Consider the following 272,968-nt stretch of genomic DNA (forward strand, 5'->3'; position numbering starts at 1 on the left):
TCTGTTGTCATATTTTCCATCTTTGTTATGTTTGTACTGTTTGTTGGGTTTTGAGTTGAATTAAACAATGGATGCACTACGTCAATTTTTTGTCATCACCAATCTTGCGTTTGGGACTGTTCTCATTACTTTGGGCGGACAAGCTGCAGGCAAGAATGACTCAGGAAGACCAAGAGAACTAAAGAGACATATATAGCACAACTAATCAAGACTAACAAAGACCAGGTGACATGGAGGAAACACAGGTAAGGGCGTAGCCCCGCCCACATGGAAACAATAAAACAGGTGAATGAGAGAACACCTGCAAGCCCCCCCTGGTGGTTTGGCAAGGAGTTTACAGATCTCCTGACATAGAAATGTGCAACAAGGAAAATAAACATAGAAATGCTTATAGAAGGAAAAGCTTGTTTGCTTTAATAACATAGAAAACCTATTTCAGAACAGGTCAGTAAACACTAGAGCAAATCTGATAATTTGAGAAAATGTTGCTCCAGGACATTTGTCCAGGACTGTGACAGCAACACTGATAACAAAATGAAAATGATTTTGTTGTGTACTTACTTTTTGGCAAGCCTTAAGTGAGAATCATAATCTCAACAACATCAAAATAACTGTATACCTTTAAAAAAGAGCTGGCATGTTGCGGTCATGGTCAGACTGGTTGGTCATATGTTGGGACTGTGGTCAGAATTTCTTTTTAACAGATCATTAACATTTGCCCTCGTGGTAATGATGTGTGTTGAAAGTGTAATTATGGGTTACTCTGATAATGAATGTCAATCTGCTGTAATGAGTGCATCATGCATAGGAGTATGGCGATAATCAGTAAAATAGAAGAATGTAACATTCAGTATGTATATGCAGTTATTGTGAACACATATTGTGATCTGTAATTACTTCAGTGCAATTACAATTAGCAGAAGATAGAATTTTAGGTAACATTTGACTTAATTCATGTCCATCAGGTCCTTCCTCATTCAGAATAGAGCAAATGTCAGCTGTTCTCTGAATTTAGAGGTATTATCACATGTATCTTTTCTCATTATTCTTAGTTAGTGTGTTCCCATTTTTTTTTTATTTCTGTATTTATGTATTTATGAATAGTCAAACCGCATGTATCTTTTTAATTCTGTCTTCTTCATTACTGTAATGTACAGTACGTATATTTTATGTTAATGAAAAAGACTTAAAGCAACTTGGTTTGCTAAAATAGGTAACACCAGGTGAGTGCCAGCACTTATTGCTTCCACTTCCAGCGCTGAGTCTATTACAGACTAAAATGGTCAGGATAGTATCCAGCTACACCATCAGATAGGGGTTATACACAAAGGGGTTGGTGTAACAATGTAATCCATTACATTAATTAACTGAACCTAGCATTTGAGATTGTCAGGCCTTCCTTGTGCAAAGATAAATGTTTGTGGCATCTATACAAAGTTAAAAGCAGGTGTGAACAGGAGTAGATCTCCTCTGTCCTGAACAAATATAATTTCTATTCTTCATTAATAAGTGATCATTCTCAAATTGATGATCTACAGTATAAACATTACTAAACATAGATGTCATGGGCTTTGCAAGACAGGTTTGCTGGCATCACTCTGTGACCAAATATTTCTATTTGACAGGTTTTTGGCATTAAAAGTGGGCAAAGTGAAATAAAAATGACGAGCTGACATTCATACTGCAAAATAGCCTTAAGAAATCAGACAGACAATTGGGTGCTTAAGTGAGCTTTTCATATTCTTATTTACAACTAGATCTGTCCTTAAGATATAACAGGTTCACAACCATGAGAAGGAACTGTTCAGTTTTCATTTATCTACTCATCTTGCTCCTTTCCTGTAACTTCTCAGATGAAACATAACTGTGCATAACTGCAGCTTTGCACGTGTTACTTATTAACTGTCATTACCTTGGACTCCTACAATAGTGCTGACTCACTGCCACAAGAGATTCTGTGCAGGAAATATAAAATAATGAAATGACAAAAAAAGTGGTCTAGTTTGTCTTAATGATAAGCAAGATTAACTTTGAAGATTTATGTGATGATTAAGTTTATGTGACATTTGTATATGACACAAGTTTAGCCTGTGGAAAGCTTTTACATCTTCCCATGCAAATGAGCTTATCATCAGAATGCTGGTGTCTGTCATTATGCCCCTCAGGTATAGGTGAAGCAGGTGCAATCAGACATATTCAGAAAGATTCATACTGCATGGCCTGCTGATCCCTCTCAGAGCTGCAGAAAAGTAGTCCTGAGAGACAAGTGATAAGACTCCACGAGGTGCCCAGCTACACTCTGTGATCCCTTATTACAGAATTCAATGCCTGACCTGAAGCAGATGCAGAAGCAGCTGTTTATCTTATAACATTGTCTGACTCAATTGCTATTATTTGTTATTCTGCACTTGATTTATCAAAAGGAACCTGAACATACTAAAAGGAAGGCAACAGAACAGTTCATATTGAAAAATCAATAAATACTTAATAATTAACAATAAACAAAAAATCACTGTAGGATTTGTGATGATTTGTAATGATTTATAAGTCACAGCTGCTCACAACCTTTAGTAAAGCCCAGCAAAGCCTTTTTATTTTACAGCTAACAAAAAACATCTTATAAAATTCATAGTCCGTTCATATAACAAATTAGTTACTACACTTACATGAAAGAAACTCTACTACTATGTGGATTTTCATCCTACACATTTTCTATGTTAGATAATAATATCTAATACATTAGAGGTTAATAGATTAATCAATAAAGTTTGACACATGGACACAATATTAGACACATATTCATCTTTTTACCTTTTTTTAAACTCTCAAAAAAACAAATAACGTGTTCTTGCCAAGTAAACATAATTTACTTTACTTCCAAGCAAGGGGGATTGTTATTGTTATATTGTAAATGTCAGTGTGTCAATACATATGAGCCATCTCTCTATACAACAGGTCATTGCAATTTTAACCATAACATTGAAAAGATTCCTTACTCAAATTATTTAAAAAGAAAACAGAATAAATATGGCACATATGGCATACTATTTGTAAGTAACATGGCCCTCATAAAATGCATGGATTTCACAATTAAAAAGACAGTTTACTTTGGAACTATGCAAATATCCCTCTCCCACCACAGGCTCAGCCAATGAGAAGACACCAAATGATCCTTAGACAAGTGACTTTACCATATTCTCTCTCTCTCTCTCTCTCTCTCTCTCTCTCTCTCTCTCTCTCTCTCTCTCTCTCTCTCTCTCCCCCCTCTCTCTCTTATCTCTCTCTCTCTTATCTCTTGTTATCTTTTTACAAGGTCCATCTCTGTCTGCTTCCCACAATCTGACTGTTCACTTTACAGCCTGGAATCATGCACAGCAAGGGGAATTCATGGTAAATCTGCTTTAATCCAGTCTTTAATCCAGTTTTGTTTTCTAATTTATGTATTAATGGAAGGATTCATATTTAAATGCTGTATTAAACAAAAAGTGTACTTAATGAATGCGTAATGTACTTAATGAATGCGTAAATGTCTAGTTTTTTATACTAGATGGTAAACCTTTACTTTTGACCAACTTTTAGTTTGACAGCACTGTTATTCACAGCAGTCTTAAGGCATTACAACACAACAGAGAATATCATTAGTGTTATAAGCAACAAAAACAAAACAGCTGTTTTTTATACCATGAAGGTGATTTGAACCATCTAGCCTCTGGGGTCCTGGTGCTTTAAGCAGTTTATATTTGATTTATTAAGCACATATTTCATTGGTTTTATTTATTTTTATATATTTTAGTTTGTGTGTGATTGTGTGTGTGTCCTACTGTTATATAATGGTAGTGTTACAAATACAGAGAGTTTAGATGGAAACAATTGACACATCCCAAATCATTAAAAACATACACATAGATACATATACAAATAACAGGCTGAATGAAAGATTAAATGGCTTTTAAGAGAACATGTACTGTATAGATGGTCAATGAAAAGAAAACAGTTAACCATCTAAGTACCCATTCAATACAAGATTATGTCTAGTCATCTTTTTAAAGAGTTGAACCTTTTTTGAGTTTTTAATATTTTGTGTTGAGTCAAATTGTCTATGCATTTTGTATTTTGGTGGTAGAATTTGGCTAATAATTTTAAGACCAAGCTTTAGGTGAGGAAATATCATTATATCCATGTGTCTGTGCTAAGAGTCAGTCTTGAGAGGTGGTAGCCCCAAAATCAGTTTGAAATTCACACAATTTCACTGGATTGTAAAAACCACCCCCACTTTTACATAATGACACCAAGTTCAGCAAGTCAAGGCACTTTATTTCCATAATAATGGCAACATTGCATAGCTTTGTGGCCAACAAAAAAAGCAACATTCCAACATAACCAACAAAGTCCATTTGCATGCAAATAAAGTAAAATAAAATATCTAATGTTGCACCACATTCAGTGTCCATCACACTATTTATTCTCCAAATTTAAACAATCCATCTTTATTTTTTAAAAAGCTTAAAGTTTTATATGGGGCAATTTTGATGTCAGCATGGGGACCCAGTGGGTTGGGTTGCAAGCTAACAGCTCCAGGGTTGATGGTCTTGTGCTTACAGTATATTACTGTCTGTGTGGATGTTCTCCCTGCATCTACACAGTGTTCCTGTGTTAAATTTCCTTCTAGGTTCCAATATGTGTGTGTTTGGAGCACTGTGATGGACTGTTGTCCCATTTACAGTGTGTCCCCACCTGAGACCCTGACCAGGATAAAGGAGTTATTCAATTGAATAAATGAATGGTTTTGATTTTGTCTTCATTCTCACAATACGTAATTTTCCCCTATCCTACACCAAAGTGGACTTAAACTTGTATCGCATCTGTATCTAATAATTAATCATCAATTTAGTAATATATCCAGCATGTGATTACTCTCTGCTTTCTGATTCAGTTGCTGCTCATTTGATGAGTGTAAGCTAGCCACAGAGTGGCTTCTGAGCAGGACTAGGCACCGTCCGAAGATAGCTGTGATCTGCGGTTCTGGACTTAGCTTTCTTGCAGAGAGCGTCTCCAACAAGCAGGCTTTTCGGTATGAGGACATCCCCAATTTCCCTGTGAGCACAGGTATATTTGTTGAAGCCTGTTCTGTATATATATCAAATTGATTAGTACTATTTAAAATGGTCCAGAGATTTTAAATATTTTATACCAGAAACTCCTTATTGGATATTAACCGATAAAATAATATCTTAGTGTTGACCTTTTTGTCATGATATTTCCAACCTTTTCAGATGTGCACAAAGAATATTGATGAAATCAGCTTGTGTTATTACCAACAACCTGCAGTAAATTTATTCTACATAAAAAAGGAAGCAGTTGGGAAATGGGGCTGTTGGGAAAGCTCAGAGCCTGCAAAAATGTACACAGGGATTTGGCTGTGTCTCTCATTTTGTTGTGGTTAACAAATCATGCCCAAGTCTTGGTAAAATGAGCCATGAATTCATGAGAATTAATAACTGGTCATGAATAAAATATGATGACTTGGGTAAAAATAGTCCCTAATCTCAGCCAAAGGGGGTTCTTATTATGATATCTTGGACACATTTAAATATTTATGTGGCGAAGTGAATAATCTTGATAAGTGTTAGAATGCACATAATGATATTTATGTGTGTGTGTGTGTGTGTGTGTGTGTGTGTGTGTGTGTGTGTGTGTGTGTGTGTGTGTGTGTGTGTGTGTGTGCACCATTTTGAATAAACGAAATAAATGATGACTATAAAACCTTCACTGTGTTTAATGACTGCACCAAACAAAAAAGCAATAGGACTGCAATAGTTTATTTCTGATTCTATATCATTGTTTACCGATGAATATTGACTTTAATGTGATACTGGCTTTTAATTATAAGAATTGTTCATCTACTTTTACTAGTTTCACTCATCTTTTGTTTTAGTGCAATATTTATATAACAGTTACAACACCAGTACACCTTCCAGTTTTTAATATAACACAAACAACAGCAAGCTTTTAGACAAGTTGTGTCATGTTAGTATGAAAGATCTAGGTTGTGTCTGTCACATACATTGAGTGTAAACGATGTTAGTACTGTACATTGGCTCAGAATGTTAAAAATATGATATTGTACCTATCTGGGTTTCTGTCTTTATACTATTTATTCATTATGATTCTGAGTATCAAATCTTAGGAGCTCTCCTCATTTCAGAAAAATCAGTATTATATTGGCTTAAAATACTTAATGATTTTATGTAATGTGCCTTTTAAATGGCCTCACAAGAACCTTGGAAAAAAAAAACCGTCTGAAACAACATAATTAACAAAACAATATTAAAGATTTCTCATTATAACAATTATTTTACAACCGTGAAAATAACAAACATATGCTGATTAAGATGGTAATATGCCCATTAACTCTGGAATAACAATAATTAAAAAAATTAAACATTTTAATGGTTACAAGAAAGCAGTAACCCCCATCCTAGTGTCATCTGCCAATCTTCATTAAAATAAAGAAGTAGCCACTAGAGCAGCAGACGTATTAATCCAACTGCTGTCTTTTTACTTTTTTTTTAAGATTTTAGTGCTAAGCAAATCTCAGTACACAGAATTCAAGGTTGCATTTAAACTGATAATGGTAAACATGCACCTTGACATCAAATTCACCAGTTATATTTAAAGTACATGTAAAGTATTTATATTTAAATTACATGTTAACCAGAGTTCAGAGGTCAAGGCTGAATAAAACAAGGCAAATCTAATTTATGAATGCATCACAAAAGATGTCCACCAGATACTTGTCATTTTATTTGGTGATTGACACTTACAGCTTCAAGGTAAAACATTCTTGCTTATTGTTATATGGATTCATACATCTTATTGTATTATCTAAGAACACCACAAGAAACGAGATGTGTCACATAAGATGCAATACAATGTTCTGAAAGAGTCACTGATCATCCAGGACATTTACTATAACTGAGGAATATTTCACTATATACAAAAATAGACATTTTAACCAATATGCTGATTTACCTACTAAAATATTTTCTTGAAAATATATGTTCAGTTTATATATACACTAATGTGAAAATAGTCTCTGATCTCAGAACTCTATGTTTCCTGTGTGTAGTTCCTGGCCATGATGGACAGCTTGTGTTTGGTCATATAAAAGACAAGTCCTGTGTCTTCATGCAGGGCAGGTTCCATCTATATGAGGGTTATTCACTGTGCAAGGTGAGTCTGAACTCTTCATGCCCTTAAATCTGATGCATTTGCAGTCTTTTGATGCCAGGACATTTTAGCATTGTAAATAATGTGCATTAGCATTAGATCACATTCAATCACATCAATGAAATTATTTAAGCGATCCTTCCATAAATTGTTGATCGAACTCTAGAAAAGATTCACATTATTCTTCAGTGTCTTTAACTGTGATGCAACTATTTGTAAATCGCTGTTCATAATTTTAAAAAAGCTTGTGGATTTTGTTTGTTTGTTTGTTTTATTACTTCGTCAATTGTATGTGTTACCGGTTAACCTATGTAAGCTGTTCAACCACTAAAGAATGCAGGTGTATGTGGCATTTAGCTATGCAAGCTATTGACACTGGAACTCTTTCTGACTCCACAAGGACAAGTGAATCGGGGGAAAGCTACTCCTATCTGCAAAACAGAATGGAGTTGGCACCTCGGGTATGGCTCATTAACTTTATCTGTCACAATCAGAAGCTGTGCTGCATAAATATAGAGTATATAACCAGAGGCTGCTAATATTGGGGGAAATAAACTGTTCTCTCCCAATGTCACTACTATTCACAAGCATGATGAGGATAGGTGGGTATAAGTGTAAAATTTTAAAAGTAAGATTTAACAAGAGAACGCTAAACCAACAATACTGACATATGCAGTGGCAAGTATGTATTAGTATCATCAATCAGACCCCTTGAGTATATACAGCATGCAGCCTGTGATAATGCAATAATGCCTATCCATTGGAGAACTTGTTTGATGTATTATAGACTGCCAAGTCACAGCATATTTGTCATTTTTTTTAAATGGCAATTAACTTCATGTCCTTCTGCCCAGTGACTTGTTAGCTTTACAAAAGATTAAATAAATTGAGTTCTAGGTTTTCTTATCCTGGGTCATGTGAGAGAGGTGGTCTAAAATTAACACATGTCTAACCAAGGGATCTTTAGGACTTGAATTTCATTAAATCGCAGAGCAATCAACATCCTCCAGAAGTGCGGAAGAATTGCCACAGTAATTGCACCTCTGACAATATGACACAACGCATCACAATCAGATGTCACTGCCAGGCTTATGCATTAAATCAATCCATCGCCTGTCTTTTTCAGCACCAGCATTTCAAGGGCCATCTCTGTGAAATTGCTCTATTTGAAGCCTGCTATGGTGCTCACCCAATTCAAAGTTTCATCAATGCTTAAGTATACGTTAAGAGTTCTCAGATTAGTGTGTAATTTTTGTGGCTGAAAGTTCTTAAGGGGTTAACTTAGGGGTTATCTTAACCTGTAGCGAATTACCAGTTATCTAAAATAGTCCACATTTTCAACACCACAGTAAGAGATAAAAGTGGAAGAAAAGCTTATCATTGTATTGTAGTGTTGTAGCATTTGTGAGGAGATTGCAAGTTTGAATCCTGATGATACCATAGCTGTTTGTATCTGGGGTCCAATAGAGAACCGTTAGTCTTGCTCTCTGGATGGATGATGGCAATGGTCTTCCTCTCAGACTGGTGGCTGATGTACTATACAGTTGAATGAACTGCTGTGTGGGCATTGAAGAAAAAGAACTGAAAAATAATCACCTGCAGACTTCCATTCTGCAAAACATATAACACAAGCAACTCTAATTTTGACTGACAGTGCAGCTTGATTACCTGCAGCCAGAGAGATCTGAAACAACTACTCTGAGGTAGAAGAATACTTGAAATCAAATTATATTTCTGTTTTTTGGATGCTTATTCTCCTAAATCTTGGCCAAACACTCTGATTTTTTCACTCTTTAATGAAGAGACTTCACGAAGACCTGTCAATATACAAGTGTAGCTGAATACACCATAAGAAGCCAAAATCATGAAGCATTTCTCTGACATGATTTTGTTCTGCTCAACGCATGAATACGAACACTACTCCTTCAATCAGTTCATTTACTGTACTATACTGTTTTCCTAATCTATCCCTGCTTTTAGAGTGTTAAAATGGGAAGGATACAGCATGTTCCCATGAAACTTGCCATACTTAAAGGTTAGCATTTTGATTGCATGCAGTGACATGCATGTAAACATGTACACAATTTCATTAAGTGAGTTCTCCTTTTCTGACAGATGTGTTGTTGAGCGTAATTGGATAACAATGTTCCTAGCCCTTCACTGACCCCTGGTTATGTCAATTAGTAAGGCACTTTCACAGAGCTGATGCAGTTAGTGTTGAATACACTTTCCTTATTTCTGAAGCTTAAGTCCTATTACATTATCATTGCCCTGAAGAGAAAGTGCAGAGAGAAAAACACTGAGTAAATAAAGGGAGTTGTTAGCTTTTTAAGTGGGATTGAAGTCCACAACACAGATGAGAGACTTTTACATGAGATAGAATTATAAATGTCTGTTTGTAATGCTATTTTCATATCAGTATATATGAGTATACATATATATATATATATATATATCTGTGTTGTGGTCCACAATTTAATTTATTGCTAACATAATGTGAAAGCTGAACATGTTCAGAGGAGAGTGTTAATCACTGTATTTTACATAAATTGGTGGTAATTCAGTTATTAGTACTTGATTGTTCATGCACTGTTATTGTAAAGTGTTATCAAATAAGCCAACAAATGCATGTACCTGGCTAACAGGTACCTGGCTTTCTCTAAGACATGTTTAGAAATAACTACTGGTACTATATGGTTACACACAAAAGCTTATTTTAAATCTAGAATTCCTAACATGAATTAAGTTTGTCCAAAGAATCCATAATTGGAGTGTTATAACCTTTTTACTAAAAAAGTGTTGGAGAAATGGTCAAGATTATAGACATGGGTGATTTGGTGTTTTAGCCTCATTCTAGCTTAATTGTACTGAAATAATTACTTGTCCATGAAGAAGGTTTATAAGCTGTAATGGTGTCTGGTTTAATTTAGAGAGTATTGATTTACAATTACAATCTTTGAAAAGTGCTGTTTGAGCAAAAACTGTAGAAACAGAGTCACTGCTGTCAGTTGCAGCCTCCTCCCTTCCTCAGGCTTCAGCAGTTCATCAAGTTCATTATTAATCTTTTTTTTTTCTTATTCTCTGAGTCTCTTACTGTCATGCTCTCTGTGTGGCACAGGCCCTAATGGCCTTGTATCCACATTCTGTATTTATCTCTTTTAACATCCCTAAAGATTCTCTTTACCCCCTACTCACAGCTGCAGCTGTACTCTCTCTCTCTCTCTCTCTCTCTCTCTCTTACTGTGAGTGGGTGGAGCATGTTGAGTGTGAATGTGAACGTGTCTGTAGCTTTGTCTCACCTATCTATTTGTATAGATTTTTTTTCACTGTCTGAGCATTTAACATCTTGCTTTACAAACACATTGAGCATTCTCAATAAAGAGAGAAGGTTTTCTGGGTGTCAGCACCAACATTTCGCTGGGAAGCATGGTGACCAAGGGTAACGGGGCATTTGATACTCTAAAGCGTTGCCACAGAGTTTAAGTGTTAAGTGTCAGGGCTAGTACGGAAGACTGCCTGCATGTGGGGCAATTGGGCAAGCATCCAGAATGAAGTGTGTTAGTGCTGCTTTTTGAACACAGTGGAAAGGGCAAAGGAGTTGACTGAGAAGGGCATTTCATTGATTAATTGATTAATAGACCAACTATCAAAAACCACCAATGCTTTGATTTTAGCTATGAATTTATTGACAAAATAAGAGTTTTATATTGTGACATTGAAAATGTGCTGAAATTCAGTGGCAGCATAGATGCTTCATTTTAAGTAAGGCAGGGCTGCTCTCTATAAGGAATACATAGAGCCTTAGCCATAGAACCTCTTAAATACAAACCAAGAGCTAAGCTAAAACCTTACTCCTAAAACTATTTTGTGTGTCAGCTTAAGCTGACCATATATCTGAAATATGTATGTAGTCATATTCTAATGCAGTCTCTGGCAAAATAATCTTATCTTATCTTATCTTATCTTATCTTATCTTATCTTATCTTATCTTATCTTATCTTATCTTATCTTATCTTATCTTATCTTATTGTGACACATGAAATGTATCCAAATAATTTGAAATGATATCTTCAGCAAGGTGCAAAGAGCCACATCTACAGACTCTTTTCACTGGCTGTTAAAGGTGACGCTGATCCACAGAGCTGGGACACCTGGTGGACATTGCTGGACGTCATCTGCAGAACATTCCAAACGTGGAACGCTGTCCTCTATTGAGGAGGAGGAAATGTTTTTGGTGTACTGCATGGAGGAATGGGAAATGCTAATGAGAGGATCATTTCCCTGGACTCTCACTGTCTCCAGACCTTAAGGGAAGCATGTGTATCTTTTTAGAGTTTAAGAACTTTGCAACTATGAACTTTCATGTTGTTACTGGTAAAACTATGTTTGAGGCCAGTGTGAAGGTTTTTATTAAGAAATTGCTCTGTGTTAGAGTGCAGTGTCCTTGGGCTGAGAGAGGAAGAGCAACCAGAGTGGAGAGCACTGTATAAGCCACCACCATTAACTCAAAGAACTGGAGTTTTACATGGAATTACTACTGTTAATGCTTTTATCTCTATTTTGTTTCCAGAGACAGGTCTTGAGTGTCCATTCTGACCACTTTTCATACTTCTATGCAGTACTCCAGACCACTTTTTACCCTAAATACTTTTATCCTTTGTGTTAATTTAAGACTGAAAAGGACAAAGCTACATGCTAAATTTCATGCTAGATTTGTGGTCAACTAATTTGGTGTTATACAGGAGCACTGCATTGCCTTGCTGATAAATTGTACATGTCTTGTCTTGTCTTATTTTATTTTATTTATTTATTTATTTATAATTGAATTGTTATTTATTCATTTATTAACAAATATATGAATAAATAACAATTCAATTAAAATAAATAAATAAATTCTCTCTCTCTCTCTCTCTCTCTCTCTCTCTCTCTCTCTCTCTCTCTCTCTCTCTCTCTCTCTCTCTCGCTCTCCCTCTTTCTCTCTCTCTCTTTGACCCAAGTTAAAAGGTTATCAATAAAATAGAGGAATAGGATTAATAGTAATTTTAGGACAATGTAAAATAGAGGTGTTCATAGTGTAGATTTTTTCATCATTTTTGTTTTCATTGACATTTTCTTTTGATATTTGATAAAAACTGCAAGTGGGAATAAGGGTAAAACCTGATTTTGATATTAAATGCTGATTAAATGTTAGTAATAATCAGAAGACATTTAGTGTTGGGCAGATTTCATCACATTTTGATTTTAGAAGAAATTAGAATTGTCTTTTAAATGATTAATACATGAATCATGCACACGGAACATGAACTAGCATAAAAGGTCAGTTTTGATTTGATTTCAGGATGTTTTTGATTTGGTTCAATGGATGGAGATTTCAAAATGTTATTGAAGATGAATGAACAAATTTACAGTTGTACTAGGACGAGGATTGTCTACATGTACGATAGCCCTTTATACAAAAATATGCATGGTTCGGAAAGAATCGCAATAATTTGATACATAATTTATAGCTTTATATGACCCAAAGATAGTTACATTTGTTTTTGGAAGACAATCTATCTTGTACTCTTGTATAAAGATTTTGTGCGGTTAATTGAATTGGACATGTTATTGTAAAACTACAATGAAACTACAATGAAACTATTAAAAAATACATTCTTAATATAATGCATTTCTGTATATTTTGTCTCATTTCTCTAACAGGTCACATTACCTGTGCGGATTTTTAAGCTGATGGGAGTGGAGATGATTATAGTAACAAATGCGTCAGGAGGCCTCTGTCAGGACTTTAAAGTAGGTGATATTATGATCATCAAGGACCACATTAACTTGCCAGGATTTGCCGGACAACATCCTCTTTGTGGGCCCAATGATGAAAGGTAGGGCCTGAGAGATCTAGAAAGCTCAAGTCATAACTATAAAACACACTGAATGCTCAAATGTGGCAAATTTAACATAAAATAGAAAAATGCAATGTTTCTCTTTGTTAGTGTAGACTACAAATGTAATTAGTGTAATGTGATAAGAGAAGAAAATTTAAACTGTATGTGAAACTAGGCTGGGATGCTGGGTAGTTAATCTTGATGAAGAAGGTAGAGGACAGAGAAAATGAAATGCATTACAGGGACAGTAGTAAACAGAGATAAAGTATACTTACTAGAATTGAAATATTTCAGGTGTCTTGGTGATAATTATATATAGCTGAATTTAGGAGCTTAACATATAACACAATAAAATGAAAATATGACTATGTTATTCTTCATCATCTTTAGATTTGGGATCAGGTTCCCATGCATGTCTGATGCATACAGTAAAGAGCTAAGGAAGTTGGCTCTGGACATCGGTACTGAGCTGGGTTATTCTGACTTTGTGCGGGAAGGAGTTTACTGCATGGTCAGTGGACCCAACTTTGAGACTGTTGCTGAAGCACGGATGCTGCACATCCTAGGAAGTGACTCCGTTGGTACAGAAAACTAAATATACTATGTACAATTGTGCACACTTTCAGTTTGGAGTATCTGTGCCTTTGTAATTATTTTATGAGAATAATGCTTTGTTTTATTCCATTGTGAACTGCCTACACTGTAATTAATGCTTTATTAACATAAGCATATTTCATTGCCCTTTTTTTAAATATAATAATAATAATAATAATTTCATTATAATAATTACAGTTCAATTTAATTATGAGTGTCTGTCTCCTGTCATCCCTGCAGGTATGAGCACAATTCCAGAGGTGACTGTGGCCAAGCACTGTGGCCTGCGAGTTTTAGGCTTGTCTCTCATTACCAACAAGGTGTCACTGGACTACAGCACAGAGGAGAAGGTCAATCATGAGGAGGTGCTGCAGATCAGTAAGATGAGGGCAGAGATGCTCCAGAATGTTCTCATCAACGTTATTACTCGCTCCCACCAAGTGGAGACCATCAACAGCTGCTAGACATCCTTTATATGGACTCTATATGGCAGACCAATTTTATGCAGACACCCAGGTTACCAGAGCTTGTTTTGATTATACTGTATATGCTGGTGATGTTTGACCATGATGTTTAGAGCCAGTATTGTCACTGTAAATAAAAATGCTCAAATAAAGAGGTTAAACTACTAATTCATTCATTCATTCATTCATTCATTTTCTACCGCTTATCCGAACTTCTCGGGTCACGGGGAGCCTGTGCCTATCTCAGGCGTCATTGGGCATCAAGGCAGGATACACCCTGGACGGAGTGCCAACCCATCGCAGGGCATAAACTACTAATTTGTTCTACTAATCAGTTCAAGCAGGCTCAAATGATTTATATTAAGCACTATTTATTTTCGGATCCTCGTCAGAACATCCTCATTTGCATGAGACAAGTCAGATATGTTATTTAGTATAGAGCAGAGGAAAGATAGATGAAACTCCTGAATATACTGCTATGATGCAGGGACCTGCATTATACAATGAAATGGATCACTGCTGTCGAGCTGTGTTGTATTGTGCTGCGAGATCCCTGAGTGCATGTGCAAAGCCACCTCAGCTGAAAGAGCAAACTGTCCTTTATAGAGAATAAGGACATCCGACTCGAAGCGGCAACAATGAACCCTGTGTTTAGCTGCCTGAGAAACAAATAAGGCACAGTGTGACGAATTAGTTTCAAAACCGGGAATTGTGTTATGCAGTGTGCTTTAAGAGTTAAAATGCATGTGGATTGATTAGTGTTGCTTTAATACTGAAGCCTTATTGGTAAAAGCAGTGGAGCCAGAGTATGTCTGTCTTATGACAGGGCCTACAGCATACAAACAAACCAGCTCAGTTTATTAAATTTACTGTTTCTCTAATAATATTTCAAATAAAGTACATCAATATTTTTTGTGTAAGATAATAATAATCTGTAAGAGCTCTAAACTGTACCACAGACTGCTGCACTAAGTGTTCTATCTATCTATCTATCTATCTATCTATCTATCTATCTATCTATCTATCTATCTATCTATCTATCTATTCATTCATTGATCATTACTTAGCCATGCTATGGCATGGTCAATAAACCCAATGTTTCAGAAAAAAGGACTGGGGAGGCTTCCATAACTGTAGCTTTAGCTTTGGCTCTGCAAAATGAGAGTTGAGGTAACATCAGCTGCTGAAGTTGTGACAGGATTTGGGCTAAATGTTTGCTAAAAATTAACATTAGGCATGTGTGTGTGTGTGTGTGTGTGTATATGTGTGTGTGTGTGTGTGTGTGTGTGTGTGTGTGTGTTTAAGTGTGATTGTGTGTTTAAGTGTGAGTGTGTGTTTAAGTGTGAGTGTGTGTTTAAGTGCAAGTGAATAATTAAGAATTTACGGTACCCGCAGGTTATGAGACGACCTGTGCATCAATGCTTTGCATGCCTCAAACATTGAGTTGGGTCCCTAATATGCCAAAACTGAACATGCAGAGTTATAACCTGTAGCCAATTACTGCTGCCTTCTATTATGATTTTATTGTTTCTTTGCATCTTGTGAATGAAAATCAAGAAAACTAACAATTAGAGGCTTATAGCTTGGATTTCTGATTCAATACTATAGACCACATAAAGAAGACTTTGAAGCGGTGATGTGTTTAATGGTCGGCATGCCAATAGGGTGTGGATGGTATATACGTTATTTGAAAGAAGCTATGATATGATAACCATAGCTATGTAAAAAAATTTAATCCATTGTAATCATAAGCCAAGTGTTCGGACATTTACCTTTGGAACGTGATAGAAGAGTACAGAAATGAAAGATGTTAGGTTGAGTTTGTATCTTTAATGGCATATGCACACTTATTTATTCTATCTTCAACATTTGATTATTTTTTGTTTTATTGACAATTTTTAATTACTCAGTCATACACTTTAAATGCAAATGATGATAACCCAGCAGGGACTACTGCCATTTGAAAAATATCTGTTTTCCTTCTCACAGTAGGACTGCAAATGAACCGATTCTACCCCCCTATGAAATCGCCTATAGATGTGCACTGTGAGCTCTGAAAATGGCCAACTCATCTGTCAGAGCTCTCAGATTAAGGAAGGGTGATGGTTGATATGTGATGGATGGGGTTTGTGGGAATTTAGATTTACTGCACGTATGGTAAATCACTCACTCCATCCTAAACCCACGCTTGTAAGAAAACGCTTGTACTGTAGGAAACCTCAGCATCATGTATCAGGTACTAAATTTATACTGCACCTGCTTCAGCATGCGAATTGTAATTTGTAATAAAGCCATGTGCTGTAGCTGGCATATTAAAATTGAGCAATTATTCAAAATTAATCAAATGTTTCCATTTGACTGTTGCTTGGTCATGCATTAAAAAGAAATTATTACATTTTAAATAAAACCTAATTAATCTTTTTTACTCAGTCTTGCATAATGGGAAAATGATACAATGCAAATAGGTGGTAGTTATTATCGTATTTGCTCTTTTTTTTAAATGCCAGTTACAATCAGGCTAAATTTGCAAATATTTTTGATGTTGCTTTACTGCAATGAAATTTCTTTTATACAACACTTTCCCTTTTTCATTTTACAAGCTTTATTTTACATAAGGGTTTCTTAGACATTGTCTATGACTATTTCATATAATAATATACAAATGTAGCATTCCCTTCTCTAGTATTTACCCAAGACAACACGTTACCCAGTAACAACTATGTTTTTTAGTTTCATAACAGTACCAATAATCTTTTTTTCTTCAGCTAGTTCTATTGAGTTGCTTATGGTCCAGTTTTTAAATTTTAAGTGTTCAGAATTTTAGAGTTTTTGGTGACCTTGGGTGTCAAAAGGTGCCAGTTTTAGACTGTGTAATCTTAATAAAATCTTGGCCAAATTCTATGACTGACTGCACAATAACTCACCAGGGGTGTCTAACAAGTCCCTTGCTAGCTAAAAGTAGCTCTTGACCCATTCTGAGTAGCTCACCTAAAGTTTCATAGAATATATTCAAAACTGATAAAATCAAATTAATTCATTTCACACAAAAAATGCTTATTCAACTGGTTTGGGTTATGGCAATAAGCTATATAAACTAATGTTACTTTGATTTACATAGCTTATTGCTATAAAATTATTTGCTCTTGGCCACCTTAATTTTCGCAAAAGTACAGTAGCTCTCAGAGGAAAAAGGATTGGAGATTCCTGGGTTACACAATGAAGACTCTTTAATGATAGGCCTACAATTAAAAAAAACACTATGCTCAGCTTACATTTACATCAGTGTTTACTTGTATTTACTTTTATCAAAAACAACAAATTTACCAGTTAAATGATATATCAAATGGGACAGTACAAGTAGGTCTACCGTACAAGAGTTTTAACTGAGTGACAGAAGAGTAAAGTGCACAGGGTAGTGCTGTAAGAACTTGTTTACAAATCTTTTTAAAGTAGGGATAAATTAGTGGATAGATAACTTTTCACAGAAGAGATGGGTCTTTGGCCATTTTTGAAGGTAGTAATGGATTCTGCTGTGCAGATTGCGGTTGGAGGTTCATTCCTCCACTGAGGGACAGTCAATTTGAAGATCGTGTAAAGGGACCTCATGGCTTACTGAAATGGTATTACCATGTATCGGTCATTATGCTTACATAATCTTTCATAATCGAATAAATATAAACATTTTAAAAGGAGCTTGAGGTAACACGGACACAATATTCTGTGCATTTGTGTGTTTTGCTATACTCTTCTTCTCTAAAATAGATTAAAATAGAATAGTCCTTATAATCATTCCATATAAATTAGCAGCAGCAGCAGTAGCAGCAGTAGAAGTAGTAGTAGTAAAAATGGTTCTTCAAGGTTCATTGCATAATAGGATAAAAAGCATCTGTATTTGGCTGTATGTAGTATAGCAGTTCCACTCAGTAATGTGGATTTCCATTATAGGTTCTCTTATAATGCTGGCAGTGACCTTATATGATTTTCTTAGAAAGTCATTCCAGTTCTACTTTTATGCAGAGCATTACAACACTAATGGTCTGAGTCAGCAGGAAGCTGCACTCATTTCCTATAGTCTTGTGACCTTTTGGCATCTATGCAGAACAGAGGCCTACTTCATTTAAAGCTTGGCTCCAGTCCTTGACAGAACATCCATCTGAACTCCATGCTCATACCCACTCAAAGCAAAATGACTTAGATGAGGAAGATGAGAGGTTTATCCTGGTGGGGAAATGAGATAGCACACTTCTGTTTCAGACGCAGCAATTTTATGTCTCCACCTCGTCCACTATCCAAAATGGAAGTGTTCAGAAAAAAGCAGATCAAATTGTGAAACATTTTGACGGTAGATATACCAGGGTGGTCACAACTTTATTGCTCCAGCGAGATAAACTATTCAGAAGCGAATATATATCCTCCACTGTGCACTCTTAATCTGCAGCCAGTTGAAGATAACATATGATTAAGTGGAACCATGGAATACAAATGTGAGACAGTTTAGAGGGTGATATACCAAGACTGTCATATTAGAGCATTTTCAGAATAAACTGTGCTGAAAAGAATACATATTCTCTACAAATATTTTTTGTTCTGGATTCTTTTCTCTGCAGGGTAAAAAGGAAACAAATTAAATACGTATTGCAGAATACAAATTACTAAATGACCTGGAAATATATGTAGTGTAAATATTTTGGAAATGACTTCAGCTAGGTTTTATCATTTGTTTAAATAAGTCACTAATCTAATAATAAAATAGTTTGTAGTACATCTCTCAGGAGAGAGTGAGAGAGACAAAAAGAGAAAAATAACTGTTTGGATTTCAGAATTGCACATTTACTGATAGCTAGTGATTTTATGTCATTTTTACTCATTTTACTCATTTTTACTCATTTTTACTCTTGTAACTTAGGATAGTCTTATTTGTTCTTTTACAGTAGAATAAGATTTCAAGACTGAGAAAATTGAAGTCACCAAAACATTCATGCAGACTATAAAAAACGAACATGACGTTTAATGCTCTGAATATTAAAATACAGGCTCTGATTTTTCCGACAGCTAATATGTCAGGAATATATTTGGCTAGAGTTCCTCCAACGTAAAGGCTCTAAACAGGATTGTTACTAAATGTTGGTGTGGCCATGTACTTGTTAACCTGTGATATGAGTTTCTCACGACTCTGCAGGTGTGTTTCTTATTGGTCACACCACATCTGGTGCGTCACTTTTACCTGCCTGTCACCTGTAGATACATAACTTGCAGAGTCTAAATGACTACCACAGGCATCATTTACAGAACTACACCCATGGATATAGGCTGCTTCCTGTAACTTAGCTACTAAAAATGGTGTTGAAGGAAAAATACATCTCTTGAAATATCTTGATCTTTTGGAAATTTCTTGAGGACGTCATACTATGGCAGGAGTGTATGTTTGGCCCTTTAGCCTATCCATATCTGTGCTACCTTCAGGCAGCAACTAAGCCTGCATCTGTTTTGTCTGGCACAGAGCATTGCTAGGACACACGGAGTGCAATTAACACTCTGGCCACACACAATTCAAGCTGATCTAATCTGTTGTTCACATGAAAACTATAACATAAACAATATGAAAAGTTATCGATAAACAAGCTGCACTAATGTCATATAATAAAATGTAACAACTTCCAAAAACATTTTATAAAATTGGGTTTGGTTTAAATTTTTCAAGAAGCCTGTGCTAAGACAAAAAATAATAATGTCAGTTCACTAGCAGATATTTGCCAAAATGTCTGTATGAGCCATTTTGGTGCCCTCAATAAGAAATATCCCATTCCTTTAAATTACTCTGTTACTGCTCATTTAGCTAAAAGAAGTGAGACCCCCACAGTTCTGTCATGTCTTAGAAAAAAAAACAAAAAGTCACTTAAAAAATTTCTTCTAAAATGTCACACTAAATGCAATTTCATTATATGAAATATAAGTCCCAGTTATATGACCAGATTTGTTTGCTAGTTAGCCATCCTACTAATGAAAGCAAGCTTTATAAATTTGCATTTGTAGGTTAACTGTGTGTTTGTGTAATACACTTCATGAATAGTTGTGTAACTGACTCACTCACATTTATCTCACTTATCTGATTTCTAGAAGGCAATCCCATGTTTTTTATTGATTGCCAATGTCCGATTAGTGTTCCTTGCCCAGTTGGTACTAGTGACTAAAATCAAGATATACATTCAATATCATTTAAGCCGCTTAAGGTAGAATGGCTGGAGGAGCAGTAGTTTGACTTTGCTAATCTGCTCTCAGTATCTTTCGTGTGTTTATCTGCTTCTTCATTTTCATGAGGAGGTATTCCATTTGCTGTTCCATAGTTTTTTTGACACCTGACCATCATACCCATATGTGGTTCAAATATATTCCAGCATTACAATATGCCCCTGTGCACAATGCTAGCTCAATTAAGACATGGTTTACCAAGTTTGGAATGAAAGACCTCAAGGGTCCTGTACCTCTTTGAACACATTTGACTGCAACCCAGGTCTTCTAGAATGACATCATTGCCTAACATTACTAACGCTCTTGTGGCTGAATGAGCAAATCCCTACAGCCACAATCCAAACTCTATTGACAAACCTTAACAGAAGATTGGAGGTTGATAAAACAGCAATGCCAGGAACTAAATGTGGAATAAATGTGTTTATATTATAAAGAAACATTGGATTAAAAACCCAAATTTGCAAATCTCTGTCCTTGAGCTGACTGTATAGATGACCACTGACCACTGAGTGGGCCAATAGTGAAGTCTTAATAGTACTGAAATTAAGTATATTAGATATTCTGCATCTAATGAACTACGCTGAATAAACATTCTGTTATAAATGTATAAGGTAATCCACACTATTACAGAGTCTCATGGTGGCCTTAGGTTTAATATGTTATAGGGACTACCTGTATTAAAGGATGGGTTAGGGCACACTTGAGAATGTAAACACAATATACTTTTACATTTATGGCATTTTGTCCTTATCCAGAGCAATTTACAAAAGTGCTTTTCTACCAATAAATACATACTCGTACTGGTTCACTGGGTCAGAGTCTTAGTGTACAAAAAATAAGTCTAAAACCCTTTTTAGGAGTGTAGAATAAAATAAAATAAAATATTTTAGGAGTTTAGAGGTAGAGTGTCCACACTCATTCAAAAAGCATAATCATAACAAGTGTTTTATGACTGCAAAGCCTGAGGGGCTGCATGCTGAATGACTAGGCACTTCCCTAACAGCTGTGCTTTAGGACGCATGTGATGCATGTCAAATAGTTACACGTCATTTTCCGTGCCAGATGTTGCTCATAAAGAGTTTTGAATTTCGCTGGTAAATGGGATTGTCCTGTGCCTTCATCTAAAACCACAGCATGAAGAGCAAATCCTAATTTAAATTCCACTCACATCTGTGCACACCAGCGTGTTTGCCTCGTCGCTACCTGTGACCACAAGACTGCAGAAGCGCAAAGGCGTTTAGGATCCTCTCAGCATACAGAGGGGAGGAGGACGGGCACGGCACAGCAGCCTGGAGTGCTGGGGCTTTTGGGACAAAATTTTTGACTAATTTCCCTTCCTTCACTTCAGCTACAACGATGTGAGGATGTGAATTTCTTTGCCAGTCTACAATAAACTAGTGGATATGGACAGGCTTAAATCTCCCTGTAAACTCTAAACATATTTTCATTTCTGAACATAATAAACATATCATACATATTTTCTTGATATATATATATATATATATATATATATATATATATATATATATATATATATATATATATATATATACATATACATACATACATACATACATACATACATACACACACACACACACACACACACACACACACACACACACACACACACATATACATATATATACGTATATTATATTATATATATATATATATATATATATATATATATATATATATATATATATATATATATATATTTCATATTTAAATGTTATTACACAAGTCGTATTAAGGGGTTCAATTATATTATACAATCTCAAGAGTATGTTGGCACTGACATATAAACCATATATAGTTGTTGCAGTACACAGTGATGTTATATTATATTATGTTATTAACTATAGTACTGATGTTTCACAATGTAAGTCAGTTCAGTCTGCACCAGGGTTTTAAAAAATAAATGATCAAAACAAGATGGATGTACAAAAGCAAACCATATAAGCGTAATTCATTGATGTGTATTTGATGTATACATCTGCAATACCTAAGCTCTAAATCTTGCTATCTCTTTCTTGAAAAATGTACTGTATTGGAACAAGAAATAATCTTCAGCTACCAATGAAACAATTGTACTGAGGGGACTTTATGTGATTTGGTGGCATTATTCCTTTCATATGGCTTCTTTGAAACTTGGTACGAATTGGTACGAATTTCTCTTTATATCTAGTTGAAGGGAAGGCAGCAAGAGAGATTACTGATCATACTGCAAAATAAAATTTAAAGATTTAGCCTAGACATATACCATCCCATAGTCCAATAACTTCAGCACAAAGAGTTTAATGAATTTTAAATGAGCAGGTATAAACAGTACATTGGTGATCAGACATATGGACGATTAGTGTTTGTCACGTGTTGATTTAAACACTGAGCTGCAGGTGGATGGTGAGAGGAAGGTGGGGTGAAATTTTGTCCCGTTTCAGCCAGCATAAAGCTGTTAGTGTCGGCTATATAGAGAAAGTGCGGCGATCAGAGAGGCGCTGTCTCAGTGTTAGAGCATCGCAACAGCATCAGCGTGGGAAAAATGGCCAGCTCTTACCTTCAGGGAGTAGAGATTTCTGCCTCTCAGTTCCTGGATATCTTTCATCATTATGATAATGACGGTAATGTGGTCACCATTTAATGGAAGGAAGACTGTCTGAAGTTTAACATTTTCTCTGGAATATTTGTTTGATTTTTTTTTTTTTTTTTTAACTTTATTTTTTTTCTTGCAAGATTTTTTTTAGACATGAATTTTACCCCTAACCTTAATGTGACATCCAACACAGCCTGATTCTGAGCAATGTGTTCAGATTGAATTTGTATTAATGTGTCCAGAAAATCTGGTGAATTTTGTGAAAATATACAATGAGATATAGTTTTTTAATGTACTACAAATCTAAATTCACACTCTTTCTAAATCGTCACTGATATCACTTCCATCTGAATTCTCCCAGGTAATGGGTATATAGAGGGAAAGGAGTTACAGAACTTTATCAAGGAACTTCAGCAAGCTCGGAAACAAGCAGGCCTGGTAAGTCTACTATTCCTCATAAAGCATGATCTACTGTAACTGCTGCAACTCCTATAAAAAGGTAGGCTGTAAATGGTTAAAATAGCCATGAATGTCTTGTTTGTCGTGTTCCTAGCTGTTCTTATGACTATTCTGGACTCTGAATTTATGACAATTCTGACAGAATTGTAACCATTTATGTTATATAGTTCTTCAGGTTCAGGTTATAAATAAAATCAATTCTTACATTAACAGTGAAAATTAATTTGTATCACTTGCATCGATGCAATATTTATTTATTATTACAATATTTAATTGTGATTTTTGTTATTATTATTATAATTTTACTCAGAAGTGCATGCGTTTATTTTATGCACATTTATATGCACTCAGGCTTAACAGTGCACCAGATTCTACATTTTGATTGAACAGCCCTGAGCTTGTGTTTCGATCGGAGAGATCTTATTTAGTTATTAGATAGAATTGCACTTATTCACATATACCATGTTTGTAATTGTTAAATGTGTCTGATATTCAGGGAGTTTCAGGGATTTTAATTTTGTTTTATATAATGGAATAATAAACTGCCTTTATATTATTTCTTACACCAGACTTTATCCTATGCAGACATATAGTTTGTTTTTATCTGAATGGGATGTAGGAGTAGGGTCTACAAGTCTACTGATAGGCAAGACAAAAAACATTTTATTTATATACCACGTTTCACACAACAGTAATTCAAACTGTTTTTCATAACTTAAAGAAAAAAAAATAAAGAAGATAAAAAGAAGACGTGCATGTTTTTTTGTTTTTTTTTTAAAAAGGGAAAAAGCAGTAATATAAGGTTAAGGAAAAAACACATCAAAGGAAGCAGTATAGAGTAAAACAGACAGAAAATACAAGATTAAGGCAGTTAAAGGCACAAGTAAACAGAAAGCATATTTAAATCGGCCTTTTTAAGATTAATTACAGAAAAAAGCTTGAACAAATGGCTAGAAGCATACAGTCAGTGTACAAGAAACAATGGGCGGAGACATACGTATAGACAGTCAATTAGAAGCAATATATAAAGGCGTATATTCAGTCATCTAGAAGGAACAGGAATTTTTAATCTTATACTGGACATTTTTTAATCACAGGACCAACATTTGAACCCAGCACTTTAAATCTGGTGAATGTAACATTTAGGAAGTTTTACCTTATTGCATATTACTCAAAGAATACAATTTTTGTAATATAGGTTGAATTGCATTCAACAGATAACTAGCCAACTAACTAGCTAGCTATTAGCAGTGGATCAGGACCATTTATTTTGGGGTAGAATGACATTAATTACAGCATAGCCTCAAATAAAATTAACTCAAAATGCTATTAAACATGATTAATACTATAGGCTACTATCTAGTGCATGTTTAGAATAACCCAGTAATTGGTAGTCAACTCAACAACAGAGTGGGTTTTATTCAGTTGAATTCAAGACAATACCATGTTTAAGCTAATCAGCCTAGCTACATCTCAAGAACCATACATATGACCTGAATTGTCTGGGCCCTGGAAAAAAGTGATACTTTTTCTCAGTTTTTCATAAGTATAGTTCTGTTATAAGGACATTATCCACTCGATAAATGTCCTTCAGCTCACACACTCAGTGTAATATCCCTTACAGTAGAAATGGTTATGTACATCTCAGACACATAGTCTGCACATACACCATTTTGTGGAAATCTCAGATTTATTTTAACTGGCTTTTTTTATTACATTTGAATGTGATTTATTTCCTTCATGGAGAGTCTTTAGACTAGGTCAATCTGGTAACACTGATATTAACTGTCCAGTTCTCTTCTCCTCCCTGAAGCAAAGTGTAGTATAAGTCCTGCCCCAGTGGAAGCCTTTTATCTCCAATATATCAATTCCCATTTTTGACCACTAGGCATAATAATAATTAATTACTACGTAGTAAGTTAACTGGCTTATGAATGTGCATCTAGAAATAAAACATCTAAAATACAGTTAAGACAACAAAACAAAACAAAAATGTCTGGGTAATTTCAGTTTGTCTATTTTATTACCTGGTTTGTATTTTTGTGTATTTTTTACACAAAAACGACAATGACAATATTGTTGATTTTTTTTATTTGTTACTGAAGTTTTGTAAAGATTGTAGTCATCATGTTCAAGCTAGAGCCACCTTTTCATTTTATGTGCTGTGGCACTGTCCCGATAATCTGACTGACAGGTGGAAGGTCGTCAAAATGAATATGCAGTGAATTGCTAACTAAATATTGCAAGAGAATCAGAGCAGTAGACTATATATAATTCCAGATAGTGGAGGTATTGTTTCCCTATTTTAAATGTTTCCATGTTTAATTTAACTGTGTTTAATAGAGTGAATGAAGCAGATATAAGATAAGCAACATTTGAATAATTTTGACAGTGTTAATTCAAAGCAGGCTTGCATGATATAAATTCATGCATTTGGAAATGCATATTCATTTCCCAGTTTATTTAACAATATGGAAAGCACCCAAGTCACTCTGTAATTGAAATATTAAGTACCAGATTAACAAACCAGAAGTAGCAAATGCAACAGCCATTACTGAATTGAAATAATCATGTGAAGACAAGAACTTGAATAGAAACTTCTGTTTGCCATTTTGCAAGTTTCTATTTGAATTTTGAGGACTTGCTGTATTTTATATAATTTTCTTTCATGGAGAAAGCATAACACGTGTGACTATTTAACCAGCGATTAGCCAATATTGTACAACTTACAATACCACAGAACAAACCAGACCGAGGCAGATTCATTACTATGCACAGTTAATTGTGTAATGCTCTGTAGTACAGTAATAGTGGGAGATGAAATATTAACACTGGCTCCTATGAATAATGCATTCCTGTTTAATCAGTTATGTACATTCAAATGGAATCTTGCTGATATGACACAAAGCCAAGTGTGTGAAAGATGCATTTCACAAATCGGTAAAGTTTAGCTTCATGCAAACAGTGCAACACTTGCTAATAAATAAAAGCTGGACAGTTTCTCTAACTTTTTTTGGGCTGTTGTGATAGTGACATTCCACAATCTCTTACAAATATCTCACATTGTGCTCAATGAAGTCACTGACCTTCAGCTGAAGATTAAAGATAAATTTCCTGCACAATCACTGCAGTGTTCAAATTTATGCTAAGACAAGCACTTTACTTGACGAGTCTAGAAAAAAATCCACACAAAGGTTGACAATCTCATCTAATTATGAGTTTGTTTTGTCAGCATAGCCCAAAGTGTTTTGTTCCTTTTATACCACAGTAATCTCTATATATTTTATCAATTTATAGTTTTTATCCATTTAATTTTGTGTAACATCTGCAAAACACTCACTTACAACAGTATAAACTGTCATCCCTTACCAACATTTATTCTCTTTTAAAAGTGTTACACATAATATATTTAGACTTTAACATCTCTGCATGTGCAGTAGTGTGTATAAACCCAAACACACCTGTGTGAGAAATAAAGAACTGAATCTCTCGCATCCAAACTGAACAACAAGATAAAGATACCATTAGAATTCAATGGTTTAAAGGTTACACTTTTTCAGAATTTTGTTTAGCATTATTAAAGTGACAATTCTTTATAGTGACTACTTTTCTTCTTTCAATGTGTTTTTTACAGGAGCTAACAGAACAAATGAGGGCTTTTGTGGAGGAATATGAGAAAAATGCTGATGGAAAAATAGATATCATTGAGGTGAAGTGTAATGCGACTTAAATATAATATCAAAGTGCAACTATGTCATTCCATGTGCATTTATCATAGTCCATAAATCGTATATATCTTATCAACCCTTGACAAATGGCTTGTGAGGAGTAGTTGAACATCTAAATCAGATAACAAGCCGACTAAGACCACTGTTCCATGTAATTATATTGTCTGGAAGTTTATGTCTACAAACCTTGTAGACACATGAAAAGGGACAACTGAAATGCACTTGACCAATAATTTATAATTCCCAGTCTAGACATTGTCTGGTAAAATTGCCAATTTCCACAGAGAGCTGTAAAAGCTTCTGTAGTAAAAGCTCGCTGTAGGGGACACTGACTCTTTCAATTGCTACAATTTCTTTCAGGTGTTTTATAACAGAGATGATGTCCTGTGATAGACTGATGTTTATTCACCATTTCTGTCACAATGATTTTTGCACAGAATTAAACAACAATCGACATAAATTCATTGCAGGGCATTTTTGGAGATGTTTGTTAGCTAATATACATTTTTATTTCTGTTGAAGCTGGTACAAATTCTACCCACAGAGGAAAATTTCTTGCTATTTTTCCGTCAACAACTGAGGTCCTGTACAGAATTTATGGAGGTACTCTTATTGTAACTTGCTTCACAGTTCCACATAGTATTTGTAATAGCTATGCATTGTCACATTATGATAGAACACAAATTAAAACAATATGATGAAACTCTAGACGTTTCAGTTCATTGAAGGCAGACATTTATGTTAACGCAAAGCTGGTCTCTATCTCCAACAGGCCTGGAGGAATTATGATGCTGATCACAGTGGCTACATTGAAGCTGATGAGCTTAAGGTAAGAAGAAACAGTGTCCTGACGGGAGATGTACAAGTTTAATAACCATCCACCTCTGCCATTCTGAGTGCACCTCAGGGCTTTTCATACTGTAGTATAAGAAGAGATTTTCTCAGCCTTATATTCCAGCTGCCAATGTGACTGAAATACAACCCTTCGGGCTAATATTCCAAAAACTACTTGCCTACTTTCACTCCACAGAACCTGTATTGATTTGTCATTCAGGAACATTGCTGACCTTTTTCGAAACATATGACAGGGAGTTTTAGAGGTAAAACTTTGATTTATGACTTGGGCAGCTAAAGTAAAGTGAACTTTTAACACTTTTCAAGTGCTGGCCTTTTCCATTAACAATCATGCTTTGTGTTGATGGCTGTCTAAACACTGTGAGTAAAAAAGTGCATGAAAATCTTGTGACAGGCTGTAACACTTCCACTGACCAGTAAATATAACCCAATAAGATAGCAGCAGATAGCAAATGATGTCTTTAAAGGTTTCTCCAGAAGAAAAAGTCGGAAGGAAACCTACAAAGTGGAGGCTATACATCTGGAAATAGCATGATAGTCACATTTAGTTTGAGAGTAACACAATTCTAATGCTTTTGAATGGCTGCTCAATCAGCATTTCACTATTAGAGCATAATTCTGTTGAGCCGAGACTGATTTTGTTCAGCGAGTCCTAATGACAATTCATTGTCGTTATCATTTCAGAATTTTTTGAGAGACCTGCTTCATAGAGCGAAGAAACCTTTTGATGAGAAGAAGTTAGAGGAATACACATCAACCACGGTAGAAGAACCACATTTTATTTTATTTTCATAGAGAGATTTATTTCATTAAGTTTCTTTTAATATGGTGTTGAAATGTTCTTTTTTTTTCTTGCAGCTAAAAATTTTCGATTTGAATAATGATGGGAAACTGTGTCTGGCAGAAATGGCAAGGTTTGTTTTATCATCCCTTTAAAAAACACTACATTTTATCTATTTATTGGATCAAATTCTATTTTAGCGTGTGCAATAACATTAACTTTATAACACTAGGCTACTGCCAGACCAAGAGAACTTTCTACTGAAATTTCAGGTTGGACATTATAAAGGTTGAATAAGTTTAGATATATTACAATACCTCTGATTAGATTTAACAGCACTAACGTTCCACAAATTCTTCTTACAGGGAGTAAAAATGGCCAGAAAAGACTTCAACAAGATTTTTGAGTTATACGATAAGGTAACAACATTCTTCCTGGTGTGTGACCATGAGCATGATTATATAAAATAAAGACATAAAAATTGTCTACAGAATATTTAGCAGTATACGTTCTGAGCATAAACATGACAGGCACACAGGTCAGTGAGACATTCTCAAGATTTGAGTCTATTCTTGCGTCCTTATGGTAGCGGATATTAGTATGCATAGAGTGTGTCCTGTCTGGATATCACGTCCAGCACTATTGGAGTTCTTGGCTTTGGCTTCACCACAATGTATTACCGTGTCCATGAATAGAGCGAATTTTGTGCTGCTGATGACAGCACCTCTGATCCTTATTGACTGGCAGCTTCAGGTTGCACACTCGCCTCCCTCCTCTCTCCCTCTCCCTCTCTCTCTCTCTCTCTCTCTCTCTCTCTCTCTCTCACACACACACACACACACACACATACACACAGTGTAGGTTGCTGGGATTTCTGAATACCCAGAGAGGAGATTTGGCATAAAAGGAGACAGCACATATTCATTAGCAGAACTATGAGGTGTCTTAGAGCAGACTGGCATGCTGCTGACACATTTGGCACACATCTGGTTTGGTCATATACTGTTTTACTGATTAATTTTGCCCCCCTTAAGCACTACCTGTCATTCTGATGGAAGTGGCAAAGGTCACAAGACTGCATTCAGGTTGATAGTGACAGTGCATGATGAATGATACCCCTTCTGTGATGGCTTACGCAAGCAGTTCCATGTCATTGACATTATCAAGACCAACTTACTGTGCTGGCTTTTTAGAACAGTGGACAATATCATTTATTAATAGCATAATTGTTTGTTTGTAGCATGAAATAAGCAGCATAAAAGCTAGTGTGGCATTGGACTGACTGTGCAAAACCGATCATCGATGCCTGCTTTTTCTCATTCTTTTATCTCGGAGAGTGCCACATGGAGCATTACAAATGACTGAATAAATATTAAAATGACATGGCGGTAAAATACTGTAGCATGACACTGACTATACTGTGTATCTGAGAAACATCTGTGTTTATCTGCATTTCCATTTTCCTTTGTCTCCTCCAGGACAGGAATGGCTATATGGATGAGAATGAGCTGGATGCCCTGCTCAAAGACCTATGTGAGAAAAACAAAAAGGTGAGACTCTATTCCACAAGCTATCTGAAAGATTACATTGAAACTCACATTTTTGCCAGTGCTGCGGTGGACTTGCACCAACAGAATTTCTTGAGGCAGACTCATGAAAGCATGCTAACATCAGTCAAAATCCAATCTCCTGCTTTGTGTGTGCCCTGCATACAGATGGTGTGACTACAGCAGTACTTAAGTACATGGCTTGCTTTAGTCTATAACATCTGACAACATACATATGTTATTTGTTTTTCCACTTATGCAGTCCTTTCATAAAACCTTTTTTATGTGCTCTTACTGATCACTTTAATAGGAATACTTGTACAGCTACTAATTTCTGCAATTATCTAATCGGCAAATTGTATGGCGACTATGCAGTGCATAAAATCACACATACTGTACATGAGACTGCAGTTACGGGTACTTTTTGCATTAACCATTAGAGGAGATTTTTTTCTTGTGGAATGATTGTTGTTCCAGAGGGGCTGGTTTGAGTTTTTCTATAACTGCTGATCTCTTGGGACTTTTACACACAACAGTCTCTATAATTAGTACAGAAGAACATCCAGTGTGCAGCACTTCTAAGGATGTAAATGCCTTGTTGATGAGAGAGGTCAACAGAGAATGGCCAAACTAGCCATTAGCTAGCAGAAAGGCTACAGTAACTCTTGGTAAGTAAATTTTGGTAAGCAGAAAAGCATGTTAGAATGCACAACATGTCAGTTCCTTAAGGTGGATGGGTCAAAACAGCAGAAGACCATGTTGGGTTCCACTTCTGTCAGCCAGGAACAGAAAGCTGAAGCTGCAGCGTGCACAAGCTCACCAAAAATTGGACTGTTGAAGACTGGAAAAATGTAGCCAGGTCTGATGGATGTCGATTGATAAGGCATACAGATTTTGGTCTATTTTGGCTTATCAGGCATACAGTATTAAGCCATCCAGAATTGTATCAACAATCCAGGCTGGTGGAGGTGGTGTAATGGTGTGGGGATTGTTTTCTTGGTCCACTTTGGGACTGTTAATACAAATAAATCATTGCTTAAATGCCACAGAATATTTGAATATTGTTATTAACCATATGCATCCCTTCATGACTACAATTTACTCATTTTCTATTGGCTATTTCCAGCATGATATGGCACCATGTCACAAAGCAAAAAAGTCATCTCAAACTGGTTTCAGGAAACATGACAGTGAGTTCAGTATTTTTCATTGGCCTTCCCAGTCACCTGATCTAAATCCAATAGAACAGCTTTGTGGTAGAACAAGAGACTCACAGCATGAAGGAGCATTAATCGTCCTATAGCTTTTTATCAAGGTGAATATGCTGAATGGTTTTAAGCCATGCAGTGACACTAAGGTCTTTAATAATCCTAGCAAAACACCCACTAAGGTGCCACTGCCATGCCAGTGTCACTTCATCCATATGATATCTACTCGGCGGTAATTCTGTTTCACTAATAGAGCACATGGAGGAGGTTTGACATATGATTGATGGATGGTGATAGTTAGAGGTTTTAGGCTGATATTAATGATTTGCAACAATGGGAGGGCATGCACAGTTTTACATGTGAGATATAAAGTGTCATTTTAACGCAGACCTTCTTATATTTGACAGGTCCTAGAAGTCAGCAAAATCCCTATATATAAGAAGGCCATCATGGCTCTATCTGATGGAGGGAAACTCTACAGAACGGAGTTGGCACTGGTCTTGTGTGCTGAAGACATGTGAGATTTGTCCATCAGTTAACATCTCTCAAACTCCTACATCCTCTCCATCCACATCCCACCGCCAGAAAAGCTCACTCATCATGTGAACATAGCTAAACACTGGATGTATTTCTGTTCATTTGAGGAACGTGTAATGTACAGGCTGAGTGTATGTAGGTACACAGATTTGAGACCGATGCCACATACTTTTCAATCTATTGTTTCTATACCGTTTCTAAATGTACAGATTTTTGTAAAGACAAGATTAATACAATACTTAAAAGGACCAGAATCTTGGTCGCTACATTCATGAAATATGTTGTCACACCCAGAAGATATGAGACATTTCCTGAAAATACTGATGCTCCATGTGTATTAACTATATTCAGAACATAATTCAACACAGAATCATTTCATAATAATAAATTGATCAACCTTATAATACAGCCAAAGCAATAAAGTGGTAGAGGAATGTGGATGGGAATGAAGCTATAAAATAGGGAAGTACTTATATGTAAAATGCAGCAGGCTAAATTTCTGTTCGCAGTGCATGTTTGCGACTGAAGGCATATCTTGCTGTGCGGCATTAGCAATTCCAGCAAGATTCTATAAGCACATACTACATCTATATGAACTGCATTGCCCCAGCCCACTGTCCAGTTTCATATTTCTGTACTTGCACTGTAATGAATGACGTGCTGTCCCCCAGTGACACTGTGTATGAGGATATTGTACTTAATACAGCACTATCTTAACTACTAGTGGTGTGTCGTGGTTTGTTCCATGCACATAACATACATACTTTATTTTAGTATTAGGCAAACCGGCATGTGCAAAGTTAAAATAATTGTTTTTAAGAACTTATTTATTAGTTTTAAATTCTAAACATGACACATGATATTATTACAGTATAGTGAGGTGTAGTTCTCAAATATTCCATAGCCAGGGACTCCTTCCACTTTAAAATAGGTTTCTTGAACTCACTCAGCAAAGGTTTATCTAAATGTTATGTATGATATAATACTACATTTTACAATAATACATGGTCAGATATTTGAAGACAGTGTTTTTTTTAAATTATTTTTTTGTTTGATCATTCCACCAAAAGACCACATTAAGTCCAAGCTGACATTATTACAGGCCTACTTGGTTTTGAGTTATTGATTTTTAGATTAGATTTTTTAAAAGCAGGGGCCAAACAGACTAATAACTATATGAACTTAGTAATAAAAACTTTGATAATACTGAGCTGATTTCCACCATTATAACAAACTCAGTCCTACTGTACTTCACAGACCCCACCCTGGCTCTAGAAGAATTCAGACAAATAGTAAGATCCACAGTGGGAATGCAATCTAAAGGGGGAAAAAAAAAACACCCCATAATCTTATCTTATAATTGATCTGTTGCCTCTTAAAATTGTAAAAAGTTCAGCCATATCTTATCTTAAAGACTTGTGGTGTTTCTTGTGCAAGAAGGAGCACATCTACAGTAGGACAGTGCACAGATACTGAAGGTTTATTCACCCTTGGGGTATTAACACGAGGTGATTTTGAGCGTTCATTCTAAATGTTTTCTGAAAAACAGATGAAATACATTGCCACAGAACCATTTGCCAACATTAATAACAAGACATATCTCTCTCTTCTGCAGCTATGCATTTATTGAACTGTTCCAGTCAGGAGATTAATGACCTAAGAAAAGCAGGTGTTTGGTTGAGTTTAATGGTCCCCCACAAGCCCTGTTTCTTGTGTGTTCTAAGCCATTAGACATTGTCCATTCTCGATTAAAGTGAAGCTGCAAGAAAGATCGAGGGATAAAAACATATTACCATGATTTAAAAAGATTCCTTGTGCTAGTTTGAAGTTATTTCTTAACAAGAAACAGATAAGGAATTCAAATGAAAGGTGAGTACCTGATGGCTTCTCTCTGAATTTATAAAATAAAAATAAATGTACCCATAAATGACACAAAAAGGATGTATAGCAATTCCTTTTAGAAACATTACTTTCCCAGCTTTTTTCTATTTTACGACAAGCTACACGCACATCAGTACATGTATTTTTCAGTACCATATACTAGTACTAATTCATAATAGATGTATATCCTTATTTGTAATTAATTGTAATGATGCCATGTGTGTAACATTTGGTTAGATGCATTTCCTAGGCTTTGTAGATGTACTTTGCTCAAGAATACAGAATCTAATCTAATCTATTCACAAATTGTTGTAATCTATTGCATGAATCAAAAATTTCACGTGATAATAAAGAATTAGGACAATTGTATTTTCATTTTTTTTGTAAAAGTTCATAAAAATATAACTACATTAATATTTCAGATAAATCCTGACCAATCTGGAATTCAGAAATGTATATAAACATGTAGATCTTCAAGAAGACATATGTTTTAACCATCATAAAACACAATAACATAGAGATTAAATATATGAATGAATGAATGAATGAATATTACATTAACCTATGATGAAATCACACTAGTGAAATGGCTCTACAGAAAACACTCTAGATGTATTTTTCTCATGACTACCTTTTAAGAAAGTATCTTTACAGCATACGCATTTCATTTCTTCATTTCTGTGATACTGTATGTGTTCATAAACAGCAGTGTGTTTGTTGACGATTGATCATATTCTAGCTTTAGCATCATCTGAGGATTCTAAGGTTTTCCTGGTCTTGACAGATTATATGAATCCCAGTATTAACTGTGCAGTGGCTCATCTTCCAACAGCCAGTTATCACGAGCCCTTTGTGCTCCTGATCATAGCCTCCATCATAGTCCACTGCTCTTGTGTGACCTGTCAGGTATAAATAAATAAAATAGCCAAACCAAAAATTAAATAGCCAAATAAATAAATAAACAAACAAACAAATAGGTAAAAATCACAGCAAATTCGGAGAAGTTTTGAAACATTTCCTAACATCCTTACATTACTCAGTGAATTGAATTCTCCAGCCATGAACACATATTCACCACCATCCATTCTGATTATCTAAAAAAAATGCATAAATAAAATACAGGGTTAGGATTACCATTTATAGCTATGCAGTTTCACACTAACACATGATCAACAATATAGTCAACCTATAGTGCACACTTTCTCTGCTTCCCACAACCTCTGAGTGTTCCTTGTCAGAGGGCATGGAGAAAGGTAGTGCTATGTATTTGGCTCTCTCACATTGTAGTTGAAAGAGGAGAAGCCCTATGGGAAGCTGTTAGGTGAGCTGCAGTCTGAAGAGATAGGATTTGTTTCTCACAAGGTCAGAGCACACTCACCGCTCCAGACACCCAGCTGGCATAGTCGCTGCAGAGGTAGGCAGCCAGATTGGCAATCTCCCCCGGAGTACCAAGCCGACCCACTGGTATCCTCTCAATCATGGACTTCTCGAACGTGCCTGTGGGGTCTAGACGGCTGAAAGCACCCTTCAGAATTCATAAAAGAAAATGTTAATAGAACATGCTCTGCTTTATGAAAGCGGAACCTAAGAGGCACAAAGAGTCAGCAGGACCATCATGAATTGGTGAATTAGCATCAATTTCACATAATCAAACTTTTGCACACAGTACCTTGGTTTTGATAGGCCCTGGCTGAATAACATTAAACCTCATGCCATATCTTCCCCATTCTGCTGCAAGAGATCTGTGGATGCACAAAAGGATCAGCTTGAATAATCTTCAATGGCCCTCATTCAAACAAACATGCAAAAACACACACAGCCATTATCTCCTGGATACCATTCACTTTTCCAATAGACCATAAAGGAAATAGAAACGACTAGGTAGGAGAAACGAATGTTATCAGGCTGCTTTGGGGGTCAATACAAGGTAAACTGACCTATTTGTTTAAACGGATTTCTTATACTCAAAAATCCAATCTACTGGCTGTACAGAGCTTGATAGGTTCTGAAGAAATAGAGGTTAATTAATTACAAATATACCATGAAAAAGATCACCAGAGAGTCTACTTTTGGGGCTGACAATTTGATATTAGCACTTATAGAAATGGTAATATGCAGTACTATATTAAAAATACATAAGCTTGCTTTTTCACTGGGTTTAACAGATTGTTTGTAATACTACATGCCATATAAAATTTTTAAATACAGTTTATCCACCAGAGAGTAAAAGACACAAGACATACCATATGCAGATATTAGAAATGCATACAACTCTAGTCTCTGCTCACAATTAGCTACATACCAGCTGTCCATCAACATCTGCAGCTCAATAGAACAGTTAGGAAATGGTCTCCTGATGCAGTGGATACTCTGCTTAGCTTTTTGGAGACCGCAGAATAGTAGGTAAACTGCGATCAACATGAGGAAGACATTAATAAAATGCTTAACTCTGTCACAGCCTATATCCACTTCTGCACTGAAAACATCATTCCCACCAGAGACGTTCACTGCTCTCCAAACAATAAACCCTTGATAACCAGTAAGCTGAAGGCACTCCGAGGGCAAGAAGAAAAGCGCTTTACTGAACAAGTGACAGGAATAACATGAGATGGGTACAGAGAGAACTGAAAGCGTAGGTACAGTAAGGGGATGCAGGGACTCCTACAAAAAGGCAATGGAAATGAAACAGCAGCAGAATAATACATGGGATATGTGGAGTGGTATGAAGCTAGTCACTGGCTTCAAGAACAGAAACACACAAACTGTGTGAAGTACAGATTAGGACAATGAGTTGAACCAATTATTCAACCATTTCAACACCGTTTCAACACTGCGACTCCAGTGGTCAGTCCCTCCACCTATGCAACCATGACAGCCCTGTGAAACTCTATTGCAACTCTTCAACCTGAGCCTGAGGAAAGGTTGAAGTACCCACACTCTGAAGAACACCTTTTCTTATTCAAGAACAAAAGAATGTGTGTTCAATAATGACTACAGACCAGTACCTTTAATACTACACATCATGAAGCCACCGAATGAAGAGACTGGTTCTCAGAATCTCTGACCCCCTGCAGTCGATATAAGTGCACATGAAAGTGGTGGTATACTGCAGGTATCTTGGAAAGCACCTAGAATACAGACTGGAATATCCATGCAACAGAAAAAAACAGAGCAGACTCAGGAAATGTCCTTCAATGCATGCAACAAGAAGCTATGCATGTTCTACCAGTTGGTTGTAGCAGGGATATCTTTTACACATGAGTATGCTGGGACACTGGCATCAAAGCAGGGGATGCATGCATACTAATCAAACTAAAAAGGAGAGCTGGGCTGGTCATTGGGACCAATTTTGCTCCCAATGGAATCAGTTTTGCAGGACAGGATGCTGCCTAAGCTGCTGTGTATCATGAACAAAGTCTTTCACTCACTCTGTGAACACCTAATGATACACTGTATTGATTATTATTTATCTAACTGACACATTCTAACAGTCACCTTATAATCGTCACCTACACAACAGTTTTAGCATTTTCAATGCTATTCTCTCAGGGATCAATAAAGCTATCTATCTATCTATCTATCTATCTATCATAACAAATAAGCATACGACAAACAATATTATTTGACATACATTTGATGCTATAAGCAGTCATGTCATTGCACAGTGTGTCATTACTCATGTTTTCTGTATATTTTGGACCCTGCACACACAAAAAATGCAATAATTAAGATCCTCATTAATCACTGTGATGTTTGCTCCGCCCTAGTACACTCAGGATGGGGAAAATGCCACAGCCATCACAACATTTAAACATGTACAGAATTCAAAATAGGTGTGAAGCAAGCCATTTAATTATGATAAAGTAGCCCAATGAGGGCTGTGTGGGGTCAGACCTGTATGACTATCCCAAGAGTGTACATTTCAAAAACAGTGGATTCAGACCACCTTCACTTTTTTCTTTTTTATAGCCTTCCCCAGATCTGTGCCTTGCAACAATCCTGTCTGAGCTCTACAGGCAGTTCCTCAGTGACCACATTGCTTGTTTTTTTTCCTGTTATGCATTGTCAACTGTGAGGCCTTCTATTGAGAGGTGTGTGCCTTTCCAAATCATATCCAATCAATTTAATTTACCACAGGTTGAATTTGAACAACTGTAGTATCACGCAGCAACATAACAAAATTGAAAAAAAAAGTGAAGAGGGTCTGAACACTTTATAAACCCAAGGTATATGTAAAGCTCTTGACGTAATGACGCTGTTTACCAAACTATAGGACTCCCTGAATCACTGAAATTGGACAGAAATGGAAAATGTGTGATTTAGCCATCAGTTCAATACAAGTTTGCATTTTAAGTCTGAGGAAGTAATTAGGGCTGTTCATCTTATCCAAGTAATTCAGAATCATTCTGGTTATGTATATGCTTTCTTGCAGAGAGTATTATTTAAAACTTACAAATTTACACTGCCTGATTTTGCTAATAAGCATATATTTAGTGTGAAGATACTTAGGAACTGGTCATTGGTTATTCTATTCTCAAGTACATGCATTCTGCAGATTCAATCCTTATCTTGACTGATCAAGCTGTAAAAGAAGCCTGGCCCAGCTTTTTTCAAAGTATATCAAATATCCAAATGATGCAAGATGTAAGAAACATTTATAAATCCTGCACAAAACATCTTTGTTCCTGGGCTCACATATGTTTACCATACTTAACAGTTTAAAGGTATATATCGGGGTTGTGAGTTCAAATCCCAGGTCCACCAAGCTGCCACTGCTGGGACCCTGAGCAAGGCCCTTAACCCTCAATTGCTCAGTTGTATAAAATGAGATAAAAAAAAGGTAAGTCGCTCCGGATAAGTGTTTCTGCTAAATGCTGTAAGTGTCATCTAGCTACTGTAACAATAAAACAAGTGACCCTGAACCTGATTCACTTAACATTCAGCACTACAACACTATCAATAAGGGCATGCATGTAAGGGTTTTCTATTTGACTGGGTTTAATACAATACTAGCTCTCAAACTGTTATATTTCCATCCATGACTGAATGGGTAATGCTCAGATAACAAAGAGACCACCAGTCCTGCAATAAAGAACGACAAGAGAAATCTTCATATTTGACTTTTATCCAGTGCTCTCGTCTCTCACACAACTAAAAATAGCAGTTCTCATTATGTGCACCACAATAAAGGGACTGATAACTAATGACTTTGCATACAATGATAACATGGGAGAACAATAAATAAGCTTCAAGTATAACATAAATCCCAAACGTTATTATGGATAGAGAACAGAGGAGAGAATTCAGATTAGTACGTTTTGATAGCTGCATATTTTGTGTCTAAACATAGAAAATGGAAAAGTCATTTAACACAATTAGAGGTATTTCCATCACATTGTGGGCTTGGTACAAATTGCTTTGTAATGATGGTGTTTGAGGGGATCATTTCAGTGACAATGCTATTATAAATGCCATCTGCTGTACTTCCATCACTGTGCAACTTTTCTCTGTATAATATTTGTTATATAGTTAATTGTAACCTTTTCAGTATATTTTTAATATGCTTGTATTGTCATTATCTTATTTGGTTGTTGGTGAAATGATTTAACATTAATAAGACATTGTGTCATAATGTACATACAAGACATAACCTACTTGCACAGAGCCTCCACTCCTGCTTTAGCAGATGCACTGGGCACAACAAATCCAGATCCACTTTCAGCATAGATGGTGGTGATGGCAAGAAATGCAGCACCTGAAAACACCATTTGCACCATTTACTCTGTCTCCAAAAACAAGCAAGACAACTGTGCTGAGGCTAAAAGTTAGGATCAGCCAAGAAATACTACAACAATAAAAACCTGATTGAGATCCATAATTATATTATTATATTGAGTGTACATATATATATCCTCATTAATTACAGAAGGAAGAAAGCTATTTTGTTGATTTTTGTATGCAGAAGGAAAATACAGAGGACCTTTTGTTTTTTGTCAAGTTTACCTCTTTTGTGTGTATATATATATATATATATATATATATATATATATATATATATATATATATATATATATATATATATATATTCTAAAATAAAAAAGACAAAAAAAAAGATTGGATCAAAACCAAAAATTAAATCTATAGTAAGCATAAAAGGAAGGTGTTTTTCTCCTCTACAAAACAAATGTCCTGTATTCAAAAACTGACCAACAAAATAAGGCTGAGAGAAGATCGTAATAAAGAAATTGCATATTCTGTAATTGAAGGAAAATAAAATGTCAAAATAAACAAAGAGCTGTAGCTCTGTATCTTTGGAGAGGATTCAAATCAAAATAATCTGATGCATTTTAGTCCTTGACACAGAACTGATACACTTCTATATTAACCAACACTACAATCAACACAAGAGAAATCTACTCAAAGGGAACAAATGATCTGATTGTGCTGACGTGTAGTGATGGGTAGCCAGAAGAAACACAATGAACACAAACCTTATTATATATTATATTAAAATTTAAGTGAAGTGTTACATATTTCTAGCTGGACAATTTTTGTATTATAAATTTTAGAAGGCTAGTGAGGGAACAAATGTTAACAAACTGTTATAAATAAACTGACTTGTCTGTTAGCTGTTAAGGTAATGCTAACTTAATATCAAATTAAATGTTTTAACTATTAAGCTATTATTTACTTAATGCATATAATATTTATATAATTGAATTATATTCGGAAATTGAATCTGTGCTGTGACCATAACAAGGTCCATACTTTGTCTTAAACTGTAAGGGATCTCTCACAAAAAAATTAATAACATTAAACTTTACTTTATACATTAGAACCCACAGTATCTGTTTAATTTCATACATTTATATAAGTTTTGGTTTTCTTGAACTGCATGTATCAAGTACAAGATAGTAAGGAAGCAAAAACTGATAATTTAGTGCCATCTGGTGGTTCGATGTTGCAATGATATAATTTGCACAAAGTTCTGAATCACTAATAACGCAAGCTCTAACTCTTGAACTGTTAACAAGCAAACCAAATGCACTATAAAGTTTAATAGCAAATAAATAATCTTAATGTGCTGACTCTAACCTTTCTCAGCTTTGATTAGACGTTTGCCAATGTCCAGCGTAACATAGGCTGTGCCATTCAAAACTATGTCTGTTATGGTTCTCCATGCGTTAGCTGAGAGCTTTTCAGAAGGAGAAATGAAATTTCCTGCAGCATTGTTAATCACCACCTGTGGAGGAAAGAGCAAACAGGGTTCATGCGATAAGACTCGACATGTTCAACAGTTTACTTTTATGCTTCACATCAATTCCTGTGGCACAATAAAATCTGTAGAGCAATATTGATTTTCAGGCAGTTTAGAACTGCACCTACGTACATCAGGAAGCCCAACATCTGTGATTAGCTTGTCTACAGCAGCCTTTATAGAAGCAGGGTCCCTCACATCACACTGCACAGCATGAACCTGCAACAGGCACAACGTCCCTCAGAATTATGAATTAATCGATTCAAACTGTGCTCAAAAAGTGCTGGACTAATAAAATTAAATAAGATAAGAATAATTTTATTATTATTATAAAAATAGAGAAATACAGAAATATAAAAAGTGTCCCCTGAAAAAATTTCAATACAGCAATAACGATGTAAAATAACACATCAAATAAATCAGATTTAATTGAATAATATATCTGCTCTTAAATTCATTAAACACAGGATTAATAAGACATGAACCCCGAAAGAAAAGGTATCCATCCCAAACCACCCACCTCTCCTCAATACTGACTACTTCTACGTCAATACTTCCAATTAATAAAGTAAAAAATAATTAGCAATAGTGCCCTGCGATGGGTTGGCACTCCGTCCAGGGTGTATCCTGCCTTGATGCCCGATGACGCCTGAGGTAGGCACAGGCTCCCCGTGACCCGAGGTAGTTCGGATAAGCGGTAGGAAATGAATGAATGAATGAATAATTAGCAATAAATGTATACGAATACGGCAGATTCGTGAATGTACTGCATTAAGCTCCAGTCATTACCTTATTACCAGTCTGAAGTGAGATTTCCTCAGCAGTCTGTTGCAGAACATCCAGTTTTCTGCAATAAGAGAAAGTTCCATTGCATTAATAAATGAATAAATGAATAATTATTTGTCCAGAATGAATGCTGAGATTACATTAATTAGATTGAAGGAAAATAGACATGTATTGGGCTTGGCAGCAAATTTACAATACGCTTTCATGAGTATTGTTAATTGCAGGTATTGTCAGCATTTGATAACACAATCACTCAGTTAATGGAAGGAAACATTTTAACATGTTAACATTTTTTAAAACTTAAAAATTGTAAAATTGAAAAATGTTAATGTAGAGCACCCCATTGTCCATTTGTTTCTTTCTTTTCTTTCTGCCCAAATGCTGCTGCAGTATATAGATGACAAATAAAGAATTCTTCATCACTGACAGACAGCAATTCTGCAGAACACGTTTACAAATATTCAATTTCAGATTATGTACTACAAAGGACATAAACCAGACCCTTAGACTTCCTGAAAAGCTAAAGCAAACACAGAGAGAATGATGAGAAGCTTCTTCCCGCAGGCCATTCGGAGTTTAAATTAGGAAACACCCAGAATCTAGTGCTGGACCTCTCCCTCCATCTTCACTGTTTTTCTGCACACCCTTTTTTGCACTATGACACTTTAACTCTGGACTGTCACTTTAACTCTGGACTTGCACAGCACAGCACCACTTTATACACTTTATACACGCCATACTGCACATGGACACTTTAAGAACAACAATTAAAACCATAAGCAATTATGTATATACATTATTTTTCACATATATTTTCATATTTTATATAGCTTTTATATAGTTTATACTTTATTTATCTACCTCCTTTTGGTTTTATTTTATTTATTTTTTTATTAATTGCATTCCTTTTATGTTTGAATGCCCGACAGATGCATAAAGCATTTCACTGCATGTCGTACCCTGTATGTATGTGACAAATGATTTGACATAGTGTAGTTTTACAGAAAATGTAATGAAATATGTGGATAAGTGAGTGTCTGACCTGCTGGCTATGACACACTGGGCCCCCAGAGAGGACAGAGCAGTGGTCATGCCTTTACCCAGTCCTGTACCTCCTCCTGTGATGAAGGCCACTTTGTTTTTAAAAGTCCCAGGTGGAAGCATCACTCCTTCTGATAAAGGGAAGAATCCTGCCCGAGGTAATGTAGGGCTTTTCTGCAATAAAGCCTTAGTCCCATTTCCAAAGAACTGTTAGGAAGAATTAAAAATAGCAAAACCAAATCAAACAGCAGACACAAATGACCTTTCACCTACTTCACTGTTTATTGATATAAATGTTTATAATAAATAAACAAATAAGCTGTCAGAGCAGGCTTCTTACCCGTGAATTAGATAAACATATCCGTAGATATTTATGTGAACTTGTACACCTCGACAGCAGCATGTTCTCCAGGTTCTCCAAGTTCAATTTCCAAAATATCAAGTTAGCAAGTGAAACCAGAAAAAATACCGTATTTATAACCCTGCGCAAAACTTGCGCAAAAACAGAAATCTAACCCCATTTATATTATTTCCGACAAAGACTTGGTGAATAAAGCTTTTAAATGGATCCCAATTTAAAAGTGTATTATAAATACAACTATTTTTAACAGAATATACTCCGATATATATATATATTTTTTTCTATTTACACATATATGCGTAATCCTTGCAGTACGTTGACGCCCTAAAACACGGTGGTGGTTCGTGAAGTGGTAAAAGTAAGCACTCTTAAATTAAAGAATTAAAAAAAATACTAAACTAATTATAAAATTGTGCTACAAGAAACATGTAGCCTCCTACATATGGAGATATATTATTTCATGCGCTTCTTTGAAATGCAGTATGTAAAGAGCAGTAGGACGTTAAGACTAGTGTGATTTCAAAATAGGAGTCCATGTAGTTTGTGTGTTTGTGTGTGTGTGTGTGCGTGTGTGCGTGTCTGTGTGTGTCTGTGTGTGTGTGTGTGTGTGTGTGTGCGTGTGTGCGTGTCTGTGTGTGTCTGTGTGTGTGTGTGTGCGTGTCCTGCATGATTTTAATGAAAAGCCATAGTACTGCAGTTTACCTTATTCGATATACAGCTATTTTTCAACACAGCTATTTTTCCTCTAGGGGCTGAAGTTGGTGCATTAGACCTTTGCTGGAACAAGTTTGACATGCTAATTATACATTAGACTTGTAGTTAGACCAAAAAAAAAGTAGTATCCTGGTTTAGTGGTATCCTGGGGAAAACAAGGCCTGTCTGACTATCTGTCTGTCTATCTATTATTTTGACTGTTTTTCTGCCTGCCTGTCTGTAGCATTACATTTGATGTCGCATAAGGCAACTATTTTATATGTGTATTTTATTATCCATGATTTGACTTTAATGTATATTTAATGAGTGGAGAAAAGTAGAGATATGGTGTGTGTAAAAATGTTAATAAAGTTCTTATAAAGTACTATCAAAGAAAGGTTTATGAACTCAACTGTACAGTGATTTCTCTTTCCATGCCTCTGGAGATAATACCAATAGCCAACACTACCAAATCTAAGGGTTACATCTGTCTGTCTGTTAGCATAACATATTTGTCAGTACAGTTGCTTATTTTCTTTGTGTGGAGTAATACAATAAAGCTGAGAAAAGCTGGAGTTTTGGGTGGAATTCCTGCAGCTGGTTAATGGGTGGGGTGATGTGCTGACAAAGTTCCAGTGTTTCATTAGGGTCCCAGACGGCTCTGTTACATGTTACACGACACAGAAGTATTCAAGCCTTTGGATTTCTCTGTTCAGAATAAGATTTAGGAATCCAGAGTAAAGTAAATATGACTTTCAGAGGTGTTGCACTCTTACTGTGCATTGTGTGCACTACACACTGCCTGCTCGAGCAGAGCACACAGACAAAGAATGAAACAAAAGGTAAGTATGCTATCTGAACTTTATTCTTGTTTTCCTAATCTTGATAGTCTTGTTAAAGCGAGTCTCTAACATGTTTACAAAATTATCCTAAATAGTATAAGAATGAATGGGTGTATTTGCATGTTTCCTGGATGTGTAGATGTGCTGCTGGATTCAGTTGATCACAGTGCTGCCATTGAAGAGCTGAGGAAAAAGATTGATGAGATTATAAATGATCTGAATGTCCTGAAGACAGTTCATGCTCTGCAATTAGGTATTGAATAAAATTCATACAGTTTATTTACATAAAGTATCTTTACATCAGTTGATATCACATTAGCTGAGAGTTTTAACTTACTAAGTTTTTGATAATTTCCCTTAAGCTATAGGATTCATACAGATTATATGGAATGTACTTGTGTATAGAGGGTATTGTTTTCCTTTGGCATCCATTTCATTTGCTAGTTGTAACCTTTTTTGAAACCTTAATGTAGTTTGTTGTGATACCTCCTATTGCAGTTTGTCTGAAAGGCATCAAGGTTCCAGGAAAGTGTTTCCTAGCCAGCCCAGTAAAGAAGGACTTCTATGCTGCTACCAATGATTGCATCTCACAGGGTGGCAGCCTGAGCACTCCTGTTACAGGCAATGAGAATTACCAGCTCTATGTCTATGCGCATGAGACAATTGGAGCCAGGGAACACATCTGGCTGGGCATTAACGACATGCTGAAAGAGGGGGAGTGGGTTGATAAATCAGGGTCCAGGATACTTTTCCAAAATTGGGAGACAGAGGTCACCCGTCAGCCTGTCGGTGGCCGCAGCCAGAATTGCGCCTTTATGTCTGTCATAGACAGCGGGAAGTGGTTCGATGAGAACTGCCGTGCTGTGAAGGCCTTTGTATGTGAGTTCAATATTGTCTGAGTGTCTTGCATCTTATTATCTCTAACAATGACCTTGAAACATGTAAATACAAACTGTCAGAAGTGGTGCATCATAAATAACAACTTTGTATATTGTATTTGTAATAAGAATTCTTAGAGCTAATACTTGGCTTTAACAATTCAGAACTAAGAAGTACTTAGTGCCTTCACATTACAGACATACTGCCATTTCTGTTATTTATGTATTTCCATATAATCCTAAAATGGATAGTTATGATAGCAATTTATTACATTTCAAAACAACATTGATTCACTTACTATAAGAGGCACTTATATTCAGATTCAAAACAATTAATATTCTGATAAGTAATGTAGTCCAGTTAAACAGATTACTTCACTACACAGTCATGTTCAATAAAACAGATATTTTATTATTTGTTGCATAATATGGCTATTGCTGCTTCCAGAGGACTTTACAACATAATAAGCCAGATGTGTGAATGATCTGGAACAATACTGACATCATCTGAACATTAAAATAAATGTTCTTATTTATGTAACTTACATGACTGGAGCATTTTTGATCTATAAAAGCAATGTTTTATACATACAAGCTAATGTAGCAACAAGTATACACTGGCTATGCCTTTTACACAACAAAAAAAACTTTTTTTTTTAATTATTTATTTATTTATATTTTTATGGTGATAATGTCACTACCACACTCAACACATTCTAATATGTAGTACAAAAATGAAAATGTTAATTCTGAAATAAAAACAGTGTAGTAGCTCACAAAAAAGTACTGCTATATTCTGAGATGTTTTTATATTTACTTTGTATTCCAAAGTAAACAAGCATTTTGTGCTATTAACAGGAAGCAATGATATATTTCAAAATGTAGAACAGGTAACTTAGTAGTAAATGAATCCACCAAAAAAAAGACATTTAAAAAAATATAATTCTCTATTATGTTAGCTTCCAGTTCATTACACGTTTTAACTGTAAACTCTCCCTGAGGCCTTATTAAGCCTTCTCTGGCTTTATTTTCGGTATGTTTTCCTGTATGTTTGGTACGGTTTTCTGCTCGTGAAAAGAGTCAACTGCACTGATTTCCACATCAGTTTTCTGCTTGTCTTTAAATGCCAGATTTTCTACTGACCTTACAAGTGTAACAGGCACATCTGGTGCACTCTGGGACCCTGTGAAAGGCCTGTAGACCCCGACTTCTGGCTCCTCGGCTTCTAGCTTCTCTGTTAATGGCTGCTGCTCTGTCGGTCCAGTGAACTCCCTGTACACGCTCACAGCCTCGTTCATTTCTACAGTGTCTTTATCAAGATGCCCATTTACCTGGTCGTCAATTATATAATGATAAATATGAAAATCTTCATCCTCTGTTTCCTGGGGAATCCCGTGAAGGCCTGGCAGGAAGGGATGCCTACTGGGATTGTAGACTGAGACCTCAGGAGCTTTCTGCTTCTTCTTTTTTCTTTGTTTTTAGATAAAAAGACAATATATTTATGACCAGATTGTAATTGAAATTTAAAGTGATGATGTGATTTTTGACAAAAACTCACCTTAAAATACAACATACAGCTAAAATTATGACCATCAGCAGTAAAACAACACCCACAACACTCAGGATGATGCTCAAAAGCACGCCTGAAAACACACCATACAGGTTTTTAGCATGACATTACAGCTATATAATGATATACACCGAATACAGTGTATTACAGTCACTTATGTAAATGGAAGACTATTGCCATGTTCCATTTTGAGTGAATTACCATTACCAACAGAAATAAATCATACAGGATCAATAAACAGAAAAAAACATAAGATCACTGAAGACTTTTGTACTTTTGCCCAAGTGCAAGGTGATCTGGCTGACCACACTGAAGGCTCCTTTCACTGGTAAACAGTTTGACATGTTGAGGTAAAAATTCTGTGATACCACCACATCCTTAGGATTTTGATCTTGCCAGCTGTACATCTTGTCATGTGATTGCTGCCTGTGCAATTTAATGTATGCCGGGCGATTTTTACATGTGAGCTGGCTAACACTGGGAAAGCTCACATAAGCCTCGAGCTGTGCAGGAAATAAGATGGACCAAGAGACAGTCGTATATGACTTCATTCCCAAAGGCCACGATGGAGTACCTAAGAGTACTGGTATATCCTTTTTTGGCAAGACAGTGAAAATATAGCTCTCTGAAACAGAAGAAAGAGAGAAGGAATACATGTCTTGTATTATGTCTTAGCAAAATGTGTAGTTTTGAAATAAAAAAAGTTTATTTTTAATCTATGTTTATTTCAGCATTGTACTGAAGATACAAACATGTTAATTTAAATCTGCAAGCTATCCCTTGACATTAACAACTCATGCTTTTTCTTTATAAATTTTGTTCATATGAAGATAGCTGTTCAGAATGTGGTCATTAAAATCTAATACTCTCTCCTAGCCAAACGCACTTTAAACACCATGACTATTACCTTTTATAGCTTTAGTAAATGAAACTTTTAAGAGGGAGTTGGTGATCTGCCTTAAATTCTTGCCACCTGTGGAAGAAGCGCTCACTGTAATGTTTGTAACATTGATTTGCATTTTGTGAATCGCTCCCTGAGGACAAAACTGCCCGACAGTGACGCCCTGGGGCTCATTTTCTGACACACTGAGAAGAACAGTGTCTTTGCATAAATGCCCAGGCAGAGATTGCTGCAGGCTGCCTTCTGATGACACCAGCTCCACTGTGCCATGCTGTGGGCCATTCAGGAACCATCGGACCTCTTGCACAACTCCCACAATGCATTTGTCTAGTGCAGGCACCCTTAGAGTTTCAGAGGATGGGCAGTCTCTGAACTGCTGACATGCTGGTAATAAAAGATGGGTCGAAAATTAATTATTTGTGCAAAATGCATTACCTGAAAATGCTATTAATTAGCACTTATTTAAAAGAAAGGCTTACTTATAGTTTTGTTTATAGTGATGAGCAGGTCCTCCTCTTTGCAGTCAATGAAAGATACATGGGAGACCTTTGGTGAAGTGATGGTGGCTGTCTCCTGGGCCAGTGAATTCAGTTTCAAATTGCAGTCTGATTGGGTTTTTTTTTTCATGATGTGTATCACTAGCCCCTTTTCCAACTTCAGATCCACAGTACAATGCACTGAAACAGTAACAAGCAATGAAGCTGCACTTTTTATAGTTTGAAAAGCACAGACGCTATTACATGCATATATAAAGTGTATAAAAAGTACATAAAAGTTGAAGGTATGTGATTAAATTCCCTGAAGGGATGGGTTGGGTTTATGGCTCCTCTGTAAGGAACTGACTAATAAAACAGGGGCTTTCCAGAACTTACCCAAATGTAGAGTTGACAGGAAATGGAGTCAACCAAATGACTCATTATTACATACCAAAAATGAAAACCAGGTAACTGGGATTGTGAATCAGGGCTTTGTGTAAAACTAATTAATCAGAATCCTTGTTTCTAACATGATCATTAGTTAAACATCTTTTGCAAAAGTAATTTGTTTAATCAATTATTTAACTTTCTAGTCTCTTTGAGTGTACAGATATATTTCCTCTTTTTGCCTTCGCAGCAGTCATTCAAAAATCACCTTGGGGCGTGAATGTGCAGGTAAGCACAGCATACAATAAAAGCCTTAAATTAAATAAAGAGCAACCATCTGCTGAAAGCAATAACAGAAACCTGTAACAACACATTTCACCGGGGTTTATCAGAATCTACAGAATCTGCCCATTACCATTATCTGAACTTTTTAAAAAAGATTTTCCTGTCAGAGCTTGTCAGAGTTATTTACTTCAAGTCAACTTGATCTCTAAAACACCACAAGGGCTGGCAAAATAAAAAAGACTGAATAATATTAACTTACACACTATAATAAAATAAAACCTAATAAGCACAAAAAACAGGAGAATGGTCTAATAAAATATGATTAAAAGAAATTAAACCCAGAGCTACAAATAACTTGTTCTAAACTTGTAAATACGCCTAAATAAAAATAAATGAAAAAGTACTCAAATTTAAATATTCACAACAGACCTAAACAACATCAACAGTTTGAGAGAATAAAAGTGTTTTTAAATAGAATTTAAAAACCTCGATCTAAGGTTTTAGATGAAGGTTTTTATTAAAAAGGGTAAAATATTGCATAGTTGAGGAGCACAGAGAGAAAGTCACAGTCATCCCTATGCCTCAAAGCAGATTGAGGAGCAGTCAAAATTAGGTAGCCAGAAGACTGTAGCATTTAGGAGGAAGGCTGAGGTTAAAAACAATCATCGTTTAAAAACAAAGCATAATATGTAAGGTCAGTTTACTCAGTACCCATTTTTTCTAAATCCAGTGTTCGTCTTCTGTGCGTTGACCCCTGCTCTAGACAGCTAAGCTTCCCCGAGGTACTCGACAGATCTTTAATGACCATTTTTATGACCTTAAGAACATTTTATTACATACTATACTCTTCAGAACTATAACATTCATTAATCACCTGTTACCCACTCATGCCTGAATTATTTTCAAATCTAAATTTAAATCTATCACTTATTAAAAAGTAAATGGATTGTCCAGGACTTATAAAAGCTAAAACAGTATGCCTGAAATAATAACATTATTTTATATTTTAACGTCAAACAGTTGAAAGGTTTAGATCTAAAATATGCAAGGGTGAAGCATTTCTTTCGAAATGAACATTTCTGAACACTGAAACATTGCACAGTATAGGATTGTTCCAAAAAGCACAGAATAAAGTAACAACACTAGTTTAAGTGATGTGTGGAGTCTGGCACAAACCATTGAAAAACAGTTTTGACTTAAATTATTTTGCTGTTTAATGTTTTTTCAGTTAGCAAATATTGAAAAACGACAGATGGCCTAGAGAGTTTCAGAGGTTTACATTTATTTGCAATAATGCTAATGATAATGATAATACATCTAATATTTTCCTAAGTTATTTTTTTTAAACACGGCTTGAATTGACTGCCAATAAAAGTGGATAACACTATGTAAGAAAGGGTTAACATGATCCTACTCAGGGTTAGGGTGGACCTAGAGCCTATCACCAAACTGAAAAGCTCTAACTACAATTAAACTGTTGCATTGTTCCATGCTATTGATACAGTGGAGTGTTATTTCATATACAAAGACATTATAAAAAAAGAGCCATACTAACCTTCACTGCCTCTCCGGGTGGAAGAGATATTGAAATGCAGGGTGAGATTGGTGGAGGATTGTGTGTCTACATGGCAGTTATGCAGTGAAAGATCGAAGGAGCCCTGGTGCTCAGATAGCTGTGGCTCACTCAGTTTTTTCACCATGATCTTGGAAAATAGCTGGTACTCCAATCGTACATCCTTTAGTTTACACCTGGGAATGGTGTAGTTCAGAATATGCACCGTTGAATAGTATTTGTATGGAACTTGGAAGGCCCATGTGATTAAATCGTCATCAGGAAAGCTCTCTGGGTAGTTTGGTGAAAAGAAATCCTGGGACCATGGTTCCTCTGGCAGGGTAACGTTGATAATCGCAGAAGCTGTTGAATAGTAACCATAATGATTATACTGCAGCAGCACAGACCAGGTAAAAAAAATAACTTAATATTCCCATTTAACCATCATCTGAAAGTTTCTACTTGTTATTCATGTGTACTACTTCTTCAACAAAGCTTACTGTAAAACCATCAAAATTTATTTACATGTTATTTCCGGTCCTATTGTTATGCCAAAGCTCACTGTATTCAGCTGTTGTTTTCCAGGCACCTGCAAAGTAACTCTTCCTTCCTGAAGCACTTGCATGCTTTTGATGATACCCTGATGGCAAAACTTCCCAACTGTGACTGCGCCTATAGACACTGAGTAGATGTGTTTGTCTTGACAGTGCTCTGTAGGTTGGATCTGCCTTAATCCTGTTCTGGTAAAGTCCAAGCAGTAAGCCTTGTGGCCCTGGACTTTCACATTCCAGCTAAAGGTGCGGTTAAAGTTCTGAAGAGATGGGATGTCCTCTGGAGTGATCATTCCATTACATGTAGTGGTGCATACTGCAAGAAAAGATAAGGTCAATGTTGGCCAAACTGTGGAATTAAATACTTTATTGCAAGGTATAACACCTAATCAGAATAACCAGAATAAACCTTCTGGGACCAAAATATAAACCTGTATCTTAAAACAAATTGTAATAGTAATTGTAGGATATAAAATTGATAAATTTGGATGTAAGAATTTAATCCATTTTTGTATGCTTTTAAAGATGTTGGTTATGTTGCATGTTATAAACAGTATTTCTACACATGTAGTAAAAAAAGAAAAACATGGTTTACCAATCTGTCTAACAATCTCCACCATGAAGACATCTTCTGGTTTTGAACATGTGAAGACCACTTCCATGCTTCTACTGAGGGTCATAGTGAACTGGCATCTATTTCCAATACAAACTTCACATTTTATCTGTGAAGCTGTACTCCTATTTATATGTATGGTAGAATCACTTTGAAGATTTATGGTAAGTGCTGGACCACCTAAAAAAATAAGTGTAAATGTTGATCAGACTAGCAGATGCTTTGCACCTATAAATCACTATCTAGAGATTATCCATAAAACTACTTTAGATGTTTTATATGGGCTTGGGTGGCAAGTAAAGTCATTCTCCATATATAACAAATATCCAAGTCAAATTAATCAAATTTATAAACAAAATGATAAATGAACAGTCCCATCACAAGTCTTCATCCGATTGACACAGATTATACTGTATCATGCCTAAGTGATCATGTATAAGTAATAAACATATGTGTGTGATAAACAATAATATGTCAAACATAAACATAACCCAAACTAAATGCAACATGTATAAAGTAAGTAGAATATAATTTAAATATTGCAAAAATTACACTGGAAGACACTATTGTAAGATATCATCAGCACTATTTTCTAACAAAGACATCATTTCCATTTACAGTAACAAAGACCTTATTGGGAATATATACATATTTTTTAAAGATTTTTTTAATTTCATTTTCCATCCTTCATTGTTCTACACAGTTGTTGGCCTGGTTTTGTATTAATTCTGTATATAAACAATTCACTAAAAGGCCCATTTTACATACCTAAAATAGCAAGTACATTTTACACCAAAAAAGGGTTTAAAATATAACTTAAAAATATCTAGAAAAATCTGTTTTTATTTAATATGATCTAAAAATGAACAAAGAAGTATCCAAATTTGAAAGCTTAAACAGAGACCTATTAACACCATACAAAATGTCTGTCAAAAGTACAGGAGGCGATTGCCATAAAGAAAATGCTTATAAAATGATAATAAAAGCAAATTACTTTCACAGGTGTAAATATAAGTTATAAATACACATTTATATATATATAAAAAATCCATTCATGATATTTATTAAATTATAATTAGAAAATTTGAATAATGAAACTAAGAAATCCAGAAGTTCATACATAGCAGGTTAGACATTAATAACCTAATATTGCTGTAGTGTAATAAACTCAACCCCACATGACTGATACTCATTTTCTCTACATTCTTAGTTGATTTGTTTTCCAAAATACCTTTAAAAAATAAAAATAAATAAATATATACGTTATTTAAACGTGTCCTGTTAAGATTTATACAGCATGTTTGTGCACAAGGAGCAATGGTGACGTCAACACGAATGTACTGTAGGTGTATTTACCTGAGACCGAGCTTATCCACACCGACTGAAACAGTCCAAACACAAATACTATGTCACCCAACAGACCCATGACTTCTCCCTTCCGCATGGGACAGGATACTCGAGTAAAACCTTAACGTCTCGCCACTGATGCCAAATCCTTTCCCCTTGAAAATGTGGTTTACTTCCTGGACTTCAGCCGTTACTTGTTTCCTCAGTGTAGTTCCCTCAGGTGAGCAGAAGAGCTCCGCCCTTTCACGGTGCGTTTATGGTAACGTCCAAAACCACACACTACCAAACTAAATGTACTATGAATGCATTGTATGCTGCTCTAGACCAAGTCAAGTATGTTAGTGAGGGGTTTTGGACGCAGCCTCTGTGAGGCAGATGATACATTTGGTCAAACGGGTATAATAATGAAATCTCTTAATACCTGTTGCACAAAAGTTGTGTACAATAAACGTTATTAGTATTCGAATTTTACACAAATGGACATTCACATTTTATTAGCTCGTACAAATATAAATACAGTTAAAGCCAATGAGGACAATGTTTCTACTGTAAAAAAAAAAAAATCCCCAAAATACTGGAAACGTTTCTACAGTCTTGTTCTTAATAATATGAAGAACGTGTAAGATAAAAACAATACAAACATTTTAAGAGACAGCTGAATAAAACATAGGCTAATACTTAGGCCTACTCTCTATTCATAGGTTTATAAAACTACATTCAGTCTAATATTCACATTTTACATATTTTAAAAGGAAGTTTTACTTTTAAACATCATAATATTACTATCTGACAAAATATCCTATATGCCAAGTAACTACATTGGCGCACGGTTAAATAAGTAAGCCTATAAGTTTGGGTAGAAAATGGTTTATCTGGGTCTCCGTTGCTCCATGCCGTTGGGCAGGAAGCCCGCGATGATCGGCACCGGCCATATGAGGGCAGCCACGCTCCATATGATTATGACCAGAGTCATGAAGCAGGCGACGAGCGTGGACTCAATGGGTTTACGATTCAGCCTCCAGCTCCGGTCCCCTTTGAGTTCATCCAAGGCGAAATCAAGGCAACAGAAGTGCACGCTGTCCGCCGTGTCCGGTTTGGATCTTCCGAAGCGCCTGAATCGGGAAAGACCGCATCCGATGCACAGCCTGAACTCCTGCTGCGCGCCAGCGACGCCCACGTGCTCGATGAAAACGGGGGACGCGGCACGATTGAAGGCGGCAGAGAAAAACGCCTTTCCGTGGCTGTTGGTGGTGTAGACGAGCACGTCGCAGCGCAAGCCCAAGTCTCCATCCCAGCGTGCCACCAACTTGGCCGGCAGCCTCTCCACGCTCACGTTGCACCTGGACGACGCATCGTCATCCTCGCTTGCTGCCACAGATCTCTTCGAGTAGCCCACCTCCAAGCTGGCCAGAAAGCCGCTGGTGGAGTTGATGGGCGCTGCCACAAGCTTGTCATCGCTCCAGGCACCCGAGCGCGGTGCGAGGCCCGCTACGGCGCTCAGAGTGAGCACGAGAGCGGCCGAGCGGCTCAGCATGATGGAGCGCGCCTAGAATCCGAGGGCATGACGCTCCGGACTGGGCGCCAAGGCAAACTATTGAACTTGTACAGTTTTGAAAACGTCAGGTGCGCACAAACGCAAAGACGTCACATTTGAGCCACATCTCAAACGAGTTGATTTTGCGGGTGTCGTGAGTTACACCCCATTCAGATCATCTGTATCAGACCCATCTGAACTCGCCTCCGGGTTCCTCCAGCCTCCAACGGCAACTCCAGCGCGGTGGATTCGGAGTGTCTGTGGCGCGCGAATCAGAGAACACAGCCTATGAAGGGTGGAGGGAGGCGGAGGAATATAAAGAAGTGTTCAGCCACACACACACACCACAATTCACCTCCTGACGAGTTCTCTCTCATTGTGTATGAATTATCTTATACTACACGAGTCCTCTCTTGTACTACACAAGTTCTCTATTACACACGAGCTGTTTTTTATCCTTTATGAGTGTCGGATACTACATGAGCTCTCTCTTTAGTCTGTACGAGTTCCCTCTTAATCTTCTTTTTTATTCATTACCAATGATAGTTTTAGTTTTCATTACGTTTTTTTTTTTTTTGCAATAATGGATTTAACTCAGATAATCTGGTGCTCGCAGTAACACTGCTTCTTGGAGAAGACTTCATTAAGTGCACTCACTTATTTCCAATCTCAAAGCCCATTCATGGCAGAAAATGTTTCACTTGTTTCATTATAAAAAAATATTTTTGAATGTACTGATATTACTGAAGGGAAGAATCGGAATAACGTCTGGTATTAGCTCACAGAACCTTCGGCATCTCTCCTGAAAATGACTGCATTATAAATATATGCACACTAATTTGCTGCAATTACTTCACCAGCAGTTGTGAAGTCTCTCAAAACAGACCAATGTCACTTCAGAACAGGTGCTAAAATGAATTTATGCAGATGTGAGGTCAGATGACCTCAATTTGGGAGTGAATTTGGTCTAAGTGTTATCTACATTGCCATAAGCAGGCTCTCTATGCAAAAACTCAATGAGTCTGGAGCAGGTGGCCACTTTGAAACACTTTCACATCAACTCCCTTTCAGAACTCCAGATCAGATACATCTGTAATATATCAGTATCCTCCATCATAATGCAAAATGAGGCTAGATTCAAAACAATTTAAATCTCAGCACCTGGAAGAAAGACATTATTTTTGAGATGGAGGTTGTTGAGCCGAAGAGGAGATATCTTTGTCTGGACAGATCAGATCATTTCTTTAATGTTCTTTTTGTCTCGAGGTGAAATGTCTTCTGGGATCTCAATGTCTGGCTCAATATCTGAAACCCATCTCTTAACAACATCTAGCCACTATCTATGGAGAACTTTTATTATGTACTGAAAGACTGAATCTTATGAAAGATCCAGAACTAAAAATACATAAATAAATAATATCTCTTTTTTTCTTTAGATATTTTTACCTATATCAAATTTTAAAAAAGTGGAATCAAAACACATCAGAAAACAAAAGTGGGTTTTATTTTAGCATGTACTGTATACATTGGAACTAATTGTTTCATTAGGGTTATGATGCAAAAAAATATGGTAGCATAGTACATAAGACTACATATTCAGATATATTAGAAAGGTGTGATATACAATTAATTCACTGATAAGAATTGCTTAATGCAAAAGTGAGAACAGTAAGCTCTAGCTTTCATGTTGCCTGAGATATATGTATGACACCTGAATTAATTTTTTTTTTTTCAGTACTGCTTAAATGGCTTAATATTTGCTGGAGTCCTGCCTCCCATCGTTTGATGTTTAGGCCAACTGATGTGAAAGACATGGGTCCCATTAGCTTTCCATTTACACCTGAAAGAAACTATTCCCTTTTTATCTCTGTTGTTTATCAAATTACTATTCACTATTCTTATCTCAGCTCTTTACTCCCTGCCATCTTAACCTCTCCACTAAAAACTCACACACATTGTTCACATTTTCAGTTTCTGATAGGTTCAGACACCTAGGCAGCCAGCAGAAGAAAAATGTAAATGACTTTCTTGTTCATTAATTATGCTATAAAAATGTAAATTGGTTCAGTGCCAAAAATGCTAATGGACCAGAGATAAAAAGTCTCTTGTGCCAAGAGAATATAAAAGATTCATTTTCCTAAATGTAGTTCTGCTTTCAAGAAAAAAAGAGGACCTTGTGGCTTCTTTGGGTTCCAGTGACTTTAAGAGCAAGGCCACCTCATTCTCAGCATAACACATGCTGATGCCTGTCTTTATTAGATTCACGAAACTGAATAGCTAAAAGCTTTTTGCTCCGGTGTAGATGAGGCTTTAGAAGTTTATTGATTTTCTTCTCGAATTTGTTTTGCAGTGACAGCTTCATTTCCAACTACATTTTCAGACTGACCACTCAGTCACAGATGATTATACCTTAAATGCACATGCAGTATGTATTTAATCATTTTTGTTGTTCTTTTACAACTTCGGGGTATTCAATATACATTTGTAAGGATTGTTGTTCCAAAAATCTCTATGCTGTTAAAATGTCTACTCGATGCTACACTAGAGACAGCAGGCATACGACAGTGAAACTCAGCTGGTGTACTGTCTCTGGAGTACAGCCTCTGTACATCCACTCTTCCAACACCGTCTTGTAAGTAGTCAAAGGATCAGAACACTAATTAGTTACATTAATTAGCAAAGGGGCCCTGTTGATGAAGACTGTCGGAAAGGATGGGGTAGGAAGAGCACAGGAAGAATTCAGAGCACTAGGGAAGTGTTTATCTCTCTCAGGAGTCCTGCAGAGCTGTCAGCCGGATGAGTCATCACACACAAGTGACAAGTGGCATCAAAAACACTGATTACAAACAAACTACACTGACAAATGGTATGTTTGAGTCATCCTTTAGATAAGAAAAAAAATGAGAAGTCATAAGGCAAATGTACAAGAGAGTTTAATAGATAGCAATAACATTAAAAACTCTCCTTTCCAATAGAAGAAGATAATCCATCAGTTGGGTGTTTTAACAGCATTTTTTACTTGAATATTAAAGCTAAAAAGCCAAAACCTATTTAACCATAATCACCAAGTCAAACATGCATCCAAATTCATGTACTGTGTCAGTATGTCAGTATTCAGCTACTGCTCAGTATGAACTAATTAGTATATGTGTGTAGTATTAATACAATCCGGACATGCTGCATCCACCATGTTGGAATTCTCATGTGACCTAATAACCAATAACAATTGCAAAAAGACCTATGGCATTATTTTCTTCACTCACTATATCATAGGGATGTAGGGATATATTTTCTCATAGTTCTGAACTAAATTATGTTTTTATCTAATCTCCCACTTCCTCCAAACAATGGCTACTCTCAATTCTACTCTAAACACCTCAACTGGTCCTGTACAGGCCACTCTGACCAGGACAAATGGTTATCAGTGAAAAACAAATAAATAAATAAATGAATACGGTTTCAAAATGATACATCGAATGGTAACAACACATTGATACCCGACAGACCTTATTCAATTCATGCCAGCCTTCTTGTGGTTCTGTTTGTACAGGAGAGGAAAGTGTCCAATACTGGACATGACAGGTCAGGTCATGTCCATTTCCACAATAACCTCTCTCTAACACGTTTGTGTCTCATGTGTCCAACCATATCATGTCTGCACCAGCCATTAAAAACATGACAATGTGTGTGTGTGTGTGTGTGTGTGTGTTTAGATTTGATGTTTGAAATAGTGACTGTTTAGAATACATGTCCAAAGAGATTTAAGGTTTATGAGATATTGCTCATAGAAGCCTTTCAGAAAACATGCCTCACAACAGACATTGAGAGAAGAATGTTTGATCAGATGAAGAGATGGCAGGCTGCAGCTCATTAAGAAGACATCATCACAAAGAAAAAGAAATTATCATTTGCAGAGGATGCCTTCTCATCAGAGGGAGTATAGTCATTAAGATTAACATTGTAAAATGGTATTATAGTAAATTCAATTTTAAAGAAGCTTAATTAGGTTAAAATAAAAGGGCATGCCCCTGCACAAGTCTAAGCTAATAATATACGTCCTTCACAGCACAATATTTATGATGTTATCCTATATTTTCTAATTAGGCATTAGGAATCAGTTTTGTCCTCCTCTTTTTTATTGATTGGCTTCATCTTGACACACCAAATACCCTGAGCTAGTTGACTCAGATCATGTGTGTGTTTGTGTCTCAGATTATGTGATGTGTTTTATGTTTGATCTGGAAAAGTCAATCATGTTGACTAGGCAGGATTTAAAGTATTAAACAGATTACATGGTTTGTTATCTTAACTTTTTTTCATTCTGTTCTGCCATAACCTGATAAACCTGGTATACCGGACAGCTGGATGCACTTTCCTTACACTTGATACAGACACATATTGACTTCACATTTAATATTGACTGACCACTGTCCCACATCATCAAACATTTTCCTATTTAGAACCTAGAGGTGTATAGTCAGTAATAAAGATTGATACCAGAATTAGACATTTGTTAGCAGACTAGCTTGAATCCATTTGAATGCAATAATGCTTACATGAAATTTCAGTTGAAGACTGACTTAATTTTTACATCAAATAACCCTGCAATTTCAAGGACTTAAAATCTGGCATTAAGCAGATGAAAAATTTGCATTTGAATACATTGCAATAGTAGAATTTACATTTTAAAGAAAGCTCAATTTGAAACTGGCATTAGCATTTATCATACATTCATGTTATTTCATTAATACACATATGGCACATTCATTCATAATTAATATCATCTTAGAGGGTTTATCGAACTCTGTTTGAGCAGCTGAAATAGATGAGACCCTGGAGAAAAATAGAATCTATATCCTGCTTATTCATTTTTTGTTACATAATGACCTGAGGATGTCTATGAGGACCGATAGATAGGAACTGTAAAATTTATTGGATGGAGGCTTGTGCATTTTATAGTATGTGCAATTTTCATATATCCATGTAAGAGATGATGCCTTTGCCTAAACTATTTTCATACACACATGAAAAACAATATCAGATGTCATTTATGCTCATAAAATGACATTTTACCCTTTGGTTGTGAGAGTTTGTAAATTCTGTAATACTAAAGCTTGTAGCACCAGCATGCAGAATTATTTGTTCTAATTATTTCAGAGATCTAATTACTTCCTCTGGCTCTCCTTAGTGCCATTTCATAGTGAGCTGTGGGTATTTTGTGTTTTGTAATCTAATGTATAATGTGCGAACTGCATCTCAGGTTCAGCAGGCTGACATGAATCCTGTGACTGGGTTTGTGTTGACATTATCCCCTTCTTTTCCTGTTGAACTGTACTGTAAGTTAATTGACAAGAAAACAGGCAAAGAGATTTCCAGCTGAATCCACTTAACAAGCAATATGGTAACAGGCATATTGCATGGAAAAGAACAAATACAAAAACAAAAAAGTCTGATAATTGCCATGAACTTCCTGGTGTTTTCAGTACTCTTAGCTAGATGAAATACAGACCTCAATGAATACAGGGTTAGCTCCAATAAAAATGGATCTCATCTATAATCTAGATTTAGATTTGTGTGAGAATGGTGTCCTCCGTCATTGTAGGCTGAATGTCCCTAGCTTTAGCTCTTGTGTGTTTGCTTCTCTTCAGCTTCACAAATCTAAACCCTTCAAGTGAAAACAGTCTGGTGTTGTACAGATAAAAGGGTTGCTAAGGTAACAGGCTAAATTGTCCAGTGTCAGATTTTCATGGTTAGCGGATGTCACACTGAACTGAACATGAAATAAAATTAACTAACTTCATCTTTAAAATACTTCAAAAGAATTTTGTTAGCTGTCAATCATACACACCTCACTATAATAAGCATGGTACATTTAGTCAGCTGTAGCTTGGAATTCAGTAATAATTGATGTTATCTATGCCATTATTTATAGACTGCTCTGCACATATGGCACTCTGTATGTACAGCCTGTACAGTACAGTACATGTACAGTACTATTTTTCCGGGAAACGCTGAAGTTCTGGGTCATTTTATAATTAGGGGACCAGTTGGTGAGAAAAAAGATGTGGCAAAAGTGTTTGAACAAACATTATGAACTAATAACTATATTATATTTATATTATATTATTATTAACTATTTATATTTTATAAATCAGATAATCAATCTGTCACTGTTAAGTTCAAAACCATTTTAAATACATAAGAAATAATGTATTATAAACAAATAAAACATTTTAAAGTAGACTTTTATGTACAAGGAATTTATCCAGTGTAGCCTACTACTCCTTAACTTAATTTTAATTTTGATAGATTTTTTTATTGTCATTGCACAGGGTAACAATCCATATGGTGCGCAAAATGAAGTATATGCAAATATAAAAAAGTATAAACATTAACATAGGTAATCGGATGAAATACTATTTAGTTGAAGTAGTAAACAGCTAAGATATAACAATAACAATATGTACAAGAATGTTATGTTATCAATGAAACGTATAGACGTAAGTGTGTGTAGTGCAAATAGTTCTGAACATTCAGTGATGGTAGGTTTTTTATTATTAATTCAAAACTCAATAGTAATATAGCTGAAAATATGAAAACATGGTTTATTTGATTAACAGATTTGACTGGACAAATTTTAACAATATTTTACAGGACAGGACACTTTTACAATAGACTAAATGATTCCCTTTGTAATATTTTACAATTTTTTCACATCAGTTATACAGTTAGCAGGTATTAGATAGTATTTGTAATAATATTACTACAGTGTATTGGAAAAGTCTACACGCATAAGCTTATTGTGGACCTGGATTTACCAGTGTCAATAAAATACTACAGCAGAGCATGATTTTAGGTGAAATGCACTTAATTTAAATTGTTATTTATGAAACATATTTGTGAAACCATGAATTGTAGTTTTTTGATGTTTTTTGCCCCATAAAATATTTCTATTTGTTTTAGACTTGAATTTTCTCAGTTGCTATGTCATATTGAAGGAAAATGATCTGACATAAGGATGTTAAAATATGGCAGATAAAAAATTTGCATTTGAATATATTGCTATAGTAGAAATTCCATTTTGAAGAAAGCTCACTTTAAAACTAGCATTAGCATTTGTCATATATCCATATTAATTAATTAATACATTTGTTCATAATTAATAAATAATCATAAATAATCATCTTAGATGGTTTATCGAACTCTGTTTGAGGAGCTGAAACAGTTGAGACTCAGGAGAGAAAATAAAAGCTAGATCCTGCTTTTTCAATTTAATTTAATTTGTTTGTTTAGAGCAATTCACATTGTCTTAAAGCAGCTTTACAGAAGTATAGAAACAGAATACATTTTTTTAAGTTTAAAATTAAGTTTTATATTTATCCATAATGAGCAAGATGGAGGTGATGGTGGCAAGGAAAACTCCCTGAGATGATATGAGGAATAAACCAAGAGAGGAACCAGACTCAGAAGGAAACCCATCATTATTTGGGTGACACTGGACAGAAAATAAGGTAATTGTGAATGATGTTCTTTGTACAACAGTTTATAATAGTGCAACCGAGAAACTAGCAGGTCACCACAGACCCAACACTAATTCCTTCCTGCCAAAGTCTTCAAATGGTCTGTGATGAAGAAACGACCATAAAGCTGACTGACTCAACAGTGGTTCAAAGAATCTCATGAGTCACTGGCTGTATATGCAGAGCATTCCCCAGAAGAGTGCACACCAGGCAACAAGACTCCAACCAGTGGTAGGGGGTCAGGATTAATAAAGTAGGCCCAAAGAAGAGGCGATCAGACTAGGAACTCTGAACATTGGGAGCTCCAGAGTGGCATGAATAGCTTGACAGAGAGGGGGGATGTTAGGTATGAGTGTAATCATGTGATTGACAACGTACATGCAGACAGGGACTTCAGCAAGACTAGCAATGACAGGATAACTAAAAGGGAAAGCCAGAAGGTGACACAGACTTGAGGGCTTTCTGGGATGTAAAGCATCCAGCCATTCCACAGTCAGCAAATCGAATTGTGAGGGTGGTATGACAACAGCATCCAGACATCCAAGTTCACCAAACACTCTACTGTATGACCATGAACCCTCCAGATCTGCTCCTTTACCCAAGGAATGCTAGTTATACAAGCTAGACTAAATAAATGTGTTTGCAGCCTGGTCTTGAGCACTGAGATTGTGTCTGAGTCCCAAACACTAATTGAAAGGCTGTTCCATAACTGTAAGGCTCTGTAAGTAAATTATGTTTTACTGTACCCACAGTAGCATTGCTCTTTTTTCTCCTTTTTTCTCTTTGCACTAGAGTCTGTTCTTCTCCTTTACTTCTCAATACTGCTGGTCTTTTAATAAAATTTATTGCCATTTTCAAGGGTCAGAGTCTGAACAAGATTCTCCAAGAATGGCAAAAATATCGTTTTTTTGAGAATTGAAATAAAAATATCAGGATGAGTGTGTGTGTATGTGTGTGTGTGTGTGTGGTGTGTGTGTGTGTGTGTCTGTGTGTGTGTTTTTTGCCTCTGAAATATGATGTTTGAGCTGTGCCTCCGGTTAGGTAAGCTGCCGGCAGACAGAAAGCTCAGGTTCTGTTTGTGCTTATAGTTATGTAAATGAAAATGTCAGACTGTGCTTTGATTCATATAAAAACAGTCACATTAAATACAGTGAACACATTTTCATCAGACCATTTTGGCATTTTTTTTTTGTTCCTCAGTTAAAAAGTTACAAAGATACAAAGCTGTCATAATAACATGTAATATATATAGTAGAACTAGTGCCCATCAACATTCTGGCACCTCCTGAGGGATTCACAGTCATTCCCAAGCCAACTGTGACATAAAATCTCTCCAGCAGGTCCTGGGTCTAGCTGCAGCTCTCTATTCGGTGGGAGATGCCCGATACATCCCAATGGGAGCAGGAAACCGAGGGACAACCTTCCCAATCCATCTCAACTGTTTATCTCAATTTAGAAGACCAGCTGCTTTACTTTGAAGCTCTCCCAGACTATTGAGCTCCTCACCCTATTGCAAAAAACTAACCCCAAACTTATGTGAAGGAACCTCATTTTTTGCCACTTGAACTTATTGTTTAAATCATTTGGTCATTAACTACAGCTTGAGACCAAAGATGAAAATAGAGACACAAATGTCAAGGCCCGTCTTCATATCCATGGGACACATGTTAAACACATAGACTGGATTAGTATACTTCTATGATCTCTGACAAAGTTGTCTGGTCTAGACTGGATTAGTATACTTCTTTGACCCCTGGTCCACTGTTCTATGAGTGGAAGTCAAGTCAAGTCAATTCAAGAAGCTTTTATTGTTTATTGTTTCAACCATACATAGTTGATGCAGTACACAGTGAAATGAGACAACGTTTCTCTAGGACCATGGTGCTACAGAGTTACATAGAACAACACAGAGCTAAGAACTTAAGTAAGTTCATTCTAGCCACATAAAGTACCTCTGTGCAACCTGGTGCAAACAGTGCAAGACAAAATGCAGTGCAACCAAGCAAAACAGTGGTCTGAATGGACATCCTGACACTTTCTTCTAGGTTTAAATTCAAATTCAAATTTATTTGTATAGCGCTTTTAACAATTGACATTGTCTCAAAGCAGCTTTACAGAATATACACATAAAAAAGGGTTAATATAAAAATGTATATAATACAAAAATTCAAGTGATACCTCGAGATACGAGTGCTTTGACATACGAATTTTTTGAGATACGAGCTGTGATTCGACCAACTTTTTGCCTTGAGATACGAGCAAATTTTTGAGATAAGAGCATCCGAGCCGCCGCCGAAACAAAGATCCCCAACAACCACGTGCGCTCTGTTTCCCCGCCTCAGCTTCCCGCGTCTCACTCGGTTAAAGCCACCTTTCCACTGCACACGACAAATTCATTCATGCATTCATTTCCAGTCCAGTCGCAAAGGCGCTGCGTGAGGTGCCGACCATCTGCGGATCCGTAATGTTCGGATCCGTTTTAAGCGTTGGATCCGTTATAAAATTTGAACTTGTGCGACTACACCGCATCCGATATGCCGACCGGACAGCTTTTTATTAAAACGACCGGCAGATGTTAGTGAGGAAAGAGTGACAAAAAAGGCAAAAACAAGTGAAGAGAAAAGCGATGAAGAAAATTAAGCAAAATCAATGTAAAGAAAACAGAAATTTAAATGGTCGAGTAATATGGATGTAGTAACCGGATTGGTGCGTCGTGGACAGCTGATTAACAGCTGATGCACGCTTGACGACTTGGCCTGCCAGAACTAAAGATGCTTGATTTAAGTTCGTTAATTTTAGTGAGGTTTAGTTAAGTTCCATTTAATTGTAAAGTAGCATTAAGAGTGCGAGTAAATGAACGAAAGTGAAAGTGTAATTCCTCCTAAATCCTCCGCCTGTTTACTCCTCCCTCATCCTCCGTGCGCATCTTCCGTAAAGTAAAACCAGTTTATTTTTTTTAACATTCTCTTTTATTACTATATGTTTTTATACAATATTTGTCATTTATATATACAGGTACTGTACATTTTTCATATTTAAAACACACAAACAAAACAACTGGAGTGGAATTCTGCGAGCTGGAACGGATTAATGGGATTTCAATTAATTTAAATGGGGAAAATTTCTTTGAGATACGAGCAATTTGAGATACGAGCAACGTCACGGAACGAATTAAACTCGTATCTCGAGGTATCACTGTATATAAATGTGTTTGTATTTATCCCCAATGAGCAAGCCTGAGGTGACTGAGGTGACTGTGGTAAGGAAAAACTCCCTTAGTGGATGGTAAAGGAAGAAACTTTGAGAGGTGCCAGACTCAAAGGGGAACCTCATCCTCATTTGGATGATACTGAGAGTAGGTTCAGCTATGACAGTTTCTCCTCTCCAGAATCCTGATATAGACTTTCCTGAGAGCCCCAGAACTGTGTATTTGCTACTGTATAATTGAAAGAAAACAGCTTACTCTCCTTTTTACAAATAGAAAACAACATCCAAATTTGCCAGTCTAAAAGCTTTTAACCACACAACCCCTCACCTTTCACAGTGTATCCAGTCTTCTCTACTTCTGCAACCTTGCATCTGATCACATAGATGGATTCAAAACAAATTTCCGGCTTCTTCTCCTCCTGAAGTGAGATCTTGCCCACTGCGTTAAGTGTTCCTTCCATCTATAAAGTATCCCCAGTAAGAGGTCAACGATCTGCCTCTAGCTGGTGTATGGTCTCTCTTTATCCTGAGAAACCATATCATATGATTTATCAGTACAGTTTTTATATCTAATCATGATCTTACATGTTAAAATATCAAGTACTAAGATTGATGGAGGTCTGTCAATGGCGTGCCTTGTCTCTACTCCTATTTATGGTTCTCAGTATGAGATGAAGCCAAGGTTGTTTACAAATAATGTTCCCTTGGTACTATCTGAGGTGAACCTCCAACTCACACTCGATTGCTTCACTGCTATGTGTGAAGTGTATGTACTGAAATGTACATTTACAGATTAGCAAGTCCTCTGATTAGAGATACTTCAAATTTACATGATCAAAATGCTGAGATGTTTAAAATGTATATTTTTCAGCAATGGAGAATTCAACTCAAATAGATCCATTTCATTCTGTAAACTCAAATACTGTTATACATGGTTCTGTCTGTTTCTTAAAAGCAATCCTTATTAAATATGTAATAAATGCTAATATCATCAGCAGAGGAAGGTATTTTGAGCTTTATTATACAGAGTATGAGCATATATGCTTATATCCTGTTACAGGGTACAATAATTAATAAATACATAAATAAATACATAAATATAATAATAATAATAATAATAATAATAATAATAATAATAATAATAATAATAATAATAATAGTAATAATAAAAAAATAATAATAATAATAATGATTATTATTGTTATTATTATAATTATAATAATAACAATAATAATAATAATAATAATAATAATAATAATAATTATTATTATTATTATTATTATTATTATTATTATTATTATTATTATTACTACATGTTTTAGTCAGAGGAAACTGTTACTGTTAAAAGTATTTGGCATTTAACAGTACTGTCATTAGATAGAGGTTTTACAAACACTATTTAATTAAACATGAGGTGTTACTAGTTTAGTGCGATAAGAAGGAAGGCGCCACACTGAGGATGTCTTTGTAACGTAACTAATAAAGTTGTTTTTGAACAACATGGCGGCGCCCTGTTAGCGGTGTGAGACCTGTCTTGCCAGCCACTGAGAAAGATGCACCGAGCGTTATGTGGACTGGACATAGATTAAATTGGTCTGAATGACTCAAGATATTTTTCGAGACTGCCGTTATTGTGAGTATGTGGTCTGTTAGCTTGTCTCGTTTATGTAAGCACTTAACTTTTTGTACTTATATAGTTATCTCCAATGTTTCACACTCCTGATCCTGGTGTCTTCGTGTACTGCACTTGTGTTGATGTGTTTTTCTCCTTCAAAGAAACGACAAACTTATGAAAAAATATAGGATGTGTTGAGAACAAGGGAAACACCAAAATGTGCAGTATTTGAATTGTAATATCAGAATAAGAAATCACTGACTTAAGCTATATTTTATTTTGAAGATTTTGGGTTGATGCAGTATCTTAAAATCTAAACTTGACATAAATAATTATTAATTTTTTTTTTTTTTTTTTATCTGTTTTGTTCCTGCCATCAGTGTATTCATTAAAGGGCAAAAGCACTCCACGTTGAAATGTTGACTAACCTTGAGATTATAGCCAATGATAGTTTCAAATTTATTGAAGGTTCTTTATCATTTATTTTCTTTTTCTATCTTAAAGAAGAACAATATCATGTTCCAATGCCGCTAAGCTGTTGTGGCACATCATCAGTTCAATTTATTATCTTTTTAAAGATCTGTAACCATAGCAACTAACTCTCTCTCTCTCTCTCACACACACACACACACACACACACACACACACACACACACACACACAGACACACTGTCTCTCTGTATTTTATAGTTTTTTAGTGACACACATGTTCCTTACTTATTCACTCTATTCCTCCCTCCCTATTTTTCATGTTGCAAAAAGCAGCTGGACCACTCAGCTGTGATGCAGATCTGGGACTCAAAGCTTGTGGGCGTTTGGTTGAGAATCATTGCTGCAAAACACCTTTGTCCTCACTAATGCAGTGCTGTCAAAAAGAATCCTAGTTAGTAGCATACTTAAAGGCTTTAGAGAATGTTTGTGTCTGCAAATCGAACCACCTTGAGGACCTGGCTGTTTGACCCTCAACTTGATCCACATTTGCAAAACCAGAAACAAAGTGCTAAAACTACACTCAGTGGTCCGATTGAAAAGAAAATAAGGCAATTGCCTTTCATTGGCACCTTTGAAAAGCTATTGTTTCTGCTTTATTATTTAATTTCTAGTTTCCAAGGTGATTGCTTAATAATCCCCTTACAGTATCCCATGTTGCCATAGAGACACACAGTGATGAGGCTGGCTTTGGTGCCTGTTGGTTTAGTGTGTAGTGTATTTTTGTGATGGTGGAGGATTTACAGTGCAGTAGTTCTGTCTCCTTGTGTTTACGGTTTCTTTTATAATTTGTAGACCATCATTTTCATTTTTGTAAAACATATTTGGTGTTTGGACGACAGAGTGACAGACTTCTCTTTGTATATGTGACAAAATTTGAATTTATTGCTGTAATACTGCAGCAATTTGTCAACATTTACATTTTTATTAATTAGAGAATCCTGTTCCATGTTGTGGAATTTTATTAACTCAAAAATCCCTGCAGTTTGTCAGAACATGTCCTTAATTCTGAAGACTTTGCTAAGACTAAATTCTTACTGTCTGTTACAAAGTGCTGACACTAGAAGCTCATTCCAATAGGTTTACTAAGTATCTTCTTACAGAAAACGTCACTCCGTCAGCGATGTTTGTTAAACACCACATTTTAGTCCATTAAAATTTGTACTTGGAGTACATGTAATTTAATAATAAACTAATGCATTTCTTGTGAACTTAATCATCAATTTTAAGCCATCTTTATTGTCCTTTAGAAGTCCTAATGACTTTTGTTTTTTATTTTTCAGGTGCATGATGCATGAAACTTGTCAGTTTGCTGTGTATTCTGTGGGACTGCTGAAGCGAGCAGGATGTCTACGTCCTCGGTTCATTCAGGCCACGCCTGCCATCAGGGCTGGGATTCGGAGCGTGTTCAGCGAAAGTGGAGTGTGGGAGAGAGATTACAGGGCAGACACCAGACGGAGGGTGGAGACATGGTGGCATCGACGCATCCAGGAGCAGTGGCACAAAGATATGAAGGAGCAGGTGGGTGACTGAATTGCATTATATCAACACTGGTCATGGTTCTAATGGAAGACAATTCAAAGTGAAGCCTATAACTAATCAGGTGAAACTAGTTTAATTATTGAATGGATTTCTTCCACCAAGTGCTCTGCTTGTTTACGGATTTGTGCATGCACAACATTGTGAAGATGCTTAAAGTTACAGTGCTGTAATATGTGTTGAAGTTTGCACATATTAAACTTTCACAGGGCACAAATACATTCTCCTTACTCAGTGTAACTGCACCTACAATAATCAACCTATTAAAGGACCTAGTCAACCTGTCAATAATCATCAACCTGGCAAGTCTTCACAGACAACAAGTAGGGAGTGTGTCTGGGCCATACTGGAATCTACCGCTAGCTTTCTCGGCTGTGAAATGGGTACACTAAAGCATGGCTTCTCAAACGTTTATTTAGCACTGAATTTCTTTAACTGTAAAATAAATACTATAGACCCCCTCAGCACAGATTTTAATGGATTCAGATCCCTTCAGTTTGGCACATTTTATTGTCTTACACAACAATCTATACACAACAATCCCTAATGATAAAGTGAAAACAGGTTTTCACATCATCATTTCATGTAGTTGACCAGAGAGAATCCTGAGAACCTGCCAGAACAACAACCATCTCAAAAATACTCAAGCAATCAGAGCTTTTAAGACAGAGTGGCTAGACAGGAGCTATTTCTGAGTAAAATGTAAATGACAGGCACTTAAAAGCATAAGGAAAAAGATATTGTCTAAAGAGAAATAGAGTTGAAAATTGAGATGAACTCAAATCAGTATGTCTGTCAATCCTAGTTTCTGCTTATCAGCTGGCTAATATGGTGAAGCATGGTGGTGGAAGCATCGGTGGTAGGGACAGGAAGACTTGTTAGAAGTGAGGTAAAGGTGAATGCAGCTAAAAGAAAATGGAGGGTTGTTTAATTAAACTTGCACAAGACCCAAGCTAAGCTTGAGGGACTTCGGGAAAAGTCCCTGAATGTTCATGAGTGGTCCAGAATTAAAGCCCAAGACCCCACTGAACATCTGCAGAGAAACCTTAAGATCACAAATGCCCCCCATCCAGTCTGATTGAACTTGAGAGGATCAGCCAGGAAGAATGAGAGAGTCGGCATTAATCTACATGTTGTAGAGATTTACTCAAGAAGCCTCAAACTTGTAACTGCTTCTACAGAACTGAATAAAATACCTGAGAGTGGGTGAGAGAGATTTTCTATTTTAAATACATTTTTAAAATATATCAAAGCTTGTTTTAACTTTGTCATTATATGTTGTATTGTGTAGATTGATGGCACAAAAGGTCATTTAGGTATTTTAATTAAATCTGTAACAACAAAATGTGTAAAAACTGGAGTGAGTATCTTCCAAACTTGTATTTCATGTACATTATTTGAGTGTTACAACACAATTATATTTTCCTATTCATAAATTCTTTACTGACACGTTACATCCAATTTGACATAATTATTTGATTATTCAGTCAAAAGGATAACTTTAACAGTTATATAATAGAAAAAAAAACGAGATGATGGTAGGTCGTGTTTTTCCACAAATTAAATGAATGACTAATAAAATGAATTAGTCAGACTTGGCTATGCTTCACTGACCCCTGGCAGTCCCCAGACCCCACTGTGAAAATAACACTGCTACTGTACGTGTATTATTGAGCTGTCAAATTCCTGTAAAATGTGCATTTGCAGTTCATTTATTCATCCTCAGTAACTGCTTTATCCTGGTCAGGGTTGTGGTAGATGTGGAGTCTGCTGGGATTGAGGCACTATTTACACACATTCATGCTGCGTAAACACAGGGAGAACTAGAGAAACTCCAAATAAACAGTGACCCGAGCCCAGTATTGACCCTGGGACACTGGAGCTGTGAGGCAACAATACCAAAACCACCACTGTGCTTTCCAACATTCAAAATTCAATCAATTATAATATTTATTATTCAAATATTACACAATCCACAAGTGTAAGAACTTGATACATGTCTTTGAAATATATCGCAATATCAAACTCACAACGAGGGAGTATGATTTTCTGAACCTTAATTGTATAGCTGTCAAGAATACTCAAATATAATTGGCTACTCGATAATAAAAAATCCTGGATGATGCCCCTTCAGATCAGATTTACATTGGAAATCCTGGATGATGCATTATTTTAACATTTTTACACATTAAACATTATAAAAAACAGTAATTTTCAGAGATGTATTTTTTATTAAAAACTCTAAAATTTAGTATTAAACAAGGTATTTTTACATGTAACTTACATTGATATGTGGCATTTTATCTTACATTTTATATGTGGCTTGTCTGTACCAGTAGGTTTGAAGATGGTATATATCAACTACTTTATTAATAAACTCTCAATCAAAAAAATGAATAAATAAGCAGAAGTGAATGCTACATTATTATCTGATTTATTACGGCTTTGTTTATCTAGTGTTTCTGTATCGTTGTTCTTTCTGAGGCTCCCTGTTCAGGTTTGTCTGGTCTGCATATCAGATTTGGCACAAGGTTTACATCGGATGCCCTTTCTTACACAACTATTGTCCATGCTTGGGACCGGCACTGAGAGTTAACTCTTCGGTGGCTGGGTTTGCTCCCTGCCTGGGAATCAAACCCAGGCCACGTCAGTGAGCGTTCTGGAGGTTTTTTAGTGTTTTTGTTTATATGTTGTTGTTTTTTTGTAATCTAATTTCCACAGTATTGATTAACGATCAGCTAATGCATTGCATTTCCTCTATAAAATTCCTTAATGTTGTACTAAAACAGTTTGAGTTATAGTCACAGAAAAGAATTGACTTTCTGTTCTTACTGCTTATCTAAAAAAATCAAAAGTATACAGCATTTATTTATTTATTAGGAAGTATATGATGAAGTCAGGGCTTTAATTCTGACATTAAACACATAGATGTACACAACTGAGGGACACAACTAAGGTGTCTTAAGGCATAGTAAAGTACTAAATATTGTGGTACTTCTAACAGTATTCCAATCATGCACAAGAATCTGATTTCATGAATCTGATTTTGGAAAGCACACTTGACATGCCACGCAAACAACAGGTCTATGGAACATAACCAATATTCTCACTGCTTACATTCTGCACAGGGCAAACAAAGACCAGTCTACAGTGTGGTTCTGTAGTTTATCGTATGTGACACTTGAGATCATGTTCTATGGTAGAGATTGTTTACTGATAAGTACAACACATTTCATTTAAAAATATCACATGAGACAAACCGCATATTTGTGTTTATTCTGGTTCTCCATGCTGGTATAATGAGTATCATTACTGTAAACACACTTTGCCCTGCAATTACAGGCTTCATAATCAGAACACTGTTGAAAATTATGATTTTAATGGATTTTGGACGGATGAGGGCTTGCTTTTACACACTATTTGTTCATCTCACAGACGCATGTTGTTGAAGTAAAAGTAAAAGTTCTTGAATTTGTTTTTGGTGTAGTTGTGGGTGTAGATGGCCTTGATCGATGTGTATATAGAAAGTAAACAGGTTTGTCTGATCTGCTCTTATAACAAAAGCCATACCTTTTAAATGAACGTATGAAAAGGATCAGAGCAAAGGACAGGGAATATACAGTACCTCAGTATTCTGCCTTGTTGTCCCTTTCCTTGTGTTTATTTAATTCATCACCATTTTTTAAATACTTCAGTTAAGTCAATGTCTATAGAAGATGAATAGATTTTCTGTCTGTCTGTAATTGATGTTCATCGGCACTCCTTTTTTCTAAAAATACTTTGTCCCTTAAAGCTATAGCCAGATTGTTAAAGGCCTTTGACGTATATAAATGGTTCTCTGGTCTACCTGAAGCTTCATGTGCAATTTCATTTATTTTGGATAGTGCAGTGCTCTTTTCTCAAGCCGTGTGAAAGAGATGGATTAATCTAAAAGGTGTGATCCTATACTACAAAATACTGAGCCATTATCTCTCCAGTTCTGAATGAACCACTGCCATATGGTTTAGTTACACTTTCAGCCCACATTTAATCCTAGATTCATGTGTATTTTCCCCTTTCATATGTGATATTTTCCTGGGAATTGAGTCCAAATCTTTTCGAAGGCTTGTGTTGGAGCAGTTTTACTGTCATTTTAGCAGCCTGTGAATAATTCAGACATCTCATGACCTGAGCTGATTAATGCTTCCTGAACCAGCAGCCTTCTTCAAGCCTTTATGAATCATTAAAAGTTCTTAAAGTGTGTGTGTGTGTGTGTGTGTGTGTGTGTGTCAGTCAGCTCTGATCATAACATCATTTTGCAAATCTGCATATGATGTAAACACGTTCTCACATAAAAGATTTAAAATAAACTGACGGTAACATTCAGGCAGGCAAGTTTTATGTCTGATGGTGAAAAAGATTGTTATATCTCCAGATGTTTATTCGTTTTCCACTTTATGCTTTAGTATTGGAGTTTAATATGACATGTTTACCAAAGCATCATCTTGCTGCGACCTGCAATATATCGAGGGTTTCAGTTTGTTTGACTGTCTAATGAAAGGCTTTAATATTTTTTAGGCTTTAATGTTTCTTTTTTATTTGTTACTCAGTGCACCCAGAAGAAGAAGTTTTATGTCCTCTCCATGTTTCCCTACCCATCTGGACGTCTGCACATGGGCCATGTGAGGGTCTACACCATCAGTGACACCATCGCTCACTTCCAGCGTATGAGAGGTCATAAGGTAGCTGCTATACAGAGAATTTTTCCAAATCTTCAACTGTTATAACGGGGTGCAATGCCATGTGCTGTGTTCTAAATCCTTTAACACATCTAGCTGTAAATATTAGGAACTACAAGCTGAAATTCTGACCTATCTTCTCATAATCAGTTTGATCTCAAACACAAATGTCTTCAGTACACAGCAAAATCAAAAGGATTGGCTTTGCCTTTCCAATACTTTCAGATGGGGCTGTATTTAATAAGTCTAGAGAAGTTATTTCTAAATATTTGTTTTAAGGCTTTCCTCCTCCCTGCACCTTTCTGTTTTTCAGTCTGCTTTTCCAGCACTTCCTCTGTGTGGCCTTTACATAATCTCATTATCCAGCGCTGTCCACTCCACGCTCATGTCAGGGACCTGCAGCAGCTGCTGGTTTTGTAAATGCAGCACTTTATATAGGTGATGAGTTAATGGACCTGGGCTTAGTGTCAGCACGGTTGCAGTGGCTGTAGCAGCAGCAGCAGCCCCAAAGACACTGATTGAATTGGAGCCTGACATTGCTCAGTCAGATTTCCTTATAATGGAAGCTTGGCGGGGGAGCGAGGGAATGGCTGAAGGGCTTGATCGTGTTGTTATGATGGAGCACAAACACAGTTGTGTTGAGAGTCATGTTTGTGCTCTGCTATAATGTCCCATGACTCCATTTAAAAAACAGGAATACAATAAACTTGCTGTGATGCCAAGCATGTACTGCTTTACCTGGCTACCAGGTAGGCGAGACGGTGACACTTATTAAGTGAAAACTGGGACTTGTTAATGGATAAATCAACCCTAACTGACAATATTCATAATAAATATTTGAATTTGAATTGCAAAAAATGAATTGCTTGAATGTTATTCAAAATGTAGTAATAAATTAAACTAATTTCATTGAATTTTGGTCTGTTTTTGCATTGGGTAACTGTTTAATACCACTGCTACTGAGATTTTTCTTTTGCTTCATCTCTACTTAAAGGCCAAGATCAGCAACGCTTTATTCCTTAAGTATGTACAGCTCTCTCACCTCTTCATCTGTATACTCAAACAGCTCAGTTTCAGCTTTCGACTATCAACGCCATTACGCTTGTCATCTCACTAATTAGCTGAGCCCAGTATGTAATAACTCGCTACAACTGTCATACAGTTGCATTGCATTCTGGAACAAAGAGCAACATTTTTCTGTCTCCACTTCTCTGTCTTTACATTGGATTACTCATTAATAGGACATTCAATGTTGGTGATTTATATTGAGAGTGAGAAAAGAAGCTGTTTCTTCTTGTTTTTAGGAGCATTACCAAAGCAACACTGACGGTTTTTCCCCCTATTAAATGCCATTATAACTGTATTAGCAAAGTTTTCCTGTGATGTCGGTGCAGCACAAACCCACTAACTTCTCACAGAGGTAACGAAAATCCAGCACCAAACAAAGAAACCAGCAGCTAAATCACTAAGCACATCACACATATTTAATGAGTTTGAATATGATGTAGACTCTGAAGCTAGTAGACATTAAATCTGTTCAGTCACCTGGAACTGTTACACACTGCTGGTTATGTGATTCACAGCTGTCTGTGTTTGCCTTGTCTCATAGAATCAATTTGCTTCTCACACATTTACTCGCATGTATTAAAAGTTCCAATAGTTGTCCAATATGGAAATTATACTTATCAAGACAGGAAAGACTTGAAACTCAGATTGTATCTAAGGCATTTTAGCTTTGATTTCATTTAACATCCCTCTGTCTTTCCTTCTGCAACAGATGGTGTTGTGAGATTTTTTTTTATATATAAAATAGTGAAAAAAAATTCAAAGAATATAATGAGGACACTGTTAACCGATTCAATTTCTGGCTTAGCAGACCCTCTCCGGCTGCTGTCTATTAATATGGTGGTGGTGTGTTTTGTTGCTGTGTGATCAAACATTTGGCACATGGCCCATGACAGTGGGTCTGATGCTTTATGTTGAGTCCTGATGTGAGAGTGAGTCAACTAAAGGAGCCAGCTGGAAAAGTGGACATGACAGAAGCGTATCAGTAATGAACTGTTTTGGAGGTACTACCATGGGCTCAGATGGAAAAACAGCATCTAGAGATCCCTCATCCTAATGATGATGTACTTGGAAATTGCATGAGATTCACCAACAGTAGTTATCACACAGTACCACACTAGGACTGTGAAGTCCATTTCGATACGATAAAGGGGCAAGAATCTCAGGCTGAGCAAAAACTGTCTGATTTCCATCAGCGCTTACTCTGTAAAGTAGACTAAAGTCAGTCAGAAGACAAATGATGACAAAAAGATGAAAGTAGCTGCAACAAAGCAAGGGGAAAAAATACAGTTGGCTCCGTCATGTCACTGCATCGCATATTGAGGTGTGTGTGTGTGGGGGGGGGGTAACAGTAACTGAATTTAGGGATGATTACCAGCATAAAAGGCAACATCTTGATTTTTAATGTAAAGCTACATGCTACTTTCACACATGATTTTTATTCTATTTTTTGTACTACTTTTCATCTGTTTGGTCATAAGATGTTTATAATAATATGTTAATAATAATAAGTTAGTATGTGACTGCATGTTTGCCACAGGTTGTTAATTTGCGTGTCCTAATGACTTTGTCTTGTGGTGATTCTGCCATTTCCACCTCAATCTAATTAACATGCGCAGGCTGTGTTATATTTTTTCATGTTTGCCTGTCGTTCATACTTCTCGGTACAGTGGAGTTTTAGCACCCTCTTGGCTTCATAGCGAACAGCTTTGCTTAACAAATGCGATGCAGGCAGTTTCCAAGGATACTGATTCTCCTCTGCTTCAGCACAAGTGGCAAACCTTTCAGAGGCGAAGTCTCCTCTCTCTCTCTCTCTCTCTCTCTCTCTCTCTCTCTCTCTCTCTCTCTCTCTCTCTCTCTCTCTCTCTCTCTCTCTCTGTGTCTCTCTGTCTGTCCTTTGCTCTGTATCTCACTTTGCTTCTTTCCTTACCTTTTATTATTTTTTTTTTATCAGTTTCTCTCAGTCTCTCTGGATCAACGCAATTAAAAATAGGACTCTTTACTCTCATGTCTATGTTTAATTATAACAATACCCACAGTGAGACAGAGTTGGGGTGGTTTGATCATTGCAGGGATAAGACTAATGACATGGTGTCATTTTAATATAAAACTTAAAAGATTTGTTTTAAGTGACATTAATAATTTTATTGTTTGTGACTCAATGACCGTTCTCATCAAAGCCGCACACCTTTTTTATTTTGTCACTGACGATGCAGCATCCCACAGATCACAATTTTATCTTAACTTGGAACTGGTACACTGTATAAGACCTAGTACTATGTGACATGACACTTGGCTCCTAATAAATAACTCCTATATTCTACTACTACGTCATGGCTGAAAGACGAATGTCTTTCATAAGGGCTTTATTTCATTATTCTGAAGGTTGGTCCTCTGAATCTCCATAGCACAATAATAAGATGTGAAGCTCCAGATTTATTAGAAGGATATACTGTGGCCTTGATGGACCTTCTGCCTTTGGATAAGTCCTTACCTCAAGCACCAATAAAATCCTGGCCTCGGATCAGCGTCATTGAATCTGCATTTGCTTGATTTTGTCTTAAATTTCCTTGCATATTTATTGGCAGGTTCTGAACCCTATGGGCTGGGATGCTTTCGGCCTTCCTGCTGAGAATGCTGCCATCGAACGTGGCCTCGACCCTGAAAACTGGACTAAGAGGTAGCTGTGTAAACGCTCTTTTCTCATCTGTTTTGTTTGTATTTTTAATATCCTGTTTGTCATGCCATGACTGCTTGCACCACATTATTTGCTTTGATAATATTTGTGGTGTGTGTGTGTTTGTATGCTCATGTACATAGAAAGAGGTCAAATACGATACAGAGCCCGGTGCTACAGCTGATTGCTACTCTGTAATAATAGAAGTATTCACTGTTCTCTGACCCTCTCTCTCTCTCTCTCTCTCTCTCTCTCTCTCTCTCTTTCTTTCTCTCTCTTTCTTAAGACCGATGTATGTTAGGAATGATCTATGTATAATCTTCCACACATTTACATTAACGGCATTTGGCAGATACCCTTATCTAAAGCTTCTTACATTTTATCTCATTTTACCGAACTGAGCAATTGATTGTTAATGGCTTTGTTCAGAGTTCCAACAGTGGCAGAAAAACTTGCAACCTTCAAATTGGTAGTCCAACACCTTAACCACTAGGCTACCACAACCCCCACACATCAAGCCATGAGATCTTTGCCAGTCCCTGACCTTTACTTTACATTCTCACTCTCCCTACAGTAACATCCAGTCCATGCGGGAGCAGCTGAACAGCCTGGGGCTGTGCTTTAATTGGGACAGGGTAAGTAGGTAGAAATCTGACACGTGTGTGTTTCTCCACAGGTAAGAATCCACACTGCTTTCGGTACAGTCTGCTAAGCTTGCATCATTTCATCACCCAACTATTGACTGTGAAGCTTTGAGTTAATGTTGCCATGATGCTCCTGAGGCACATGTTTGTGAAAGTGACTGGTTACCATGTGAACAGACAGCTGGTATTCCCAGTCTTAACCGAAATAATGTCCCAAACTTCCAGAGCTGACACATCATGCACACACTGGAAAATAGTTTATGTTAGTGATCATCATATCGGCACTGTGTACTGACTACACTGATTTACATTATTGTTTACAAGCACAAAATATGTGTAACACCACCACTTTTGAAATTAAAATATTCTGATAGTTGGTTTGTATGAGAAAGTCAACAATCAGATTCCATATTGTTGCTACAAATGGCAAAGAATGGCCCTATTTTTCCCTCTCATGAGATTCAGGGACTGCATACAATTATACTATTTTAACCTAATACTTAATAGCTTAAAGAAGTAAAGAAGTATTGCTAATACATGGGCTGCCAACGAATCAGCTGTCAAGTCAGATGAAAACTAAATATTGATTTGGAAATATTTATGATTGCAAATTGCACACAGTGCTGTTCTTTTTCATCTAGTCTATTTTGATTCAGAAATGATTTCTTTTTATGGTTATGTTTGTCCATATGCACAGGTATAGAAAAGCGTAAGGTTTCATATCATTGCCTTTCAACTAGTGAACACTGATTTTTAAAAACCTTATCTCTTCAAATCTGATAGCTATATTAAACTTGTATAATATGTCAAAGAAAGCTGGTTACATGATCATGTGAATAATCTACAAACCTTCTAAGTGCTGTTACATTGATTGTACATGCCCATATTGTTTGAATGAAAATGTGATTAAAGTGGCACAGAAATCAATTTAATTCCAATCTGTTGATAGGAAGTCACTACTTGCTTGCCTGACTATTACAAGTGGACGCAGTACTTGTTTGTGAAGCTTTATGAAGCAGGATTGGCCTATCAGAAGGAGGTAAGATATGACAGCAGCCTGTCCTAACATAAAGGGTTACCTTCAACAAACACATGTAGGAGTATTAGTGTGTTACTGCAAAGGGAAGTCAGCATATAGACTAGTAGCGTATATGCTGACTTCCCATTGCAGTAACACAAATCTACTTGTTTATTGATCTAATTTTATTTATTTTAGAAAAAAAAATGCTATTTTAAGTAAAACTTTGTAAGACATTTTGTTTCTGAAATATATAGGGAATAAAGTGAATTATATATTCAATTGAGTGTGTCTAAGTATAGTGTGTACATTGTTAGGAGTGTGAGAGTGGGACACATGCTGGAAGTGTGACTTTCTATCCTCTAGACATAGTGTGTTGTTTACACATTAAGAGAATGTGGTGGGAACTTTGGACAGAACTTACTTACTAGAACATAAGGGACTATTGTCTGAAAAATAAACACTGAGTTTTTTTTTGGATGTCCTCAAACAAGATTTCCTGTGATTCTGTCCATCTCTGGTGTGAGGTTCACACATGCTTATGTGATAAAGCATTCTGGTATGATTTGAATTTACGTAGGCTTTAGTGTCCTTTCTTTCATCACATACTGATGTGGCGGTATAAATTATGTAGATTAAATGTGGCCATGAAATGTGACTGAAGCCTGAATTCAGAGCCAGGAAACATGATATCTTCTAGTTTCTTCCACCTCAGAGAAAGAGTGGGAAGCTGTGTTCTCCTGCCTGGCAACATGACTTTAACTCCCCTAAGACATCAATGCACAGATACACGGTGTCTAGAGTGTCTTTAGTTAGCTCACAGATTTTTGCTCATAGAGCGATAAAATATAATTAATACCAACTTGTGTGTGTCTGTAGGCACTGGTGAACTGGGACCCAGTGGATCAGACAGTCTTGGCTGATGAGCAGGTGGATGAAAACGGCTGCTCGTGGCGGTCTGGAGCCCGTGTGGAGCAGAAGCTCCTCAGGCAGTGGTTCATCAAAACCACCAACTATGCTAAGGTGAGTTTATACACAACCCAAGCAGTTTCAGCGCTGACAAAACCTTAAATCAAAGCACTCCCTGAGTACAGAACATTTGTAGTGCTTTAGGAAGCCTGCATATAATAATATTTAAGACTTTTATGTCTGCACTGTACATGATTATGACAGACATGAATTTTTCCCAATACTGAGAGAAAAACATAAAGGCATAGGTTGGGAACATATCAACATAAATATAAAAGTACAATATTTCTATCATCCTTGGCCATGTCTCTGTTTTCTCACGCTTTTTTGTAAGAGAATTGTAGTCCAGGTTACTTACTTTTTACAACTTGGTGGTATTCAAATGTTTTAGACACATTTAAGGCAGACACTTCTGTGAATTTTCAGGATTGGATTTAAAAAGGATTTTAACTGCTGCATTTCGTTATCCAAGCTGTGTATATACACATTAAACACTTCCTGAATAGAGAAGTCAGAAGACTGTTCTCTCACAGGCACACAGTAGTTATAGTGATTATAAAAAGCTATTATAATGACATCTACAGGTTAAAAATCCATGTCATATTAACATATGCCACATTATCTTTTCTAGATTTTTAGCAATAGAAAAAGAACAAGCAGTTGTATTGCTCTCAGCTAACCTTGGATTATTGTTGTACTTAAGCCTGTACTTAATTTTCCTCTATATTTATAATAGAAAAATGCCTCATGACCAGGCAAAACAAACATCCGTAAAATCCTGGTGTCCATTCATAAGAAAAACAACCCACCATTGGAAGCCTGGTTTTTGCCTAATTTAATTACCATCCAGATGTTTTATATCAATGGTGTTGTGTACAGAATATTATTATATACGGACAAGTATTCAAATCTAATAGGGCTTAAGTCTTAAGACAATGAACTTCATTTATGAAGCTTTGTGCCTGATAAAAGATCTTTGTTGAAAGATTTCTCTCCACACTCGCTTGCATTTGAATAATGTGCAAAGCATGTTCCCAACACAACTCATGTCTATGTAGTGATGCCCCAAAAGTCCCTAACAGTTTAAGTGCAGACAGATGGGAGCATAAATGAGCGATCAGGGTAAAAGCTGAAGAGGACATTTTTGACTAACCTCTATGGTAGTAAAATATTTCATAATTATTTAGAATTTTTTTATGATTTATTAATTAATTATTTTGTAAATGTATCTTACAATGTATTTATTATTATTATTATTATTATTATTATTATTATTATTATTGTTGTTGTTGTTGTTAATATCTTCATTATTATTATTAATAATAATTACGCCATAAAACGTAAACAAATGCCATAACTGACAGAAGGCTTGTTTATTATTATTATTATTATTATTATTATTATTATTATTATTATTATTAAGTAAGCCTTCTGCCAGTTGTGGCATTTGTTTATGTTTTATGGTTATGTTATGGTCTTTGTCTTCAGTTTATATGGCGGCACGTCTTTTGTTGTAATTGAATGATTAGTTTGATTAAAAACTAGTTTCTAATTATTTTCATGTCATAATTTATAGAGTTTGTGTTGTCTTTCTTTCTTAAAATAAAGAAAATAAAATAAGTTGACTCAATAAAATAAGCAGTTTTAACTTGAAATTTATTCCCTATTTACAGTAATCCATGTACATTAAATGATTTGATCAGGTCTTATGTATACATTTACACACACTCAAACACAGGCAGGATGCAATTTTTTTCTTTTTTGGTTCTATACAAGTTTTGTAAACTTGTATGAAAAATGTAAGAATAAACTCATCTCAACCAGCCTGATAAACGCCTTCCAGTGTTTGTTAAATCTGTTTTTATGTAGTTTAATCAACTTTCAAACACAATTAACAAATCTGGTTATTATTTGAGCTTTTGTGAATTCTGCCATCTGGAAAAGTAATTCCATCTTTGAAAGGTTAAAAGATACCTAAAGCCTGTGGCTTAGGGCAGATTAAAAATGAGAGAAAGAGAAAAAATGGAAAACCCAGTACGCAGGAACTCAAAACACCGCTGAAAGATTGTGAAGCATTTTGTTGGCCTAAGATCTGAGATCTAGCTGTTCGAGAGATCTGTCTTGTTATAGCTCTCTGTTCTTGTTATGCCTTTTTAAATAGTTGGAGTGCAAAATTGTAACACATCTTTGTGTGATTTTGTTTCTCAGTGGTCAAACAGCCAGTTTCACACATCTTAATTGACCATATCCATCCTTTGCCAATTTGAAATGAGGAAATGAACTTATGCTGCATGGCTACTAGTCTCATCTTATAATGAAGTGGTTTCTCTGTTGAGCATTAAAGCTGGAGTTTTTCTCCTTCTCATAAAAAGTGTGACTAGATCTCATTTGATGTCAGTTCTTTTAGACAGAGAGATGGATGGACAGTTAGATTAGCTCTGTGTTCCCTGCTTTTAAAGTAAAATATAAAATTGGTATCGGACCTATTCCTGTTTTGGCCTCATTCCAATGATTTCGGATTCTAACTCTAAAACATTGAAAAGCCTTTTTCTGTTCCTGTCCAACCAGAGTCATGTCTGGGGGAGCAGCTCTCAAGGGTTTACCTTTTTGAGCTGCTGTTTGAGCATCAGGTGTGCGGATTTCTCAACATAGCTGAAGCCAGAAGGCAAAATCCTACCTTTTTATAAAATCTTGGGTAAAATTTTTCAACCTGCTGGCCGATAAAATCTCTGCAGAAAAGGCTTCTACAGAACCTCAACAGAATTATTCATGGCATTGCATATACAGTAGGTATGCAAGATAAATTTGAAATCTAATGTAAATGAATCTTGTTTAATGTGTAGTAGTTGCTGCTGTTGGTTTCCAATGCTATAGCTGGATGTAAGAGCTAAGAGCATGAACTTTTGACCTATTTTAGGTTTCCTATTGAAAGAAAATTTCTTAAAAAAAATGAAAGCCTTTTTTGTGTATAGTAATAAAATGGAATCCAGTGCAGTAACCTTACGGTAACCTGTATACCGTGTGATGTATTGCTTTCTGGTGTGTTGGACATGCTAAATGTTCCTTTTATGTTTCATCAATAGCAGTGTTTGTCCAGAAGTACTTGCACAGATGCTGCTTCTTCTCTGAAGTGAAATGACCATGTCCTGGCTGAATAACTGGGATTTTATAGTGTCAATCAGTACTTGTTCCTGCAATCATGTACAGAACTGCGACTCATGCAGGTTATCTCTATTTCAAGCAGCGCTCCTTGAGTTGTCCTGCTTATGAGGTCTATACATTTGCCTTCCTTTTTGCGCTGTGTCAAATCGACCCTATCCCTCTCAGCTCCAGATCTTTCCAGCCGAAAGAGTCTGCACAGCAGCCAACTGATTTGACTGGGTCTTGTTCCCTGATTGCGTGTGTAACAGGATGTCCTCAATGTGTAGATATGAGCCAGGGATTTCATAAATCACAGCTAGGGACCTTTGTTGATGAGCGCTGCCAGTACTTCACTATAAAAGTATCCGAATTGCATTAATGTCCCAACCTGCAGCAAAGTATAATTTTGGGCCTGAAAATCTAAATCACAAAATGTTTTTTATTTATTTTCCAGTCTGATCCCCAGCTGGTTTTGTGTGCTGTAAATGGGTTTCATTTTAGATTTGGTTTTAGAGCACATTTAGTTTTCCTTTTAAAGCCAAATATTAACAATCATTATTAGAATTATTAGATCATGTTAAATCACATATATCAAAAAGAATAACAACAATAAAGTCATCTGCATGAACCTACCTTCTAAACAGCTTCTGCAATCAACTTAACAGTCAGCATTTGATTAACGCTGTGTATTGTTAATTATTGGCATCTTATGAAAATTGATGAAATTGGCTCAGTGCAGATATAAATTAACCTTGGGGATGTCCTTGACTTTCAGCATTGCTTGAAGGATTTGTTTGTTATTCTCTTTCATGTGCTTAGATGGTAAACTTTTCATTTTTGTTGGAGGACTGTTAGAATAGAACTCCATTAAAACTGACTCTAGCTGTCAGCATCTTAGAGTAGACTGATGAGTTGGGTTTTTTTTTTGGTGACATATTTTGTAGGACATATTTTCTGTGGCAGATTTTATTTTCCAAACACTAGAACTGTGTCTGCCTTATGTGGATGTTTTTCTCTGTTGTCTCATTGTCAGATGTTTGGCATATCAAGGTGGGCCAGTTTGTTCCTGTGAATTTCACAGATACTCTTGTTTGCAATGCAGTAGAGCTCTCTCTCTCTCTCTGTGTGTGTCTGAGAGAGAGAGAAATAGAGCGTGTGTGAGTAGTTTGCAGGGTGAGGGAGAAATAAGGGAAGTATCATTACTCACTTAATGGTCTTGAGCACTCATTATAGAAATTTAGTGTGTGTGTATGTCTGTGTGGCTATTAAAGAGACGCACACATCTATGCATGCAATGAGAAAGTATAGATTAAATAAAAAATAAAGACTGCTAATGTTTATTGATTAATGAGGATTTATACTATTTATTGTCAGTTTTATACACCACAGAATCAATTAACCCAGCATCCATGAGCCCCAAGCCCAACAGTACAATAAAGAGTAAACAGTTTTCTCCTTAAACATCTTTATTTAAAAGTATTCTCTCGCCGATCAGAGAGAACCGGAAACATCAAGTCAAGTCAAGACAAGACAAGTGTGTTTTGCCATCACTGTTTGTCAGCATCACAGACAGATTTGGAATGAATCATGCCTCTCCCCAGGCTACATTTATCAGGACTGGTAGCTGTGACACACAGTGCGTATTCAGTAAATACAGAAAATAAAGTGTACAGGAAACACTATACAACATACTCTGTGCATGATAAATATTTGTGAAGATGTAAACCGTTTAAGCAGCAGTTAGAATTTAATAATCGTAGCACAATAGTTGAATTCCATTAATAAAGATTTAAAATATGTGAAGCAGTTATTCAAGGTCACAATTATGACCTATGTAATTTCAAGAATGAAGCAGACATGCAGATATGTCTGTTCTATTAAGTTATTTATTTCTTTATTTTTTATGTAGAATGTAAAGCACATCAGTGTCTACAGTATATCAGCAGTGCAGAACCACACATTCATTCTTCTGAAAAATTCATACTTTAAAACATCTTTGAAAGTTGCAGTTGTGCAGACTGCAATTTTTTTAACAAGAAAAACTGACCAATTTTTTTAAAATTTTACAATAAAAATGCATTTCACATTAACATTTAGCCGATTACCCAAATAATTGCATTAGACATCCATAGTATGTGAATTTTAAGTCTATTTGTTGTTTTCTTAGAACTGGAAAATGTATTGAAATTAATGGCTGTGGTTATTACACCTATGCTATATAAGCGGCCGACGGAGTGCCGTTTTATTGTGCATTGACTCACTAAGAGATGTGCCCTAGATGAACCCCATTGCTCTTTGATTTTATTCCCTTTATCTCTATAGTGTTTGATAGGATTCTACATTTCCATAGAGAAAGTTTGTATTCTCGGATGAGTGTTGAAAATCTCAATTGAAACTGTTCTGTAAGAAAATGTATTTCAAGATTGTGCTTCGGGTTTGAAGCTGCTAAGGCTGGCTTAATTTGTTTCCGACACCGATGTTCAGCTCGGGTGCCTGTGTGGCCAAATGGCAGATTCAGCTTTGACTGAAGATGATGTGAAAAGTCTATTCTCTTACCTCTCTTACCACTCTTTTTTTTTTTTTTTTTTTGATTAATTTGATTTGTACCTGTGGTGAATCAAAGTAATTAATTCACAATTTGCCCAGCTACTCAAACTATATAGAGTTTAAGGTATAAACACAACTACATTACACACACTTGCTAATATAACTGAAAACAAGATAAAACATATCAGATCATTTAACACCAATTATTTCATGTAGCAACATGATGGAAACATTTTAGTCTTTACAACAAGTGTTTTTATAACAGAGAATGTATTTCTGCTCCTCAGAATGAACCAGTCACATTCAAACTCGTACAAGAGTAATTATCATACAGCTGTCATCACTAAAGTAATGCTAATTAAACCCAAATATAGATCAGTGATTTCTGTAACATTTTTCTGACATCTTATTTTCACCAGGCTGCTGATCCTTGGTTTATAAAAGAGTTTCCAAAGTTTCTGATGTACAACTGAACACTGTGAATAATTGGCAACTGGATTTCTTGAATGTGACAACAATCTGTACTGTTCTTTACATGTCTGGGCTGTTGGGTAAGGTGGCTTGATAGATGTCAATGTGTTATGGTTTGATAAAACTAAGGTAGACGTTTTGGTGCAGAAGCAGAATTCTAAAACCATACCCACATTGAAGCATTGTGGTGGCATCATTGTGCTATAGTATGTTTCGCTTCAGCTGCAATGGGGCTTTAGTCAAGGTACAAGAAATTGTGGATAGCTCCAAAACCAAATGTGTTCTGGCAATAAAAAAAAACCTTTAGGTCTCTTCAGCTAAAGACAAAGAGCAATCTCTCCAATCATCATGGTGCTAATTCAAAGTCCAAATCCAGGTCAACAAAGGAAATCCTGTGGAATAGCTTTGAGAGAGCTGGCGATTTGATGGGTCTAGAGCAGTTGTGCAAGAAAGAATAGAATCAAATCACCATTTCAAGTTGTCCTATGATGGCAGATTTGGACCCAAGCAGAGTATTAGTTAAGCTGTTTACACACCAGGTTATTTATTTCTTTTTCTCTAAACATCTTTTCTGCCACTTGAATTTTGTTGGTTCATTTTTCATTAACACAAAAACCTGCTAAACCTTTTTAATTATTTTTTGTTTTTGTTGAAATTATGAAACTATTGGGTTGTGAGTTAGTTTGTATTTATTGGCAATGTGAAAATATGATGTTGATTTTTATGATGTACAATATAGAAATAGCATGATGCACTTTGTAGTATTGTGTTTATTGGCAGGTTTCAGCACTTTTTTTATTGCATAATTAAAAACGGTAGACTGTTTTTTTTTTTTTTTGTTTTTTTTTTTTTTTGGTGATGATATGTTTGTAATATGTTACTTTCCTTAGTACAATTCTTTCATTTTTATAATTTCTTGACAAAAGTATTAACTAGTTCGCAACACTAAATTCTGTGTTTGCCTCATGCCTTTATTCTAAAGACTGTCTCCAGATTCATTATGACCCATGACCAAGCAGTTAATGAACAGGATTGATTGATATATTTAGTGTATAGCACAGATTTCATTAAGTATTAATATTTTTGCATAATCTCCCTTCTATAATCACTAATTATGCTGAGAAGTTAAGACTTGAGCAACAGTAAAAAATGTTCACAACAGAGACAAGTGTGTCTCGAGTGCCCTACAAGAGCTTTGAAGTACCATCTTCACGAGGTAAATGGCAAAAATGATAAGCCGCTTTCCCACGAAGACCAGACTCCTGACCCTCTTCTCGCTCCTGTGGGAGTGCATGCTGTCTCCATTAATGAAAGAAAAGCGAAGCCAGAAGCAGCAGTAGGGTCTGAACAATTATTTTGTATTTGCCTTTCCTCCAGGGAGCCGAGCCCCTCAGGGCCCGTTGTGCTAATGGAGAGTGACAGAGAGGAGAGAGATATCACAACAGGCAGCAGCGACTGCTCATATCCTCTCTTTTCACTGCCTTTCAGCCCAGCTGAGCCACTTGGCCTCCATGATCGCTATTATGCATAGCTCCCTTTTTGTTATTCACCTGTGCCAGCGTTCACTTCCTCCCAACCCACTGTCCCTCCGCTTCTTCTGGGAGTCTTTTCTCTCGTCTGGGTCAGAGGAGGGGGATTGTGGGATGGTGCATGCCTCTTTGTCTTTACTTTAAGTGTGTGTGTGTGTGTGTGTGTGTGTGCGCTGTATGAATGCTTGTATGTTGGCACATTTTACATTTTTTATGTTTTTGGACTGTAATATGAGGTTTCAAGGACTTTTTCTTCACTGTGTTATTCTATAATGTCAGTTATTTAATCTAAATTTTAATAAGGATACAGTGATATTGAGATGATGATCACAGAGTCATGAGCGTTTACTGAGCTTAACTGAGCTCTGCAAATTCCATTTAAGCACCAGGGTACTTTTTTATTTTTCTCTAAAGCTGCACGTATATTCCCATGGCTTATCTTGCAGCCTCTCCTGGATGCCTTGGCGGATCTCCCGGAGTGGTATGGTGTGAAAGCGATGCAGGCCAACTGGATTGGGGAATGCTCAGGTTGCTATTTTGACCATGTGCTGAGGGTGAGTCTGCTCTTTCTCCTGATTTGAAAACGACTTTCTTTTTTCCTCTGCTTACTTTGTATTCATCTTTTCCATGTTTTTCCATGCTGCACGTAACTGTCTTTGAGCCCATGAATTTGCATCATGGATGTTTTATTGCATTTCGTGCAGCTTCAGCTCAAGGCTGTGAGTGCTGCTCTCTTGTTATGAGAGGAAATATGTTTAGTTAGCAGTGGCCTTGCTTATTAAATCATCAATTTCATTTCCATAGGGTTGAGCAAGTAGTGTGTGTACAGGATTGTTGTTGTATCTCTCAAAGAGCTTCTACATTGATTTACTTTATGAAAGAAACTGAATTCGCAAACACTGTATTGACGTTACTCAGAAATAAGGTTTTAAATGACAAATCTTTTTAAAATTTTGCTACATAAAATGATAACATTTTATCCCCCCCCCCTTCTCTGTTAGTTGGATGGTAAAGACACAGGCGAGGTACTGGCTGCTTACACGGCTTTCCCTGAAGCTGTGTTTGGAGCAGCGTTTGTCTCCATCCTGCCTTCTCATCGGCTTCTGCACGGCTCCAGTCCTGTGGGACCTGCCCTGAACAAAGCACTTCAGCCTGGAAGAAGTGAGACACGCACACACATGTACATTCAGCTGCCAGGTAATTAGGTACATCTAAGTTTTTGTGTTTTAGGGCCATTTTATTAGCTGTTCCTACAATAAAGGTGTATTTTGTGTGCATAGTATTACCAGGTTATGTGCCTGTATTGTCAGCACTGCACACATGAACACGAAGCATGTCAACTGCTGTACTGAGAATATCTTAAAACACAAATTGAAAATTCATTCCTAACCAGAAGGTATATACAAGCATATAATTAAATAATAGCCTGATATCATAATCATAGCGTACAATAATAATAAAGTACAATAATGTTTTGTATACATGTGATAAACAAGCATGAGCTAAATCATGATGATTTTTTTAATCCTTTCTTGTGCATCAGCAGGATAGATGGGGCATAACAGATTTCACAAATCACACTACTTTAATGTCTTAATGTTTGTGCTCTTTAGTTATCAGTTGAATTGTGAGCTGCAGCTGTTTCATTATATAAAATGAAATCACTGTTATTATTTCTAATGTAAGCAATGCTGTGACCCTAGTAAACAGTACAGCTTTCTTTTTGTTTATCAGAAATCATATACGCTCACTTAGCATGCATGTATTAAAATCATAAAAACCTTTATATGTTTTTGTTGAAATAATATACATGCTGTGCTTGTGGAGAGTCTTGGGTTTTAGTACAGCCTGGTTGTAATGCGCTCTTCCTTTATTGTGCTGCTTAATGTCTTGTCGCTGTGACATTTAGACAGAATTTGATGCTTTGTCCCAAACCACGCAATGCATGCTGAGTAGTATGCCCAAATATTAAGGACACCAAAGGATTCGTTCCAAACTTTTTCCAACAGTAGTATGTAGTTCTAAGGGAAAAGTGTTGCTCCGCTGTAATCTAAAAGCCCTGAGCTTTTCCTGGATTTTTGAATTTAGCTAGCATACTAATGCTAGCCAGCTAGTTAAAACGTAGGGTAGAGAGAGATTAATTTTGTTCTATGTATTTCATTCTCCTGCTTTTTAAAACTGAATAGTTTTCGCACTCTAGCTGAAACTCACCACTGAGAATGAAAACAAATGTTTTTGTGTTTTTAGTTTTGATGTTTGTTAAAACGTGTTTCTTCATTGTTCCCACCTGGATGTGTTATAATTGGAGGTCCCATGTGGAACTGCTCCCTCTGTGGAGAGCCCATAGCTAATTAGCAGTGAGGAGAGAACACACACACACGCACACACACACACACTCCCACAATTTACAATTAGTTCTCATATGCTGAACTCTGACCTACAGACTCACTCAGTGAGGTCACTGCACTTAACATGTTCACCGGGCACGAAGTTCCAGTTGTCGTCTCTGCTAAGACTGAGTTTCTGGGACATCTCGACACTGTGATAGGTGAGCATTCATATGTGTTCGACTCTTCTTTTTAAAAGTGTCTGTAGTTTTACACAGAGCATTCCGTGTATACTCAATCATCTGAATCCTGCTGGTCTCACTCAGCAACCTCTTACAAAAACTCTTCTGTGTAAAATATTTAGTGTGTGAATGTACAAGAGTGAATAGGCATGTGGGTGGGTGAGTAAGGATAAATGAGTGAGCCTGTGTGTGACTGAGTGTGTGTGTGAACCATGGAGGAAATGAGCCTCTGAATAAGGGAGTGAGCCTGTGAGTAAAGTAGTATGTGAGGGAGTGAGCCTGGGATTGAGTCTGAGTTTAAAGAAGCGAGTCTGAACTACACAGGCGAGTACACAGTCTTTGACAGTGAGCGTGAACGGGGAGTTTGAGAGTGCGTGTGTGAGTGCATGCATGTGTAGCATTATAATATGGATTATAGTGCTTTGATGTTACTGTATATGTTGATTCAAATAACACCATTAAAATCTGTCTGTGTCTGCGGGATGGGGTCAGGGATCCCTGACACCAATGAGGAGGATGTGTGTGTGGCGCAGGAGCTGGATGTGACCTGGGATTCAGTAGTGAAGACTAAAGAAGATGGAAGTCAAACTCTAATCAACTCTGCTGAGGTACACACTTCACAAGTCCCAAAACAACTGCTGACTCACTCCTTCACTCCTTTAGGCTCCATTCCCTTCTATTCCATTCCCTGTCCTTTCGTTTTCCTTCCCTCTTCCATTTTCCCTCTTCCCTTAAGTTCCCTTTCCTTCCTAGCCTGAAATATTCTTCAAAAGCACACAGTTGGTAACTAGATGTCATGCATACAGATGTGGTTCTTAAGAGATGAGAAAGTGGGGTGGTTAGAAACTGACTATTTCATTCTTCATTACATGGCAGTCAGTTTCAATGGGCATGTGGTGAAATGCTCGTCAAAGTTAGTGTCATGTTTTCTTGTTACTTCACAAGTGTCAAATTCCTGTGTTTTATACACTAATTGGTTCATTTATTGCATTATTTAGCAATAATACACAGTTGATTTAATTTGAAAGAACATAGTTTGCTAACACAAAATACAGGGAAAAGAAAAACTGTTGTATAAAATAATAATTTTTTTATAAAATTATTAACAAATAATTTATGGTGAATAATCACAATTTCAACACTGAGCAAACAATTGTTATTAATAATTATCAGTATTGTTGTAGTTCACAGGTCAGACTCGAGAGGAGGCATTCAACTCAATTACCCAGAAAGCCCGGGAAAGGAATGTAGGTGGTTATCTCACGAGTTCAAAGCTGAGGGACTGGTTGATCTCAAGGCAACGATACTGGGGTACACCCATACCCATAGTGCATTGCAGCTCTTGTGGTCCTGTGCCAGTTCCTATGGAGGAGCTGCCAGTCATGCTGCCTAAAGTGTCTTCACTTACAGGGAGAGGGGCCTCGCCCTTACAATCTGCCCAGGAATGGGTCAACTGCTCTTGTCCCAGGTAAAATTCCACTCCTCTTTCTCACCATATCCGTACCTCCATGTGTGCCAAAAAATTACACTGTAAGGTCTTTCTTTCTGTTAACTTAGAGTCTGTGACTGAGTCAGTAACTGTAGAGATGGAAGAGATGGATTGGTGGAAGCGACTGGCTATTTAGCAAGGCATGTGCTTACATGATTGGGCTGAGAAGCTGAAAAGTTGTATTGTATTCCATTACCATCTCTGACCACCTCCTTGAGACTATAGGTGCTGTCAGAGCTGAGTCACAAAGTCAATGGTGTCTGGAGATATGATGCTTCCTGAGTATAGGGTGGTTTGAGTTACCGGACTGTAAAACACTGTTATGCAATTTATGCAGTTAAGCAAGTTTCAGAACTTTTGTAGTGCTAGAATCAGTGTAATTCTTAATACCAATCATACTAAGGAAGAGATCATAGCACAATGTCCAGTCTGTGCAGAGCATGTTTTCCGACTCACCTGAGACACATTCCATTCCTCCACATTGGTTTGACAAGAAAAAGTAAATCTTACACAATTTTCCTCCTTCACACATGCAGATCAGCCCAGAAATGCTCTGTGTCTGACGTTTGCCTCTGTCTACCTGATGAGCAAGGGATGCTTAGGGCTCCAGCATAGAACCTGTACATCCTCGCACATGTCTGTTTAAAATGCATAATTTGGATTACTACTATTATAATTCTTAACTAAACAGTGTTAAAGGATTAAAAAAAAAGTACCTCTAGGACAAAGGTAGGGTTGATGCCTCACAACTCCAAAGGTTCCCAGCTGTTCTCCCAGTGTCTATGTGGGTTTCCTTCGACCTCTCAAAATATGACAGCATATGAGTTTGCTAAACTAAATTGACCCATCTCATGCATTTCAGCAGCATGCCCAGTGTTCTCAGGATAAACTCTGGATCTGCTTTAAACCATGCTGAGGATAAAGGACTTACTGAAGTTGAATAATGATTGACTGAGCAAACTATGACAGATTTCATTAAAGTGTCTCTTTCTTTTGTTGTAAGCTCTGTGTTCTTTTCTCCAATTATATAAGTAACACAAATGTACCAAGGTATTTAAATCCACATAAGTATGTTTGATATTACACAATAACCTGAAATGATTGAACTGAAACATAATGAAGTTATTTATCTAATCGTTTGCATTGTATATTTATCCAATAGACTATACAATAGACTTCCAATTTCTATACTATTTCTTAGTTCCTTTTCTGTTTTAACTTGCACGACTGCTGAGCGTCAAGAACCTGTCAGTTTTTGGAATAAGACACTACAATTCTTAAAGTCAGTGACAGTGAAAACTTTAGTCACTGAGGTTGATTGATTCTTGTAATTATAGAGAGTCGAGAAGACCTCTTATCTGTGAGAATGTCGTCATGTCAGTGTGGGGAAAATAACTTCTCCCACATCCGATCAGACAGGCTACGAAGTGAAGATTGAGTGCGAGATAAGGCTTATCAGCCTAGTCTCTGCAAAGAGCTAAAAAAAAAACCGGAAGCAGCAAGTCATTTCCTGAGCTGTGATATTGTCTCTGTCTGGTCTTGCTGTTAGCAGCCAGAGGACTAATTGAAAGCCTGCTGCCGGCCAGCTTTCATAAAAACCCAACTGTTGTCCTCCCGGCAGCCAAACTGGTGCTGAGGATGCTCATGACAATTACTACATTTTCAAGTGATGAAAACACAACCGACACCAAAAATCACTACCCACTCCTGTTGAGATGTAGCAACATTTCAACAACTACGGCTAAGTAAACTTTTTTCTTTCAAATGAACGTTGAGCCAATTTCAAGCCATTTTGAATGTGCACAGTTAAAGCACTCTAAGAGCGACTTATAACAGTAGATTGGCATAATGAGTTTGAAAATGATTCAAGCAAACCCGGAGCAGCTGAATCTGGCTCACTTCAGCAAAGCACCACTCTATCCAAGAGCCAGTAGTGTGGGCAGACACAGAACACATACACCCACAGTTAGTCTCCTCTTCAACAAGCCTCAGCTGTTACTGTCTGTCTAATGGGGTCTCTCATCTCCTCAGTGGACAAATAGCTGCCATTATCTCAGTCAGGTAGAGAGATATAATACTCCAACGTAGACCCTTTTGTGCCATGAATCTTTGTGAGAGTGAGATCTGAATTACGCATTTACACATTCAGACTCACTTAACAGGAGACGAAATGGCTTAGGAGCTAAAATCCACATTTTATATATGCAGAAAATGACACTGCATCTTTTGCTTCAGTGAATTCTCCACCTCGCACACACTTCAGTCTCTGCAGGACACTATTATGGAGTCCATGAAGATATTCATTCTTTAAAATTTGAAATTCATTCTTTTAAAATGGCTTTCAAAGAATTAACCTTGAAGTAGTTGCTTAGCAATGTGGTGGCATCAAACTGTAAAGCATCAGATCTGGCATTTGGGATAAAACAAGAAATTTTTACAATGTTTATCACAGTCTTCAAATATTGGGACTTGCACTGTACATGTTGTGTAAAGTCCAATATCCACTATCTGTTAAATAAATTACAATGGAGGAATAGACGTTTTAGAGAATATGTTAACATGAATTTCAAAAAGGTGAACTTTTTCAACAGCCTGAAATAAGGGAAACAATACTGTAGCAAAGCCAATAAATATATGGGAAGAAATGACCTGTGGATCAGCATCAGACCACAGAGCAGCTACAGGGCTGAAGACGTTAGCTCAGAAAGCAGTAGGTATTCACAGATTTTTATTTATTTACCCTCTGATTTTCTTTCTTTTTTCTTTTTTGCGTTGCGCTGCTTCCACGTGATTGGCTGATTGGATGACTGCGTAAATGAACAGGGGTACAGGTGTTCCTATTAAAGTGACCAGTCAGTGTATATCATTCTATTTAACGCTATTTAGATAACGATATTTAACTTTAGTGGGATTTATCGTAAGATTGAAATCAACTTATTGCCCAAGGATGAGCAGACAAGCATGGCACTTGTGTGTGTGTGTGTGTGTGTGTTATTCTGTGTGTGTGTGTGTGTTATTCTGTGTGTGTGTGTGTGTTATTCTGTGTGTGTGTGTGTGTGTTATTCTGTGTGTGTGTTATTCTGTGTGTGTGTGTTATTCTTTGTGTCTGTGTCTGTGTCTGTGTGTGTGTTGGTGGATGGGGGGCTGGGTGCACTTTTTGTCATTTGTTGTGTCTCCCATGGTGGGCAGGTTGTCTGATTTTTGTTGTGAAAGAGTTTTGGGTGACATTGTGTTTGTGTTAGAGTGGATCTCTTTCCTCCAAAGCAAACACACAGCCACATATGCACAGTGCTGCTCTGAGGCTGGCTTGAAATTCCCATTACTGGGTCCAGTAGCAGGCAGTCATTTAATAACAGAATGGCCCAGTGGCTGACATTTTCAATCTAGAGATCATGCAAGGACTGTTGCTCATTAAAAACACAATTATACATTATTGGTATTTTGCATTTGCTGTGTTTTCGGTTATAGAGTCTTGCCGGGCAACAGGGAGACTTGCTCAGAGGAAGCCTTAAATTTAATTTAATCTTCTGGGAGAAGTTGTTTGAGGACGGTGCATCATGCTTAAATATGCATTTCAGGCCTTTTTTGATGTATAGTTTCCATGAAGCAATAATAGTTACAACGGTTTCATTATTTTTAAGAATGATGTACAATAATTGTTTGAAATAGCTTTTCATTAATAAATAGATTGGGGGGCACGGTGGCTTAGTGGTTAGCACGTTCGCCTCACACCTCCAGGGTCGGGGTTCGATTCCCGCCTCCACCTTGTGTGTGTGGAGTTTGCATGTTCTCCCCGTGCCTCGGGGGTTTCCTCCGGGTACTCCGGTTTCCTCCCCCGGTCCAAAGACATGCATGGTAGGTTGATTGGCATCTCTGGAAAATTGTCCCTAGTGTGTGATTGCGTGAGTGAATGAGTGTGTGTGTGTGTGCCCTGCGATGGGTTGGCACTCCGTCCAGGGTGTATCCTGCCTTGATGCCCGATGACGCCTGAGATAGGCACAGGCTCCCCGTGACCCGAGGTAGTTCGGATAAGCGGTAGAAGATGAATGAATGAATAATAAATAGATTTTTTTATAGCATGACTCAAGTGAGCAGCATATATTTTATGCTGCTTTTATTAGGAACATTTACAGTATAGTATTTATAGTAAATTATAGTATTATATTTTGAACATGTATTGATTATTTCTTAAATTCTGTATTATATCTGCATCTCTCTGAATAATCTGAAAAGATGTGTGAAGTGCTAGGAGACTGCTAATACTGATGCTTTTTCATTTCCATGGGTCCTAAACATTTTCCATTGTGGTTTGTCTGGCTTATTGTTATTTATTCATTTGTGATAGCAGGCTGAAAACTCTAGTTTGTAGACTGTTTACTATCTTGTAGAATTCTAGGTTGGAATAAAATATCCGCATGTAGAAAAATGCTTGTCTGTATTGCAACCCTGCATTTTCACACAGTTTTTTATTTTATTTTATTTTTTATCCTGTCTAGGTGTAAAGGTCCTGCTCAGAGAGAGACAGACACTATGGACACTTTTGTGGATTCTGCTTGGTACTATTTCAGATACACAGACCCACACAACTCAGAAAGGTAAGGACAAGAGTTCATGAAGTGTCTTTTCATCTATATTTTCCTCTTGCTTCCTTTCAAACTGTTATGACATTTTATAACATTTAAGTAACAGGACTGAACTAGCAAATACACAGCTTGTGATTATCTAATCTGTCAAATCTTTGTGGTAATGGTACGAGAGCGTTATGATTTATAATAATATAGTTTTCTTCTTCTCATGATCTTCAGGAAATTCAGCTCATTCTACTTCACACTGAACATGTGATTTATTGAACGTTAGAAAATGTTATAGTAGTGAATGTGTGCAGGTAACACAGCTGAGCTAATGTTGTAGGGTACAAATACAATGTAAATGGTTTTGTATTATCTGTAATAGATGACTCATGTAAAAGGAAACTTAACGCATGAGACACTACATGGATTCACACATATTTACATTACCATAAACTCAGTGGGCAAAAATGCTGGCTCACTGTGAAATATGCACATAGGTGGATGTGAGACTCTCTCTCTCACACACGCGCACACACACTATCTCTCTCTCTCACACATTCTCTCTCTCTCTCTCTCTCTCTCTCTCTCTCTCTCACTCTCTCACTCTCACTCTCTCTCACTCTCTCTCTCTCTCTCTCTCTCTCTGTCTCTGTCTCTCCTTACCCCTCTGCATACACACACGCACACACACATTGTTGCTCACAACTCACTGGTGATATTTTCATAGATCTTTATCTTTTCAAAGAGCAAAATTTGCTAGCAGTAGAACATCATTTTATTGCAAAATGTACAGTCTGATAAGTATTGCTTTACACAGATCCACAGAATATTCGATGTTGGTTTGATCATCGCATCCATCTAAAGTCGAGCATTCTCAAGTGTTTAAATGCACATCTAGACTGCACATGTGCACTTGAAACTCAAGTGCTCATCCATTCACTTCTGTTTGTATTATTTCACCTCAGGTTTGCTCATCAGAGATAAATATTAACTTAATTTTAAACTTTTACATTTTTATTTGTTTCTATACTTCTGTAAAGCTTCTTTGAGATGAATACAAATATTATACAAATAAACTGAACTGGATGCCTATGCAAGGTTTCCCTCTAGTGGTGGCCTTTATATGCTTTTGTTCTTGCACTCTAGTTTATTGTGTGATGTGTGAAAAGAATGATGTTCTATGATGTAAAAAAAAAAAGTGTGATGTTTAAATCCTGATCCCACAATTTAACCGTGTCTCGTCCTGTCTGTTACAGACCTTTTGATCGCACTCTAGCTGACTACTGGATGCCTGTGGATGTGTATATAGGAGGAAAAGAGCATGCAGTCATGCACCTGTACTATGCTCGTTTCCTCAGTCACTTCTGCAAGGACCAGGACTTGGTCTCACACAAGTATGTAACACAAATTAGAGATAAGATTTCACATCATTGGGAAGGAGATATTATAGCAACAAGTGACTTAATGCATGAAACCTTTAACAGCAAACAGCTTAATCTATCAGTGGCAAAGGAGACCATCAGGAATGGCATCTGAATAATGCCTAGGAATGATGAAGGTCTGAGGTCATACAAAGCGCTGACGGACCATGATTTAAATGTTAGATATGAATAAATATGTCAGACTATATTTGTCAAACTGGATAAGAACTGAGTTGTATGCGATTCATGCAGGGCAGCATTTTCCCTAATAAATGCTGATGTGAAAAAAATATCCTTATTCTACAAAACTGTAAATTTCAGTAAGGGACAAAGTGATGTGAAAGGCTTTAAATCGTTTAATTGCATTGGGTTACTTCTAATTTATATAGGGCTCCTTCTGTCAGGTTTAAACATCAATTATTTAAAAGGTACACATGCATTGTGTGTTTTGTGAAACACTTGTTTCATGCTAATGGCTTGAAAGAAAGCAATCTAAAAGGAATCCATTAATTAAGACATGTATGACTGGGCATTAGGACAAATGAAATGTTGCCATATAACAAGTGTAAAAATTCATTTCTGCTTGTGGTGGCTGATGCACTGCAATGACCGTTAATGCATTTAAAGATTTAATGCACACCATTTAGTTGTCATTTTCTCATTTTCAGCTCTATGAACTTTGTCTGCTATGGCCTTTTGTTATGGCGTCAATAAATGCAAATCAGCTCTGCTGTACTGTAAATGTACTTGATAATTTGCAGCTGAATGGCATTTATCAACTTATGCACATGTGCACAAAGAAAATCATCAGCCCTGCTGAAACTTTGTAAATCTGACAGGAATTTATTATGGTAACTGTTATTAAAAAATGCACAACTTTATGAATAGATAAATGAGGCCCAAACGGTTGAGTGAGTAAGTGTCTCAGTGTAATACAAGATGAGGTGGACTGGAGCCCTTTTATAATCAATTTGTTTTTTCTAAAGGGAACCTTTTAAGAAGCTGCTGGTGCAAGGCCTTATTAAGGGTCAGACCTTTCGAGTAGCTGAGAGCGGGCAGTATCTGAAGAAGGAAGATATTGATTTTACAGGTGTGTGTGTTTAGAGCTTTTGCTCTGGTGCTCACTGATCATTATATATCAAACTGCTGTTATCTGAACCTGTTATGGTTTGCTTGTTGCTGTGGCCAGAAATAGATAATGCCTCACTGCAACTCAACTCAACAGCAGTCAGTTTAGTCATAGAAATCACTCGAGACAAATGCTGTATAAATTTTTAGCATTCCACCTGTCTATCGCTCTGTGTTTCTAACTCTGTCCCTGGTGAATATTGGACTGTACATGGCTGAACTGTTGCCAGGCAACCAGGTAAACAGGGAATTTCTGTCTGGACTGTGTTTATTATTGGTATCAAAGGGATTTTGTTAAATAGCTTCCAGTGCCTGTAAGGACAGAGATGAGGACGGTTTATGCTTTTGTTTAACAGAGGTAATCATTGACACATTTTATTTGTGGCCCATTGGGTCGCACAAATGTTTTTAGAGAAAATGTTAAAAAATCCTCTAGTGAATAGGGTTTGCCTCATGTCACTGTCTCAGTCCAAGTAAGACTGGTGTACACATTTTTTTGTCATCTTCTAGCCTCTGAGCCTGTCCAGCGAGAAAGCAGGAAGCAGCTGCAGGTGAGCTGGGAGAAGATGAGTAAGTCCAAACACAACGGTATAGACCCTGAGGAAGTGGTGCAGCAGTATGGAATCGACACCGTGCGCCTCTACATCCTCTACGCTGCTCCACCCGAGCAGGACATCCTGTGGGACGTGAAGAGTGAGACTTCTCTAAATCCTAATGCTCTGTTTGGACACTGGTAGACCAGATTCTTACACTTTTGATTAGCTGTTTATTAGTTTTATTTATTACATTTATTAATTAGTTATAAAAATTGGATGGAAGGAAGCAGCCAGTTGTGAATGTTTGTCTGAAATCCTCACTTGTGTTCTCCAAGTGTGAAATCTTCCGCAAATCTAATTTAGCTATTATGCTTTAAAGGTAGTTTCTAGGTTTAGAGTCCTCTGCTGGCTGTCAGCTGAATTACATTTGCAATCAAAATGATTACAAGGTTTCTCCCTCACCCAAAGCAATCCCATTTACTAAAACTGAATGACTATATGTCGGTTTTAATGAAATGTGGGAAGTCAAAGCCAGTTCCCAGCCAGTAGGCTTTAGTCTAGAAATTAGAAAGAAATTAGTCATATTCATGATGAGATTGGATAATTAATGTCAATTTTTGTGTGTGTTTTAAAATTCAAAAATATGTTTTGTGATTTTCTAAGACAACAGTAATAATAATAATTATTATTATTATTAATAACACCACCACAATACATTAAGGCTGCATTAACTAACATTATTTCCTGAGCTAACAAATAATAATGTGAGAATGAATAAACAAAATTTTGTTAACTGTATATTAGCATATTATTCGGGGTTTTTTTTATACATTTGGTAACAAAATAAACCTGAATTGACTAATACTTTGTGTGTAGGTCTCTGAACTTCAAATATGTTATTGTTTCTTAAAAACTGAAATATTACCCCTAGCATATTCAAAACAAAGGATTTTATTTTTATTATATTTATATATTTTCCAGACAAATACATTTTTATTTGTAGCTTATCTTTCAAGGTGTCTGTATTGAAAGTTTACAAATGAAGTCCTTTATCATCAGTTCTTTGTTCATTTTGTAATACTTCATTCAAATTTAAGAAAATGAACCAAAGAACATAAGTTAGCTTTTCCCTTTCTTATATTCATAAATAAATGCCAGTGCATCTAAGCAAAAGATACAAGCAAAGAAGATTAGTAATATGTGTGTGTGTGTGTGTGTGTGTGTGTGTGTGTAGCTGATGCTCTCCCTGGTGTGCTGCGTTGGCAGTCTCGCCTCTGGGGGCTTGTCACTAAGCTGAGAGAGGCTCGTGATGGCAGTGACACCCCCAACCCCTCTACCCTCAACAAGAAAGAGCACTTAGAGGCTCGGAAGATCTGGGAGAACAAAAATCAAGCCATTCTGCAGGTCAGAGAAAGTACTTGTACAGTACTGATTATAATGACAATGAATATCTTATATTTACAGTATTATAATATGGTACTAATGCAGCTTATTTAGCTTGCACTCTTTGACCACTTGATGTCGCCAGTGGGAGGGCTGATGTGTGTATATGCTGTACATATGTTCAAGTTCTAGACAACAGAATCATTTCACAAACTGTCACAATTACCACACTTTTGTTTATATTATATTTGAAAAGTAACCTGATTTATATTCATTTCATGGAAATGAGCCGAAATGGTGCAAGGAGAGGATGTGAAATTGAGCAGATGGTAGTTTAGTGCAGTATAAATATCTTCTGATAGCCCAGGCTGGGACTGTTTCCTGCAGAGGCCCAGGTTGGTTAAGAGGCCTGGCCTGCACACTGTCTGCCTTCGATTCTTCTTGAAAATCCTCTGCCATCAATCAAGTGCTTCCTAGCATGAAGTATGTCTGTTAGCACCTGCAGCTCTCTACAGCTGATGAAGGACCCATTTTTCCAACCCAAACCTTGCATTAATCAGCATAAGAGAAGACACCACACTGCTCCAAGATCATCATGGAATTCCTAACGTCTGGTGGAAAAAACTTTCACCCTCAGGGCCCCATTCTTTCCAGCTGGATTAGAGGAATAATGTTCTCATTCTCTGTGCCCTTTCATTAGCTTAAAAATATGTCTCGCAAGGGAACATCCCTAGGACACGGGAATTATTTTATTCTTCTAGTCTGCCTTTCACTCTTGGTGCATTCATATTTGCATTCGTTTCTTTGTTGGCTTAAATACGCACCTTTGCAAATGTGCTGAAGAATGTATCAATTTTGTCTTGCAAGTCATTACTTGTAAAAAAAAAAATAAAATAAATAAATTAGTCAAATGAATAAGAGAACAAAAGATATGGGGATGAAGTGATAATATATTAGATATTTTTAGAGTGCTTGTGTGTTGTTTGGTTGTCAGGTCACCACTCATTTGACAGAAGACTTCCTGTTGAATGCAGCAATCTCACGGTTGATGGGCCTCACCAACACACTTTCCGTGAGTCTTCCATGCACAGTCATCCTTTCTGTAGAGTTTTACACAAATACTAACCTCATTCACTAAAGGTGTCATACAGCATTGATTTATTAAGCCTGCTTTGGTGCAGTATGATATTATAGTGATTGCTTCACAAGCAGAATAATAAGCAAAATAATAAGTTTATGCATTGTGTATAGACAGATGTTTGTGCTCCCCCAGGCAAGCTTGGACACATCTGGTTGTGTTTATATGATTAAAAATATTTCCCATTAAAGAGTTTATCCATAATCAGAAGACAAAGTAAAAAAAAATCGGCATATGATGGGTTTTATGGTGATATATTTATAAAATTAATAAAAGAACATAATACTTGTACATTTTACAGAGAATCCACGTTAAAGTGTTTTTGGGGTTTTTTGGTGGATTAACTTCAAAAGGAATGGGGGAAAAAATGAGGATCTTGAAGTTAGAAGTTAGGACATAAGTGACAACTAATTTGTCTTGTGGATCTTCCACAACATGTGTAGTAAGTCATGGTACCAATCCACAAGTGACAGAGGCTAGAAAACGTGTAGATAAATCATTATATACTTACATTTGGCTTCATGACAGTGCAGAATCTGCTAAATGTCAATAAACAAAATGAAGAGGGATCATAAAAATTGCATTATTTTTTTAGTTAGTTCTGCCCTTAATAAGCTATCTCACATAGCAGATGTTTAAATGCAGTCCACAAGATGTAATAATAACTCAATTTACACAAATTAACTGGTTCCAACCGGTTCAAATTCCATATCTTTGATTTTAAATATTGTGTGTTGTTACCTGAATGATCAACGTAACGTAATCAAAAATCAATTCTGTAAATTGTTTAGTTTAGATATTAGAATAAAGTCTTGTTTTGTTTTTTTCCCCCAAATTACTGCAATTCCAATTATTAACATTTTGCAGACATATAAACGTGTGAACCCACCTGTATAAAGATACCCTGGTTACATATCGGAGTATATGGTGAGTTGCAAATCTCCCCTTTAAAAATGGCCAGAGGATGTTAGTCTGTGCACATATGGGACATTTGTTTATTCATTCATTGCATTTTTGATGTATATTATCTTAGGTTTGCACATATGGTCTGCAGAATCTGTACATTTATTCTGTACCTTGGAGTGTTTTAGTTGGGTTAACACTGTACAGGAATGTGGTGCATGTTGATAATCCACGGCTTGAAAGGAATATAATGATGTTTCATCCTGCCTGCTTGCACCTGTGAGCCTGCATTTTATTTTCATCTCAATTCTGTCCTATAGCAAGCGTCTCCTCGTGTGGTTCTGCACAGTGTGGAATTTGAGCAGGCTCTAGTCTCGCTGTGTGTGATGGCTGCACCCATGGCCCCTCACCTGACCTCTGAGCTTTGGGCAGGTAGGTGGGAGCTGTTTTTTTTGTTTGTTTGTTTTTTTTAAAGAAAGAAATGTTAGTCCATTCAGTTTTTAAAAAGATTTTATTCATAACCCTCATCTTAGAAATATGCATTAATTTTAATCCAAAGTATAATTTACATTGAACTTGCATGCGGCCCTTGTTTCTGAATGCCACATGGGTCAGTGGTTCATTTTAAAACCAGATTTGCAAAAGATTAAACAGAAAACATTAAGTGTGGGTGGATTTAATCCTCCTGGACGTGTGCTGATGTGAGAGATGATCTAATTCTAAAACATTCCAACACTGTCTGTCTCTGTCTGTCTCTGTCTATATGTGTGTGTGTCTGTCTGTGTGTGTGTGTCTGTCTGTGTGTGTGTGTCTGTCTGTGTGTGTGTGTCTGTCTGTGTGTGTGTGTCTGTCTGTGTGTGTGTGTCTGTCTGTGTGTGTGTGTCTGTCTGTGTGTGTGTGTCTGTCTGTGTGTGTGTGTCTGTCTGTGTGTGTGTGTCTGTCTGTGTGTGTGTGTCTGTCTGTGTGTGTGTGTCTGTCTGTGTGTGTGTGTCTGTCTGTGTGTGTGTGTCTGTCTGTGTGTGTGTGTCTGTCTGTGTGTGTGTGTCTGTCTGTGTGTGTCTGTCTGTCTGTGTGTGTGTCTGTCTGTCTGTGTGTGTGTGTCTGTCTGTGTGTGTGTGTCTGTCTGTGTGTGTGTGTCTGTCTGTGTGTGTGTGTCTGTCTGTGTGTGTGTGTGTCTGTCTGTGTGTGTGTGTCTGTCTGTGTGTGTGTGTCTGTCTGTGTGTGTGTGTCTGTCTGTGTGTGTGTGTCTGTCTCTGTGTGTATGTCTGTCTCTGTGTGTGTGTCTGTCTCTGTGTGTGTGTCTGTCTCAGTGTGTGTCTGTCTCTGTGTGTGTGTCTGTCTGTGTGTGTGTGTCTGTCTGTGTGTGTGTGTCTGTCTGTGTGTGTGTCTGTCTGTGTGTGTGTCTGTCTGTGTGTCTGTCTGTCTGTGTGTGTGTCTGTCTGTGTGTGTGTCTGTCTGTGTGTGTCTGTCTGTCTGTGTGTGTGTGTGTCTGTCTGTGTGTGTGTGTGTCTGTCTGTCTGTGTGTGTGTCTGTCTGTCTGTCTGTGTGTCTGTCTGTCTGTCTGTCTGTCTGTCTGTGTGTCTGTGTATCTGTGTGTGTCTGTGTGTGTGTATCTGTGTGTGTCTGTGTCTCTCTGTGTGTATCTGTGTATCTGTGTGTCTGTGTGTGTGTGTCTGTGTGTGTGTGTGTCTCTGTGTGTCTCTGTGTCTGTGTGTGTGTGTCTCTCTGTGTGTGTGTGTTTGTGTCTCTGTGTGTCTCCGAGTCTCTAGGTGTGTTCATATTCCACATTGTCATATTTACAGTACAATAATTGCTATATCCTTTAATATGACAAATTATTTGACAAAATAAACACTCGTATCCACTTCAGTGTGCCTCAGCATCTATCCTACAGATTTTTGGAACTGTACTGGAAGAATAAACAGCATTCTTCCAAGTTTTAAAGTTTTAATGATACTGGTATAGAGTGCTGTCTAACACCATTCTTGTTGGTTGAGATTGCATAACTGCAAAGGCTGTAGCATGTGGTATTATAGAAATGTTTTATTTTTGGATAGGTTTCAATCGTTTTATTGTCACTGGTGAACATTCATTTCTTGGGAACAAGTGAACACAAACCATGCAAGTGAAATCTCCAAAGCACAACTCTCACTATATGGGTCAAATGTTCATCCTTGTACAGTTTTCTTGTCATACAACACATTCTCATATTAAACAGTATCATGAAGCATGCATCATTTCACTGCATTACTTTTTCCCCCCATGTAGAGAAGTGCCTGTGGTTTTACACTACTGAACCTTTTAACCCTACTGTAATGTATTCCTGGACAGACTGTTATTACCGAATGTCGATCACGCCCTGTATTGACATCCTCAGTCACCTGCAGTTGTTCTTCATCACATACTGCACCTTGAACGTGCCCTTTTAACCACAGTTTCCTGATACCTTTCCAACAGCATCTAAATGCAGATGTTCCTGTTAAAACACTTGCCAGTCGAACAGGCTTTGTGACTGCGCTTCTGCAACAGCATTGACTCCTGTTTTAGTCACCTAGACCTTGTATTCAAAATTGAATTCTTCTTCTTCTTCTTCTTCTTCTTCTTCAGTTTATTAGCATCTCTCATTCAAAAGCACTACAAATTGCTTTACAAAATAACAGTTGAATAAAACAGTAAAGGAATGATTAAACAACAAAGGATATAGCATACAATAAAAGAATAGCTCAAATTAAACTTGTGAACATTAAAAGAAATACAATTAATAAATATCTAATTAAAAACCAATTTACTGTAGAACTAAATAAAAAATGTTTTTAGAGGATTGGATATAGAGGGATGTCTCCTGGCTAATTGTTAATTGCTTTTCTGTACTGTATACACACTGTGTGTATGTTCTAAGTTGTTTAGCAAAAGAAAACAATGATTTTGGAGCAGATTGTATAGACAAAAAACAGGCCACACTCCTGAAGTTCAAGTTCAACTTTATTTGTATAGCACATTTACAAATATACATATACAAATATAACAGCCACATGGCTGACCAAAGTGCTTCACAGTGCGACATTGGACATACTGTACACTTAAGAATACACACATGCACAAAGTAGTTCAAGAAACTAAAATAAGAATTATTAAAAATAAATAAATAATTTAGAAAAAGCACGCTCTCCTCTACGCTTGAGCCGTACACGAGGGACCACCAACATGGCCTGGTCAGATGAGCGAAGACTTCTAATAGGAGAGTAGGGATGAAGAAGTTCAGATAAGTAGAGAGGAGCGGTATTATGGAGAGACTTATAGACAAAGAGTAGAATCTTAAACTCTATTCTCTGAGAAATTGGCAGCCAGTGTAGAGATCTAAGAATGAGAGTCATGTGTTCATGTTTGCGACAGCTAGAGAGAAATCTGGCAGCAGCATTTTGAACGAGCTGGAGACACGTAATCTGAGTTTTAGATATACCGCAATATAAAGAGTTACAGTAATCTAAGCGAGAGGTTATAAACACATGAACAGCCATTTCTAAAGTCTTGGGGGTAAGAACGTGTTTAATTTTGGAGAGAATCCGCAGTTGGTAAAAGCTAGACCCAATAACAGACGAGATGTGTTTGTCAAATTTTAAGTGCTGATCAATAAAGATGCCAAGATTCTGCACCAGTGAAGATCTAAAAACAGATAAACTCTCTAGGTTGATGCTAGAGGACTGAGAGTTCTCATTTGGGCTAAACATTATTACCTCAGTCTTTTCTTCATTTAAAAACAGAAAATTTTGTGCCAGCCATAAAATTTAACCTCTTCTAAACTTTTTAGAAGAGATGAGATTGCTGAGGGATTATTTTTCCTAATTGGTAAGTAGATTTGAGTGTCATCAGCATAGAAATGAAAGGATACATCATGTTTACGGAGAATAGAGCCCAGGGGTAGCATATATAATGAGAATAGAGAAGGAGCTAAAATAGAGCCTTGTGGAAGGCCACAGGACAGCGCGGCGGGGGAGGAGGAAAAGTTACCCAGTTTCACTATGAACTTTCTGTTAGTTAGGTAGAGGTTAGGCACTCCTGAAGTGAGAGGAATCAATATAGTTTGCCAAATTATTTACAAATGATAAACACTACTGAAGTTTACATACGTATTCACCCCATTAGTGTGAAATCCTTTGCTTGCTTCACTAACTAATGTCCTCCTTATTTAGTAACTGACTTGAAATCCTGGTGAATGTCCTCAGAGATATCTTTTTCCCTCATTTATTTATTAATGGATTTCATGGGATGTTCAAAGTTTTGGAGTATTATTATTACCAAACCCTGACTGATACTTTACCAGAACATTGTTATGGACTTCTTGTGATAGCACTTATCACAAGATTTTATTCAAGCACTTATTACTGCTATTTGTTTAGGAATGTTCTCCTTTCAGGAACGGGTGTGTTTATATCACTTTAACTGCAAACAGGTGAACAATTTATCATAGCACCTATTTGAATGGGGGTTTTACAGCAACAGGTTGAATAATTTTGTTTGAAACAATTTCAGTTGTTTTGCAAAATACTGTATATATTTATTTCTTTCCACTTCAGTTACAGATTGGAATTGTAACTTCACCTACGCAAAGGCATGTGCATGACAGGTGTGTGTGTATTTGTGAGTGTGTGCACATTAGTGTATGTGCATGTCTGTGTGCACGTGTTTTAGCATTCTATAGAAGGAGCATTTTTAGAGTCAGGTCAAAAAATACACAAAAAGCAGAAATGTGTAGAGCGTTTGGCAAAGAGACGACCTGCTCAAGAGTTATGACCTGTGCAAAACACCGGAAGAAACAGCGGAAACGACTGTTCAGCACATCCAGCTATTGTCACACATGTACATTGGACAGAAACCTGAGCCTCTCAGACTCTATGTGGACACATCCCTATTCTCTAGCTGATAACAGCAAGGAATGCTTGTAATGGACAAACAGGAAGTATGTGGGGGGGAGATGTTGTGCATGTATCTTGGTGTTTAAGTATGTTATTGGATTTTGTAAGAAAACTCAGAAAGGCAAATTTTGTTGAGAGCATCATTTCTCATTATTCCTCATTAACACCATTTCCCCCATAACACGTAGTACCACACAAACACACGAGGACAAAGTTTAGCGGAAACGCGTAATCCTTCCTGGAATAATGGTGTGGGTCATAAAGAGACTGCTAATTTTACCATGTCCCTGGAGAAATGGCCAACTGACCCCTGTGCTTCTCTGTATAAATTCAATCAGGCTACATGCATGAGATTTGAGTGCTCTTACTCACCTTCTATCAATACTGTTCTTCATTGTACAATTTTTAACAGCCTGGCATGGACCAAAATAAATAGAAACAATATTCTTTAATTATCCATGGTACATTTTTTTATTGTTTTGGACAAATCTTGAGTTAGTGAGTTTGTCAGTCTTATTAAAATACAGGGTAAATATAATATAAAGTTTGTAAAAACTAAAGAAAGGACAAAACAATAATATTGTACTTATTTTAATATTATTGTTGCCGTTTTTATTATTGCCTCTTTCTAATAGACTAAATCTCTCTCTCTCTCTCTCTCTCTCTCTCTCTCTCTCTCTCTCTCTCTCTCTCTCTCTCTCTCTCTCTCTCTCTCTCTCTCTCTCTCTCTCTCTCTCTCTCTTTTATTCATAGGTTTGTCTAAGGTGAGAAACCCTCTCAGCCCTGAACTCTTTGGGAGTGGAGGTGTGCTGCAGCAGCGATGGCCCACTGTGGACCCGGAGTACCTACAAACACCTGACACAGTCGAGGTGTCTGTACGGGTAAGACACATGAACCATAAGACACACGTTTGCACTATACTATAACTATGCTTTTAATTATACTTACCTAACATACTTAGTTAATAGGTTAATTAATAGTAACAGTCAAGTCTTCTGTACCGTTCTGTATTATGTTAAGCAGAACTGACAGGCGCAACTCCCAGAATGCTCAGTACAAATAATATACTATCTTCAAAAGCCGACTGAATCTCTCTGTGTTAACTTAGGAACATTAGTGTGTGAGATCCTCTAGAGAGAATGCTGGAATGCAGGAAGTGATACTGTCTCTCTGTAATGAGACCAGTGTGTCTTCTTATAGCATGTCTGTAATTAATCTGGGTGGGAGGGTCAGTAGAAAGGTCTAGCCTTTGATTCACTTTGATGGTTGAACAGTAGCAAGAGCTTCTTTTGAACACACCAGAGACGATAAATGAACTCCTCTGCTGCAATTTAAGCTCAAAGTCACATGACCGTGTGAATACATAAAATCAAGCCGTATAGGCTGAGTTAGAGAGTCAGAGATCAGGAAATCCCCTAGAAATGCACAGTAGTGGTATCAGCCAGTGGTTATATATGACCTTCTAATATTGATTTTACATAATTTTCCATCTTACATTTTCAAGTGAATTTATTAAACTATGAGGATTTTCTTAACTGCTCATTGACAGCTGAATAAAGAAGCCTCATTGTCATTTTATATATATATATATATATATATATACGCATGTGTGTGTATATATGTATATGTACTGTATATCCAAACCTGTCAATTAATTTGTCATATTTCTTTCAGTTGAAGAAAAATCTAATCATGGGCTGTACGTTTTTCTTCTGTGGAGCCGCCTCGAATGGTTTAAATGTTGCAAATAATAAATATTGAGAGAACAACTGTCTTTCATCTCCGTTACGCAGATCAATGCTACTTCTGGCTCAGTCTTATTCTCTCTCAAATACACACATTCTTTCTCTTTTTTCTCACATGGACAAAGACATACACTCATGTAGCTCTCACTGTCTCTTTCTCTCTCACTCACTCTCACTCTTACGCTTACTCTCACTCTCACACCATACTTATTTAAGCAGGCTCTGCTTAATATAAAAGCAGTGTATACAGGACTACAATTTATTAAAAGCCTACATCAGTTTCTCCCACTATGTTTTCTAATCCTGTGTGTGTACTGTATGCGGAGGTTTCCTCCACCACCCCCGGCCCCTGCCAGTTGAAACTTACTGGTGAGGTGAGAAGGCTTTGTGGGCTTATGGGTGTTGCATCCTGCAGTATTTTGGGAATCCCCTGCCTAGTTGCAGAAGTTAAAGAAGTTCATGCCCTGTAATGACAGGACTGGGTTTCTCCCACAAAGCAGGGCGGCTTCTGTGGCAGAATTGTACCCACACATGCATGTCAGAAGATTTTATCAAAACCCATGCAGTCTCACTTTATCTTGGCATATACAGGGACCTTATGAGGATCAGAGGCTGATATTTTACTCGTTCCTCTTCACCTTCAGAGGATTTTACTGAAAATTTATCTTTTTTAAGACTAATTTATATTCGCACTAATATAAAGTAATGGAAACTTTCATTGTAGGAATTGCCATTTTGAGCTCTTGATGTTTTAAAGTTCTAAAATATTAATGAAGTATACAAACAAAATTGTGTCTAAACTTTATGGATTATATTTAAAAAAATAACAGAATTGTCAGATAAAGTATAATGGTTACAAAATCTCGATTTGCATATGAGGGTTTTAGTAATCTCTGTGATTTTTAACTTTTAGTAAGTCTATTCTCTGGTCCATCTTTGGAGAGTGACATGATTTTTAAGGATTATGTTTAATAACTGAATGCTCATCCTTTACATTTAATGACTTCTGGAAACCATGCTCATCACAAAATGCTGAGTTTCCTCCCCTGAGATGTTTGTTGAACCCCTTGAATGAAAGCTGAAATTCTACATATTTAAAATTTTGATTGCTTTATTTTAAAGCCATTGTGGTGGAGTACAAATTCAAAATTATGACAATTGTGTTACTGTCTAAATACAGTACCTGGGCCTGATTGTAAGTAGGTTCAACCTTTTTGCATAAATGGCACATGATCATTAATATTATAATGCAATTCAGCTTTAGATACTGCTGCTAGACATAAAGGTACCACTTTATTTGTCATAACAAATATCTGACCTGCTGGGATTTGTTTATTGTCAATAATATCATTGTGCCCTTCTTAATTAGCACATATCTCTGATGTTTCTTTGATTTCTTAATCTCAGGACTCTCTTTTCTTCCCTTCTCAGATTAACAATAAGGCATGTGGGTGTATTACTGTGCCTCGCCATGTAGCTCAGGATGCGGAGAAGGTGCGAGGGCTAGTACTGGGCAGCCCATTGGGCATGAAGCTCCTTGCTGACCGTGCCATTAAGAAAGCCATCCTTTCCCCCAGGACTGCTCTCATCAACTTCCTGGTTGAAGAATGAACTTTGAGAGAGAGTGAGAGAGATCACTGTGCTGTTCCAGTATCTAAACGGCAAAATGAGCTGTTATTCAAGATCTCTAGACACAGTGAGGAGACCGGGCCTTTGAACTTTGACAGAAGATTGGATAGAAAGTAAAGCAGTTATCTGTTAAAACGATGCCATTTTTTACTTTTCAGATTATCCTCTTGACCTGAAAGTCTTCTGTTGATGATGGAGATTAAATTTCCACCCATTGTTCCTGCTTCCCTTTGTTCTCATCTTTTTTCATCGGTAGTCCAGAGGTTTTGTGAAGCCAAGATATAGTCACACATCCTGCCTGATGAATGATGTCTAATAGAATTGCTAATCCTGAACAGATACCCAAACTTTACCCTTTTCACCTCACTATCCTTTCTTGATAATGAAGAGGCTGCTGTGCCTTTAGAATCCTGCCAGCACTTGTGACTAGAGCTAAAGACAGCTCAGATCTAGGTGACTCATTCTGTCCTTTTGGATCAGTGAGTTATATTTAGTAGGTCTAGACTTGTTCTTTCCCCTTATGCTCTTTCAGATAGATGTATACTGAACCGACTGGTGGGTTTTCTCAAACAGAAAAGAAAAAGTGCTGATTCAGTTGTTCTTGAACTGTGGCCTAGAAGCCTGTGTTAAGGAGTCACTTTTGGAATCATCATCATTTTTTATTTTATTTAACCCTTTTCTACCTGAGTGAAAAATTGCATTATTAACATATAAATAGATTTACACATAAGTCATAATATTTATATACCATTTTTATAGTTATGTGAATTTGTGTCAAATTACTTTAAGCCCATATTGATTTTTTTCCCTCGATGTTGTTGGCTTGCAGGTCACCTAGGTTCCTGTTTGCGTACTTTGTGAAAGTCCATCAGCAGTTCTTTTTGGAGAAACAACACATTGTCATCACATTGTAGCAACAATTTAACACTGTGTCCCTGTCTTCCCCTTCCTGTTGGCTCCAGTGGGCATTACCACCATGCAGTGGGGAGCTGGGGAGACAGCCTGAGTAACTTCATCCCAGAATCGTAGAGTGATTTAGTCGGCCTTTGAGCAACAAAAGAAGAGCAAAATCTGAGTCAAGGCATAAAGCCCTTCTTTCATGTTGCAAGAGGAGCTAGGCCTCCTGGGTATTGGAGTCCTGGGGGTGTTTCAGAATCAAACAGTAGTTCTATTGTTTGGGTTTATTTCTTAACATAGCCAAATGTCACTTTCAAACCGCATGTTACTTCTGACTATCAGATCTACATTCCCGCAAATCCATTTCTTTTTCTCTGTGTCACGGGAACATCACAGTGACACTCTGATTTAATATTACAGAATAACACACAAATATAGAATTACATATAAATATAGAAATAAATAGATAAATAAATATATAAATAAAATATAAACAGGCACACTTCCATTCTTTATATCTGCTGATGTATGTGTTTCAATACTCTGACCAGACAGGAAATCTGAAATGGCAATGATCAACCATAGTTGCAGAATTACTTGTATCCTCTTTTAAGATATTAATATATTTATGCTTCCCTTTGTTCAATGTTATCACTTTTATTTCTGCAAAGGAAGAATTTTCTTTACCCTTTTCACCTTTTGCAGGTGTCCGCTGAATCTCAAGGTCCTGTTTTAGTTTCTGTTTATCCTGTGTTCATGAACTTTTACTTGAAGCAGGAATCTGGTTTCTTTGGAAGTTCCAGTTATGAGCTTATGTCAGTGATTTTCCGTATTTTAAAGGGGCAGGTTTTGATTTAGACATCTGCTTCACTAACATCATCTAAATCTGGGGCTGTGGTAGCTTCGTGATTAAAGCGTTGGGCTACCGACCAGAAGCAACCTTGAATCCCAGGATCAATCTGCCACCATTGGGCCATTGAGCAAGGACTTTAACCCTCAATTGCTTAGTTGTATAATATTAGATATATTGTAAGTTGCTCTGTGTGAGGGAGTCTGCCAAATGACGTTAAACTGGGATTTAGCTTAGCAGATTAGTACTTAGATAACTGTGTGCATTTATGGAAATACACAATAAGCAAACTGTATAGTTTTATTTGTCACATTTATTAGTTAACATACAGTTTTGTGTGTGGTGGGTGTTGTTTTTATTTTTTTATTTATTTATTTATTTATTTTTTGCCTTATCAAATGTAGCTCTGAAGAAATGCAATTTTAAAGTTTGAAACTAAAAATATTTCTCTTGAAAATGAGTTATTTCATTATTATACAATTATGCCATGTTTTTATGTATTTTCCATCATATCCTCTACCCATACACCAAAGGTGTTTACAGGAAGTGAATGAATTTCACTTGACTAATTAATACAGTCTTTGAGTTGAAGTAGGCAGGTGGCAACTGGAAAATGTCATCTATTCAAAACAGTGAACTTGCATGACTGGGTTTTGGAGGCCTGGAAACACAAAGACTGTTATGTCATTGGGTTTAGGCAATATTTTGACAAGGAATTATGTAACTAATTGAACAGGTCACAGTCTGTTCTTACAGATACCACTGGTTCATGTTGTCACCTGTGCTAATTGGATTCCATAACAATATTTTAGACACATTTGTGTGAGGAAAGCAAATTAAAATTAACAATAGTAAGATCATGCTCTTTTTTTCATTTATGCATACAAAATATGTTTAGAAATTTGATTGCCATTTTTTTTTATTGGTTGTGAGGAAAATACTTTCCCTCATCGTTTCCACTTGCACTCTCTTGTGATTCGTATTACCCACAAGACCAGCTGTCATTCATTGTTCTTTGGACCATCTGAAATCAGGACAACACTAAGATAAAAAATAAAGACATAATTATACATTTATAAATATATACACTGTATCTAATAACACACATTTACATTTACAGCGTTTGGCAGACGCCCTTATCCAGAGCGACGTACAAATGTGCTTAAGTTTCTATCATTGGATGCATTAACTCTGGTTCACTAGGCTACATACTTAAGATGCATATAACCATAAAGAAGCCACAGAATACACATAGTAGTAAATTTGGAGTTGTAAATTATGTATAGATTTTATAAATAAACCTAAACGAATGAACCTAATAATAGCTTTATCTTTATACTTTTATATATGGTCAGGCTGTAGAGGATCACTTAGTGTGTATATGTATGTTTGGTCCAGTGTATCCAGCAGTGTTTTGGGCCACTTAAGAGTGTTTTTATCATGGTCCAAGCATTCCATGCCTTCACTCGTCAGATAGTGTAGCTGTGGTGGAATGTGTGGCTTGCAGCTGGAGCGGTGTGTGTTTTCTCACACAGGGCTGGGGTGAAACCAGGGCCACGTGAACCGAGGTTATGTGCCACCTGTCTCTCCTAATCATACAGATCTCCACTGTTTTATTTTATTTCAATTCTTTCATATCCAGAGCAAAAATGATTACTGTTCCTGGACTTTTTGTCTTGTGCGTGGCTTTGCAATGAGAGATGTAACCTTACTAGCCATTTTTATTATTTAACTTATTTCACTTGGTCAAGCTAGTTTTATAAAACCTTTAACTTGTGAGTTATACCACAAATAGCTCTAAGGTACAACTCTGTACTTTTGCAATGGTTTATGCACATTGTGAGAATAGCTGCATGATTCATAGTCTGTAGGCCTCCATTTGAAAAAAAGGCATTACTACCTTAAAGTCTTTATAGCAGAGTGGTTAGGCTTCTTTAATAAACAACAGGGCAGGGCTGTTTCACACAGTCACTAAGTCATGGCTTGTCTACAGCTTTTCCCAGAGCTGGGAGGGTGGTAAACGCAAGGATTATTATGATGGAGTAACATCTATGTTAGGTAATTTGGCTGTTGCAGGCAGCATACACTGATACTTTATTGTTCAATGAGATGGCAAAATAAGAAAACAGACTGCTGGCACACTAACTGCCAAAAAAAGGCACTAAATAAGTGAAATGTGTTCCCACATTTTAAGTATGCGTTTGTGTGTCTCAAACCAAATGATCACTATGCATAGAAATTAGCTTAGATTGCTTATTTATTTCCATTTTTAAATGCAGTCTAATAATATTTAATGTGAAGTGTACAATTTTATTAGAGGAGATGTAGAGTAACACTACAGTGTTGGCAAGTTGTTTTAACAACGCAAAAAGAAACCAGAAATTGAACAGATTTTGGTGTTAAAGACTGACTACAGTGTAAATAGCATAAACAGCAGAAATATTGAAATGTAATCTGATTATATATTTTAAAAAAACCACTTTTTTATAATATAATCTGATTGACCTATTTTTAATGTATACGAATGTATTACTTAAAAACAAGGCTGTTATATATTCATATCATAATACTCACACTTGTATCCCATTCCAGATTTAGTCCTCCTTTGAATAACCTCCAGTCTTCTTCGAAGGCTTTCCACTAGATTTTGGCTCTGATTGTGACTGGAGAGATTTTCCACAAGATCATTAGTGAGGTCAGACACTTATGTCGGTGAAGGAGACTTGGGGCACAGTCCACGTTACTATTCATCCCAAAGGTTTTTAGTAGGGTTGGAACCTTGGCAAACCATTATGGACTTTGTTTTGTGCACAGGGGTTTTGATACACTGGAAATGTTTGGGCACCTTAGTTCTGGTTATTATTCCCTTGTATTTTTGTTTAAAAAATACAAGTGTTTCACTATTTTATTTCAGTATTTTAAATGGGCAGATTTTAAATTAGATTTCTGCTTCACTAAGATCATCTTAAACTGGGTTTTAGCTTAGACCCTTAGTACAAATAAAGCTTTGTGCACTTATGGAAACTATAGTTTTATTAGTGACATTTATAAGTAACCTAAAGTGTGTGGGCGGCATTTGTTGGTTTTGTTTTGTTGCGTTAATTATCAAATGTAGAGGTTGCTTTGAAGAAATACATTATACAGATTTAAACTAAAAATGTTTCTACTTAGAACAATTTCTTTCATTATTATACTATTAAGCCATGCTATCAAGTATATTTTATTTCCATCAATCCTCTACCCATACTTGTGTGTGTGTGTGAGAGAGAGAGAGAGAGAGAGAGAGAGAGAGAGAGAGAGAGAGAGAGACACATCAAAGGAGAGAGTGAGAGAGAGAAACAGAGAGTGAGAGACAGGACAGAGAGTGAGAGAGAGACGGAGAGAGAAAGAGGGAGGAGGTGAAAGACAGGAGAGTGAGAGACAGACTGAGAGACACAGACAGAGAGAAAGAGAAAGACTGAGAGACAGACAGACTGAGAGACACAGACAGAGAGAAAGAGAGAGACAGACAGACAGAAAGAGTGAGAGACAGAGACAGACTGAGAGACACAGACAAAGAGAAAGAGACAGACAGAGTGAGAGACAGAGACAGACTGAGAGACACAGACAGAGAGAAAGAGAGAGACAGACAGAGCACGTGTTAACTGCCTGCCGTTTGACGTTTTTAAATGTACTGTGCCTTTAAATAAAAAACTGAGGCTAGGTTCTGTATAAAAAGTTGAAAGGCGCGTTCACGCTTATTTCGCGTATGTAACTGTGCTGTGTCTTTATTATGACAAACGAACGAATAGTATAAAATCTCATCTCTCAGAAATCTGGTGTGAGACTCGGACTGTGTAAGGCTGATCACTCACTTGTGTGTGTTTAAAAGCGGACAGCATCCTGTCTGTCTGAGTGCTTTAGTTCATCACACTCACACACACACTCCGGCTCCATGCCTTTCACACACACACACACACACACTCCGGCTCCATGCCTTTCACACACACACACACACACTCCGGCTCCATGCCTTTCACACACACACACACACACACACACACACACACACACACACACACACACACTCCGGCTCCATGCCTTTCACACACACACACACACACACACTCCGGCTCCATGCCTTTCACACACACACACTCCGGCTCCATGCCTTTCACACACACACACACACAACTCTCTCCGCTCACTTTCGCCTTTTCGTTAATAGAAACGTTTCTCATGAGGATGATTTTTGAACTTTTTTAGCTTTTTTCTATTTTGCGGATTATTATTATTCTTATTATTTCATCTTTATTCCTCCAGGGACTGGATATAAGCAGTAAACTTTGGTGAGTGAACCTTTGTGTCTTTACTTTGCATCATGGACAAAATGAGCATTTAGAAGTGATTTTCTCACTCAAGACGATAGTTTTACGATATTTTACCGAACTTTGAGTTGACTTTAGTTTGCGCTTTAAATCCATGGAAATGGACAAATACGAAGATTTGGGGCTCGAAGCGAGCAAATTTATCGAAGACCTGAATATGTACGAGGCGTCTAAAGACGGACTGTTCCGCATGAAGAGGGACGCAGGAAATAACCCGGACTTTGAGGAAACCAGGAGAGTCTTCGCCTCCAAAATGACCAAAATTCACATGCAGAAGCATCACGAAGACATGACGAGAAACAACCTGGCAGAAAGGATAAACGGTGGACATGTCAAAGTAGCAGATGACAGGTTTTACACCAAAGACAGACCGCCTATCAGTAGCTCCAGACATGAAGCTGCATCTAAACCACCCATTCTCTCAGGACCGACCATATGCTATGAAGGACAGAAACATTATCCAGCCAGCCCACATGATGGCAGGGATTTTGTCTATGGAAGCAATAATGACAATAAAGACCTTTCACGCTCGTGCCATAATCCATCTGTGGAACCTGGAAACTCTTATCCACAATCTGTGTCTCTTCCTGCCAATCTTTCTGGCACTTGGTCATCAAAGAACAATCCTCATTGCCAGATCTCATCACCTACCCTTAGCTTGAGTTCGAATTCACCTGAAACTAGTATGAACCATGGAGCAGCTCTTCATCTGTGTCAGAGCTCAACAAGCCAATCTTTAACACCGACTGGGACACCAGAATGGTTCCATCCATCAGCCACAGGTGCTCATGGAGAACCAGAGTCTCACCTCAAGTCTTCTCCTTATGTGAACCTTACTAAGCACTCAGAACCCATCGTGCCTCAGAAGCCCTATGGAGACCCACTTCGTAATGGAGTTGCTCAAAGCACTGGGACATGCTCTGCTGTTCAGCTGTCCCCACTAGCACAAAGCCAACCAGAAACACATCAGCCTAAAGGTCAAGTGCTGTGCCACACTCGAGGCCATAACAGTCCGACTGTTCCAGACAACTTAGTGAACCCTGTTGTAGAGCTGGCTCAGAGTGATGCCCACAACCCTCCTCAGGCACTTAGACTTCCGTGCCACACTCTCCGTGTACAGCCCGAGCCTGGGCCATCTGCAGCCGAAATAAAATTAGAAGCTCTAACTGAACGCCTGGAAAAGGAGATGGATGCCCAGCCTAAGGCTGACTACTTTGGTAAGCTAGATGTGATCACTCCCACTGTCATGTTTTTTTTCTCCCGACTAATCTTTTTCTTGTCTGTAATTTTTGCAGAACAGTATTTAACAGCCCACTGATTGAAAAACAAGCTGTCTGTTCCACTTGACCTTCACAGTGTGTGTGTGAGAGAGTGAGTGTGAGTGAAGCAGGGTGGAGTGAGGCCAAGTCAAGTGATGTAGTCAAGCATGTGTCTAAATGATAACTTTTGTCCCTGTTTTTGTGTGTGTCCAGACTAAGGGATTTTCAAGGGACTTTCTAGTGCTAATCCTTGATTTTGGATATTTATTTATTTATTTATTTATTTATTTATTTTTCATCAACCTTTAACCTCTTCAGCTTGTCCTAAAACCTCTGCACTAAACCTTAGGGAATTTGCTTCAGCTTTAATAATTCTAGTTCAAATTTAAAAATTTCGATTACAGATAGGATCCTTTGTATTTCAAACTCGTTGCACCTTTATGGGCCTTTTCATAGCATGATTAACTATAGACATTAATAAAGACATACATTTTTACCAATAAAATCGCTTTGAAATAATTCAACACGACTTCATAAATAACAAAGATAGTTACATAAAAGTGCACCTCAATGTCACTGATCACATCAGTGTCAAAATCGGATTGGTAAATGTCCTGGTTTGTGAATATCACAGTTTACTTTTATATGTAATCTTGATGTCTGTGCTTCCTGTTATCATATCCTTCCTGTATTTCAGGATTTCAGACATTGACCATTTCTGCATTAGGCTGCTTAACACAGCAAATATTTTTGTCCTAGTCCTCATATTAGCTATAAAGATTTTTTTCCTGATGTGAAGACAGGAGGTTTACAGGATCAACATAAGCATTATTTAGAGATTATTTAGTTAACAAGAGTTACAGAAGCATACATACTGACATTATTTTAGTGTTTCTAAGGTTTAGCCTGCATCACAGCCAGGTATGTCAACCAGCATATCTTATTGTGTACATATATACATGAAAGCACTAAGTGATAACAGCTTTTGCTGTGACTAAGTGAAAAACAGTACATTCAGGATGTGATGCGTAGGACTGACAGCCTGTCCTCTCTCAGGTCTTCCTGAGTCCCATCCACACACTCCATACTGTGGCTCATTCTCTGACTCATTCTGTCAGGCCACAAAATGGACTGAGTGACGAATGGAGAGCTTGGCCTTGCTGATGCCTAAACATATTTTAAAACTGGGTCTTGCTTTTCATGGCTCTGTCTTTTTCCAGTGAACAGAGGGTGAGAGTTGACATCACTGTCTATTCTCAGGCTTTGTACCTTGTGGTCACTGACAATTGCTTTTTATGTCCGTCTTGAAACACATGAAACCATCTCATTTCCTTTTTATTATGGGCTAGAACGTGGATAAAAATAGCATATTCCCATACAATATTTATACAGAATGATTGAAACTAGTTAGAGGTAGTGTTGTCTCATAGTTAAAGATTAAAATGCATTTATTCTATTTTCAGTGTTTTTTTTTTTTACAGGATAAAAAAAATTATATATTTTATATGTGCACAATATATCTTTAGAAAGAATCTGTAATAGCGTATTATAAAATTTGACATTGTATTAACAATGTACACAATATATTGTGCAGTCCTACAAGCTGGCATTTGTTCGTTCATTGTCAGTAACATTTTTATCCTGGTTCAGGCCACTTAGAGCCGAATCCAGTCCAATTAACAAAAGTGTTAAAAGTGTTAAAAACATCATCTTTGCTTTTCTTTCTACAAAGTTTTCTCAATTATACTGTATACAAGCACTTTTACTTACTTACTTTTAAACTATTTTACCTGTAGTATTGAGCTCACAGGCAAGGCATTAAAAAAGGTTCTGGGAAAATGAACATGCAGCCAAACTGCTTCACCAGGGGGATGTTGAGGAATGTCTGGAAAAGCAGTTGCAGTATTTTTTAAAGATAGTTTGGGCCAGATCCAAGAGATGATGATTAAATATCCATAGGGAAGCACTATACTGTCCAAGAGTCAGTGACTCAGTAGTAGATCCAAAGAGAGGAGATGTAGTGACCACCTCTCTCTAGACATTTAAGCACAATTTGTGTGTATCTGACATTTTTCCTTCAGGATAAAATGATGATCAGATATGATGGGAAACAGCAGGAAAAGGGAAAGGAGCAAACATGCCAGCAGATATTGTCTTAATTCTCCCAACTGCTTGATATCTGTTCTCTCTCTTTGTAATGTCTTATTACTAGATTCCATAAACAGCAAAATTCCCCTACAGAGAACTAGAGAGGAGCAATGACAGGCAGTTAATACAAAATACGATAATACAAAAAATGATAATACAAATCTTTTTGTGCTTTCGACAGGTTTCCTGTTTAGAAAACTTTTCCTTAGGGTACATCCTAAAACTTTTCCTAGTTACAAAGAGCTGAAAAAAAGTGTACCATGAAGAATTCCTTTAACAACTGCCAATAGCTATAGGACCCTGTGCACAGACACAGGCTTTATGTCCCACCCTGTCTTCTTCAATAAATAATGATAAATGCAATGAAAAAGAAGCAATATGTGGAGTAAGATTTAAAAAAAAAAAAAAAAAAAAAAAAAAAACATTTATATGTTTAATTTATATTAAAGTATTACACTGTTTTAAAAAAAAATAATTTTATTGATTACACTAAACCTACTTTTCTATTTACCTTTTTAATTACTAAATTGAATTATGTAAATTGAGTTTGATGAGTTTGCAAACTATTAAAGAATTATATTACAAAATCTCATGATGTTGCCACAGATGGGAACTACAGTATTAAATACTATAGTTTATATTATCTATGTATACAATAGTTTTATGTTTTTAAGGCTATTGAAACACGGACGGTAGAATAGTGCAGCTTTAACCAAAACACCCCTGTTTAGGGTTTGATTCTCATGTCAGGTGCGCTTGGCTTTGAATATATGTGATCAAATCATGTTGGATTTATGTAAACTCATTATGTTCATGTTTCTCAGTTCAGCCATGTAGAACCATTAGAAACATTTGAATTGTGCCGAATTCAGTGAGCCTTTATTCACAGGGTGTTTCTTGATATTTATTCGCTATATTTACTCAAGATTTGCTATGCTTTAAGTAGGCCTATGTGATTTATTTTCTGTGATCATCTCAGTTCTAACTGCAGCTCACTGCTGCAGGGACGCTCTTAAAAAGAAATTCGAAGAGGGTGGCTCTCAAAAATAGAAATTTGAAGAGGATGGCTCTCAAAAGTAATTTGAAGAGGGTGGCTTGTAACTTAGTCATCATGAGTCAAAAAGTCTTTTGAGTCCTTTAACACATGTTTAACTTGTCATTTCCTAAAAGTATCATCAAGCAATAGCTTCTGTAGACCAAAGCACTCATATTTTGCAACTTTATAGCACAGACCACTTCATGAAAATATTGATAAGGAATTTTGCCTGTCTCTTTAAAGCATGTTGTCCTGTTTATCACTTTCAACACTGGAGTTGCCAAATCATATGCATGCTCAAGGGTATGCTTGATATTACACAGATGGGAAATGGTGTATGCACTTTCTGCAGCTGTGTTCTGAAGTCCCCAGGAAAGTGAAAATGTGCATGGAGTCTAATCACTTTCCCTACTGTAGGGCACAACATGGGCTGAGCACATCTTCTTGTTGGGGGATATGACGATCTGCTACACATGCTGGTTTTCAGAATTGAATATCATGAGAATCTCTTAATGCTTGAAGAAAGAATTTTTGTAGAAATGCTAAAGAATTAAAGATATATTGGCTTTGGGTTCCCTTCTTTGGAATTCAGCTATTGAAAAGTTGGACTGAAAGATTTAAGCTCTGGAAAATTTGGTATGTATTTTAACACTAATGTACTTTGTTCAGAGAATAATGGCTGTGATGTAACTTGTTTTCGGGCACCAAGGGTTCAAGTTCTGAAATTGGATTTAAACACCATTTTAATCATTAGAATATTAAAAAAAAAAAAAGTTTTTCCACAAGGCAGAAAATTAATATTAAGGTACCTACCTATAAGATCAGTTATTTTACACCAACACAAAAACACATTTTTTCAGTATCAGGTGTATTTCTCTGTAATATTAAAGAGCATTGTAGTTCGTTTAGCCTCTGTGGGATTTTTGTATGGAAAATATTGTGCTGAAAGCGAGTATGGGTGTGGTAGTTGTCCTCTAGTATAGCTTCACGCTTCAGGGGTGGTTTGTTTGGAGTGGGCAGAAAGGGTGTAGGCAGAGCTTAAATGCGTGATGTTTGAACCCTGAGAGAACAGAGGCTTCTTTGTGGGTGTTTATTCCAGCCTATCCCTGACGTTCCTCTATACCTTGAAGGAGAACGTTCTCTGGTTAATGCTGTTAACCCAGCTTTATGCTGAAAGTCATGCCATTCCTCATCTGCTCTCACACACTGCAAGGCCTAGTCTATGTACACATGTTTAACAAAGACCACTTTTGTGCAGGGTTTTTTCTTTTTTGGCGTTTCATTAGCAACACTGTAGTTCTTGTGATCATGTCATTTAGCTCTACTTTCTTTCTGTTAAAAGCACATTTTGATAGTTTAGCTGCCATTGCCATTTAGATTTTTTTGTGTCAAGACGTAGGCACCAAATTGCATAGAATAGCAAATTCAATTGATTTTTTTGGATTAGGTTGGGTTGTAACCAGGAGGATTGACATATTTAAGCTGTCTGCATTACGCACTTCTTCTGTCTACAGTTGGCTGTTAAAAGAAAGGAGGTTAACAGAGGCATATTATAAAGGGCTCAGTTTCCCTTTGCTCTTTAACATGGTTTTACTATACACCAAGTGAGAGGGATTATTGTGACAGGGCCATAATTGTAGTGTTGCCCCACACTGAAGACATAACTAGTAAAAGGGGAAATAACAGTAATCAGGGCCATGTTGCAATGTGCCAACACTCATAATAATCGACCTACTAGGACACATGACACAAGTAATTAACACTGCTGTCGTTTAATTTAATATGGTTAAATATAACACAGCTATTTTACCTCTCTCCCTTTACCCTTCTTCAGTGATTCTTTCCTTTGCTATCTCTCATAACCTTTGTAATAATTCTGCCCACATCCTGTTGATACAGGGAACGTGTGTGGGTATGTGCATGTGTCATGTTTGGCAGTATATCTGTGGGAACCCAACAGCATCTGATTACACTGATCATGTGGGAGAATTCTCAACATGTGTGCCAACTCAAACAAGTAAAGTGGATTATGTTTCCACTCATAATGACACAGTGTGCTACCAGAATGCTGTGCCTCCCATCTTTGTTTTCATTATATTTGTTTATTCAACAGGCATTTTCATGCCCAATGTCATAATTCATGTTATAATCTGAACACATGAGCCGTAGCATGTTGTTCCAGAGGCAACATGTCTGAATTAACCTGGAGTTAAATGCACACCCAATGACACACGATCAGAATTGAGAACTGGCACAGGCTGAGCGATTTTTGTTTGCTATGATGCTGATGTGGGATCAAACCCATAACCCACAATGGTGACACTCAACCACAGTTGCCACAGTGTTGGTTACTGCATGTAATAATAAGGGCAGAATTGATATGGTTGTACTGTGGCTCTTTTTTTCCAGGCAGTTGTGTGAAATGCAGTAAGGCTGTATTTGGAGCCAATCAAGCATGCCAGGCCATGGGTAACCTCTACCATGACGGCTGTTTCACCTGTAGTGCCTGCAGTAAGTACCTCATTTTATACACCTCTCAAAATTTCTATTGCTTTTTACTTATGCTCTCTATCATCTTTGATGTACACCAATTACTACAAATTCAGAAAAGTATATTGTGTGATTTTAAAAACATCTCATAGGAGGCAGGAATCTGAGTGCTATTCCAGAGTTTATGGGCTGTGATTGATACCTGAGATTAACAGCAGACCTCCCTCAGCTGAGCAATGTGCTCACTGTGGGTTATATCACTTGATGAGATCATAAAGATCTGCTTGAGCTAAATCATTTAGAGCTTTAAACATCATTGCCATGAAATTGTAGTCAGTGCAAAACTATAAGCAGCCGAAGTAGCTTGAATAAGACTTGTGTAATGAACTTTGATATTCTTTTCCCAGTAGGAACATGGGTTGAAGCAATAACAGAAGCTGTCTTACAGAGAGAGCAGCAAGATATTGCTGTAGTAGAAATCAAGAATGGTTGCATACTGTATGTCTAATTTTGGATATGTCTATTTAATGATGTGCATTGAAATCCATTCATCCTTGATCATAGGAGGGGGAGGAGAATTATTGAGCCCCAGCACTACAGTACAAAAGAAAGAAAGAGTAGTAAAGTGGTATTGATAGAGACTAAAGCGCCAAAGTACTACAACTCTGTTTTGGAAACACTTAGTTTATATGTAGCACTTCAATACTGATGCACAGAAACAACACTAGAGCTGTAACTTGGATATGATTGTTCCATACATTCATTAGTCACTATTTTTCACCCAACTGAATAAAGAAGAAGAGTCAGCTGTCTGTGAAAATCACCATCAAACACATAGCACCAGTAGAATTGATTGCACCAGTTGGCAAAGTTGGCAAAATAAGTGCCTGGGCTTGGATATATTTCTGATTCTGCAGTTGAGTTAACAGTGTTTGTGTTAGGATGCATGGGTTAGTTACTCAACCAGGTAACATTTATCCTTTAGATTCTATATATAAAAAAAAGCCCATCTGTTGTTTTCACCAGGTGTTTTATGGTGTTGCCTATCTTGGTCTTGTGCAAGCATAGTAAACTGGTTGTGCTTGATATTTTGATTTTAGGGTGTGTCTCCTTTTAAATAATGCCAAGAAGATGTAAAAAAAAAAAAAAAGTCTAAAGAACTAAACACTACACAATGGAAAAATCATATGTCACAAGTGTAGATCTGGTTTTATAAAATAAGATTTCAATTCCCTTCTATTATTAGCATGTTATTTTAATCATATTCAGTGGAACTATTGTAGAGGCATTTTAGGGCAACGCTATTAATATGGTGAGATTGGTTGACCATAGATAGAATTTAATGTAATTATTTTTAAAAGTATTTCTATAAAGTTCCTTCGTGACCATGTCCATTGTTAAAAGTGCATAAGAAATAAAATTGAATCGAATAGCCAATGCCTTATTTAATCAAAATTCAGTTTTAATCCCATCACTCTACTGCGTCTACTATACATCTCTATACTGTCTTCTACATCATTATACTGTCTAGTATCCACCCAAAAGGCAAAATTATGTTACAGATCTGTGATCTTGTTTAGTATATTTATTTAATATATTTCTCCACCCCATACCCCCACCCCAAAATTCACTGCTGGCCACACCACTGGTACTCACTGAGGAGGTGTCAGGCTTCAACACTGTTCAGGCTGCATTGTGTGTGGGCTCAGAGTTCATGCTGTGATGTGGCGTGTGGCCAGGTGCTGCTGGAACTGATGGTTCCAAACAGGAGCCATATGTTTGGAACAACATACATGCTTCTAAACCAGTTTCATCAACACCACCTTCTATTTAGACTTGGCACTCACACCTACACATCAGTGCCAAAAAACTCCTGAAAGGAAAATTTGCTGAGGCATTCCTAAGCTTCTCATTTGCATCACTGGCTCTCTGGTACGGCTGAATCCGCTATTTCCGATTTCTTCCTTAATTACTTGGCACAAACAAGGGGATATATGCACATTTCTGGGCTGTGGGCAAATGCAGTCTCTGTTGATCCTTAGCATGTTTTTGAACATAAAAAACATTTTTGTCCTGACCTCTTGCAGGTTTCCTTTAGTTAGGGTTCTTAGTTAGGTCTACTGTACCTCATATGTCATACACTGAATCAGCTGTCGCACTAAAACAGGTCTACTTATGTTTGAGTCAACCTGCTGTCTAGTATCAGTGTCTATAAAGGGTCTTGCTGAACAGGAATGCAGCCTGAGAGAAGGGTCTCTGATCCTTGGGTGGGATGAGCAGATGGATATCAGTGTGGTGTGTTATGTCAGCTTGAGGCTGTAAGAGTGAAGCCTGGAACATAATGAGAGATTAAGAAAGGATGTCCAGTCTCCTGGAGGTGTTTGCACTTATTGGACAGTGCATTGTAAACTGAAGTGTTCAGATTATTTATTTTTACTGCAGGATTCTGCAGGGGTTTTTTTCCTTTCATGTCAACATATAATCAAACAATAATTTTTAAAATGTTATAGTAAGGAAACATACATCTCTGTCTATATAAAGCCACTCAGCTGACTCACATTTCAGTGCAAAAACAACGAGCAATAGTGGCAAAAATACATCCCTGGACGTGAGAGGCATAGACCAAAGCAATGGCACCAGGTTTGGTCAGAGGTCTTTGTGGTTATAGCAGATCTTCCTGGATGGACAACCATTTCTCTGGCACCTCAGCAGGTCTTCATGATGGCCAGATAGAAGCAATTCTTTACTTGCATAAGGCACATACTGGCTTGCTTATACGTCACCAAAAAGACATTTAAATCCAGAAATGGCAAGCTTGATTAGTCGTGTACACCGTTATATGGGGTTTAATGGTGAATGTATTAAAGCCCTGGAGATGAATAAGACATAGTGTCCCATTCTGTGCATTGTTAAGTGGCCAGGCCACCCACAGATACAAATTACAGTGAGCCAAAGCTGTAATACAAAGTCTTGTAGTATATAGTCTTAACAATTTCATTGTTTTATGGATGGGGAAAGTGTCAAAGATTTATTCTGTTGAGACTTATCTCATGTAGGTTGGGGAAGAAAGACGGATTCTGTTAGTCTTGGTACTACTGGTGCCTTGATACTCCTTTCAGAATTTTTACAGCACCATAAAATCATAATTAGTGCTACAGCAAAACCAGAATGAGTGCCTCATTTATATCATGAAGATTAGCTTTATAGCCTTATATAGGATTTAGAAATAGTATATTGGCAACACAGTGGCTCTCAAAAAAGAAAAGCAGAAAGAGAATCAATAGAAAATCTCCCACTAAGCCATAAATACCAGCGAGATGGCCTTTTGACAGATTACGGCCTCCCTTTTCTAAACATACCAGACACATGGGACGGCACAGGAAGTGTACTAGATACAAGCCATGGGTTAGCATGGCATGCTTTTAACTCTATTTTTACATCGAGCCATTGATCATCCTTTCCATAGAGAAGCTTTGTAAAGAAGATTCAGGTCTGGGCACTGAGGGGGGGGATTGTGTAAGTCAAGGACTTCTGATCCCCCACCTGTGGTGCCTTATCACATATAAAATTTCCATTTCCTCTATTTAATCTTCCTTTGCTTTATTGGCTATTTTTATGGGGTTGACTGTTAGGCTTTAGGTTTGGCAGCTGTTTTACCAGCAGTTTGTTGGAGAGAACAGGGTGGTGATTGTTTGAACACTCTGAGGAGGGCTGTCCTGGTTAAAGCTCAACCCTTTAGTGTGAGATGTATTTGTTATTCAGGTCTGAACACCCAGTAACACAAGGCATGCAGTTTCACTTTGAACTACTTCCCCAATTTAGTAAATGATTATATTGAATTATAAGTATTACCAACTATATTTTCAACTATATTGAAAATAATATCAAGAGGAATTCAAAGTAAAACAGAAGTTTAATATATATTAAATCTTTAAAAAAAAGAATACATCGTGTGTGTGTTCATTTTTCCATCTGTATTCATAATAATATAATTATATGATACAATTAAACAAAGTTGTTTTTTTTTCTGGTTTCGAGTGGATGGGATAATGGGGTATTTTGGGGGGCTTGTTTTTTCAGATTGTATCCCAAGTCCCCTGGGCTGATCTGAGTAATGAAAAAAATGCTGTGTGCTATGAATCTATGCATGAATCCCAGGTTCATCAAGCCAAATAAATTTTAAGACAGATATTTTCCTTATGTCAGATTGTTGTGATTTGTTTAAGCTATGGCAACCCAGAAGACAACACAATCAGAATATTAGGTATTTCTGCATAGGAATTAATTGCTAAGACTGTTCTAAATATGAGTTCTCTGAATTTTCTGTTAGTACAAAGTGAACTTTCTGATCTGTCATTTTATTTATCTTGTATTAAGTCTTGACTACTCTTTGCCTTTCTGGAAACTCTGGCACTTCTCTCTGGGATAAAGACAGAGTGAAAAAAAAACGGGAAAGGAAAGAACAGTCTGTTCAGATCTGAATTTCTTCTTTTGGTATGTTTGTCTTGAAGAAACCCAGGGAAAGATTAGAGATATATCAGAAGGAGATACTGTATATTGGGAAAGATTAGAGATATACGAGTAGGGTGTATATATAGGAGAAGATTGGCTGAGATGATTGCTGCTGTTGGTTCACCATTGAAGTGTTTAAGAACAAGGATAATCAAACCTGTAGATAAATAAAAATAGAAAAAAGAGAGAAACAATTTATAGAGCCATTGTAAAATTATGGACTGGTTTTGTTATTTTTGCATCATTTGAAAGAATGCTGTGACAGAGGCATCAGACACTTGACTAAATTGCTGTTAAGAAATTTTTTTGTTGAGGATAAAAAACTTTTAATCCTATGGGCTTTTACTTTCTTAATAATTTGATTGTTTTGACTTGTATATTATCAAAACAGTGAATTCATGAACGCTAATAAAAAAAAAAATGCTCTAGCCTTCTGTTTTGCAGCCAGGTTTCATGGTGTTAAAGAGAATATAATTATAAGAGGAGGGAGTAGAAAATAGTTAAAGAAGAGAGGATGAGCTCTGTAAAATTAGACAAACCCTGTGAGAGTTTGTCGTTTAACCATCATCTCCCAGGAGATCATACAATTTAGTCACCACACCCTGACTTTACTCACAGATTCAGCTTCATTTCCTTTTTTTTTCTAATGCTGCATATTGCTAACCACTGTTAGTGTTGAGAACTGTTTTTTTTTGCGGCTGTAGTGGTTTGTGACTCTTCTATATTTGTTGCCATTCTATTGGGTGTTGGCCAGACTGTAGTCTCACAATAGACTGATTCACCCCAGAAAAACTGCTTGTATGTTGGAGGCAAATGAATAAGGGCTTTTATTGATGTTGTGTTGCAGGCCTGTAAGGGTTAACTACATTACCCTGTACCCCCTCCTTACAATATGTGTGGAATGTTCCCCTTTCCTGTGGGACAGGGGGTTTGTGAGTGGGAGGTGTGTGTGTGTGTGTGTGCTTACGTGCATGTGCGTGCGCATTTGAGTATGTGTGTGCGTGCGTGTGTGCCTGCTCGTGGTTGTGGAAGAAGGAGAACCAAAAAAAGAACCAATTCAGACAGGAAGTCCACCCAGTAACTTCCTGCCGATAGACTGGTGGAACAGAATGGCAAGTGCCTAAACTCCACGTGGACATTACTTTTTGCCTTATGCTAATGCTATGTCTATATTAATATATTAATATCTTGAGATAACACATGCCCTTTCCTTAAAGGAAAGGAAGGTATAATGGAGACCACAAGATGAGAGTTGGTCCAGAATTAAATACAACTCTTACAACCTGAATATGACAACACATTTTTTTTTAATGGATTAAGTTTTATTTATTTATTTTTTTTTTTTTAATCAAATGAAATAAAAGTGTATCTTTTAAAATTAACAGTTTTACTTGTTAAATCCTGTCTCAAAGCTCTTTTTTAAAAAAAAAAAGGTGTGTGAGACGTGTGTGATGCAGCATGTGATCTGTTATTCTGTGTGCTACCTGCAGGTCGGAAGCTCAGGGGGAAAGCATTTTACTATGTCTCTGGGAAGGTGTTTTGCGAAGAGGATTTTCTGGTAAGCTATCTGCTTTAAACATCTTTTCAGTTGTGTAGACATACTGAATTTACTCCTAATCCACCAAGCACCTTTTAGCATTAAGTGTTTTGCTGGCTCTGGTACAGGGAGCTCTGAGTACTATTAGAAGTCAGAGAAGGAAAACATAATTTTGTTGGCTGTTCTATATAGTGTGGCTTATCCAGACTAGAACAGACTCAGATGCGTATGTTTGTTCAATGGGAGCTTTTCTTTTATCAATGTTTAAATAGCGGTTAATGATTTGGTGTTCTGTCCAATATACCAAGACAACTATTTCCATTATGAGCTTAAAGTTTATAGTTCACTTCTGATTTGCCTGCATGTTATTTTTTTAGACTTGGGCTCCTTTCAAAATATTTAAGTGCTGTTTTAACGTACACTCTTGATGCTATTAAACAGTGTTGTAATGTAACCATGACAGCAAACATAAATATTAGTGGCACGGTCTACATTTAAGATCTGCTACTACCTTCATAACGTGGTGATTAATGGAAATAGGGAAGATGAATGACATGGGTTTATTTAGAACTAAATGATTTATAGGCTTCAGTTCAGGAAAATGTATTAGATAAACATTCAAAAACAGAACAACGGCTGTTGGATTGTGGATTAAATGTACGCTACATAGCCTAAAGTTTGTGTACACCAGGCCTTTGCATACTGTACATATGTGGTTCTTCCTTAAAATGCTGCCAAAATGTTGGGGTCACACTTTATATGATGAAGCATTACAATTTCCCTTCACTGCAAGTAAGTCACAAACTAGTTCCAGCATACAATGCCCCTGTGCACAAAGGCAAGGTTCATGAAGATATGGTTTACAAACTTTAAAGTGGAAGAACTCAAGTGACCTGAACACAGCCCTGACCTCAACCCTACTGAACACCTTTAGGATGGATGGGAACTTGTCCAATATCAGCACCTGACTGCACTAATGCGCTTGTGGCAGAATGAGCAAATATCCAAAGACACACTCCAAAACCTGGTGAAAAGCCATCCTAAAAGTGTGGAGGTTATTATAACAGCAAAGTTGGACTAAATCTTAAATTGGATTTTTAAAAACGTGTGTGTGTGTGATTGTCAGGTGCCCTGACACCTTTGTCTGTAGGCCTTAGATTGGGCAATATCTGTGCTGACTTAAGATCTGTATATATTTTTGGGAATTAGTATGGATCAAACCCATGACCAGATCAAGATATAGCTGTTTGAAAGTGAGGTGAATTCTCTAGCTTTCCTGTGGCCAGACATACATTATGACCTTATGTATTGCAGCTATCAGAAACAGGTCATGTGAGTGGAACTGATCAAAAGGAAAGTTAATAATATATTTGCCCTTTTTAATTATCAGTTATTGATGGACAAGCAAAACATCTGCAGAGCCTTTGTATTTAAAATGCTTTTAAGATGTAAGATGGCTGATTATATTTCTCTGATCTCTCTCTTCTTTGGACATACAGTACTCTGGCTTTCAGCAGTCTGCTGACAAATGCAACGTATGTGGCCACCTGATCATGGACATGGTGAGTGTAGCAGTGGTGTTCAGTGATTTAGTATTGTAGTATAAAATCTGCTTGTTTAAATGCCCACATTATATCTCAAAGACATATCTGATGGTTATTTCTTGGCTGGATTCAGAAATCCATGACGAAGTGTCTAGAGATGTTTATAAAATCAGGCTGTTGAAAATATGTGGGAAAGCTTCCCTTTGACAGGGGAATATACTTTTGTCTACAGTAAAGCCTTATATTTACATACAGTGTTATAATGGGTACCAAAAGTTCAGTTATGGGTATAAATGTGGTTAAACTCACTGATCTGCCTAATTTGTGGATGTTTAAATATTTGATTAGTGAGCATTTTTTATAGATCAGTAACAAAGAGCTTTTTCACAGATCCTGCAGGCCCTGGGCAAGTCCTACCATCCAGGTTGCTTTCGCTGTGTCATCTGTAACGAGAGCTTGGATGGAGTTCCCTTTACTGTGGACACAGAAAACAAGATCTACTGTGTCAAAGACTACCACAGGTGTGTGTGTGTGTCTGGATGGTAAATGATCAAAGATGCATAAAATTGCATAAAATAAGTGCAAGAAGGCATTGTATATTTCAGCTTTGACAACAATGACAGATTTTTGTGCTTTAACACACACAGTGTGCACAGTTGTTCTGACTATCCTTCTTTGCTCTCCACATAAAAACAGAAGCTAATAAATTCTCTTTTATGACCACGATCAGGAGGGGATATTTGAGCAACTCATTTCTATGGTGTGCAAGTCTTTTATTCGAGCCCGGGCTATGTAGAGTACAGAGTGGGAATTGAGTCCGGGTCTGTTCAACTCTCTCACATTCCTACCTGTGTGTAATCTGGTATCTATAAATTAAACATTTTGTTAAAAGTATTTGTGAGACAGAAGGAGTCATTTTTGTGGAAGGACAAAAAAACTGCCTTTCATTCATCAAAATTGTGTAAAAATGAGAAATCGAAGTGCAAACAAACTCACACCTGTTTCGTGGAATGACATGAAAATACATCAAATGATGTCATATCCATATGATATACCCCGGTTTACCCTAATAGGTATTGTCTTGTCATGAAAGACAACCTCATATATGCAGGTGTTGTGATAGTGAGCTAATAAAAGCAAGTGTTTAGTAGGCGAGGTGAGATCCAAAGAAGAGCTGTATAAGGTCTGAGGAAAGAAGTAAACTGTCAGTCCTTATCTTTAAAAGATTCTCCCATTGTGTGCATAAACCTTGGTTTATTCTAAACTCTTTCATTTTATACGTTATTCACAAGAAGCAGAGGCTGGAACACATGCAGCTTGGTCCAACACCTTTTATTCCTCCACCTCTTCGTCTAACTTTCCGTCTCTGTCCTCAGACATAGATCACAATATCCTTTATTCCCTCTGAAAAATGTTATAAAAGAATTTTGATTGAAGTTAGAGAGGTTGTGGTTCTTTACAAAGTTGGTTTGTTCATCTGCCTTTGGTACTGAAATACTATACTCTGATTTTTAGGGTTCTTGCTCCTAAGTGTGCAGCATGCAGTCAGCCAATTCTGCCCCCTGAGGTAAGCCTCCTGACTTCACACCATTGAACACAGTCAATATTTTCCTTTTTTGCAGCGCCACAGGGGATGGGAGCTGTTAGCTGTAAACACAAAATTTTCCACAGCACAGTGTGGAATCTGTGGTTTCAAGGAGGGCTCTCGCTGCTCTGAGACAGTGTAAATGTTAGTCTTCAGAATAAATGGACATTAGTGTATATATAATCACTAATCTGTTTAGCACAGCCCTTCCTCCACAACCCACATATTACTGATATTATAGAAAAATCTAATTTCACAAGACCTCCTGCATGCATGCTTTATAGCACCAGAGCATTCGCACGGTTTAAGTGCCTGTGCCTTTTATGTGATTTTATTCCTTAATGATCAAAGCTATGCTACTGGAGGAGTTCTCGTCATATTCAGTATATATGATCTGGATACTGGGAGAAATGCTATTGTGTCTTTTAGCATGGGTTTCATCGCAAAGGTTTGTGTTTAAAAAAAAAAATGATTTCATGATTAGGGTCCATGTTTGAATATAAAAACAATAAAAAATGCTTGGTTATGTAGCCTTTAAACCTAACATATTACTTGATTACTAAATACATTCAATACAATTTACATTAATACAAAAATATTGACAATAGTTGAATGTATTAAAGAAAAGCTAATGGAGCTCATTCGTGTGTTTCTCAGCTTCTTGCCACAGCACAGTGACAGATAGCATCCTACAATAACTGGCATGAAACAGCTAAACATTTGACACGTCGACATGGTAACCAGTCAGACAGGGATGTTTAGACTTGAAATCTAGTGGATGTTCACTTCAATCTTTCAGATTTGCAAAAGATATGCAGGCATATATGAATCAATGTCCACTTCACATATCTAAACAAAGGCTACTTCACTTTTGAAAGCATGCCAAGGACCACAATATAACTGGGTTTCTAGCACTTGTCATAAGATTAATTTTAGACCGAAGAAGGATTAGGTATTTCGAACCGTGATTTAAAAAAAAAAAAAAAAACAAGAACCAGTAGACATATTTTTTTTGCATACAAGATTTATTTACACTGTGGTGTATCTGGCAATTTCTGTTGGAGCTCATACTTAGTAATGCAGTAAGGCTTTTGAACTTGTTAACAAAAACAATCATTTTATATCCCAGTTGAACCCCATTTTATATCCCAGTTGAATCTAAGGAGCATATTTGAACCAGTGAACTAATGTCTAAAGTATTTGCATGCATTATTGATTACATTACTGTTTTAATGGTTATCTCGTCCTGGCCCGGATTGATCGAAATATTTTGCTTTATATACACTGGGTTTATCTTAAACAAATTGGAATTCTTAATTATTTCTAATGCTTATAATGTAATAATAAATTAACCAGATTATGCAACTGCAGTTCTTTCCTTAGAATGAATACTGCAGCATTTTCCTAATGTGCAATAAAAAACTTAACACTAATGAGCTGAGCGTTAACTAAATGCAAGACTATAGACTTGACTTGGACTTCGTCAACATCTGTTATTCACACTTAACTAACTGGAATGCTGGCAGGAAACCAACCAAAGCGATATGCTTGCAACTATGTGTCATAATATTTCAGTTCAAATCAAATGTACCGTTAATACAGTTTCCCAAAATACTTATGAAAGCTTGGATTTGGATTTGGATTAGTTTGTTTTGGTACACATAAGGTGTAAGGTTTTTAAGTTCTGTTCTTCAAGCCTAGAAACATGATGCCATTTTTGCCTGCTCCCTCCTCCACTGGTCTAGGACATATTTGGTGATTACCTCTGAGTAATGTTGCCCTGGAGTAAAAACTAGGGCAGGGGGGCAGTTTATCTGCTTTGACCCAACCTGAATGGAATTTTACACTGACCCCTTGAGTGCTGAGTGCAGTGTAATTTGTTGTTTGTTTTGTTTTAAGGCTAGATAAGAAGCTGTTTATCTGTGGATATACAAGAATATATATAACGACAGATGCGAGGTTAGAAATAAATGTGACACTTACAGAAATATCTCTAACAACAGAAAACATCATGTTCCTTATGAGTCTAGTTGTTAGATGGTACATATTCCGGACAGGTTAAGCAGTGATGTTTACCACACTCGCTATAATCCATCATTAGGAAATATTATGTATGTAATATGAATCTTTGTGTATTTGTGTACACATGTACACATGTTCAATTATCATGTACAATGCCATGTTAATTGAACAGTGTTTCACATCTAGTTCCCCACATGTCTGTACTTTCAGGGGTCTGATGAAACCATTCGAGTGGTATCTATGGATAAAGACTATCATGTAGAATGCTACCATTGTGAGGTGAGTTAAATTACGACTGAAAAAACGAGTACACTGAATTACCTCTAGGACGACAGCAGCAGTATAACCCTATCTTTATATTTATAACATTATTTATTTAGTTACAGATGTCTTTTAGGTCAGAATAATAAATATTTACGTATAACCATAAAAACTAAGTCGAGCGATTAGCTCATCACGGTAAGCGGTGCATTTGAAAAGCATTTGATCTGTAACATTCAGCCATGTTGGGCTCAGCTGAAGCACTCTCCAGCTGTGCTGTATTCTGATAGGCAGCTAATGAGCACAGAAACTCTTGCAATCAAAGTGAGCTTGCAGTGAATTGTACTCATCAACTCCCTTCACTGCAGTGGCAGAATGAAACATATTCTAAGAGGTCTAAGTTATTCATCAATCAGTTTTTTTCCCCTTGTTGATTTGTGGATGTAACACAAAGCAATCTTTAATTATACTTCTGCAGCTGCCAGAAACAGTATAGTAATCATTCAAAAAGCAGCAAACTCCAGGATTTGTTTTTAGGTTCTGCTAATCAAAACAGCTTTGTTCACTAGAATGACTCTTCACCTTTCACTCATTTATAAAATCATATCTTCGTAGGTGACGATAAACACTTTATTTCTGTATAAACTATATATGTGGTGGTCTGGAGTGGCTCAATCCTGGCAAGCAGGCAACTGCCAAAACTTATGCTAAATATATTTTACCCAAATTATTATGATTTTTTTTCCTGACTATTATTTATATATGTTATGTATTGAATTATTATTTTGAAAAAAGGGAAAAAAAACAGTGATCAGTGGAGTGAGAACAATGAGGCTGCTTTTTAAAAGCAGTGAAGGATTTTTTTGTCCACAGAACTGCTGCTCGCTGGATGTTTTTCCTTATTGCACCAAACTTTAGAGACTGTTGTGAGTGAATATTGCAGGAGATAAGCAGTTTTTGAAATACTCAAACCAGTCATTTGCCAGGTCTGTTGTCATTAGCTCTACTATAGTAAACTTTTCAAACTAGAAAGTAGAAACTTTTTTTGGTGAACACAATAGTGAAGTGATACACATGGTTCAACATCCCAGCACAGTTATGAGCAGTTATAAATGCAGATACAAGTGGAGTTTCCTTCAGTGAAATTGGAAAAACATCTTTAAATGTGATTTTCTCTTTTCACTTTTCAATTTTTTTTTTCATTATCACTTTTACTGATACACAGCCTTAAAAATGCTACAGCTTTATTTCTGCCAGAGATACATGCAAGATATATGAATATATTCCTTTTCAGTAGTTTTTAGAACTATGAATGCTAGAAATGGTAAAATTTGACAGCGTGAAGTTTTTCCCAGGACAAAAACTTAGGGCTTTAATGTCGAAATTGAAACAGCTGCTCCTTTCTCTACAGGACTGTAAGATGGAGCTGAATGATGAAGAAGGGCACCGCTGTTACCCACTAGATGGCCACCTGCTGTGCCATACATGCCACCTTATTCACATGGAGTCAAGCTGCCAGTCTGTCTGAGATGAAGAAGACTGAGTTTTGGATATCTGCTGCCCCTTGTGGCTTCAGATCAGTTGTAGTTGTGGAATTAAAGAATAAACCTCACCTTACTTTTGGGTCACAGCCCTTTGTGTGTCTGTATTGTTATAGCCTAATTATTTTATTTGACTATTTTTAAAAGCTGTCCCTAAATTTTCAGATCCTTATCAGTATTTAGGGTTTTGTTCTAATTTAGCCTCTATGTTGTGTCTTTGACCAGAGTGATGCAGGCTGGTTAGTCATGATGACCAAGATATAAACTAAACTGGCTTGGAACATTACATTTTTGAACCCTGTGTCATAGATTCAGTTATCTATAGTAATTAGTAATCTATAGTATATAAAAAAGGTTGCATTTTAATAATTTCTGAATGGAAATTTAAGAAAAGATGACTAAAATTGTTGGATTTTTTTTTTTTAAACTCCTTTAATTTTACAGTGTGAAAAAAAATAACTTATGGTATGAAAGTATGACTGAGTGACAATGGATTATTGTGTATTGAATTACTCATTTACAGGTCTGTTATTTATCTTTATAATCTTGTTACACAAAATTAGCCTATGAAAGTAATGTCATATATGTATGTGTTTAAGATAATGCCAAAAAACAGTTCTTATTCAAATACATTGTTTTAGAAAATGCGTCTCTGTCGTTGCAAATTGAGTTTGGTTGTGTAATTTTATAATGCACAAACAGCACATAATACATAAAAAAAACATCCCAGATTTCATCGGAGAGAATTTCATTGGATTTTTTTTTTTTTGACTATTAAAGCAATGCATAACTGATACTGTTTAATGTGTGGGTTCATTTTAATTATTTTTTTGAAAAAAAAATTGAATGCCATCATGGCCCTTAAGTAAAGAAGATTAACACGCCTGGTCTAAATTCAAACACATGTGGTTCATCCTTAGTCTGCTGCCACAAAGTTAGAAACACAAAATTGTATTATATATGCTGCATTATATATATCTTATAATATCTCATATGACCGTCAAATATTGTTAAAAACTCTCTGTTTACAAGCATAAACAATGTTTCTTTAAAAAAAAAAAAAAACTGATCGAGCCAGCCAGGAGTCGAACCTAGAATCTTCTGATCCGTAGTCAGACGCGTTATCCATTGCGCCACTGGCCCGCATAAGTCACTACACCGGTTAAACCATATACAACCATATGTAAACAAATTAACGAGCAACCACGTGCTGAAATTTGTTAATTACCAAGAAATTAATCACATACTTCTTGTTATTTAACGGCCACTTTAATTACATATATTTGTGGATACGAGGCTTCATTTATTTTTAAAACTTAATTCACCATGTAGTGTCGCTGTTTTACCTATAGGTGGCACTCGTTCATCATTTTCGCAATACTGAGCCGTGCAGGGTTTTGCAGTGTGCTTTAACTAAAAATGTAAACTTTCTAGCTTTATTTACATTGTTGTGACATAATAATAGGTTTATTTTATCCAAATCTTCATGTGTGCAACACAATGAACACAAAGACGTACTCATTTGAGGAAACAGTTTTTTTTACACAGCTTTATTTTAAAAACATTTCAGAAGTGCAATCTTATAACCACTGGAAATACAATTATACACTATTATATTACACACTATAACAATAAACTGGTATGTAAAACAGTTATCAACAGTTATAGTAAATCCTAATGGCATTTATTGGAATCATAGATGAAACAGCAATTTCAGACCTGCTGATATAAACTGTATATCATGTACATGTTACTGTATACAGTCCATATCTCTATAATTATGGTGCTAAATTCTTTTTTTTTTTACTTAAAGTCACTGGTTTCTCCTGTCTCTCTGTAAGATGCAGACTTTAGTGTTTAAGATGATTTTTTTAACCACATTTCTCTCACTTGTGTTTTGTTTTAAGTGCCAGAGCCTCAAGATTGGCTGGTCCTCCCCATACTGTCCCAAAAACATGTCTTTCTGTTGTGAGGGCTTGATCTAGAGCAAGCTCTCTGCCAGACAGCACCACTTTCTTCACAGCCCTGATGACAGGAACTGAGCCCTTTGTGAACTGGCCCAGCCATTGCTCCGTGTCCTTGATAGGGTCTCCTTCACCAGTTTTCAACACACTGTCAACTAGTCCAATCTCCTTTCCAAAGTCTGGATCAACCTTTTTTGCACCGGCAAGTAATTTTAAGGCATTTTGGCTGCCAACGATTTTGACCAGCCTTGCAGCTCCACCCCATCCAGGCACTAAGCCCATGTGTTTATGGACAAACTGGATTACAGCATCAGATGTCATCAGCCTAATGGTAGAAACATAGGTTTATAAACAAATATCATCTCTAAAGTAAGGTAATGCAACCAAAACTGCCACACATATCATTTAACCTGAAGTCACAGGCAGTAGTGAGTTCTGCACCTCCACCCAGTGCTTTTCCTTCAATCAGTGCTACAGAGATGAGGGGCAACCTGTACTAAGAGATACATGTAAGCTTAAATATACTGTATTTCAGCTTAAATATATTACAATTTATAGTAATAGAAAAATCACACAAGCCAACCTGAGGAGTCGTGTAAGAGTCTTCTGCATAAACATACACATCTTCATGCCATCCTGGTGGGGAAAACAAAAAAAGGACAAGATAAAAACTTTCACTTACTAATATAATGGTATACAACAGAGGTGCCAAAATTGCTAGCAAGAAAATTCTAGAAGAAGAAAGGAACACAGGATATTGACACCAAAACCCTGCAACCCCTATTTTGCTGAGCAAAGAGATCACTGATCCACTCTTTTGTTTTATATTGATTCACAAAACCAACTGGTTCGATCACTGATTTGCTGGAAATAAAAAAGAACAGAAAGCATAGTTTTCAGATGTCTCCTCTATAACTACAGCAAGGGGGGGGGAATCTATAGATGATAAAGGAACAGTCATGCCAGACTGTGCAACTCCAATGAAAAGTCTGATTTAACAAATATTCTATTTTTCAAACCAAATAAATTAATATCATTGACTTGTTAAACAGCTACCATAATAAAAACAACAATATTGAATATTGTACAGTGAGCACCTGTGGGTTTGATATTGCCCTGACTGCATTGAGATCAGATCCAGAGCAGAATGTCCCAGCAGCCCCTCGTACAATAAGTCCTTTTCCTTCTGTCCAGTTCTCTAGCTCCCACACCCGTTCTTCCAGTTCGGTCATCATGCTACCTGTGAAACAGACAGAATTTTTAAACACCGAAAAGTCTTACAGAGTAATAAACTTAACTCATGCTACATTATTCACCTGAGAAAGCGTTCATTCGTAAAGGATTATTGACCGTCATTAGTGCAATGCCCGACTCTTGCTTCTGAAGATCTATGGATCCTCCTGGAAACATCTGAAGCTTCTTACGAATCTCCTCCTCCTGAGATTCGTTGGATTTAGAGCAGTAGGTCTGCTTTTGCTTAAGAAAACATCCCAAAGCATTTCTTGTGTTTTGGAGTAATGGACGACCAACACTGCATAAAGCCATTTTACTCTCTCTGCGGAAAAGACAGATAAAAAACAAAGTCCCTTAGAAACTGAAATAATACATATATACATTGTGTGTGTGTGTGTGTGTGTGTGTGTATCTACAGCAGGGTTCCTCTACTCCAGTCCTGGAAACCCAAAGATCTTATATTTTCTAAATGATAACTCGAAAGTACAAAACTCATTAAATGCTTTACAATGAGCTCATATGCTTTGGCACTGTGTTGGGAATAAAGAATCCCTAAAACTGTACAGATCAGTGAGTGGACAGCATTGCAGTTGAGAAAAAGAACCCCTGTACATCAGTTACAGTGCAATTTGAAGAGAGAGAAATAACTTTTGAATCTTTGCTCAGTTTACAGTCAGTTTAGGTGTCAGGTCGAGTTGTGTTTCAGGTTACACTTATTCGTAACAACAAAAAGAGTACACGTAGGACTCATAACTCGTAAGTTATAAAGTGTCAGATAAGCTGTTAATATTGGACAAAATTATAATCAAAAATATCTGGATAAATATCAGCTAAGAATTAGTTACATTGCTGTTGGTTCACGAACCTGCAGTGGGACTCCAGTGAAGGTGTCACTTCTAAAGCAGTCCGCGGAATACTTGAGTGTCGAATTGTAGTTCCTATATTAAAGCCAGTCTTTATTTAGGTTGTGATCATTGTATTTTTGTTGTAGATTTTGCATATTATATATATTTTTTTAATGCGTGGAAACAAATATTTCCTGGTTTAGCAAACAAAGGGCATTTACAATTTTACATAGGTAATAACTATAGTGCAGGATCAGTTGTAGATATACAACTATAGTGCAGGTTTTACTGTAAAAAAAAAACAATAGTATTGAAAACCATATTTTTCTAAAATATCTTCATGATGCAAAGGCCATTTGTATTCTGGCTGTTTAATGGAACCCTAAAGATATTTATTACAATAATTTCCACCATGAGGCTCCAAGTTATTATTTATAGTCCTGCTAGATATTTAGGTTTGCATTAAACCATTAAAGTGATTAATTAAACCAGCTGTATATATACGTATATATATATTTACATATTTATATATTTTTATATATTTATATATATATATATATATATTGTAAATATTAAATTTAATAACTTTGATAACATTGAACCACCAGTGTAAATTTTTTTAAACAGACTCGGTTTTTAGAATGCCTGTTGTAAAGGATCTATATTTATCCACTTTGCAATATTTTTTGTGCCATATGTGCAGGTTTTTACTGGATTATAATATATTTACCATCCATTTTTGTCTGTCAGTATTTATTGAGTTGGCAGGAGATCCACCTTTCCTACGGACGCATCAAGTAAAATAGAGGAAATTGTTTATGTCTCCACTACAGGAAAGGGAAAAGTATTTTTAGCTCCATTAGGATAGGATTTCAGGCACCAAAACAGTGTCACACCTGCTATTTTTGCCAGAGGGGACCATATTACTGCCCAGGGTTAGGTGTCTCTTTGCTTGTGCTTGGAACTCATGCAGCCTTGGCCATTAATCTCCAGACACACTGACGATATACTAAAGATGTCTGGTAGCTACAGGTCCCAGTTTGGAGTAATAGGTGTAAACATGGGCCTATTAGCCATCACACTTGTACTCTAATGCCAAAGAAACAGGATTTTATGGCATATTTAAAATAGCTATTCCATCCAACGAGAGCTTAGAGAGCTCTTCTCCATATGCAAAATAATGAAAGACCAGACAAAACTTCTGAACAGGAAAATAATGTGGTATTGAATTTGTTTGAATGGGTCATTTGAAACAATTACTAGGACATAGAGGTTGTAAAGGTTATAATTTAATGATATGTTTCACATCAGGTAACTAGACAGAGTGAGTTTATATTACATGTCTTACATACAAGTCAATCATTCTGATGAGAGTCAGAAAGTAATACAAATAAGTTCTTTGAAATAATTAGCACAAGAGCTTTAAAATATGGTCAAAACTAAAGGCACCTAAACGCATAGGGAAAAAATATTACTGCAGTTACTCAGAAATCCATCTGTTATATTCTTAACAACGCCTTTCGCATGGATCGAGAATACGGCTGGAGAGAAAATTATACATAGACTCACTATATGGCCAAAGGTTTATGAATGCATACCATCATGCCTATGTGTGCTTGTTGAACATCCCATTCCAGATTTAGCCCCTCTTTGTTCTTATAATAACCCCCACTCTTTCATGAAATGTTTCCACTAGATTTTGGCATGTGGCTGGGGATTTAACTATTTATCCACAACAGCTTGAGTGAGGGCAGACCCTAATGTATGGCAAGGAAGGCTGGGGCACACAACATGTTCCAAATTATTCCAAAAGTGTTCAGTGAGTCTGAGGTCAGGGCTCTGTGCAGGTCACTCAGGTTCATCCACACCAGCATTGCCAAACTATGTCTTCATGGAGCTTGCTTTGTGCACAAAGGCATTGTCATGCTGTGATATGGATATGCACCTCAATTGCCATGAAGGGAAACTGATGCTACAGCATTCAAAGACATTCAACACAATTATTTTTTCTCCAGTATGGGAGAAATCACATATAGGTGCAATGGTAAAACCTTTGGCTATACAGTGTATGCTTCATATGATGACAATACAGAACATGATTAATACAATGCAATAAGTGAGGCTGAATTTTGAAAAGCTTGTTGGAGTAACAGTCATTATTGGTATATACAAAGGTAATCAGGAAGAGACAAGAAAGCAGCTTTATGACTGTGTGACTGATAAGTCACATTTTACATTATTACTGTCTCTGTGTGAAATGCAGAGTAGGTGAAAGTTTGCTGTGAGCTGGAGATGGTGGGCTGTCTTGTTGGCGAGGGAGATGGGGAGGATGTTGGTGAGGTGGAGGAAGATCGATTAGCCCAGCGTGAGGGTAGACGTCTTTTAGCAGGACAAGCTGGTCGAGAGAAACTCTTCTTGACGGTTACTGTTGATTCTTTGTTCTGCTATAGAGATAAACATTTTAAAAGTTCACATTTTTTTCACAAGAATGTAAAGCTTAAAATGGTAAGTAACCTCAATGTCTTTTTTCTTTATCAGCCTTCAGTAGTTGATCTTCAAGCATTCCTAACTTTCACAGAAAATGACCTGATTATGAAGATATAATCATGTTTGCTGTGAATACCTTCCATTTGGAGCCAAGATAAGACAAACAAATTTAATCCTAGTCTTATTGTCTGATGTGCTCTTTATAAAGGTTTCTTTTCCAATAGTTTCTAAAGTAATCATTAACAGACATCTGTGCAGAGAGCTCTGCTGGCCATATGTAGATAGTTTAGTAATTGCACCACAAGTCTTTCCTTCTGTCTAAAGGCAGTTTCCAACTGGGCCAAAGATGAAAGGTTTGGATTTAAAACTTGGCAATAGAGCCAAATGTTGTGCTACTAGTCTTTAAATTTTGGAGGCTTAAAAATGCCTCATCTCTGTTACAAAGTGATGTGTACTCCTTTGCTTCACAGACCAGACATGAATAGTGTTGTGCATAGTATTGTGCAATCTGGAAATATTTTCAAATGGAACTTGGAAAATGGAATTTTAATTGTGCTCTTTTAACGGTTTTGGGGAGACAGATTATTTTGTTCTGGTAGGTTTTAAATGTTTCCAGATGTATAAAATCCTTATAGCAGCATTAAAGTAAACAATAACAAAAAAGACCATAAGATACATTCTCTTTAATTTGTTTCCAGAAAATTACAAAGACTTGGGACAAACTTGACTAAGCAGTGGAATTCCACAGCAACTATGCCTGTGTACAGAAGAGTGACAATTTAAAGGAAAAACCTTTGGTTCTTTTTTGCTTTAGTTCATTTTGCTAATATGATGTGTGTCCACTTGTTTCCACACAGAGAAGAGTCATTTTATACCAGTACAATGTTATTCTGACTGATCACCTTTATCCTAAAGAATAACAAGAATAGGACATTTTTTATGCAGGATGACAATGTCCCTGTCCTCTAGGCATGAGTGCTCACTGGATGGTATGATGACTATGAAAATGATGCACATCATATGCTTTGCCTTCACTTACCAGATATTAAGCCAATTAAACACCTATAGGAGATTTTGGACTAATGTGTGAGATAGTATTCTCCAACACCGTAATCTAAACACCAAGTGGGTGAATGTCCTTTGGAGGAATGGTTTTGGAAGAATTGGAAGAAGTCTTGTTGAATCAAGGTGCATTAAATCTGTTCTGGTTCATCACAGATACCTGAACAACACCTTATTAAGACAATTTATGTTGTATTTTCCTTTAATTTGTCACATGTACCTCTTTCATAAAATTATCTAATTGCAATTGAATGTTTAAACAGTGATTGACATTTTTAAATGTGCATACTGACCTGCACTGTTACATGTGCTTCTTTGTGATCTACAGCTGGGTGGTGAGGTGTGTGTGTAACTCGTTCACTGGATCTAGACTGATGCTGGATTTCAAGCAAATTCAAGAGCTCTGTGAGGTCCTCCTCCCTCCCTGGATTAGACTGCAGTTGCTTGTCTTTTTGGGATTGTCCCAAATTTTCATAGCTCTTTAAAATCCTTTCTATTGCCCCATAGTTGGACCGGGACTCTAGTGGACGAGGGTAGGCAGCCAAAGTCGAGGGTTTCCAAGGATTTTCATCTAAAACTCTGGACCTTGTGTTAGGCATGTCCTGTTTTGTAGGTTCAGGCTTTTTAGGTTTTGTTTTAGCAGGATGATGACCCGAAGTGACCGACTTAACTTTACAGAATGTTTCTGTCTGATGTGTTAGTTTTGACGGACACAATTCTAAATCTGACTTAATTGTTCTCAAGGTTTTTTCAGACTGAGTGATGGAAGGTTGTCTGTCTTCTGAATGCGATAACCGGCATTTAAATTTTGAGTCCTTGTGTTTCATTGCTAGATGCTGTGATAGACCAGATGTTGTTTTTTTCACCTTTACATCCTGTTTCAGATTTAAAGGACCAGAACTGGAATCCTTTGTTTGGTTCTTCATCTGTGGTGATACCTGAGGAGCAACCTGTTCATACTTGTTTATGGAATACTGTGTTGTAATATCTAGGGGCACATTTGTCCGATTGTCCTCAGTGGTACTTTCAAATGTATAGTGCACATCTGTGGAGCTACTGTCCTCATCACACTGAAAACCCATCCCCGCCTGAAAGAGGATGCGGTTGAACTCAGCTGTTTTCCGTTCTAGCATCTCATTTCTCCGTGGGACAGTGGTGTTGATGGAAGTCATGTCTGGAGGCGTTAGGAAGTCAGCAGCCACACCCTTGGGTGTTGAGTCCATGAGATGAATCTCTTCCTTCAAGTTTTGTTTACCATCTGCATCTATTTGGTTCCGAGTGCACTTAGCCTCTGCAGCTATTATATTAACTTCTGAGAGACATTTTTGGATAGGCACATATGGGGATGACTTGCTGCTGCCAAACCTGCTTCCATCACAGGACCACCGGCTCTGGCAGCAGCTGATATTGCACTTGGAATCATGAGGCACTGGGCCGGGCACAATCCCAGAGTCTGTCAGAATCTTTCCCTCATTCTCTTGTAGCATTGCCTCAAATCTTCGCACGATCGAGGGGCTGTTGCACTTTTTGTGAAGACAAGGGCTTTGACATGTTTTGCGCAACAGTGGCTCTGGGGCACTGGATGGTATATCTGTAGCCAAGGGGCTGTTAATGTACCATGATGTACTCCTGAATGGTATTGGAGGAACATCTCTTGTCTTTACAGGTAGTTCAGTGCCACTTTCAGTCTTGGTTGAATGCTTTTGAACATCATCCCAGTTAATCCCTTTCTGCTTGTCCAGGACATTCACGTTAAAATCAGTGTCACCCAGTTCCAACATATATTTCTCACCCATCTCAACATCTCCTGGAAAGACCACTGGCTCAGTCTGGCTTCTGTGGTAATAAACACATAAAACACAGACCATTAACCCATCAGACATGTGTCTCAATCATTTCTAAAGTGTGTAGAATTAATAGTGATAATGATTAGGATGATTAGTAAATACCTCTTGACACCAGACTTCTTTCTGATCTCATCCTGGTAACTGCACAGCTCCTCACTAACCCTGGCTATTTCTTTGAGAGCCTATGACAAATAAAATATATTTAATTGGGTGAAAAGGCACAACAACAATCAGAAAATTCTTTACATAATATCTACCAAATAATCTAATTATTACCCTTTTTTAATTCAAGAAAACTCACAGCATTAAGAGCCATTGTGTTCTTTTTATCAGTCGCACAGTTGATGTCCTTATTCTGAAACCCTCGGCAGGCGGTGAGCAGATCGTTTTGTCCACTGGAGATGGGATTGTTCACAAGGCATTCATGAAGAATATCTTCTAGCTCTGCAGTGTTAATGGCCTCAATTTCACGATGCTCATACTTTCCGGAGCTACCCTGCTTTGATTGCTCACACTGAATGCTGTAGTGCTGGCCATTGGGTTCACTGCAGATACGACTGGAGTCAGTACTGCTATGTCTCTGCTGTGTGAGAGGCTCAGAGTAACTGCTGCTGTGGGCCTCTGAGGAGTCAGTCAGAGTGCTAGATACAGTGCTGCCAGAATATGTACTGAGCCTTATGGCAGTGGTTTGTGCACCGATGTTTGGTCCAAAAGTACCTTTCTGTCGATGAGCCTTCACTTCATTGTACAGCTGAAATGACATGCAATAAATTCACTTGAAGGCTTAGCAATACCTCAGGAGTGTCACTCCCATAAACAATATTGAATTACTGTTTTATTATTCATCTGTTCATTTGTTGGCTTTAATTTTGTATCTGGGAGGCCAAAAGGCTCACGTTTTTATTCAAACCAGATTGTTCTGCTGGTTTAGCTCCCAACCCAGTGCTTTTATTTCATTAAAATGTACAATCTCTTCTTCAAAGTGTATTACATTTAAATGCATTCTTATAGATCCCCCCTGTAGTTCTGTAATGAAATCCCCCCCATTAATATTACCACCCACTAAAACCTCCTGACTGCAGCTGAGTTTGTTTACGAAGTATGAAAAGTATTAGAAATAAGAGAAGAGAAAGTAGTTGCTATTTACAAAAGAACACAGTTAAAATTTCTCAGGTTTTATGTGTTAAATGTTGTTTGCTTATAACATATAACATGCTTGCTTAAACATATAATTTATCCTACTAAGGCAATTTCGCTCTAATGCCTTTGCACTTTACTTATTTAAAAAAAGGCAATTATTAAATGAATAATATTTAATGGTGCATGTGATTAAGATTTTAGAGTTCAAATTTCTTTGTTAAAAGCATTGATGCACAAAATTATTTGAAATATGTAACCACTTTCACTTCAGTCTGTAATAAGCAATCTAGTAATTTGTTCAAAATCATTTGGAGCACAGCACCATGCAGAACTTCTTGAAGACCTTTGGGGTGTGGCAACTTGTTTCCTGGGCTTGGTTTCCATCTGCAGACTCACCTCTTCAATTTTGTGCTGCATGTCCCTTAGCTGACTCTCCCACTCCTTCCTCTCCAAATCAAAGCGCTCCAAAAGCTCAGATTTCTCCCTCGCCCAGTCCCTCTCGCTGTGCTCCAGCCGGCAGCGCAGGTCCATTGCTGCAGTATGGGTGTCTGCCAGCAGCCTCCGCTCTTCCTCTCTTTCCCTCTTTACTGTGTCTCCAGTCTCTCTATTTACTGTTCCTTTGGCCTCCAACTGGAAAGAGAGAAGGAGGAGGGGGGGTTTAAATATTTGATGACAGGAAAATGGTGGCATGCATAGAATATTTACAGGAAAATGCAAGTACTGATCTGAGTAAAAGTGGTAGTAGAGGTGTTAGGAGAGCTGCAAGATTCTGGGTGGTTGGCTGGCATGCCCCTAGGATATAATGCTGTAAAATCTGTCTGCACATTCACCCCTAACACTCTATCCTTATCATTTTCAATACACAAGTGTGTAGGTGCTGCAAGATTCCATAAGCCATAACAAGGCCAACAGGCCATGGTGGCCTCCATGACCGACAAAATACGTATACCATATGCACCTTATAACCTGGTAAAAGTGATGTACTTGTAAATATTTAGTCTGTAAATTACTCAAATTATCATTATTTGTGGTTTTCTTTTTCAATTAAATGTAGTATTAAAAGAACAGTAATGTTATTGGTACTCTTACTATTCACTTCCCTGTAACTGTTAGCTACCTTAAAGCATGATCTTCAATGGATGTTTGGTTTCGATGAGAGAGCTGGATTAAGACTTCTTTTACCTTTATGTGCTTTTTTGCCTTATCATTTATCATAAATGGAGACAGGTTTTTACTTTCGACACCTGGGGAAAATAAGTCATTAACTGTGTGAATACCAAGCAGCCTTTTCCATTTCACTACAACACTGCTGTTAAAACCAGAACACTTTCCACATGCTATGAACAAGGACAGGATTAAATTAACACCCAATTCTTTGTCCTTGAGTTGGCAGTGGAAATAAATTCTGGCACAGAACCAGGGTGACATGGAATATGTATGGATAGAATATGCTTTTTATCGGTTGTATACACACAATTCTTCATTTAACTTCTTATTGTAAATCTGGAAAAAGAAAAGAAAGATATATAATGTGTAATGTAATAGTTTCTAGAGCTAACCCAGCTTAGCTATTATACAGTAATATACACTGTAGAAACCAATAAATCTGACTTAAAATCAATATGGCATGTCACTTGTAAGGTATAAGATAAATTTAATTCATTTAAATATTCAGAATACTCTGATGATATAGGGCAATACCTCTAATAGTACAATATATCTTTAGCATGTGACTGTATCCATAGCAGATGTTTAGAGGACGTGGTTCTTTGACGTGGTTTATATATCCATTTGACCTATTCTTAAAATGGAAAGTCTGCATTCTTTTCAGGAATCCTGTCTTTCTTCTTTCATCTAGAACTCCTAAATGTTACACAATACTTGTGTCTTAGAAAGCTGGTGATTTATTTTTAGGATACGGTTGTTAGAAATTTCCCAAGCATCATTAAACAAATGGTTTTTAATAAACAGTAAATATACTTTACTGTGTTTCAGTAGTTCATTCTTCTTGACATAAATAACACTGCAGTTCCTCAGTGCATACTACTTTTAATAATTTTATTTTATTTTTTTATTTTTTTAACACATTTCTCATATGGACCCATTTATTTTTTTGCAATTGCTTGATAAACAAAAGTTCAGTGATCCACCATGTGCCCAAAAAACACAAACAATTCCTAAAATAGGACAGTATTTCATAACAACAAAACCAGATTACAACATGGCCTGTATAAACAATGAACCACTGGATCAGTATTAAAAAAATATGGACATAGTTGTTAACTGCATATATTCCCATAGGTGGACTGTCTCTGAGTATTTACAAACCAAGGGCATGTGACTGGTCATTTTCTACCACGTGATCAGCCTTGAAGGAAACAGTTGTCTGATTTAAAGTTCAGTTTAAAATATGATTATTGCTGTGGCTGTGTGACTGAAGCTCTGTCTCTGGGTAAGAGTGTCTCAGAGGCAGTCCTCTATAAATAGGCAGCTAGACCAATGCTTTAGCATCTCACATTCCTAAGGGTGGTGCTGCAGGGACACTCAGAGTTCACCACCTCCATTTTAAAAATATGCAAGGAAATATACTGGCAAAAACATAACCATGAATGCCTGGTAAACCTGGGGCGTCCTCAGTGCCCACAGTCTAAGCTGCGGCAGGATGTGGGAGATGGTGAAAACAGCATTTATACTTTGATTTGTCTCCTCCCTGAAATCTATTCTCAATGCCAGCTAATACTTTAGTTTAGTATGTGCAACCAAATTGCTGTTTTTCACATTTTTTAGGAAAGACAAGTGCACCAGTGGCCTTGTGAGTGAAGTAATAGGCTGGTGAATTGTTCAACACTGGTAAATGATTCGCACTATTTGTTTTCTTTATTTAAAGGCTGTTAGAACCCAATTTTGTGGATGCATTTAATTAAGATAATGTCTGTCTTGTAGGAATCTTTATGGACAAATTATCAATCAATTGTGATGCTTGAAGGACTGCATTTAAGTGACATGGAATTCCTTCCATTCTTTATGTAAACTGGGTCATTATTATGGTAACGTTTTTATAAAATAATAAATATAGTATTCTTGTGATCATTCTTTGGGGTCAATCCATAGACTAAATTGAGTACATTCTACCCACTTGCCTAAATTTGAATAGAGACTTTTGGACAGAGGTATGTCAAGCAAGCTATGTAATATCATGCTATAGCTGACGAGATCTTAGTTGTCAGGTCTTTTATTCAGGCAAATTCAGGTGATTTAATAATATTTTATTTACATGTTTTTGGGTGTTAAATTGAACACTCAAATTTGGAACACAATAACATTTGGTATACTTTTTCCCACAAATGAGCTTTAAAAAATATTGGCTGCAAGTCTGAGGAAACGTTTTAATTCAAGTATCAAGCTCAGTATGACTACTCAGACTAATATGTATCCAATATGCCAGGATATCCTAGCTGAGGTGCATCTACCCCTCCAGAATTCCACAGCACTACTCCTCTCCATCTCCTCTATGCAGGAAAGTACACTGCACTACTGTATTAGGAGAGCATAGCAATGACTCACTCTAGGGATAATGCATAAACCACCAGAGAGGATTATAACTGCTCTGACTCCAGATGATAAATACACTAGACAGTCTGGGCTGTGTCTTTATAAGGGTGTCAGAAAATAAGGGAGAGTTTTTTTAAGAAAGGGAACAGTGAATGAGATATATATATATATTTTAAGATATAAACCATCATAGACAAAGATGGGCATTTAAAATAGCACCACTGCCTTCATCACTCATTTTGTAAAAATCCAGACTAAGTAACAAATGGCTTTTCCGAATGTGGGAGCACACATCACCATTTCTTGCATTCAAAAAGCAACCTTTACTTTTTGGCCCAGTAGACAATAAGCTAACTACTCACCTAAGCAATTGAGCTACTTTTAGAATTTTTGATTGATTGATTGATTGATTGATTGATTGACTGATTGATTTGTCTTTGATCCTGTAGTATGTTCCCTGGATGTGTGCATCCCTAAGATCAGGATATGCCAGGATATCCCAGAGTGTGCACTATATATAAATGCAGTTGTGAGTATATCCCAGGATAAATAAAAATAATTTAGGTGGAATATCTTGAAATCTTGAGCTGCTCTGAAATAAACTGTAAATTACCTTCATTAGACCACAAATTCGTCAAGCTGCACGTACCTGTGCGATTCTGCATTTCAGCCCTGCCTTTTCCAGCTCCCATGCACACTGGTCCTTGGTATACTGCAGTTGGAGTTCGCTGCGTTTACTCTCTTCCCTTTTCACCTCAGACTGCACCTCCTCCAACAACGTCTTTAGATCCAACAATATCCGTCTGTTCTCTCCGCCCTGTAAAAAAAAAAAAAGCAAAACATAAATGACAACAAAGTTAACCATTAAATATGCAGTCTGTGATAATCATTCAGAAAGAGGTTCGATGATCTTGATTCGTGCATTACTTGCACGTCTGCCACTTCTCTCAAAAGCATTTCCTTCTCTTTCATCCAGGCGTCTTTTTCCTGCCCGTGACGCTTCCTGAGCTCCTCGAACCTCTTTCTGAGTCGTAAATGTTGGCTCTGCAGGTCTGCAGAGGGCGAGGCTGCACGACCGAGTCCAGAGTGCTCGGCAAAATGCCCTACAGAGGCCGTAGAGGTCACTCCTCGGTCCCCTTCCCTTTCCAGCAAGGAGCACGGCACAAATTCCCAGCCGTGCGCCTTACACAAGTATCCACCGCCTCCGCCACAGTAAAAACCTGAGCCGTTTCCGATCGCATTCCACATCTCTTTTGAGCACTTCCAGCTGGCACACAAGATTACATTAGTGTTTTGAAAGGGTTGTCTTTGCAGTCCTCATTTGACTCTGAGAAATGAGCCGAACCCGGCCATGTTTCTCTGTGTGCGCACCGTGCGCATTTGTTCTTTCCATGTCAACGTAGGAGCGACAGAGTCATAGCCTGTCATAGTCCACTGACACACCCACATACAGCTTTTTTACTCAGCCAGCGCGCATTTCTCACTGTCTTTACTTAGCCCACATTCTGGTGTTAGTTTTCAACCGGCTCCTTCTAACATGCCGATTAGCAGAAGTACAACATACACTGATCTAAGAGTTTGGTGTATATATAAATATACTGTATATACTCTCTGTATCTATCCCGATCACCTTCCTTACCGGGCCAAGTTAGATGTATTAGAGCAAACGTTAAATTCCAATAAAATGCAGTATTGGAATTCCATGCATGTCTTTTTTGATCCCTTCAAGTTTGAGCAGCAGACAGTTTAAAAAAAAACAAAAAAAAAAACATGTCGTCCCATTAATTGCCTTTCTGTATCTTAGTGGGGTACAAACATTAGTCTAATCCTCATGATCTCATCAAAAACAAAAAGATGAAGATATCTTACCTTGCAGCATTCTGCTCTCCTTTAAAAAGTTTGAAATCGCAGTTGAATGATTACAACAGATGCATCTGTGGAAAGCTTATTTTCCGGTTTGAATAGTTGGCGAGTTTGTGCGCATCTCTTTCCCACATATCTGGTAATAACGGGCCTTATGACGCCACTTTCCAGGGGGAGTCTCAAAGCACACACTCCTCCTTCACACAACACACTACTATCCTAACTTACTTGGAAAGAACTTTTTTTTAAAGAATCGTTTAAATAACATATTCAGCCATTTCCAGAATTATTGGCATTGTTCATGAAAATGAACAACAAAAAAAGGTTGATATTGTTGTCCTTAAATTCAGTAAACTATTATTTAAACGTCCCCCGTTTATTTAAACACTTTTTTCGAAAAAGTGTGCAAAGCCTGGTTACGTGAGGCACCTGGTTTTAATGAAGAGCATTTTAAAATTCCTTTCTATTCATGGTTTATTCATTTTAGCTAAGTTCTGGATAGGATGTGATTTAGATGGATAGATTGATAGATGGAGTCATCATTTTGTTATATATACCTTTACAGAAAAGTGTTCATTTCTTGCCAGAGGCAAACAGATCTTAAGTTCATGATCTAGAAATTGACAAGTCCCCGTTGCCATCAATCTCCATAAACATTACTGGACCACCAACCGCAAAACAGACACATAGCATCAATAATCTACCACCATATTTTACTGTGGGTTTGGATGCCTTTTCTTATACGCAATTCCCTTTTCTTTGCCAAACCTGCACATGGTGTGCAATGCCAAAATGTCAGATTTTTTTCATCTTGTCTGACCACAAGCACACATTTGTAATTGTAGTTTTGACTGTTTGTGGATTACTCTCAGGAACCACATTTGTGTTTTTTTGTTTAACCATTCCAAACAACTTGTTGTGAAGGAGGATGATTTTAATTTTGAAACTAGACAACCTCAAGCATCAACTAAACTGTGTAATTTTCCTTGTCTCCCCACCATCCTTCTTTTACTGTGGCCATGGATTTTTTTTTCTTGAAAGTTTTTTTCATTCATCCGTTCTAAACATTGAGAGGTTTTTATTATGGCCCATGGGCTATTATGCATAATGTACTATTGTGCAACTAACTGTTTAAGTTTTATATGATGTCTGCAGGTCAACAATCATTTGTATTGACAGTTCTTTGTTTTATCACCTGGTGATAAATGACATGAAATTTCAAATTTAGGAACAACAGCCTTGTATTATTCCCTTAGTAATATAGATCATAGGCAACAATAGTTCCTGGAGACTTATACCATTTTAAAGCATAATAAACCGCATTTAACATTTTTTAAGGATCCAAATCTGCTTGTATCTATTTGACATATTCTTTGGCGTTAAGTAGAGGTTTTTGTTTGTTTTATTCCTATAGGTAATACTATTCTAAAAATAATTCTACAGTCTTTTGGTGAAAGGTTGTACCTTGTGTTTTTGATATAATCATTTCTGACCATGTTTCTGAATGATACCAATATTTCTGGAGTTGACCATGATATATTGCTTTCCAGAACTAGTCATAATATATTGCTGATTGAAATAAACATGGATAAAATAATATTATTGCCTTAATATTATGGCCCTTTTGTTGTTAGCAATAGCACAAGCCTTATGTATGCACAATAGTCTATTAAAAGACTGTTATGAGCCATTCTTATTTTTTTATACTAACCAGATATTAATTGTAGGGATGTGTTAAATATTTCTGAACCAAAATGAAAAATATTTTATTGACAATAATGCAGGTGATCAACACTGTAATCTTGTGAGTCTTTAAGTGTTGTCAGTTTGATTTATTTCACACTTACTAGGCCAATAATTTTGGTCTTTAGATCACTTTCAGAACTCAAACAAGATCTGGGAAAGCAGTAACACCAGCAAGGAACATTTAATACAATTTTCATGTAAATATAATAAAAAAACTTTTTTATTTCAAATTTCTATATAAACTCATTATATAATCTTCTATTTTCAACATGTCATGGACAGTAAAATAAAAAATGGTAATATTACTCAGTGTCAATATTAATATAATAACATATTATGTTGTCATAAAATATATTTTCACTTACCATATGAATAGACTGAAGTAAAGAGGCAAATGTTGTGTCACTGCTAGTTGAAACTTTGTTGTGTTTGGCTGAGTAATTGTAGTCCATGCGTAAAATGGTGGATTGTCTCCTGTACCTTGTATAACCTTAATGACATGGCCAAAATCAATTGAAAACGGCAACAAAACAAACAAAACAAAAACAAAAAAACAATATGGCTGCGAAGAAAAAGAAGGAGGGTTTATATAACAAAGAAAAGGGTGAAAAGAAAAACTAGTTTAAATATAGTGGCATATGACAGAGATGAGAATAAAACCAGGATGAGGATAAGCAAAATGATAGGCTGAAACATCTGTATGAGTGGGTGTGGAAAAAGAATACAAAATGAAAAATAAACAGTAAATGAAATAAGGAACAAAGAGAGTAAGTGTGAAAATTCAGACACAAAAATACAGAATTTTATATATATATATATGTACTTCTGTGTAACAGCTCATAAGATAATAATATAATAATATGTACATATGAAATCTATGTATAATAAGTTGAAAGTGTGAGAAAAAGCAAAATATGGAGTATAGTTATTGTGAGACTTGCGCTAATCTGATATAACACTTGCATAGACTTACAGAGAGTGGCTCTTCGGTTTCTCGATCTTCTGGTTTGGGAACATCTAAACGGTCAATAAAACTCTGGAGATCCTTCCTGAAAGTTTTCATCTGCGCATTAATGCGGAACAGAAGCTCATGCTCACGTATTCGGCTTCCATCATCATCCTCATCCATTCGGCCGAACAGCTCACCATTTGTCACATAGACTCGTGCTTCCGCAATTATGGTGCTCGTGTCAGCAATCAGTCTGTCAATGGTCCGGCTCAGACGTTCGGCCTCCATGCGAATATCAATCATCTGCTGCCGGTCCTTGAGACTTCGGGATAAAAAACGGGTCTCTGGTGAGTACAGAGAGCGAGTGGGAGTAAGGCATCTGATATTACGTACTTCTTCAGAGTCGCTTTCACCACCAATGGGGCCCTCACGCTTGCGATGCGGTGGGAGACGTGAAGAGTCATCATCACTCTCTCTGCGTCCTCCATCACTTTCGGCATCACTGTCTCGAGGGCTGGGCCGGATGCCTAGATGTGAGGCCAGGTCATAGCGCTGCATGTTCGACAGTAGAATGCGGTTTTCGTACTGCAGCTGCATCACTTTTCCACTCAGCTCATTGATTTGTAGCCTAGCAGCTTTAAGCTCTTCCTGCAGAGCCTCAGTCTTGGACCCATCCACCCCTGCCCCACCATGACGGGAACCCTCATGCGAGCCAGCTTTATACTTGAGCTTGTTAAGCTCCACTGTCACCCTCTTGTTCTGCTCCTCCATGTCAGCCAGGTTGCGGCGTAGCAGCTCAGCCTCATCCTCCACTAACTGCAATTGCTGCCGCATCTCAGATAACACCTCGCTTTGTTCTCGTGTTGATGGATCTGCTGTGCCCCCTGCAAGCTCCTCTCCACGCAGGTCATCAAGCTCTGCCTTCAGACCACGGTTTTCTACCTCTAACTCCACAATTTTGCGTCCCAAGATGTTGGCCTCCTCCTCCACCAGGCGGAGACGCAGCTTCAGCTCAGACTCACGTGTGGTAGGGGGACCACCAGCCTCACCCTTAGGGAGGGGACTGTCAACATCACCATAGAAGGAACGATACTTTTGTAGCTCGTGCTCAAGCCGGTCCTTCTCTTTGTCAATTTTGGCCATCTTCTTCCTCATCAGTACAGCTTCTTCTTTAATTAGGGCCAACTGGCATTTAAGGTCATCATTTTCCTCCTATAAAGATCATTTTGAATTGAACAAATTCTGACAGTAATTACGTAATATTGTAATGTAAATGTAAAATATTAAGCAGCTGGTAAGTTAAGTGCAGCCAGAGAAGGATCTGAGAACTTCCTTACTGCACACAGCATCTCAGCTCCTCCTGGTTAAAGCTGTACAATTTATTAAACTGTCTCAGAAATATACACTATATGGCCAAACATTTGTGGACACCCCGTCATAACACTCATATGTGGTCTTTTTATAAAACTGACCTTTGTTGGTTTACTGCTAAAATGCAACTTTGGTTGTCTTAGTAGCATTACAATTTCCCTTTACTTGAACTAACAGGCCAAAACCTGTCCCAGCATGACAATGCCCCTGTGTCCAAAAAAGGCCCATTTGGACATGGCAAATTTGATGTTGAGAACCTCAACCGCACTTAACACCTTTGGAATGAATTAGAATGCTGACTGCACCCCAGACCTCCACACCCAACATCACTTGATCACTGATCTCACGAATGTTCTTGTTGCTGACTGAGTAAATCCCCACAGCCACACTCCAACATCTTCTTCTTCTTAGAAGAGTGCAGGTTATTATAATATCAAAGGAGGACTAAATCAGAAATAGAATGTTTAAAAAGAACATATGAGTTCATTTTTTTGGCCATGTCATGTATATTCAGACAGAACTTCTTGATGAACGTCTTATATTATAGCATCAATTAAAAACAGGCAATTGCAGGTTTATTCAATGGATATAAAAGGTCTATACATCCCTATTAAAATGCAAGGTCTTTGTTATGTAAAAAAAAAAAAGATAAAAACAAGATAAATAATTTCAGCACTTTTTCCAAACTTAATGTGAAATTACATCATATAATTTTTTTTTGAAAAAACAGTAAAGAACATTTTAGGAAAAAACAGGAAAAAAGTTAACCTAGGTTCCATAAGTGTGCACACCAATTTATAATTGTGGATGTGGCTGTGTTCAAAATAAACCAATCACCTTCAATCTCATTCTATTCTAACTCCTGGACCATGGGCAACAAAGAGCTTATAAAGCATTCATGGTATCTAACTTGTTGAAAGTTGTATAAATGAAAAAAGTTGAAAAATGTATAAAAGGATAAGTAAGATTAAAGGAGCTGCAGGAATACTGTATGTGACAAGTACTGATACTCTTTGCATTTGATGACAATCTCTCATATGCTTGCCATGTCTAGACTATGTGGTAGGAACAGACAGAAGCCCTTTATCTAAAAGAAAAAAATGATACGGTCTGATAAGAACAATTTCAGTATTCAGAAGGGTACGTTTGGAGCAAAACACAAACCACAAAGAGAACACCATACCCACAGTGAACACCATACCCAAATTTATTCTTTAGTATTGCTTTGCTTCAGTTGAATCTGAGGCTTTTTTCAAGGTGGAAAGAATAATGAATAGCCACAGTCAATGTTAGTGCAACTTTCAGGTGTCTGCTAGACGAAAAGGAATTTCACCTTTGCAGACTGTACACAGGTGATGCTGTTACAATTTCATTGATCTAGAGCAAGAAAGAGTTAGAAAACGCTGGCAAGTCAAGATTAACCAAACTGACTAATCAAACATAGACTAATAAAAAAAGACTGAATGTAATGTAATACAGTTATAAAATGTTGCTTTAGGTTTAGAGTGTGCACACTTCTGTAACTAGGTTATTGCTGTTGTTTTTTTCCTTTTTTCCTAAAAAGGTTCCTGATTGGTTTTCTCTTAACTATTTATATATTGTAATTTCACATTAAGGTTGGGAAATGTTCTGACATTATTTATTATTGAATTCTTTTACATCACAATTTCCCTCTATTTTAACAGGTGTGTGTAAATTTTTTAGATCAATTGTAATTTCTAATGTAATCACACATGTTCCTTGTTTGTACCTCTGTTGGGGTCTGTGGAGTCCTCTTTTCTGATTTCTGTCCATCCTTCCCTCTTCGTTTCAGAGATGACTGATGTATAAAAGTATGATATAAATAAAGCAAAATCACACGATGGTAAACAACCAGTTCCAGTTTCCTCTTAACAACTGTGCTGTGCCTTAGCATTAAATTATTATTATTATTATAAGTTTAGTTTATTAACGTCCTCACCTCTTTAGTTTTCTCCAGCTCAATCTGCAAAGCTTGTTTATTCACCTCCACTTCTATCAGCTTCTGTCTCAGTGTTTCATTTTCTTCCTCTGTTTTTGCCCTTTTCTCTTCCACATTTTCCAGTTCATTATGCAATCTCACAGACACATCTTTTGCTACCTGGATATAAAAAGACAGGGTTGCAGTTAAGTGTCTTAATGTATGTATTTGGATGACACCTTTAGATTTCCTGCAATATTTTTGTGTAGTTCATTGGTTATTCTAAATTTACAACTAAACCCTCATATAGAGAGTATGTATATTAATATACATTACATTATTATTAATTAAAAATGGACATTATCAAAAAGCAGCTTTATAGAAATATGTAAAATTAAGTTACAAATCTTAAATCTAAATATTTGTTTATATATTTTCACTAATTGGGCAAGCCATAGGTGACAGTGACAAATAAAAACTCCTTGGTACCATCAAAGAGGGCATATTTAGTACCTTTAGAAAATGCCAGACCTGTGAAGGTGCTTAAAAGTAAAGCGTTAAAGCTACAGGAGTGGTCAAATTATGTACCTTAAAGGTGGAAGATATGTAGGGATGTGGTAGCTCAGTGGCTAAGGTGTTGGATTACTGATCGGTTTGTATCCCACGTCCACCAAGCTGCCACTGCTGGGCCCCTGAGCAAGGCCCTTAACCCTCAATTGCTCACTTGTATAAATTGAAATAAAATATAAGTCACTCTGGATAAGGGTGTCTGCTAAATGCCAGAAATGTAAATGCAAGATATATTCGTACCTGAATGCACTACATTTTACCTAAAGGCAAGATATACCCTTAATTTTTAATTAAGATCCTACAAGTCTAATACATTTTTCACAACCATTACACCGCATGTTTTAGTCTCTCCAACCATTACCACTGTACCTTTAAATCTTGCTCCAGACTCCGCAGTAACTCCCCGTCGATCTCCCCGGTCTCTGCGTATCGCAGTCGCTTCCGTTCCGCCTTCCGCACGCGGTACTGGAGGATCCGGCAGTTCTTATTAGCTCGAACGAGCTCCCGCCGCATGTCCTGCAACTGGCACGCATCTTCTTCGTAAAACGTGTCTCTCATCTCCTCCATCTCCGCTCGCATTTCTTCGATTTCATGCTACCACAAAAAACACCACAACCTCTGTATTGAAATCAATGCTGTATTTTTAGGTGAATATTTGTATGACATCATTATTAGTTGTTTGCTATCATCCAGGCCTACCTTAAGATCATCGTTTTCATCATTCAGTTTCTCGATTTCGTCTCGCAAATCTCGCTCGATATGAGACTCGATAGGCCTGAGGGGCGCCTCGGGTGAGAGCTCCATGCCGTTGCCGGGCGAGGTGGCCGCCTTCGCGTGCATGGCCCCCTCTTTCTTCAAGCTCTTATTCATGTGAAACTGTATTAACTCAGACTGTAAGCACCCTTCTCTCCAGAAGCCAGGCCCGCATCCCACGGTGTTGCTAGCCGGTTGTTTTGCGCAGCTCGCGGCCCCTTCCCTACCTCTCTGATTCTTCCCTTTGCTCTGGGAGGATTTCGAAGAACTCGGCTGATCGGACACCACACGATCGCCTTTTAAAGGTGGATCGTCCGCGTCTTCCGTAGAGCTATGACGCTCCTCGATCTTCTTGGCCTTCTCCGACCGCCTGGTGGTGGGACTTTCAGCACCGCTTGGGTGGACAGCGGCCGCACCTTTCGTCGCCTGTCTGTCTTTCCCCGCGCTGGCGGCCACAGGGGAGCTGCTCCGACTGTTTTTACCCCCTTGTTTTGTTGAAGCAGATTTAGCTGAGGCAGTTTTCGAGGGCGTTTTCGATGTCGCGTCTTTAAATCTGGCCGGTGAGGGCGCCCGTTGCTGCTGCTTCACCGTACTATTGTCTGCCTGGCGCGGATCTGCAGCGCCGCCAGTGGCGGAATTCATGGCTTCGTATGCTAGTGATCAGACGTCGCCCATCGTCCATTACCTTTAGCTGTCCATAGAATGAAAAGAATAATCTTTAAAATAATGTTTGACATAAATCGGCCGCGCCTCTGGAGCTGCTATCCGCACTGACCGTTAATATCACCTTGTGTTACCTATATGAAGCTCGCTAACGTAGCATAGGCCCTTGTAGAGGAAGCCATAAAACACTCCAATGTCTCTCAATGAAAATATTTGCAAACTAAAATCATATTTAATTTGACATATGAGAAAAAAGGCTGAGAATGGCAACCATGCCAAACCTTACCATTTGAGTCGACGACTGGTTATTATAGAATAACAGGCCACGTATTCACGCATGCCCAATCCCCAAAACATGAAATATGCCTGTGACTGATTTGGTTATAAACAAGCTTTATTGGGTTTAGTAAACAATGGTCCATTCAGCAGCCATGTGTAGCCTCTCGATCGGTTTCGAGTCGTCCCTACCATTCAGTAACTAAGACTCAGATGAAATAATGGATTATTAATAGCCTTACACAACATATACTGGTTATATTTTTCTTTCGATATATAGAGTGTAGCGACGCAGACATTACTGAGTAATAATTTAGACATTAGATTTAGATATTACGAGTTTTTCTGAAGTAAAAAAAAAGCAAAAAAAAGCCTATTGTCAAGTAGTTTTGATAAACATGCGAGTGTTTTTGCATCCAAATGGTTTAATGCTATCCTTCAATCCTTTTAGGCCTGAATAAAGTGAGTCGTATTATTTATAACCTTTACAAGGTGACTGTCTAAAACTAAAATAATAGATATGATCAGATCTGAACTTAAACTGTTGCAAATTTTGCAAATAGAAATGCCTCTTTCCCCCTCTATCCAGCTTTAGAAAATATCCCTTACCGTTTCAGCATCCTGTTTTGTCCAGTACGAATGAACGATTTGGAGGAAAGATGCACACCGTCCGGCGATGCAGGACCACCAGCCAACATCCACCGGAAAGAGATGTGTGCGCAGTGACGTCAGCGTCGGGCGGGTCTCAAACGAGGGCCTGGTTACATTTGTCCGGCTTCACTCACTGTCTTTATTTGCTCGTGTAAATTCTTGGCGAGATACATTAGAGCATCGTCATGTTATATATAAGATGTAAAAGGTAAATATGATAAAGAAATGGGAACTGACTGTTAGTGGGCATAAGGCATGGGCAGCAAATGAGTAAAACGGTGGAAAAACACTTTGATAATACTTGAAACAGAGAAACTCCTGCCTAGCAACAGTGATGTCAGCACTTTACATATTCCTGAGTTCTCCAGGAATCTACAAGCTATAAAAACGTATAGGATATACATCGTATTTCTAAAAGGTTTGTGGAGAGCTGACCATCACTCCCATTTATTTTTGATCCCATTCTAGATTTAGTCCCCATTTGTTTTTGTAATATCCACATACTCCTGCAAATGTTTCACTAGGTATTAGAGAGTAGCTATGGGGATTTGATCATTCAGCTAAGAGCTGAAGTCAGGTTAAAATCTGTCCAGGTCACTTGACTTCTTCTGGAAAAATAAAACACAGTTTGGAGAAGGCTCACATATGTATGTGGCAGTTAACTGTTATATGTGCTGTTAACACATCTCTGATGCAACACAAGGCCCCCATGTTGCCCTTAACATACTTTTGTCTACTGTCCTTACATCAGAAAGGAAGAAAACTAAGTTTTATAAGAATCACAGAAAAACACTGCTACAATGTATTGGGAAATCAGGCTCACACAATGGCAGAGAATCTTTTTCCCCCTCGTTCTCCATAACAATCCATCCTCATTCTCCATAACAATCCAACAAACCAAAATTCGGATTTTGGCTTGATTCCAGCTTGACACTCAGTGTGCTATGCCCATTTGAGATTGGGGAAGTAGACGTTAATCTTTTTGTATAAAGCAAAATTAAATTATATTACATTATAATCATCATCATCATCATCATCATCATCATCATCATCATCATCATCGTCATCATTACCATCATTGTTGCTACCATGATGCACTTTTCCAATTTACATTTTCATGAAATTATAGTACAGGTATAAAGTTCTGCATGTGCTTAACTTAAGCAACTGAACCTCTGGATTTTGTCAGTCACAATATGTATACTTTCAAAAGTCATTCTTATTTGTCACGCAACCCGTATCTTGTAATATTAACTCTAACATACATTTCATAACTTTTGGCTAGATGCATTTGCTAGTATTAGTATTAGTATTAGTAGTATCAGTAAAGCATGCCACAAACATGCTTTATCTAGCCTATTGGTTGGATATATTTCATAAAAAAGAAGCACTTAGGCAGCAACGCAGCAACGGAGGCCCACTAAATCACAGCTCATCTGAGGGGGAGGAGAGGCACTGTGTACTGTTGCCATAGGAACTTTTGTCTGTATCGCTGTACTGACCAGGAGGAGGAAGAGAGGCTGGGCTCAGATTGGTCCTTAGGGACCCTCATCATCTGTGATTGAAGGAGAAATAAGGGATGGGTGGGACCAAAATGAACAGCTGGTGTGTTGGTGTGCATTTTCCTTCTAGCAGTTTGTAAAAGAGTGTGAATGAATAAGGAATTAACTTTTGAAGCAAGAGGAGCTGTTTTAAGATACTGTGGTGTGAATGTTTAAGGCATATTAAACATAATAATGTAAGGAATTAAGAGGCAGCAGTAATATTGCTATATGATGACTGGGATGATGTACTGGTTATGCTATTCCAATGGTGATATGGTCAACTTTTAAAATAAATTGAGCTCTGGAATACAATAAATAACTGTATTTTTTTTATAGGCGATGTACTATTTATTTTGAGCTGGAAAAACATCATAAATCCATTGGTCATGAAACTGAAGAAACTATTATTGTTTCCCATGTGGTATGCTGGCACATTTGTTACAATCTGTATGACTTCTTACAAAAGATGCCCTTGCAGTTTTAGACACAAACTCATTTTTGATGAGATCTGCTCAAAGGTCAAAGAAGTAACAAAGTATGCTAAAATGAAAATGTTTTACGGTTATCATACCTGCAATCATATTTTTCATAATCTTTAGCCCAAATAATGGTATTTCCACACAAAATGGTTATAACCACTCAAATGATTAAAAGGAAGAAAAAGTCATGGCAATCAGACAGAGATGTGTCCCTTCATGATAGCCATTTTATTTTTAAAAGCACAATGTACAAAATTGCACAGCATATACAACATGAAAACAATTATTCAAGAAGACAAAACACAACAGCTTTGCATTTTTGGGTGATTCAAAATGATGAGATGCTGCTTTATAAGACAAAGTTGAGAAACAATTGAATATTTTAAATGGCATTGACAGGCTTCTGAGAGTATTTTTATCGACATGTGTTGTATTTATAACTTGAAGATTATGTCTCTAAAATCTTTATGGTCACAGTCTGCTAATAGTGAAACGTCAAAACATTTTCCCTCTTACAGTCTCAGGAAAAGGCAATTATACAGGAGCTATGCATCACAAACTGCTGCTGTTAAAATCCTTTAAAAGAAATAAAAGTGATGACTAATACTTTTTTGAATAAATGAAACATAAAAATGTGGAAACATAAGGAACATTGGTTGGTGTTTATACAACTACATAAATAAAGCAGGGTTTACCCCTGGACACAACAAAGTCAACTCATAAATAATATTAAAAGCATGTATAGAATAAAGCAACAGCTGTGATAGAGTACAGATAATGCAAAATTAGGAAGAACTGCTTCAGAAAGAGCTCAATCTGGATATTTTAAAGGCATTAGGTATGGAACAAAAGTAAAAAGCAGAGATGGCTTGATGGTTTGTTTTTACTTGATTATGTAGTGAGAGGTATGTAAACGTGCTGAAATTCTGGCCTGAAGTATGAGGACTTTAAACGTAGACACACAGGAAGATAATGATTATTAAAAAAAAGGATAATTTAAATAATAGTATGCTTTGATAGAGATCTTAGGCTCCCTTGACCATCAATCATATTTTATTCTAATTACAGTGTTGCTTATGCATATAATCAGCAAAAACAATGCTGTAAAGAGAAGGATCACAATTTTGTTTTTAACAAATAATTCTAATCACAACCATCCTGACTGATGGTGGCAATCCCCACATAGTGCTGTAAACCTTTGAGCTTCCTCCAAACAGGCATATCCTCATCCCAAGCATCCCACAAATGTACTTGTTCCTAACAAATGTCCAATCTTATACATCCTTTCTCAAATCTGCCTGTTTCTGCCTTTCATCACTTCATCTTCTCTAGTCACGCTTTGCCCTGCCCTTCCTCTTCCTCCTCCCAGTTTCTGCTATCACAGGCTTCTCCACCATCTTGCCACTCACTCCATTACTGACTGTCATTCCATTAGGAGCTCCATTCGACAGTGCCTTGCCTGACTTGGACAGACCTTCACGACGTGGCTGGCGGCGATATGTCTGGTAGTAGAAGTTCCCAAAGAGGACAATGAAGGTGATGGCATAACCAATCAGACACCAGTGCATCCATTTAGGGAAGGGGCAGTCAGTGTAGAGGGAAAGAGCAGTGTGACCAATAGTGACGTGGAACTGGATCTGAGGAAAGGGAAAACAGTTGTTTAGTGACTGCAAAATTACATTCTGGAAGATTAAATTCCATATAAAGTGAAAAATTTATGTTAAATGTTAAACAATTCCAATGTTTCAATGATATTTAAATGTGGGTTGTAGTAGTAATTCTTGGCAAATGGCCATCATTTGTAATCTGCATGACTACAAGCCAAGTACAGCTATTCTGACAACCATAAATACTGCTATTAATAATTAACCCTCTAGCTTAGTGACTGAGACAGTAAAATCATCATAGCACAATAACTTAAAGTCAGACTACCATTTGGATAATTGTCAGGTACTTCTTCCACCACAAGTATTTCTGGATTTTTGGCCCACAGGCTGCCAGTCCATAATAAAGATACATAAGGACATGGATTGCTGCATTCATATGAGCACCAAAGAATGCTGTAAGAATGAAAAACAAACACCTTTTTAATCCTTGCTGCAATTTAGCAAAATATCATACACATTTTTTAATCATTGTTGCAATTTATTTTTTAAACTATCACATAACATGCAGAACAGTTTATCTCTACACACATTGTTGCGTTAAACATGCTAATACCCCGGTGCTGTTGAATTCTTAAATCTGAAGCCTAGTTTTCTATAGCAGCACAGCTCTGACAGTATCTCTGACTGCAATTTATATGGTAGACTTATACAAATGCTCTAATTTTCATGGACTATTGTTTTAACAACCCATTCTCTTGGATTTGTATGGTGGATACTCGACATAATCTAAACCTAATAATAAAAAACAATACCATTGTGATGTTATGTACCTAAGAAAACTGTATAACTGATTAAATGTTTTCTGTTACTGGATGTTTATTTAACATCTTGTTTATTTAACATTAATTTATGGATGGAGTCTCTAATATTGTATTTGTAACAGTAAGTAATTTTCATTGATGGGAAGGAAAGTCTTCTCAGTCACATGATAAGTAGCATTTTGTCTTATCAAATCAACAGAGAGGAAAAAAGGCTGCTTAAGGAATAACATTTTATAGCTCATGATAGGAACTTGTTTTATGGACTTGATATCATACAACCCAATTATTACTTATGTTCAGTATTCCCAGTTGTTTTTATTCCAAACATAATTCTTTCATAATAATGTCTTCAGGTTGCATGCAAGAAGTTATGCATTTTGTTGTACTTGGTTTAACTCTTGAAGGCATGTACTGTACATTGTAGTAACATTTCATGATGATACTAAATACTTACACTGTCCACCTGCAACCCACTTGATGCCGATCCACCACAGAGTGAACATGGTGCAGTGGTGATAAACGTGCAAAAAGGTGACATGGTTGAACTTCTTACGAAGTATGAAAAACACTGTGTCCAGATATTCAACCCCCTTTGACACAAAGTACCACCACAGAGCAGCTGCAACCTGTTTAGAAATACACCCAACATTTAATAGTAATAAGGAATGAAAGGGTATTTAACAATGTAGTAATCATTTTATAACCATTTGGATTATTTAATTGTGTTTTCTTTTTTTTATTTTTATAATTGAATTATTTCCTGACTTTCATGACTATTATTTTGGTTATTTGTGCTTGTACTTTTACATAATTCACAAATGTTAATTACCTACAGAACCTTGGAATAAATTATATTTTTATCTAAAAAATTATCCTTCAGCCTAATTTGTAGCCTTGATGGGACCGTCATTAAAATTGACCTCATTCTCTTACACCACACACCCTTTTTGAGTACAATCCTTGGCTAGATAAAAGGCAGGGATCGGGTTGCTGAGTGTCTACATCATGTTTCGTATTCCATGGGCTGGTACAGTCATAGGAACACTGCAGTTAATCATATCAGAGCCCTGCTTGAGGAACACACTTACCCTGACTTCATTAGGGTCATCAGAGTAGTCCACTCGCTGGCAGAGGTAGCTGTAGTTCGCTGCCCTTGCAGCAAGGAAGAGCTGTATTCAAACAACAAACAACAGCTATTATATAGAAAATTAAAGCCATTAAAAAGAATCAGTGACAGGTCATGTAAAAGCCTCACTGAGAAACATCATTTGGAAATCAGGAATGACAAAGTTTCTATGTTATATCAAATTTGGATTTATTATTAGTAATTATTGAAGCTCTGGAACTGTATCCTAATTATACGCACCTCTTTGAAGATGAAAAAGTTAAGGATAACCATGCTAAAGTTGTACACAATAAGGGTCTTTCTGAGCTGGAAAGGCTCCCTGTTCTGCATAAACTTTGGCCCCAGCCAGAGGAAAAGCAGATACATGGAGCTGATAGCCAGCGTGGGGAGAGGAGAGTCCATCAGGGGCCATTTCTCCACACGCTTGTCTGCAGCAATGAAAAAATCAGCAAGTTTTTCAAAATTTGTTCCCCCAAGCAGAAACAGATAGGCTTAATGCTTAGAGTGCTGTCAGTTCATAACTTGATAGTGACCAAATGATTGCAGTTTTACAACACTGGAATTCTGATGAAACCATTATGAATCTTTCCAGAGCCGATCGACCCTATACGCTCAAACGCAAGTTGCATAGGGCCCCGCAAATTACGCAAGGCCCCGCCTCCCCTGCCTCATTTTACAGCGTGTGTTAATGTTTACTGTGTAGATGACAATATGAAGCGGAGCTATCCATCTGGCCATGAAAAGAGAAAAAAGAAACAAAATGAGAGTGAAATGCGAGAACAGCAATCAGGTAAACTTGTGTTCTCTTCAAGTTTGATGTCAGCAAGCGCAAATAACAGTTAAGTTAAGTTGATGTGATTCTGTCTCTAGTCTCTATCTGACTAGCTAAATTAGCTGTGCAGTGCTGCCAGTGCAAGTGTGAATATGTGGCAAATGGTTTACATGGTTCATGGGTCAGGTAGGAGGGCCCCTTTGCAGAATTTTGCTTAGGGCGCCAGGGAGGTCAGGATCTATGAATCTATGAATCTTTCTCCTTTGTTAAGGACTCTAACTTTGAGCTTGAACTCGTAGAGGATTGTGCTTTTTTATGTGTGTTGTTACGCTAGCCTGAGACACAGCATGAAAAATTTAGGTTTTAGAAAAAAATAAAGGCAGTGGTAGCTTTGCTGTTAAGATCTTGGATCTGAAGGTTGTGAGTTCAAAGCACAACACTGCCAAGCCGCCGCTGCTTGCCCCTTTAGTAAAGCCTTTAACTCTGAAAAGCTCAGTTGTGAAAATGAGATAAGTGTAAGTTATTCTGAATAAGGGCGTGTCATATGCCATAAATGACATAAAGTTGACTGGCTTCACATGTTTTTGTCGGAAGCATGTGATTGTAATTAGCCTTTGAATATGAATACTTTGCATTAAAACTATTGATGCTCTGCCAAGTCTGTAATGCATCCCATTTCAGTTCCTGCCATAAGTGAGGAAAATGTATTCAGTGCAGTTCAGATAAAAGCATCACTGTCACAGACTGAGTGTACTGTAAAGGTTTAGAAGACATAGTGCAGCTTCATATTGTTTAATCTAGTGTCAAACTCTCTCAAGCACTAATAAGCACTAATAAGAGGTTTTTAGAATGCTCCTGACTGTGATTATTTTCTGATATTAATATTTGATATAAGTTCATAACTTTTATCATCTTTCTCTCTGACATTCCTCATTCTCAGAGGAAATGTAATAATAGTAAATATACAGTTCGCTCTGCTACAGTTTTGTCTGATATCCATGTTCCTAAGGAAATAATGACAGTTCTTGCTCCATACAGAATTAAGAAAATTGAAGAAATGGTACGTACCTGCAATGGTAAGGCTCCATTTGTAGAATTTGATAGTGTCGTTGATTAAATGTGTTACAATATCCATCTTTGCAGGATAGGTCCTAATTGTCCTTTAGTGAACAAAATAAGGCAATGTAAAAATGCAAATCCAAATATATAGCACTAACACAGCTAGTCTAACCTAGTGTAATTGTACTGATTGGTATGCCTCAACATAGGATGTGACTCACATAGCATAAAAAAACACACACACATATTTCATTATGTTTGATGCTTAGACCTTGAACTGTACTTCTTCTGTTGAACCTATCTGACCTAACTAGATTTTGAACATCTTTGTTGATTGAAGGTTGGGAAGGCTCTAAAATTTCATTTTTCATTCTATCTTGTAGTGAAACCAAGGCTAATAAGTGTGAAGTGCTCTCTAAAGATGCATATAATTACAACCAGTGCTAGTGGCTTTTTTCCTAACATTCAGTTAAATTCCAGATGATTTGTATATCACTTTTATCAAAACGGATCCAGATATTAGAGCGATCCAGATGTACTGTAGACAACCCAAATGAACAAGCCAGAGGCATGAGGGGTAAATGGACACTCCCTGAGATGACCAGTCTTGTGGTTGGCACTGAATAGTGAGATAATAAAAAATTTCACTGTATATTTGCAGACTAAAATTGAAGTGCTAACCATATATCAGGGTTGTATTTAGATTTTCAGTTATTCAAATTTTTGACTAAAATACTGCTGTTTCAGTTTCTAGAAAACGGTAAGAAATGTCAGCCAGAGCCCCTATATTACAGACTAAATAATCCAATATGGTATTTTCAGGTTAGCCAGGAGTGTCAGATCTCTGGCTATCTTTTGCCAAAATGCATCCATTAAAATACAGATATACATTATGTCAAATTCCCAGGTGCATTTCTGTAGGCTACTTTTAAATGTTTGCATGTTTATTTAATAATATAATCTTTTAAAAATGTTTATTAATTTAGGAATCTGCCATGTGATAGGATTGCTATTGTTTCTTTTCTGTTTGGCAGATTTCTCCGCAAGGTACTGATTGTTTTTCCAGAACAAAAGCTACAACGGCACGTGTCTCCTGATAGCCGCAAAGACTGCGGTTACATCTGAAATCGCTGCTAAACTAATAAAAATGTCCAAACAACGGGTCTATAGGTGAAATATCATAATGATGGATTAGCGATGTTTATTTATTAGCACATATTAGTGCTGTAGGATGCGGTTTCGGATGTCACACATTGAGGCCAAAGCTGAAAAAGCCATTTTGTAATCTAGTACATCCGAAAGCGCATCGCGCCTTCTTAATAAACTGCAGCCTCTGACAAACTCCTTGGTAATTCGTCATGCAGTAAGGAATTATTTATTAATATAAACTGTACAGGATTAACAGGGTGCCTGGTTATTTAATTTAATTTCCCAGGGATATCCAGACTAGGGCCATGCGCAACACCATCCATGAGACAAGAGCAGCGGCACCAAATGGCGATGAAGCACCTGCCCATGCACGGGTTCAGCACACTGAACACACACACACACACATACACACACACACACAGAACACACACATACTGAACACACACACTGCACACACACACTGAACACACACACACACTGAACACACACACACTCGCGTGTGCGCTGGTTGTGTATTATAGTCTGTCCTGGATGGCTTAAATTAGTCGTTTCGTCTGGTACACATTCATCGGCTTGGATAGATACTGAGCAGATAAACCGGCTACCTAGTACAGTGGGTTATTAATAAACTGAGCTGTTGCCTCTTTATGCAGACCATAAACGTGGTTGGCATGATTGTAATCCTTACCGTAATGGGCTTATATTCGGTCCTAATGACATTCAGCACAAGGTCATGCGACAAATCTTCCGTTTGATGCCAAGGATCCAAATGTGACACAATGAAACTGAAAATACTCAAAAAACAAAAATCATCAGCAAACCTGGTAGTATGAACGGAGCATCCTAAATGGACGTTTGCATCAGTGCGTTTGTGCTCGCTGTTCTCCGGGCGCTCCTGTGCACACGGGCAGAGGCGCGCGAACTGCGCATGCGCCACTCCTGACACAGCGCTCCTGCGTTATCCTGACCTTATCAGACATTTTAGAGACCCCATGTACATGTTTTTGTTTGAATGTGACAATCTTAACAACACAGGGATCTCGAACATATCATAGCAAAGCGGCAGAGATAAATGGAATAAGTGGAAACTTGTGCACTAAACTGTTCCAAGTGATCTCTTATATACACGCCCCTTTCTGCAGGGACAAAATGTATTATTTTATCCAGTAATGCGCTGTTATATTGTGTTTACATTAAAATTCATTTTATACACGTTCTGGACAGCATATTGGAGCAAATTGACCAGTTTATGGCAAACATACCTGGCAACCCGGGGATGAGCAAGGACAACAATTACGTCATTTCCGGGTTGGAGAACCACAGACGGCAAAATGGAAGGAAGCGATATTGAGGAGTTGAGTGCTCGGCTCCAACAGCTGGAAAAGCGCGTGTACGGAGAACGTGAGCAAAGTAATAAGCCATTTAAGGTAATGTGGGTTTTTGAAATGTAAATGTTTAAGTGCTAACTTGTTTTGTGGTTAGCAATCTTTGGCTAGCTGCGCATCTGTAGTTAGCCGTTTAGCTATTCATCTGTCTGTAGTTAGCCGTTTAGCTAATCATCACTCTGTAGTTAGCCGTTTAGCTAATCATCACTCTGTAGTTAGCCGTTTAGCTAATCATCACTCTGTAGTTAGCCGTTTAGCTAATCATCACTCTGTAGTTAGCCGTTTAGCTATTCAGCTCTCTGTAGTTAGCCGTCATGCTGTTGCTAAGGGCGTGGCACAGCTGTATTATTGTGAACTTATAGAGTGTTCAACTGCCTATGCACAATTAATGAGCTACATATAACCATAACTATATAATAGTTTCACAAATGTTCATTGAATTCATTGTAAATTGACTGAGTGTGTTGAATCGAAGTGAAGTGAAGTGACGTGACGTGACATACACAGACAGACTAAGTATGGTGACCCGTACGTTTAACCCTTCCAAAGTGCACACACAGCAGTGAACACACACCCGGAGCAGTGGGCAGCCATTTGGGGTGCAGTTGGGTGGTTCGGTGCCTTGCTCGAGGGCACCTCAGTCGTGGCTGGCCTAAGACTCGAACCCACAACCTTAGGGTTAGGAGTCAGACTCTCTAACCATTAGGCCACGACTTCCCCTATCTATAGCCTAATCTTAAAATTAATCCTAAAAAGATTATGCTGCTGGTTTTTACATTTACATTTCTGCAATTTAGCAGACACTGTTTTCCAGAGTGACTTACATTTTATTTGACAGCAGTGGAGGGTTATGGGCCTTGCTTTGGTGCCCAGCAGTGGCTGCTTGGTGGACCTGGGATTCAAACTCTTTACCTCCCACTGTACCCACTAAGCTAACACATGCCCTACATGTTCTTAGTTTGTTTGTTTTTTTTTTTCTCCCTGTTTCAGTCTGTCGAGTCTTTGGCAAGGATTAATTCTGCCCTCGCAAACACAGCCAGCAAGAGAGAACGAGTCAAGATTCTTCACAAGAAAAGTGAGCAAAGACAGATTTTTGACAGTTATAGATACTACAAACTTGCTACATATGTCTGTTTACCTTTTTTTTTTTTTTTTTTTTTCAGTTGAAGATCTGCTGAAGTATATAGATCCACAATTCACAGACCACATTGCCGTGCCAGATGCAATGAAATTGGAGTTTATTTTAGCAGGTCAGTAGTCTATAATTTTAATCTGTTGTCAAATTTCATTGTGGTTTGTGCTATTGTTTTATAGGCAGTAATACCCCCATCAGCCTGGTGAAAGTTGTGCATGAATGCTGTCCACTGTATTTACCTTTCCCCTTGCTGCCCGTGGTTAAATTGTGAATTTATATTAGTTAGATTGTCTGCAGGTCTATTTTCAGTGTATATTTAAAGTATTGTGCATATTCTAAATATCAGTTGGTGTTTTTATATAGTTTAAGTATCAAGAACTACTAATTGATGCATAGCCACACTTCCTTTTGCTCCCATTATAGAGGAGGACTTTCTGTGCTCTCAGGCTGCCTTGCTGGAGCAGGTGAATAACCTTCAGCCTCTGCTGGATAGCCCATATATTAAAGGTATTGTTGTTGTTGTTGTTATTATTATTATCTGTGCACATTATATTTTTGCTAAATTTTTTTGTAAGTGGTACTTACAGTCCTGCTCACCATTATTGACACCCATGAAGTTTATGTGCATATTGTGGAATATCTACTGAAGGAAATTTATCAAGTGAAACAACATATTACTACAGATAGCTTGTGTTTGATACAAAACAGCAAATGATAAAGAACATTTAAAAAGATAAACATTATGAGGAAAACATAGAAAAACATAATGCTTGCCGTGTCTTTTTCGACAGCCAAAGCACCAGCTCTGAACCAGGAAAAGTGGTTCTTATGTAGCACCAAAACGTTGCTGGTCTAGACTTAAGAACCGCTTGTGTCAGGGGCTGTGGGCGGGGCTACCGTTAGTATACCTTAAGTATACTAATGTTTAATACACTTTACCGCGATATGATACATTATCAGCACACACGATAGTAGGTAGCTACATGCTATGGCTAAGTTTTTTTCTGTGTTAATAATAAAATAACGTTATGTACTTTCTCGATAACAACCTCCGTTTATACAGATTACATGTAGCTGCACGTACACGTTGGATTCACCGCGTTTGGATGTTAATGTAGGTTCACAAAGCCATGAGCATTAACAGTAAAGTAACATCCGACATTGTTGATGTTTGTTTTTGCCGCTGCTGCGCTAACGTTGCTGAGAAACGTGACCCGTATACAGTGACGTCACACTCGGCTCTGTGATGGCTCTCTAGCCGGTGGAAAGGCAAACCGGTTCTTAGACGGTTCGCCAGTGGAACCAACTTTGAACCAGCACCCGGTTCTTTTTGGAGGAAAGGGGCATAAATGTTTATTTTTATTTAGTATTGAATGGATTGTTTGCATTAATATTTTGTTTGTGCTATCAACTCTGGTAATAAGAATAGTGACATGTCACTGCTTTTGGTTGCCGTCTTTGCGGCTTTCCGCCGATTAACGTTATAGATAAACGCCTCCAGCTCTGACTGCGCGTGCACGCTGCATGTACCTGTGCTTCTCCTTTCTAATAAAACACAGCTGATGACGCACTTTTGAAAGACTACAAGGCACGTGCTTAAAAGCAAAGTAAAAAAATTCGCTCTGGGATCAAACTGATAAATAATTTTCTTTCCCATCGACGACACCTCCTGCATTTTTTATTGTTTATTTTTGAAAGAAAAAATTATACTTATAGTTTTATGGTGGCTGAGATCACAGACAGGGGGTCTGGAGCCACCCTATAAAGGTCTAGAACCGCCCCTGATGGAAACCCAATTTTACAAATCACAAATGAGGATCACCTGTGATGAATTGCCTCCACCCATGTGATGTGAATTAGCCAATGAATGATCATTTTGGTGTTTTATAAAGCCACCTGTCATGTCCTCTTCATGTGTGACAATGGTAAAGATAAAGGAGCTGTCTGAGGACACTAGAAATGCTATTATTTGCAAGCACAATACCTCCAGAAGGTACAAGGCCATCTCCAAAGACCCTGGTATCCCTGTTTCAACAGTGTGTAATGTTAAGAAGTTTTCCAGGCATGGAACTGTCAAGAATCTCCCTGGACGTGGGGGGAAGAGAAAACTTGATGACAGAAGTCTTTTGAAGGTTGGTACGAATGGTGGAAAAAATCACACGTCAAACATCTAAAGACTTGAAGACCAACCTGGAGCAGTCTGGTGTAATTGTTTCAACAAGTACCATATGCCACACACTAAACAAAGTGGGGCTTTATGGGTGGAGGCCAAGGAATAACCCATTGCTGAAGAAAAGTCATAAAAAGGAACGATTGATCTTCGCGAACCTGGACAAACCTCAAGCCTTCTGGGACAATGTTTTATGGACAGATGAAACCAAAGTGGAGCTTTTTGGTAATGCATACAAACAGTATGTTTACAGACGGCGCAATGAAGCCTTTAAGGAAAAGAACACCATACAAACAGTCAAGCATGGTGGAGGATCCATAATGCTGTGGGGCTGCTTTGCTGCATCTGGTACTGGAGGCCTTGACTGTATCACAGGTATCATGAAATCAGAAGATTATCAAGCAATTCTAGAGCGAAATGTCTTGCCCAGTGTAAGGAAACATGGTTTGAGGCGAAGATCATGGGTCCTCCAGCAAGATAAAGACCCAAAATACACCTCCAAAAGCATGCAGGAATGGTTGAAAGGGAAAAAATGGACTGTTTTAAAATGGCCAGCAATGAGTCCTGATCCCAATTGAAAATCTTTGGGGGAGCTGAAATCTGCCATTGGAGAAAGGAACCCTGCAAATGTTGAAGAGCTCGAGCATATTGCAAAGGAAGTGTGGGAGAAAATACCACCCGAGAAGTGCAAGAAGCTTATAGATGGATATAAGAAACTTTTGGTGGCTGTCATCGCTGCCAAAGGGTGTGCAACCAAATATTAAGGAGGGGTGCCATGATTAGTGCACATGCTGGTTTTCTGTTTTTTCCTTTGGACTTTTGTCTTTGTTAAATTACTTTGGACCTCCAATTAAAAGATCCTGCTGATATAAATTTGGTACATTTCCATTTATTTCTGAAGACATTCACTCAGTTATGCAAACCATGAAGGGGTGCCAATAATGGTGAGCAGGACTGTATAGATGTGCATCATACATTATTTGATGTAATGCTTTTAAATGATCAAATCTCTGTTGTTAATAAGCATAGTGCTGATGCACTGAGTTTGCTGTAAACATTTTACATCAGGTTTAATTATGTTTCTTTATTTGCTGCTTGACCAACACAGCTGCTCCAGAACTTTCTACCAAACTGCAGCGTCTGTCACAACTTCACATCAGTCAGCAGGTAAAACATTGGTTATAAGTACATTTTTCTCAAATGTTGTAATCTGATTGGCTATCTGCACTAATTTGTGTACACCTGCACTCTCCCCCTGCAACTTTAATTTACTCTAAAAATTTAGCATTGGTCAATTTCCCACCACCATTTTGGTTTCCCCAACATACAACAGCTACCAGTCTGAGATGGTGAGCCAGTTGCATTTTTCTGTTGAGGAAATGCATCCATCAGCTCATAGATGCCCATGCTTGTTTTGTGTGATGATTAATAGGAGTATATGTTCCTGTGCAACCCCTCCATATGTCCTCTAAAATGACGACAATGAATTATTATTATTATTAGTAGTAGTAGTAGTAGTAGTAGTAGTAATTATTATTTCATAGCTGTCTTATCCATTGTCCCATCATTTTCTTAGTTACCCTTAGCCTTTTTTATAAACAGAATAAATTAATATATTCCTTTATTGGAACTTTGTTTTTTCATTCCTGATTTTACTTAATAGGACCAAAGTGAAGAGATATCTGCTGATGTGAAAAGACTCTTTGAAGAATACAACAAAATGGTATCCTTTGTTACACAAAGATCTGTGTTAATGTTCAGGTTATTAATAAACCGTGTGTGGTTCAAGCTGTCCTAATACAGTTCATGTGATCTAAATGTCTCAGTTAAAAACTATTTCTGCATGATTGTTGGTTCTATAAAGCTTGAATGTGTAAAGACACTTCCTTAACACTGGACCAGATGTTTCTTTTGTCTAAACAGTTTACCCAGTGGGATGAAACTCTGAGGAAGCTGGAGGCACCCAAACAAGTCCAGCTAACCGATTAGTGAAATAACGCTTCATTTTTGACACTAAGTTAATAGTCATTTTTGTTTTCTTTTTGTTTTGCTGTACACATGTTTATTGTTAGCTTATGATGACATTGAAACTGTTTAATATAGATGAATTGCACTCATTGCATGCAGTCATTTGACATAAATTATTTGCTTGTGTAATAAAGTATAAATATTATACTCTGTCATTGTACTTGTATCTAGTGTATATATATTTTGCAATCTGCAAAAAAAGTATTTGTTTAGATATTAATGCTGCTTTCCTATCTTGAGCAACTGAATATACAGGTGAATATCAAGGAAAAATTAATTTCTTTCCCACACTTTAATTAAAACATTGAAACTTTAATATATTTTAGATATTGCACATCAACTCAAATAATGTAAGCCTTTTTTTAATTTCTCATGAAAATCAAAAATTCAGTACCTCAAAATATTACGATATTTCATAAAGTAATCCAGGAACTGATTTATAATACAGAAAAGTTAAACTTCTTAGTAAAGTGTGTTCATTTAAGCAAATATATTTATATAATATATTTTATTGGTGCTCCTTGTGCACTTTTTCTACCACAATTTCCACGAATACACTTGGAACATTTTAATTTACATGTAATGAGTATAATATATACACTTTTTTTCTGAAGTAATTTGCAAAAATATTTAACTTTTCCATGATACTTAAATTTTTTGAGATGCACTTGTATATAGGTCAGTTATGTGGACAGCGACAGTAATGTTGTAGTTTTGCATCTACACAACCACAATGGATTAGAAATTAAGCAATAAAAATGTGGTTAAATAAAGAAGAATTTCACATTTACAGTGCCATCCATCCATCTTCTACCGCTTATCCGGGGCCGGGTCGCGGGTGATTTACAGTGATTTAACAAAAATATTCTTTAACTGTTTAGGAATTACAGACAGTGAGTTCTTTATCATAGAAATAAGGACAAAAAGTCTGCATCCAGCTGGATCATGTCATATCCTCCTGAATAATATGTTGAAGTCAGGCTTAGATCATCTTGACATTATAAAACCAGAACCTGGTTTGACTATTTTACCTTATGTACAATTTACAATTGTCAACATTTGCTGAGCTTGCCAAATGTTTATGCTTTATGCAATTAAACAACCCACTGTGCCTCAGTGTCTACATAAATAAATGAATAAACAAACAAGCAAGAAAGCAGTGCATTAAATATATCACATAAAATATGCGCGCGCGCACACACACACACACACACAAGCACGCGCGAGCGAGCGCACATATAGAATTTGTCCTTAAATAAGTTATTTGTCCTAGAAACAAACGCATCAAATGATGTTGTAAACCTGAAAGTAAACGTCCCCAAACAATTGATACGTGTGGCGAATTTCTTTTCTTGAATAATATTGAAGAATATACTGTATAATTCTACACGTCTGATGTGATGACATCATATTTCACGTCATCATTAATCAGCCCCCACAACAAAAAGCCCAGTAATAGCGAGGGGAATCCCAGGGTGTGGCTCTTCGCTGCTTTTAAAACAAATGCCTTTCACTTTTGGACTCGTTGTAAACAGGCCACAAGATGGCGTCTCTCGGTGCAGGAGGCGGAGCTTCTCGGTACAAACTGACCAATCAGAACGCGCAGCTGGATTGAAGCGGCGATTTTGAAAGTTAGACAAAACAGTTTCCGGTTGCTTCGTTCACGGGTTACAGGATTCCACTTGATATTGCGTATGCAACATACATACAGTTCTTGTGAAGCTGTACAGGCGACGGTAAGCTATATATCTAAATCGTTTAGGTTAGTGTTTAAGGGATTTTTTTGCTGTCTTGACAAATTGTCGGTCATGATAGTTTCCAACGTTACCGCATGCTAGCTAGCTTAGCTTCCAAGCTAAGACCTGTCGTGTTACTGTTACTCTTTGTTATTTTAATATGTGCTTTTCTATGTGCTTTTTAATTCCAATTCTGCTGTATCTCTGCTTTTATTACAAGAGAAATTACTATGTAATGTCAGGATTGAGTACTGTATCAGAGCGAAGAGGAAAGCTTGGCTAGCTTGGTGAATGTATGAATCTACGTGTGTTTACAATTCAGTCTCACGGGTAAACATCAACAGAACGTTGTTGAACTCAATGCTACTGGTGTCAGTGATGGTATTCAGTTCGATATAGTGAAAGCTGTGTGTGTCTGTCTGTCTGTGTGTGTGTGTGTGTGTGTGTGTGTGTGTCTGTGTGTGTGTGTGTGTCTGTGTGTGTGTGTCTGTGTGTGTGTGTCTGTCTGTGTGTGTGTGTCTGTCTGTGTGTGTGTGTGTGTCTGTCTGTGTGTGTGTCTGTCTGTCTGTGTGTGTGTCTGTCTGTCTGTGTGTGTGTCTGTGTGTGTGTGTGTCTGTCTGTGTGTGTGTCTGTCTGTGTGTGTGTCTGTCTGTGTGTGTGTCTGTCTGTGTGTGTGTCTGTCTGTGTGTGTGTCTGTCTGTGTGTGTGTCTGTGTGTCTGTGTCTGTGTGTGTGTCTGTGTGTGTGTGTGTGTCTGTCTGTCTGTGTGTGTGTGTCTGTGTGTGTGTGTGTGTGTGTGTCTGTCTGTGTGTGTGTGTGTGTCTGTCTGTGTGTGTGTGTCTGTGTGTGTGTGTGTGTGTGTCTGTCTGTGTGTGTGTCTGTCTGTGTGTGTGTGTGTCTGTCTGTCTGTGTGTGTGTCTGTCTGTGTGTGTGTGTGTCTGTCTGTCTGTGTGTGTGTGTCTGTGTGTGTGTGTGTCTGTGTGTGTGTGTGTCTGTCTGTGTGTGTGTGTGTCTGTCTGTCTGTGTGTGTGTCTGTCTGTCTGTGTGTCTGTCTGTGTGTCTGTCTGTCTGTGTGTGTGTCTGTGTGTGTGTGTGTGTCTGTCTGTCTGTGTGTGTGTCTGTCTGTCTGTGTGTGTGTCTGTCTGTCTGTGTGTGTGTCTGTCTGTCTGTGTGTGTGTCTGTCTGTCTGTGTGTGTGTCTGTCTGTCTGTGTGTGTGTCTGTCTGTCTGTGTGTGTGTCTGTCTGTCTGTGTGTGTGTCTGTCTGTCTGTGTGTGTGTGTCTGTCTGTCTGTGTGTGTGTGTGTGTCTGTGTTTAGGGATGGATGAGGAGGAGAACACTGACCGGAAGTTACAGATTGCAATGCTGTGTCAGAAGCTGGAGAAGATAAAGAGATACTACAACGACGGTGATTTATTTATTTATTTTTACAAAGATTTATGTCTGCCAATTAGACCAGCTTCTTGAAATAACATTATGCAAACACCTTTTATACTCTGGTACTGATTTTTCTTTTTCTATAGATGACACAGACAATATTAACCAGATCATCAGTTCCAATTCACCAGACACATGCCGAACCTTTCTGACAAACCTAGAAAAGAAAGGCAATCCTCAGTCAGATCCTACTCTTCTCTCCAAATTAATGGATTGCTACACCCGGGTTTTCTCAAGCATGCCACTAGGAAAACACAGCCAGAATTTAAGCTATGCACGTATGCTGGTCAGATTTGCAGAGCTAAAAGCGTAAGTCTCTGACTGACACGGATATAATTGTTCTTTCACAGCTATATTTTTCAATAAGCACAAGAAGTATTGCTAACATGTGAATATACTATTTGTCCTTTTTTTATTTTTTAACAGTATCCAAGATGTCAATGATGCACGGGATAGTTTTGACATAGCAAGGTCTCACTGCAAAGATTTTGCCTTCGTCCATATAGCTTGTGCTCAGTTTGAACTTTTACAAGGTAAAGTGATGCAGTTACTGGTGTTGATGAAGAGCTTAAAACAGTAATATTTTTTAATGCCTCAGAGTTTGTAGATAAGAGATAAAGATAATGTAAAAAAGTATAAAACTACTCGGTGAATATTAGTTTAAGATTATACTTTAATCTGAATTAATGTGAGCATAATAGCAGAAAAGATGCCCCCTCTGGTTTCCATACTTTATAAACACAGCCATGTCTGTATTATATTTATATACAAAACACATCCTAAACCTTCATTCTCATAACCAACAGGAGATGAAAAGAAATGTACCTCGATTCTTCAGCAGGCTATTGAAATGGGTGCCAAGCCATGGGAAACTCTGGAAACTGCAGTGCAGAATTTCAAATTGGGTAAATGTCGACTCCTTTCCCAAGAGGATAAAGAGAATATTGCAGGTTTGTTATTTTTTTTTTTGTTTAGTATATGATGTGTATTCTATTATTATTGCAAAATAACAAAATTGTTTTTATAGATTTTTTTAGCTGTTTTATTTGCACATGTGCATGTTTTTGAATTTGTCTTATTTATTGACATGTTGTATTCTTGAATAATGTGAAAAAATGTGTTTATTTCAGTTTCTGAAAATCTACAAGAACCTATAAAAAAACCCTTAATGTCCAGAGGTGACTCTGGGAAGTCTGATGGATCAGGTGACATTCATCTGGCCAGTGGTTTTTCTCTGGGGTAGGAGACTAGCTCAGATAATGTATCATGTTTTATATATAAATATTGCATGATGTTAACTATTGCATTTCAAAACTACTTTGCAAATCTTTGGAATATAGATCTGATCAGAGGAACAGTCCACCAGATGACCAAGTCCCACCCTGGAGGTCTGGCTCACAACTCAAAAGAACAGTTGCCATGGTAAGGTTGAAAATGCTTTTTGGTCTTAAAATAGATTTTGACATTCAAAAGTAGTAGTTAACTGCTTTTTTTGCCTTCTTTTGTAGCCTGGGAGGATTCCCATGGTACCACTGTCAATTCCTGAAAATGAAAACATTGATAATGTTTACAAATCCGAGGCTCCCGGCTATAGCAGTAGTTTGTCTAGGTGAGAAACTTTCCATGTCTTTGTAATGCTGAAGGTACAGTATCTGTCATGTCATCTGTGAAAAATGAAAAGTTGTTTTGTCTTTAGGCCAACCTATCGTTCAAATGCATCCATACTTTCATCTTCAAAGAAGAATTCTGGAGATGGAGACTCTTATAACTACAGTCTGTTAAATCTGAAGGTGTGGTGTTTAAACATTCATCTTTTACTATTTTATATGTAGTCATATTTAAGTATGTGCTATCTTGTTGCACTATTGATTATCTGTATTGTTGTATAGCCACTTGTTATTAGTCCAGAGCCACATGCTGGGGAGGACATTGGTGATGTGGATTCTACCACAGCACTTCTGCAACGACCAGAAAGGAAAGGTACTGTTAGACTCACTGGGATCAATTCTGATAATATTTTTCTTATTGCGGTACACACCACTACCATCATTTTTCAGGTTTTCTGCATTTCTGATTGTCTATTTATTCACCTTGTGAAATTGGCACTGCACTCTTCCTGAGAGATGAGAGATTCTGATGTTATGCTTTTCAGACACCACTGACTTTATTAGCCAGATACTGGTTTCAAACTCTCCTGAGGCCTGCTACTCGTACCTCAGAGACCTGGAGACAAACAGTGACCCTCGCACAGATGCTGCTTTTCTCTCCAGGCTGTTGGGTTACTACTCTAAAATGTTCACCAGGTTTCCCCTGGCACAGTATAGCAAACTTGAAAGCTACGCACGGATGCTTGTCAGATACGCAGAGTTAAAGGGGTGAGTAAATGGTTAAAGCTAAAAAGTCTAATGTAACAATGCAATGGGGTCTAGCTGGCTGTTAATACAGACAAAATGTTGAAGAACCTCTTAATTATGAGCTGTTCCTCAGTGGCATCTTCATCATCTACTGAAACACCAGTGTCTACAATGACATGATATCTGTTAGTATTCATCAAACTGTTGAATTCTTAAATCTCCTGTTACCAGCTCTATAATTCAAGTATAATTAATCCCACCTCCCACAAACATGCCAGTATGTTTATTATTTTCTCCATTTGTATCCAGACCTTTCTTCAAATCATATTGGACCACATCAAAATATCCAAATTAAATACCAAAATTTATACCAAAATAATATTAGTATGAGTTAAATGCAGCGTATCACCTAACCACTATAGTTGTGTCCCACAACTTGGTATTCATAAACTTGTGGTCCTTTTTGGGACAATTGACCTTGAGTGTGTGAAGGTGTGTGTTTGGAAGGTGCCCTGTGATGGCCTTATGTCGCATTCGGTGTGAGTCCTGCCTTGTGCTTAGTGTTTCTAGGGTATGCTCCTGATATAATGAATACAGATTGGCTAACAAAACCCAAAAGGGCAGTTTGACTTTTAGATTGTAATAATACATTATGATCTTGTTCTGTAGAATTGAAGATCCTGATGAAGCAGAAGATAATTTCATCATTGCCAGAGCCAACAGCAAAGCCTTTGCCTTTGTTCATATCGCCCATGCTCAGTTTGAGCTCTCACAAGGTTGGTGTATATTAGATTGTCTGTCTATGTGTATACACATCTGCCATGTGCATGTCCGATACATTTATTTTTTTTTTTTACTATAAATATTTCCCCCCTGCAGGTAATGGAAAGAAAAGTGCTTCCATTCTGCAGAAAGCCCTGACATCAAATGCAAAACCGGTTGAACTTCTTCAGATGGCAATGAAGAATTTAAAGTCTGGAAAAACCCAACTCCTGTCTGAAACGAAAGAGAAATTTGCAGGTCAATTATTTCACTATTTCAAATTATTCTGGGGAAAGTGTTATCAGTTTGTGAACACATGACCATCACATGCTTTGTGCTTTTGGAACACCCCATTCTTGATTTAGTCCCCTTTGCTGTTAAAATATCCTCCACTATTTTGGGAAGGCTTCCACTAGATTTTAGAGCATGTCTGTGGGAATTGTCTTATTTAGCTCATAAGAGCATTGGAGAGATCAGGTCAAGCGAGGAGACCTGGGTTGCAGTCAGCGGCCTAATTCATTTGAAAGGTGTTTACTGGGACTGAGGTCACAGCTCTGTAAAGGGAGCTTCAGTTGTTCTCCAGTTGTGCAAACCTTGGAAAACCATGTCTTCGACCCTGTTATATGCACGCAGGCATTATTAGGCCGGAACATGTTCGGGCTCTTAGTTCAAGTGAATGGAAATTGCCATGACAATGTTAATAAGCACATAATTATACAGGGCTTCCTGAAGACCAACTAATGTGCTTTGAAAATATGCCAGTTTGTGCAGAATTGATAGACAGATCAATGATAGTTTGTTTCTTATGATACAGATTCAGCAGTTGCTTTCAGTGATGGTGGAATTAAGGAGGAGGAGAACCCACTGAAAATGTCCACAAAAAAAGCACAGCCTAAACCGTACACTATGGAGAGTTTATCTGAATGGAAGGTTCCTGCAAATGTCAACAGACAGGCTTCTCCAGAGGTGTGACTATTGCTAACTTTATGGTCTTTTGTGGCCTTAAGTATTTTGTGTAATAATTTATAGTCGCAATAATTAATGAATTTTATTTTAATAATACATTTCTCATTTTGATTTCTCATCTTTTTTATATGTACATTTATTTATTCACCTCGCAAACTTTTGCTTTACCATTATAGGAAAATAAGCATGCTGTAGATCTCATTCCTACTCCACGTCCTCTTCAGTCACTCAGAACTCCCTCTGCCTCGGCTGTCTCAGTTTCTTCCAGGATAAATCAAATTAGTTTCTGCCAGACACCAAACCACAAAGACTATCATGCAAACAGGTTGGGACTCCACAGGACCTTATGGATTCAAATAGGTTTTTGCTCCAATTAGAGTTTTATGCTGACCAATCTTACTTTATCCCTAGTTTTGTTACGCCTGTAGTGAAACAGCGACCAGCTATTGCGTCTGTTTCATCTCAGAGGGTCGGCCATGTTCAGTTACCCTGCACCCCACAGAGTCAGATATCATTTGTCCAGCAGACCCAACAGGTAAAGAACAGATATCCTTATATGCATGTTACAGCAGACTTTTATAAACAAATTGTAAATTAATTTTAAGAAACAAAGCTTTATCTTTTTAAATCTGCTGTTACTTCTGTTGTGGGGAAAATGCACAATTTAAGAAATGCAGAACAACAGTCACTGGATGTTGTATGTGTACACTGTCCTTATATGAAATGTTTTCATTTGACAGATGTGTTAGCAAACTAAAAAGAAAAGTGCTTTGCTCTTGTGGTTGTCAAGATGTTTGGAAATAAATTTTATGGTTGTATCTGCTTGCCATAAATGATCTCTTTACTTGCAGGGTCCTATGAGTACTATCTCTAATGAATCCATCATCATTAAAGGCAGACAGTTCTTCATTTTAAAGATGATAGGCAGAGGTGGTTCCAGTAAGGTAATGTGTCAATAGCTTAATAACGCTTACTTGTATTTTTGCATACCCGTCCCACCTCACATGGGTTGATGGAAAATCTGGCATATTCTCAACTTTAGGTGTACCAGGTTCTGGATGAAAAGAAACATCTGTATGCTGTAAAATATGTGAACCTCGAGGAAGCAGATGCCCAGACAGTTGAAAGTTACAAGAATGAGATCGAGCACCTGAACCACCTCCAGCAGTACAGTGACCAGATTATCAAACTGTATGACTAGTGAGTGTTTTATTCTACTACCAGAGCTGAATATGGGCCTAGGAAGAGTGAAGGATGAACATCTAAAATGTTTAACTCTACTCTCCACTAATATATTATGTAGTGAATAAGTGTCTGATGTATGATAACTCTGATAACTAATTTCAGTGAGATCACAGACAGCTACATCTATATGTTAATGGAGTGTGGAAACCTGGACCTCAACACATGGCTTCGCAACCGCAAGACTGTCAACTCACTGGAAAGAAAGTTCTACTGGAGGAACATGCTCGAAGCAGTGCAGACTATCCATAAGCATGGTGACTATGCAATATTACAATATTAAAAGAAAAACATTGCAGCTCTGTTTTATTTTTAATTGTTCTAAATTCTTCCTTTAACTGCTTACTTTTTTTTTTTCTTCTTAAGGAATTGTACACAGTGACCTAAAGCCAGCTAATTTTGTCATTGTCAATGCCTCACTGAAGCTCATTGACTTTGGCATAGCAAACCACATTCAGCCAGACATGACAAGTGTTATGAAGGACTCGCAGGTTGGTCTATTTTGACTGCTACAGAGTTGTATTTGTTCTATGTGTTGGGAGGGTTGATAATGCTGATCTTGTGCTTCAGGTGGGGACACTAAACTACATGCCACCAGAGGCTATTAAAGACACATCATCTAAAGGTGGAAAACCAAGGTCAAAGGTAAGGTTAGATATTACCAATTTAACTCTAGTTTAACAAAGCTTTGTTGACAGGAAACATTAACTCAGAAATGATGTTTTAGATTTTCAGCAGAAGGGCCTAATGTGTGTTGTCGCTGTCCACAGATTAGTCCAAAGGGAGACGTCTGGTCACTTGGATGTATACTGTATTGTATGACCTATGGAAAAACCCCTTTCCAAAACATCACCAACCAAATCACCAAGATCCATGCTATTATTGATCCATCCCATGAGATTGACTTTCCAGACATTCCTGAGAAGGATCTAGTAGATGTACTGAAGGTCTGTGTATTTATTAAACAATTACGAGGCTGAAAACATTAAGGACATGATCGTATTAAATAAAAATTAATATTTTTTTTCTTTTAATTAGCGATGCTTGGTGCGGAATCCCAAAGAGCGTATCTCGATTACAGAACTGGTTGATCACCCATACTTACAACTGCAACCTCAGATACCGGCTGAGCCAGGTGCCCAATGTGCTTCACTTTATACACAAGACGATACATAAAGCTGCCATATGTAGATAGAACACAGGAACACATTAGTATACTGCATTGTATGCTAAATATGATAACTAATTACATCCTTTAAATTAGTTATCATAATTCTGAATATCATTTCTGAATATTCTCATTTTCTTGTCTGTAGTGGAACCATGCAACAATGACCTAAAGAGAATTCTGAATGAGTTGGCTGCTTTACAATCCCCAAACAGCATCGCAAGAGCTGCTAGTGTGAGTATTCCTACACTGAAAGTCACTTTTAATACTGCATTTATGTTCCTCTGCACCTCTTATGCATAACTACCTATTTCTGTCCCATATTTACAGAACCTAGCAAAGATGTGCAACAGCGGGAAGAAGCTGGATGTTTCCGAGTGTGTCCGGAGCTCCAGTCAGACTTCATGGAAGTGAATATGCTGATGTAGAAGTTGCATGAATAGTTAATAATGATAATTTGACAACACAAAACCTAGTGACTTGGATATCTTTAAAATGAAAATTTCACATCAGATTTTGGTCATCTGTTGACCTAAATAATAAGAACAATGACTTGAGTGACTTGTATTATATGCTCTTGAATAACCTTGAAGTTTTTTGGTCCTTCTACAGTTATCTACAGTTTGAGTTATATTGAATTCAACTCCCCCTCCTTTTTAACTCCCTCTCGCCAGTGTTTTCTTTCTGTATGTTTAAACGTCTCACAAATAAACTTACCATTATGGTATAGTAAACTATAAGGGATATTTCTGTGGTACTGTATAAAATGTAGAGTTTTGATATGAATTCATAATGTTAGAGGTCATAGCTGTACATAATTTGAACAAAATAAACATGTATCTAAGGAAAGGGGTAGACTGAAATGAGAGCACTGGATAGAATAGCCAGTGAAGTGTGTCTGTATGTATGTAAAGAGAAAAAGAGAATTTTGACATGAACCTTTGGTCAATAGTATATTACGTTCTTCAAAGTCACCTTCATAATAGTTAAAAACATGCTTCTATTTCATCTGTCCTAACTGTCAGGGGCAGTAAATAATCATGGTATTGATATTTGTTGACAGTGTCTATTAAAAGCTCTATACAAATTAAATTTAATTTAAGAAACAAAACACTGCAGTGTCTGAGAATGTGGGTCAAAGTTAGATTTTATCTGGGTAACTGGCGAAGTGTAGTTTAATTTAACCCTGGATTTTCTGATTCATCATAGTGCATTGTTTCTTTTTTTTTTTTATTTTATAACCTTTCAGGTCAGTGCTGTCAAACTCTAAAACTCATTATTTCTTGATGTGACAGATTTAGAGGTCTCAACATTCTGAGCACAAATGGTAAAATAGTAAGTGCAGAGCATATTGCATTTATTTATTTATTTATTTTAAACATTCATATCTTCTAGGTCATATTTTATCTATTAGAGCAGCATTTAACAGATAGTGAAGTAGTCAGATCTGATTTGGGGCAATGAGAGTTATTAAGCAGGAAATGTAGATATTTTTTTCTTTTCCACCATTAAAACCAAGTTGCTCATGGCTGATTAACATATTATGCAAAGCAGAATCCTAGCAATGTTTGGTTTTTGGACGTGTCTCTATGTCTCGTTCCAGCCATTATTTTCCACTCAGATCACTCAAAACCACTGTTCACTTTCAAGTCATCTTGACCTTAAGAATTTCAACTTGCTCAATCATTTGCAGAGTGCGGACTCTTCAACAAGCTCTTAAACACTAATATGCACATTTAAAATTGTTGTTTTTTTTTTTTTTTTAAATCTATTTATAAATGTATGAAAGATTTCTGGTTCTGACAATGCCTTAACTTGTTGCCATCTACACTACAGTTATTTTTTCCTCCAAGTAGGCAAGTTGCTCTATTTACAAATGTGTTGATTTATATATTGCTTATTGATCCTGAGCTTAAGTTACTCTGTGTGTTGGAGTTACTCATGTTCTCTGTCTGTATGTCTGTCTGTGTGTGTCTCTGTCTGTCTGTCTGTCTGTCTGTGTCTCTGTCTGTCTGTGTCTCTGTCTGTCTGTGTCTCTGTCTGTCTGTGTCTCTGTCTGTCTGTGTCTCTGTCTGTCTGGGTTTCCTTAAAGTTCTCTGGTATCCTCTTACCTTACAAAATCAAGCTAGCAATAAATGTATCGGATCATAAATGTTCCTAAGATACACATATAGTAAAGTAAGCATGCGCTGTATTATTATTACTTTATTTTTTTATTTTATTTTTTGAAGGAAATGATTTAAAACCCAAACAAATCACAGATTGTAGTTTAAGAGCGGCCCATATTTGCAACCAATCAGCGCAGCGATTCTGAGTGACGTCAGAATTCCCTTTCCTGTTCTCACTGTTCTACAATGGCGGCGCGGTTATTGCTCAGGAGTGCGGCTGTTAAAGCCACTGTTACTGATGTACACGGTAGTAATGCAGGAGTTTCGTTCCTCAGACTTTCACCGAGCTGCTCGTTGAGGCTGAAGACACAAAAAAGACATGCGGCACACTTCACCTTTTACCCTGACCCCGTCACTACGAAATACGGTACGTTCAATGGCCTTGGTGCTTGGAGCAAAAACACAAACAGGTCAACAGACAGGTCCTCACTACATGTGACGGAGATGTCATTATTAACTACACTTTTATGCACTTATACACTGAGTTTTGGGGCAATTTAGGAGTCAGCAGCATTTAATAACAGCTACTGCTATCAAAGTCGTTAGCTAGCTAGCTCGCTAATTCCATATTACTGCCAGTGTTGTTGAATGAAACTCGCTGGAAAATAAATAATAATATGAAAATAAATGATCAGAGATAAAGCAGGTTATTGGTTTAATGTTTGATGTTTTTTTTTTTGTTCCCACAGCTGGTTATGTAACCCCAGTGTGTTGATTAATACTAGTACCTTTTACTGTTTTAGCATTCTCCTCTCCTCTCTTCATCAACAATGTTGTCCTTTGCCAAGCAGGTCACTGTATCCGCTTTCAGTAACATACCTGTGAGCTCTGTTTTGCCACCAGCATGTATTTACTGTCTTTCCTTGTTGTGCAGAGTGACTGTGCTTCTGTCCCCTGTGATCACTACCTAAAACACTAAACTGCAAGTGGACTAGCACTTTAACACCATTTAACCCTAATAACTATACTTTCTACTTTTAACTTTAGAACATAATATCACATCATTTTGTCTTGCTAACACTTTATTTAAAGGTAAGTCATTATTGTAATACAATAACCCATTAATTTAAATGATCATTTTTTAAATTATATTCTTATCAAATGGGTGACATGGAAGAGCTTTGGTGTGTTGTCTTTGTGGGATTCCTCTGGACTCTCAAGTTTTACCTTCTAAAACATTGTAGTAATTACCCCAGGTGTGAGTAAGTGTGCTGGTGCCCTGAGTTTTCCTGGTCTTCAGTTTAGGGTTTTTTTTGCACTTTGCACCTCATGATCTCGCAACTGAATCAGAGTCAGATTTATGTCCAGGTACTGTAGAGTCTACATGTACTGGAATTTGTCTTGGTGTGTTAGTAAGAATAGAGAAGCGGCATAAGATAAGAAATAAAGGTGTTTTTTATATATATATATATATATATATATATATATATATATATATATATATATATATATAATGTGTGTGTGTGTATGCATGTGTGTTTGTATGCATGTGTGTTTGTGTGTGTGTGTATAAATATAAATAGGCTCTGGTTAATAAAACTTGTGAAATAAAGTGCATAAAAAGTGGTTACTGGTGATGAAATTATTCAAACGCTCTACAGACTCTATAGACAAAGTTTATCTTTAGATGTCCAGTTTCAGTGAGTTTCTACCAACTGAATTCTTCTAAAGAAATGTATGTCTTGTTATCTGGGAATTAGCACATGGGATAAAAATGTTATTAAAAAAAATTAGTCTCATTGATTGTATTGTTTGAGTATTAAGTTGACGTAAATCAATAGTAACCTGGAACAAGTTGTGAAGTTGAATAGTTTAAAATATAAATAAAATAAAATAGTATTTTAATATTACAGCGTAATGCATTGGGGTAAACATTTTTTAAATGAGATATTATGGTAAATTGAGATATTAAGGCATAAATTACCAGCAACAGAAATGTTTGTGACTTGCGCTTAAGAGTTTCAGCACTACTGCCATGCTGTCATCACCACAGAACTACATTTGGGTTTTGTTTTCCATGATGGTGATATTGTTTACATATGTGTCCAGGCCCCACCACAAAGATGAACCTGTTCCAGTCCATAACAAGTGCTTTGGATAACACTATGGCCAGTGACCCCACAGCAGGTATTAACACTTCTATCACATACTCCTCACTTTTTGTGAAAACTTTAAACAATGATGCTCCAGTACAATACAAACAATACAAAAAACCCCAGGGGTTTATGTTCTTTACAGTGCTGTTTTGGAATTTGTTTGAAATGTATTTACATGTGAATTGAAAATGCTTTTGCAAAAAATGCTGAGAGGAAGTTGAAATATGAGCAGAAAAAAATTGAAGTATGCATTCATACCTACAGCTGTTCATTAAAAACAAGCTCAGGTATCTCAGTGTTAATGCTCTGTGATTTCTCTGTGTGTTCCAAAGTAATTTTCGGGGAAGACGTTGCCTTCGGTGGTGTGTTTCGATGCACAGTTGGACTGAGAGACAAATATGGTGAGTACTTTTTCATTTCAGAGACCCATGTTGGTTGAGTACCATGTTTTAACACTAGATGGCAGCATCGCCCTGCTTTTGAGCGGCATAAAAAACGTGCCACCTCATTTATAAAAAAGGTTCTAAACGTGGGCATCTGATTGTTTCTTTCTGATTATTGTTCATAACAACCACGTGTGAAGCGATGTTAAATCCTACCAGCTCATCATTTTTTTACTCGATTGTGTGTGTTTTTTTTTTTTTTTAAATAAAGCATTATGTTCTCATGGGAATATCTTTTAATTTAAACAGCTGACCTTCAGAAGCCATCCATCAAAAAAGTCAACATGATTTTTTTGAGAAAAAGATTTTTAGAAAGTAGTTATGCACTTGATGTAGAGCAGAGCTAGACTTTGAACTCCACACACAGAATAGTACAAAAGGCTCCATATGTAATGGACTGTGTATTCCAGCCACACATCAATTGTGCTTTCATCTCTGGATGTTTATGATTTTAGAACTGGTTGAATTTGTCAACCAGTTTGGCAGTTATTGCTTGCCATGTTTTATGTTAAAGTACATCGCAACCTTGCAACAGCTTCGCGATCCAGCTATGATTTTAATCTGTTCTCCAAGCCATTTTTAAAGGGGGAAATCAGGGGGAAAAACCATTTATATATTGGGTAAAATTTTGTGTTTATTTCCTCTAGTCTTTCTCTAAACCTTTGAAACCTTGTATGTGAAATGTTTGGTCACATTTGTTTCACATTATTTGTGGGATTTTAATGAGTACAGACCATTTTTTATTTTATTTTTTTTTAAATCTTGCTTTTGTTTTTTTCAAATGTTTTCTAATCAACCTTATTTTCATTTGTTCTCTAAAACAAATTGTTTACCTACTTCATTGGGTCAGTAAAGTACTATTATAACAGTAAATGACAAAAGTGTTATGTTTCATAATTCCAGATGTGTCCATAATTTAACTTAATTATTCTTAAAGGTGCTTTGTGTAATTTGCTTAAATTTTACTGCATCACACAATTACAACATTTAATATATAGCAAAAACATAAAAACTCTTGCACACTTTATTTATAATGATGTGAACAGTATTATTAGGGTTTTTAAATTAAAAAAAAAAAAAAGGTATCAAAGTCGATCTTATTTAGTGTATTAATGTATTTTGCATATTATATTTTTGTCTGTAAAATGTCTTTTGTAATACCAGACTTATTTACACCCGGATGCATCTGTTCATGATTTTAAAAGACACAGCAAATTGTGTTTATTTTAATAATCAATTATCTAATGTAGGTTTACTCCATGATGTATTTTCAATCCTCTATTTATAATCTTATCTGTTTAGATATAAATGGGAATTTGATATTTCCTGCATGACCATGATTTTATTCACGTTGGCAGACAAACACTAGGTGATTCATGGATTGCTTAGCAACTTGTAGTTAAAATAAACACGAGTTGCGTACCCTCGCTCAATCTCTTCTCTCGTCCACTCTCGCTCACTCTCTTTTGTTTTCGTTGACGTCAGAGGTGTTGACCTATTGCAAGGGATCATTATTTTTTTGTCAGCTTGTTAGATGCGATGCGTGTACACACACACACACACACACTTCTGAGCATTACTCAGTGTTGCCGCTGTCAACCTGAATTCCACATTTTGAGTTGTGATTTGTCCTCAAGCCTTTCCACTTTAAAACTCCCTCTCTGTGAAATCGATTGCACACAACAGCCAGGAAACCTTGTATCAAATCAGGCATCAGCTTCCTAAATGAAACCTACCTTTTGCACATTACTCACTCATTTCCATAAATGTGCAACAGAGATTTATAATTCTTTGTAAATGGAAACTCACTGTTTAGGGATTAAAGTAATTCTGAGACATTCATCAAATTCATCTTCCCTCATTCATCAGCTTTTTTTTTTCTTCTTATAAATGACCATGTGCAATGTTTGGTTTCAGATGATTGTGTAATATATGGGTAGTATTATGTAAGCCTTCCCCCCTGAAAAAAAAAAGAAATCAGTGTGTGATCAGTGGGTATGTGGGCCAACACCAACAGCCAAATAGAATAGAGGAGCAGCTGACCACTTGGAATGAATATAAATAGAAATACCTGAACATATCTCAAGTTTAATTCTCCTGGTTTATCATTGGGCTTTAGGACACATGAGGAAAACACAGCATGTTTTTATGGTCAATAGATGAGTCTCTAGGATTACATTGACTCTATTTTGTATTAGAACATGGTCGTGGAAATAAACAGGCCTATACTGGAACTTGTTTTATTCAAGATGGTTTTAATTTGTGTCTGTTCTGTGGATCTTTATCCTCAGTCTTAGAGTTTGTTATTAAAGATGGTCCTCAAATGGACTATGTGAAGTTACACTCATCGTTTTTTCCCCCTTGTTTCCACTTGCTAGGCAAAGACCGGGTATTTAACACTCCACTATGTGAGCAGGGCATTGTGGGATTTGGCATTGGAGTAGCGGTTGCAGGAGCCAAGGCCATTGCAGAAATTCAGTTTGCTGATTACATCTTTCCTGCTTTTGATCAGGTAGGCTCTCTAATCTGATTCTTCCTTTGTAAATTAATTTCTATGGTTTTTAAGACCGTATTTTCTATGTGGGTTCATGATGCGTTATCTAAAGGTCAGCGTAATCAATGCTTTCAAGGGTTGGGTAGTCGAGTCACTTTTCCATCAACAGGTGGTTATATGTGGCCATTGAGACAGTTGCGCAGCCCAACATGAATTAGACCAAAGCAGTGGAACACTGAGAGCACAAAGAGTTAAGAACATAAAATCAATGCTGTTTTTGACCATTTGAAATTGCTGTCTTTTACTCTAGACTTGGAATGGATAAGCAAGTTCTTTCTGCTCAATAAAGCAGAAATAAACATAAATTACCTGTTTGGAGAGGTTTTTGGACACTTGTGGAAAACGGACATCATGCTTCCAGATGTTGTAACTTTGGTTTCCTTTGTGCTATCAATGCAAAACCTGACACAGTTAGTGGAGAGTTTTGCAAAAACCACAAATGTTCTTCCAAAGTCTAGATTTAATTACTCTCTCCAAGGACAAAATAAATATAAAATCTACTTAAAATAAATAAATAAAATAGTCTGAGAGTCTTTTAACTTAATGGTGATCCCTTTAAAGCATTGAAAATTAGACTATTAAACAGTGGACTCGTGAACTCGCTTTTCATGTGCAATTACATTCTGCTTATAGTGTTGGAAAACTGAAGCACTTTCAGAGACATTAAAGTTAGGGAAATGCTGTACAGTAATGCAACTCAGTTGTGTTAGTGACAGCTCTGTAGAGCGTCGCAAATTGCAGTAGTGCTTCACCTTGAATGACGCATTAGCTGGCTGAGAGAAACATGCAGATTTAGTTCAGCTGACGTGGGCCCCTCATGGCCTCACCTCACCAAAGATGGATGCGTTTCTTCTCCTTCGTCAAGGCAACTGAATATCTTATGTGATAATGGGGGGGGATGGGGATAGGGGATTTCTGACTCATCCTCTCTGCACTCCATCACGTTGTTTTTTGCTGAGTAATTTTCATTCCCTCAGTACTTACATATTGGTGATTTTGCTTCATTATGTGTAAAAGGCATAATAATTTACCTTATTATGTACAAGGACATCATTTCAATCGATTCAAATTAAAAGGGCATTTTTACCCCAACAAATATTTGCATACAGTGCACTTAAGTCTAAAAGCCATTTTTCTTCAAGGTCATTAAATGTTCTTTTTTCTTAGGATAGCAGGAGACCTATATATGCAAAATTTGTTGTTTTTACATACCAAATAAACCTTGTTTTTCTTAATCATAACTCTGTATATTTTGTATACCTTTTTAAAGATTGTAAATGAAGCTGCAAAGTACCGGTACCGTTCGGGAAACCATTATGACTGTGGGAACCTGACTATCCGAGCACCGTCGGGCTGCGTGGGACATGGCTCCCTTTACCACTCCCAGAGTCCTGAGGCCTTCTTTGCCCACTGCGCGGGTCTTAGGGTAAGCATTCACAAGTAATCCTTGTCTAAACCTGTGTGACATAACGGGAAGATTAGGTACAGTGGCTCAGAAAGTACAAGCCCTTATTTGTCAAATATATACGTATATTACAGAAGAGTTACAGAAACACCATAACATAATATGGACTTTGTAGAATTAATGGCAACAGTGTTAACTGTTTAGTATGAAAATGTTTGTATGTTTGTTTGGTATCCGGATACACATGGAATTGATAGTCAAAAATCAAAAATAGTCAAATTTTTGATTAGCCATTTTGTTATGGCATGTATTTATCTAAAAACCTTATCAAATAATGATGAAAGCTTGTTTAGCTAGTCAGGTTGTATACAGCAGACTGCCTGTTTTTGCTGCTGGGTTTGTTAGACTGACTGATATTTTGCAAGGGGAAAGCCAATGAAAATTTAGAAAGCAGCCTAAGTTAAAAACAAATGCAACATTATGGTAAAATGTGGTAGCATTGTCAAACGAAAGACTGAGCTCAATTTTTCAGCATTTTAGACTGTTTCAGATCTAGATACATTATGTGAGTTGTTTTTTCTGGCCTGCCTCACAAATATCTTTATTCGTAACGTTCCTCCTACACTGTAAAATAGTGTTCTCAAATATGTTGGTCAATATCTTTCAGTAACCTTCACTTGAGACAGCTTTTATCCCAGAACTATCAGTTGAAGTGATTTCCTTGCAATTTAAGAATTGTCCAGAATATACAGGTGCTGGTCATATAATTAGAATATCATCAAAAAGGTTGATTTATTTCACTAATTCCATTCAAAAAGTGAAACTTGTATATCATATTCGTTCATTACACACAGTGTAGTGGCCTTCAGCTCTTCTGCATTGTTGGGTCTGCCATTAAGAACAGTGATACCATGGTCCTTAAAGCCGGTACTGGTAGCTTTGGCACTGTGTGCAGTTACCAAGTCCTGTGGGAAAATGAAATCTGCATCTCCATAAAGTTGGTCAGCAGCAGGAAGCATGAAGTGCATAGACAGCATCTGAAGCGTCTCGCCTGGGCTAAAGACAAAAAGGACTGGACTGCTGCTGAGTGGTCCAAAGTTATGTTCTCTGATGAAAGTAAATTTTGCATTTCCTTTGGAAATCAGGGTCCCAGAGTCTGGAGGAAGAGAGGAGAGGCACACAATCCACGTTGCTTGAGGTCCAGTGTAAAGTTTCCACAGTCAGTGATGGTTTGGGTTGCCATGTCATCTGCTGGTGTTGGTCCACTGTGTTTTCTGAGGTCCAAGGTCAACGCAGCCATATACCAGGAATTTTTAGAGCACTTCATGCTTCCTGCTGCTGACCAATATTATGGAGATGCAGATTTCATTTTCCACCAGGACTTGTCACCTGCACACAGTGCCAAAGCTACCAGTACCTGGTTTAAGGACCATGGTATCCCTGTTCATAATTGGCCAGCAAACTCGCCTGACCTTAACCCCATAGAAAATCTATGGGGTATTGTGAAGAGGAAGATGCGATATGCCAGACCCAACAATGCAGAAGATCTGAAGGCCACTATCAGAGCAACCTGGGCTCTCACACACCTGAGCAGTGCCACAGACTGATCGACTCCATGCCACGCCGCATTGCTGCAGTAATTCAGGCAAAAGGAGCCCCAACTAAGTATTGAGTGCTGTACATGCTCATACTTTTCATGTTCATACTTTTCAGTTGGCCCAGATTTCTAAAAATCCTTTCTTTGTATTGGTCTTAAGTAATATTCTAATTTTCTGAGATACTGAATTTGGGATTTTCCTTAGTTGTCAGTTATAATCATCAAAATTAAAAGAAATAAACATTTGAAATATATCTGTGTGTAATGAATGAATATAATATACAAGTTTCACTTTTTGAATGGATTTAGTGAAATAAATCAACCTTTTGATGATATTCTAATTCTATGACCAGCACCTGTAAAGTGTTGGACAAGTAAAACCAGTGGTGTTCGTTGCACACAATATAGTTCCCAGTGCCTCCATCTTTGTCCTATTATACCACTGACCGTGTGCTAAACATTTTTTGACATTCTGTGGTCTAAAAAGGTAACTGAAACGAATCACTCCAAAATCATAAATATGTGACTCATGGCTTTTTGTTTTTGTCTGCTCTGTGCTTATTTTAATAGAAAAAAATGACATATGATTACTTTTTCTTAGGTGGTTGTGCCACGAGGGCCAGTCCAAGCTAAAGGACTGCTCCTGTCCTGCATTGCTGATGAGAACCCCTGCATCTTCTTCGAGCCCAAGATCCTTTACAGAGCAGCAGGTAAGTTTTCATCAATGTCCTGAGTCTCACTTCTCAGAAGTGTTGATTTTGAATCTGCCTTAATACATTCAATTACATAAATTACTCAAAGGGTAAATTACTCTTTTAACATGCGTTGTGAGGAATTATACAACAGTGTAATTAAATGCTTGAACTGCTTATTTTTTATAAAACAGCATGTCTCGAAAAAGACTATCCAGCTGTAACATGAAGACTAGATTAATTTTAATGCACTTGTTTTAATAAATGATTGTTTCTATAGAAACAGCTCAAACACAGGGACTTGCAGGTATGTTATAAATTCCACAAAAGAACTAGCGAAATGGTTTTAAAAATGTGCTGTTGTCTAAGAACCTTTAGTCGTATGCTGCCGTTTTCACACATACAGCATGTTTGCCAGTCTCTCTACTACTAAGTTGCCAGTAGTTGTGCCTACTACTGGTTAATAATCAGCAGGTGATGCAGCTAGCATTCCACATTTGATGACAAAATCGGTTTTCCTGCCTCTAAAATGAAACATTCCGGAAGGAGATTTGATGTTTTTATATAAATATCTCCAGTGTCTATATGCATCTTGGGGGGTTTTTACACCTGGTCACTTCATGCATTTTCTGTGATCCGATAGCTATCCGATTGTAAAAAGACCAGGTGTAAATGCCCTCCGAAACGGTTTCGAGACGGATATAAATCCGATCGCACAAACCACTTCAGGAGGTGGTCTGGGACGCATTTCAGATGAAACTGGACAGGTGAAAATGCATGTGGTTGTTCAAGCCACATACGTCAGTGCTATACTCCTCCCAAACGGAAGTACGTCTCTCGCAGGTGACTCGCGAATCGTGCATCGCGCCAGAAACAAATGTTTTCCCACCAGTGCTGGCTCCGATCTTTCACCCAGGTGTCTCATTGGGTCTTAAAATGCACTGCTGCTGCCAGCGAAAATGCAGCAAACAGCAAATGCTGTTTTTTGTAGCAACCGCTTACACCAAAGCGTGTTCCATTTCAGTTACCCCGGAAATGAGGGAAAATATATTTGCATATTGGGCGGGAGTAGAAAGATCGGATTGATATCCGATTCGCCAAGACGCATTTATGTGGCCTAATGTAAATGGAACAGTTTTAACAAATCAGATAGCTATCGGATCAGAGAAAACGCATGAAGTGACCAGGTGTAAAAACTCCCTTTGTCATTATACAAGTAGAAGTAGAAGTAGTGTGTGCATTCTGCCACGAACCACATGCGCTCAACTGTCTTTAGTCCCATTGGTAGCCATTGCACAGAGTTGTTCCATATTTACATGAAGTTAAACTTTTCTCAACTTTGTTGATCATAGATTTCTATGAGAGAGAGAGAGAGCGAGCGAGAGAGATAGAGAGACTGACTGATGAGAGAAGGACTGTTTATTGTAGTAATAACTTTGGTGAGAACAGGAACGAACTTGTCTTTGGTGTTCAACAACATTAAGTGTTAACTACAAATCAGTAATATGTGATGTGTCATTCATTAATACATTGTAAAACATAATCGTTTACAAATTATATCGTTTACACTTATAAAAATAATTCTCTTGGGTGGCATGCATTCTTCTCAAATAACAGGATGATCTGGAATGTGTTCTGCCTTAAATATGCATCTTGATTTACATTTGGGAGTTATTGCAATGACATAAACAGGTTTATAAACAGAAGTGCAAAGTGCCGCGGACACGGATTTTCACATTTTCCTTTTAGTTTCAAAAGGAACAATGCAAATTTATGCAGTGGAAGGGGAGGACAAACAATGTCACCGCTTTTACAACCCATGAATGAATTTTCAGTAACTTCACTAGTCAGTTTATTGCCCTTGTTGCAAACTGCCTTAAATATAGTATGGAGAGTTGCCAAGGAGCTTTGTGAAGCATGTATTTATATCATCAGCTTCCAGGGGGAAGTAGATATGTAGTAAACTTATTGATGTATATTGAAAACCACAAAGTCTTCTAGGCTTCTGTCTGTTTCAATAAGTTACTTCCATCAGCAAATCATGATGATTTAAAGTGTGTTTTTAATGAGAATTGTAAATCTCATTTATTGAAACCAAGACACTTGGCTACAGTTGTGCTATGACAGACCTATATCACTTTTTAAGAGTTTGAGCAGATTTGCTTTGGTTTTTGGAGAACACATTATTTAAAATGGCACATCAGTGACTGTGGCATACCCTGATGTGGTTCTCAGTTTGTTTTCCACCGTTGGCAGACCAACTACATGGCAGTACTTTGCATGATTACTGTCACGAGGCATCGTGTTCTTCTTTATGTACCAATTATCTTTTTGTCCGTCAGGAAAAGGATAAAAGTAATGACTGACATCTTCAGGATAGAACAGTAGAAATGCTCATATACGTTCAGAACATTATAGCCTTATGTTCACTCCTTAAATCCATACACACATTTAATATTGCCAACTCCCTCATTATCTGCTATGAAACTATGAAGGAAAAGGTTTCATGCATGAAATTCTTTTAGATGTCCATAATTGGTAATCAGTATCTTGGAAAAAGCAGAAGCAGATTAAGTAGAAAAGAAAATTGTGTGTGTTTATTAGCTGAACAACAACTCTGGCTGTTCTACTCGAATGGAAATAGTTTTTATTTTCCTTTTTTTTTTCCTGAACAAAGCTGGCCATACATGTGTTAAGAATATACATGATGTGTTAATAAGGTGACTGCTTGTACCTGCTACCTCAACAAAGGAAGCTGTTACCTGTAAAATGATTAAAAACCGATAACAGTAATGAAAGTAACGAAATAGTGTTGAAATTTATATATAATTTATCTGTTCATATCATTATTTAAATGTGTAGAATCAAGATTTGGTTGAAAGCCTTGTAATTTAAGTGACCTGTCAAATTGGCTAAAATCTGTAAGAACTCGATAATAAATTGAGTAGCTCAATAGATTGTGATTTCAGACCCTGTAAGAAAATAAAAAAAAACGATGGCCCTCACACTCCACCGTGTCTTTGAATGCAATGAACAATTCTGGTGTAAAATTCTGGTGGGCAGCGTTTAAAAATGTCCAATTTTTCCACTATTAACAATTTAAATTTCATAAAGTTAAATACCATTCCTAAATAAATGCATTGAATTGTATTACTTACAATGCCATAAAGCTGTAATGACTGCAGTATGCAAAATACCAAAAGAGTAGAAGAGTGCCTTTGTTCTGCTTTAGACCAGACATTTCAGTTCTCGAGACACTGTTTCTTTTGTGCAAGTGAATCACACTTCAAAAAGCAGACCTTCTCCTCCCCATGCACGGAGCCTACTGTACACTACAACACTTACCTTTCTACCATCAATTTTCTCAATCACAGCTATCATGCTTCATTAAGGGTTTTGTACTTGATCTCTGATGTTGAATTATCTTCACAGTTAAATGATGTGTAATTACAGACCGTTTTTCATTCTTTTTGTTAAGGCGTCATTTCTACTTATTGGCTCATTTGATCTGTTTTCCTACTTCACTGTCTCAGGCTGTTGTGGCAATACGGATTTAAACAAATAACATGGTTCACAAATTAATGGGAATAACTCATTCTGTGCAAGAGCTTCCATTGCTAGAAACGGGTGCTAAGCATCATGTTTAGTCTTTAAGCTGTGTCTGTGCAGATATTAATTCCTCAGTTTGTTCTTTAGTAGGAATTCTATTTTTTTTCCTCCTCCTCCTTCTTCTTCTTTTTTTATTTTTTTAAATTTTTTAGAAATTTTCTTTTTTTTTTTTTTTCTTTTTAGAATTTTTTTTTTGTCCAAAAAGCCAAAACTTCTTAATTCATTTCTTGTGACCTAACTTGGGCTTGCTGCTTTGAATGTCACAAAGCATAAGTGAAACATCTGGTGGTGAGAAATGGACTCATCAAGCCAGGCTTGTCAGCTCATAATTTGATTTAATACCACAGCAGCCAACGTCTAATCCCCCTTTGAAGTTATTTGAAGGTATATGTTGTCATGCATCATTGGAAATTATGAAACATGGTTTTGGCACTGTATTTCTTGCTTTAAGAAAAGGAACAAATGGCAGTCAACCGTACAGTTGGCTGATCATGGAGACTAGGGGTTAATAGGCCCCGCAGTCTTGCTACAGTAGCCAGCAAACTCTGTTATTGATGTGTTACTTGATTTGTGCGGATCTGTATTTCGCTGAGTGAATTCGTGCTTGGTGTGGCTTAAAATGCCTCATTTAAAAAGAAGATTGAAACATTTATGAATTATGTTAGGCCTGATTTTTCTGGAACGGTTCTGGTTTACATGTCTATTTTTCATTATTAGGTCGCAAATGTTGGAGATTTTCTTTAAATTTATCTTCACCAGTTTTCATCAACAGAAAAAAAATCTGTTGAAAGAAATATTTTGTTGGATTTTCTTCACTGAAAAGGATAAAAAACTGAAGGCTTTTATTTGTTTCCATAAACATAATTAATGCCTTTTGTTGTTTAGCTCTTCTTTTAGTCAGTTCAGTTATTTTAATGTAAGTCCCTCCATCTCTGATTAGAGACATCGTGGCAGTGATGATTAACAGGATTGAGGAATCCCCTAGACTCCTCATGACTGAAGACTCCAGACAGTCTGTTATTAATTGTCCACACAATTTGGAGTGGTAGTGTACTGGCCTCAAACACCGTTTCCTGTTGTCCTGTGATCTGTCATTTAGATAGGTTGAAACCTTGGGACCCTTTATATTTAAAGTAAAACCGCATTAAAAACAAGATTATTCTGATATTTGCGGAATGTATGTGGAGCTGACTTTTTTTTCCTCTTTGTATGCTAAGGCTTTCTTGTTTTTGTTTGTCTAGTGGACCAAGTACCGACCGACACATACCTCCTCCCTCTCTCTCAGGCTGAGATTGTGCAGGAGGGAAGTGACCTCACTATGGTTGCCTGGGGAACGCAGGTAGGTCACATAAAGGGAAAAATGTTCACATTAGTAGAACTGGCCACGACTGACACATGTGGTGAGGTGCAGGGCTCTGAATAGACTCTCATTTATCCAGTCAGGTTTCTGTCATTTACAAACAAAAAGCAGACCCATGGATTAAAACGATTTCTATCTTAAAGCTTAGCTGGCTTACAAGGTGCGCTAACCTCTGGCATCCTGCTTCTGTGCAGACACACTATAACAGCTTTGCTGGTAAATGTTTGTTCTCCTTCGTATTGTATGGGCAGAAAAGGATTATGATTTCTAAACATCCCTGGGGATCCAAAAACATGGTTCAGTGGGTTCATGCTGTGTGTTCGATAAGTTATCTTTTCCCAAATAGCAAAAGGGTGTCAGGCAAGAAGTGAATTAGGGAAACTGGCTTGCTTCAGTCCATTAATTTGATGTTAAACATGCATCTGGCATTGTAGAAATCAGGGCTTGAATCAAAGCCTTGATTACTCCCTTGTCTCAAAAGTTAAGTGGCACGATAGTTTGCTTTTTGTAATTGAGAACATTTACCGTAAGACTAAGGAAACACAGTGGATCAACCTATAGTAACATGCTAATACCATTTTCTCTGTTTTACAGGTTCATGTATTGAGGGAAGTTGCTGACATGGCACAGGACAAGCTTGGTGTGTCTTGTGAGGTTATTGACCTGCAGACAATTTTGCCATGGGACAAAGAGACAATATGCAAGGTAGGTCACACGGATGGATGCATACACACACTCACAAAGGCTTTACAACTTAAAATATCTGAATTTAGGTTTACATCCAAAGTGAGCTTAAATTCACTTTAGTAGTTTGAAAAATCTAAAACTTTCATAAACCTTGCTAAAGTTTATTTACTCTGTGCATTATTCAAATATACTAACCAAATTACAATTTGTAAAATGTCTGTAAAATCCTTTGTTATATTATAATGTTAGTTATTTTATTGTGAACATTTCATGAGCTCTCTGTTATTGCCAGATTTACAGTTACAACAAAATTATGAATCAAAGTAGTAGCACTAAAAAGCACAGTTCAACTGGAATGTCATACACTTTGTTGTTCTAGGCAAAATAGTGATATCACCTATAAAAGTTTTCCTTTCCTTGTGCTTGTGATAATGTACTTTTTATGCAAAGTTTATACAAAGATGTCTTTAATGTGTCCATGTTTTTTCTTTAATAGAATCTTTAATGTAATAATTATCTGTAAGAAAATTAATGCATTTTTGAAGAAACAAGAAGCCACACATGCATTTTGTATCTAGATTCATGTTAAGGTAATAGTGTGGAGGAGAAAAGAATCACTTAAATCTTGCATAAAGTGCTGGCTTTTGGAAACTGAGGATTTTGGAAACTGAGGCTTTATTCTACAATTGTTATTCCTGGATGGATAGTGACAGGTCTGATAGAAACAATGTTCTCTCAATACACTGAGAGGCTCATGGTCATTTTGTGCTTAGAGATGTTTCTTCAGATATAGGCATTTCCATCTGGAAAAGTGGTTTTGAGAAAGCTTTGTACTTTTCAAAGTTAGCCCTGAAATCTGGGCAAATTCAAACATCAGAAATTGATGGTCACATTTGAATATGCAAGTCGGCCAGCTTACAATTCCATGCAGATGATAAACTAAATCTAATGACCTGGCTAGAGTTCATTAGTTGTAGCATAAAGAACTAGTTGCAGATGTTGGACCTGAATTGTGTCCAACTGACTGCAAGCTCAGAATGAGTCAGAAGCTACTCATATGTCCTGTTTGGTGTCCTCTGCATGTATGGAGGTGTGGGTTTCGTCTATGCAGCAGCATCCCGCTCATTAAAGCATGACTGCATTGGAACATCATGTTTCTGGTTTCCTGTTGCTTTCTCTGGATGATTTACAGGACTGGTATTCAACAACTTTGCATACACATCATTGGTTGACAAAAAGAATCAGCTGAATTGCAGTAAAACTGAGAAATCTTTTTCCCTTTTCTGGTGTCTGGAACTGCTCTGTAAATATAATAGTCATTCATTTAAAAAATCAACAAAATGCCCAGTTTTTTCATGCCAGACCAGCAATTTAGATGGCATGACGTGGATATATTTTTCCTTTTTCATTATTCTATTTTTCTTTCTTATTACCTTATTGCATACACAGAGCAATGCTTCACAGCTTCCAGGTCCTGGTTTTAATCCTGAGCTTAGACTGTTGCATGGGTTTCCTCTGGGTTCAAAACATGAACTGGGTTTGCTATGCTACTGGCATTGGCTCTGGGTCGACCTTGATCTTACAAGGGTAATGTGGTTATTGAAAATGGATGGATGAACGAACAAACCATGTACTGAAACAGCATAATACACAAAGTTCCAATGGACAGCCACTGGATGTATTGATTGATTTTTAACTATATGAAATCATTGAGCTAACAACATGTTTATTTTAGGTTTATGTTTAGTCATGCATGTAAATCTGTAGTTTATACACTCCTTTAATGTTGAAGACACTTTGTCTCTCATAGTTCTTGAATTATACTAACCGTATTCTTGTTCAATGGCTCTACAATATTAATTCAGATTAATATATTCAAAATTGAAATTTTCTGCCATTCCAAATTATTTATGCATATTTACTCAATATGTTTCAGGGGAAATGTAGTGTTCATAATAAATTATCAGACATTAGTGCTGAACTTAATGCTGTTCTTCACTTGAGTTAAAACGAGCAAACCAGCATTGATTTGAAATGAGATGCAGCTCTGTTTTCTGCAAGTCTGTAGTTAGATTGAAGGTTGGATTTGTGATGTGCACAATTCTGGTATTTACTCCTCACCAAGCACTCCCAACGTAATTCTAATTTAGGCCTTTTCCTGTAATCCTAGACATCAGTTGTAGTAGGATATTGGACTGTTTTCTCTGCAAAGCATTTCCAACTTCATTTTATTCTTAGTTTTGTACATGTGGACTGCCCTCTTCAATTCAGACCACAAGCTGTCAGGGTTCAAATCTAGAGGCCGAGTCAGTCATTACAGAAGCTTGATTTTATGTTCCCACAGACATCTTTGTGCTTATTTGGATGTTTGATTGTTGTTATTATCTTGTTGAAATATCCATGTATGACCAAGTGTTAACCTCCTTCAAAGCAGTATGTCTTTTGTGGATACTCTATGGAAATGTGATGTCTCTTGTGGTTAAATGTTGGCTTGGTGTTATATTGTCTTTGGGCTGTGAATATGTCTGAATTGTTTTGTATAATCTTGACGAGTGAAACGCAAGTCAAAATTTCATTTTTCATTACATGGAACAATACATTGACCTGACTGTAGGGGAATGAAAATGTAAGGTTAGAAAATAATGAGATCAGTAATTTGTGTGTGTGTGTGTGTATATATATATATATACATGACATACATGACACTTGGTCATATATATATATATATACACACACACACACACAATTTTTTTAAATTTCCTGAAAAATAATGGTTTTGGAGATACGAGGATTCCGCCCGACAGTGACACTATATCTATCTATCTATCTATCTATCTATCTATCTATATATATATATATATATATATATATATATATATATATATATATATATATATATATAGATAGATAGATAGATAGATAGATAGATAGATAGATAGATAGATAGATAGATATAGTGTCACTGTCGGGCGGAAGCCCGACAGTGACACTATATCTATCTATCTATATCTATATATTTATATCTATATATATATATATATATATATATATATATATATATATATATATAGATATAGATATAGATAGATAGATAGATAGATAGATAGATAGATAGATAGATAGATAGATATAGTGTCACTGTCGGGCGGAATCCTCGTATCTCCAAAACCATTATTTTTCAGGAAATTTAAAAAACCGCCGTACCTTATCTGCAGTGCACAGGGTGTAGTCCGCGTAGCAGTGGATTGTCTTGCGCTAAATTCCTGTCCTCAGACGAGCACCAGAACTAGCGGGGGTCAAGATTTTTTTTTTCCTTTTAGCCCAGTGTTTTAATTCGTTGCAACTCTTCTTGAGGAGAAATATACCGCGAAGCTCTCCCGTGGAGTGAAGAAGAGGTGGACAGTTGAAGTGTCCAATGGAGTTATGAGATTTGTGCTCAAGCTATTTTCAAGACTTTAGATTGGTTAATAACTGTAAAAATAACAGACCCACATGGGGACTGACCAATAGCATTGATATGTGAAAAAATATGAAATTGACCAAATTTGGACATACGAGGTTTCCGCCCGACAGCGACTAATATATATATATATATATATATATATATATATATATATATATATATATATATATATATATATACATATATACATATATGTATAGTGCTCAGCATAAATGAGTACACCCCCTTTAAAAAGTAACATTTTAAATGTCGCCAGCTTGTCCATTCCATGCCTAGAGGACGGTGCTGTCATTAACAATCATGGAGGCCATACAAAATACTAGATGTAGTCTACTTGTTGTGGAGTGTACTCATTTTTGCATCACCCTAATTTGAGTTATACTGAAAAATGTGTATTTTAAATAAAATTATTAACATTACTTTCATGTTATAAGTTATACAGATGTTATATTAAACTTAGTCTTGTCAACATTTTGGACAATTGTTTTGTGTTCATTGAGATATTGTGTAAAATGTTACTTTTCGAAGGGGGTTTACTCATTTACGCTGAGCACTGTGTGTGTGTGTGTGTGTGTGTGTGTGTGTATATATATATATATACACACACACAACACAGACTGTATATATATATATATATATATATATATATATATATATATATATATATATATATATACACACACACAGACAGTGGTGTGAAAAAGTGTTGGCCCCTTTGTGTGTGTGTTTTTTTTTTTTTTTTTTTTTTTTTTTTTGCATGTTTGTCACACATTAATGTTTCAGATCATCAAACTTTAAATATTAGTCAAAGATAACACAAGTAAACACACCATGCAGTTTTTAAATGAAGGTTTTTATTATTCATTCATTCATTCATTTTCTACCGCTTATCCGAACTACCGCGGGTCACGGGGAGCCTGTGCGTCATCGGGCATCAAGGCAGGATACACCCTGGACGGAGTGCCAACCCATCACAGGGCACACACACACTCTCTCATTCACTCACACAATCACACACTACGGACAATTTTCCAGAGATGCCAATCAACCTACCATGCATGTCTTTGGACCGGGGGAGGAAACCGGAGTACCCGGAAGAAACCCCCGAGGCACGGGGAGAACATGCAAACTCCACACACACAAGGTGGAGGCGGGAATCGAACCCCCAACCCTGGAGGTGTGAGGCGAACGTGCTAACCACTAAGCCACCGTGCCCCCCAGGTTTTTATTATTAAAATAAAAAACTTACATGGCCCTGTGTGAAAAAGTGCTTGCCCCTACACCTAATAACTGGTTGGGCCACCCTTAGCACTCCAATCAAGCGTTTGCGATAACTTGCAATGAGTCACTGTTACAGCGCTGTGGAGGAATTTTGGTCCAGTCACCTTGCAGAATTGTTGTAATTCAGCCACATCGGAGGGTTTTCGAGCATGAACTGCCTTTTTAAGGTCATGCCACAGCATCTCAGTAGGATTCAGGCCACTCCAAAGTCTTCATTTTGACATTCAGAGGTGGACTTGCTGGTGTGTTTTGGATCCTTGTCCTGCTGCAGAACCCAAGTTCGCTTCAGCTTGAGGTCATGTACAGATGGCCGCACATTGTCCTTCAGGAATTTTTGATAGACAGACAGCAGAATTCATGGGTCTGTTTATCACAGCAAGTCTTACAAGCAGCAAAACAGCCCCAAACCATCACACTACCACCACAATTTTTTACTGTAATGTACTTTTTCTGAAATGCAGTGTTACTTTTACGCCAGATGTAATGGGACACACACCTTCCAAAAAGTTAAACTTTTGTCTTGTCAGTTCACAGAGTATTTTCCCAAAAGTCTTTTGGATCATGAAGATGTTTTCTGGCAAATCTGAGATGACCCTATATGTTCTTTTTGCTCACAAACACTTTTTCACACAGGGATTTTGTTTTCCCTTAATAATAAAGACCTTTATTTAAAACTGCATGTTGTGTTTACAAGTGTTATCTTTGACTAATATTTTAATTTGTTTGATGATCTGAAAGATTAAAGTGTGACAAACATGCAAAAAAAATAAATAAATCAGAAAGGGCTTGAACAATTTTTCACACGTGTGTGTGTTTATTTGTTTTATTTTTTTTCCCTTTGTGGTGGAATCTTTGATCCAGTCATTTACTGTCTGTCCATTTATTTTCTGTTAGGGGTGACGTTTCCTGTACAGAATAAATGCCAGCTGGCAGTAAGACTTGGAAGCGTGTTAGTCTTGCTATAGTGAGAGTCTGGTTTCCATCTTTAGCCTGCTCTATTTTTTTTGTAAGTCACACCAATAAAGTAGATCTTCCAGTTCTCTCTTTGCCTGGTTAACCTGATCAAGATGAAGCAAGCTGTGCTTCTCAGTTGGATGTTAAAACGTTTCTATAAATTAGTGTTTCAAGATTTTTGCAGAAACTTGAACGTGTGGGGTGACTTTGACTCTGTGCACGTTATTGCTGTTATTGATCTTTTGCTTATTTGTCATCCTCAGCGTTGTTTATGTAGCTTTTTTCTTCTTTGCTTTGGCTGTGTAGCTTTAGGACTGCAATTACCACAACCAGTTTTGCACTCAAGACTCCATCAGTGAACAGCTGATAATTTGAACAAAATAAACAAGATAAAACCTAGGATAAATTTGCTGGTTGCTTAATTGCACTTTATGACCATATGGCTAATGAAATGAAACTATAATCACCCAGCTTAGGATGGGTTTCCTTTTCAGTCGGGTTCCTCTAATGTTCAGTCGGGTTTGTTCCTGTAATGTCCCAAGGAATTTTTTCCTTGCCACTGTCACCTCTGCCTTGCTTATTAGGGGTGAATTTCTAAATTTTTAATATGCTCCATTGTTAAAAGTGCTGTACAAATAAATTTCAGCTGTTTGAGACCCTTCATGTTGGAGTGTGAAAGGAGGGAAACTGGAGCTAATTGTATGTATTGATGCAATACATTTTACTGGGTTTGTAAGAGTAAGAAGTGACACATCATTTAAAACCTCACTTGAGAAAATGCTCAGGTATGCATGATGCACTGAAGTGCAGAGTGGAATAGGGATGGGTAGAGATGAATGGTGTGTGTGTCAGTTTATGTCTCCTGGAGTTGTGATTCTAGGAATAGAGACAGCTGAGTCTGTGCCAGTCCCACCTTCTTTGTACTGTTTACTTAAAGCTTGCCTTATCAGCTTTACTGAGTGTCCATGATGCACATATATTTCAGAGTTCAGACTTGTTTATTTGACAGGAAGCCAGGTGGTAGTAATATGAAACCATATTAAAAGGAAGGGTTATGTTTTAATGATAGGCTTGAGGTTCTTGCATGGGGGAAAAACCCAAATTTGTGATTTTTTTTTTTCACTTGGATCATGACAATTTACACACAACCATCTGTTATATTATTTAATGGAAGCATCTTTCTGCCCTCTCCCTTGGTATTAGATGTGCTTTACACTTTTATATAAGCTCTGCTCTGGCTGGACAGAATGGAAACCGATCGTTCATCAAGGTTTCCCCAATTTACAGTAGTCACAACACACTGCAACAGCTTCAGGTGTTTTTCTTTTTTGTATGTTCTTATGTAACACCTGGATATCTGCAAAGCACTTCTTAACAAAACAGATATGATTATGGAAGAACAAATTGGTAAGTGTAAAGCTCTGACAAAGATAGTCCATTTTTGATCTATTCAGTATGATGTGTTTTATTGACCTCAGCGGTACAGTGCAGTAATGACGATGGCAGGACTTTAAGCTTAATGAAGATGTTGTGATTCTAAAAGTTGCTATATAACAGAGAAAATAGTTTGTTACCTTATTTCAGAAACTTATGGAGGATTAGTGTCCTTTACTTATGAGTATGTTTAGCTTATTTTTAAGAATTCATGCTTCAGATGGACTCTCAGAAGGGTGTAGCTTAATTTCCAAGCTGCTGCAGCTGGGGCCCTTGAGAAAGGCCCTTAACCCTCATTTGACCAGTTATATAAAATGTGACTGAATCTAAGTCGCTCCAGATAAAGGCGTCTGCCAAATGCCATAAATGTAAATGTTAAAGCAACTTTAAACCAGTTTTTATATAAAGGATCTGTGTTCTCTCTGTCAACATCACTTTTGCTCACTGCAGTAAGACCATCAATACTAAGTGTGAAATCCAATACTCTGTTTCTGATGGATGTGTCTGTAGTGTTGTTCATCTGTAAAATCTTCCAAAACACATTCTTTTATATTTGTTCAAACACACAAAAATAGTTACTGTAGACCTTAAGTCTGTATTCTTTATCACTATTTAATAATCGTACAGTCTAAATTGTCTCAAATTGTCTGTATTGTCTTGTATAGTCTAAGCTAAATGTATAGTATAGTGTTATTTATGTCTGTACTTTTGAGTCTCAAACAGCTGGAACCAAATTCCTTGTGTGTGTCAACACACTTGGCCAATAAACCTGATTCTGATGTTGTCACTCAGTGTTTTGGTTAGTGGTTTAACATTAATATTCATTTACCTTTTTTGTAAAATAAAATACAGAAAGTTGTTTACCTGCATTCTGTTATGAGGCTCTCAAAGATTATAAATTGGATTAAAAGTTCTAATTTAATTTTGTTTTGTTTATTGTTGCTCATTCGTTATTTTATAATGTCAGTATTCAAAACCGTTTCATTTAGATACAGATACATATTTCCGAACAAAGCAAAACAATTCTGGCTTCAACTTAAGCAGCTTCAGGATTTTTAAATTATACTTATTTATGACATAGGGTCATCTCTTACTCTGTCTCCTGTTATATTATGTTGAATTCTTCAACATGAGGAAATGCTCAAATGGTGATTAGGTGTTAGGAATATCCGGAATGATTTCCTGATCCAAAACAAAATGGCTGTGTGCGCCAGCCATTTTATTTCAGAGTTTATGCTTGTGACAGAGTTTATGCTTGATAAATGCCATACATTGAGATATGGTATTTAATTTGAATTTAATTGAATTTATTTATTTTTACGTCATATATCACAGCAAGACCATTCGTTTTTTTAATCACTCTCTCTCACTGTACCAAATGTAGCAACAGTGATAAGACCCCAAGATGTGATTTAATTTAAATTCTGATTTTCCTAGAACATACTGTACTTATCATGTTTAAATGATGAATTGGTACTGTGTTTGTCCACTACCTTGCAGTAAGTGTAATTAAGTGTTTATAAGTGATACCACAAAAGGGGTTAGCTCAAGTATGTACCGTAATTTCCGGACTGAGCACACCTGAATATAAGCCTCACCCACTGAACTTAAAAAAAAAAATTATTTTGAACATAAATAAGCGACACATGTCTATAAGCCGCAGGTGCCTACAGGTACATTGAAACAAATTAAAACATTAAAAGGTAGGGCCTCCGATTTTTGAGAAATGCTTCAGAAAACTGAGTCGGAACGACAAACTAAAAATCAAAACAAAAATCGAAACAAACGTGTAGCCAATGAGCAGAAAGCGTCGGGTCTTGTCAATATGCGGCGGAGAGTGTTCAGTGCGCATGTGTGACATTAGCAGAAAGCGGTTATAACTTTGACATGTAGGATAAAAACACAGAAAGAAAGCGAAGAAACGCTAAATGCGGTTACTACACAAAACGCTGTTGTAGCTGCCTCTCTACATTACTACGATAGAAAAGAGGTGTTATTTGTGTAGTAACAGCTTTAGCTCAGGAGTTATTGACTCGGGGAAACTCGAATCTGTGAATATGCGGCCAACTTCCCGCTCCTTCAGTTCTCTCCAGCGCTGGAAAGCTGATCCTATATTAACACGGGTCCTACTTCTTGCCTAATCGTAAGCCTTTCTTTCTTTTCTTTCTTTGTTTTTATTCTCCATGCCAATGTTAAAACCGCTTTCTGCTAATGTCTCACATGCGCACTGAACACTCTCCGCCCATATTGACAAGACACGCCCCTTTCTGCTCATTGGCCTACCTTTAACGTTACACAGGCTTTAACGAAGCACGGTTTGTCACAAAAATAAATAGGCTTTAACGAAACACGGCTTGTAACAAAAAATAAAAAATTAGCAGTAAACAGTAGCCTACCAAGAAAGTCATTGGTCACTATCTTCCTCCTCCTGTGCACTGAAACCAAAACCACTGAAGTCATCTCCTTCAGAGTCGGAGTTAACCCGTTCGGCAATTTCATTGGTCTAATGAAAGCTTCATGCCGCCAAAAAACAGCACGTCACAGAATGTGTTTAAAAAAAAAAAAAGAAAAGAAAAGAAAAATCTGGAAAAATCCATATATTAGCCACGTTATTGTTTAAGCCGCAAGGTTCAAAGCGCAGGAAAAAAGTTGCGGCTTATAGTCCGGAAAATACGGTAGACATGTGCAGCAAAGCTGATCTTATCATTTGATAATTATATATTGGACAACCAATGTATTGATAGTGCAGAAATCCAATAAATTACAAGGCAGTCAAAGATTTTCTTTTTCCCACCAACTAAAATGTAAGTCTTTCTTTTAAGTATCTGTAATGCTCAATTTCTTTGGATGTATTAATGAAGGCACAGAACACAATCACTGCTAGGTACAAAAAATATAAGGTTACAAAAACTACAAGCGCGCGTGTCTTTTATTATGTTTGGTGAGTTGCTATAAAGTCTCTGGAAACATTAGGAGAGCGTGGCAAAAATAAAAGCCTGGATTTTTCCTCTCCATGTTTTATTATTGAAGCTCATGCATATAATTACTTTATTAATGCAGATGTCTATGTGCTGAGCACTGAAGTAGCAATCGTTGGTCAGACTGTCATAACTCACGTCATGCGTTATATTGTGACATTGTTTTGGTGGTTATCTCAGTGGAAAATTACTCATGGTTGTTTTTTAGTGGTTAATCCAGGCATCAACTCCACTCTTGGGCTACAAAGTAACCTGACACTTGGCCTGAAAATATTGCAATAAGTGTGTATGTTTTTTTATGTGGTTCACACAAATAATTCTAAATCCCAACTAAGACCTGCTTAGTGAATCCTAAGAGCTTTGTGGTTTTTTTGCCACTAGAAGTTAAAAAAAAAGCAGACAGCCTGACTTCATAAGAGGTCAGTCATAAGCTCCCAAACAAGCAAAGTGCTGAACCACATGGGTCGATGCAAGAAAACCATACCAACTGGTCACATTTGTCAGTAAAATTGACAGGGTGTACACAAACATCTTTAATTGGACTTGCTAATAAATTGCTCTTCTGGAAAACAATTTTGTCCACATGATACCTACAAGCTCACTGGACTGTGATAATCAACAAGTTCTTTTTCAGAATTTAGAAATCCTTGCACAAAAATTGCATAAAATTGTGTGTGTGTGTGTATGTTATTAAATACAATACAAATGCGTCTTCTCGTCTGTGAAGCTCCGACATCTTAAAAAATCTTGGAGTAAATTTTGACAGTCAGCACTCTCTGTACTTTATACTATTTTTATTACTGACAATAATAAACCTTCTTCCTTTTGTGACAATTTGTGAGGAACGTTATGTGCTCTTTTCTGGCCTAGAAAATGGCACTCTTGCTAATTTACACTAATCTATACTGCCACAAACCTTCCATGACCCAAACTAAAGGATCACATAACCCCAGTTTTTAAATTACTTAATTGTCAAACTACAACTGTTAGAAGGTATATTTCTATCATATTATTTATTAATTAATGAATGTCAGCTTTATTTACCTAGCTCTAGATTTGGTCTTGTATTTAATTTGTATTTTAAACTGTTCTCATTGCTTTGTAAATTCCTGATTTATTACACTGACGTGCCTGATGAAGATAATGGATTTTTTAGAAATAATAATAGTAATGATTGTTAGTTTTCAATTCTCATCCTTTTCCTCTGTATTTTGTTTCCCATTACTCACTTGCATCGGTCCTCTGTGCACTTACTTTCACAATAAGCTCACATGCTTTGAGAATTCTCCTGTTCTTTTTCTCCCTCCCTCATTCCTCTCATCAGATCTGCTTTTCCATTCTCTCCTGCAGCTTCGGCCAGTAGTCGCATTCCTCTGTTCAGCACTCGTGAGATTTCTAGAATTTTTCTCTGTCTCTGTGTCACCAGTTGGAAGTGTGCAGATGGTTCACACATACTCATAAAGGAGAAAAGTGCTTACTTATTTTGTTGTTTTCTTCAAAGCCTCACTGACCCCTGTGCCCACCTATTGGGTGCTTTGTATTGCTATCAGTTACTCCAACATGTGCGCATTGAAATGCACACACACGCTTTGTGATCAGGCAATTTCTTGGAACCATTCTTTCCTTCATGAACTAGCAGAGCTGACAAGAGTAGAACAACATAAATCGAAATAAATAATTAGAAATAGCCAAGTCTTCTTATCAGGTTTGTATGTATGCATGTGTGTTCATGGACAAGAGTGACAGACAAAATCTGGACACTTTTTTTGTGTGGCTGTTGCGTATATGAGTGGGTTTTTTTCTTTTTTAAAACTGTTTTCCACTCATGGCGGTTGGAGTTTTGGACAGTGTTTTGGGCAGATTGAGATCATCGAGGTCACCATTGAGGCAGATAGCAGGGTCCTTCTGGAAAGCCTGGAGTCTATTATATTTGTGGTGACGTGATCCATTAGCACTTCACTGAAAGCTTAATCCAAGCTGTGTAATGAGTATTATGCATGGGGGATGTTTGGGTCTCATTTTAGAGAGGTTCCATTTTAGCTATGGTGAATAGAGTGCACCCTGTGTTGGTCCTACTGGCTTGGACGTGCACTGGTGTAATCATGGGCTGACTGAACTGTGCTCCAGGTCATGCATCAGAACCCAGAGCTAAAAGTATCCTTTATGGACACCATCCAAACCCTCTGGAGGTAGCATCTGAGGAGTGTGTGTGTGTGTTCCACGCTTTACTTAAACTGCCTTCACTTGCTCCTGAGAGACAAAGCAGATCCAGTTGTTAGCTGATGTTTCCCAGAATGCTGTAAATCACTTAAAGAAAATGGCAGGAAGAAACAGCACAGTAGAGAAATCACTATAAATTATTCTTCTTTTCTTCTACTGAGTGCGCACTCATAGAGACAGATGCCATAACGGTTTACCCCAAAACTACTGACAGAAGCAATATCTGAGGCAGTGGGTAAATGGGTTGAATTCACAGGTACAGGCTAGTAGTTAGGATGACTTTCTCATAACATTTTAAATGGGCCTTACTGACATTGGATACATTTAGATCTGTAATTCAACAATATAGTAAACTAGACAGCTTTTTCTAGAATAAAGCAACCACTGTTTCAGGACCAGTGTTTTTATTTTTAGGGTATTTTCTTAAGCAAACTATGTGTTGAACCTTATTTAACAGCCCCGCACTGGCTACATTTCCATTTTTAGTAATTTTTAGGCTACAATGTAAATATTAAAGTAAATAAATCTGTGAAATAAATGTGCATAATACAGCTTTTATCATATTATGCTATTTAAAGCTGCATCAGTTCATAATTCAACTCGTTACAGCAAGCTGGCAGCTCAACACACAGCTTAGAACAAAATATTAGCCGATCAGGTTGTCTGTATGGCACAGAAAGCACTCTTTCACATGGTGCTGGTATAAGCAGAATTCACTTACATCCCAGTACAAGGATCATACTTATATTTTATGAGATAAAATGCAATAACGTGGTTTAAAAGACAACAGTCTCATGTACATAACTCCACTACTTTCAAGTGTTAACAGTCCATTAAAACAAGTTACCGCTCCCTTTAAAAATAAATAAATAAATAAATAAATAAATAAATAATAATATTCCCAGTGTCCTGTTGTACATTTGACTTGGCTTAATGTCCAGACTGTCGCCTCACGGTTTTTCTACCTTCCTAACTAGACTCCACACTTTATAGCAGCTATTAATGAATAAAATGGTCGACAAAAGCACAAAAAGCAACTCCCAGTGTAGGCTAGTGTGTGGTGGCACGTTCAGCGCTAAACTCTTTTAGTGATGTGTTAGCAATTAACTGAAGCTAGCAAACTGAAACTTTTGCTGAAAATTTGAAAGTCACACAACTGAAACACCTGCCTCAATAGTCCTAGTGCTGATGTAGAAAGTAGCGATTTTTTTTTCAAACTGACAAAAGGTGAATAGAGACAGCTTCCTCTCCACATCTTTTTTTTTTGTACAATTTACAGGACCTTGGGCACCACAGTGACCGGAGTGTTTCCTCTTGGCAGATATTTTATTGAAGCTGCCAGAATCTGAAGAGATCTTTGCCAAATATTACAAAAAGTGTTCAGAAAAAAAGCAAGAAGGGAAACTTCCCATTGTTGCTCCTGCCGTGGACCGGGGAAGGCTTTATAGTGTATATTTAAAGGTTGCGTTTCACGCCAATATCATTCAACTGGTGTGGTGTGGGTTAGTGCTAAAGATGGGTCATGTCTTTAATGGCCTTTGATTGATTTCATGGGATGTGATTGGAGTTATTCCTTTCTGAGATATCTTCTGTCAATCAGGCTTCCTAGCATGAAGATCTATCTCTTGGCCCAGGACAGGAAATGTGCCTCTGTTTGGGTGTGTTTTCATGTGTGTGCATAATGGCAAGAGCAAGCCTGTGCATGCTATGCTTTGAGTTATTTGGCCTCTCACTCTCAGCACTAAGCAAGCCCTCCCACTTGAAAGGGCTGCATAAGATGTTGGGTCACACTGGGACTGTGTTTGTCATGGAGATCACATAGTGCCATGTGAGTTATGACCACACAGTGTCTCTTCAATTAAAGACACATAGGCCTCTTCTAGACAATGTTCTGCGGCTAAGTTGACTCCGTCCAGGCGGCAGTATTTTTCAGTGTTCGTTTCCTGTCATGGTTTTGATGAATGGCACTGTGGATAAGGCCCTGAATATATGGTGAAGTTCAGTGCTTGAAGTCAGGATTGATGATGATGCTTCACTGCCCAGATATAACTTGCTCAAGGTGCATTAGAGGCAGTATTATGTGATTAGAGCTTACCATTATGAGTAACATTATAAGCAGTATGAGTATGTTTTGTCATACGTATTGAGCAAGCATTGTCCCTGTTCTGACCTGGTGCTGTTTAGGCTGTGGTTTGAGTAACGTACGTGTGTGTGTGTGTGTGTGTGTGTGTGTATATGTGTTTGTGTATGTATGTATATATATATATATATATATATCTCTGTGTGTGTGTGTGTACACACATACCGAGCCATTGAACGTCTGCCGCCTCTCCTGGCATAGTGCTGTGGCAAGCGTAGGCAGTGAGTGACTCTCATTATGTTGGGTGTGTGTGGGAATGGCTGTAAACATGACATTCCCCTTGTGCAAGCGGCCTAGTTTAATCACAGCCCTGTAACCCAGTGAGCAGTAAAGGGAAGCCACCACTTCTGGCACAGTAAAGGAGGGCACAGAGGACATTAACCCCTTATTAACCCCACTGACCACTCATACTAACCTCCAACAACTCTCTATTCTCTTTCTTCTTTCTAAATCTCTAACTCATGCTGACCTATCTTTAGTGTCCCCCCATTTACACACCTCTCCAAATTTTTGCAAGAATGTTTCAACAAAGAAACAGGTCAGCTTGAAAAGATCACACTCTGACATTGATCAGTGCGCTATTGTTAACAATCGGTAGACCTGAAAGATTTTATACATTTTGTGTGTAATGATCAAGCCTGTGGTGGTTGAAACTAGAATGTACATCTATACAGAATTCTACAGTAAGCACTAGACTCTGAAAATTATTAACCACTTCACTTAATCTTGTTTTCTGCAAAGACAAAGGTTTACATGCTCACATTATTTCTTTCTTAAATAAAATATTTTTTCTTCCTCCAAAGCCACCTGATGCTTACTGTAAAACACTTATATATGCACTCAATGCACAGCTGTGAATTTTACATGGCTTGTTGTAGCTCAACACCTTATTAACACAAGTTTGCTGTAGTCTTTTAGTTGTCATTCCTCTCTGTGTACATTAACTCATGTGGTTTATTTTTAGATGCAAACAGTCTCTATGTACATAGCAACTATGAACTGCTTCCAAACATCAACTGCTTTCCATTGACTAGTTACTGGTGACTCTCTCTTATAGTATCTATGGTCATTTTACATTATGATGTGCCCAAGTAGTCCCTACTTGAGAGGCCACTTCTTAAGAGTATAAAAAAGTCTACTAACCATACACTAATCCCTGCTTATTAAAACTCTACTCCCATTGCAGCACCAACAGATTTAAAGAACTGCCCACAATTCGTATGTTTAGTGCTAACCCTACTGCTAAAATCTCTTTACAAAATCATAGGATCACAACCAGAAGTATGTGTCATCTTGAAAGGGGAGAAAATGTATGGTAGCAGTAATCCAAAAAACCCCACCTCTCTGTATTCATCATCCAGAGTCTCTTGGGTGAGACTGTCACTAAAGTGAGTAAGTTGGACAGCAGTAGTGTCAAGAGGCCAGAAGTAAATAAACTCTTGGCTAACAGCACTGGCTGCTGATTTCTTCCTTGCAATAAACACTGCACTCTATGCACATAGACCAGATGCAAATATATGGAGTGTTGGGAAGTGGAGAGAAATGCTGCTCATAATGCTCAGCACATGTTTGAATGTTTCCCATTGTCTGAAGCATTGTCTGTGATTACTCACAACACAGTTTGAGCGTCATTTCAGTCAGAGTGAGCAGGATATACGTTTCAGACATCTGAAGTATCTCTAGTAACACAAATCTTTCCTGTTTCTGGCAGGTCTTACTGACGATGAGGCATAACTCAACAAACTAAGCAATGGATTTGACAGTTGTGGTGGCTGTGCTGCAATGTGATACTATAGTTAACTATTAGCTTAATTAAGCCACCTCCACATATATACTGAACCACATTTATAAGCGAGTCATTTGTTCAGATTTTGTGCATTTGTCCAAAATATACTAATATTGTCCAGTCTTAAATATAAACACCAAGTATGTGGTTTTATTTTTTCATTTTACATTTCAGGATAAAACATTTCAATGATGAAAAGATTAAGAAGCATATTTGGTGACAAAAATAGCAGCTGTGTGTTTGGTAGATGGGCTGAATCGTGCCTTGTTAACAGTCCAACTATGCAGTTCATGATCCATGGTAATTTTTTAGAACCCAATTTTCTACAACACTGCATTAGTATTAGAAATCATCACAAAACCTTCAACTGGATTTTGACCTGATTCTATCAGTCAAGTGTTGATTGCTACAGTATCAAGGGTTGATTTATGTACCACAATATTGCATTTACAATCCTGGATTCTTTATGTCAAAGGGAACTTAATGAATGTGTTTGGATTGCTCTGATGAACCTGGGGCCCTAGTTGTCAGTCAGGATGTCACTGGAGTCTCTTCCTTTCTCCAGACTCCAGTGACACAAAAGAAGGAAACATAAGGGTCCCATCTCCATAGCAGAAATCTCTATTTGTAACTTTAAATGTCAATGGAGTAGTCGGGTAGGATTTTGTAAGTAATTAAACAGTCGGCCACTGAGGATCATACATGTGTCCAAAAAGGATGAACTGTTCAACAAAGCAAGAAGCATATCCAAAATATAGGTATGTATGTGTCAGGGCTAAAATGAGCAAAATATACCGGCATGACCTAAGATGGTTCACCACAAGATAGAAGCCTTTCGTGAGCCTCAAGCACAGTAAGGTTAGGTTACAGTTTGCTACGAAGTCACGTGGACCGATGAGATGAATACATTCCAGTACCACAGAGCTGTAAAGAGGAAAGTGTGGAGAAAACAAGGAACTGATCATTATCCATAGCTTACCACCTCATCATCAGGATGGCATGGACAAAGATAGCTGCCATTGGAACTGTCTACCATACTGTTATTTATGATGTGACTGCTGTCGGCAGCAGCAGGACGAGTTCTTAATTTTACCGAAGAATCATAACCACACAGAGTCAGCCAAACGCTTGACTCACATGCAGCAAAACAGTAATGTGAAACATACTAATCGAGTATTTTAGGGCCCAGCCATATCTCTAGTTGAATTGAACTTCATTTATTGAAGAAAAAAACAGAAATTAGTCAACCATCTTGCAAACTGCAATTTGTTTATATGACTGACATGAATAGTTAGGGAATATACCCAGACTCTTGTGAAGATTTTGTGTTAAAAAGCTGAAACCCCTGATGCAACAGTATTTGCAGAGTACAATATATGGCAGTTTTTCCCACTTATGGCCATTTGGTCCATTGCTTATTGCCCCTAAACTGGGGAGCTACTGTATCTATGAATATATCTCTCATAAATAACTGAAAAAAGTATTTTGCTTCATATCGGTTCTTTCATCCCAGACTAACTTATTAGGCATTTTCATACTTATAATAAGATAATGGCTCCTTCTTTCTGTAACTAATCCTGTTTTTATTATAACTAAACAATTTGTCACCATTATAACTTTATATTTGTTGTCCAAAACCCCCTCTCTTTCACACTGAGTTGCTGTATTTTAATTAGTGTACAAATAGTCTCCTAATCTAACTAACACGCCCAGTCATCAGTTTGTCTTTGTCAATAGAAAACAATTTATTATCTGAGCCTTGAGGATCACTCCCAATACTCTGGCAGCTCTTAAACCTCAAGAGGTTTATTTTGATATTAGCACAGTAGTGTGTGGAAAGGGGAGAGGGCTGTGAGATGATATCAGATTGCAAATGGAACCTGCAGGGTGATTTGCATTCCTAGCTTCCATGTGCCTGTGGATTTGGCTGTGTGTCCTCATAGTAGAGCACCATGTGGGGGACCGATTTGCCCAGCTTCCAGCACCTAGACTTTCTCCATCTGCACAGGTCATTATAACAACATTGCTACACACCAGAGGCTGTCTGCAAAAAGTGTGTTAAAAGAATTTTTGCCTTTGATTTTCACTTAAACATCTGCTTACTTTGCGTGAGCTGCATTAAATCATGTATGGGAAATACATAGTGTAGGGCACTCTGATTAGATGGACACGGAAGCACAGCACAGAGATGAATCACAAGAGTTTTTATTTGTTAACACAGTGCAGTGTAGAAGTGGCATTATAACCCTAACCCAAGAACTTGCATGCTGGCTCAGGCTTTGGTAAGGATCCCAGGGAGAAGGTCCCAACCTTGAGGGGAGGGCAGTGAAGTCTCAGTGGCGGTGCAGGGATAGCAATGGACCCAGGAGCTTGGCGCAGGCACGGCAAACGTTGTCCTTCATCTCGGTCACCTCCTTACCTCCCAGTGGCTGCTGAGTCTGACTTGGTGCTTCCTCTTTGAACTCTTAGGAGAGGACCTCTCCCAAGCCAGTTTTCGACACATCTGTCTGGAGGGTGAAGGAGAGGTCGGGGTTCCTCCGGACGGGATGGTTAAATAAGGGTTTTCTTTAGGAATGCTTGCTCCGTATCGGTTATCCACTGCACCTGGTCCGGCTGGTCCTGGTCCTTTTTGGTAAGATCTGAGAGGGGGAGGCTAAAGAGGAGAAGTTCAGAACGAACCACCGATAATATCCCACCACACCCAGAAAGGCGTGTACCTGCTTCTTTGTTGTGGGTTGGGGTACTCCTTGACAGCCCCTATTTTCCTCTCTTAAGGGCTTGAGAAGGCCCTGACCAATGCAGAAGCTCAGGTACTATGCCTCAGACAGCCCCAGATGGCACTTGTGGGGGTTAGCTGTAAGCCTGGCCTTTTGGTGTGCCCCCAAAACCTCCCTCAGATAGAATAGGTGGTCGACCCAGGTGGACAAATGGATGACAACATCGTCCAGATAACACAGTCCCAAAGGCCGGGTGGGGGCAGATATTCATGAGGTGCTAGAACATGGTGAGCACTACATGTAGGCCAAAAGGAAGGATCCTCTACTGCCAATGGCAATTGGGGTGTTGAATGCGGTCTTTGGCTTTGCGTCTAGAGCAAGAGCCACCTGCCAATTGCCTTTTGTCAGGTTGAGGGTGAAAATAAACCTTGCCTTCCCCAGGTGCTCCACTAGATCATCCACTCGGGGGAGGGGGTAGCTGTCAAATTCCGAGATCTAGTTGAGCCTCCGGAAGTTGTTGCAGAGGCGGATTCTCCCGTCGGGCTTAGGCACCACCACAGTGGGGCTAGACCATGGGCTGGAGGACTCTTCGATGACCCCATCTTTTAACATTCATTTCACATCGTCCTCTATAACGTGACTGCGGGCTTCCAGGACCCAATATAAGCTTCGGAAGCGGCCTGACGAGGTCCATGCCAATTCTTCAGAACAGCATGCCAATGATGGGGAGGGCAATGTAAGACCTGATTGGGCACAGGCCTGACAGAAGGCCAGCACTTTGGCATAAAATAAAACTTTGGCCTAGCTTTTCGACAGTGTTCTTTGGGCCGAGGTGTCTCCCCATTGGGTGTGTGTGGGCCAGGTGTGCGTCGAGTAATTACCAGCAAGTCACAGGGCACTCCCCTCCGGTCTGTGTGATGGTAAAGTAGGCTGTTTTTTTACCTGGAAGTAGGAGGCTGGTGTGGGGTCGGTCCTTTTTCTTTTTACTTGCAGCACCTGGGCCCAACAATGCTTCAGCCAGTCATCCTCTTTCTGTTACCTCTCAAAGCCCCTCTCCTGGGTAGCTTGTTGAAACACAGATGAGATGGGGGTTAGATGAGGATTGGGACTCACACAGAGAGGAGCCATCCACGTCGTGTTCTTGCTGAGCCTTGCATGCCTGTTGCACCCGGGCCTTCTTCTTTCGACCCGCTTTCTTTTTGGTGGCCAGTTCCTGGCCGTTGCAGGGGCTGGAGGCGGAGGGGAATTCCTTCTCATGTGTCTCGGCCGATCTCCAGGGTGGCCATCGATTATTCCAGAACGTCCAGGAACTCTTTAGGAATGGCACTGTCCATGGTGCTACATCGTCGCTGCGATCTCTTAGCGGTGGATTTTCCGGGGCGAATAGCAGCTTTTTGTTTAGATTGTGCAGCGGTTCAGGTGCCGCCATCACTATAGAGAAAGTGGACAGTGGAAAATAAGAGTGACTAAATTAAAGTGGTAAAGAAAATTTTGGCCTGCTATATGAATTTTGAGATTATACATAAAAGTCCCTAGGAAGATTTTAGAGCCAGGTAAAACTGACAAAGCTAGCAAAAAAACAAGTTAATAAAACAGAAGCTTTATCTATTAATCTTAGCAAAACTTTAAGAAAATAATCACCTTGTTACTTTTGGTACTTGTTATGCATTATATTTTTTGTCTATTATAGTTAAAGGTTTTTATATATACAAATGGGGATTAGTCTCTTGTTAAGGATACATTTTCCAAAAACTTTACAATAGATAAGAACTGTATGTAAGTGTGTACAGGGCTTAGGTTTACTTGTGCAGTTTTTATTTGTATTTTATGCCCTAGCTGATTGAGTGCAATATAAAATCCTGCATATCACAGTTTTCAGAAACAACTTCATCCATGTCAGGGTTGTGGACGTTCTAGAGCCTTAATGAGTAAAAGGTGGCATAATTCACCCAAGATAAGATGCCAGTCCACCACAGAGCACCATGCAAACCACATGCACACACTCATTCACAACTAGGGCCAGTGGAGCTTAGCCAGTGCACATACCTGCATGTTTTGGGACAGTGGGAGGAAATCGGATAATCCAGAGGAAACCCACAGACACAGTGGGAGAACATGTGAAACTCTAAAATACCATATACTGCATATTCGTGTGAATAATTGCAGGAAAACGTTTGAAATATTAATTCAACTATGCAAATTATTTGCTTAAAATATTTTACCAACCTTTTCTATGGAAGTACAAGCATATCATATAAATATATTTTATTTATTTATTATTTAAAAATTGTCTGCACGAATATGTTAATCTGTTAACTTGATTAAGTTAAAATGAAATTTATTATTATTATTAAAGACTCTTGCAGCTTGCAAGTTAAAACTGCTTTTCCAGACCTTTTTCTGTAAATGTCTGTAATTTGTCCAAAGGACTGTTTGTACCACAAATGCCAAACACTGTTTCAGTGCTGCAGCTCTCCACATCTGCTCACAAAAAGCCTTCGTGAGAAACCACTGCATACCGCAGCAGCTCAGTGTGTTCTCTCAGATACGGCACTGCAGACACATGGCATGTCTGCTTTCATTATCTTCATTTGCTTTATCATTGTAGTCTAGTTCCTATTTCACACAAAAGAGATCAGATTATGGAGGAAACTAGCTGTGACTAGCGGTCTTCATATATATGGATTTGTGAATTCAGAAAGTATTCAGACCCCTTTACTTGTTGCACACTTTGTTGTGTAGTGGATCTGAATTTACACTTAAATATGCATAGTGATAAAATGGAAGCTTGTTTTTAAACATTTTAAATAGATAAAAATCATAAACTTAATATCTCCTATTCACAAAAGTACTCAGACACGTTGGCAGCAATTACAGCTGCAAATTTCCTTGGATCTGTTTCAACAAGCCTTGTACACTTGGATTTGCGCAATTTATCCCATTCTCCCATTTTTGTTATATGATAAAATCAAATCTATATGATAAATAGGTAGAATAAAATGCAGTATAGATGAAGGTGTGGAAGCAAAGTGGAGAGCCAAGAGAAAGGTTTTTAAAGTATATGTGAAACACGAGAGCTTTCAACACTGTGGTATGTTCCGGGTGGGACCTGGTCCTTCTGCAGTAATGTGGGGCTTCAGTCTTATGAGATGCCTGCCGTCCTTGATCACTGTGTTCATCAGACTATACCATCATGCAGGCCTCACTTTACATTCCCATCACATCATTATCCTCAGTGGGCACAACATGGAGAAGTGGCTTAGCTTCTTATCAAATAAACTTGGGGTGTGTCACCTATTTTTTTTTTCTCCACCCCTGTTTGTGTGCAAACTGATGTGGCTTGTCTGGAGTTTGAGTCACATAGCAGCCTTCTAATGAAAAGACTGTGTTCAGGTTTTAATTAATGCAATTAAAAAAAAAACACTGAACCATGCCTGTTTTGACAATTAAAGCTTTTTGAGAAGACCGCACCTGCTCACAGAGGTATGTTTGACCTCTTGTCTTCCTGTGTGTAAACAGACAGATGCTGTGTTTTACTGGTGGCAGGGTGACCCTTTTCCTACATCTCCGGTTCTGACTAATCCTATGGCAGCTTTGTCAAGGGCTCAGAGCTGCGGCTGCATGTTTATTTTTAACAGGCTAAGAGCACTGCAGTGTGTTTGAGTGAATTTGTAATCTGTATTTAAACACATAGACATATGGTCATTATAAGGCATTGTGGGTGCCCTCCACAGAGCCTGAGGTTGTCATAGAAACTAGCAGGTCTAAGCTAGTAACCGTTCAAATCTGAGGGCTCACTAGAACTAACAGTGAGAATGCTTAACACAAGGATGTGTCACATGTGAAAGGTTTTACTTGTTAATTTAATTTAAGCATATACATGTACGTGATATTCAAATTATTTAGTCGAAGAGACGTTTGTTTTAATACATGTTGAAATTCGGCTACTGGCAGTCTGGATTATTCACAAGCAGATTTAATGATACTAATTTGTTTTATTCTAAAACACATTATTAAATGAAATCAAATTGTTAACCTGTCAATCAGTCCACTAGTTCTCAAAACAAAATGACTTCCATATAAGATATGTCCTTGTCAAAAGCCTTTTATTTATTTTTGTCAGTTTTTTGGCAAAATCTTTCAATTTAAATGAATTAATTTCTTTTTTTATTATCTGATATAAAAAAGTTTTTTACCATTGATCTAAGCAGTTGAATCGACAGGAATGCACAAAAGTGTCATTGATTTATTAGCATGCCTTATTAATTGGTATAAGTAAGTAAAGCCTTGTGTGCATTTATTTGTTCTCTTGTAGTCGGTGGTGAAGACGGGGAGGCTGCTGATCAGTCATGAGGCTCCTGTGACTGGTGGCTTTGCTGCCGAGATCACCACAACAGTTCAGGTAAAAAAAAAAAAAAACACACCTACAGCTTTAGTGTCTTATTTGCCCGAGAGTTAGACAATGTCCTCGGGAAGTTTTATTTAATCAGATAGCAAAGAGTTAATTACGTCAGACAAATCATCATCTCACTTAAGCAGACTAATTAGCTGCTTATTAATTCTCACATTAATGCATTCAGTATGGCTGTCTTCTTCCCGAAAACATGATAGAAGAACCCAGTAAACTTAAATTTGCTAGTAAATTATCATGTGCCAGTGTATCATCAAGGCTGTGGTTACTATCATAGCTCACAGAATGAAACATTTGTTTGTTCCTACTGCTGTTGTATATCGACTTCTGTAATAAGGATGATTTTGGTTTATTTATTTATGTGACCTGCTAACCACAGACTTTGTCCCGCTACTCACTTTTGTGTAACTTTTAAATTCTGTGATGCTATTTTAGCTTGCATAGTCTTGGAGAGTCTTTTCTCATCCTCTTGTCCTCTCAAGTCAAGCCTTGAAGCTTTTTATTGTCATTTCAACCATATATAGCTGACGCAGCACATAGTGAAATGAGAGAACGTTTCTCCAGGAACATGGTGCTACAAAGAACAAAGACAGAGCTACATAGAACAGCACAGAGCTAAGGATTTAATTAAGTTAGTCTTAGCTACATAAAGTGCATCTGTGCAACCTGGTTCAAACAGTGCAAACACAGTCTGGTCATGAAGGCTCAGTTGCTTTGGTACCTTTTTTTTTCGGATGGCAGGAGGGAGAAGAGTGTGCGTGAGGAATGTGTTGGGTCATCCACAATGCTGTTAGCTTTGCGGATGCAGCTTGTGGTGTAAATGTCTGGGATAGAGGGAAGACAGTGACAGACAGTGATGCAGCTGCTCAGGATGCTCTCAATGGTCCCTCTGTAGACTGTAGTCATTATGGGAGGAGGGAGATGTGTTTCCACAGCCTTTGTAAGAAGTAGACGCTTCTGGGCATTCTTGGTTATGGAGCTGGTGTTGAGTGACCAGGTAAGGTTCTCTGCCAGATGAACACAGAATTTGGTGCTCTTGACAATCTCTACAAGTGATCCATTGATGCTCAGCTGAGAGTGGTAACTCTGTGCTCTCCTGAAGTCAACAACCATCTCTTTAGTTTTTTTCGCCATTCAGAGACAGGTTTTTGCCTCTACACCAGGCAGTTAGCAGTTGCACCTCCTCTCTGTACCACCGTAGCAGTCTGGTTGACGGAATTGCCATTGTTTGCAACCTTTCTGAAGATGATCCTGTTAGTGCAGTCAAAAGCAGAGGTGGCTCCTGCTGGCCAGGTTTTCACCTGTTCCTGTGGTAATTATATTGGCCTGCATCTAACAGTCACAAACTCCACTAAATATGAGCAGTAACTACATCAACACAGAATGGTGTAAGAACTCTGCTTGTTTCTAAACACACACACCACCACCACGAGCCTTACTGCACAGAGCTGCATTTCTGTCGGCTCAAAACGAGGTGAGCCCATCTAGCTGAATGGCGGTGTCCACTCTTTTGCTGATCCACATCTCCTTAAAAACAAAAATGTGGCAGTTTCTAAACTATCGCCGTGTACTGCGCTCGAGTTAGATGTAATCCAGTTTATTGTCCAGGTAGCAAACATTTGAGAGTAGAATGGACGGGAGAGCCAGCTGACTAGGATTTGTTTTTAGAATAGCACACACACCCGCCCGCTTACTATGCTTCCGCTTCTTCTCGCATTGCTTTCTGTCCCCTCTCCTGGTCACCGGCACCTGGTCAGAGACCCCGAGGACTGGAGGCCTGGCCAAGTCTTTTCCAACACATCATGGTGCAAGTTGGTTGTTGCACAAGTTCTGTACTGTATTAAAGTCTGGCAGTTGTATACATGCACACCATTGTCTCTGGTGTCCATGTACCATGAAAAGTCGGGCTTAAAGCGTAAATAGCACCATCTTGGATTGTTACTATGATTCTTGGTGAGTATTTTAAGGGATTTATGGATAATCTTTTCTTTTTTTGAACATATCTAAATATGTTCTCTAAATATATCAATCCTGTAACATTTAGTCTAATAATTATGTAGGAAAATCCAATCACTGTTCTGTCTTGAGATTTGAATATTTCTTTAGTACTTAATGTGCTGAAATAGCACATTATATAAGCAAATGTGCTTGATAATTTTTAAGGCTTCCAAAAGTTATTATTTACCCTGACTGATTGAATAAGGGTGTGTGTAACTGTCCTGAGTGTATGCATGTGCTACGTTGCTTAAGAGCTGTTTGCGTGGTGGGAGCTGATGAGTCAGCCAGATGGGGTTGATTGTATGTATATATTGAGGCAGATAAATAAAGTCCCTAAAAATAAGACATTTACCTGGAAGATGTCTCACTAAAATTTAATAACCAACCTTTCTTAGTTTAAAAATATTACAGAGGATATCACAAATTCAAGTCAGAAATTCATTAGATACCCACCTCTTGTTTACAATTGTTTACACTGCTTCATGTTACTGCAATTGCACAAAGATCAGATACTATTTTTCACTTGTCATCTGCTTGTCTTTTATGGAAACCTGTATTACACTATGACATAATTCCTTGATTTACATTTATGGCATTTGGCAGACGCCCTTATCTAGAGAGACATACAAAAGTGCTTTGAAGTCTCTATCAATGAATACATCAACATTGGTTCACTAGGTCACAGAATTAGGATACCATCAGCCTAAAAACTCTGTTGGGATAATACATAAAACAAACAAGGAAAATAAGAGCTTGTTTAAGTGATGGAGAGAAGAGGTGGGTCTTCACCAATTGTTTGAACACAGCCAGCCTATTCAGACAGCTAAGTGAAGTTCATTTAGTGGTATGGTGCGTGTGAACTTAGGCAGGTTGATTTTGGATCATTTGCAGAGGACGAATAATATTCAGGGGTAGACCTGCAAGCAGAGAGTTTTAAAATGACAAGAAACTGAACAAGCACCTAGACAGCCTGTGTGGTTAAAAATGTCAGAATCCTTCTGATGTTGTGCAGAAGAAACCAAAATGAGCATGTCACATTAGCAACATTGGAAGAAAAGGACACTTGGTTGGCCATGGTTACTCTAAGGTTGTGAGCAGTGGCTGAAGGGGAGATCAGGGAGTTTTGCTGGGATATCGTAAGATCCTGTTCAAAGGATGAAGCTCTCTCTGTCTGTTGAGCGACACATGCCACTCCCAAGCTCCCAGTGTTCTGATTAATCTGCATGGACAGCCAGTGACTCATGGAATTGCTGTGGATGTGGCCGCCCAGAGACTGTGGCACCTTCTTTGAACCAATGTTGCATCAGCCAGCTTTATGGATGAGTAATCATCACTGATCAAGACTTCGGTAGGAAGGAATTAGTGTTGAGTTTGTGTTGAACTCAGAATTTGCGCTGACCCATTAGTTCCTCAGGGGCTCTTTGTTGCTTAATTTCACTCAACTTCTAACTGTTGTAGGAAGGACTGGCCATTGTAACCCAAATGAGGATGGGTTCCATTCTCAGCCTGGTTCCTCTCAAGACTTCTTCCTCATATCATCTCAGGGAGTTTTTCCCTTGCCACAGTCTCCTCCAGCTTACTCATGATGGATGGATGGATGGATAGATAGATTAAATTTATTTAATCTAAAAAAAATTCTTTTTCTGTACTTCTGTAAAGCTGCTTTGAGACTATGTAAATTGTAAAAGTGCTATATAAATTAATTGAATTTAATTGAATTGAATTGAATCACTTTGAGTTTCAACTCATGATCTGTCATCCATGATGATGCATCTGCTAGACATGCTGAGATCTGAACAGAAGCCCCGGTGTCTGATGGAGGAAAGAAGATGAGTTGAGTGTTATTAGCAAAGCAGTAGAACCCATGTGAGGATGTAACTTTGCCAAGAGAGTGAGTAAAGAGGGACTGAGGGAAGGACCAATTACTGAACCATGTGGGACACCAGTGGAGAGTCTTTGTAGAGCAGAGGTTCATCCCCTCCATTTTACCTAATACGACTTACTGTCCAGATCGGAAGCAAACCATTGCCATACTGCTCCATGAATTCCAAGTTTCCTGTGAGTATACAAGAGAGTCTTGTGGTTGACTGTGTCAAATGCTGCCAAAAGTTCGAGGAGGATCTAGCGGCATGTAGTTTCTCAGTGATGGCCAAAAGGGCAGTCTGTGTGGAACGTGCCGCTTTGAAGCCAGACGTTGGGATCTTGGAGGTTTTTTAGCAAGAGATAGACAATCGATTATAAACAAGCATAAAATCTACCAAAATCAATTATACACCAAAGTTTTTTAATGATCTGTATTATGCATGATTCCCAGAAAAGATTGTGATTTCGAACAGCATTCAAATCCACACACATTTTTAAACCTTTTAAAAATATGAAATGAGAAATGCTTTAAAATCATACTTAATGTGGTTCACTTACTACATTGCATTTTCACTTAGCTCGTGTGAGAATAAAACAGAAAAAAAGTGCACAATCCAGCAGAACGATTAATTTGGCTTTTATAATTACAGTTAAATTCACATAGTTCTCAATGAATAAATGATAAAGTCTAAATCATGATAAAGTAATGTGATCATACCACTGTGTGTGAGACAAAAATCCAGATTCCCTGGAAAAGCAAAAGAAAGTTTTAGAAGCACATGTAGAAATTGTTTGAGCTGGGTTCACTTAATGCTAAAGTCTGTGAGTGTTTTATCACAGAACAGAGCACATTTTATTACAGGCGCCACCACATAGTGAATATGGCTCAAGTCATATTCTTAAAAGCTGTTTGAATCAGTTACGGCTGTGAGCAACTGTATAAAAGACTTCATTTTTCCCAATAGTGATGCAGACATGTTGGGCTGGCTGATTTTAAAGAATTTATTCATTTATTGGCCTCAAGTTACTCCAATGGCTATACGTTGATCTGTATGCGCAATATCTCCTATCTATCTGTCTTTCTGTCTGTCTGTCTGTCTGTCTGTCCGTCAGTCAGTCATGTGATAGCCTAGTGGTCAAGGTGTTGGACTACCAATCAGAAGGATTGAAGGAGTTCAAATCCCAGGTCCACCAAGCTGCCTTTGCTGGGCCCCTGACCAATTACTGTATAAAATGAGATAAAATGTAAGTTGCTCTTCTGGGTGACAGAGGGGTATATAAGTGCTGGGTGATTTTCATGATTAATTATATTCATCCCAATTAATGTTTTAACACAATTTTTAAATGTTCTACAAAATCGAGATAAATGGCAAGAGAAACAGGCCTACAAAGCCAAAAATGGACCAGCTCCCTCTTACCTCAAAGCCCTCATAACTCCTCGCACTGCACCCCGCACCCTCCGATCTACCAGCACTGCTCGACTGGTTCCAAGATCTCTCAGGGTAAGAGGCAAGTATACTACAAGACTCTTCTCTGTACTGGCACCAAGGTGGTGGAACGAACTTCCCCTAGAGGTCCGGACAGCTGAGTCACTGGCTATTTTCAAGCGGCGGTTGAAGACCTACTTATTCAGGAAACACTTCAACTAGCACTTCTTCATTATCTTTTGCATTTTTAAAAAAAAAAAAAAAAAAAAAAAAAACACCTTTGACACTTTCATTGTAACTTTGAACAAATGTTTTAAACTCATGGTATCTTAAGTATGTAACTTAGTGAGCCAGCATTAATGTATTCAATGTTAGAGACTTAAGCACTTATGTACGTCGCTCTGGATAAGGGCGTCTGCCAAATGCTGTAAATGTAAATGTAAACAGGCAGCACTTCACCAAAGATTTAAGACTTTTGTTGGCTTGTTGCATTGCTGTCAATGTTAGATCGCAGTAATAATATTTGTCAATCCATCTTGATTTTGCACTTTTTAACCTTTTTAAATCTCATGTAAAAAATATTTTAATCTGTTTCCAAAAATATATTCCATAGGATATATTCTATTCTATTCTATTCTAATAGAATAAATTCTATTCTCAAAGGGAGGATCAGTCACTGGCCTACTCAGTACAATAGCACAGTCTTGTTCTTGTAGATTTTGTTTTGATTAGGATTTTCCAGTGATGCCTTTTAGTCTTGATTGATTGATATTCTAGATGGCATAACAGGCAAAACTGAAAATGTAACTAACCCATTTGCCATGGAATGATGCCATACAGTAGCTGTTTATTTGGCACTGAGATGGAAATCAGGCTAAAAGCTACTAAATTACCAAAAGCTCCCTCTTGTGGAAAATATTCATCATTTTAAATGAGTGAGAGCATGAGTTCAGAGATATTGCCATGTGGTGCCTTATGTGTAAATGAAATGCTTAAACAAAAAAAAAACACAACATAAACCAAATGGCTGGGATTCTACTGATAGCCATGAATCTACTGAGTCATGTGTTTGCCAGGCAGTAATGTATAATCTGCATGTCTTGGGTTCCTGGACTTACGATTTGGCCCCCTGATCACCTCATGTAAACAACCAGGTCTTGGCCTCAGAATCTCTGCCCAACTGCCATAGAGATTCCAAAAGCTTTATAAATACATTCCTGGCCATGAGATTTAGAATCTTGCAGTCTGATCTCTATGTGCCAGGTTTGAATGGCAAAGCAGCTTTCGAATGCTAGATTAGTTTTTCTTTGCAACTCATTTTAACTGGACTGATAGCGTCCCATTTTGAAAAGTTATGAAAGAAAGCATTATGAGCTAATCTGCTAGAGAAATACTCTCAAGTCAGTCACATTACCTCTTTATATAAAAGTAGGTTGGTTTTGGGCACATTTATGAAATGAAATTCAAACTTAAATTTTATTAGTCCAATACACAACAGTATACAGTATGACATGTAGTGATATTATTTGAACTACGTAGTGAAATGTACTGTCTGGTAAATGCTAAAAGTCTGGTTTGCTAGACTACTAACAATTTTTTTTCTGAAAAACTTGCCTGCAAGTCAGTGCCTTGTCAGTATTCTTTTTCACATACTATAAGAGGGCTTAATGCAGTAATCTGAAACTATTTCCCAAGGTTCTCTCTTCACAAAATTGAAAGAGAGCAGAAATAAGGTATCTGGTCTCTCGACATTCCCCTAACACTCCCTTCAGTGACTCCCTGAAAATGGGAGAGGAGTGCTGTGTCCTGTTATTTCTGGATTCATGGCTGGAACAAAGGGATTTTTAGGTCGATCTTGCCATTCCTGGACACCTCAGTGGAATAGTTGGATTATTGTTTCTCTCTTTTGCTCATAAAAAGCAGTTGGAATTGTGAGGGAATGAAAGCATCCTGTCTTGACTGAAGCTATGTCATGTGTCATTGTTTGGCATTATGAGGTGTGTGCATGTGTGTATGAGGAAGAAGGAAAAGCTCGGCTCATGTGATTGTCTGAATGGGCTTTTGGGGTATCCAGAAAGGGATGGTGAAAAGAGTCTTCTGACAGTTTTCTTACAACCCTTTTCTACTCTGGCTCTTCTTGTCATTCAGCTGTTTCTTGTTCAACAAAGAATCAGTCATTGTTTGTTTAGCACACATTACATGCTTCCTTTATAGGAATTTGTTCATAGCAAAGATGTGTTGTAGAAATGTTCATAGAGTTTACAAATATGCATATACAAGCATTGACCTTTGTGGATGCTCTTCCACATTTGGCAAATATGTCAGAACCATGCAAACATTAAATGTGATCTCAGGTATGAAATATAAAATATACTCTGACTTTCCTTAAATATTATGTCAGTAAACTTCAGAAATATCATAGCTTATGCTTTTTGTCAGGATATCTTTACCTACCTTACATTTAACATAAACCACATGTAGTATTTCTTTAAGCTTTTACCATAACCAGCTGTTTCTATAAAGCACACATAGCTGCACACTCAGTTTAGAGAAGACCTACCACATTTTACAAGAGCCCAGTCGGCTGACCCAATTGTCTTCAGTTGAGGCCAGTGGCTTGTAATTTGAATCAATAGGAATTAAACCTTAAACTGCGAGAGCTCTTAATGCTGAGTTGTGGCGATGAGCAGCACATCAAAGTGAGTAACCTACTCACACCCTGCATGTGTGTGTTAAGGAGGAAGGGCAGGTTTGTAAACTAACATAAGCTTAATGTCTTGCAGTGCAAGCCCTGGAAGAATCTCTTTATAGGAATATTGCAAAGATGTCTTCCAAAGAAATATTCCCATTCCTTCAATACAGATCTCTTTTCACATAAATGTATTTATGCATTTTAGGACATAATTAAGATAAACTCCAGCAGTTTTTGGAGTCATAAAGTCTCCATTAGATCGATTAGATAGAGCACTGTCCAAACAGCAGTGACATTTAAGAATTGGGTTTGATAGTGCTATCTATTTCTAATCCTTTGGGATTAGAGAAAGCGTTAATCAGTCACTTCTGCCAGAAGTGGGTTATCTAAAAATACATAAAGAAACATCATCTGATTACATATTAAAAAGTACTCTATAATTTGGTTTGAGATGTAGGAAACTGACCTAACGAGTCAATCACTCTCAGCTAACACAACAGCTCCTTTATGGTTTGCTTCCTGCATGTTGCAGCAATCAAATACCCAAAACAATGGTGTTCTCAGAAATTACAATCTCCTCAGTGAGCAATCTTCATCACATTTGGTTGTTAATGATCTGGGTGCGATTAAAATCATGGCTTTTTATTTTTAGTTAATGAAGTGTTCTCACAGAACAAAAGAATTTTGTGTTGTAGTCTACTAATCTGGTTATTTTTGTTCCAAATTTGTGTATGCTGTAAATACACAAAAAAAATTGGATTGTAGTAATCATATGCAGCTGATTGTCATATTAAGCATTTAAGGATTGGAAGTTTAATTGTATATTTGGTATTAACTGAATATGAATTATGGAATTATGTGTTGGAATGAAGAGAATTTGTTTTAAATAGATAGAAGTACAATTATGAGTAGTTGGTGCAACTTTATTTTTTTTTATCTTAAAGTAAGGTTCACAGGGATTCTGAGACCAGAGAAGTGTTTTGGGATTTGGAATTGAAATATAGGTAAAAGTCACATGAACAGGAGGGTTTTACTTTTGCTGTGTTATTGGGTTGTTTGTTTTCTAGGGTTTTAATATTTAATATTATTTATTGATAGATTATTTTATAATTGATAATTAACAATTTTTAATTAAATCTCTTTCATTAATACAAACAGTGTCATTGTGTTGCACCACTATTTGGTTGATCAGATTCTTTCACATCTGAGATGAATGATGTACATATGTGCTTACATTTTTCACACATTTCTATTGCCTTTTTGTCTCAATTCTTTAGTCAGCCTTTATTCAGCAGCATCAATGAACATGAAATATTGCAGCCTAAGCCCCATTTGATTGAATGTGTTTTGCAATCAACAATCACTGAGTCACTAAACGCTAAATCTTCTAGGATAAGAAATACCAGTTACACAGTGGATGCCAGAATGTGGCTATCCTCATTTGACTTTGGTTTCCACTAGGAGACAGTTCTCAATTCTCTTTTCTGGCAATGTATGGTTAGTAAAACTGGCATTTCCGCATCACTCTACACTTTCAGTAATCTCCAGTCTGTGGCTGTTGCTGACATAGTGTTTTTTGTTGTTTTTTTTTTGACAGTAGCATGGACCAAATTTATGACTGCAGTATTGAACTGTAAATATTTTTATGTAATGTCCCAAAGCAAAACTCTTTCTAGAGTCGGTCTCCCATATTGACTTATTTTTACACTGATATTTAAAGTATATTGCATGTAATCATGCACTTCTCATAGATAAACACCGACTCTAGTAAAAACTGCAGCTCTGCTAAAGCTCACTGTCCAGATGTGGTGGCTTGTGACCAGACTGTACACTTCTTGTGCCTTTCCAGTAAGTTTATTTAAAGATTTTTTTTAAAAAAGTGCTCTAGTCAATGAAAGTGCTGAGGAGAAGCTGTTGTCCAGACATATACTGGCTTGGCAGGTGGACTCCTCTGCTTTGAGGCTAAATGACATAAAATTACATCTGCCTGCAATTTTCAAGTGATGGCCTCTAGCTACTCGGCTGGTATTGTGGAAATGCAGGCCCCCAGGCCAGAGATGGAGAATGGATATTTTGAGTTCTTGCACAGAATCTTATTTTCTACTGCTATTTCTGTATTCACATTACACATTTAAACTACTCTGTTTGATTGATGTACATTTATGTACCTGTGTCCTTTTGGACTGTTCTTGTTGGATGAGAGACTGAACATAGTCTGTTCTGTTCATGTCTCTACAGGTCAAGCAATCATTCATTAATACAGTATGCCAATATTCAGAATTAATGAAGCCATCAATCTTAACAAGCACCTCTGGGCCACCAATTGCGAAACAGTGCATCACTGATTAAACGCCATGCCTTTATAGGGGTTGATTCTGTTGAAAGATTTTAATTTGGTCTCATCTGACCATGACAAATGATTCAATTTGATGCACAGTGCATTTTTTGGGTTGCTTTCAGGGCTTTGTTCAACCCTTTGCTGAATTTTTCTATTCTTTTTTTAAACTAATGTGACCCCAATCCAAATATGACGTTAAATATTAAAATAATAACATTGTTCGTTTGTTAGATTAGAGTATTTTTGTCATCTATTTTTAGCAAGGTGAAATATATTTCTAGGTTTACAAAATTAATTAATTTGTTAGGTTGAATTTATTCAGTGTTTGATTTATAACCATTGAATTGCTATTGTCAGCCAGTAGTTTTGAGCTTGATGACGTAAAGCTACAACAAAGAAAACTTATTGCAGTTCCAAACCAGCATCAGCACTAAGAAAGATGGTTTAAAGCAAAATATAGCAAACAATAATGGTGTTATTGATAGTTCAGTACTAATGATGTCCTTCATCTCCATACTGTTGGGAATCACTGTTCCTACAGACACCATTTATTATTTCAAAGGCTGAATATGCAGTGTGATAATGACTTAAAAATTTTTTGAGAAATTTTAGCGAAAATCCCCCAAATCCATCAGGCTTAACCACTCATAATTAAGCAGTCAGAATTAAGGGAGGCTGTATCTTCAATGTTTGATGTGCAGGGAAAGAAGAGCTGCACACTACATGCAAGTGAGTAGCACACATCATGGTTGAATAAAAGGAACATTTCCCTGTGTGCATAGATATTCTATTTATTTCTTCAGAAATATATACGTCCTGCTTACAAAAATTCCTGAACTCTGTGATGCTACTTCAGGTCCCCTGCATGCTCCTTTGACATGGTGTCCTTTTCTCCAGCTTGTATGCCTTTTATGTCCAGCGTCTTAATGTACACCCTGTCTTTGGAGAGATTATGCTTCTTGCCTAGGCTTTATAAAATGGCTTTTTTCAGTATTATGAAATACACAAGCTTTTTTTTGGTGTTTCATTGGGTAACGTACCACCTAACAGTTCCAGGGTCTCTGGTTATACACTGTAAGTGTGACGTTCACTTGTTGTCCTATTGATTGCATGGTGTTCCTCATGGTTCTCGGTGTCCTCCCACCTTCCAAAACTTTGATAAATCTGATGCCCATCAGTATTAATGAAGATATGTATGTGTGTGCATGGTGTCCTGTGATAGTGACATCCCATACAGAATATTCCCAAATTCACACCCAGTGTTCCCAGGATAGGCTCTAGAATCGTGGCTCTGACTGGGATAAAGGGGTTACTAAGGATGGAAGAAACTGCCCAAGTCCAGGTATGCAAAGCTTGTAGAGACTTGCACATGAAGACTGAAAGCTGTAACTGCTGCTTTTTCAGTACTGCATAAAGGGTCTAAATACTTATTTAAGAATACTTTATTTTAGAGTTCAGTATTCAACTGTTAATTAAAATGTTTCTGAAAACATTTTCCGCTATCATTATGGGCTATTTTAAGTATATTGATAACACAAAATATCCTATATAGTTAAATATTTGGTGGATGGCTTCATGTGAATCTGAAGTGCAATAACTTGCAAAGTGCAAAATAGCAGTAACTGTTGTGCAGTAGACACACTTGAACACTATTGAGTACAAATTGGGGAAAACATAGGCATTCCCATGTTCTGCATTTGACTTGGATTTTTGGGATGTAACTGTGTGTTACATCATGCTCTGCTCATCTTGCATCTATCACCAGTAATTTCTGCCTCATTAAGGAAAATCAGAAAATTAAAGAGAATGATGACATTATTTTAGTTTTGCTTTGTGCACTGCTTGGAATAGTAGTCACTGGCTGGCTTTGATTAACAAAATTGTGGGGATTTTGTCAGTTTGGCTTAGATTGTTCTGGCTTCTCTGTGGAGCATGCTGACTGAATCCTCCCCAATGTGAGATGGGATACAAGACGGACACGATTAGCTGGGGTTTTTAAACTCTCTGCCAATAACTTATGAAGAACATGAGAAGGAAAACATGGCTGTAGTATAAGGTTGTTTTTGTTTATGGTATATATTATATGTGAAAAAAGGAGGCATTATTCCCAACTTATATTAAGCAGCCTGTTAAGTACACCATGTCTGCAGTTGTGACTCAATTATTTTATGGTTCTCTTGGCAGGAGGAATGTTTCCTAAACCTGGAGGCACCCATCAGCAGGGTTTGTGGATATGATACACCTTTCCCTCACACGCTTGAACCCTTCTATATCCCAGACAAATGGAAATGTTTTGATGCTGTCAAACGAATGATCAACTACTAGGTGAGGTGTAAATACAAAGAAAGTTTGAAAAATGGACATTTGCACATTTCTTTTGGAGAACCTGATGAATAATACTTACTGTAAAGATTGAGACCATTGTTTAAGTCTCCCTCAAACTATTTTAATCCATTAAATAACAGCCAAGATGGGGGAAGAAGTCATGTAATCCACCCATCTCAGCTGATTAAGACTAAGTAGAAATTAAATGTGTGAAGGATTCTCATTTCATTGTTTGTATCCCTTTCTTGCTGTACTCCCTAGTATATTTTATTGTGTTCAGTGCTAGTTCTAAAGTCTCCCATCAACTGCTTAAATGTTGATTTATTTATTTATTTATTTTTTGCTTGCATCAACAAATTTTTCCCACTCCTTTTCATCTCTTTACTTCTCCAGAATTAGACACGTCAACATGAAACTCTTCCTATTATGCTTTCCCTCTCTAGAATCTGGAAATGATGAACTCATCACAGATGTGGTTGCTACCCTTGTTGACTAACAGATGACATCTAAGTATGGATGATGAACAACCCCAAAAACTTCAGTGGTCAACTATATGGAACCATATTCATGAACACTAAAATGCAGATAACTAGTGTGTGCTTTTGAATTGTATTTGTTGGTTGAATGCGTTCCTTTTTGTTGTTACATTATGATTACCTCTGTTTAATCAGGTTGATTTCTGGGTGTTAGGTTTCTGAATAAATTAAACACATTAATTCTGCTGTTGTACAGTGTTTTCTTTGTCCTTAAACTTCAATAACAAATTTCTCCACTATTTATTTCAGTGTTTGCTTTAAAACCTTCTTGATCAGCCTGATTGTTTATTAGATCAGTTTAACAGTTTAGATTAGGTGTTGCTAAAGGCAGGAAGTACATAGCATACTTGGTTGATACATGGCTGCCAATTTTTACATCACTGAAAATGCCTTCCCTTTCATTTGTTTTATACTTGTTTTGTTTTATACAATAATCGTGTATTCGCTTAGACCTTGACCATAAATGTCCTTGTTAAAGAACCTTGTACCAAACACTTTGAATGGTTTGAATCTCCCAACATTAGCGAAAACCATCCTACAGAAAGGGATATTCTAGTGTTTGTAGTATATTACAAATAGGCTTCTCATGGATTCACAGGGGATACTGGGGCTCCAGGCACATTTAAACTTGGTCTGGATTATTTCTAAAGTGGCTCAGTCATCATCCTGCTCTCTGAATGGAGTCTCCTTTTAGAAATACTTCACAATAAAGCCCTACCAGTGTCTGAATGAGGATAATAATCAAAAACATTGACTTTTATTTCCCTGACTCAGTTTGGGGCTTTTTTTATACATGCATTTCTTATTCTTTGAAAACATGATACATATTCTTAAAGGCAACAGAATGTCAGACGGGAATGTCATTCCAGCTAGAACTACTGTAGCTAGTTTGAATTTTGGATTACAAACTTGGTACACTTGTTAACGGTTAACTGTCCAAGTTAGGGTTTTGAGACAGAGTGTTCGTTTATCCTGGTCAGGGTCATGGTGTAGACTATGCTGGGAAAATTTGTGAGGTGGGAGTACAACCTGGATGAGAGACAAGTCTATCAAATGGCACAATGCCCACAGATATGATCACAACAAAGGCACATTTTTTATAGCCAATCCTACTACCACCATGCTTTCAAGAGATGGGAGGAAACGAGAACCTAGACGAGACAGAAACAAGGAGAACATGTACAGAGAATAACCTATGATCAATGTCTATATTAGACCATGGACCTGGACCTGGAGCTATGAGGTGGCAACTCTACCCACTGCACCAACTTGCCAGCTTAAATACAGATGTCCTGAGAACCATATACACTAACAATTTATACAATACCACTGTTAGCACCCAGATTAGCATAGGCTCTCGTTGGAGTCTATGTTGCTTCCTTTTTGTAATGAAATGGTGTCCATGATGCAGATAAAGGGGAAAGTTTAACAAGCACATAGAATATCCAGAGAGACAAATTCAAAAACACCTAACAGAGACAGGGTCAGCAAAAAAGGCTAAAATGTACAAAAAAAAAACAGCAAGGATGTGAGCGAGGCAAACTCAGCAGACAAGTGCTAAATCCAAAAAACGTAAATCATAAAATTTCAGAAACAGTGGTCATACACATGGAAATAAGAGAAATAAGACCCGGTATGGCAGTGTAAGTGATGATTTTTGTGTCGGAAAGCCACTTGTGTTGCAGATCCGGAAGTCTAAAATTCTGGTGAGGACTCCCTCTGACGTGGTGGTGGGGCTTTGTGGACGATTTTCTTACAGCGGTCCCCCTCTAGGAACACCTCCTGGTGTTCTTTTTCTAGGGTGTCCACTGGCACCCAGAGGGTGCAGGGCAATTACTGTATAGTATGATCATGGAATTCTGCTGTGAGTTTGGGGTCCAAGATGTCGCTGGCATTGACCCATGATCTTCCATCGGCCATATCCTTCCCAGTCAACGAAGTATTGCAGGTGACTCCTATGTCTCTGGGAGTCAAGGATTTCATGTACCAAATATGCCTGAGAACCATCATGAAATGGCATGAAACAATGGGCTTATGCGATAGCTGGCAGGTAGTTACTGGGTTAAATTGTTTTAGCTGATGTACCAGGAGTTTAGTTTGTGGCAAGGTGTTTTTAATCGCAGTTTCTTAGTAGCTACACAGACACATTGGCCCGGTTGGTATTGTGTGTGCGGGTGACTCCTATGGTTTGCCTGAAGGCACAGGTTGAGGATAGCCCTTTGAAGACAAACATGTGCAGTCTCCTAAACCTCTTGGCTTTGATGAAAACAGTTGTCTTTGGCGGGGATGGGAATGGAGGTGGCTGAAAACCCAGGATGCACTTGAAGGGTGTGAGACCAGTGGCTCCCAGGGCATTTTCAGCACATGGAAGGAATTCACTACAGTGCTGCTCATGGCTGCAGTAAGTTTGTGGGTAACAGCCCAATTCCTGGTTCAACTGCTCTACCTGTCCATTGGATTGGGGGTGATAACTAAAGGGGGGACTCACGTTGATACCTAGTTTGGCACCTCTCCAACACTCGTGAGGTAAATTTTACTCCTATCTGATACTAGGCACTGTGGTATAGGAATAGGTCCCAGAAGTCCTGCCGGTAGATGGCGACGAGTATGATTACTACATTGTGGGACTCAATGTGGGACTAGTTATTTAGAATGTCACCAATATAGATGATCACACAGTGGTTCAGAGGAACTAAGTCCTTAGGAAATTCCTTAACAAATGCTTGAAATCTGGCAGGCGTGTTGGTCATTCCATATGACATAAGATATTCATAGTTCCCCTAGTGGTGATGAAGGCAGTTTTCTCAATCCTTTTTCTCAAAAAAAAAAAAAAATCCTGCAGTGGTTGGAGAGGTAGAGGGCCTGATATAACTGGCTTCTAATGCCTCCTCTATGTATTCCTTCATGGCCTTTGTTCAGGAGTGGAGAGTGGGTAAAGTTGGCCCTTGGGGGGAGCTGTGTTGGGGAGCAGTATAATGGTGCAATCGCATGAGTGATGGGGAAGCTGGGTGGCCTGTTTCTTACTGAACACTTCAATTAAGTCATGGTAAGCACCAGAGATGGCAATTTGTTTGTCGGTTTTGGGACTCGACTGATGTGATATGACATGAAAGTGAGACATGTCGTAAGACATGAGATGGTACTTGATACATTGGCTTAAGCAGCATAATGACCAACTTGTGAGCTCCTTGTGAAGCCAAGAGATCTGTGGACTGTGGTCTTGAAGCCAGGGGAATCCAAGTATTATTTGTTTGGATTAAGTGGATGTGAAGAACAAGGTTATTTCCTTAGTCTGAAAAAGGCCCATCTGTAGTGTGAGGGGATAGTTTGGTGTGTGATGAGGCTGTTCCTGATGGGTTGGTCATTCACCACTGTAATTCTTAAAGGAATGGCATATGGGATGGTGGAAAGTTATAGATACTCTACCAGCTGACATTGGATGATTGGATTGGATGAATAGCGAATCTATTGGGGCTGAGACAGGGTAGGTAGTATTACCATGGAGAATCAATGCAGGCAATTGAAAACTATACAAGTAGGTACAGGGGCTCACCTTGGTAACTTGCTGGCCAGACTTCTCATGACATAAAGCACACTTGTGACATGCTCACCCACAGTAAAAACACAGCTGCTGATGGAGGTATTGTTGCCGCTATTCAGTTGTCAAACGGGATCAATTGTGGATTAAGTTGTCCAAAAGAATAGGTAAAAAGGCAACTCAGTCAGTAAGGCCAACAGAGCATTATTAGAGAAGGGCTAAATCCAGAAACTCTAGTCATACACATGGATATAAAACACTAGAAAAATAAGGCTATACTTTGCATCAGAAAGCCACGTGCATTGTGCTTAAACTTCCTTAAACCTGAAAGCGGCTTCTGGAAGTGAACCCCTCATTATCCGGAAGTCTAGTATTCTGGCGATGGCTCCCTCTGACATGGTGGTGGGGGGATGTGGACGATGTTCTTACACTTTCAGGTTTCTAACTCGTGTCAGATCAGGGATATTTTCCTTGGCAATGTCACGTCTGACATGCTCATTAGGGATCTAATGATACATCCAGATTTCTGTTAAGATGCCTTGTGTCTACTGTTAAAAGCTCAATCCAAAAAAACCTTTTTACTGAATTTAGTAATAAGTATTTTAATGTGTTGTTTCGGTGATGTATGAATTATTATTAATAACAAAATGGGGATTTTTTTTAAAACATTCATTACATAAACACTTAAGAACCTATATTAGGCATATTTACTTATGTAAAATGGGGTAGCAAAAAAAAAAAAAACCAACATTCTGAGGATCAGCAAGCAATGCTATGAGCTTTCTGCAAGTTCTGGTTTGGATATGTCCTCTTAACTGTGGCTTGCTGAATCACATCTTTGTGTGAAGCAGACTTTGCTGCTAACTAACGGTTGCTAAGAGGTGATTGGGAAAAAGAACCTTCTCAGTCCAGGTAATTTGGCTTGACAGATGGACAGAGTGATTGTTTATGTAAAAATGCCATCCTGCTGGAGAAAGGGCAACTCTGTCACACCTGACGTCAGTGGCGCTGATTAGGTGTATATGTGTAAGCCTTTCATGGAATGTGATAAAGCCTCATAGAAAACAAGATGTCATTCTCCTACTTCTTCTGAGCAAAGCATATGTTGGCCATTGTGGTGCTGTGGTCTGGCTAGTGGTACCATAATCCATTCATCGTTCATCTACCCCGGTACACAAATTAAATCTGTGTCTCAAACCAATTATTTTTTACTATCTCAGAACGTTAGTGAGTACTAACTGGTTTTCTCATACACAGGGTGTTTTAATTTTAAATACTGCTTTTGTAGCCTTCAAACATATCGAAATGTCTGTCATGTGTACCATTTGTCACCAATTATTAAATGCTTTTGTTTGTAAGGTCAGCGATTACCATTTGAAACGCTGTGCATGAAATTGTAAATCTAATATATTTTGACTTGGAAAACTTGACTGGTAGGGATTTTTCTGATGTGCCAATTTTAGTGTATGTTTTTAATCCTTCTGATGTACACAGTGTACCAAGCGAGGGAACAATGCCAATGCTTTTTGAAAATGAAAACGTACACAAAATAAACCAGACTCCCCTGCTTCGCCTCGGGCGGCATCACACCACCCCGTCTTGGATGATTCTTACAGCTAGCCTGGTAAGTTGGTGCAAGTAATGTCCCTTTAATTTTTTGTAATTTATATTACACATAATATTCTGTTTCACCTAACACTGGCAAAACTGTTCAAATGTTACAGTATACCTGGATTATAAACTCGCCATCCACTTTATTAGGAACACCTGCACATTCATGAGTCAATCAAGTGGCAGCAGCATGATGCATGCAATCGTGCCGATACATGTCAACGGCTTCAGGTAATTTTACATCAAGCATCAGAATAGGAAAAATGTGTGGTCTGTGACTTTGTGGCATGGTTCTTAGTACAAGATGGTTTGGTTTTTGAGCATTTCAAAAACTGATCTAGGATGTTTTCAAGAAGAATACACGATGGTGCAAAAGAAAAATAAAACAACCATCAAATGTTCAGAGGGTTCAAAAGTGAGTGAGCTGCCAGGAAGTCAACAGTAACTCAAATAAGCACTCTTTAAAACTCTGGTGAGCAAAAATACATTTTAGAATGCACAACACCTTGAGATGGATGGGCAACAATAACAGAAGACCACATCAGGTTCCACTCCTCTTGGCCAAGAGCAGGAATCTGAGGCTAGACTTAAAAGTTGAAGACTGAAGTTCAGAGCCTGTATTCATGAAAAATCTTAGAGCAAAGAATTGCTCCTAGTGACAAGAATATTTAGAAATGTGGCCATTTCCCCTTTAAATTGAAAGAGAAGGTCCTAGAAAAGATAAAAGTTATTCAAAAAAAATATTAACCCTTAAAAGGGCTCATACAGTATGGTCAAAAAGTGTTTTGATGTAAGGAGGAGGACTTTTAAGAGGTTTACAAGGTTATTTAACAGAGGAGAAAGAAATGTATTTCTCTTTGAGATGATTCGGGCCCAAGTGATTTTTTTTTTCTAATCTTCAACTGTCCAGTTTGATTGAGGCGGTTATTCAAATTCATACTCTTGACTGACAGGAGTGGAGCCCAGTGTGGTCTTCTGCTGTTGCAGCCCATGCATCTGAAGGTTTGATATATTGTGCATACTGAAATGCTTTTCTTCTCACCAAGGTTGTAGAGAGAGATTATTTGATTTACTATATCAGACCTGGCAGCTCCAGCCATTCTGGCTATTTTAATGTGACCTCTCTATCACCAAGCTGTTTCCACATTTACCTTTTTTAAATTTTACTTTGCACCCTTATGTCTAACCTCCTTTTTCTTTGTTCTGATGATTCATGTGAACATTAAGTAAAGCTCTTGACCAGTATTTGCATGATTTTATGCCCTATGCTGTTGCCACATGATTGGCTGATTGCAGGTGTACAGGTGTTCCTAATAAAGTGTACAGTTAGTGTATGTACAGTAAGTGTACAGTATGTTGACAATATGTGCCCAAGACACTGACTTTCATTAAAGGAATGTTGTAGAATTATGCAGCTTACATAGCCACTTACGTGACAAGTATCTAAGGTAAAAAGTGTTTTCTGAAATTTGCAAAGCATATGAATAATTGATGTAAATGTGGCAGTAATTATAAAAACCCTTGACACATTTCAGTCACAGATCCTTTCCACTGAAAAGCCTTGTGCTCTTTAGACAGCTTTTGATAATTAAACACATATGAGAAGCATTGAATTAATTAAAGAAAGCTGGAATTCAGACAGAAGCTGATGTCAACTAGTGTGAAGACTGAAAGGTTAGAAGTGCATCCATATACCTCAGCATTTAGCTAAAGTATATTTTACAGTCCCCTCCAAGATTATATTATTATTTTTTGAGCTTAAAAAAGATGACTATGAGGCTGTGACAATCTTTTATTTTTACTGAAAATAATGAGATGTGAGGCAGGCTTAGGACAACTCAAAAAATCGCTCTCTTATTCCTTTTAAAAAATTGTTCACTTTTCAACGATTTTATATCTCTGTATTTGCAAACACACACACACCACACACACACAGAGTGACTCCCATGTGATTATTGTCTCTCAAGCATTTATTCACCCCACTCAATGAAACATAGAATAATCATTAGCAAAATCCCCCACAGATGTAATCCCCCATTCTCAGTGCTCCACCCCACATTTACAAACAGAGAGTTTACTATGCCCCTGTCTCCACAAACCTCCACTGCGTGAATCCGTCTGAGTTGTCATCTACCCTGCTATTGACTTCCCCAGAAGGATTTCTTTTAACTGAGGGTGAAGTCCCATCCCAGATAGTATCAGAGGGTGTGGACCACTCACTTGATTCCCAGATACTGTTTCCTGTTTGTATTTTACTTGCTCTCATAAGGTGTTGCAACAAGAGCTTGTGGCTGATGTAATGCATGGCCATTTTCAACTAAACTTCTCATGAGATATGGGAGTCAGGGGGAGCTGCTAATGTCCCTTTTGGATTTCATTATCTGCCTTGAGAACCAGGACCACTATCCTTATCCTGTCACTTTGGGACTCCTTGATTACATCCATGTACTATAGAGCAGTGGTCCCCAACCCCTGGGCTGCGGACCGGTACCGGTCCGTGGATCAAATGGTACCGGGCCGCCCAAGGAACATTAAATTATTTCCATTTTATTTACTGTGGTGTATTTCTCTCGGAATTTTTGCGACTTTCCATGGATGAGAGGTTAACCGGGAGCTGAGAGACGTTACCTAAAGCCGCACCAATACCGTGCATGCGCAAAATATTGGGGCGGATTTAGGTGACGTCTGGAGCTGAGCGGCTGCAAGCGGCAGTGGCGTGGTAGCTTTGGTGGAGAGAAGGTGTGTATCGCTCTTCTCTCTGTTCACCGGTACTTGCTCATGTTTAACAGTGCTTGGTGTACATGTATATTGTGTTTGCTCAAATTTAACCCACAAATTAGCAAAAAGGAGTACGAAACAGACGTCGTTAGAAAGTTAGACACTCTGCCGGTGTTCTGGATTAAAGTCATGGCGGAATACTCTGAGATTGCCACCACAGCACTTAAATCCCTATTGCCATTTCCGACATCCTATCTGTGTGAAGCTGGGTTTTCTGCAGTGACAGCAACCAAAACAAAACAACAGAATAAACTGGACGTAAGCAACACACTTCGGTGTCATTGTCTCCTATTACCCCAGATGGAACCGTCTCGTTGCAAAGAAACAAGCTCAGGGTTCTCATTGATTTAGCGTTCTAGGGAGTTAAAGTTTTAAATCACTTTATATTAATTTTTTTGGTGTAACTGTATTTTATTTTGAAGGCATGTTTAAATCCAATTAAATTTAAATTATTAAAACAATCTAAAATATAAACAATCAAACCACATCCGACCCAAAAGCGGGCCGCGGGAAAATTATCAAACGTTGACCGGTCCGCGGCGATAAAAAGGTTGGGGACCACTGCTGTAGAGCATGGATGTGAGATCCTCATCACTTTCATTTGTGTTTGGCCAAATGATAGCAGCAAGTTTATACCACCATCCCTGGTAGACATCTTAATGGTGTGTTTTGAGTGATTATTATGACTACAGTAGGTAGAAGCAAAAACGTGTTAGATTATATCTGTGATTGGGATAGTAAGGGTTGGCCTTCACAGGGTACTAAGAGGGATTGAGCCACCTATTTTAAATTCTCTGGTCCTAGCTTCTTCCCCTCAGAAAAGACTTATCAAAGACACTAGGACTCCTCTCCATAAATTACATTTACAGCATTTGACAGAAGACCTTATCCAGAGCAATGTACAAAAGTGCTTTTAATTTTGTCATTGACTACATTAACTCTGGTTCACCATGAGCCTAAAACACTCAAAACACTGTTTTATTAACTTTTTTTAATACACACATACAACAAACAGTGGAGAACATGCTAGTTCAAGTATTTCATAAAGAAGTAGGTCTTAAAACGTCATTTGAAGATATCCAGTGACTCAGCTGTCCGGACCCCTAGGGGAAGTGCATTCCATCACCCTGGTGCCAGAACAGAAACGAATCTTGTTGTATACCTACTGTACCTCTTACCCTGAGAGATGGTGGGACCATCTGAGGTTGAGAGCTGCAGTGCAAGAAGTGATGAGGTCTTTGAGGTAAGAGGGAGCTGGCCCATTTTTGGCTTTGTAGGCAAGCATCATTGTTTTGAATCTGATGCATGCAGCTACTGGAAGCCAGTGGAGAGAGCACAACAGCAGGGTGGTATGCGAGAATTTAGGCAGGTTGAGAACAAGTCATGTTCTGCATTTTGGATCATTTGTGTTTGTGCACATGTGTTCATAGGTAAACCTGCCAGCAGTGAGTTGCAGTATTCCAGTTTTGAGATGTCAAGAGACCGAACAAGTACCTGAGCAGCCTGTATGGACAAAATGACTGAATACTTCTAATGTTGTAGAGAAGGAACCGACATGCGAGAAAAAGGACAGTTGATTGTCTATAGGTACCTGAAGGTTTCAAGCTGTGATTGAAGGGAAGATCACATCATTATGCAGATATATTGACCCGGGGATGAATCACCTGGGATAATCAGCAGTTCAGTTTTGCTGGGATTGAGCTTCAACTGTCTGCCAGACATGCTTAGATCTAAACAGAAGCTGTGGTATCTGAGGGCAGAAAGGAAAAAGTTGAGTATCATCAGCATAGCAGTGTTAAGAGAATCCGTGTGAGGAAATAACTTTACCAAGTGAGTGAGTATACAGGAAAAGAGAAAAGGGAGGACCAAGTACCTAGCCTTGTGGGACACCAGTGGAGAGTCTGTGTGAAGCAGATGTCACTCCCTTCCATGTTGCCTGATATGAGCGACCTTTTAGGTAGGAGGCAAACCATTCCCATGCTGATCCACAAATTGCAAGATTCCCGAGGGTGGACAAGAGTCTTGTGGTTGTGTGTATAAAAGGCTGCTGAAAGGTTGAGGAGGATGAGGACAGATAACACTCTCACTCTCTCTCTCATTTTCTACCACTTATCCGAACTACCTCGGGTCACGGGGAGCCTGTGCCTATCTCAGGCGTCATCGGGCATCAAGGCAGGATACACCCTGGACGGAGTGCCAACCCATCGCAGGGCACACACACTCGCATTCACTCACACACTCACACACTACGGACAATTTTTCCAGAAATGCCAATCAACCTACCATGCATGTCTTTGGACCGGGGGAGGAAACCGGAGTACCCGGAGGAAACCCCCGAGGCACGGGGAGAACATGCAAATCCACACACACAAGGTGGAGGGCGGAATTGAACCCCCAACCCTGGAGGTGTGAGGCGAATGTGCTAACCACTAAGCCACTGTGCGCCAGGACAGATAACAGCTTGGCTGATATAGCAGCTATATGTATGTAGTTCCTCTGAGATCTTGGAGGTTGTCCTGTTAGAGATAGACAGACTGTTGATTATAGCCGGTTGAATGCATTCAAGATTTTTTGAAATAAAAGAGAGAAGTGATACCGGTCTGTAGTTATTGATGTCTGATTGATCCAGAGCAGGTTTCTTCAGGATAGGAATAACCCTTGCTCTCTTGAAGGTAGTTGGTACATTAATATATTTTAGGGATCCATTGATTATCATGATGATGAAGGGCAGAAGGTCTTGCGAGATGGTCTGGAGCATAATGGAAGGGAGTGGATCCAATGGGCAGGTGGTCTGCTCTAAGGGGAATTCTCACAAAGGGTGAGGAGACAGGGTCCTTTCCACCCTCCACATCTTCCTGATGAGGTGGTGATGTTGACAGCCAGCCAAGGCTGCACAGTTGAATAGTTACTGTGACTAGTTACCTTCACCCAAGGTAAGCATTTCCCTGAGATCCTTTACAATCTTCCTGGCTCTGGTCCAGCACTGCGTGTCCTTCAGGTCAGGGAGCTCGGTGTGGATGGTACATTCAGCTGACTGCACCACCCTCTGGAGGGCTCGGCTGTCCTGCATGGTGCTGTTCCCGAACCAGGAAGTGATGCTACCCATTGGGACGCTCTCAATGGTGCAGGTGTAGAAAGTCTTTAGCACCTGAGAGGGTAGTTTGAAGTCCCTTAAGCATTTCAGGTGGTACAGATGCTGCCGGGCCTTCCTCACCATTGTGTTGGTGTGACAGGACCAAGACAGGTCCTGTGTGATGTGAACACCTAGGTACCGGAAACTGTCCACTCTCTGTCCATAAACTGTCCATCAAACACCGTTTGATGTTTAGCGGTTGGTATGAACGCCCAGGCTTTGTGTTGAAGTCAACACTTTCAACTCTTTAGTCTTGCTGAGGTTCAGGAGAAGATTGTTCTCCTGGCACCATCTCTCCAGGTTTTTAGTCTCCTGTAGGTAGGCCGTCTCATTGTTGTTGGAGATCAGGCCCACCACAACAAACTCAGCAAACTTGATGATGGTGGTGGAGTTGGAAGTGGCCACACAGTCATACATGTACAGTGAGTACAGCAGGGGGCTCAGAACACAACCATGGGGAGCTCCAGTGCTGAGGGTGAGGGTGGATGAGGTATGTTTGCCCACTAGTATGACTTGCGGTCTGTCTGTCAGGAAGTTGGAGATCCATTGACACAGCGGCAGGCTGAGTCCCAGGACCTCCAGCTTAGAGGTGAGCGTGGAGGGAATTATGGTGTAAAATGCTGAACTGTAGTCCACAAACAGCATTTTTGCATAATTCCCTTTTCTGCAGTCCAGGTCAGAGCCACAGGAGCATGAGGGGACAACAGACTGTTCCAGTGAGAGGTTGAATATCTCAGTGAACACCGGTGCTAGCTGGCTTTCAGTACTCGGCCTGTGATGCCGTCTGGTCCTGCTGCCTTCCTGGTATTCACTCTCCTGAATGCCCTCCTCACGTCATGCTCCGAGATGGTGAACATGTTTACCTCTCCAGCTCTCTCAGCGTGCATGCTGTTTGTGCCACTAGCACCGCTAGCATGGTTAGCTGCAGCCTCGAAGCGAGTGTAAAAGGTGTTTAGCTCGTCTGCTAGAGAAGCGTCTGCATTCCCCATTCTAGAAGCTGGTGTTCTATAGTCCGTGATGTTCCTTGGTCCCTGCCAGAGGCTCCTAGAGCAACCCTGTTGGAACTGTGACTCTAGTTTCCTCCCGTACCGCCGCTTTGCTTCCTTCACCGCTCTGCGCACACTGTAAGATGCAGCCTTGTACTCAACCATGTCCCTGGTGGTGAGCCCCGTGTTGTAGGCAGTGGAGCGGGATCTCAGAGGATGGTTTTATCCACCCACGGCTTCTGGTTGGGAAACGTTCTGATGGTGGTTTTCTGCACCATATCATCCGTTAGTTTCTCGATGAATCCCTCATCGTCCTGCAGAGCGGCCACCAATTGGTCAGTCCAGCGCGCAACCTCCCTCTGAACCGGAGCTTCCTGTTTCAGCCTTTTTTTGTAAACAGGCATGAGGAAGATGGCGGCATGGTCCAATTTCCCAAATGGTGGACGTGATTGTGCCTTCTTAAATGGTGTGTAGCAGTGGTCCAGTGTCCTTTCGCCCCTGGTGGGGCAGATGATATGCTGCTGAAAGTTTGGAAGTGCGCGTTTGAGGTTGGCACTGTTAAAGTCTCCCACCACAATGAGCGCAGCGTCCCGATGCTGTGTTTGGTGTAGCGTTAGTGTCTCTTGTAAGTCCCATACTGCAGTGTCCATGTCCGCTTGAGGTGGAATATAAAGGCACTGACTATGACCAAGCTGAATTCCCGAGGTAGATAGAAGGCCCGATATTTGATGGTCAGTAGTTCCAGATTTGGTGCGCAGGAGCATGAAATATGAACGATGCTCACATTGTCGCACCAGTGGTTGTTCACCATCAGACACACTCCACCTTCCCCGACTCCAGTGTTCTGTCCATGCGGCAAACCGAGAAAAACACGGCAGGCTGGATGGCTTGGTCCGGTAACGCTGGGTTAAGCCATGTCTCGGTGAAGCAGAGAAGGTTGCAGTCCCGAATGTTCCTTAGCCTGTTCCTGACACTGGCTCATTTCCCTCGCGGACGTCGGCTAGGATCTCGCTTGGCCAGCATGGGTCTGGGTTTAAAAACGGCGAAAGGTGAGTGCATTGTACACCAATAGATATAAGAGTGGCTCTGTCATATCTAATGATGAACATCTTCTATAAATAAAACAATATCTATATAAATTAATATATAAAATAAACAAAAAAAGGCAAAGTGTAACCGGAGCAGTCGTGACGGCAGCCAGCCTCATCGGCGCCATCTTGGTAACAGTGCTACTAATGACTGTGTTACTAATTCCACACCATTTTAATAGTCTTCAAATCCATTAATTGTTTAAACAATCTGTCAGACCACACCTGACCAACAAGAATAACCTGTCAGTCATGTGGTTCAATATGTTTGATCACTTTTTTTTTGGGTTCAGACAAAATGTGCCATGCTTTAAATTGTTTAACACATCTAAATATCAATCAAGCAGATGTGTTTTCATAGACTTCATTAGACCAGGCATGAGACAGTGCTTTTTTTTCAACCAGCCTACCTTTGTATCATTAACTTTTAATGCTTTTGTAAACTCTGTAGTTAGTAGTTAACCTCTGTTTAAGCAGCCTCTCTGTAAAAACTGGCTTTAGTCATGATGCAGGAGCCACCAAGGAATCTGGGTGAAGAGATTAATCATTTGAGGTCATCAAGGGAAAGGTGTGAAGATCTAGCTTTCTTCCTTCACTGCTATACACATTCACTGATTTACAAACACTGAAGAGATGGAATCTCTTGGACCAGGCATTTGGACACAGTAAGAGCCTAGCGTCTCTGAAGAGTCTTAATTTGAGTTGTGCTGTGTCACAGTTCACCTGTTATACATATTGTTACATACTAGAAATTCAGTCATTCATTCAACTTCAGTAACTGCATAATCCTGGCCAGGTTCATAGTGGACCCAGAAACAACAACAATTTTCTGGAAACTGCAAAAAATGTACATTTGAAAATAATAGTTACAAGATTCTATGGCATGAAATAATGCAATAGGTCTTGTAAACTTTCAAGTATTGTGACTGGCTGCACGTACAGGCTGTCCTGTATGAGTTTGCTTTCGGCTGCCATTATAAATACTTAGACAAATCTTGGATATGTGCAGAAACCAAATGGAACTACTATTAAAAAAGAAACATCAGATTATGGCTAATATGATGCAAATGAATAAATAGTTCATCTAGTTAGTGTTTCTAAAGAAAATAGGTGATAGGCTGTCTGTGATAGTAAACCACTAATGAGGAGTTCAATGTCCAGTCTCACTAGTGTGTGTGAAAATGACATTAAAATTGAATTGGGGGATCTCTTTGGGATGTAGCATACATAACAAATAAGGACATGTTTTAATCACAAAGATCTTTTGTATATATGGTACAAAAGGTTAAAACAAAGTTAAAGTTTTTTTAAATTTTGTTTTTGCTTCTGCTTTGCTTTATTCAGTCTGTTATAGAATCTTTTTCATAATTTTCATTTGTTTTGTTTTCTTATATTTAGCTCTTCCTGCTGTTGAGCTCTGATGCCCAACAGGGAGAGGCAGTCTCTAATTAGAACAGCAAAAATACATATTTAGAGTTCTGTGCGGCTTTTGGGAAACTCTGTATTTAAGGCTGGGGGGGGGGGGACGACAATGGAGGAGACAATGCCTGTGGAAAGCTTATTTTACAGTACCAGTGAGTGTCAGTAGTTGGCCAGTAGTTGTCCAGTATATGCATGGGCTTTTCTCTGAATATACAGGATAAAAAATGTCTACACAAAACTTAAAGACTTTGATTGAAAAAATAAATCATACAAAGATCTTTTTCCACTTTTATTGTGATTATAGCATTCAACAAAATTAATTTGAAAAACAAATAGAAATTCTGATGGCTATGCACAGGAGTCATCTCCTCTAGTCATTTCATAGGTTTCTGATAGGATTTATATCTGGGTTCTGAATGGGCCTTTCAAAATCTTTGATAATCTTTTTCTGAAAGCACATGAAAGAAGTGACCAGTACTTGCTAACCTTTTTAATAATGCCATAAGTCTCTTGAAAGCCTCCATCATATGTTTTTGTCTTGTCCATCTGTCAATTTGGATGGACATCCTGTTCTTGCTGATGCCACTCTGCTCCCTATTCTAATCCCTATTTTCTTCACTTGTGTGTGATGGCCTTCACACTATTCCATGGTATGTTTCGTGTTTAAGGATTTATCTTGTCCCTCTCATGATCTTTACCATTCCACATTGAGTTCCCATATGCCCATATGCCAGGATCGCCAACATACATTGATGATCGTTCTGCTTACTTGTTTTTCTTCTGGTATCCTGAACTGGTCAAATCTTGTACTGTGTGCGTTCCGAGGATTATAATGTTAAAAATGTGTTGAAACTGTCCTTATGTCTGTGGTCTCCCACATTTTTAAAATCTTGTGCGAACAGACTCTTGCTTAATTGCACCAACACCTTATCTGGATTTTTTTAAGTATATTTTTGTAATAAATGCTTTAGCAGGTTGTAGGTGTAGGTGTAAGTTTGATGTCCTATTAGCTGTACACTTTTATGGCAGTATTACTTGGCTTTGGTGCTGAGAAATGTAGAAGCCATATCAAAATTTTGATAGCTGTTTGGGGTTTGTGTTGCTTTCTGTTGAGGCAAGCCTGCAAGGGAAGTGTGGGTGAGTCCCACTAGCCATTTTCCTTGGCATTTATAGAGCCTGTTTAAAAGCTAAATGCAACCTTCAACTGATGTTTCTGCTCATAGTCTGTGGTTACATGAATAAATTGCAAAGTGAGGAAACATCACCTGCACTGTTGTTTGGTGGATCATTATTTTGAAAAACATTACCGTAATTATTTGTGTAACAACATTAAACTGTCATGTCTAAATATCCAGAAAAGTTTTATCTTTCACCCTTATATAAATAAATTGCAATCTAAACATTGATTGAAGTGATTTATTTGTCTAGTACTTAGTACTTCATTGTATAATAATGTTAATAATGATTGTATAATATTATATGCTATATATATATATATATATATATATACATATATATAATTATAGTAATCTGTGTAGGATCTGTGCATCTGTTAGTGTAGGAAAGCTTTGAGCCACTGAGAGTTACTGAATAGGCAGGATTAAACATGTCAGAGCTCTGGCCAAGGTCTTACTGGAGAAAGCGAGAATGATGAGGATGAGCTTGTTGTGATGAGAGAAAAAGGGGAAGCAGATGCCAGATTGTCCAGTGGTGGTCTGCAACAGTGAGGTTTTCAGGCCAACAATAAATCTGAGAGTCTCTTTTATAAAGCTTAATAAAGTTTTTAAAGCTGTATTCAGCATCTTTATTTCTTCACTTTTTGTATTACCAGCAACTTTCATCTTTGTCTGTATCTCCTAAATGTCACCTATATCTGTTTCCTGCTCCATATTTCTGGGCCTATTTGTATTTCTTTGTGTTAGCCGTTTATCCACTAGCGCCAAAGTGTTTCCAGCTCTGAAATCAGTATTTCATCTTTGAAAACTATGTTTGACAGGTCACTAAATACAGCTGGTCCCCGTTTCATTTTGTAGTGTATGCTTTGTTTGCTCTTGCTCAACAGCATCTCTCAGTCATGCTGTCTTCTTTATCCCTCCACCATCTCCTGAGCAATGGAGTCTCAATATACAGTTTCTTATTATATTGCCTCAGTCTGTGTCCTTTTTTGGGATTTATTTATAATTGTATGTGGCAAAGTACGTAGTAGTTTTGGTTCTATCAAAAAAGTACCCAGCCCTTTTGATGGATAACCCCCACTAATGACTGCATGTTTAGAAGCAGAAGAAACAGTGATGAATGTTCATCTCTAAAGTTTCATCTATTGCCATTTTGTGATATCTACTACAAGCCACACATTTTCCACATATGTTGCAGAATAGTATTCATTTACTGTTCTCTGTAATGAACAGGCACTTTTATAGAATCTGATATTAAAGACATTGTTGGCCAGTGGACAGAAACAGACACTTCATTAAGGCAGCTTTCAGCCTCCCCCTTTCATTAGTAATAGAGAATTAGGATGTATTTGCCAAAGTAGCATCCACATGAATCCCAGGACCCAGGTTTTCCCTGCAGAACACTGGCAAGTCAACACACGTAGAGCATCACATAGTTTATCTTGGTAATGTCTCCTCCGCTGGAATGTAATGCACACGTACTGGGTTGTCCACATGGTATAAAAGAAAACCTGATTCATCAGACCAGGCCACCATATTCCATTGCTCCACAGCCCATACGCATCAAACTGCGATACACTGAGTCTTGCAGATAAAGGAACACAACTCTACAGGGTATTATTAACAAGTTAGTAAGCAGATAATACTGATTTAATTGAACTTACAGGAAAACAGGGTACATTCACCACAGTCATGAAGAACAATAGCATTCTGTAATGATATTTTTTTATTCAGATTTTGACCCTCTCTCATTTTCTGTTTTTCCTCTGTTTGCCTCTGTCATCCTGTTTGTAGTTTGCCTTGGCCATATTTGCTTTCTCAACTTTGTTATAGCCCACAGTTTTGAATTGTTTCTAATAAACTGCTCATCATGTTTCTTTTAAACTGCTTGCTGTGTTCCTATGAATCTTAACACCTGCATACACACCCTCTCCACCTTATGTATGTGATTTTTTACCACCTGAATATATTATTTGTGTCCTTTCAGTCTTGCATTTCTCTCTGTAGTTAAAGTGTATACATGGCAAAACGTGTACATACATGGCAAACCGTGTACTGCCTCTGTAGTTAAAGTGTATACATGGCAATCCGTGTACTGCCATAATACTAACGGTTGCTCATAATAAATACATTTATGTTTGTTATATATTATAATATATTGTATATATATTATAATATTATATATATTATTAAATTGAAGTATATTGGTATATATTAAACATATACAGGTCAAGAACCTAAGTTAATGTTTAAATCAAACATCAGACTGAGGAAAAGCTATGATCTCATTATTTTGAATGAATTCCTAAATATTAGGCTTCTGAGTGCAAAGGTTCATATTCAAGTTCATATTTTGTTCACAGGCTTTGTGATGAGGAATTAATAAGGTTATACTTACTCCAAACTGTCACCATCAACACTTTCTGCCTGAGCAAGCAGTTTCTGCAGCCTTTTCTCCTAGGCCGAATTAAGGGAAGTGCTCACAGTGGGATTGAGAGTCCAAGATATTTTATGACACTTTATGATTTTTATAGAGCTTTTTAAAACCAGAAATTGTGTCTTCACAGTTGCTCATTCACAATCAAGTGCTGATTTTAAATATAATGGTCCATTATAGGTTTCTGTATAACTCTGCTTAGGTGCATTATTCAGGTGTCAGAATATTGTGAAACCAAATAATAAATGATTAAATGTACTCATGAAGTGTTTACCCTGGTTAGCTATTTCAAAATGGTTGAAAGCATATGCTTAGATAATATAAGAAAAAATACACACTGCTTTTCATGTTCTTTTGGAACATTTAGGGAACAGAGGTTGTCTGAGATTGCTAGATTTTTCCCTTAAGAGCTCGCCTACTTTTGGTTTAAGCAGTATTGATCAGAGAGTAATGAAATAAATCAATAAATGAAAAGGCATCACTGCATCAACAGGTCAACTTTTCTATGTTCTTTTTTAAAGTTCTGTATTCTCCTAAGTACCTCTAGCATGTGGCCTTAGATCTCTTTACTGTATATCTCCAGATGCATTCCAAAGAAATAATATTTCTTTACATACATTTAGTATTTATTTTATATTATGGGCTGGCTGACTGTACTGTATGTTCACATGAAGATGCTGTGCCAGTCTTGTAATGCAGAAATGTCTAATCTCTGAATGTTTGTGCCTGCAGTCTTCACATTTATTTAAAAAGTAAAATGTTTATTGGTTTAGATCAGGTGACGGACTTGGCCAGTTATGGACTATCTCCAATTTGGTCCAGATACCAGTGGCTTGCATTTTTCCACAAAAGCTTCCTCCTTCCCATGTGTCTGTGATGGTGATGCCTCACTCCCAGATACACTGAATGATAACATAGTTTGAAACACATAGTGGGGAAGACCACCCCAACTCACACAGTCCAAATGCTTTGTCTGTCTGCAGTGGATGTCGAGAAGCTACTGCCCCTGATAACACACTGGGCCACGTCCTTAGGAAAGGTGCTGTTCAGCTTGTAGATTTCCTTAAAAACATCAACATTCTCCTGTGCTGAGCAATTATCCCTGTATGCTTCAAGATTTTCCCATTTTCCCTACCCAAATGACTACTGGCTTGTTGCACTCACACCTATCACCACACTAAACCCATTTCAGTAAGCATTCTACCTCAACCACCCAAAAGATGATGCTATTTCTGATACTATCCACTTTTTCTGACTCATCTGGACAAAAAGGACTATATAAGGTACTATATACTATATAAGCATGCTGTTCATGTTTTCAATTAAATATAATACACTCATTCAACAACTGATAAGAAAGCCGAGCTTTCTGTGTCTGACTCACCCCATATCCATCTGGTTCCTGGACGTTTTCACTGGGTGACCCCCTTCCATCAGGATTAGCAGTACTATATCCAGCACCAGTACACTGCACACTGATTCTCAAGGTTCTGTCCACTGCTGTTAACCCGTTTTAATGGCTTTAATCACCTCACCATGATTGCTGTTGACACTACAGTTGGGCTTCTTCAGCAAAACAAGTCAGCATACAGAGAGGAGGTGAATCAGCTTCCAGCATGGTGTAGAAACAATTTATCTCTTAATGTTAATAAGAGATGTTTGAAGACTTCAGGAAAACTTGAGGCTGATTAGATCCAAATTCCCTCCCATCCTCACCACATTTTAGATGCACCAGTGTCCTAAAAACAACAGAGTGTCCTGAAGAGCAGTTTCACTGTGTGGTACAGGAACTACACAGTCACAGACTGCAAGACCCTTCAGCTGATTGTGAGAGCAGTGGAAAATATTGTCGGGGTCTCTCTTCCAATCGTCGATGTCAATTATAACAACCTCTGCATCAGCAAGGCACCAGCATTGTGAAAGAAACATCTCACCCATCCATGGACTCTTCATCCTTTTGACATCTGGTAAAATGTACAGGAACATATGTGGTACCAGTAGCAGAATAACAGAACCACAACAGTTTCTTTCCTGAGGGATTCAGATTACACCTTACCCAGTATGGCTCAATATACTTGTTGTTGCTGCACTAGTTTACAGTTTACAGCCAATTTTCTGGGTATATCTTTTCCTGCATACTTATTATCCTGTTTTTTCTTTTGTTCTGCACTTGTCTCACACTGCTGTGTATTTGCACTTAATGTAGTCTGGCATCATAGTCTTGGAAAAATTACATTTCTCTCAAATGTATACAAGCTGTATAGAGGAATGACAAAGACCCACTTTAATTCCCATGTGAAGAGTTTTTTCTTCTTTATTGACTTTTAATATGTGAATTGCAAGCTTGGTTTGTAAGTACTAATTACTCTAGTCAGTTTTTTTGGAGTCCCCATGAAATAGCTTGTCAGCTGTAGTGTTGATATACTTCCTTAAGGCTATAAGTGTTCTTCAAACATGTCAGCGTGTTGACATCCTTGACTGACTCACACAATAGCCAGTAGAGTCAAAGATACACCACATCACCAAATGAAACAAACTTGACTGTAGCTTTATATGGAACTAGCTAAATATGGAGAACAATGAATTACCAAGAACCTTTTACTATTTGCTTACTAATTAAGCCTTTCTTACCCTCTTCAAAACAAATAAACACCAAATTTTTTTCCTTTACCAAATGATGCTTAGAATAATAAAATATTTGTGAAGGCACACAGCACAAAACACACTGACAAACCATGTTTACTGCTAACAAGCTAATGATCTACTGCAAATCAAGAAACACCTGTATATGTGGCCAACATGGTTCTAAAGGTCATTAAATTGGAGCGATCATGAAGGTGCAACAAATTATGAATCCTAAAAAAAATTCAAGAATTTTCCATAAAATATTGAATTAAAATGAGAATATCTCAGCGTTCAGAAGCACTTTAATAAATGTTGAAATCTACTCTGTTGTTTTAATAACCAGTAGATTTATTAAAACACACATGGATGCAGCTCCAATATTCAGATGATATTGATGTACATACATTTGAAAGGAAAGCTGTAAGGTCTGTAAATTACCCACATGGTCATTGATTTAAATTTGAATACAAATGTGAATGTAAAACAAGAAAGAACAAGGAAACTGTGTCTCTGTCCAATTACATATAGTAAGTAGAATAATTAAACATTTTCCTCTGCTAGGCAAATTCCTTCCACCTTTCTGGTGTGGCTCTGCATTTGAATTAACAAGAGCTTTCCACAAATGGTCCTCAGTTCTTGCCTAAACCTGGTCCACAGCTGTGCTTCAAAGGCAAGTGATAACATGTGACTGTACTTGCCTAAATTCAATGTGCTTTCATTTACACTCATATTGTTCAGGAGGTCATGCACTTGGATTCAGTGGCAAACCAAAGCAGCGCCTGCCTCGATCAACATTAGAAAGCCAGACCATGCAGTATATAATAAATTTCATTGGTAATTACTTGGCTATCACATTTACTTGGCAGCATGACCTAAACTTTGCAATTATGTTATTTCTCACTGATCTCTTTTACACTTCTATGTGTAAATAATATTTGGAAATTTTTGGAGTAAAGTCCTCTAGCTTACAAAGTTTACATAAATGTGCTTTTCTTTCTGAAGCCTTTTAAGAAAACTGGAGTTGCTAAACCTTGGCAATTTTTTCATAAATCTTTTTTGAAAAATACTATAGTGTTGTTTCGAGTGTTGTTCCTGCTAGGTTAGGTCTGGTGAAATACTTTAGAGAGTCAGCATCTGGGCCACAGTCCACCAGTTGTCAACCCCTATTCTCTAGAGTGTCTAGATATTTTTTTAACATTTATCTAAAATATTTACATTTTAATACTACATATTGATCTTTGTTGTGCTCTCTCATTTTAGTCTGAAAAGAATAAGCTTGCTTTTTATCATCTTCAACAATGAATTGACTACAGTTATGAGAGGCTTGCAAAAGTCAGCCTTGAGCATCCAGAGTGCATTGACAGACAGAAGGACTTTTCTTCTGGATATTTGTAGCCTTTTTTTCCCCTTTCTGTTAGTGAGAATTTTTTCAAGGATGGGGACGGTATGACATGATGCAAGGTACAGACAGTAATTTCCGATGACTGTAGCTTAGGTGTAGTTTAGAACAGGACAGAACGCAGTGTGACATGAGCTATTTTTCCTCTCACTTTATCCTTTAACACATCTAAAAGGTTTGAAGGCCATATCCATGAATAAAAAAACTTGTACATTACAGCATGGTCATTGCTTAGGTATCCAGTAGCTTCTAATCTTAATAAATACCATTATTTTGTATATGCTAGATTTGTTTATGTGCCATAAGCATTATCTAAGTTATAGGTAATAATGTTTAAATGGTCATATTTTTTCTCTCTCTAAATGGTGGCAGTTTCATATTGTAAAGAAACCTGTTATAACCTTGCTATTTGGCCTGCTGCTCCTGCTTATGCAAAGTAACAACATGGTTACATGGTGTTAAAATAGTGTACTTCCTCTTATGTATAATGCGTTAAGGTCTGGCAAATCTCATCAAGTTGTATCAGTTTGTCAACTGTTGTACTACTCATACCTTGAGGAAAAAACGTAGTCCAAAAGAGAAACCAAACTCATGTTCAGAAACCTGGCTCACATTGAGAAGGCTGGATATTGTTTAAGCATGCTGATCAGATGCTGTGGATATTACACGCAGCCAGATGATTTAGAGGACACTGATACCATGCAGATGTTACACTGGGCAACTGTGCAACCCATCTGGTTCTGGTGTACCACTGAGGATCTTTCAATGACAACACTGAGGACATTCTGGCAGGTGGGCCTGCCATCTAAGTTACAAAAAGGAAGATTAAGGCATTCTAAAATTGTAGGACTGTTTCTGGGTTTCCAGTATCAGTGTAAATTCTAATAAGTATTTACTAAGCTGACTAATAAACAATAAAGTTCAAATACAGTTGAGCACGCCTGATAAACTTGGCTTATACCAATGTTTAATTTAGTTCAGTTCAAACACACAGTTTGAAGCAGCCCTATTGTCCTTCACTGATCAGTATTAATAAATGATTTGAATCCTGGAGGTTTTCAGATATCACACAGATTATTTTTCTTTTAATTCTAGTCTGTCTTAATGACACTTTTGTAAAAAAAAAAAAAAAAAAAAAAAAAAAAAAAGAATTGCTTCATTGCAACACAAGAATGAACACTTGGCAAAAAAGAAAACAGATGGAAAACAAGATGGAAAAGAGATATACAAAGTGACTCATTGAATGGTGCTCTGCTTAAACAACTTCCAGAAAAGAGAGACTGACAGTGACTTAAAATGTACACTTTGGCTCATTGACCCGTTTATCCTGTCTTCTAAACTCTGATCTGACAAAACTCGGTCACTGAAGCAAGCTGTCACCATCACTGAATTGAAGTATATGCATACAAACTATATATAAACATATGCCACAGATGTCTTTAGCAATTTTCAGCAGCCCATTGCAATATGAGGCCTCAAGTCTGCTGCTGCTGTCAAAGCTTTGTTTATCACCGGATGAAAAGTCACCCAAGTTCATAGTTTGTGACACATAGACCACGAACTCCAGGAATGCCACGGGCATGTGAGAGAGGTCCTAGTGCTTCTGAGGAAGAATAGACATGGCAGTGTACTGTGTGAGATCAGCACAACTTATAAATATTGGTTGGTTCAGAAGTAGCTGACTCTTTATGCCTTAGTCTGTCTTCTGACTATACACGTCTTGGTGTTTTTGGAGTTACTGATTGTCAATTAGTTTCTGTGGTGGACAGTGTATGTTTACTTGGCAAAAGAACAGAACAATAATTTTAGTATGGCTGCAAAAAATATTTGATACTTTGTTATTAATTAATGAATTTATCTACAAATAATTAACTTAAATTTGTAATTTGGCTTGTTTTCTGAGCTTTTATTTTTAATGATTGTGAAAGGCATATCTGCAACACCAAACTGCGTTTTTAAGTGAAACCACCAGTGTTTGTTATTGCTCTTGTGATTTCCCTCTTCTTACTGCCATAAATCCAGGTTCTTTATGCGATATGTTTTTTTCCATGTGTGCATAGTAAGAAGAGAGCACGGTTCATCCTAGTGTGTGAGGGTCACAAATTCTGCACAAAATAACATTAAACTTTAGCATTTTTTCCAACAGCTCTGTTTTGCTTCATGTATCTAATTAAAAAAGCAAGTGATATCACTCATTCTGTTTTTGTGAACATAGCTGTGCAGATGTATAGTCCAATAACATCAGGATCAGAGATTAGAACAAAATAATAACATTATTAGCATTGTCTCCAAGGTCCATGAGTCCATACAGTCTATGAAGAAATGCTGTAATTTTAACATGTAGGTGTTCAGTGATGGTTGGGTTCTCATGGGTATTCAGTCTAGCTGGGTGTTCTGAAACTGTGGTGAGTAGTCAGACTACCTCATGAGAGAGGCTGTTAGAGATTTGGGTATAAGCGACACTGATATTCTTGTTCCTTCTGCCAGATGACATCATAGTGGAAAAGTATTGATTATAAAGAAATCATTCAAAGCTAGTTTGGTCAAATCACATCAAATCAAATCAAAGTTTATTTTTAGAGAACCTTTTTAAAACAGCAGGTGTTCACCAAAGTGCTACTAACAATAGAACTAAAAAGTAGCAATAATAATAATAATAATAATAATAATAATAATAATAATAATAATAATAAATAAAAACACAATAAAAATGCAATAAATACAATAATAATTAGTAACACACACTTAAAAAGAACTCCTAACAGGTAACTCTCATACTGCGTTGTATGCTGCACTATACAAATATGTTTTTAAATGTGATTTAAAAACAGCCAGTAAAGGTGCCTGCCTAATGTACAAAGGCAAATTATTCCAGAGTTTCGGGGTAGCTACTGCAAAGGTCACCTTTATAGGTCACAATGCTCTTTAATCTTGCATTGGAGGAGACTAAAAGCAGTTGCCCAGCAGACCTAAGTGCTCTGGATGGAGCATATGGCTGTACTAGACCCTAGAGATATTTAGGAGCAATGTTATTTGATAATTTAAAAACTAAAAGTAAAATCTTGAAATCAATTCTAAAATGAACAGGCATCCAATGAAGGGAAGCCAATATACAGTAGGTGTAATGTGTTCTCATTTGTGTGTCCCCGTTAATAAATGTGCAGCCGCGTTTTGTACCCTCTGCAAACGTGTTAGAGATGCCTCACCGATGCCTACATAGAGACTATTACAATAGTCCAGGTGGGATGATATAAAAGCATGGATGACCCTCTCAAAATCAGTAAAATATACAAATGACTTGACTTTAGATAATTGCCTTAACTGATAAAAACACAATTTAACTACCAAATTAAATACCACGTTTTTACATCAGGGTACATCACACAGGTACATCTACATCAGGGGTATTAATGGTACCACCAGGTCAAAATAAAATGACCAGTTTTTTCATCATTAAACTTTAAGAAGTTGGAAGCCATCCAGGCTTTAATATCCTCAAGACATGTCAACAAAGGTGCCACGGAGTTTGCATCATTATGTTTCAAAAGCAGATAGAGTTGCAAGTTATCTGCATAACAGTGAAACTACTGATGTCCAAGGAACCCAATGCTTTTTTAAATAATCTCTTAGACAATCAAGTTCTAACAGTTTAAAGAACATACAAACCTGGGCTCTCTGGAATCCCCATACATTTTCTTACCTCTTTGACCTGCTCAAGACTGCATTAATTGCCACTGCCACTTATATGCAATGAAAATTGCATATAATCTTGTCTCACTGTTTTTCCTAAATTTTACTATAAAATCCAGCATTTAACTAGACTCTTCCATAACACACAGTCTTTTAACAGTCTGTTATATTTAAGGCCAAAATTACTTCAAAACTAAATCACTTTAAGTGGATACCCACAAAGCAGTCATACAACTAAAAGAGAATATTGCGATATTGTTTTGTTATCCATAGACACTCAACACATAGACAGAGTATGAGAGAGAGGGAGATGGAGAATGTGGGAGACATTTGTCTTATGATGAAGATTAGGTGGAATATTTCACACACTTGTGCAGAATGAGACAGAAGGTAGTAAGAATTTCCGCTCTGCAGTCATCACATCCACCCCTTATTCTTTCACTACACTCTGCATCCCTGTCTGTCCCATTTTCCTCACTTTATTCATTTATTCATGGATTACTGTCCTTGTTAACTTGCCCTGTCTCTGTCCTTTATGATTCTCCTGATAGTGTGTCTATTTCAGGCTTGATTGCTTATACTGTGCCTTTCCCTTCTGTTTTTCAGATGCTTGTCCTATCTCAAGATTATTCTCTCTTGATCTCTCTTATTTCTAGTGTTTATTTTAATAATACTATCTATCTCTTCCTTTGCTCTAAGGTCCACTATGTAATCTTCTGTAAGTCTTCATACAAACAGAAAATCAAAACTTTATCAGAATATAATTTTATTTAGAAAACCTCCTCTATATGTTTGTCATTTCTTTGTAAACACACATAGAATCATCTCTCCACACATGATGAACTTGTGTTAACACATCTGGTGTTATGATACTGCCCTTTTGATTGTGTTCCTTTTGTGTATAATTTAAACTATAATTATAAACTATCACTATGTACGTGGACTTAAGGGACACCATATTGATTAAGCCTCACCCATCAGCACAAGACTCTCTTTCTTTCTTTGGTTAAGCAAATGTTTTTTGTCCATCCTAATTCGGGTGCTTTTTCCCCAACACACCCTCCTTTCATTGATTCCATTTAGTGAATTTCACTAAATCACTAAGTGACTAAGTGAATCGTTAAATATTTGCATATCGTCATCAGAATGAAAATGTTAATGTGGAATATTAGAGATGAATTTTTATACATTACAAGATCCAACAGGACAGAATCCATCCTGGTGATAACTTCATTGTCTGTTTAACAGACAAACAAATAAAGTTATATTAAATGACTCAATGCACAAGTAGGCATATCTTCACTTTTTAAACATTATACTGATGCTGTATTGTGTTGACACATTTTAATTACATTTGGTGGGAGGATTATGAACAAGTCAAAATAAAACCAGAGTATACTGACACACCCATTTCACTGTTAACCAGTAAGCCAAGCTTTTTATTATTTAGGGCTTTTTTACAGGCTTTATAAACAACTGGCAATGTAGTTTAGTATTCGTTTCCCATAACCTTCTTCTCAGCAGTCCAGGTTGGCCTGGTACCTTGTGAAATACTGGTAACATGGTAACTGGTAACTGGAAAAAAATTAAACATGTAGGAAACATCTCAAAATAAGTGACGAGTAAAATGAAACTGAAGAGATGTGGTTACAGTAGAAAGTGCCACCAGTTCACATGTGTGTCATTGGAAACATATGTGCTCTCCCAATAATTTCACTATTAAAAACACTCAGAAGTTGACTCTCACTGTGTCAATGGAAACATATGCCTAGTTAATGTTTTTCATTTTATATTCTCCAGATCTCAGTTTTCGTTGCACATAACTGTCCTGCAGCTATCAAGGATGTTATCTCATGTTATATCTTTGACATAAGGATCAGGCAACAGATTCAAACAAGAAAGTTACTTCATGTTTAAATGTTGAAACATCTTTGAAATGTTTTCAGTTCTTCATAAAATTCAATTCTCCATTAAATGTGCGTGGCAGTTCAATGCGGATTAGGTTCCAAGGGTTCCAGTGTGGTGGACGGTTTTAAACAGCCGGCACTGGAAAGTTGTTTGAGTGAATGAGAAGAATTCACTGCTGGCCTAAGAAAGTTCAATATTACTGAGTTAGAGTACAGTAGATTAAATCCAACACATATGCATGAGAAAGAACATGTTATATTGAGTTCAGCTGCACCCTTTGGTCAAAAAATATAACCCTTAATAACACTTATAACACTTCCTTAATGCACCTTACCAAACAGACTTCTGTGTATCTGCATGTCACATATGCAATCTAAAAAACCCAACGCAACGTTTTTTTCATCTTTACAGCTTTTGCATTTTATAAAAATGGACTTGGTGAACTTGGTGATCTTGGACTATGTACCCGATATGAGCAATGGCTTTTTAACCCCAGCCACTCCTTTCCTGATATCACTGACAGCCAGCAAGCATACGCTCTAATTCACTGTGTTGAATAACATTGTTGTAATTGCTGGAGCTATGCGTGTGCAGTTTCCGCAAGGCAAGATGTTGCTTGTAGGGACAAGAAATAACTACATACATGCACACATACTATGGTAAAAAATACAAGCACATAGCATGCACAGTCTTGTTCCAGCTAGAAGGGTGAGTTGGGCAGCTGCCTAATGCACCATTTCAGAATAAACCTGGTATGTGTGTGTGATTGTGTCACTAACTTTCACTATGATAATACATGTAATTGATTATTTATGTTCACACTGAAGGTCTTATCATCACTACACAGAAAAAGCAGTCTGCCAAAGTGTGTTTTTACATCAGACATGATCTAGTGGAATGGACTATGTTTTAAAAAAAATGCCGCCTGTCTTGAGGGTCCAGCTGTAGTTGCTTATGGGCAATAGGGACAGCCACACTCATTAAGGCTTTTAAGGATGTTCAATTCTAAATAAAAATGTAGATTTGAAGTGTAGAATAAAGTGTAGTGTCATTGGAGAAACACATCTATCATAAATCACCAGATACTTTATTAGCCTTTTAAGAAGTCTAATGCATTGCTAATCAATAGGAAATCTCTAAACACTCACATATCATGGGAAGCATTTTTTACTTGAACTGTTGCTGTCATCATAAAGACTTTCTTACTTGTACTGAACATGAAGGAATCCCACAATAATACTGTATGTTACCCAGAAAATAATGGGTTATCTTTTGAGTCTAGGTACATTCAAGGTTTCTACTTGAATGTCACTGCTCTGCTCGGCCACCAGACTGAGGATAAACACTCATTCTAACCTCTTACTGAAATAAATGTCACTGTGCCTTTCCATGGGCTTTGGTTCTGGAAAGGAATTCCTTTCAATGACTGCTCTTGCCATAATTCCATGGCACAGCCATGATTTTCTCTCAGGTACTGCAGCCTTTGCTCTTCCCCTCCTGCTAATATGGACTTAATAGGGAGCCTAAGCTTGTTCCCTGCCAGATAAATCCAACTGCTCTACCAGTGGGATGCCCTCCCTTAATGATGGTGTAAATTATGAACTTCTGAAGCATTGGCCACATTGACCCTTGCCAGGATATTACAGTATATTCCATGTTGGTACATCCAAGGCTTCCTTGTACATTAGATCCATTGTAAAAGCCTCCGTAATCTATCGATCCTGCTTGAAGTACCCTTGACTTTCACTATATCTCTGAGGTTGCATATACACATATGGCTCTGTGTGCTTTTGTCCTTACCACAGCTGAAAGCAACAGAGAATAGTCATTAATATAATTTAATGTGACCCTTACCACTCACTACTTTTGGCTCCACTCTCCATCCTCACAAACAGGTCTCGACCACACCTTCCACATACTATGTTTTCACATACACCACACCACACCACACCTGCATCCGACACACTCCCTACCTATCATTCACAACGAGTGATCTGCACGTTAGCATCTTTCATGTGGTGGAACTGATGGAGCAGATCTTTGTCCGAACAGTGAGTTAAGGCCTGTCCCACCAAGGGGAGGAATTCCCATTTGGTGGCCAAACACTCCTACCCGAACCTGCTGTACTTACAGTCTTGCACTAAGAGCTTGTGACTGATGTACAGCATTAGTTGTTTCTGCTCCAGGTAGATTGCTTAGTGCCATCTCAAACTCAGACATTGTAATCATTATCAGTGGTTCTGTTGACTTCACTGGCACTGGTTTCATCATTGAACCAGATACATATTGGACTACTACTGTAATATTCTTACTATTAATGTTCCTCTGGACTTTCCTCTGCAAGTCAATCCACAAGTTTTTAAATGTCATGGAAGTTCAAATTGGAGAATGTTTATTGGAGAATGTTTATTGGAAAATGATTGGAAGGTGATTATTGGAAAACATTGATTTAGTGTTTTGAACCATTTTGTGGTGATTTTGTAGTGTATTTGGTCCTTCTGTTGCCAAGTCTAAACCTCCTGGCAAATCAACCATGTTTTTGGCTGAAATATTACAATTTATTGCAATTGTAATACTTCTAAGCACTGTTTATGAAAATGGTGTTTAACATCATAGTCACAATGTCTGGCAAATTTCCATTTTGCTCATTTTTATGAGTATATGTTATATGTTTTATGACTTTTTTATGATAACAAATCATCATAATGTCATTTTATCCTCCTTTATATTTTCTTTCTATTCATTAAATTATTTGTTCAGTGCCTTTTTTTAATGTTGCTTTTTCCCCCAGCAATAATTGGCAAAGTGTGCAGCTTCTATACCCTGTGGCAACAGGGCATGATTAACGTAGTTACAGTGTTCCTGGAGACTGAGAACAAATGAAAAATAGTATAAATCTTTAATGAATAACAGTTTATTTACATTTATTTCATATATTCTTGGGGTGTCAGGTTTGGCCCAGATGAAATACTATTGTATATTATTTTTGACTTTATTGTGTTTTGTTGTATTGTATATTGTATACTGAGTAGTATACAACATATGCAGTATAGAATACATTAGATGTTTCTTTGCTCAGACAAATATACAAAGTCTCTTTAGTTGAAAACTCAAATTATTGTGTGTAATGTTTATTTTATAAAATAACATTTACACATTTTTAGGACCTTATCAATAATTGTGGACTGTACTGTGCATTGTATAGATTGTTTATAAGTATATATAATTAAACTATTTACTCACTTATTCATATAATTTTATGTGTAAAATTATCACATAATATAATAGAAAAAGATGAATGGAGCTGTATTATGATCCAAACAAAATTCTACAACAGATTATTATAAATATTCATTTGAGAATCTTGGTAAAAACTATTTAAGACAGAAAAGAGTAGTTCATTGTATCACTTTCTTGCTAATTTGACAGTCTTTTTGATTTATACTTGATTTATACTAAATATTAGGCAGTAGGGTAAATTGACTGGGAGCACTGGTCTTCTGCATAGGTTTGATCTTTTAGCTAAGATCAGCAGCAGGTCAAGCCAGCCATGCCTAATGAGAAACAGAATTAATTTCCTCACTTGTCTAAAGCCCAAAAACACATGGAGATACAAAAAGGGGGAGGAAAAGGTCATATAAAGTCTAGTGTCAGCATGGTGCAGCATAGCATCAACGTCCTTATTGTTTCAGCTGTGGGATCACTGCCTCATTGCTTGCACTGTTCTTCTCCAAGATTACATTAAACACTTAGTTACAAACATGTGTGTTGTGGTGATGCTTTCTGGGATTACTTGGCTGAGGTTGAGGTCATGTCCGTATTTTGGCAAGTGTAGAGAAAGGGTTGATTATGCCTAAATTTTCAAGGTGCTATAAACAGGCGGTAAACTGTCTGATATGTTATTTTATCAATGAGCAAACCAAACCTTTAACAGAAGAAATTTATCTGCCTTGTATTGTTTTTTCTGTTTAATATATCTCATATATCATCTTGTCTCACTCTTTCCCTCTGCTTTCCTGCTGTTTTAATAGACCTGAGGTGTAAAGCATAGTTGAGTGGCAATACATTCAGTCTATTTGTTGTTACATCACTGTAGGATGGGTACACACACACACCCCTATCTATCTATCTATCTATCTATCTATCTATCTATCTATCTATCTATCTATCTATCTATCTATCTATCTATCTATCTAGATAGATTTTTATGAAGGAATCTGTCACACACGATAGATAGATAGATAGATAGATAGATAGATAGATAGATAGATAGATAGATAGATAGATAGATAGATAGATAGATAGGTGTGTGTGTGTGTGTGTGTGTGTGTGTGGATAGCCATATGTATATTACCTCACTGGATAATATACATATGGCTATAAAATTGGAGGAAAGTTGGAAATAAATGCTTTTCCTTGATGTAGTCATTCCTAGCTGCCTATTATTTTT

General features: G+C 37.5%; 15 protein-coding genes and 1 non-coding gene across 21 annotated transcripts; 8 read left to right on the plus strand and 8 right to left on the minus strand.

The window, feature by feature from the left end:
• Nucleotides 1-3,254: 3,254 nt before the first annotated feature.
• Nucleotides 3,255-14,335, plus strand: pnp4b (purine nucleoside phosphorylase 4b). The gene is made up of 6 exons (XM_060869834.1): nt 3,255-3,390; nt 4,934-5,106; nt 7,130-7,233; nt 12,931-13,106; nt 13,500-13,690; nt 13,944-14,335. Exons 1-6 carry the CDS (start codon nt 3,368-3,370, stop codon nt 14,165-14,167), a joined length of 891 nt encoding a protein of 296 aa, XP_060725817.1. The 5' UTR covers nt 3,255-3,367; the 3' UTR covers nt 14,168-14,335.
• Nucleotides 14,336-22,715: 8,380 nt separating this feature from the next.
• calb1 (calbindin 1) lies at nt 22,716-32,911 on the plus strand. Its single transcript, XM_060869836.1, has 11 exons — nt 22,716-23,040; nt 23,374-23,450; nt 27,106-27,180; nt 27,722-27,802; nt 27,972-28,028; nt 28,739-28,816; nt 28,913-28,968; nt 29,068-29,107; nt 29,201-29,254; nt 30,314-30,385; nt 31,998-32,911. The coding sequence occupies exons 1-11, from the start codon at nt 22,962-22,964 to the stop codon at nt 32,109-32,111; spliced, it is 783 nt and encodes a 260-aa protein (XP_060725819.1). The 5' UTR covers nt 22,716-22,961; the 3' UTR covers nt 32,112-32,911.
• A 1,097-nt stretch (nt 32,912-34,008) lies between these two features.
• decr1 (2,4-dienoyl CoA reductase 1, mitochondrial) lies at nt 34,009-43,574 on the minus strand. The gene is made up of 10 exons (XM_060869835.1): nt 43,434-43,574; nt 43,095-43,300; nt 42,056-42,113; nt 41,399-41,485; nt 41,104-41,251; nt 39,664-39,763; nt 35,678-35,750; nt 35,387-35,533; nt 35,040-35,102; nt 34,009-34,907 (listed from the first exon to the last, which is right to left on the minus strand). The coding sequence occupies exons 1-10, from the start codon at nt 43,494-43,496 to the stop codon at nt 34,848-34,850; spliced, it is 1,005 nt and encodes a 334-aa protein (XP_060725818.1). The 5' UTR covers nt 43,497-43,574; the 3' UTR covers nt 34,009-34,847.
• A 561-nt stretch (nt 43,575-44,135) lies between these two features.
• Nucleotides 44,136-46,412, plus strand: clec3ba (C-type lectin domain family 3, member Ba). The gene is made up of 3 exons (XM_060869838.1): nt 44,136-44,989; nt 45,129-45,242; nt 45,488-46,412. The coding sequence occupies exons 1-3, from the start codon at nt 44,896-44,898 to the stop codon at nt 45,886-45,888; spliced, it is 609 nt and encodes a 202-aa protein (XP_060725821.1). The 5' UTR covers nt 44,136-44,895; the 3' UTR covers nt 45,889-46,412.
• On the minus strand, nt 46,259-53,833 carry cdcp1a (CUB domain containing protein 1a). The gene is made up of 9 exons (XM_060869837.1): nt 53,559-53,833; nt 52,185-52,382; nt 51,564-51,905; nt 51,042-51,401; nt 48,818-49,015; nt 48,345-48,722; nt 47,712-48,062; nt 47,426-47,510; nt 46,259-47,337 (listed from the first exon to the last, which is right to left on the minus strand). The coding sequence occupies exons 1-9, from the start codon at nt 53,644-53,646 to the stop codon at nt 46,875-46,877; spliced, it is 2,463 nt and encodes an 820-aa protein (XP_060725820.1). The 5' UTR covers nt 53,647-53,833; the 3' UTR covers nt 46,259-46,874.
• A 380-nt stretch (nt 53,834-54,213) lies between these two features.
• Nucleotides 54,214-55,351, minus strand: LOC132845264 (transmembrane protein 158). Its single transcript, XM_060869189.1, has one exon. It carries the CDS (start codon nt 55,081-55,083, stop codon nt 54,418-54,420), a length of 666 nt encoding a protein of 221 aa, XP_060725172.1. The 5' UTR covers nt 55,084-55,351; the 3' UTR covers nt 54,214-54,417.
• Nucleotides 55,352-67,284: 11,933 nt separating this feature from the next.
• On the plus strand, nt 67,285-111,881 carry lars2 (leucyl-tRNA synthetase 2, mitochondrial). The gene is made up of 21 exons (XM_060869839.1): nt 67,285-67,443; nt 69,198-69,435; nt 74,043-74,174; nt 77,825-77,916; nt 78,488-78,548; nt 79,507-79,596; nt 80,455-80,598; nt 88,679-88,786; nt 89,234-89,393; nt 90,676-90,780; nt 91,294-91,409; nt 91,986-92,269; nt 96,787-96,885; nt 98,118-98,255; nt 99,269-99,372; nt 99,921-100,103; nt 101,181-101,350; nt 102,324-102,401; nt 103,691-103,802; nt 109,037-109,164; nt 111,460-111,881. The coding sequence occupies exons 2-21, from the start codon at nt 69,202-69,204 to the stop codon at nt 111,637-111,639; spliced, it is 2,718 nt and encodes a 905-aa protein (XP_060725822.1). The 5' UTR covers nt 67,285-67,443; nt 69,198-69,201; the 3' UTR covers nt 111,640-111,881.
• A 5,606-nt stretch (nt 111,882-117,487) lies between these two features.
• limd1a (LIM domains containing 1a) lies at nt 117,488-137,795 on the plus strand. Its single transcript, XM_060869840.1, has 8 exons — nt 117,488-118,988; nt 124,624-124,725; nt 130,707-130,774; nt 132,253-132,315; nt 132,688-132,818; nt 133,813-133,864; nt 136,115-136,183; nt 137,577-137,795. The coding sequence occupies exons 1-8, from the start codon at nt 117,866-117,868 to the stop codon at nt 137,691-137,693; spliced, it is 1,725 nt and encodes a 574-aa protein (XP_060725823.1). The 5' UTR covers nt 117,488-117,865; the 3' UTR covers nt 137,694-137,795.
• A 981-nt stretch (nt 137,796-138,776) lies between these two features.
• trnar-acg (transfer RNA arginine (anticodon ACG)) lies at nt 138,777-138,849 on the minus strand. Its single transcript has one exon. It is a non-coding gene; the product is annotated as a tRNA-Arg (tRNA).
• Nucleotides 138,850-139,280: 431 nt separating this feature from the next.
• echdc1 (enoyl CoA hydratase domain containing 1) lies at nt 139,281-141,817 on the minus strand. Its single transcript, XM_060869847.1, has 6 exons — nt 141,769-141,817; nt 140,987-141,225; nt 140,768-140,910; nt 140,254-140,306; nt 140,081-140,161; nt 139,281-139,995 (listed from the first exon to the last, which is right to left on the minus strand). Exons 2-6 carry the CDS (start codon nt 141,213-141,215, stop codon nt 139,593-139,595), a joined length of 909 nt encoding a protein of 302 aa, XP_060725830.1. The 5' UTR covers nt 141,216-141,225; nt 141,769-141,817; the 3' UTR covers nt 139,281-139,592.
• A 1,204-nt stretch (nt 141,818-143,021) lies between these two features.
• mtcl3a (MTCL family member 3a) lies at nt 143,022-156,018 on the minus strand. Of its 4 annotated transcripts, none has more exons than XM_060869844.1 (7): nt 155,811-156,018; nt 152,486-152,653; nt 148,681-148,914; nt 147,446-147,895; nt 147,247-147,326; nt 145,591-147,133; nt 143,022-144,192 (listed from the first exon to the last, which is right to left on the minus strand). In XM_060869844.1, exons 1-7 carry the CDS (start codon nt 155,895-155,897, stop codon nt 143,980-143,982), a joined length of 2,775 nt encoding a protein of 924 aa, XP_060725827.1. In that variant the 5' UTR covers nt 155,898-156,018; the 3' UTR covers nt 143,022-143,979. The 4 variants fall into 4 exon arrangements, with proteins under 4 accessions (XP_060725827.1, XP_060725828.1, XP_060725826.1 ...); XM_060869845.1 differs by lacking the exon at nt 155,811-156,018 and adding an exon at nt 153,706-153,827; XM_060869843.1 differs by lacking the exon at nt 155,811-156,018 and adding an exon at nt 152,764-153,252 and having other exon boundaries at nt 143,022-144,189.
• Nucleotides 155,913-162,693, minus strand: LOC132845672 (protein SOGA3). Its single transcript, XM_060869846.1, has 7 exons — nt 162,576-162,693; nt 160,974-161,718; nt 160,644-160,868; nt 159,726-159,884; nt 159,516-159,584; nt 156,419-157,606; nt 155,913-156,141 (listed from the first exon to the last, which is right to left on the minus strand). The coding sequence occupies exons 2-7, from the start codon at nt 161,667-161,669 to the stop codon at nt 156,031-156,033; spliced, it is 2,448 nt and encodes an 815-aa protein (XP_060725829.1). The 5' UTR covers nt 161,670-161,718; nt 162,576-162,693; the 3' UTR covers nt 155,913-156,030.
• Nucleotides 162,694-164,845: 2,152 nt separating this feature from the next.
• Nucleotides 164,846-172,162, minus strand: elovl4a (ELOVL fatty acid elongase 4a). 2 transcript variants are annotated; one of them, XM_060869849.1, is made up of 7 exons: nt 171,996-172,162; nt 170,035-170,126; nt 168,435-168,622; nt 168,157-168,237; nt 167,523-167,694; nt 166,573-166,700; nt 164,846-166,277 (listed from the first exon to the last, which is right to left on the minus strand). In XM_060869849.1, the coding sequence occupies exons 2-7, from the start codon at nt 170,099-170,101 to the stop codon at nt 165,969-165,971; spliced, it is 945 nt and encodes a 314-aa protein (XP_060725832.1). In that variant the 5' UTR covers nt 170,102-170,126; nt 171,996-172,162; the 3' UTR covers nt 164,846-165,968. The 2 variants fall into 2 exon arrangements, with proteins under 2 accessions (XP_060725832.1, XP_060725831.1); XM_060869848.1 differs by having other exon boundaries at nt 171,863-172,162.
• Nucleotides 172,163-172,446: 284 nt separating this feature from the next.
• Nucleotides 172,447-178,037, plus strand: dctn3 (dynactin 3 (p22)). Its single transcript, XM_060869850.1, has 7 exons — nt 172,447-172,601; nt 173,550-173,634; nt 173,723-173,809; nt 174,118-174,201; nt 176,973-177,031; nt 177,528-177,587; nt 177,767-178,037. The coding sequence occupies exons 1-7, from the start codon at nt 172,506-172,508 to the stop codon at nt 177,851-177,853; spliced, it is 558 nt and encodes a 185-aa protein (XP_060725833.1). The 5' UTR covers nt 172,447-172,505; the 3' UTR covers nt 177,854-178,037.
• A 1,449-nt stretch (nt 178,038-179,486) lies between these two features.
• ttk (ttk protein kinase) lies at nt 179,487-188,665 on the plus strand. Its single transcript, XM_060869851.1, has 25 exons — nt 179,487-179,628; nt 180,944-181,033; nt 181,149-181,371; nt 181,489-181,595; nt 181,869-182,012; nt 182,193-182,301; nt 182,403-182,484; nt 182,571-182,671; nt 182,759-182,852; nt 182,952-183,042; nt 183,215-183,437; nt 184,086-184,192; nt 184,296-184,436; nt 184,993-185,144; nt 185,321-185,469; nt 185,556-185,679; nt 185,996-186,088; nt 186,187-186,344; nt 186,492-186,643; nt 186,753-186,877; nt 186,957-187,031; nt 187,157-187,333; nt 187,425-187,521; nt 187,703-187,788; nt 187,885-188,665. The coding sequence occupies exons 2-25, from the start codon at nt 180,946-180,948 to the stop codon at nt 187,966-187,968; spliced, it is 2,982 nt and encodes a 993-aa protein (XP_060725834.1). The 5' UTR covers nt 179,487-179,628; nt 180,944-180,945; the 3' UTR covers nt 187,969-188,665.
• Nucleotides 188,666-189,874: 1,209 nt separating this feature from the next.
• On the plus strand, nt 189,875-240,908 carry bckdhb (branched chain keto acid dehydrogenase E1 subunit beta). 2 transcript variants are annotated; one of them, XM_060869853.1, is made up of 11 exons: nt 189,875-190,089; nt 191,772-191,849; nt 192,151-192,219; nt 194,640-194,773; nt 196,086-196,241; nt 198,419-198,527; nt 203,360-203,457; nt 204,073-204,183; nt 227,454-227,540; nt 240,052-240,192; nt 240,586-240,908. In XM_060869853.1, exons 1-10 carry the CDS (start codon nt 189,909-189,911, stop codon nt 240,190-240,192), a joined length of 1,164 nt encoding a protein of 387 aa, XP_060725836.1. In that variant the 5' UTR covers nt 189,875-189,908; the 3' UTR covers nt 240,586-240,908. The 2 variants fall into 2 exon arrangements, with proteins under 2 accessions (XP_060725836.1, XP_060725835.1); XM_060869852.1 differs by having other exon boundaries at nt 189,876-190,089; nt 240,636-240,908.
• Nucleotides 240,909-272,968: the final 32,060 nt, after the last annotated feature.

The sequence above is a fragment of the Tachysurus vachellii genome, chromosome 5, assembly GCF_030014155.1.
Source record: "Tachysurus vachellii isolate PV-2020 chromosome 5, HZAU_Pvac_v1, whole genome shotgun sequence".
In the NCBI taxonomy this organism is placed as follows: domain Eukaryota; kingdom Metazoa; phylum Chordata; class Actinopteri; order Siluriformes; family Bagridae; genus Tachysurus; species Tachysurus vachellii.

Coding starts and splice junctions, on each gene's coding strand:
- lars2 (XM_060869839.1), top strand. CDS start 69,202: ATGATGCATGAAACTTGTCAGTTTGCTGTGTATTCTGTGGGACTGCTG. Junction 88,787..89,233: donor ATTTTGACCATGTGCTGAGG/GTGAGTCTGCTC, acceptor CTTCTCTGTTAG/TTGGATGGTAAAGACACAGG. Junction 90,781..91,293: donor ACATCTCGACACTGTGATAG/GTGAGCATTCAT, acceptor GGATGGGGTCAG/GGATCCCTGACACCAATGAG.
- limd1a (XM_060869840.1), top strand. CDS start 117,866: ATGGAAATGGACAAATACGAAGATTTGGGGCTCGAAGCGAGCAAATTT. Junction 130,775..132,252: donor TTTGCGAAGAGGATTTTCTG/GTAAGCTATCTG, acceptor TTGGACATACAG/TACTCTGGCTTTCAGCAGTC. Junction 133,865..136,114: donor AGCCAATTCTGCCCCCTGAG/GTAAGCCTCCTG, acceptor CTGTACTTTCAG/GGGTCTGATGAAACCATTCG.
- calb1 (XM_060869836.1), top strand. CDS start 22,962: ATGGCCAGCTCTTACCTTCAGGGAGTAGAGATTTCTGCCTCTCAGTTC. Junction 28,817..28,912: donor AGGAATACACATCAACCACG/GTAGAAGAACCA, acceptor TTTTTCTTGCAG/CTAAAAATTTTCGATTTGAA. Junction 29,255..30,313: donor TTTTTGAGTTATACGATAAG/GTAACAACATTC, acceptor TGTCTCCTCCAG/GACAGGAATGGCTATATGGA.
- echdc1 (XM_060869847.1), bottom strand. CDS start 141,215: ATGGCTTTATGCAGTGTTGGTCGTCCATTACTCCAAAACACAAGAAAT. Junction 140,162..140,253: donor ACTCTTACACGACTCCTCAG/GTTGGCTTGTGT, acceptor CTCTTAGTACAG/GTTGCCCCTCATCTCTGTAG. Junction 139,996..140,080: donor ACTACTGCCTGTGACTTCAG/GTTAAATGATAT, acceptor TTCTACCATTAG/GCTGATGACATCTGATGCTG.
- dctn3 (XM_060869850.1), top strand. CDS start 172,506: ATGGAAGGAAGCGATATTGAGGAGTTGAGTGCTCGGCTCCAACAGCTG. Junction 173,810..174,117: donor ATTGGAGTTTATTTTAGCAG/GTCAGTAGTCTA, acceptor CTCCCATTATAG/AGGAGGACTTTCTGTGCTCT. Junction 174,202..176,972: donor GGATAGCCCATATATTAAAG/GTATTGTTGTTG, acceptor TGACCAACACAG/CTGCTCCAGAACTTTCTACC.
- bckdhb (XM_060869853.1), top strand. CDS start 189,909: ATGGCGGCGCGGTTATTGCTCAGGAGTGCGGCTGTTAAAGCCACTGTT. Junction 196,242..198,418: donor CCCACTGCGCGGGTCTTAGG/GTAAGCATTCAC, acceptor ACTTTTTCTTAG/GTGGTTGTGCCACGAGGGCC. Junction 198,528..203,359: donor GATCCTTTACAGAGCAGCAG/GTAAGTTTTCAT, acceptor TTGTTTGTCTAG/TGGACCAAGTACCGACCGAC.
- elovl4a (XM_060869848.1), bottom strand. CDS start 171,894: ATGTCATTAGGACCGAATATAAGCCCATTACG. Junction 168,238..168,434: donor ACTTTTTCATCTTCAAAGAG/GTGCGTATAATT, acceptor GTTTGAATACAG/CTCTTCCTTGCTGCAAGGGC. Junction 166,701..167,522: donor GTGGGTTGCAGGTGGACAGT/GTAAGTATTTAG, acceptor TCATTCTTACAG/CATTCTTTGGTGCTCATATG.
- ttk (XM_060869851.1), top strand. CDS start 180,946: ATGGATGAGGAGGAGAACACTGACCGGAAGTTACAGATTGCAATGCTG. Junction 181,034..181,148: donor AAAGAGATACTACAACGACG/GTGATTTATTTA, acceptor CTTTTTCTATAG/ATGACACAGACAATATTAAC. Junction 182,853..182,951: donor ACAGTCTGTTAAATCTGAAG/GTGTGGTGTTTA, acceptor ATTGTTGTATAG/CCACTTGTTATTAGTCCAGA.
- mtcl3a (XM_060869841.1), bottom strand. CDS start 153,084: ATGTGGAATGCGATCGGAAACGGCTCAGGTTTTTACTGTGGCGGAGGC. Junction 147,134..147,246: donor AAGAAGTCTGGTGTCAAGAG/GTATTTACTAAT, acceptor TTATTACCACAG/AAGCCAGACTGAGCCAGTGG. Junction 144,193..145,590: donor AAGCACATGTAACAGTGCAG/GTCAGTATGCAC, acceptor TTATCTCTATAG/CAGAACAAAGAATCAACAGT.
- LOC132845672 (XM_060869846.1), bottom strand. CDS start 161,669: ATGAATTCCGCCACTGGCGGCGCTGCAGATCCGCGCCAGGCAGACAAT. Junction 159,885..160,643: donor GTCTGGAGCAAGATTTAAAG/GTACAGTGGTAA, acceptor TTTTATATCCAG/GTAGCAAAAGATGTGTCTGT. Junction 156,142..156,418: donor AAACCGAAGAGCCACTCTCT/GTAAGTCTATGC, acceptor CCACTCATACAG/ATGTTTCAGCCTATCATTTT.
- clec3ba (XM_060869838.1), top strand. CDS start 44,896: ATGACTTTCAGAGGTGTTGCACTCTTACTGTGCATTGTGTGCACTACA. Junction 44,990..45,128: donor GACAAAGAATGAAACAAAAG/GTAAGTATGCTA, acceptor CTGGATGTGTAG/ATGTGCTGCTGGATTCAGTT. Junction 45,243..45,487: donor AGTTCATGCTCTGCAATTAG/GTATTGAATAAA, acceptor CTCCTATTGCAG/TTTGTCTGAAAGGCATCAAG.
- pnp4b (XM_060869834.1), top strand. CDS start 3,368: ATGCACAGCAAGGGGAATTCATG. Junction 3,391..4,933: donor CACAGCAAGGGGAATTCATG/GTAAATCTGCTT, acceptor TTTCTGATTCAG/TTGCTGCTCATTTGATGAGT. Junction 5,107..7,129: donor CAATTTCCCTGTGAGCACAG/GTATATTTGTTG, acceptor TCCTGTGTGTAG/TTCCTGGCCATGATGGACAG.
- cdcp1a (XM_060869837.1), bottom strand. CDS start 53,646: ATGCGGAAGGGAGAAGTCATGGGTCTGTTGGGTGACATAGTATTTGTG. Junction 48,723..48,817: donor CACTATAAACAAAACTATAA/GTAAGCCTTTCT, acceptor TTTTATTACCAG/CATGTCAGCAGTTCAGAGAC. Junction 47,511..47,711: donor CACCTTGCACTTGGGCAAAA/GTACAAAAGTCT, acceptor GTGTGTTTTCAG/GCGTGCTTTTGAGCATCATC.
- decr1 (XM_060869835.1), bottom strand. CDS start 43,496: ATGCTGCTGTCGAGGTGTACAAGTTCACATAAATATCTACGGATATGT. Junction 43,301..43,433: donor TATGTTTATCTAATTCACGG/GTAAGAAGCCTG, acceptor TCTTCCTAACAG/TTCTTTGGAAATGGGACTAA. Junction 42,114..43,094: donor CAGTGTGTCATAGCCAGCAG/GTCAGACACTCA, acceptor CTCTTATTGCAG/AAAACTGGATGTTCTGCAAC.
- LOC132845264 (XM_060869189.1), bottom strand. CDS start 55,083: ATGCTGAGCCGCTCGGCCGCTCTCGTGCTCACTCTGAGCGCCGTAGCG.